Genomic DNA, 288,358 nt, shown 5'->3' with positions numbered 1-288,358 from the left:
CATAATTATTTACACCCGTGAAAATCCGGGGTAGAATAGCTCTTCATGATCAACAACCTATGCTTGCCGTAAATGGCGACTTTGCTTGTCGTAAAAGGCGACTAACGGGATCGGGTGGTCAGGCTCGCTGGCTTAGTCGATGCATGTCATCGTGTCCCAATTGCGTGGATCGATGCTCATGATGTCAATCACTGGAATATCTGGCCCAGACTCAATTATTTACAGACCGCCGCCATAAAGCTTGACTATTGCGGCGTAAAACAACAAAGAACAAACAAAATTGTCTACGGGCTTTGTGAAAGCCGTTATAGTTTTGACTTGCGTTCTAGCCAGTAATCAGTAACCTGTACCCAATGGTCAATATGAAGATGAACTCAGTGGACACAACTGAAACTAAATCATCAGTAGTCAGCACATTTAGTTAGTAGCTAGTAGTCTACAGTCAGCAACCTGTAGTTAGTGATGCGTAGCCAGTAATAAACAGTCAGTGATTAGTGATCAGTATCCAGTAGCCTAACTATGACAATAAACCTGTAATCAATATTAAAAAGACATGTCAGTAGCCTATGAATATAGTCAGCAATACATCGTCACTAGCCTCTGGTCAACAGCCACCAGACAGTAGCCTACAGTCAATAACCAGCAGCCAGTTATCATCAGTCAGTAATTAGTGGTCAGTAGCCAGTAGCCGGAAGTCAACGAGTAGCCATTCAATAATTAGTAGTCAGTAGCCGATAGTCACCGGTCATTATGTGGACATTGGTCACAACACTGACAAACATCTACACAGTGTTCTTCGTCGTCGTACCATTTACAAGAATGGCAGGGTCAAGCTGATATCCTTTTGGGAATAAAATTCTTCTCTATACGCCGTCACATGTACATGATCCGCAATTAGCTGAACATGATGTATGGACACACGAGGCAACAAGTTCGTTGCTTAACCCCGCATTCAGCTATATGGCGGTGATCTGTAAATAAAAGTAGATAATCCAGTGATTGATATAATTTAATTTAGCATTAATCTACGCAATTGTGATACGATTGCATCCATCGACCAAGTCAGCGAGCCTGACAACCAGATCCCGTAAGTCGCCTCTAACGGCATGCACAGTCGCCTCTTACAAGCGTGGGTTGCTGAATACCGATTCTAACCCGGATCTTCATTGAGAGACTTCAGATTTAATAGACGTCCGGTCCGGGAAAAGGTTAATTTAATACCGACTAGTGCAAACGATACACCCTTCACGTCAGAACGCCTTTAATTGAAGTATATTGACAGTGTTAGTGACTGGGCACTGTCATTACAACACCAGTAAAAAGGACCAGCTTAGGCGTGAATAAGTCCATCTCAATGCAGTAATAAATGTAGTTTACCGAACATGCCTTGTGTTAATATAGGTTAGCGAAATGCTTGGGAAAGGATGTTTTAATTGTGGAAGGCAAGCTGTAAATACAGGACACGAATTGGATGGGAATACCCAGTCTAGACAGGGGCTTCGTCGTGTTCGGAATAACATATTAGGCCAGACTCCAGAGAGAAAGAATGGTAATGTAGTGTTAAATTGTCGTGGCTTTGGATTCCGCGATCTCACAAGTGCAGCAGGTGGGTTCGTCAGGTGATGTCCTGGAAAACACTCCCAACACAGCCAAAACTAAGTTGGTAAATATAAGCAACAAGAACATAAGTATATGAGCACGCTGCTAAAAGCAGTGAGTGAGGATGGTTTTACGCCGCTTTTAGCAATATTACAGCAATATCACGGCCCAGAAATGGGCTTCACACATTGTACCCATGTCGGGAATCGAACCCGGGTCTTCGGCATCGAGCGAACGCTTTAACCACTAGGCTACCCGACCGCCCTTTTATTAAAAAGAAGCAGGCAAGCGTGTATTCATCATATTGAGGTGGATGCTCGTGTATCATATTAGGATTGACGGGTTCTTTATATGTATAAGGATAGGCGTTTATTTTGTAGTCCGTTTACAATTCCGACTACATCATAAACATGTGTTTATGAATCACTATGAAAATAAAAAAGTGATAATACCAGGTGTTCGCAAAAACTACCAGATAAGTACTTACTCAAATTAACAATTCAATAAAACATGGTATACAATCAAGGCAGTTGTATTTCCGTCATGTATTAATGTTCATAAACGAAATTTGATATATTTATTTATCATATAAAGGGTGTGTTTCTCGGCAGGATAAGGCCAACCGATAAAAGTTATACCCGTTGGGGTCATATGCGGAAAGAGATGCAAATATCAAAGGTCAAGTTGGGACATCTTTCACTGTTTATAAACAAACATGGCGTCGCCCTTGTCATTCGGCGATCGAGTCAGAATTAACCATCGGGAATCTGGTGAAACTACTGCGATAATTGCTATCATTATGAAAAGAATAGTCTAATATACTGTAAATCAGTGTCTACCTGTAACGTAGCTAAGGCATTTTACAAGTTTTGTCATCTTTGGAGATATACATGTAAATTTGGGAAAAAATATAGCGAGGGCACTTTCCATAACTGGTGGATTTGGCCGAAATATGTTCGAATTGTTACCTTGTTCGTTTTGTCGCTGTGTGTACATCTGACTGCACTTCGTAACGTTATAACAAGACAGGCCGACTGTCAACAACGTCTGACTGTCGGCCTGACATTTCATAGACAAGGGTCAGAGTAGCTTCCCTTTGATAAAGGGCAGTTACTCTATCGGACAGACCGATGGATTGCCGCGAAAGGCAAGAAGAAACTTTGTGTAGGCAATTGTTGTTTTGCATATATGTACTAACGCCACTGTATAAGAAACAGGTTTCTGTTGGAACTATATTGGATACGTATACTGTCACTGTCCGACTGACACATCACTTACCCTCTGACGTAATATATATTAATGCGCAGATTCCTGGAAAAATTGCAATGTTTAGGTAATATTTGTGGGAGATGGAAAGAGAATTTCGAGCTGAGAATTGAAGAATGACATCATACGATAAAGAGGTTAAATAGGCTCGCTAAATACAATGTTTATTCCTAATACATGATATTTACCATCCCTGAACACACTCGCGTGATAACCTCTATATATGCCTGCCAAATTTCGTTTACAACTCTAAACCCGTTTGTTCACAGTTAGATATAATATTTGAAATACAGTAGTTTAAAAAGGCACTAGACTGGCTTCTTCCCGGGTGTCTTGGACTCACGAGCCGCCTTGGGTCGTTTTGCTCGCTAACGCAATTGAGCGTGATAAGAGACTAGGCTACCGTCTGTAAGGACAGCGGAAATAAACTTTGAGGCAATATCTATGATACGCATCTCTGAACACTGATGGGTTACCCATGATCTGTAAAATTTCGATATTACAAAGGGCACATGTTAATTAGTTTCTTCAACCTGAGCAAACAGACGAAAAGAACGATGGAAGCTCAACAATGTCGTTATATATCTCATTATACCAAGAAAGCTCTCTGAGCGCAACTGACCTTACGGCAGACTAAAACCATTTGACCCTTAGTTAAACTTGTTCACGCAAAATCTAAAAAACACCTCAGTAACAAAAAAACAGCCCTTGTCCTACACAAAGAAATGAGAAACATTTTATAAGTTATGCTCTGAAAATTATCCCTGCACTCATTACTGGGGCGGTCGGGTAGTCTGGTGGTTAAAGCGTTAGCTCGTCACGCCGAAAACCCGGGTTCGATTCCCGACATGGGGACAATGTGTGGAGCCCATTTCTGGTGTCCTCGCCGTGATATTGCTGGAAAATTGCGAAATGCGGCGTAAAACCATACTCACTCACTTATAAGGAAAAAAGCCCTAATGAAATTACGTCTCAGACGTTTACCACTTTTCGCCTCGATATTGCTGGAATGTTGCTAACAGCGGCGTAAAACCAAACTCCCTCACTCATTCACTCATTACTTATTGACTTGTTGCCATGGAAACGCCAAAAAGGAATGATCAGTTGAGAGTTATAAAAAACCATCGGTCAAAGAATTTACTGATAATACGTCGATTGATTAATCACAGTTATCTTGCACAATTTGTCAAATTTGTCAAATTTGTCAAATTTCCGAAACGCTATATATATTTTGTGTGCATTTTGTTTTCATTCATTTACTGTAGCAATAATTGTTCCACCGTTGGGAAGTTCTTCGATATGAGACAGACAATACTAAGTCGGTGTTTTCACAAGCGTTTTCGAACCGTGAAGATCCGGGGTAGAATAGGTCTTCAGCAACCCATGATTGCCGTAAAAGACGACGGTGCTTGTCGTAAGAGGCGACTAACTGGATCGGGTGGTCAGGCTCGCTGACTTGGTTCATGCATGTCATCGTATCCCAATTGCGTGGATCGATGCTCACGATGTCAATCACTGTATTGTCTGGTCCAGATTCGATTATTTACAGACCGCCGACATACAGCTGGAATATTGCTGAGTGCGGCGTTTAGCAACAAACAAACAAACAAATCCATTTACAATGATAGAAACAGCTGGGTATTCTTCCAGTGTACTCAATAAAAATACAGCCAAACCTCTACCCCATTTTGTCTATATCTGTTGTCACTCTCCGGCTTGATATATGTAAACACACATAATGTAGCTCTACTGAAACCAAACATACTTTTTATCCAATAGAATAGTAATAGCATGTTCTCTGTATCGAATATCAATAACATATCTTACCAGTGAATATTTTATCAAAAGTATTCCTTCCGAAAACCTCCCGAACTTGGACCTTTATGTGGCTGGTAAACAAAAAAAGATTGAATTCTGGAAAAATGTCACAAAAGTAATTTTCTATTGACTATGTTTCATACAAAGATGCAAAAGAAACAAAGCCACTGTCGGACAGTTTGTTGGATAAATCTTCTATATTCCTTGCAATGTAAGATATGCTTTTGCATAACCTTCGACCTTGACGGCAGCACCCGCTTCTGATCCACAGTTGACCATGTTCCACTTGAGTCGTGATCTGCGACTGGATGCTCATCACCTTCCATAGTAGTAGCTGGCTTGTCCTCAATAACGAGCCTGTCATTCTTATAATAGTGGGGGCGGTCGGGTAGCCTAGTGGTTAAAGCGTTCGCTCGTCACGCCGAAGACCCGGGTTCGATTCCCGACATGGGTACAATGTGTGAAGCCCATTTCTGGTGTCCCCCGCCGTGATATTGCTGGAATATTGCTAAAAGCGGCGTAAAACCATACTCACTCACTCACTCACTCTTATAATAGTCCCTCTCGTTCTCAGGTCTGAGCAAAGTCAGGATCTCACGCTGTCGCTTATTACGAATAATTGCAAGAAACCGAGCAAAAAACAAAAGAACGTGAAAATAGCAAAAAGCATCCTATATTTCCAATCTATTTAGGACGTTTACCACTTCGGTGAAACCCACGAGCACGGGTATGGTGCTGACAAACCTAGAAACATAACACGTAACCCTTAATGTAAAAAAATTACATTAAGTGGAATTTTTACATTAAGGGTTGTAACATCGCGTAGCTATCTTATATAGGGGGATAATAACACAGTCATTAATCTCACGGCCGGTAATATATCTCCCTTTTTGTTTATTGATAGTCAGTCAGTTGTCATCATAAGTCGATAAACTGGTTTAGTGACCCCATTCAGAGTCCGGCTTTATGACATACGAGATTCCACAAGGGACTGGAGTATAGCTGTGACAACAGACGGAGCCCAGCTCGATGACAAGCTTTGGATTTGACTGATTTGGGTTTCCACTTGTCAATATCGCATCTTGGCCTGAGATTTATTAATTTGCACTTGGTAGCCATGGTCGTCAATAAAAGAAAGACATATCATTTCATGGTACCAGTTTTATATGGTCTTAGTGTCTAAACTACATTAACGGTGATGAATTTGTTCGCCTCATGATTTCATATTTCGGACGATCAATGGATCGCGAACGAGTGAGTGAGTTGGGTTTCAAGCCGTTTCTAATTTCACTGATTTTAGTGATGTCATGACATGTCGGCGTCATCACAGCTACGCCGACGGAAGAGTGAGTGAGTGAGTTGGGTCTAACGCCGCTTTTAACATTATTCCAGTTATATCGCGGGTTGTCAGCTTAATGTGGGAGGAAAGCCCGAAGTGATGCAGGTCTCGGACGTTTACCACTTCGGTGAAACCCACGAGCACGGGTATATGGTGCTGACAAACCTAGAAACATAATCGGGGCGAGCCGGGATTCAAACCCACAATAATAGGTTTCTGGCGTGCCATTTCCCGTCAAGAATTTTGATATTTCTTAATGGCTCTTTAGAAGAACAAAGGCACATTTACACTGTTTAACATGGAGCAAAGGTTTTGTGAGTGAGTGAGTATGGTTTTACGCCGCGTTTAGCAATAGTCCACAATATCACGTCGGAGGACAAAATAAGTGGGCTTTTCACATCCTACCCATGTAGGTAATAGAACAATGGTCATTTAAAGCTCATAACTGCATATTCACGTGAGTGTGTGATTATTGCTAAATTGCATTAGCAATCGTGCAGCTATTCGCGACGAGAAAATGTATTATTGTTCAACACTAAGGTATATTCACGTGAACGAGTGAAACTATTGAATACAATATGGAATTCCACCAACGCTGACCGAGATGCCCTGTCGACTGAGGCGAGCTAATTCCCCGGTATAAACATAACCTCAAACTGGTTTCTAATCACCAAGCATTGAACTCTCCTTGACCATTGATAGTATGAATACTTCAAGGTCATGATAATTGACCCCTCAGAACCAAACACGTCATCTGCTAACTAGGTATTCAATCAACCACAGAGGCTTTGATCGTGGATAAATGACCTGTACATAAAGTCAATAAACAGCAGCCGTGTTCATTCCCAACAGGGTGACTGGCGTTTATACATTCTTTACAGGGAGTGATGACCATTGATTCTCAGTCAACTTGGCTCAAGCGGACAGGGTGTGATGAAGTAATGTCAAATCAATCGTACCAATTCGCTGTAGACTTTTAATTACCAAAGGATTTTCTCACCCCGTCAAAATGTCTCTCTTGGTTCAATTGCCGTCACCAAGTTTGCTATAAAACCGTATGGCCATGCCAATGTTTTGTTGTGGTTAAATCGGAATGGCAGGTGGAGGCCTGGGTTAGAATATGTTCCAAGCCCTCTGTTGCTGGTCGTTGTTCATGGCACTGGTTTGTCTTGCCCATTATGGACAGGCTTAGACAGACTGGTTATTGGTATATTTTGCGTTGCGTCATTTTTATGATGTGAAGAAATGCATTATTGTCTGGGATCGATTCTGTTGAAACTCTATACATATTCCGTGTCAACAGTCACATTGGTATTTCTATTTTGTTAAAGTCACGATATCTTCGGATTTGCTATTATCATATAATGGGTAGGTTTCTCGGTAGGATAAAGCCAACGGATAAAAACGATATCCCTTGGGGTCATATGCGGATAGAGATGCAAATATCAAAGGTCAAGTAGGACTACTTTCACTGTTTATAAACAAGCATGGCGTCGCCCTCGTCATTCGGCGATCGAGTCAGAATTAACCATCGTGAATCTGGATTATAAACTACAGGGATAATTGCTATCATTATCAAACGAACAGTCTAATATACTGAAAATCAGTGTCTAACTGTGGCGTAGCTAAGGCATTTTATAAGTTTTGGCAACTTTCGAGATATAAATTTCGAAACAATTTTGCGAGGGCACGAGGCCTAGCCAAGCGGGATCAGTAGCCATATCTGTGCTTGTAGACCTCTGTGGCTTGAAACCTTCTCCACAAATCAAAATGGTTGGATTCGGCCGAAATATGTTTGAACTGTTACCTTGTTTCGTTTTGTCGCTGTGTGTACATCTGACTACACTTCTTAACGTTATGAAAGGACAGACCGACTGTCAACAACGTCTGACCGTGGCCGTGACGTCTCATAGACTAGAGTTAGAGTAACTTCCCTTTGACAAAGGGCAGTTACTCTAGCGGACAGACCGATGGATTGCCGCGAAAGGCAATTAAAAACAACTGTTGTTTTGCCTATAAGTTGCTTCGCCACTGTATAAGAAACAGATTCAGTTGGAACTATATTGGCTAATGTCACTGTCCGACTGACTAATCACTTACCCTGTGACGTAATAAATATTAATGCGCGCAATCCAGGAAAACTCGCAATGTTTCGGTAATGTTTGTGAGAGAGGGAAAGCGATTTTAAAGCACAGAATTAAAGAATGACATTATATGATAAAGAGGTTATCACGCTTGTGTGTTTGGGGATGGTAAATATCCTGTATTAGGAATAAACACTATGTATTTAGCTCGCCAAGGCTCGCTAAATACAATGTTTATTCCTAATGCAGGATATTTACCATCCCCAAACACACTCGCGTGATAACCTCTATTTATCCAAACATCAATTTTTACCTCGAATAATATTTCATTCAAATGGAACTAGGATCTAGATTATTTGTTTTAGATTGTATGTGTGGTTTATGAAGATTTTTCGTAACATGTCAACAATATCCCAAGGGAGACAAAACGGGTTCATACATCGCATTGACGTAAAAAATACTTACCATAACGTGTTTTTGGCGTGAAGATAAATTATAATTAGGCCGACTACTTGCCGCAAACTGACGTATAGTATTTCTAAAGTACAGGGCATTTGGCTTACTGGTCCAATAACAGGATTATCCCATCTAGTGATCTGACAAAATTGATATTTTTATTTGCGTCAATATTTTCAGTTCAATAATTGAAATAAACCTGTTATTTGAAATGGAAAGTTAAACGTTCTATTTCTTAATGTATTTTCCAACTGTTGGGCTGAAAACCGAGGTGCCAAGGACTGGAAGCAGTTCCTTCATAAACCGTTATAATTTTCATTCGAGTCAACTAACACGTTACTTTACTCGAGCATCGATTTTGTATTTTTCAGATAAGCAGAGTGTTTGATCATTAAATGGACGATAAACCTGTTTATTACCGTATTATGATGAAAGAGCAATGGCTGCCAAGGGCAAGTTTATCGCATGCAGTGACGTTATACGAATTGGTCAGCTCGTTGCTCGTCTTCAGAATATAGTATTATACAAACATGCAGCACTTGACATTATAACGAGTCAAACAAATGCCACCAGCACCCCCCTACCCCCCCCCCCCCCCCCCCCCCTGGAGCACAAATGAACACAAGATGAAGCCTTTATGCATCACTGTTACGGACGTTATTAAACCCGAAGGTAGTTTTCTATTTTGGAACGACAGCAAATAGAATCCAAATGCTTCGGAAAATGTTAATCTATTAGTGTCGGTGATATTTCAGCCAATTCGACGTGTCTCCAAACAAACCATGATCACTTGATTAATTTTCCCGAGGAGCGTGGAACATTCTTTCAGTTTTCCAATACTGAAAACAAAGTTAACCTGGGCGTAAGATTGATCCTACGTTCAAGACCTCTAATGTCCAACACCGCTATCAGGGGACTGGACTCAATAACCATCAGCTTCCTGGTAATCGATATAAAACATATGTAACACGTAATTATTCTTATGAAAAACGTTACTGGTTTTAAAACAGTCGCGAAACACTGCAAACGTAAGGTTCAAACCACAATATGATACCTTATATATCGTATGTCGATGTTCAGGACGTCAAAAACTGGATTATCTGGCCATATTCGATTATTTACAGACCGCCGTCACATAGTTTAAATATTGTTTAGTGCGACGTAAAACAACAAACAAAGATACAAAACTTTCTTTTGCCCGGCAGTTTATATCAAGGTGTGGAAATAATCGAGCCCGCACAACACAAACCGGTGACTGATGTGATGAGCATCCGGATTACGATGACACGGAATCCATTTATTACATCGCAAATCTTTTTTTAGCAACACGTCACATTTCTACTAATTAAAAGTGATAATCACGGTTTGTTTGGACACATGTTTCGTACAAAAAATGATCCACCAAATAGCGTAGAGCCTTTTCAATGCCTTTCAAGGTACAGATCACTCACTTCAGCTAAACGTAAGACCAAAGTGTACGTTCAAACAGATGTATTAGGACAAGCTACTTAAACTCATTGTCAGAACATATTCCACATTCGAAAGTCAACACAAACACGTTTCAAGATAATTTATAGATCGAGTTGACATTTAAAGCCTTTTAAGGCTGAATTTCATATATCAAATTCAAGTAAATTTTAAACCATTTCTAACCTTGGTCGACAGAAAGTTTTAAAAAAAAAGAAAATCAGATCTTAATGTTCCCTGAACTGGTTATGTCCAGAGTACTTCAGCGTCCTTCATTAAAGGTACAACGTTATTTATTCTGAAAAAGATAAAAGTGACAAAACCTTTCCATGATCATAATCACACATCCAGTGTTTCCGACTTTATGATAAGCATATGTTTATGAATCACTATCAACACGTGGTGATCCAAGGTGTTCGCTAAAAGGTGAGCGTATCCTGACAACCGTCACAGGCAAAGGCAAGTCAATTGCTCACTCGAAGAAACACGGGAACATATTCTACAAGTCAAAATAGGGAACTGCATCAGACACCTTTTTGTCACTGATGCGTCAAATTTGGAAATATTCTCCGCATGTCTACAATAAAACCCTTTGAAAGTGAGTGGGTGAGTGAGTGAGTTAAAATTTAAAGTCACATCGGTAGTATTTCAGCCACATTGTGACTGTACATTTTGAAAGCTTGTCTAAGGGCCTTAATGTTGAAACAATGATGAAACAGGTTTTGAGCAAGATCTTTGAAATCATAGTGGAAAGGGCATGCTTCAGCGTACCTCCAAAGTTGTGAAATGTACACTTACCTTTCTGAAACGAACAAAGATTCGGGTATGGCAGGCGCAAGTCGTATATTTGCAAACATCCAAATAGCTATATGACGCTATTCATATTTACTTACCTTTAATGTCTCTGATATACAATCATGTTAATCTTGCTACTGGGTCTGTAACTGTCTGAGTTTGAATGCACGACTTTTACTCTTCATTCTGTGATCTGCTCTGTGGCATCTGTGATCAATGCGGTGTCAAGGTTACTTCTCTCATTAGCAATGGCTTAAGTTGAACATTGTTAGCAAGGGAATACGAAGCCTTACAAGTCAGTATTACCTTGAAGCCATACGGTTGGTTGGTTGGTTGATTTGTTGTTTAACGCCGCACTCAGCAATACTCCAGCTATATGACGGCTGTCTGTAAATACTGTAGCCATACGGACTAGCTTAGATGGTCAAATTGTCTTGAGAAGGATCGTGTACACATGTATGGGTCTTCTTAAGCGGTTATTTTGAGTGACAATGTTATCAAGTTTTTGTTTGTTTGTTGTTTAACGCCGCACTCAGCAATATTCCAGCTATATGACGGCAGCCTGTAAATACTCCAATATGGACCAGACAATTCAGTGATTGATATCATGAGCATCAATCCACGCATTTGGGATACAATGGCATGCATCAACCCAGTCAGCAAGGCTGACCACCCGATCCCATTAGTCTTGAGGTTGGGGGCGGTCGGGTAGCCTAGTGGTTAAAACGTTCGCTCGTCACGCCGAAGACCCGGGTTCGATTCCCGACATGGGTACAATGTGTGAAGCCCATTTCTGGCGGTCTGTAAATAATCGAGTCTGGACCAGAATATCCAGTGATTGATATCGTGAGCACCGATCCACGCAATTGGGATCGATGACATGCATCAACCAAGACAGCGAGCCTGACCACCCGATCCCGTTAGTCCCCTCTTACGACAAGCATAGTCACCTTTTACGGCAAGCATGGGTTGCTGAAGACCTATTCTACCCCGGATCTTCAGGAGTGTGGAGTGATGGTACCATATAGCTGGAATATTGCTGAGTGCGGCGTTAAACAGAACACATGATCAGCAATCTACGACAATAGCGTACTGGGGACCCATTCTATCCCTGAAACTCCATAGTAATGTCGCGTGTAAATCTCATTCTGGCACAAGAGTAACCCATTACATAACGCCATGCTGCACAATAAATCACTTTGTCCGGTACCCGCCAGCATGTCTCTCAATACTCGATACTGAAGGAAAACATGCATTATTCACACCAAAGCAATGATCACAACAAAGCATGGGCAATCGGTCGTGGTGGTTATTGGATAGCAGTTACATTAAGGCATTGATGGTGTGCGCCGGCTCATTACTCCGTCTGTACATGCATACACCTGTCACTAGATCGGTGAAGGATACTCGTAGTTGTGTCATGAAATATTTATTTACAGGACAGGGAATTATGAATCTGATAAATGTTCGTCATGGCTTGTGACGTGCCGTTACGTGGATACGTTATCGACCCTTTGAGTGAGTGAGTGAGTTGGGTTTAACGCCGCTTTTAACAGTATTCCAGTTATATCACGGCGTGTCAGCTTAATGTGAGAGGAAAGCCAGAAGTGATGCAGGTCTCAGACGTTTACCACTTCGGTGACACCCACGAGCACGGCTATGTTGCTGACAAACCTAGAAACATAATCGGGGCGAACCGGGATTCGAACCCACAACCATAGGTTTCTGGTGTGCCCAAGGGCCGCAACTCTGCACAGCGAATCGCGGCGCCTTAGACGACTGGGCCACCCGTGGCCCCTATCGACCCTTTGAGTAAGTATATGGTTTGCCCATTTCCGCCGTGATATTGCTGGAATATTGCTAAAAGCGGCGTGAAACCATACTCACTCACTCACTCACTCACTCACTCACTCACTCACTCACTCACCCACCCACCCACCCACTCACTCACTCACTCACTCACCCACCCACCCACCCACCCACCCACCCACTCACTCACTCACTCACTCACTCACTCACTCACTCACTAGTATATGGTTTAACGATTGTTCGAACTGTCGATGAACTGAAATTGAAATACATGGATGACAAGCTCAGAAACTAATGAGATATCACCCCATCACTATCCGATAGTCTCCGTTGACGTTTTCATAAAAAAGATACTCTTTTGTTTTTAAATACCATTCGTTTTTTATCCATTCGTTCGGGACCACTATTTTGCTTTTTCCGCCCCATGGAATGTTTCGGCAGATAATCGAAGCTGGTTATTCGAAGCTGGTTATTCTATGACGTTTGTGTTTTGTGTTTTGTGTTTTGTGTGAAGACACCTGTGGCTGTTCAGTAGCTCCGTGGTCTAGTGGTAGAGCGTCCGCACGGAGAGCGGAAGGTCCGGGGTTCGATCCCCGGCCGCGTCATACCAAAAGACGTTAAAAGATGGCACTTGTTGTTACCCTGTCTGGCGCTCGACATAAAGGGGCTAAAACAAGGACAGGTCGGCTAGGAGTCAGTATACTGTGTCTGAGTGGGGTATTCACGTTAAATTGTGGCATGGTGTCTCAGTGAGCAAGCGCTATAAATCGGCATCAGTCCGGACTAGTACAAGCAGCCACACACGTGCATGCACTTCGCTATATAAGTGCAATAATCTTGGACGCAACGTTAAACTCCATTTCACCTAACCTCAACTGTTCAGTAGCTTTCTTACACCTTTGAAACGGCATCATTACTATTTGGAAGTAATTCAGAAACATATGCTCATGATATAGTCGGAACCGTACACTGGACAAAGGGTTTTGTCGCTTTTTTACGACAAATTATGTATTTTTACAATATTCAGAAGGAGCTCTTTTAGCTGCTCAGTTGACGACCAAACATAAGGACGTACATCTTCTGCAGGGGCGGTCGGGTAGCCTAGTGGTTAAAGCGTTCGCTCGTCATGCCGAAGACCCAGGTTCGATTCCCGACATGGGTACAATGTGTGAAGCCCATTTCTGATGTCCCCCGCCGTGATATTGCTGGAATATTGCTAAAAGCGGCGTAAAACCATACTCACTCACTCACTTCTTCCGCAAGCGTCTCCACTGGCCTATATCAAAGCCTAGTTTCTACCCTTGCCACCTCAAGCCCAGTTTTCTTGGTTCGTAGATCACGAGTTGTGCCCCCTGTAATGAAAACGCGATGTCCAATCAGATCGCTGTTCTCATCTCGTACAGCTTCACAAAGATGCGACTACCATGAGTGACGACCTAGTCGATCAGATAACGAAAACATTCCCCTTACACAAAAACATTGGCAATCGTTTAGGGATTAAAAGATGAAAAGACGTGTCAACAAGCCAGGGAGCGGTAAATCACTTTCATACGAAGGTGTACCAGTCGTGGATGCTGATTTTGTGAAACGTTCTCTGATTGGTCTATCGATATGTGCGATAGTCCAATCATATTTAGCACAGGAAAGTTGGCTTGATGTGGCAAGGGTGGAAACAAGACTTTGATAAAAACGTTCGTGGACGCTCTTGCCTCGGACAGATGAAGGACGTAATGCTTTGAATTTTTATTTGGGACCCAAGCCAGAATGGCTAAGAGCCCTATTGTTCTGTTTAATATTCTTATTAATTACTCCGCCGTCTATTGTGGCGACGGTAACTCCAGTGGTCAGAACCAATAGTCAGTATCCCATAAAGTAGGTCTTGTGCATATGGAATAAAGTACATCACAAATCCAGACGCATAGGCCTCGAGAAAAACGGCGGATAAATTCATTAACAATTCATTTGTAGATCTGTTTCGCATATTGCTTCCATACTGCTTGTCCAATTACTGTCAGGCTTTGCAGGTTTCTGTAGCTTCGGATGAACAACAATTGTTGTGTTTGGTGGCATGTGCAAATGTACGTTATTTGGCGGCCGAATGTTTCTCATAAGATTTACTTTCTCTTCCAAGGTCCTTCATGGTAAAGATTGAAAGTCGGTTATGCTATATGTTAGTTTGCTTGTCAAAATATGTTTTGTTCAGCGGCCATATTGGACTTTACTATTTTCTTCTTTATTTTCAAAAGACTTATCTTGGCGGCATATGCAAATGTACGTTATTTGGCGGCCGAATGTTTCTCATAAGATTTACTTCTCTTCCAAGGTCCTTCATAGTAAAGATTGAAAGTCTAGGATCTGTTATGTTCAAAATATGTCTTGTTCAGACGGCCATATTGAACTTTACGGTTTTCTTTTTTTTAAAAGACTTATCTTCATTTGTTCTGCACAGAAAACATTGAAAGTTGGCATGATGCATCACAAGTTTAACATTGTGCGCATCTCAAGTGAGGTGTGAAATGGGTTTTAAAGTCGCGTTCAAGATTATTGTGCTTTTTCAGAGACGTTCAGTCACATGTGCGTGTGTCCGCCTGTACTAGTCCGGACTGATGCCGAACTCCAAACTCCACTAGATCAGACAAAGACCGCATGTTCTAGTATAATTTTAAATTTGCAAACAAGGGATTTGACGCCTTAAATTCAAATAACATTCTCAGACAAAAATCATTTTCCCAAAAAGTCCCACACTATTTCAAATGTCAGCAACCAACAACAATAATTAATTTCATCCAAGTTATAAGAACGTGTTGAAGAACGTTGACTTGATGTAAATGCTCAAATTCCATCCCACAAATTGGGATCACACTGTAAAATCATTTTGGATGCTCTCGAAGCCTATGCAAAAACATGTGTGCCAACAGAGAAGAGTACACCGTTGAATGCCTTTCAGGGCGGGTTAAGTGAGGTGAGGTGAAATGGGGTTCAACGTCGCGTCCAAGATTATTGCACTTATATAGCGACGTGCATGTACGTGTGTGTGTTTGTGTGGCTGCTTGTACTAGTCCGGACTGATGCCGATTTATAGTGCTAGCTCACTGAGATATCATGCCGCAGTTTAACATAAATATCCCACTCAGACACAGTATAATGACTCCGAGCCGACCAGTCCTTGTTTTAGCCCCTTAATGCCGAGCGCCAGACAGGGTAACAACAAGTACCATATTTTAACGTTCTTTGGTATGACGCGGCCGGGGATCGAACCCCGGAGCTTCCGCTCTCCGGGCGGACGCTCTACCACTAGACCACGGAGGCGGTCGGGCGGGTTAAGTCAGTGCAGAATGATTGCAAATGGCAGAATACACAAACTATGAAAAGGAAACGGAATTTATAAAAAAAAACATTCTGTCACAGCCAGCTGTCATCCGAGTGAGTGAGTATGGTTTTACGCCGCTTTTAGCAATATTCCAGCAATATCACGGCGGGGGACACCAGAAATGGGCTTCACACATTGTACCCATGTCGGGAATCGAACCCGGGTCTTCGGCGTGACGAGCGAACGCTTTAACCACTAGGCTACCCGACCGCCCCAGCTGTCATCCGAAGTCTGACAAGGCCTCAAATAACATAACCAGTATATGTCAGCATCACTACATCAAAGAACTTGGTGTACGTGACATATCAAACAAGGCCAGTATGTTAACTGAGGAAGAAATCTGACAAAACCACGCATCGATTCTATAAACGTTTGAGACCGCCTCCGTGGTCTAATGGTAGAGCGTCCGCCCGGAGAGCGGAAGGTCCGGGGTTCGATCGCCGGCCGCGTCATACCAAAAGACGTTAAAAGATGGTACTTGTTGTTACCCTGTCTGGCGCTCGGCATTAAGGGGCTAAAACAAGGACTGGTCGGCTCGGAGTCAGTATACTGTGTCTGAGTGGGGTATTCGTGTTAAACTGCGGCATGGTATCTCAGTGGGCTAGCACTATAAATCGACATCGGTCCGGACTAGTACAAGCAGCCACACAAACACACACACGTACATGAACGTCGCTATATAAGTGCAATAATCTTGGACGCGACGTTAAACCCAATTTCACCTCACCTCACCTATAAACGTTTGCCTTGACTCAAAACTCTGAAGACATGTCCATTTCTCCTTAGTCATTCCAAAGCTCCATAAAAATCTGCGCAAAGAGAGATCTATTACCTAGGTCCAGCATAATCCTAAATACAATCAAGGACAGACTTTCTGCATATTCACCGAAGGTATGAGACAAGTGGAATTAATACCAAGTGGATTTTCTTGAATTCCGCATAACAATCTCAGAAGAGAACCAAGTTCAATTCTGTCAAAGCATTTGATTTTTCAGCTTTGTTACTAAACGTTGTGACCAAAGATGATATTTCAAGAACGGATAGTGACTCGCTTGTTCATAACGTAATACCAAACCCAACTGCCTATCGGCATTGTCCATTTTTTAAAAGTGTCCGTCCATTACACACAAGAAGCTACAGTACCAACAAACCCGCGGTTCTAAATGATTATGGTTACGATTTACTGTGAAACACATAATCCATGTCTCTATATGGGCAGTTTGTTTGTTGTTTAGCGCCGTACTCAGCAAAGGTCCGGCTGTAAAAAACTGCAGTGATCGACATTATGAACAGCGATCCACATCGTCGGTGTAATAAAAAAAATCACCGAGTCTGACCACACCCCGACCCGTGAAGATCCGGGGTAGAGTAGTTCTTCAGCAACCCATGCTTGCCGTAAAAGGCGATTATGTTTGTCGTAAGAGGCGACTAACGGGATCAGGTGGTCAGGCTCGCTGACTTGACTGTCATCGATCCCAATTGTGTGGATCGATTCTCATGATGTCAGTCACTGGATTGTCTGGTCCAGACTCGATTATTTACAGACCACCGTGATATAGCTTGACTATTGCTGAGTGCGGCGTTAAACAACAAACAAACCAACAAACAAACTGACCACACCTGATCCATTTGGTAGCCCCTTATGACCATCATAGTTTGCAGGGGACCAATTCTATTCTGGAGTCCTCACAGGGCCTGTGAATGTGTGCAGCTGTGTCGTCCCTGCATTTGACCGCCAGATGAACTAGTCCATTTGCCTATCTATTGTAGGATGTCTCATTATGAAATTTGCCATGCAGCATATGTGTTGCATGTGGATGGAAAATAATACAGGTGTTGTTGTTTTTTTAATTTTGACACAGCTACAACCTGTGACCTTCAGTGTTACTGCATTTTCAACATGTAATTTAGCTTAAAACGTTGTTTGTTTGTTCGTTTGTTGTTTAACGTCGCATTCAGCATTATTCCAGCTATATGACGGCAGCCTGTAAATACTCCAATATGGACCAGACAATTCAGTGATTGATATCATGAGCATCAATCCACGCATTTGGGATACAATGGCATGCATCAACCCAGTCAGCAAGGCTGACCACCCGATCCCATTAGTCTTGAGGTTGGGGGCGGTCGGGTAGCATAGTGGTTAAAGCGTTCGCTCGTCACGCCGAAGACCCGGGTTCGATTCCCGACATGGGTACAATGTGTGAAGCCCATTTCTGGTGTCCCCCGCCGTGATATTGTTGGAATATTGCTAGAAGCGGCGTAAAACCTCACTCACTCTCTAGTCTTGAGGTTGAGGTTCATCAATAACCACAAGTAAAGCGATCATTTAGAAACGTAATATCCATTAGTAACCCATCTATATGTACCTTTATGATCCTTATGCAACTGGACATGATCAATCCGTATCAGTATATCGGCTTCTGGCCGTCGACCATTACTGAGAAATTCAGTGTACTGCAAATGGGTCAAATTGGCCCTAGACTTTTGCCAATCAATAACTTTCATATCTCATGTGACTCTATTTGTTGTAGGAGCAGCCTCTTCTATGTCTATTTTACCATTCAAACCCTCCATGCGGAATGCTACTATACCAAATTAAGATTTTTTTTATTTTTTTTATTTATTTTTTTTTTGGGGGGGGGGGGGGGTATAAGATAAGCGATTTGAATATTGTAACAATATCATTTTCATGGCTGAAGGTATTTTATGCATGTGGGTGATACAAAACGATATGCGACATGACCAAGTCACTCTCTTTCAGTGACACGACCATGTAAGTCACATATGTAAAATTTACAAAGAAAAGGCATAATTGATGTCTTTGTTAATTCTTTGTATCTAAACGTTTTGTGAATACTTGAAAGTGGCTCGTTTGTCGGTATAAACGTACGGAAATGAATACTTTCACCTACCTGCCGAGCCCTTGTGCTCTGATTCTTGGATCTCATTACCGCTTGGTGTCCATCACTCCAAGTATAATTCCCGTGGGTCAGTATGACACCTCATATAATACCCTTATTAATTCGAGATTTCGTTAGATGTGATATTCAGCCAGGCGTTATGTAATCATGAACGATAAATAGGTCGTTTTTATTAAAATACATGCATGAGGACCTCCATCTCGCGCATAGTGCATTTATTAATTGCACAACGCGATCACCTTTCGTGTCGGCCCGGGAGCGCCACATTTGCATAGCAGATACAAGTCGACCCGAGAACGCCCGACGCCGATGTATTCTACTGTCGTTACAGCGAGAGCGACATCGATGGCCGTGATTGAGAGTGAGGGGTGGACATCAACTGTAAAATTACGGGTACAGGTTCCGTTGCAAAAGCGGACGTGATGAAACAAAGGATTGGAGATGTGTCGTTGCCTGGTGTCCTGCACGACTTTCAACCCGTGATTACAAAATCTACAGGGCCATGGAACTGGTCCACACTCACCCTGCTGAAACATTTGAAATCAGAGTAGGTGCATTTAAGGCCATGCTGATCTCCCGTCGAACAGAGACGATGCCGAAGCCGAAGATGCCGAAGATGTTGTGGGGGTGTTAAGCCCACGAGGTTCGGTGACAAATACAATACAAAAGCCCTAATGCCAGTCACAAGTGCGGCAACATCGATATCTATCTCACTACGTTGGTTGGTTGGTTGGTTTGTTGTTTAACGCCGCACTCAGCAATGTTCCAGCTATATGACGGCGGTCTGTAAATAATCGAGTCTGGACCACACAATCCAGTGATTAATATCATGAGCATCGATCCACGCAATTGGGATCGATGTTATGCATCAACCAAGTCAGCGAGCCTGACCACCCGATCCCGTTAGTCGCCTTTTACGACAAGCATAGTACCTTTTACGGCAAGCATGGGTTGCTGAAGACCTATTCTACCCCGGAATCTTCACGGGTCTAGAAGCACTTCGAGTAGAAACGGGAGAAGGGAGCAGGCAATTTTACATCTTCCAAAGACATCTTGCCAGATCTGAAAAAACAGCGATGGTCCACAGACAGCTGACCACAGTATAACTGATAAATGCTACTTAGTTTCTGGTCAAAGTCGGGGTCTCAGGTCAATCAGCAAAATCACCAGACCAATTCAAGTAATTTCAAAACATCAAAGGCCGTATCGGATAAATACTGTATGAATCAAAATTATTTATGCAAACCGTTACAAGCATAGTCGCCTTTTACGGCAAGCATGGGCTGCTGAAAACCTATTCTACCCCGGATCTTCACGGGTATTATGCTTAGAAATAAATCCAGGATCGAGGACACGTTTCTTGTTAAACCTTATTCATATGAATGGTTTTCCAAGGTTTGTGTTTTGTGCTAGTATACGCATACCTAATACTGTTTCTATTCAGAAAATATAGAGGACCCGCATATGGAGAAAACTAATATCCACGCGTTATAAATTTCATTGGCAAGCACCGTTATTTATTTTAATTAGGGATGGAAAGATAATTATAAAATATATTCAAACATTTGATTGAGAAACTTGCTTACCTTAGGGAAAAGATGGCCGGCCAATTAATATTTTGACCTACGGCAATGTGCAGTGTGACTAGCACCATTTTTCGCAAATACGAAAACAACTGAGATAGCTCCAGATTGTAATTAGAGTGACCTCCCTTTCCCATTTTGAACCACTGATAAAGCAGTTGGTCTCAGACCACAGTTATCCCCCCTTAGTTTTACCGGAAGGAACATAGTAGAATTTTGTGCCCTGTTCAAATGGGCAGTTCAGCCTGTGCCAATTTCTTTGGAGTGATTTGTGATAGCTTCAATGAAAGATGAGACCTTGTAGTATGTTGCCATTTTTTGTTAGCCACAATCTGTGAAGGTATTGATTCCAGCTTCCCATGATTTGACCCCAAGTTGAAGGCCGCTCTGTGTATTTCGGCTCGAAACATCCGGTGAGCACTGTTGACTGTGGTTACTGGGAAAGGTAGCTGGTGAATGCAGGCAGAAACTTTGCGTTTTAAGTGGCAGGTGGCAGGTTGGTCGGCATGCAACAGGAGAACGGCCTACGTCCAATACTAATTATGGTGGGATGTCATGTCACTGTAGATAGCAAAGAAGGAAATTAATTGTGGTCTGAGGCCAGATTCGCCGGCCATTTGCACTAGATTTTTAAAATGTAATCCATCTTTTGGCTGTATCATTTTAATACTCGAGTGTGACAACTGAAGAATCTTATGTCACTAGTAGTCCTTCTCTATTTTGTTCAGTTGTCACATTGAATTCCACGTAGGAATATCATATTTGGTGTATTATGTACAGGCATGCTTGGTAGCCCTTGAAAATATTCTTGAAATAAAACCAGCTGAAATTGAAGTCACACAGTCAAGAATGTATGTATCATTTTTATGACGACTCAAGAACTGTTTACTTTGATAGGATAAAGTTTGGTAGAAGGCATCCTAAAGCACGGGTGTTTCTGTTAAAATGTTGTACTTAATTAGACATGCGTTTCCCCTAACCGAAAATCCATGTAACCTCTCTATCAAAGTAGCTAGATTTTGGGGGGATTTTTTCGTCAAAGATGTCTAGCATTAAAGATGTGTTTCTCCAATATGTCACCGAACCTATGTTCCCAACCCGGAAGTAATGTCATTCCGTAACAGGGGATGTAATCAGCTTACTTAACTCTTCAAAAATGTTGAAGTAGACATGCAATTTGGCAAACGAAGGTATGGTGACACACTGGACAAGTGTTGTCGTGAGTCATGATTTTGAGGTCTTCAGCAAAAAACACTGAAGAGTCTAAAAAAACTTTTTCTGGTTTTAGTTATTCTTGACAAGTAGCTCCCAATTAACACTCCTGTACAAGAGCTACGGCCGTCATAATTAGACACGGAGAGGGGGGTTGGTGGTGGGAGTGGATGGGGGGGGGGGGGGGGGGGGGAGAGAGTGGGTTTAGGGTGATCTAGGATGAAGACTAGTTATTTTCTCCAGCTACAGCTGCAAAACCAGGTTTTTTAAATTGAAACTGTTATCATAAATAAAAACAATTCAGAAGCAAAAACGTCTTGCAACAGGGAATCAACTGGAGCTGTTGCGCACAAACATGGAATAATCCCATCCATGTACATGTACCCTGCCTATACGTGTTATGCAGCACCATTAGAACGTGTCACTTAGCTTCCCTGGCATTCAATACATGAATACTTGTCACGCACGGTTAAAAAGCGACAAAAACCCAAAACATTATCATAAGAAATGTCTGCTTAATGTCCATTGTACGATCCCGACAACATCATAAGCATGTGCTAATGAACCATAATGATAATATAGTTGATGACACCAGGTATTCGCTGAAAGGTGAGCAAATCCTGCCCCACCAGTGGCACCTTCATAAACACATGCAAAGGTAAGTCAATTGTTCATCCGGATATATCAAACACGAATACTATGGTACAAATCGAAAAAGGAATTGCATCAGAGTTAAACACTTCCAGTGCCGTACCAAAAGCCGCAGATTTACGCACCTGTAACACCTGAGCACGGGTGGTCACCAATCCGCAGCATCCGGGATGTAAACAGAACCACCATCCACGGGTACCTGACAGATACCGATATCCACCCACATTAACACTGGCAGTCACACCATCCATCAGCTGGCAAAGCACGAGCGCTTCGAAATGTTCCTGGGTAATTAAGGGACCCACTACAGGATAATCTGGGTGGGTAAATGAGGGACCCACAACATGATAATCTGGGTGGGTTGCGATGGTCTGGTCTGTGGTGGGTTTCTAAGGGACCCACTGTATAAAAATCTTGATGGGTTGGGATGGGATCGGTTGGGTTGTGGCGGGTTATTAAGGGACCCACTACATAATAATCTGGGTGGGTTGGGATGGGATGGGCTGTGGTGAGTTACCAAGGGACCCACTACATAAAAACCTGGGTGGGTTTGGATGGGCTGGGCTGTGATGGGTAACTAAGGGACCCACTACAGGATAATCTGGGTGGGTAAATGAGGGACCCACAACATGATAATCTGGGTGGGTTGCGATGGTCTGGTCTGATGTGGGTTTCTAAGGGACCCACTATATAAAAATCTTGATGGGTTGGGTTGGGCTGGGCTGTGGTGGGTAACTAAGGACCCACTACATAATAACCTGGGTGGGTTGGGTTGGGATGGGATGGGCTGTGGTGGGTTACCAAGGGACCCACTACTTAATAATCTGGGTGGGTTGGGATGGGATGGGCTGTGATGGGTAACTAAGGGACCCACTACACAATAATCTGGGTGGGTTGGGATGGGCTGGGCTGTGGTGGGTTTCTATGGGACCCACTACTTAATAATCTGGGTGGGTTGGGATGGGATGGGCTGTTGTGGGTAACTAAGGGACCCACTACATAATAATCTGGGTGGGTTGGGATGGGATGGGATGGGATGGGCTGTGGTGGCTAACTAAGGGACCCACTACACAATAATCTGGGTGGGTTGGGCTGGGCTGGGCTGTGGTGGGTTACTTAGGGACACACCATTCAATTTTCTGGGTGGTTGGGAAGGCTGGGCTGTGGAGGCTGGTGATTTAGGATCTATCATTTAATATTCTTGGTCGGCTGTGCATGTACTTGGAGTGAACGAGTTAGTTTTGTGAGGAAAAACATAAGATCGGTTTGGGTGATTTTATTTTTTTTAAACCATGTCCCCCGCCCCTCACCACAACACGAACACTCACAGAACCCCCTCATCCCTATCCCCCACCCCAAGAACATCAAATTGTCAGTCCCAGGCATCACTATTATTTTTTTAGAAATATTAACGTAGTTGGTACAAATATCATCTTTAAAGGTGTCTGGATTCATGCTTGCTATCCGTTTCTGTACTAGGGGGCACGGGTGGCCCAGTCGTCTAAGGCGCCGCGAGTTGCGTCCCTTGGGCACGCCAGAAACCTATGATTGTGGGTTCGAATCCCGGTTCGCCCCGATTATGTTTCTAGGTTTGTCAGCACCATACCCGTGCTCGTGGGTTTCACCGAAGTGGTAAACGTCTGATACCTGCATCACTTCGGGCTTTCCTCCCACATCAAGCTGACACGCCGTGATATAACTGTAATAATGTTAAAAGCGGCGTTAAATCCAACTCACACTCACGTTTCTGTACTGCCTCATAGAAACAATCCACGATGTCATCTTGTGCTCTTGAATCGGAAAGACCGTCGATGAATGTAAAGGGGCTCCAGTTCCTGTGGGCGGCCACATACGCCCTGGCAAATCCTTCCCTGTCGGCGATGCCCTCCCGGTCCTTCTTCTCCTTCCGGTCGGAGTAGTACCCGTCGTTAACGATGACGACGTCAGCTGAAACAAGACACAGCCCCGATTCCTAAACTGCAGGTGTTTGATTTTCCAACGGCGCCGTGAAATCCTTCATGTTGTATGGACATAATGACAAGTTTGTGTTGAGGAATTCCTCGTCGGTGATTCCACCTGAATAGCGGAATCTCCTCCACTCGTCTGTCATAACACGAAGGTTTTGCATTGTGAATATTCTTGATTCGTTAAAGTATTCGCAGGCCAGGGAGGCAACTAGAACTGCCCCTTTTTTAGTTCACTACTCCTCATCAGCAAGAACGTGTTCAAGTCTAAACATGTCTGATCCTGCGGGGCTTTCTTTTCTTCTGGGCTACTGTCTTGGTTGAAGCACAGTGATTCCCTATAGCGAGTTTTAGAGAGCCAATGAGCAGAAACCATACACATGATATAGTGCATCGACTGCTAATAAAATTGTACACCTGCAGCCAGAGTGAAGACATCATCCATGTCCCGAAGGTAAGGTGTAGGGCCAGGAATGAGTCCAGAGATACGTTTCAACAGAGAGCTGAAATATTTTAAGCCTCGATCTTCGTAGATGACTTGGAACTGACGCTGATGACCGTTGCGAGGCACCAGCAACTCCCTCAGGAACGCCATTGAATTTGACCTGCAGCTGCGCCGTAGTCGCCGATGTTGAAAACAGGATCGCTTAAAGGTATCTCTGTCACCAAAATGTGTCCCTTGTCCCGTGCAGGCTTCATCAAGTTTGTTTGGCAAGTGTTGAGCCATAATTTCCAGACCCAGACAGAACACGACAGAGCGATTGTGTGAAATGACAGAGCGATAAATTGCGATGCAAGCGAGGGATAGCGTAATGAGATGGAGTGATAAGACAATGGGAAAGCGCGTTCATCTGGCGAACGTGGCGTCAGGGGGATGCGATGGAGTGATAATGTCGGGGTCAGAGCTGATATTGTTTGTATAGAGCCATAAAGCAAGAGTGTGATATCGATGAGCTATTTGCGATTAAGCGGTTTTGTAAAAGAAGCTTGGCAGCTTTTATGACCCGCAGCGGAGGAGAAATGGCGGCCATTTTGAAATCCAAGATGGCGGCCATTTTGAAATCCAAGATGGCCGCCACAAAAGGTCTGGCAAATACTGGCAATACATTTTCTTTAATCGGTGATATATTTTGATGTTTTTAAACCTTATTGCCAAGATTCTACCCAAAAAACATTTCCTTACATTACCCCTTATACTTCGATAAGCTATCACTAAACAAGTACTGAATGCCCGGTGTTAATGATATTTGTTCAAATACAAAATCTGTCCATTAATACTACATTAATGCATCTAAACAAAGTACAGTGACGTTGTCTTACACTTTGCAGCACGTTTGTTCCAGTATTTATATTTTATTATTTTCTTCTTCTCCAACTGGAAATGGTTAATTCACCCTCACCAACCGGAATGGCAAAATACCATAAAGTAAGGGACAGTGGGAGTGAGTGAGTGTGTTGGGTTTAACGCCGCTTTTAACAGTATTCAAGTTATATCACGGCGTGTCAGCTTTATGTGGGAGGAAAGCCAGAAGTGATGCAGGTCTCAGACGTTTACCACTTCGGTGAAACCCACGAGCACGGGTATGGTGCTGACAAACCTAGAAACATAATCGGGGCGAACCAGGATTCGAACCCACAACCATAGGTTTCTTGCATGCCCAAGGGACGCAACTCTGCACAGCGAATCGCGGCGCCTTGGACGACAGGGCTACCCGTGCCCCCAGGGACAGTTGGAATCATCAAGACATATCTTCTCATCTATATGGAAATGCAATGATGATCATCGTTGGTGTGATGAGATTGTGGCACCCTAGGTCGTTAAGATAAAACAATTTTAAGGAAAATATTTTATTTTATATTATTTTGTTTTGGTTTTTTTGGGGTTTTTTCGGAGTGGGGGTTGGGTAGGGGTGGGGCGGAGTGGGGGTGTTAATATAAGATAAAGAGGCCTGGGTCAAATTCTAAATTTGTAATTTGCAGCCAATGTTACTAATATCAAGTAAAACCATATCTGTTGTTTAGTCCCGGGTTTGGTCTGTTAGCAGAATAGCACGAAGACACACTGGTGAAATTGTTAAGTGTTGATTAACAGATCGTCTGTTTATATAAGATAAATGGTTTTTTGTGGTTTGAATGTATGTATTTAAGTATTCTTTCGTCATAGTAGAATACATCCATAATGTCCTTAAACATCTTTTTCCTCCCGCCAAGCCCTAACTGTAATGCTTTTAGCTCCAAATGAGGCACGTCAAGATTTTCCACAGGTTCAGTAATCTCACTGGGGCTCCTTTTCAATTTAAATGTAGCTGCCTTTTCAGTCAAAATCATACATTTTCAGAGACCAAGCGTTAGTCTAACTGGTGAGCGGTGGAGAGAATCTCCCATCTCGTCCCATTCAAGTCATGATTTCATGGTCCGTCTTGCTTCTACTATTTCTGCTGGTACTACAACTAGGGCGGGGGGCGATGCTCATAATATCAACCCCTGGTATGGCGATTATTAACACCGTTATACACAACCAAATACTTCCCAACCAAACTAACAAAACTACTATTGCCTTAACATAATACTAGTGGTGCTAATAACACCACTCCTGTCACTGCTACTTCGCACATAATGACAGCCATTATTCTGGACTCGATAAAACAGAAGAGTGAGTGAGTGAGTGAGTGAGATTGGTTTTACGCCGCTTTTAGCAATATTCCAGCAATATCACGGCGGGGGACTCCAGAAATGGGCTTCACACATTGTACCCATGTCGGGAATCGAACTCGGGTCTTCGGCGCGACGAGCAAATGCTTTAACCACTGGGCTACCCGACCGCCCCTTTAAAGAACAAAAATAGTAGGTTCTTAAAATGCATTTTCTGTCTCCAAATTCAACTGAAGTTTCGCCACCCCAAGTACAAGTGAACGTCAGATCCGGTAGCATATGTGTATGAGATCTTAAGCTATGGGGTTATGATACACCTGCTCATGCCAATGCCTCCCCCATTGCGGGCTTCACTACAAAGCTTTGTCTGAAGCCTGTCTGAAGAGCACAAACGTACAGGATCAAACTACTGGGTGAACTGCTGACAAAAAATTGGACCACGGATGCCATCATCAAAGCGAATCCCTTGAGACCTTTCGGGTTGTTTTTTTGCCAAGTACGACACAACCTCGTGCTGTAAAAGGAATATTGATTCTCTGGGCATAAGGCTAATTGCCGCGGTCATTTGAGTGTATTAACAGCCCTACAAATCTTCTAATGACCATCCGAACTTAGACGTGGCGCCGACTCCAGTTTCAGACATAAGAACCACAAGAGCAGCCAAGCCAAATAATCAAAGGAACATACATCGCGCAGCTCCATTCCACACTGAGCTGGAAGAGCGTTTCTAGTTCACCTTTGATGTCTTTGAGTTTTTTTAGAAAAAATGACAATCGATTTGATGGTTTTATCAGGATTATTGTCAAGGGATATTGTGCAAAAATACACACCATGGGTGAAGGCGAGGTGAGATTGGGTTTAACGTCGCGTCCAAGTTTATTGCACTTATAGAGCGACGTGCATGTACGTGTGTGTGTGTGTGTTTGCGTGCGTGCGTGCGTGCGTGTGGCTGCTTGTGCTTGTGCTTGTGCTTGTCCGGACTGATGCCGATTTATAGTGCTAGCACACTGAGATACCATGCCGCAGTTTAACATGAATACCCCACTCAGACACAGTATACTGACTCCGGGCCGACCAGTCCTTGTTTTAGCCCCTTAATGCCGAGCGCCAGACAGGGTAACAACAAGTACCATCTTGTAACGTCTTTTCGTATGACGCGGCCGTGGATTGAACCCCGGACCTTCCTCTTTCCGGGTTCGACGCTCTACCACAAGACCACGGAGGGTCCACGATGGATGAAGGTTCACTGTATTGTTTTGCTTTGTAATTAGTCATAAGGAAAATACTTCTACATGTGTCATCTGGTGTTATTGTAATGAAATGAACAACAATGTTACATTCGAGCTCGTCTAGCGTGGATAATATTAGGGTTTCTTTTTGTTCTTGAGAAAATTAATTACCTCATTTCAAAGGTGAATTCCATTTTATCGTGAGTGAATGAGTTGGTTTTAACGCTGCTTTGAACAATATTCCAGTTATAATGTGTGTGTGCGTCAGCTTAATGTGTGTGTGTGAGTGGGGGTGGGTGGGGGTGGGGGGGGGGGGGGGGGGGGGTGGGGGGGGGGTGCTGACAAACCAAAAAACGTTCGGGATTCGAAACCAGGCTTCTGGCGTGCCCAAGGGACGCAACTCTGCACAGAAACAGAGATGGCTTCACCTCATTCCGGGACAAGCTGAATGGCGACTCGTGGCCATTTTTGCGACTGGGTTCCGTCTAAGGGCAAGCGGGCATTGCTAAAAGAATTTGCAACTTGTTGCGTAATGATTCATCATGACTATTTCACAGACATCATCATATGTATTCCAGACGCTATTGAAGACACATCGGGACTTAAGGTATTATACAGTATGATTGAGCACATTTAACTGTATCTTAGGTATATTTTTAGATGAAAAACATATGTAAAATCAAACATTATTCCTGAGGGATTCTTTGACGGAAGTACTTGAACTCATACGCGCATTTTGATTGGTTTGATTTTCGCACACAACATTCATCGAAGGCGGACGAGTCTTCTTGCAGGTTACGGAAAGGTTGGTTGGTCGCACTCAGAAATATTCTCAGCTACATGAAGATGACGGGGGTTTGTAAATAATCGACTCTGGACCAGACTATCCAGTGATTGACATCATGAGCATCGATCCACGCAATTTGGATAAATGACATGCATCAACCAAGTCAGCCAGCCTGACCACCCGATCCCGTTAGTCTCCTCTCACGACAAGCATAGTCGCCTTTTACGGCAAGCATTGGTTGCTGAAAACCTATTCTACCCTGGATCTTCACGGGTCGTTACGGAAAGGGGCGAGAGGTGACGAATGGGTTTCACCTCTCAACTGTTGGCAATGAAATATGTCGAAATGAAAAACTGCCTGAACGTGATCTACAATTGCAACATACAACTCTCTGACAATACGCGTCATGCGAAGGGTGTACGTTCACATCATGCAACCTAACATCAGTTCACACTAAAAAACCTCCACAGAAAAGCAAATCAAAGGAAAAACGTCAACCTCCAAATGCTGAAACAAAACACAGGATAATTTCAACTGAGAATATCACACAAGAAACGTACAAGTTAAACAGCGATCTCACCAAAGCCCATTATTCTGGGTTCGTGTTTGGGGTTTTTTGGGGTTTTTTTTATAAACGGAAGTCGTTGAGAGTGCATGGACGCCATCTATCTTAAAACGCGATTTTTCGACGTATTGGAAGAAACAGGAGATGAAGAAGGGAGATGAGGTCACCCATTTCCGCATCAACATCATGCATTATTCAAATAGTGGATATGCACATATAGCCTCTCCTGGTCGCTTTCCGTTACAGCTGTGTTGTCGTGGAACCATTGGCAATAAAGAGTTCCTTGAAAGTTTGCTGAAACATATATTCAAAATCTAGGTTCAGTGAAATTTAATAACGGTTCCGAAGCAACGGGGAAGTGGAATGCATCCAAGAAGTCGTAGATTGTCAAGCATGGCGTTTATAAATGGAGACTTGATCGTGACGTTAAGATTGGCTAAGTGGATTGTCAAGAACTGCGTTTGTGGATCGAGATTTGATTATGACGCTGAAATAGAAAGGGTCTCCTCGATAATGTGACGATCTCAGTTACATTGCAAGTGACATGCGAATGTCTTAGCCCTAGAAGTGCTTTTGGAACGAGACTTCATGAATTTGTTATGAAGGAGAACATGTTTCTGTTATAAACTCGGCAAGTAGACCCCATGTATAACAGTTCACGATTTATTAGGTTTTATCGGTCGAAATATTAGCTTGTGATTGATTGCCAGTGCGGAGAAACAAGAAAAATACCAACAAATCTGTGTTATTCACACTTAAATCTCTATCGCAATGACAGTGACACTTTCATTAACTCTGAAAACACTTCACAGATGTGGGGAATATAAACTGGGCCTGACGAGTGAACGCTTTCATCCTCAATGCTACCCTTCTCACTACCAGTGGGGCAAGGGTGGCCCAGTCGTCTAAGGCGCCGCAATTCGCTGTGCAGAAACCTATGATTCTGGGTTCAAACCCCGGTTCAACACGATTATGTTTCTAGGTTTGTCAGGACATGCCCTTTCTCGAGGGCGAGACCTACATTCGGGCTTTCCTCACACATTAAGCTGACACGTGATATAGAATAATGTCCAGATCGACGTTAAATCCAACACACTCACTCACTCAATGACGACACCCGGTGTACACAAGGTAACAAGTACTGGCCAGTTGACAGCAAACATCACTCTAGCGGCAAGGTAAAGAGTATTAAGGTTTCTCAATACATAAGTCAAGACATTTGATGCAGATTTGACAATCCCAGCGGCATAGTATTGTGCGCGCACGCACACCGACACACACACGTACATATCTTCATGTTTCAAAACATGGGATGAAGCACGCATACAATAATGATTTCGCGCCCTCTCGGCATTGTTGACAATTTACTGATACGCGTCATGTGTAACAACGTCACAATAGTAATGACAATAGTAATGACGTCACAGACTACCATTGTTTCCGACATGACATATTACTTCTCCACTACAACTATGATAAAATGTGGATAATAAGGAGATAACAACTATGATTAAATGTGGATAATAAGGAGATAACTACAGCTATGGTTAAATGTGGATACTAAGGAGATAACAAATATGATTAAATGTGGATAATAAGGAGATAACTACAGCTATGGTTAAATGTGGATACTAAGGAGATAACAACTATGATTAAATGTGGATAATAAGGAGATAACTACAGCTATGGTTAAATGTGGATACTAAGGAGATAACAAATATGATTAAATGTGGATAATAAGGAGATAACTAGAAACTATGATTAAATGTGGATAATAAGGAGATAACTACAACTATGGTTAAATGTGGATAATAAGGAGATAACTACAACTATGATTAAATGTGGATAATAAGGAGATAACTACAACTATGATTAAATGTGGATAATAAGGAGATAACTATAACTATGATTAAATGTGGATAATAAGGAGATAACTACAACTATGATTAAATGTGGATAATAAGGAGATAACTACAACTATGATTAAATGTGGATAATAAGGAGATAACTAGAAACTATGATTAAATGTGGATAATAAGGAGATAACTAGAAACTATGATTAAATGTGGATAATAAGGAGATAACTACAACTATGATTAAATGTGGATAATAAGGAGATAACTAGAAACTATGATTAAATGTGGATAATAAGGAGATAACTAGAAACTATGATTAAATGTGGATAATAAGGAGATAACTAGAAACTATGATTAAATGTGGATAATAAGGAGATAACTACAACTATGATTAAATGTGGATAATAAGGAGATAACTAGAAACTATGATTAAATGTGGATAATAAGGAGATAACTAGAAACTATGATTAAATGTAGATAATAAGGAGATAACTAGAAACTATGATTAAATGTGGATAATAAGGAGATAACTACAACTGTGATTAAATGTGGATAATAAGGAGATAACTACAACTATGATTAAATGTGGATAATAAGGAGATAACTAGAAACTATGATTAAATGTGGATAATAAGGAGATAACTACAACTGTGATTAAATGTGGATAATAAGGAGATAACTACAACTATGATTAAATGTGGATAATAAGGAGATAACTAGAAACTATGATTAAATGTGGATAATAAGGAGATAACTAGAAACTATGATTAGATGTGGATAATAAGGAGATAACTAGAACTATGATTAAATGTGGAAAATAAGGAGATAACTACAACTATGATTGCATCATAAATCTACGAAACACGCTTAAAAAATATCGTATTCTCCTTTCGAGAGAGCAATATCACAATACTTATCTCTATATTCAGAGGGGAGGTCGGGTAGCCTAGTGGTTAAAGCGTTCGCTCGTCACGCCCGAAGACCCGGGTTCGATTCCCGACAAGGGTACAGTGTGTGAAGCCCATTTCTGGTGTCCCCCGCCGTGATATTGCTAGAATATTGCTAAAAGCGGCGTAAAACAATACTCACCCACTCACTCTATATTCAGAATGTCAAATGTCGACACAACATAGAAATTGGGTTCCAGAACGGTACATTGTTTTCAAACAAGACTTTGAACTATGACGATCACTGTGATTCTACGGTTGTAAGAAACAGATTTCAAGCAAATAAATGTGAAACGTCAACACCGGGGTAAAACAAGTCTCGATTATCCGCCGAAAGAGATTCCATTCCTTTCAAAAAGCAAAATAAAGAGGAAACTTATATGAATGGATCTCACCAGGGCCCATTTGCACAAAGCGATCTTAGCGCAAAGATGATCGTAACTCCCATACTTTAACATAGGCTTACAATGCTCGTAGCCCAAGTGTTCGCAAAAGTGTAAGCATGTTCTGTCCTCAAGAGTGAGTGAGTGAGTGAGTTTTGTTTAACGCCGCTTTTAACAGTTTTCCAGTTATATCACGGTGTGTCAGCTTAATGTGGAAGGAAAGCCCGAAGTACTGATGCAGGTCTCAGACGTTTACCACTTCGGTGAAACCCACAAGCACGAGTATGGTGCTGACAAACCTAGAAACATAATCGGGGCGAACCGGGATTCGAACCCACAATCATAGGTTTCTGGCGTGCCCAAGGGACGCAGCTCTGCACAGCGAATCGCGGCGCCTTAGACGACTGGGCCACCCGTGCCCCCCTGTCTTCAAGAAATGCGCATCATTCGCTGAAGGCAGTGCTGACGTAATATCGATTACCTCACTAATTACAGATCAAATGTTGGGCCATGGCATCAATGGATCCACGCACAGGTCTTTGACTCAACAAGCCCTGACTTGTTCGCCCACGAAGAGAACACATATAATAGTGAATATACAAATATCGCATCGATCGTTTATATTCCTTTACTCAATACACCAACAAAGAAAACAAAGGCAGTATTTGTTCACCCTATGTGATAATAGCTCTGCGCTTATCCAAACACTATTCTACAATTATATCGACTGTGTGCCCAGACTTATGGGAAAAGGAAGTTCAGAAGGTGACACAATCACCAGGTTTTCCAATAAAAGGACAAAAGCAGATAAATTAATTTTAGGTAAGAGTCACCTTATTCCATTTTTCAAAAATATTTTTTAATGTATCCTCTATTTGTGAGGACTTATTTTAGGTACTGACCCTACTTAATTATTACCTTTCCTACACTATCTGGTAAATTATTAATCCATGAGCATCGATCTACACAACTGGGGTAGGATGACATGCATCAACCAAGTCAGCGAGCCTGACCACCCGATCCCGTTAGTCGCCTCTTACGACAAGCATGGGTTACTGAAGACCTGTTCTCTTCCCGGATCTTCACGAGTCCAATTTAAAAGTGAGATACCTTGCCGCTGTTTTTTTTTACTATATGTTTAAAAGATAAATATATTGGGCATATGGTTTCGCCCAAATTGGTATGGACAAGAGCTTGTAAAGCTTTATCTGAGCAAGCTAGAAAAGCTCTCTTTCCAGTTGAGTCTTTAATAAGACGTTATGAGTTATCAATTAAAGAGGCTTTCAATATATTTGTACCAATATTAACATATGGAACAGAAATCTGGGGTTTTGAGAAAAGAGAATGTATCGAAATTGTACACCGAAAGGCATGCATTTTTTTCTTACATACAGAGTACAGGTGTGAGTGAGTGAGTGAGTTGGGTTTAACGCCGCTTTTAACAATATTCCAGTTATATCACGGCGTCTCAACTTAATGAGGGAGGAAAGCCCGAAGTGATGCAGGTCTCAGACGTTTACCAGTTCGGTGAAACCCACGAGCACGGGTATCGTGCTGACAAACCTAGAAACATAACTGGGGAGAACCGGTATTCGAACCCGCAATCATAGGTTTCTGGCGTGCCCAAGGGACGCAACTCTGCAGAGCGTATCGCGGCGCCTTAGACGACTTGGCCTACAGTGTACAGGACAGCCAATGCAGTAGCCTATGAAGAATGTGGTAGAGTTCCATTGCATACTATTTATCATATTAAATGTACTGGCTCAAAATATTACAAATGCATCCAAGTAGGTATCCATTACAATGTTATAAAATGTTATTGTTAACGGCCGACAGAAAACGCCATAATTGGGCAACTTTTGTGAAACATTTACTATTTCGTTATGGTTTGGGCTTCGTCTGGTTTGCACAAGATGTGGGTGATACCAATCTATTTGTTTATAAGTTTAGTGAAAGAGTTTATGACTGCACAATTCAAGATTGGCATGCATCGCTAGATACCACATCACTTGAATTTTATAAGTCTCATAAGCTGAATTTAGCTTGTGAACATTATCTTTTAATTATTAATATTTGTGAGTATAAACGACTGCTAACTAAATTTAGAACTGGTCATAACACCCTTGGTATCCAGTTGGATCGTAGAGGGTTAGTAAGCTGTGATGACAAAACTCCTTTGTACAAGCATAGTAATGTAATTGAGGTGAGGTGAAATTGGGTTTAACGTCGCGTCCAAGATTGTTGCACTTATATAGCGACGTTCATGTACGTGTATGTGGTTGTGTGGCTGCTTGTACTAGTCCGGACTGATGCCGATTTATAGGGCTAGCTCACTGAGATACCATGCCGCAGTTTAACATGAATACCCCACTCAGACACAGTATACTGACTCCGAGCCGACCAGTCCTGGTTTTAGCCCCTTACTGCCGAGCGCCAGACAGGGTAACAACAAGTACCATCTTTTAACGTCTTTTTGTATGACGCGGCCGGGGATCGGTAATGAAATTGAAGACGAAATGCATGTTATATAGTGAGCGGAAATATTTAATTCCCAAACCTGTAAGTAATAACTATTATTCATTACAAAGTATATGTCAGTCTACAAATGTTAATGTCATGTTAAACTTTGCCAGGTTCCTAAATTGTATCTTTACGGGAAGATAGAGCACCTGTTTATCTTCCCTTAAAATATAACTCTCTCTAAAATGGTACTTGTAAACCTTTTTGTACTATGGGTCTGATGGCCTTCATGAAAATAAAACTGTCTGTCTGTCTGTTTAATATGAATACCCCACTCAGATACAGAATACTGACTCCGAGCCGACCAGTCATTGTTTAGCCCATTAAAACCAAGCGTCAGGCAGGGTAACAACAAGTACCATCTTTTAACGTCTTTTGGTATGACGCGGCCGGGGATAGAACCATACTATCACTAGATCACAGAGGAGGTGATATAATGAGTAGGTTGATGAGTTAGTTTATATAAGACATAAACATAACATTATCTGTAGCCTTACCTTGTATTAGCTTATACAGTAAACTACGGTTATAACGAACTCGAAGGGACTACTATTTTTAGTTCGTTATAACCGTAGTTCGTTACAAGCATATATACAGCAAATAGTCGGGACTAAAAAGTAAGTTCGTTATATCCGTCAGTTCGTTATAAGCGTGTTCATTATAACCGTAATTTACTGTAATTTCTTCAAAGTAGCCAGTGATCCCATTTTGGATAACCTGCCAAGGTAGTCTGTCTTATATTGTGTTTCTTCATTTCCCGTCGGCCCTCAATGACTGTCTCGCTCAAACAAATATCCACCAATTCGCCCACCTGAAAATAAATCAACGTGCTTCAGAAAAATTTAATGGCTTTCCATTTCATAAAACAAATTCTCGTAACGTATTATCGGAAAGATGTCAGTAACAACCGATGTCGTTTCGTTTTTTCGTCTTGTAATCCATCTTTTTCTTTTCTTTTTTCTTTTTCAATATATCCTTTAAGTCCCAACACCGAATACAGCAACTGCTGCATTTGGAATATATCACAAGGATGCCGTGTGTTTATCAGCAAATTTAAACAAATTTCACAAAATTCATAACTCTTTAGTTCATGATTTAGATTGTGAACCATTCATCTCGTCTTGATATATAACAAATTGTCTGTTGTAGTGAGTTGGGTATAACTCCGATTTTAGCAGTATTCCAGTTATATCGCGGTGTGTCAGCTTGATGTGGGAGGAAAGCCCGAAGTGATGCAGGTCTCAGACGTTTACCACTTCGGTGAAACACACGAGCACGGGTGTGGTGCTGACAAACCTAAAAACATAAACCGGGATTCGAACCCACAATCATAGGTTTCTGGCGTGCCGAAGGGACGCAACTCTGCACAGCGAATCGCGGCGCCTCAGACGACTGGGCCACCGGTGCCCCCTCTGTCACTTGTAAACCAGATGGGCTTTATGTTTATTGATTTCGATCGCCCCTGCCCCAAGAGGCTGAGCATGTAGAGGAATAACTCTCGGGATAACATGGACGACCTGCGCAGGAGGTAATCTGATCAGAAATAACACTTTACGACATTGATAGTTTACGACAACATCTCAGACCAGTTTATGGCAATGTCGATCAAATCAATACGTTTGAAAGTCTTAAGATTGTAGACCCCTCTAACATATCCCGGAGGGGTCATTATTGTTTAAGAGCTCACCAAATTAAGTGCTCCGTCATATCTAGCAGCCATTTTCCCTGGGACTCTATTTGTTGTAGGAGCAGCCTCTTCTATGTCTATTTTACCATTCAAACCCTCAATGCGGAATGCTACTATACCAAATAAAGATTTTTTTTTGATTTTTTTTTTGATTTTTTTTTGTGGATTTATTTTGATATCAGATTTGAATATTGTAACAATATGATTTTCATGGCTGAAGGTATTTTATGCATGTGGGTGATACAAAACGATATGCGACATGACCAAGTCACTATCTTTCAGTGACACGACCATGTAAGTCACATATGTAAAATTTACAAAGAAAAGGCATAATTGATGTCTTTGTTAATTCTTTGTATCTAAACGTTTTGTGAATACTTGAAAGTGACTCGTTCGTCGGTATAAACGTACGGAAATGAATACTTTCACCTACCTGCCGAGCCCTTGTGCTCTGATTCTTGGATCTCATTACCGCTTGGTGTCCATCACTCCAAGTATAATTCCCGTGGGGCAGTATGGCACCTCATATAATACCCTTATTAATTCGAGATTTCGTTAGATGTGATATTCAGCCAGGCGTTATGTAATCATGAACGATAAATCGGTCGTTTTTATTAAAATACATGCATGAGGACCTCCATCTCGCGCATAGTGCATTTATTAATTGCACAACGCGATCACCTTTTGTGTCGGCCCGGGAGCGCCACATTTGCATAGCAGATACAAGTCGACCCGAGAACGCCCGACGCCGATGTATTCTACTGTCGTTACAGCGAGAGCGACATCGATGGCTGTGATTGAGAGTGAGAAACGTGTGAGTTGGATTTAACGCCGCTTTTAACAGTATTCCAGTTATATCACGGCGTGTCAGCTTTATGTGGGAGGAAAACCAGAAGTGATGCAGGTCTCTGACGTTTACCACTTCGGTGAAACCCACGAGCACGGGTATGGTGCTGACAAACCTAGAAACATAATCGGGGCGAACCAGGATTCGAACCCACAATCATAGGTTTCTGGCATGCCCAAGGGACGCAACTCTGCACAGCGAATCGCGGCGCCTTAGACGACTGGGCCACCCGTGCCCCCAGGGACAGTGGGAATCATCAAGACATATCTTCTCATCTATATGGAAATGCAATGATGATCATCGTTGGTGTGATGAGATTGTGGCACCCTAGGTCGTTAAGATAAAACAATTTTAAGGAAAATATTTTATTTTATATTATTTTGTTTTTATTTTGTTTTGGTTTTTTTCGGAGTGGGGGTTGGGTAGGGGTGGGGCGGAGTGGGGGTGTTAATATAAGATAAAGAGGCCTGGGTCAAATTCTAAATTTGTAATTTGCAGCCAATGTCACTAATATCGAGTAAAACCATCTCTGTTGTTTAGTCCCGGGTTTGGTCTGTTAGCAGAATAGCACGAAGACACACTGGTGAAATTGTTAAGTGTTGATTAACAGATCGTCTGTTTATATAAGATAAATGTTTTTTTGTGGTTTGAATGTATGTATTTATGTATTCTTTCGTCATAGTAGAATACATTCACACTGTCCTTAAACATCTTTTTCCTCCCGCCCAGCCCTAACTGCAATGCTTTTAGCTCCAAATGAGGCACGTCCACAGGTTCAGTAATCTCACTGGGGCTCCTTTTCAATTTAAATGTAGCTGCCTTTTCTGTCAAAATCATACATTTTCAGAGACCAAGCGTTAGTCTAACTAGTGAGCGGTGGAGAGAATCTCCCATCTCGTCCCATTCAAGTCATGATTTCATGGTCCGTCTTGCTTCTACTATTTCTGCTGGTACTACAACTAGGGCGGGGGGCGATGCTCATAATATCAACCCCTGGTATGGCGATTATTAACACCGTTATACACAACCAAATACTGCCCAACCAAACTAACAAAACTACTATTGCCTTAACATAATACTAGTGGTGCTAATAACACCACTCCTGTCACTGCTACTTCGCACATAATGACAGCCATTATTCTGGACTCGATAAAACAGAAGAGTGAGTGAGTGAGTGAGTGAGATTGGTTTTACGCCGCTTTTAGCAATATTCCAGCAATATCACGGCGGGGGACTCCAGAAATGGGCTTCACACATTGTACCCATGTCGGGAATCGAACCCGGGTCTTCGGCGCGACGAGCGAATGCTTTAACCACTGGGCTACCCGACCGCCCCTTTAAAGAACAAAAATAGTAGGTTCTTAAAATGCATTTTCTGTCTCCAAATTCAACTGAAGTTTCGCCACCCCAAGTACAAGTGAACGTCAGATCCGGTAGCATATGTGTATGAGATCTTAAGCTATGGGGTTATGATACACCTGTTCATGCCAATGCCTCCCCCATTGCGGGCTTCACTACAAAGCTTTGTCTGAAGCCTGTCTGAAGAGCACAAACGTACAGGATCAAACTACTGGGTGAACTGCTGACAAGACATTGGACCACTGATGCCACCATCAAAGCGAATCCCTTGAGACCTTTCGGGTTGTTTTTTTGCCAAGTACGACACAACCTCAAGCTGTAAAAGGAATATTGATTCTCTGGGCATAAGGCTAATTGCCGCGGTCATTTGAGTGTATTAACAGCCCTACAAATCTTCTAATGACCATCCGAACTCAGACGTGGCGCCGACTCCAGTTTCAGACATAAGAACCACAAAAGCAGCCAAGCCAAATAATCAAAGGAACATACATCGCGCAGCTCCATTCCACACTGAGCTGGAAGAGCGTTTCTAGTTCACCTTTGATGTCTTTGAGTTTTTTTAGAAAAAATGACAATCGATTTGATGGTTTTATCAGGATTATTGTCAATGGATATTGCGCCAAAATACACACCATGGGTGAAGGCGAGGTGAGATTGGCTTTAACGTCGCGTCCAAGATTATTGCACTTATAGAGCGACGTGCATGTACGTATGTGTGTGCGTGCGTGCGTGCGTGCGTGTGTGCGTGCGTGCGTGCGTGTGGCTGCTTGTGCTTGTGCTTGTCCGGACTGATGACGATTTATAGTGCTAGCACACTGAGATATCATGCCGCAGTTCAACATGAATACCCCACTCACACACAGTATACTGACTCCGAGCCGACCATTCCGTAATTTAGCCCACTTAATGCCGAGCGCCAGATAAGGTTACAACAAGTACCATCTTGTAACGTCTTTTCGTATGACGCGGCCGTGGATTGAACCCCGGACCTTCCTCTTTCCGGGTTCGACGCTCTACCACAAGACCACGGAGGGTCCACGATGGATGAAGGTTCACTGTATTGTTTTGCTTTGTAATTAGTCATAAGGAAAATACTTCTACATGTGTCATCTGGTATTATTGTAATGAAATGAACAACAATGTTACATTCGAGCTCGTCTAGCGTGGATAACATAAGGGTTTCTTTTTGTTCTTGAGAAAATTAATTACTTCATTTCAAAGGTGAATTCCATTTTATCGTGAGTGAATGAGTTGGTTTAAACGCTGCCTTGAACAATATTCCAGTTATAATGTGTGTGTGTGTCAGCTTAATGTGTGTGGGGTGAGGGGGGGTGCTGACAAACCCAAAAACGTTCGGGATTCGAAACCAGGCATCTGGCGTGCCCAAGGGACGCAACTCTGCACAGAAACAGAGATGGCTTCACCTCATTCCGGGGCAAGCTGTGTGGCGACTCGTGGCCATTTTTGCGACTGGGTTCCGTCTAAGGGCAAGCGGGCATTGCTGAAAGAATTTGCAACTTGTTGCGTAATGATTCATCATGACTATTTCACAGACATCATCATATGTATTCCAGACGCTATTGAAGACACATCGGGACTTAAGTTACTAACAGTATGATTGAGCACATTTAACTGTATCTTGGGTATATTTTTAGATGAAAAACATATGTAAAATCAAACATTATTCCTGAGGGATTCTTTGACGGAAGTACTTGAACTCATACGCGCATTTTGATTGGTTTGATTTTCGCACACAACATTCATCGAAGGGGGACGAGTCTTCTTGCAGGTTACGGAAAGGTCTGTTTGTCGCACTCAGCAATATTCTCAGCTACATGAAGATGACGGCGGTTTGTAAATAATCGACTCTGGATCAGACTATCCAGTGATTGACATCATGAGCATCGATCCACGCAATTTGGATAAATGACATGCATCAACCAAGTCAGCGAGCCTGACCACCCGATCCCATAAGTCTCCTCTCACGACAAGCATAGTCGCCTTTTACGGCAAGCATTGGTTGCTGAAGACCTATTCTACCCTGGATCTTCACGGGTCGTTACAGAAAAGGCGAGAGGTGACGAATGGGTTTCACCTCTCAACTGTTGGCAATGAAATATGTCGAAATGAAAAACTGCCTGAACGTGATCTACAATTGCAACATACTACTCTCTGACAATACGCGTCATGCGAAGGGTGTACGTTCACATCATGCAACCTAACATCAGTTCACACTAAAAAACCTCCACAGAAAAGCAAATCAAAGGAGAAATGTCAACCTCCAAATGCTGAAACTAAACACGGGATAATTTCAACTGAGAATATCACACAAGAAACGTACAAGTTAAACAGCGATCTCACCAAAGCCCATTATTCTGGGTTCGTGTTTGGGGGGTTTTTTTGGGTTTTTTTATAAACGGAAGTCGTTGAGAGTGCATGGACGCCATCTATCTTAAAACGCGATTTTTCGACGTATTGGAAGAAACAGGAGATGAAATAGGGAGATGAGGTCACTCATTTCCGCATTAACATCATGCATTATTCAAGTAGTGGATATGCACATATAGCCTCTCCTGGTCGCTTTCCGTTACAGCTGTGTTGTCGTGGAACCATTGGCAATAAAGAGTTCCTTGAAAGTTTGCTGAAACATATATTCAAAATCTAGGTTCAGTGAAATTTAATAACGGTTCCGAAGCAACGGGGAAGTGGAATGCATCCAAGAAGTCGTAGATTGTCAAGCATGGCGTTTATAAATGGAGACTTGATCGTGACGTTAAGATTGGCTAAGTGGATTGTCAAGAACTGCGTTTGTGGATCGAGATTTGATTATGACGCTGAAATAGAAAGGGTCTCCTCGATAATGTGACGATCTCAGTTACATTGCAAGTGACATGCGAATGTCTTAGCCCTAGAAGTGCTTTTGGAACGAGACTTCATGAATTTGTTATGAAGGAGAACATGTTTCTGTTATAAACTCGGCAAGTAGACCCCATGTATAACAGTTCACGATTTACTAGGTTTTATCGGTCGAAATATTAGCTTGTGATTGATTGCCAGTGCGGAGAAACAAGAAAAATACCAACAAATCTGTGTTATTCACACTTAAATCTCTATCGCAATGACAGTGACACTTTCATTAACTCTGAAAACACTTCACAGATGTGGGGAATATAAACTGGGCCTGACGAGTGAACGCTTTCATCCTCAATGCTACCCTTCTCACTACCAGTGGGGCATGGGTGGCCCAGTCGTCTAAGGCGCCGCAATTCGCTGTGCAGAAACCTATGATTCTGGGTTCGAACCCCGGTTCAACCCGATTATGTTTCTAGGTTTGTCAGCGCCATGCCCTTTCTCGAGGGCGAGACCTACATTCGGGCTTTCCTCACACATTAAGCTGACACGTGATACAGAATAATGTCCAGAGCGACGTTAAATCCAACACACTCACTCACTCACTCATTCACTCACTCAATGACGACACCAGGTGTACACAAGGTAACAAGTACTGGCCAGTTGATAGCAAACATCACTCTAGCGGCAAGGTAAAGAGTCTTAAGGTTTCTCAATACATAAGTCAAGACATTTGATACAGATTTGACAAACCCAGCGTCATAGTATTGTGCGCGCACGCACACCGACACACACACGTACATATCTTCATGTTTCAAAACATGGGATGAAGCACGCATACAATAATGATTTCGCGCCCTCTCGGCATTGTTGACAATTTACTGATACGCGTCATGTGTAACAACGTCACAATAGTAATGACAATAGTAATGACGTCACAGACTACCATTGTTTCCAACATGACATATTACTTCTCCACTACAACTATGATAAAATGTGGATAATAAGGAGATAACAACTATGATTAAATGTGGATAATAAGGAGATAACTACAGCTATGGTTAAATGTGGATACTAAGGAGATAACAACTATGATTAAGTGTGGATAATAAGGAGATAACTACAACTATGATTAAATGTGGATAATAAGGAGATAACTACAACTATGATTAAGTGTGGATAATAAGGAGATAACTACAACTATGATTAAGTGTGGATAATAAGGAGATAACTACAACTATGATTAAGTGTGGATAATAAGGAGATAACTACAACTATGATTAAATGTGGATAATAAGGAGATAACTACAACTATGATTAAATGTGGATAATAAGGAGATAACTACAACTATGATTAAATGTGGATAATAAGGAGATAACTACAACTATGATTAAATGTGAATAATAAGGAGATAACTACAACTATGATTAAATGTGGATAATAAGGAGATAACTACAACTATGATTAAATGTGAATAATAAGGAGATAACTACAACTATGATTAAATGTGGATAATAAGGAGATAACTACAACTATGATTAAATGTGGATAATAAGGAGATAACTACAACTATGATTAAATGTGGATAATAAGGAGATAACTACAACTATGATTAAATGTGGATAATAAGGATATAACTACAACTATGATTAAATGTGGATAATAAGGAGATAACTACAACTATGATTAAATGTGGATAATAAGGAGATAACTACAACTATGATTAAATGTGGAAAATAAGGAGATAACTACATCTATGATTGCATCATAAATCTACGAAACACGCTTAAAAAATATCGTATTCTCCTTTCGTGAGAGCAATATCACAATACTTATCTCTATATTCAGAGGGGAGGTCGGGTAGCCTAGTGGTTAAAGCGTTCGCTCGTCACGCCCGAAGACCCGGGTTCGATTCCCGACATGGGTACAGTGTGTGAAGCCCATTTCTGGTGTCCCCCGCCGTGATATTGCTAGAATATTGCTAAAAGCGGCGTAAAACAATACTCACCCACTCACTCTATATTCAGAATGTCAAATGTCGACACAACATAGAAATTGGGTTCCAGAACGGTACATTGTTTTCAAACGAGACTTTGAACTATGACGATCACTGTGATTCTACGGTTGTAAGAAACAGATTTCAAGCAAATAAATGTGAAACGTCAACACCGGGGTAAAACAAGTCTCGATTATCCGCCGAAAGAGATTCCATTCCTTTCAAAAAGCAAAATAAAGAGGAAACTTATATGAATGGATCTCACCAGGGCCCATTTGCACAAAGAGATCTTAGCGCAAAGATGATCGTAACTCCCATACTTTAACATAGGCTTACAATGCTCGTAGCCCAAGTGTTCGCAAAAGTGTAAGCATGTTCTGTCCTCAAGAGTGAGTGAGTGAGTGAGTGAGTTTTGTTTAACGCCGCTTTTAACAGTTTTCCAGTTATATCACGGTGTGTCAGCTTAATGTGGGAGGAAAGCCCGAAGTGATGCAGGTCTCAGACGTTTACCACTTCGGTGAAACCCACAAGCACGAGTATGGTGCTGACAAACCTAGAAACATAATCGGGGCGAACCGGGATTCGAACCCACAATCATAGGTTTCTGGCGTGTCGAAGGGAAGCAACTCTGCACAGCGAATCGCGGCGCCTTAGACGACTGGGCCACCCGTGCCCCCCTGTCCTCAAGAAATGCGCATCATTCGCTGAAGGCAGTGCTGACGTAATATCGATTACCTCACTAATTACAGATCAAATGTTGGGCCATGGCATCAAGTGATCCACGCAAAGGTCTTTGACTTAACAAGCCCTGACTTGTTCGCCCACGAAGAAAACACATATAATAGTGAACATACAAATATCGCATCGATCGTTTATATTCCTTTACTCAATACACCAACAAAGAAAACAAAGGCAGTATTTGTTCACCCTATGTGATAATAGCTCTGCGCTTATCCAAACACTGTTCTACAATTATATCGACTGTGTGCCCAGACTTATGGGAAAAGGAAGTTCAGAAGGTGACACAATCACCAGGTTTTCCAATAAAAGGACAAAAGCAGATAAATTAATTTTAGGTAAGAGTCACCTATTTCCATTTTTCAAAAATATTTTTTAATGTATCCTCTATTTGTGAGGACTTATTTTAGGTACTGACCCTACTTAATTATTACCTTTCCCACACTATCTGGTAAATTATTAATCCATGAGCATCGATCTATACAACTGGGATAGGATGACATGCATCAACCAAGTCAGCGAGCCTGACCACCCGATCCCGTTAGTCGCCTCTTACGACAAGCATGGGTTACAGAGGACCTGTTCTCTTCCCGGATCTTCACGAGTCCGATTTTATAGTGAGATACCATGCCGCTGTTTAAGTGAGTGAGTGAGTTGGGTGTCAGCTTAATGTGGGAGGAAAGCCCGAAGTGATGCAGGTCTCAGACGTTTACCACTTCGGTGAAACCCACGAGCACGGGTATCGTGCTGACAAACCTAGAAACATAATTGGGGCGAACCGGGATTCGAACCCGCAATCATAGTTTTCTGGCGTGTCCAAGGGACGCAACTCTGCACAGCGAATCGCGGCGCCTTAAACGACTGGGCCATCCGTGCCCCCCTGCCGCTGTTTAATTATGTTTAATATATAAATATATTGGGCTTATTGTTACATCCAAATTGGTATGGACAAGAGCTTGTAAAACTTTATCCGAGCAAGCTGAGTCTTTAATAAGACGTGATGAGTTGTCAATTAAAGAGGCTTTTAATATATTTGATAAGAAGATTGTTCCAATATTAACATATGGAGCAAAAATCTGGGGTTTTGAGAAAAGAGAATGTATCGAAATTGTACACCGAAAGGCATGCATTTTTTTCTTACATACAGAGTACAGGTGTGAGTGAGTGAGTTGGGTTTAACGCCGATTTTAACAATATTCCAGTTATATCACGGCGTCTCAACTTAATGAGGGAGGAAAGCCCGAAGTGATGCAGGTCTCAGACGTTTACCACTTCGGTGAAACCCACGAACACGAGTATGGTGCTGACAAACCTAGAAACATAATTGGGGCGAACCGGGATTCGAACCCACAATCATAGGTTTCTGGCGTGCCCAAGGGACGCAACTCTGCAGAGCGTATCGCGGCGCCTTAGACGACTTTGCCTACAGTGTACAGGACAGCCAATGCAGTAGCCTATGGAGAATGTGGTAGAGTTCAATTGCATACTATTTATCATATTAAATGTACTGGCTCAAAATATTACAAATGCATCCAAGTAGGTATCCATTACAATGTTATAAAATGTTATTGTTAACGGCCGACAGAAAACGCCATAATTGGGCAACTTTTGTGAAACATTTACTATTTCGTTATGGTTTGGGCTTCGTCTGGTTTGCACAAGATGTGGGTGATACCAATCTATTTGTTTATAAATTTAGTGAAAGAGTTTCTGACTGCACAATTCAAGATTGGCATGCATCGCTAGATACCACATCACTTGAATTTTATAAGTCTCATAAGCTGAATTTAGCTTGTGAACATTATCTTTTAAATATTAATAGTTGTGAGTATAAACGACTGCTAACTAAATTTAGAAGTGGTCATAACACCCTTGGTATCCAGTTGGATCGTAGAGGTTTAGTAAGCTGTGATGACCAAAATGCTTTGTACAAGCATAGTAATGTAATTGAGGTGAGGTGAAATTGGGTTTAACGTCGCGTCCAAGATTATTGCACTTATATAGCGACGTTCATGTACGTGTATGTGGTTGTGTGGCTGCTTGTACTAGTCCGGACTGATGCCGATTTATAGTGCTAGCTCACTGAGATACCATGCCGCAGTTTAACATGAATACCCCACTCAGACACAGTATACTGACTCCTAGCCGATCGGTCCTTGTTTTAGCCCCTTACTGCCGAGCGCCAGACAGGGTAACAACAAGTACCATCTTTTAACGTCTTTTTGTATGACGCGGCCGGGGATCGGTAATGAAATTGAAGACGAAATGCATGTTATATAGTGAGCGGAAATATTTAATTCCCAAACCTGTAAGTAATAACTATTATTCATTACAAAGAATATGTCAGTCAACAAATATTAATGTCATGTTAAACTTTGCCAGGTTCCTTAATTGTATGTTCACGGGAAGAGAAGCACCTGTTTATCTTCCCTTAAAAAATAACTCTCTGTAAAATGGTACTTGTAAACCTTTTTGTACTATGGGTCTGATGGCCTTCATGCAAATAAAACTGCCTGACTGCCGTTTAATATGTATACCCCACTCCGAGCCGACCAGTCATTGTTAAGTCCATTAAAACCAAGCGCCAGGCAGGGTAACAACAAGTACCATCTTTTAACGTCTTTTGGTATGACGCGGCCGGGGATCACTAGATCACGGAGGAGGTGATATAAGCAGTAACTTTGATGAGTACTAGTTTATATAAGACATAAACATAACGTTATCTGTAGCCTTACCTTGTATTAGCTTATACAGTAAACTACGGTTATAACGAACTCGAAGGGACTACTATTTTTAGTTCGTTATAACCGTAGTTCGTTACAAGCATATATACAGCAAATAGTCGGGACTAAAAAGTAAGTTCGTTATATCCGTCAGTTCGTTATAAGCGTGTTCGTTATAACCGTATTTTACTGTAATTTCTTCAAAGTAGCCACCAGTATCAACAGTGATCCCATTTTGGATAACCAGCCAAGGCCCTCTGTCTTATATTGTGTTTCTTCATTTACCGTCGGCCCTCAATTACAGTCTCGCTCAAACAAATATCCACCAATTCGCCCACCTGAAAATAAATCAACGTGCTTCAGAAAAACTTAATGGCTTTCCATTTCATAAAACAAATTCTCGTAACGTATTATCGGAAAGATGTCAGTAACAACCGATGTCGTTTCGTTTTTTCGTCTTGTAATCCATCTTTTTCTTTTCTTTTTTTCTTTTTCAATATACCCTTTAAGTCCCAACACCGAATACAGCAACTGCTGCATTTGGAATATATCACAAGGATGCCGTGTGTTTATCAGCAAATTTATACAAATTTCACAAAATTCATAACTCTTTAGTTCATGATTTAGATTGTGAACCATTCATCTCGTCTTGATATATAACAAATTGTCCGTTGTAGTGAGTTGGGTATAACTCCGATTTTAGCAGTATTCCAGTTATATCGCGGCGTGTCAGCTTAATGTGGGAGGAAAGCCCGAAGTGATGCAGGTCTCAGACGTTTACCACTTCGGTGAAACACACGAGCACGGGTGTGGTGCTGACAAACCTAAAAACATAAACCGGGATTCGAACCCACAATCATAGGTTTCTGGCGTGCCGAAGGGAAGCAACTCTGCACAGCGAATCGCGGCGCCTCAGACGACTGGGCCACCCGTGCCCCCTCTGTCACTTGTAAACCAGATGGGCTTTATGTTTATTGATTTCGGTCGCCCCTGCCCCAAGAGGCTGAGCATGTAGAGGAATAACTCTCGGGATAACATGGACGACCTGCGCAGGAGGTAATCTGATCAGAAATAACACTTTACGACATTGATAGTTTACGACAACATCTCAGACCAGTTTATGGCAATGTCGATCAAATCAATACGTTTGAAAGTCTTAAGATTGTAGACCCCTCTAACATATCCCGGAGGGGTCATTATTGTTTAAGAGCTCACCAAATTAAGTGCTCCGTCATATCTAGCAGCCATTTGACCTGAAACAAATTAATGGAAATCCATCTGCTGACGCTCGGTGGTCAAGCATATGTGACTGTTTGTCTAATACGGACATGGTTGATAGAGGAGCATCATGTGAAAGGGATGAGATTCTATTCTGAGATTCCATCTGACAGTAATCTGGGGTCTTCTGAGTGGGCAAGCGCCAAACAGTTGGGCCATTAACATCATCTAATCATGGAAAGGTTTAGGAGCGGTGGGGCAGCCTTGTGGTTAAAGTGTTCGCTCGTCATATAGAAGGTTCGATTTCCAATAAGGGTACAAACTCTGAAGCCCATTAGAGTGTTTGTAGAATAAAACCGATATATAAAAAAATACTAAATTCAAAACGTCAACACCAGAAAAGAATCAGAAGCAAATTCCATAGGGCGAAAAAGGCAAAAATAGTATGGATCAATGAAAATCGGCGCCACCAGGTTTTCGCGAAAAGGGGAATTCCGCGCTACCGATATCACCCACTCATAAAATTTCATAAATATAATAATTATTTGTCTGTTGCTCAACGCCACAACCATCAGTACTCTTGCCATAAGACTGCGTCCTGTAAACAGTCTGACAAGTGAATCCGGTGATCAGACGCCACGCTGACAACCAAGTGTCAGGAAGCCTGACCACCCAATCTGTACAAGTGAATCCGGTGATCAGACGCCACGCTGACAACCAAGTGTCAGGAAGCCTGACCACCCAATCTGTACAAGTGAATCCGGTGATCAGACGCCACGCTGACAACCAAGTGTCAGGAAGCCTGACCACCCAATCTGTACAAGTGAATCCGGTGATCAGACGCCACGCTGACAACCAAGTGTCAGGAAGCCTGACCACCCAATCTGTACAAGTGAATCCGGTGATCAGACGCCACGCTGACCACCAAGTGTCAGGAAGCCTGACCACCCAATCTGTACAAGTGAATCCGGTGATCAGACGCCACGCTGACAACCAAGTGTCAGGAAGCCTGACCACCCAATCTGTACAAGTGAATCCGGTGATCAGACGCCACGCTGACAACCAAGTGTCAGGAAGCCTGACCACCCAATCTGTACAAGTGAATCCGGTGATCAGACGCCACACTGACAACCAAGTGTCAGGAAGCCTGACCACCCAATCTGTACAAGTGAATCCGGTGATCAGACGCCACGCTGACCACCAAGTGTCAGGAAGCCTGACCACCCAATCTGTACAAGTGAATCCGGTGATCAGACGCCACGCTGACAACCAAGTGTCAGGAAGCCTGACCACCCAATCTGTACAAGTGAATCCGGTGATCAGACGCCACGCTGACAACCAAGTGTCAGGAAGCCTGACCACCCAATCTGTACAAGTGAATCCGGTGATCAGACGCCACGCTGACCACCAAGTGTCAGGAAGCCTGACCACCCAATCTGTACAAGTGAATCCGGTGATCAGACGCCACGCTGACAACCAAGTGTCAGGAAGCCTGACCACCCAATCTGTACAAGTGAATCCGGTGATCAGACGCCACGCTGACAACCAAGTGTCAGGAAGCCTGACCACCCAATCTGTACAAGTGAATCCGGTGATCAGACGCCACGCTGACAACCAAGTGTCAGGAAGCCTGACCACCCAATCTGTACAAGTGAATCCGGTGATCAGACGCCACGCTGACAACCAAGTGTCAGGAAGCCTGACCACCCAATCTGTACAAGTGAATCCGGTGATCAGACGCCACGCTGACCACCAAGTGTCAGGAAGCCTGACCACCCAATCTGTACAAGTGAATCCGGTGATCAGACGCCACGCTGACAACCAAGTGTCAGGAAGCCTGACCACCCAATCTGTACAAGTGAATCCGGTGATCAGACGCCACGCTGACAACCAAGTGTCAGGAAGCCTGACCACCCAATCTGTACAAGTGAATCCGGTGATCAGACGCCACGCTGACAACCAAGTGTCAGGAAGCCTGACCACCCAATCTGTACAAGTGAATCCGGTGATCAGACGCCACACTGACCACCAAGTGTCAGGAAGCTGACCACCCAATCTGTACAAGTGAATCCGGTGATCAGACGCCACACTGACCACCAAGTGTCAGGAAGCCTGACCACCCAATCTGTACAAGTGAATCCGGTGATCAGACGCCACACTGACCACCAAGTGTCAGGAAGCTGACCACCCAATCTGTACAAGTCAGTGCCGGAGAGCAAGTGGAGGTCATCGTTGGGGATAACAATGCGTATCGTGTTGACAAGCGACACGCCATAGTTAGAAAATTCATCTGCATGACTTCCATAAAATGTTAAAAATGAACCTTGACTGAAAACCGTAGCTGGGAGTTTGTTACATTGTTTCATGGTTTTCTTTTTAAAATCATTTTCATAGTATTAAATAAAAAACCCATCTGATTATGTAGTTGTAGCATAAAATCCCAGTACCCCCCCCCCCCCCCCCCCCCCCACACACACCTCCCTCCCTCTTCCCTCCTCCACCCCCTCTCTCCCTCCCTCCCCCATCACCCCTCTCCTTCCTCCCTCTTCCCTCCTCCACCCCCTCTCTCCCCCTCCCCTTCCTCCCCCCCCTCCCCCCTGCTCCACTCACTTCTTTGAAGTGATGGAAAGGAAATATACTGTCTGATACGAAAATGATTTGATTTGATTCACGAATAGTTTATTTCAAAACTACATATGGGCGAACAAGGCATCCGATCCAGTTCTGTGACGTCGTTCTGTGCATGATCCTGTCGAAGCGTGTTACTTGCCGATGCTGAAGTCGGACATGCAGCAGTAGAGGTTAGTGCTGCCACAGTCGTCCCCGGTACGCTTCCCCATACAGAACACGTTGGTGAACATGCTGTAGCAGGCCCCGCCGTTCTTGTGACAGACACTGTCTAGAACTGAGCAGTCTGCAACAGAGGAGCGTTATCGATCTGTCATTACGTGTAACGTATATAAAAAAAAGAGTGAGTGAGTGAGTATAAGCAATATCCCATCACTATCACGGCTTTGGGGGCCAGGTATTTAGAGTGAATATGGTTTTATCCCGCCATTAGCAATATCCCATCACTATAACGGCTTTGGAGACGAGGTATTTAGAGTGATTGAATTCGGTCTTACACCGCTTTTAGCAATATCCCATCACGGCTTTGGAGGTCAGGTATTTAGAGTGAGTGAATTTGGTTTTACGTCGCTTTTAGAAATATCCCATCACAATAACGGCTTTGGAGACCAGGTATTAAGAGTAAGTGAATATGGTTTTACGCCGCTTTTAGCAATATCCCATCACTATGACGGCTTTGGAGACCAGGTATTTAGAGTAAGTGAATATGGTTTACGCCGCTTTTAGCAATATCCAATCACTATAGCGGCTTTGGAGGTCGGGTATTTAGAGTGAGTGATATGGTTTTACGCCGCATTTAGCAATATACCATCGCTATCACGGCTTTCACGGCAGAAATTAGACTCACAGCTTTAACCACATGGCTATCACATCACCCTCGTTTTCAGAATGTAAGTGACATGGGTTTTAACGCCGTTTTGTATGTAAATTATTTCATGGCGAGTCACATGTGGGAACCGAAACCCGGAATTGACGCAGAACGGATGATTTCATCTTTTGGTGACCAATACTGAGTATATATCGATGTGTGAGTCTGGGATTCGAACCCAGGACCAGCGGATCATTGATGGCAAGGAACCCGACACCGCAGTGCATTGTTTCGTCTTTGACGACTGCTCCTTCAGATACTACCTTTGACGACTGCCCCTTCAGATACTACCTTTGACAACCGCCCCTTCAGATACTACCTTTGACCTCTGCCCCTTCAGATACTACCTTTGACCACTGCCCCTTCAGATACCACCTTTGACCACTGCCCCTTCAGATACTACCTTTGACCACTGCCCCTTCAGATACCACCTTTGACCACCGCCCCTTCAGATACTACCTTTGACCACTGCCCCTTCAGATACTACCTTTGACGACTGCCCCTTCAGATACTACCTTTGACGACTGCCCCTTCAGATACTACCTTTGACCACTGCCCCTTCGTATACTACCTTTGACCTCTGCCCCTTCAGATACTACCTTTGACCACTGCCCCTTTTCAGATACTATCATTTCGAGGGGCGGTCGGGTAGCCTAGTGGTTTAAGCGTTCGCTCGTCACGCCGAAGACCCGGGTTCGTTTCCCGACATGGGTACAATGTGTGAAGCCCATTTCTGGTGTCCCCCGCAGTGATATTGCTGGAATATTGCTAAAAGCGGCGTAAAACCAAACTCACTCACTATCATTTCGTCGCTGGCATGTTTCCATTTTGGATGTGAACAATTAAATAGTACAAAGTCAACACCAACAAGTGGTATCTGAAGTCAAGAAATAGGTGACGAGACCCGCGTTGTGACTCCGATGTATATGAAAGATTGGCACGGTCAAAGTTATGCAGGATAAAAGATATGCCGTGTCCCAACGGGAATGTATGTGCTGCTTTAAACAGTATTCCAGTTATATCGCGGCGTGTCAGCTTAATGTGGGAGGAAAGCCCGAAGTGATGCAGGTCTCAGACGTTTACCACTTCGGTGAAACCCACGAGCACGGGTATGGTGCTGACAAACCTAGAAACATAATCGTATTTAAAATTGAACATTTTTAACCATTATACTACCATCATCTCTCTCTCCAGGGCCACCATTCCAGTAAACCTACACTAGCCCCTGGTTCCATTCCCGTGGTTCCTGCAATCACAAATTACCCGCCCTTGATTTGGACCACCAGTGGAATAGCGTCCGCCCGAAGGTCGGATCCCGGCCTCATCACACCAAAAGACGTTAAAATATGGCACTTGTTGTTACCCTGCCTGTCGCTCGGCATTAAGGGGCTAAAACAAGTACTGGTCGACTCGGAGTCAGTATATTGTGACTGAGTGGGGTATTATGTTAAACTGCGGCATGCGGTGGTCTAGCACTATAAAATCGGCATTAGTCCGGACTAGTGCGAGCACACACACGCACGCACGCGCACACACAGCTATATAAGTGCAATAATACTGAACGCGGCGTTAAACCTCAAGTTACCTCACCTCATTACGACATGACGGATAAACTATAGGAATATGAAAGAATCTCCTGGTCCTTAATTTCTTTTGAGTGGTATATGGTTTCAGCATTTCAGTACCCTGAGACAATGTACACGGCAGCAAGCCTCCGTGAGAGGGCGCTGTCACATCTAACAGTATCTCCACGTAGCTGCCACGTGTGTATCACTCGCACGTGCCTTACACAAAATGGCAAACGACCTGTATAACATATCACCATGCGTGGCCTCCACTGTGAACAAGCACGTCTCTAGATCTGCGCATCTACAACACATCTGTGTCTACCATATGTCCGATACTTACTTGCGACTGCCAAGCAGAGAAGAAGAACACACGCAGTGGCCAACCTCATTGTTTGCAATACGACAGGACATCCAGCTATCACTTGTACAAACAACCACTTTTATATAATCGACACTCCTGGCGTTTATCATAGGTCAATATACATGGTTTACGGAAACCTTTTAGGGCCATGGTTTTTTTCTTGAAATTTCAAGATACTAAGTTGAAATTTCAAGATAATAAGTTGAAATGATATATGATTATAACTTGAAATTTCAACATAGCATCTTGAAATTTGAAGATATATTGAAATTAAACATGCTGTGTTGAAATTTCAAGATAAGTTGAAATTGATAATTATTAAATTGAAATTTCAAGAAAGTAAGTTAAAGTTTCAAGACATTATGTTGAAATTTCAAGATACAAAGTTGAAATTTCAAGCTATCTACTAAGTTGAAATAACAAGATAATGATCTTCAAATAACAAGATAACAAGTTGAAAATTTAAGATTTTAACATGAAATTGCAACGTATGTATTTTGAAATTTTAACATAGCATCTAGAAATTTCAACTTCCTATCTTGAAATTTTAGGAAAAAAATACAAGTGGTCCTAAAAGGCTTCCGTATTACTTTGATAGTGGCCAAGGATCCTCACGTTATGTCTTATCTTTAGACAGGAGCACAGAAAATGTTGGAAATAGTGAGTGAGTGAGTGAGTGAGTGAGTGAGTGGGTTTAACGCTGCTTTGAACATGTTCACCACTTGGGTAAAAAAACCGCGGGCACAGGTATGGTGCTGACAAACCTTGAAACATTATCGGGGCGAACTGGGATTCGAACCCACGATTATAGGTTTCTGGCGTGTCCAAGGGAAACAACTCCGCAGAGCGATTTTCGGCGCCTTAGACGACTGGGCACCCGTGCCCCCAAATGTTGGAAATAGCAGGGCTCAGTTACAGAAAAAATTTAAACACAAGACGGCTGTAACAAAACTCACATGTTAATAACGCAGTATGAAGCACTGTACTTGTCCGCTCATTATTTACATCCCCCATTGACAAAATATAGCTATGTGGAGACACGCTTAGATTTACAAATATTACTTTGTGGACTGTCGTGATTTCTTCCTAAGCGCAAAGTGTCCTAAATCAGTCATGTTTCGATTTTCAGAGGCTTCATTCCATACAGATTTCAAAATCAGTGACTTCGTGGCTCCACCGTGTCTCGAAACGGCGAACGAAGTCCGAAATGATTGAAGCCTTTTAAAACAAAACCCAATCTTGAATTTTAAAGTCATCCTAAAAGGATTTCGGTTCGTTTGACTTTATTTGTTCGTCCTTGAAAGGCTTCCGCTCGCTCTCACTTGCAACAACAACGATATGACTTTGATAGTAACGTGTCAAGGTCACGAAAACTCGTTAATCCGGAGAGTGTAAATCATTATCGGCCGGATGAACGAATATGTCGCTATCGCCCTTTCTCAACAAGCATGCCTTTCGGTTAAAATGTCGTTGTGGTATGGTCATTCACAATAAGTGACTGTATATGAAATAGTTGAATTTTATGACTTAGTGTCCATATGAATGTAAACATGTGCACTCAAAACAATCACTATTTTTTCATTATTAATCCGTCTAAAGGGAAAATTTGGCGGAAACTCGCGTAAACCTTAACTTTAAAATTGCTCTCCGGTCATACATTAAAGCTTAGAATTATTTGATACGCTTAGTTTATTTGTTTAAGATTATCACCATTAGCTACCAGACTGAGCATTCCAGTAAAGAAAGTCTTATGCATTATTCCTTTTTCAATGTAGGTGAAGTGAAATTGGGTCGCGTCCAAGTTTATTGCACTTATATAGCGACGTGCATGCACGTGTGTGTGTGTGTGTGTGTGTGTGTGTGTGTCTGCTTGTACCAGTCCGGACTGATGTCGATTTATAGTGCTCACTAGATCACTGAAATACCATGCTGCAGTTTAACATGAATACCCCACTCAGACACAGTATACTGACTCCGAGCCGACCAGTCCTTGTTTTAGCCCCTTAATGTCGATCGCCAGACAGGGTAACAATAAGTACCATCTTTTAACGTCTTTTGGTATGACGCGGCAGGGGATCGAACCCCGAACCTTCCGCTCTCCGGGCGGATGCTCTACCACTAGACCACGGAGGCGGTCTCCTTTTCAATGTAGTGAGTGAGTGAGTATGATTTTACGCCGCTTTTAGCAATATTCCAGCAATATCACGGCGGGGGACACCAGAAATGGGCTTCACACATTGTACCCACCTTTTCAATGTAAACTTGGAATGTGTATAGACATTTAGAAGTTGGATGACTCAAGACAAGGACTGTTATGGATAACAACTTTTTTGTTCTACACACGCAACGTTTCAAGGCTAATTGGTGTCCCTTCATCAGTTGAAATGATTTGAGACGAGTTTCAGCAGCCGAGAAAATTCGATCATTTGATCCTCCTTGTGATGCCACAAAGCGTGGATACGTGCAGGAGTACCTTCAATTGATCACAGATTTGCAATGAATCACTAAGTCCATATCACCGATGGTTATCTGAAAATCACTGGCCAAATAAATTGGACTAACTTTTTTAGTCGGGTCAATCTCGAGCCAACACGTTAAAGTACCATCACAAATGTTACTGGAAAATGGGAAATGGAGATCGTTTCACTCGGGGTAATGTCTTTGTGATTGCCTTTATTTAAATACAGTAATCTACGTTTAAAACGAACACGCTTTTAACAAACTGACGGATATAACGAACTGCTTTTGGTGAGTGAGTGAGTATGTTTTTACGCCGCTTTTAGCACTACTCCAGCAATATTACGGCGGGGGACACCAGAAATGGGCTTCACACATTGTACCCATGTCGGGCATCAACTGCTTTTGGTCCTTTGCATTTGATGTATATATGCTAATAACGAATTCCGGTTATAACGAACAGAAAATAGTGGTCCATTTGAGTTCGTTATAACCGTATTTTATTGTATTTAATTTTCAGCATCAGTAGATTAGTAATAGCTATTTTCCCAACACCGTCATTTTCGCTATCCATAAAGAAGTGGTTTGCACCCGATGACCAGCTCGCCAAAACACACCCAACGAAATTGATACTTGGGGCGAGAAGTCCGTGCAACAACTCAAACAACAACCAATAGCACATTTGGCGACAAAGTAATCCAATATTAAAGGCCTACATTAATTTAAACCTACCTTGGTGGTATTATATCCTGCTAAAGCCAAGCATAAAGAAAGGCGATATCTGACCCAAAATACAAACCAAACACCGAGGGGGGACTGAACGTGTCTCACCTCGTCAACAGTCCAAAGCAGTCTCCCAGTCGTTTGAGGTTCAGTACCGAGTTGCGTCCCTTGGGGGTACCAGAAAACCAGTGATTGCGGGGTATGAACATACTAATGTTTAGATGAATCGATTGGAACCTCCATGTCAATGAAATGTGTTAACCTTGAAACAGTTAGCCTTGAATGGTTTATGATACATAGAGAATCCGCTTTTATCAACAAATGTTGACATATATGATATCAAAAGACACGAGGGTGAGATTTTATTTATCATTCAACATCATTCTTCCAACTTTTTTCAGTTTGTAGACAGTAATAAGCAGTGTCTTAAAACCCCTTATGCCACGGGACCATGCGCTAAATCAAAATTATAACCATCATCACCCTAATCATCTCAGCTTTAACATCGTATAAGTATATTTTATACCTCACTTTTCACACCTTAATACTGCCATGGTCCCGTGAAAATGACCCTTTTTAACTGAGAATAAAGATGTCAAACACAAAGTGCGAAAAAGCAAAATTATAACCATCATCACCCTAATCATCTCAGCTTTAACATCGTGTAAGTATATTTTATACAGTGCTACGGATCGCGAATTATGGTGAGATCAATAAAGTGGTTACCGAGCTTCTCGACCTTTTTCTGCCATGCGAATGGCGGCGATTTTTTTTATTATGCACCCATGTCACATACACGTAACTATTATAGTATCAGACAGCCAATTTGAAAAAGGAATCTGATCAGACTGGTAAAAAAGCTTTCCTTTTCCCCATTGTACAGTTATTGGCGTCTTCAAGTATTGCATATGTTTATCGACTGTGTGTCATGGTGATTTAGCATTGCGCTAGAGACGAAACGACAGTGCAGATTGTCTTTCTGTTTATGATACTGATTTACAGAAAATATTCAAAACAAAGATATGGAAAGATAGCTATGGACGTTAATATTAATGTGGTATAGTGTATAATTATGGGCAGAAAGTGATCAAAACCTAAACATTGAATGGCAATGCCCGAAGTGATCGACAGGGCACATTCGCATCATATCTGTATCGCGATTTCTTGTCTACCTATATGTCCTATATGCTCGCCCGTTTAGACAAATAACTGCTAGTTTTTTCATATGAAATGACTATAAGAGTCATGTGTGATTGCTTCGTTGTGCCTGACTACCTGACCGTGTGAATGACTTGCCCTAACTGTTTCACATTTTGTCGCAAAAGGAGATTTCAAAAGTGTGGCCACTACATCTAACGTGAGTCGACGCCAAACAAATTGTGTCCAGGTCGTTTTCACATGTGGTAGCTCGGCCCCCGTTTCTATCGATGGTACGCGATACAAACATAATACAATTACTGAAAACATCAACATAACCTCTACAATGCTGAAAGCAATACCTTTTTGCATAAGGGGTATCCGCTTATGGATACGATTTTCGTTTATCCTTTCATTGAAACTGTGATAATGGCGCTATGATTGGTTTGCTAAAATAGCATGATCCGTGAGTCTAATGTACATAGTACATGCTGTGATTGTACAAGATAATTGATAACCAATTGTGTATGCATATATATCATCAAATACACATTACTAATCTCCTCAGAAAATGGAATATATTATCATAACACGACAGGTCGTATTTCAGACACTCTGCCATGAGTATTAGATCTGATTAATATTAGTTTACAAATTGTTGATGTACACTGTACTCTAGTTTAACGTACGATAATCTATTGCAAGTCTTCAACTCTTATTTGATGTGTTATCTGAAATGTCAGCAATGAGTACACATTTTTTTCGTTACAATCTGCAATTTTATTCGAATAGGCTATTAAAAAGACGGTCGGTGATTTCCCGCCGCTGTGAATTTGTCGTCTGGACAGGTGCACGTGATTTGACCTCGCGTGTTGTGACGTGGATGACGTCACATGAAACAGCTGATCTGATGTTGTGGTAGTATAATGAATACACGTGGTTTCATTTTCCAAATAACAATATTCTCTTTGACTGAACTAGAAAGTACATCGAGTACATCATGATTGGAAAAAATTGAGCGATGTCAATTTGAGTATTGTCGGGGCTGTTTAGCGATCTTTCACATTTTGTCCTTTGAAAATGTACGATGTCAGGTTGTTTTTATCACTAATAAAAGAGCACGGTCACTGAAACCTACATGGACGTAACCGGGATTTCTTCAAGATACACAGTACAATGTGTGAAGCCCATTTCTGGTGTCCCCCGCCGTGATATTGCTGGAATATTGCTAAAAGCGGCGTAAAACCAAACTCACTCACTCACTCACTCACTCAAGATATACATTTCAAGCTGTCATTCGTATTGTGACATAATCTTTGAAACAGTCTGTGTTTGAACTGATCACGATCACTTAAATTCCGCCAATTTTGTTTTGACGTAAAAAAAACACGGACAATTTCATCGGGATTTTTTATCGGTAAATATATCTCACGGAAATTCTCAGTGAATGTGTACTTCAACATTAATGTCATTTGTCTGACACTGTTAGGACACGTACTTCCCAATGATATGAATTATTGGACATTTAGATTTCAAACAAGGGCGCTTACTTGACTTTGCTTGCCATACTCGGGTGCTTCCATATATTGATTAATGTACAAAAGTAGGAAACTTATAATACCGGCACTTTTATCGATGGCTGGGCAGTGCATAGATCTTTTGGATTTGGAGACTCAAGTTGCATGTTATATAATACAATTTGGTTACACTGTGTGAAGAAATCAGAACGTTGTAACACTTTTGACACAATGTATATGTTTTTGAGACCGCGACGTCATCAGTGTGGCACAGTGCGGCACTGAGCGGTATGCAGGCTGACTGACGTCCAGGCACCATGAGGGTAAATAAGTACTGCTAACAGCTTCAGCGAGCGAGCGAGCGAGCGAGTGAGTATGGTTTTACGCCGCTTTTAGCAATATTCCAGCAATATCACGGCTTCACACATTGTACCCATGTCGGGAATCGAACCCGGGTCTTCGGCGTGACGAGCGAACGCTTTAACCACTAGGCTACCCGACCGCCCCTCTAACAGCTTCAGAAGCAGAGCCGTCACGATATGGCTGAAATATTACCGATATGACTATAAATCTTAACTCACTCAGAAGCAGAGCCATTAGTGATTTCATTTGATTGTGATGTCATGGTAACTAAGACGTCACAATGGTCTGCAAAGAATTGTGATGCAATTTCATTGCAGCAATATCTATTACATATATTACATATAATATTACATATATGGTAACAATATTTTATTTTGTCTGAAGTTTTCTTACATTCGTAGTGTGTTTTTCTTAATATTATTTGGTATTATCCTTTTTTTGCAATGAAAGAATTACCGAAACTTAACTTGTTTGTAAACGATATTCCTTCGTAAAGCTTTGTCAGTCAGGGTTAACCTCTTTCGTGTCATTATCATTCCTTGAAACATCTGTAAGCGATGCGATATCGAACGATAGGTGATCGGCAGCCATCTTTTATGTGGACTATCGATGTATTCATACCCATGGGTTTTGTGTGAAAAGGCTCAATATATTTAAAAGAGGTTTCCGTGGGGAGTACAGTTTCAGCTATAGGTGAGGTGTAATGGGGTTTAACGTCGCGTCCAAGATTATTGCACTTATATAGCGACGTGCATGTACGTGTGTGTGTTTGTGTGGCTGCTTGTACTAGTCCGGACTGATGCCGATTTATAGTGCCAGCTCACTGAGATACCATGCCGCAGTTTAACATGAATATCCCACTCAGACACAGTATACTGACTCCGAGCCGACCAGTCCTTGTTTTAGCCCCTTAATGCCGAGTGCCAGACAGGGTAACAACAAGTACCATCTTTTAACGTCTTTTGGTATGACGCGGCCGGGGATCGAACCTGGACCTTCCGCTCTCCGGGCGGACGCTCTACCACTAGACCACGGGGGCGGTCAGTATCAGCTATAACACTCAATTATCCATTTATTATTATTTTTATTATCCATTACCCATTACGAGAGCAGATCAGTGGCCTTGGTAGGTATGTCCTCGCATAATAATAATTTATGCATTATACACATATAAAGCGAGGAGGGCAGCATACACCAACACAGTGATCGTGTTCCTTCTGTGAAAGTCCTGACCAAAAGGTTTTATTGTAGGTTTTATCAACGTTTAACCTTCCATAAATTCCAGTCGAAATTTAGGAGCAGCCATCACTCTGTCATCCTCAGCCGACGATTCATAGGGAAGGACTCCTGCCAGTTGTTTTGCTTCTTTGGTTTGGGCCGATGGTGGGTGTTCTGTTAGAGGGTTCGGATCCTTCGGAGCATTTGGGGGCAGTTCTTGAGGGAAAAATCGTATACCATTGGTTGACCAATGACCCGTAACGCGCATTTCCTTGTAGGCCCTCCGTTTTATTTCCAGTGATCCTTCCGCTGTCCATTTGGCTGGGGTCATGCTGACAAAAACCACATAGCGCCATCTGCCGGGATTCTTTCTTCCTTTTATTGGCCGAGAGTTGGCGTGGACGAGTCGAGAGTCCCACAAAATAATTCCTCCTTTTGGACAACGCACTCTTTTCGTCTTGAGTCCTCGTTCTTTGGTGAAGTAATCGACATCCTCGTCATTCAAGCGCTTGAGACGCCATGAGGGATTTTCTTTCCTCTTCTTGATGGCGTAGTCGCATTCAACGTAGTACCGATCGTGATACTCATGGGAGTTTTCAATCGCCTCAAATGCCCAGTCATCCTCATCGACGGTCTCAAGATACAGAGCCCCTTGGTACGCATGGAGCCCTTCTCGCGCAGGGCCCTGGTCGATATGGAGCCAGTGTTCCCCTGGGGACAGGAAATCCTCCTCACCATCCTCTGGGGGACGCCCAATAGCTATGGAATCCATGCTGCTCAGAAGCTTCTCTGTACCCCATATTTCTTCGAAGACCTTCTTTGCTTTCAACCTCACGGCCCAGGTCGGTTCCATGTGACCAACTTTGTATTCGTGAATTAGGGATCTAGACGAATGAGGCCAATTGCCATTGAATGATGCAAGCCAATCAGAGTACATTCCTCGATATTTATCGGACTCTTCGTTGGTTAGAACCCCCTCCACAACCGTATAACCTTTCAGCCTCAGTTCCTCTCTGTGTTTATCCGTTAACATATTTTATGACCTGAAAGAGACAAGTCAGAAGGATTTATGTCGACCCAGATATTTGTCAGATTATGACCTATCACGATAAGCAACGGACGCGCGCTTATATCGTGTGTCATTCAAAGGGTTCAACTGCGCTTAGAAAAGTGACTTATCTAATATACACGACCTGAAACTATATAAAAGGGGCACGGGTGGCCCAGTCGTCTAAGGCGCCGCGATTCGCTGTGCAGAGTTGCGTCCCTTGGCCATGTTTGTGGGTTCGAATCCCGATTCGCCCCAATTATGTTTCTAGGTTTGTCAGCACCATACCCGTGCTCGTGGGTTTCACCGAAGTGGTAAACGTCTAATACCTGCATCACTTCGGGCTTTCCTCACACATTAAGCTGACACGCCGCGATATAACTGGAATACTGTTAAAAGCGGCGTTAAACCAAACTCACTCACTTATATCGTGTGTCATTCCAAGGGTTCAACTGCGCTTAGAAAAGTGACTTATCTAATATACACGACCTGATACTATATAAAATAAATTCCAACCTTCACAACACCAACACGCGAATAACATGTTAGCAACAGAACGACTGAAGAGCAAATAGTAACACACTCCCAATGCCATCCATCTCACACTCGAGTGAGTGGGTATGTTTTTACGCCGCTTTTAGCAGTATTCCAGGAATATCAGGGCGGGGGACACCAGAAATGGGCTTCACACATTGTACCCATGTGGGGAATCGAACCCGGATTTTCGGCTTGACGAGCGAACACTTTCACCAGAAGGCTACCCCAACGCTTCCTAGACATTTGAAATTGTAATGACTCGGAGATATTTGTTCAAACCTATAACTGCTTACAATCAGTTGTTACCTCGTAGGGGCACGGGTACAGAGTTGCGTCCCTTGGGTACGCCAGAAACCTATGATTGTGGGTTCGAATCCCGGTTCGCCCCGATTATGTTTCTAGGTTTGTCAGCACCATACCCGTGCTCGTGGGTATCACCGAAGTGGTAAACATCTGAGACCCGCATCACTTCGGGCTTTCCTCCCACATCAAGCCGACACGCCGTGATATAACTGGAATACTGTTAAAAGCGGCGTTAAACCCAACTCACTCACTCACTCACTGTAATGAATCTGGGACATGAGCCATTCGTCATAGGTTCCTGGCACGACTGAAAGAAGCACAACGAATTGCGGCGCCTCAGACTTGTCCCCCCCCCCCCCCGTCTCTCCACTAACCGACTAATCATGTACTGCATTGAAAATGAAACAACTCACCGTTGCAGTGCTGCAGGTTAACAGGAGGCATTTGACGTTGGTTTTTATAGCACAGGGATTGGTGTAGACTGGAAGCAGTCTCCGATTTAAAAGTAAAATGTTTTGAACATTTCAAGGTTTATTTCATTTCTCTTCATTTTTGTGTCCTCACCAATGCAAACAAAACCTTTGGATATAAAGTTGTCAGTTTGCTTCTTTGTTTCAGGTATTGTCCAAAGTTATAACATTTATTATAATGAAAAAGAGACCTGTCCAGTCAAGAGACCTGAGCAACTGCGTGTAAGATTTGGTATTTATAGCACTGATAAACATCGTCACTTAAAAAAGTATGTCACTTTTTTTTAAACATATGTTATAATTCTCTCAATGTATGTTGCTCCCACAATACAGTGTTGACCTAATTCTAAGTAGGATAATGTTCACAGACACCCATCTTCCGGACGAAAGGGTGTTAACTGACTACAAAAGTCATGTCTGAAAGACTCTCCGTGAAAGGGCGGTCGGGTAGCCGTTGGCTCGTCACGCCGAAGACCCGGGTTCGATTCCCGACATGAGTACAATGTGTGAAGCCCATTTCTGGTGTCCCCCGACGTGATATTGCTGGAATATTGCTAAAAGCGGCGTAAAACCAAACTCACTCACTCACTCACTCTCCGTGAAAACTGCGAGGGCGGCCATGGAGAACCGTAAAACGTTTAAATGCGCAGAAAAGTGAACGCAGAGACTGGTGTATGTACCTTAAACCGAATCTTCATGTAGGGAAATCACATATTTATGAAATGTCTTTATGAAGAAAATGCTCTTTGATGTCATGGCAAGCAGGTTCATATTCAGATTGAGACCGCCTCCGTGGTCTAGTGGTAGAACGTCCGCCCGGAGAGCGGAAGGTCCGGAGTTCGATCCCCGGCCGCGTCATACCAAAAGACTTTAAAAGATGGTACTTGTTGTTACCCTGTCTGGCGCTCGGCATTAAGGGGCTAAAACAAGGACTGGTCGGCTCGGAGTCAGTATACTGTGTCTGAGTGGGGTATTCATGTTAAACTGCAGCATGGTATCTCAGTGAGCTAGCACTATAAATCGGCATCAGTCCGGATTAGTACAAGCAGCCACACAAACACACACACGTACATGCACGTCGCAATATAAGTGCAATAATCTTGGCCGCGACGTTAAACCCCATTTTACCTCATCTCATATTCAGATGGGGGCACGGGTGGCCCAGTCGCCTAAAGCGCCGCGATTCGCCGTGCAGAGTTGCGTCCCTTGGGCACACCAGAAACCTATGATTGTGGGTTCAAATCCCGGTTCGCCCCGATTATGTTTCTAGGTTTGTCAGCGCCATACCCGTGCTCGTGGGTTTCACCGAAGTGGTAAACGTCTGAGACTTGCATCACTTCGGGCTTTCCTCCCACATTAAGCTGACACGCCGCGATATAACTGGAATACTGTTAAAAGCGGCGTTAAACCCAACCCAAGCAGAACTGTCTACAATATTTTATGTACGCTTCACGTTTTCAAGTTGAACCATCTCTGTTGAGAATTGTGTCGGATATTGATAGCTTCCCGAGGCAAGGGAGTTAACAGACTTCAAAAGTCCAGTAAAGTCCAGACAACATATGATAGCCTCGTACACGAACATGGAAGCTTGATTATTATTCATAAAGATGAAGTTGATGTGTCTTATCTTTGCCTGGAAGAAATAACTTATAGAACGGATTGTTGTCTCATAACTATGGTCACCTCATCAATATCAATCAACATATTGTCAATAATGCATGCCTCTCTACCTGACGATGGTTTTATTCTTAACTACACCATTTGCGTCATGCCAAAATCCTATGATAATGAGTTCGAATTTCAAATTTACACCTATGGTGTTTCTTGTTTTTTCATCACCGTGCCCGTTCTCTCTGGCTTCACTCTATTTATATAGAGTGGCCCAGTCGTCTTGGGCGCCGCGATTCGCTATGCAGAGTTGCGTCCCTTGGGCACACCAGAAACCTATAACTGTGGGTTCGAATCCCGGTTCGCCCCGATTATGTTTCTAGGTTTGTCAGCACCATACCCGTGTTCGTGGGTTTCACCGAAGTGGTAAACGTCTGAGACCTGCATCACTTCGGGCTTTCCTCCCACATTAAGCTGACACGCCGTGATATAACTGGAATACTGTTGAAAGCGGCGTTAAACCCAACTCATTCACTATTTATACACGTGTACGACTTGACACATCGGCTTTCCTTCCGCGTTAGCCTCGTGTCCTCAATAACTGTTTCGTTACTGCACTCATTCAGTCACTTTGTTCAGTTTGGATGAGGTGATACTGCCAACGTTCACTGACTATACATTTGGACCTTGAAGGACATTCAGAAATTGTGACAGTGAACTGCTTTAGGGCAGGGTCATTTCCGACAGACGTGAGTGATCACGATTCTCCCTTACATGTTGTCATGATAATTAGATCACAATTGGGAGTGAATATTCTTTTACGCCGCATTCACAAAATTGAAGCTGTATCAATGAAGGGGGCACGGGTGGCCCAGTCGTCTAAGGCGCCGCGATTCGCTGTGCAGAGTTGCGTCCACTGGGCACGCCAGAAACCTATGATTGTGGGTTCAAATCCCTGTTCGCCCCGATTATGTTTCTAGGTTTGTCAGCACCATACCCGTGCTCGTGGGTTTCACCGAACTGGTAAACGTCTAAGACCTGCATCTCTTCGGGCTTTCCTCCCACATTAAGCTGACACGCCGCGATATAACTGGAATACTGATAAAAGCGGCGTTAAACACAACTCACTCACTCACTCACTCACTCTCTCAATGTATCAATGAAACAACCAGCCGACACATTGCTTTCACAAAGGTATCTTCACTTGGTCGGCTGGTAAGACTGGTTAGCTGCTCAACCCTGGAATACCAGGGTGTTTGTCATGAGACACGTGGACGATAGTGTGAACATCCATTCACGCACCAGAGTACGATGACACACTTTATCGCCAAGGGGTCCGTTCCACAAAGCAATCGTGGCACTAAGGTTACCGTAACTCCCATACTGTAACACAGACTTACGGTGGGGTGAGGTGAAATGGGGTTTAACGTCGCGTCCAAGATTATTGCACTTATATAGCGACGTGCATGTACGTGTGTGTGTTTGTGTGGCTGCTTGTACTAGTCCGGACTGATGCCGATTTATAGGGCTAGCTCACTGAGATACCATACCGCAGTTTAACATGAATACCCCACTCAGACACAGTAAACTGACTCCGAGCCGACCAGTTCTTATTTTAGCCCCTTAATGCCGAGCGCCAGACAGGGTAACAACAAGTACCATCTTTTAACGTCTTTTGGTATGACTCGGTCGGGGATCGAACCCCGGACCTTCCGCTCCCCGGGCGGACGCTCTACCACTAGACCACGGAGGCGGTCCAGACTTACGACTGTCATTGCGCTACGATAGCCTTGTTGAACGGGGCCATGGAGAGTACAAACTACTCACATCGTCTACCCGTGAAGATCCGGGGTAGAATAGGTCTTCAGCAACCCATGCTTGCAGTAAAAGCGACTATGCTTGTCGTAAGAGGCGACTTACGGGATCGGGTGGTCAGGCTCGCTGACTGTTGATGCATGTCATCGATCCCAATTGCGTGGATCGATGCTCATGATGTCAATCACTGGATTGTCTGGTTCAGACTCGACTATTTACAGACCGCCGTCACATAGCTGGAATATTGCTGAGAGCGGCGTTAAACATCAAACAAACAAACATAAAATCGTCGGCTAGCCTGTATACTTGGAGCCCTAACTTTAAATATTTCTCTTAAATCTGCACCAATGGTCACACAAGTGTCGAGATAACGGAAGGAGTCCTGAGATTGTCTCCCCATAGTTGTGTTGTTATTTAGGGCATCTTCCCAGCAACTAAACTATGCGGGTGGGACCAGACCCTTGTCATCTAGGGCATAGTGCGACGAGAACGTGTATAGTAAACAAGTTAAAGAGAGAGGTTTGTTCCTGACATGATTTTCACTCCCTTAAATATCACTGTTAAGATATTTATTAAAACAGAGACCCGTGAAGATTCCGGGATAGAATAGGTCTTCAGCAACCCATGCTTGCCGTAAAAGGTGACTATGCTTGTCGTAAAAGGCGACTAACGGGATCGGGTGGTCAGGCTCGCTGACTTAGTTGATGCATGTCATCGATCCCAATTGCGTGGATCGATGCTCATGATATCAATCACTGGATTGTCTGGTCCAGACTCGATTATTTACAGACCGCCGTCATATAGCTGGAATATTGCTGAGCGCGGCGTTAAACAACAAACCAACAACAACAAATATTAAAACAGAATTAAGTTGAAAACACAACGAAATGACTAGTTTAACATTAATTACATCATGTGTAAAATCTGGATTATGTGAATAACGAGTATGACCCCGTAGACGAGCGAACGCTTTAACCACCTGGCTACCCGACCGCGCCCGGCATGCTCTGAATGAGGGTCCAGATGGTAGCCCTCAGCATCTGGAGACCCCTCTTGCAAAGTTGGTTCAAATTGTGAGGCGCTACAGGACGTTGACGAACACACGATCAAAAGTCACCCAACAGATATTGCTGGTTGTTGTCAGGAGATCTTGCTGGCAGCGGTAATGCCCGCATGTTGTCACAAACTGAGTGTTGGGGGGCATTACCCGGTTGAAATTCAAACTAACGACCTATCCTACGCGCAAAAGGGACCACGACTGGCCACAAAACCTGGTCAAGACAAACAAGCGTATAGTTGACTAAGTCATCTATATCCCCCGCCCATTTTAACACGTTATGGTCCCAAACCAGGTAACTGACCCAACATTTCTCTTAGCCCATGTCAAAATAGCTGCAATGGAAATTCTAAAATAAACATTTCTAAAACTCCTTAATATCAAATGGCACTAGTTCAGTATGCGCTTTATATATAGACATGCAATGTTTGGCAAGGAAATATTTTACATTTTATTTGTTATACTCCTTAAGTAAACCAATCCTATATTAAAAATTAAATCTAACTTGATGTCATGGAAACATAAACAATAAAAAATTCTAAAAGTGCTATATATCAAAAGGCACCAGTTCAGTATGTGCCTGGTAGACATGCAAAGTTTTGTAAGAAAGTATTTAACAGTTTTTGAGTTATGCTCCGGAAACGAACACCACCCTTGTAGAACCTAAGTCCAACTTGTTGCCATGGAAACGTAAAACATAAAAATTTATAAAATTCCTAAATAGCAAAAGGCACCAGATCAGCATGAGTCTGATAGACATGCAAAGTTTCGTAGAGAAATATTTAACGGTTTCTGAGTTATGCTCCGGAAACGATTTCGGGACGCACACACACACGCACACACACAGGCACGCACACACGGACACGGACGGACGGAACCCATTTCTATATCCCCCGCCAACTTCGTTGGGGCGGGGGATAAAAAACTAATGTCGGCCGACCATTTGGACGGTTGTGGTGTGTCCTACAGTTGTTGATGTACGCCAACAATGGGCTTAAGACATAGTACCCTTGTGTGGATTCGAACGGGCCTTCGGCGTGATGAGTGAGTATTGTTTAACACCGCTTTTAGCAATATTCAAGCAATATCCTGGCGGGTGACACCAGAAATGGGCTTCACACATTGTACCGATGTGTGGAATCGAACCCGGGTCTTCGGCGTGACGATCGAACACTTTAACAACTAGGCTATCCACCACCCCCTCTCATCCCACCCCGACCCCCACCCCCTAGGCGTGGTGAGCCAACTGCAATGCTACCCCAACAATGATTAAACTGTTTTCCCCACCATGTTATCGTGCTTATTTTTTACCTTCAAGTATGGACCCGTGAAGATTCCGGGGTAGAATAGGTCTTCAGCAACCCATACTTGCCGTTAAAGGCGATTATGCTTGTCGTAAAAGGCGACTAACGGGATCGGGTGGCCAGCATCGCTGACTTGGTTGATACATGTCATCGATTCCAATTGCGTGGATCGATGGTCATGATGTCAATCACTGGATTGCCTGGTCCAGACTCGATTATTTTACAGACCGCCGTCATATAGCTGGAATATTGTTGAGTGCGGCGTTAAACAACAAACAAACTAACCTTCAAGTATGTTTTGCACCCAACATAGATTAATAACCCCTCTTATACATACGTACGTTCACACACTGGGTAAACAACATGTCAAGGACAAAGTAGATAAGAATCGTGTTTTTTATGATATATATATATATATATTACATGCAGATGTTTATCAGTGGCCCATATCTAACAGACTGTTTACATCAGACTGACATGATATTAGATACCCAGTCATGTCTGGCCTATTTGAATCTCCGCATTTTGTACGCAGCAGAAGTAATTAAAGGTTTATAGTTCCAACAAAATTGGTAAACGCTGGCTGGATTGTCTTGCCTTGACTCGATTATTTACAGGCGGGATTATTGCTGGGAGTGCGGCTTTGGCCAACAAATACTAGTCTTACTTTTTTTTATACAAATTGTGTTAAAGGTGGGTGCTACCGCCAGAACAGGACATACTTACCTTTTCACGATCACCTTGTGTCAACACTGTCTTTCAGTGATCTATTCATAAAAAAACAAATATCAACATTTTGACGGACTATTTCCTGGCCTTGAGATTTTTTATATTTTTTGTTCTATTAGTGCAAGGACTAATGCCCACCGGAAAACGGGGCACGGGTGGCCCAGTCGTCTAAGGCGCCTCTATTCACTGTGCAGAGTTGCGTCCCTTGGGCATGCCAGAAACCTATGATTGTGGGTTCGAATCCCGGTTCGCCCGATTATGTTTCTAGGTTTGTCAGCACCATACCCGTGCTCGTGGGTTTCACCGAAGTGGTAAACGTCTAAAACCTGCATCACTTCGGGCTTTCCTCCCACATTAAGCTGACACGCCGCGATATAACTGGAATATTGTTAAAAGCGGCGTTAAAGCCAACTCACTCACTCACCCACCGGAAAACTGCCCCACGGACAATTGCCCCCGAAAAACTGCCCCTAAATAATACAGAACAAGCGTTTGAGGATATGTTTTCTGGTGGGCCAAGTCTGTCGTACATTTTCCAGCTGGGATACCCTTACTAAACTAAAATAGTTAAAACAACCATATACTTTTGTAAGTGTTCGTGAATATAATTAAACGTTCCCTGTTTGAAGTGGCGTTTAGCTCTCTTCAGCTGCCAGTCGTTTGATTCAGGTGTTCAAACACTTCTTTCAATATTTATCTCAAATTTAATTTCAACATTTATGAATGACTCGACACAAATCACAACAGGTGATGTGAAATTGGGTTTAACGTCTCGTTAAGCTGATTGCACTTATACAGTGAATGCAAGTGTGTGTTGTTTTGTTTGTTTGTTTGGGTTGCGTGTCTGTGTGTTCGAGTGTGCGTGCGTACGTGTGTGCATGTACAAGTCCGGGCTAATGCTGGTTTTAATTATATAAACCATGCTGCAGTTCAACATGAATACCCCACTCATACATAGTAAACTGACCCTGAGTCGACCAGTCCTTGCTTTTTAGACTTAACTGGATCGTCAGGGAGGTACCACCTCTTTTCGTCTTTTGGTATGATGCGGCCAGGAGATCGAACCACCGACCTCTCGCTCTCCGGGCAGACTCTCACTCTACACGACCACAGCAGACTGGAATCGGCAATATGGAATGGAACATTACCATCCCCCATTGTTTTTTGTTTGTTTGTTTGTTGTTTAACGGCGCACTCAGCAATATTCCAGCTATATGACGGCGGTCTGTAAATAATCGAGTCTGGACCAGAGAATCCAGTGATTGACATCAAGAGCATCGATCCGGGCAATTTGGATCGATGACATGCATCAACCAAGTCATCTTCCCGAGGCAAGAGAGTTAACTGACTTTAAAAGTCAAGTTTCCACCATTGCCGAACTAGGCTGGTATTATGGAGTTACATTTTGGCTGGACTAACGAGTCTATGCATAGTCCAATCAAAATCGCGCACCGAAATCGAAATCCGGTTCGTAAAGTGTCATGCAGATTTCAGTCGACTGCAGCATTTGCAAAGCATGTGCACCGCTAACTCGTTGTCAACAAAATATTTTCTATATCTTTTCATGTTTTTAATCAAGGTGCTCACGTGATTTGATGCACTTCGCGATGTAAGACTCGTTTTATCACAATATAGATCTTGATTATGGATCAGATCGTCTTGACTTGGCGCCACCGTTTTGTTTGAAGCAAATGCAAGCGGCATAGAAAGGACATAACTCGTAATAGCCACTGGTGGCGCTACGATCGAGCCCAGGAATTCCAGCGTAGTTCGGCAAGGGTGGAAACTGGACTTTTTTAGTCAGTTAACTCCCTTGCCTCGGGAAGATGCAACCATGTCAGCGAGCCGGACCACCCGATCCCGTTAGTCGCCTTTTACGACAAGCATAGTCGCCTTTTACGGCAAGCATGGGTTGCTGCAGCTGAAGACCCATTCTACCCCGGAATCTTCACGGGTCTTTTGAATATGTACGTCATTTAGATCATTATTCCGACACAGACTTTACTTTCCTTTAAGGTTTTTGTTTCAAATTTTGTTGTTTTTGAAGTTTTTTCGTGGTGCTTTAATACATACATTCTTTGATTTTACCCAAATAAATAATTATATATTTTGTGAGTGAGTGAGTTGGTTTAACGCCGCTTTTAACAGTATTCCAGTTATATTTTGTGAAGGTTCCAATTTATACATTCTGTGAATATGTCAAATGGGAATGTTCTTCAATTGTCAAGAAGGTAGCATGTTTGTATTACTCTCTCAAGTCTACGCCAGTTATGAACCAATATCTCCTCCAGGAAAACATCAGGATCAGATGGAATGAGGGGATGTTAGTTTTGAGAAGTAGTGTATGTTCACTCGATAGTTCGACGAAATGTTTATTTGATGCATGAGGAAAAGTGCAAAAAACAAAAGGCCGTTATAATTTATCACAAGCAATATATGTGAAGCACCAGGTTTTCATGTTGATTCAGGTTCACGTACCTGAGAAGTTAGGTTGATAGTTGTTATCACGGGAAACAGCAGGCCTACGACATTTCAACACTCATGCATGTTTTGATTTTTTTTTGTTAAAAAAAAAGATCGTGGCGGCCTATAAACAATCGAGTCTGTGTTGGACTTTTCATAGGAGTATAAAATATTGCTTATTTTTTTGTTTTTATTCAGTTGGATCCAAGTATTGTTCGAAATTTATTTCTGCCCTTTTGGAAATCGTTTGTTTGTTTGTTGTTTAACGCCGCACTTAGCAATATTCCAGCTATATGACGGCGGTCTGTAAATAATCGAGTCTGGGCCAGACAATCCAGTGATTGATAACATGAGTTTTGGAAACTGAAACCCTTCAAGTTTACATTTGAAGCTTCTATTTTAAATGTAGCTGGAATATCAGACGTACGTCTATAAATAGTTTTAAGAATGAATGCAAACATAAAAACATCAGCAGCTTTAATTTTGGGGTAGACTTTGCGATTTTATTTAAATGTGTGTTGTGCTATGTTTATAATGTCAGCAAAATCTATATCGCACTTATTAAATGGTTAAAGTTGAACTACATAATTATGTATTTTCATACGACTCAAGGTTACGAAATTGAAGGCCTCAACAAAGCTTTCAAACAGGCTTTTCAGGTGAACACTTGACTTGCCTTTACATGTGTTTGTGACGGGTGCCACCGGTGGGGCTCATCCTTTTCTCGTATCATCACTATCATGATATAGTCGGAATCGTACAATGGGCTCTGCTTTTCGCGGATGAATATGGAAAGGATTTTGGCGCTTTTACTTACAGTCGGTTTTTGTCCGCTTGCTGCTTTTCTTGTGTTACCCAACTCTACGCTGCAGTTGAATTAACGTAATTCGTACACTTACGTTCTTTCAATAAATAAATAAAGCCACCCTGACACTTGCAAGATTTGTGTACCTGCAATGCCGCGCCATTTCGGTGGTACGCAGCGGAGCGTGAAGCCGCGTTTGCGCCCTGTTCGCGCACTGTACACGCATAACTTACGCAATGTCTACGCAATGAACGGCCAGAAATGGGCCGCAATGGCACGACTTGTTTACGCTTAGGTTAAGTATTGTTCGCGCATTGTTCTTCCGTAGCGCAATGTCCCGCAGTGTCACACACGACAAGCATAGTTCCCGCTGTTTTCCCGCATCGCCACGCATTGCCCCAACGACTTCGTGCATGCGTGAAGTCGTCGTGGCAATTTTTGGTCACGCTTTGTCCCGCTTGGCGGCACGCTTCAAATCCCGCTTTTGGCTTATGTATATAAACTCCAAATAGAAGAGACGCTTCATTTATTGACTCGCTGTGGAGGATAGAACATGCTGAATACCAGAAACACTGTTATTGCAGAACAGAGAAGGTGTCTATATCTGGAAGCTGAAGGACTATTACTTCTTGAAGAGCAGGAGAAAAGGCAGCAAGAGCAAGAGGAAGAGCATGAGAAAAGGCAGCAAGAGCAAGAGGAAGAGCATGAGAAAGAAGAAGAGACAACCCTAACTAGAACAAGGAAAGCAAGGACAGTGTGAGATAGGCAATGGTTGGCGAGAAGACATGAGTTCGGACATTATGATCAGCTATTGACAGAACTAAATAAGGAACATCCCAGAGGCTACAGGAATGATGTGAAAATGACACCTGACCTGTTCCAAGAGATGGCGGAGAAGTCTACCCCTCCTCACCTTAAGAAACAGACCACATTCATGAGAGAACCGCTTGAAGTTGGACTCAAGCTGGCTGCCACCCTCCGCTTCCTAGCCACTGAAAATAAATTCCTATCCAAGTCTACAGTACAGCTTCAGAGCTGAAGCAAGTCCAATCTGCAAGTTCTTACCAGAGGTGTGCAAAGCCATCATTGAGGTCTCCAAGGACGAAGTGCTCAGCTGCCCCAAAACTGAAGAAGTTCGTGCAGTGTTCACGCATGGTTCACGCAAGTGACACGCACATGGCACGAATATTGATGCGTGCCGAATTTTTTAACATTTCAAAATTATCTCTACCGAAGTGCGAGCCATTGCGGGAACGAAACTCGTGCAGGTGTCATTCTGGGTGATAATCGTGCCCCGGCGAGGAGGGCACTTCACTACTTTGACCGACATGATGTCAGTCATATGACTTGTGTTATCTTGTTTCAATACGCGGACGGGTATGGAGGAAACAATTGAAGAGTCCCAATTGAGAGAAAATGGTGAGAATTAGTTTTCTTTTATTTCATTTGTTATTAGTTATTTGTTTACTTAGTTGTTAAAAGCTCTAAAACAAACAGCTAAGAGAGTTGGTATCATGTCTCGATATTTATGTCTTATGATTATGGAACGGGTTTTGTGGCTGACAGTAGTAATAGTGACTGAGTAGTAGTAGTAGTAGTAGTAGTAGTAGTAGTAGTAGAGTGTGAGTGAGTGAGTTGGGTTTAACGCCGCTTTTAACATTATTCCAGTTATATCACGGCGTGTCAGCTTAATGTGGGAGGAAAGCCCGAAGTGATGCAGGTCTCGGACGTTTACCACTTCGGTGAAACCCACGAGCACGGGTATGGTGCTGACAAACCTAGAAACATAATCGAGGCGAACCGGGATTCGAACCCACAATCATAGGTTTCTGGCGTGTCCAAGGGACGCAACTCTGTACAGCGAATCGCGGCGCCTTAGACGACTGGGCCACCCGTGCCCCCCGACAGTAGTAATTTCGCAATTTGAAATGGTCGGTTTTTGGCGTTGCAATTCTCAATGCTCACAGTTGAGTCCCTTAACCACTACAGGATCCGCTGAACGTTATTTCGATTTACAATTTCGCCCTGTGCATGACCCTTGGTTTCAGTGCCATCTCCATCACTTGGATTTAACGCGTCGCGATATAACTGAAATATCGTTGAAGTAAAGGTTAGACCAAGAGGACCCAGTGTCTACTCGTTGAAATGGTTAATTAAACCGCGCAGCGCCGAGTGATTTAAGTAACCATTTCAACGATTAGACACCCCGGGGTCCGAGTGGTCTGACAGACTTAAACCATGTCCAACATTTATAGCACCTAAAGGGGCGGTCGGGTAGCCTAGAGGTTAAAGCGTTCGCTCGTCACGCCGAAGACCCGGGTTCGAATCTCGACATGGGTACAATGTGTGAAGCCCATTTCTGGTGTCCCCCGCCGTGATATTGCTGGAATATTGCTAAAAGCGGCGTAAAACCATACTCACTCACTCACTATAGCACCTAAAATGATCTTTGCTCAACTGTGAGAACTCTGTGTGAGTCGGCCCTGGGGCAAGTATATCATTGATTTTGGACCAACTCGAGTGTTTCTAGGTTTGTCAGCACCACACCCCAGCTCGTGGGTTTCATCGAAGTAGTAAACGTCTGAGACCTGCATCACTTCGGGCTTTCCTCCCACATTAAGCTGACACGCCGTGATATAGCTGGAATGGTGTTAAAAAAGCGGCGTTAAACCGAACTCACTCACTCACACTCTACTACTACTACTACTACTACTACTACTACTCTACAACCCTTATTCCTGCCACGTGTGTAATTGTCGTATTTCACGTGTGGAGGATTCGATAGCGGCTGGTTTTTATCAGCCACCCGTTGCTGATTTTTACCCAGTCGCATGTGTTGCATGGCAACGGGAATACTTCTGGAATGGATTGTTTAGTTTCATAGATAATGTTCCAGGGGATATAGGCAAAGAGGTCAAACATATGTTTTCTGCTTGGAACGTGAACACTACATCACACTAATCCAGTGTGGATAAAAGGGAAAAAGAAAAGCTGGATATGCAAGGAATGTCTCAGTTCATGGGGGGGGGGGGGGGGGGGGGGGGGGGCGGTCGGGTAGCCTAGTGGTTAAAGCGTTCGCTCGTCACGCCGGAGACCCGGGTTCGATTCCCGACATGGGTACAATGTGTGAAGCCCATACCTGGTGTCCCCCGCCATGATATTGCTGGAATATTGCTAAAAGCGGCGTAAAACCAAACTCACCAACTCACTCACGCCTGAGACCCGGGTTCGATTCCCGACATGGGTACAATGTGTGAAGCCCATATCTGGTGTCCCCCGCCATGATATTGCTGGAATATTGCTAAAAGCGGCGTAAAACCAAACTCACCCACTCACTCACGCCTGAGACCCGGGTTCGATTCCCGACATGGGTACAATGTGTGAAGCCCATATCTGGTGTCCCCCGCCATGATATTGCTGGAATATTGCTAAAAGTGGCGTAAAACCATATTCACTCTCTCACGCTAACACATTTGACTTTAGGTTTGGTTTGGGGTGTTTGTTGTTACGCTTGTCGTAAGGGGCGACTAACGGGATCTTGTGGTCAGGCTCGCTGACGTGGTTGGTGCATGTCATCGAATCCCAATTGCGTGGATCGATGCTCATGATGTCAATCACTGGATCGTTTGATCCAGACTCGATTATTGACAGACCGTCATAATATAGCTGGAATATTGCAGAGTGCGGCGTTAAACAACAACAGCAATAACAACAACAACCGATCTCGTGGCTCTCATGCCGTGTACTGCCGACTCGTCTTCAACTCAAAATGGTGTTTTTTAGCCTTTCTTCAAGGTGGTTGGCTATGAGATAACGCTAAAGCGCCCGGCTCCAAAATAAAATAACCGTTATCTAATCTACAGTTAGATTACTTCAAGATTCAAAAGTGTAGGTATATTTCCAAGAATCATACGTTTAGAAACTAACATTACCGACGACTTATAAACCTATTCATTGGGATCTCTATAAAGTAAGAGACTTCTTTCTATAGGCATTAAAACCTATTGTGAGGTTTTACTTTCCAGTCGGGTTAAATCTCATAAACAGGGACGTGGTAATGGATTTTATATAATATCCCAGGGATTTTATATAATGTCCTGGGTATTTTATTAATATATCTTCCGTTCAGATTGTAACATGTAATGAAATGTAAAATCAAATAACAAATGTTTGCTTTATATTCCCGAGGATCGAACTCGCAACCTTCATATCTGTAGCCCAGCCCAGGTGTTGATAAGCCTCACTGGTTTTTAGAATGTCCTTTTCAAGATCCGTACGCCAGCAACAGATATTTTACGCGCGTTTCCTAAGGTTCATGGAAAGTATGCTCGAAACATAAAAATGTTGATAAATGTTGTTTTAAGTTTGTTTTTTCGGTTTATAAGCATGGCTTCGCCCCCTTGGTTTTTCCCTCTCCCCAGGGCATGCTCTGTCTACCAAAACCTCGTGAGCGTGTTTTCTCCAATACATATTTTCTTGCAGCACCTTGCTTGTTATCCAAACGATGGCTGCTGGCCTACATCTCCTCTATCTCGTTCATCTTCGTCTACGCCGTCAGGACCGACATCAGTGTCGCCATAGTCTGCATGGTCATTGACAACAACACAGCGTCTTCTGCAAACGTCTCCGACCCAATGTGCGTCCCCAACGCTAATGCTTCAAGGGGTTATGACGTAAGTGAAATGTCTGTCGTTTGTGGTTCATATTGTGTGAGCGTCGAGCCTTCTGTTTCAGAACGAAATTCGTTGATTGAACGTTGTTTAAAACAGTTTGCAGCAATAGTCTAGCCAGATCACAACGGCCTGTTAGTATTTTGTTTAATTGTTTTGTTGTTTTACGCCGCACTCAGCAATATTCCAGTTATATGACGGCGGTCTGTAAATAATCGAGTCGTAAAAGGAGACTAACGGGATCGAGTGGTCAGGCTCGCTGACTTGGTTGATGCATGTCATCGATCCCAATTGCGTGGATCGATGCTCATGATATCAATCACTGGATTGTCTGGTCCAGACTCGATTATTTACAGACCGCCGTCATATAGCTGGAATATTGCTGAGTGCGGCGTTAAACAACAAACCAACCAACCAAATCCTTCCTATGACCACATTTCACTGAAGAGTGATCCTATTCTTGTATTTTCCAGAGGGCGGAGTTCAATTGGAACAAGGGAGAACAATCCGGCATTTTGTCCGCTTTTTATTATGGTTATATCTTCGCCCAAATCCCCGCTGGAATATTGCTGAGTGCGGCGTTAAACAACAAACCAACCAACCAAATCCTTCCTATGACCACATTTCACTGAAGAGTGATCCTATTCTTGTATTTTCCAGAGGGCGGAGTTCAATTGGAACAAGGGAGAACAATCCGGCATTTTGTCCGCTTTTTACTATGGTTATATCTTCGCCCAAATCCCCGCTGGATGGCTTGCCGGAAGGTTTGGGGGGAAATATGTGCTTGGAATTGGTTGGACCATTGGTGCCATAGCAACCATGTTGACTCCAGTTGGAGCACGGGAGAGCATTTATATTGTGTACGCACTGAGGGTTCTCATTGGATTCTTTACGGTAAGATATGGAGAAAAGTTGACAAAGAATTTTGGACCCCGTTATACTGTCCCCGTACATCTGACCCCGCTACTCTAGATCCCGTTATACTGGACTCATAAATCTCGACCCCTTTAGAGGCCATTTACCCCGTTATTCTGGGTCACGATAGATTGGACCTCATCAGACTGGACACTGTTAATCTGGAACCTGTTATAAAGTAGTCAGGTTCCTTTACTTTGGCGTCCGTTAATCTGGACACCGTCAGCCTAGATCCCGTTAGACTGAACCGAGTTAAACTTGACCCCGTTGGTTTGGATCCAAATTACTGCTTGACCCCGTTGGTGTGTCAAGCTTCCCGGGAGATTGATATTTGGAACGTTTTCAAGGAAAGTATACAAACACAATTATAATAATTGTATATCGATAATCCGGAATTCGTTTATAAAGACGATTTCTTCCGCCATTGGCCCCGTCCAGTTTAACGATGTTTTCCTGTGGACTATTTTCAATAGCCATTCATGCAGATCAGGAATTACCATTTCAGGGCGTGTCTTATCCAGCGATGCAGTCAATGTGGGGGAAATGGGCCCCACCTATGGAGAGAAGTAAACTCCTCTCCCTGACGTTCTCGGGTAAATGTGGTTTGATTGTCAAGAAAATGATATAAAGTCGCCTCTTTCCAATGTACGATGTTTTCATTAGGATCATACGGGGCACAGGTTCCATGACATGATCCAATAATCGTGGGTTCGAATCCCGGCTCAGCATGGTCCTTGGTCAGGTAGCACCTTGCTCTCGTGGGTTTCACCCTGATGTAACTGAAATACTGTAAGTTCAAAGTGGGTTAAACCAAACTACCTCGCTTATTTCGCGTATATTGTGGATTTACTGCACAAATAGTCACTAAAAGCAATAGTTAAAGCTTTTTTGGCGAACACCTGGTGTCATCAATGAATTTCAGTCATCCATTCATATTTTTTCGCCGCTATTAAAGAAAAAAATGTGGATTTCGTTTAATGAAAAAATAGTCATTCATTCATTCATTCATTCATTCATTCATTCATTCATTCATTCATTCATTCCGCTGTGAATAACAAAAATGTGGATTTCGTTAACTGAACAAATATTCATTCATTCATTCATTCATTCATTCATTCATTCATTCATTCATTCATCCTATTTTCGAAATTGTATTTTCAGGATCTTCCGTCGGAAACATCTTCACCATCATAACATAAACCAAAAAGTCACTAAAAGCAAAAGGTTAAAGACTTTTCGCGAACACATGGTGTCATCTCTGATTTTCAGTGATCCATTCATATATTTACACCACTGTAAATACAAAAAATAGGATTTCGTTAACTGAAAATGATTATTCATTCATTCATTCATTCATCTGTCATATTTTTGAAATTGTATTTTCAGGGTCTTTCATCGGAAACATTTTGGCCATCACAATACTATCCAAACAGTCACTGAAAGTAAAAGTTAAAGTCTTTTCGCGAACACCTGGTGTTATCACTTATTTTCAGTGATCCATTCATATTTTTACACCGCTGTAAATATCAAAAATGAGAATTTCGTTAACTGAAAACGATCATTCATTCATTCATTCATTCATTCATCTGTCATGATATTTTCGAAATTGTATTTTCAGGAGCTTTCGTCGGAAACATTTTGACCTTTATAATATCTGGCTATTTGTGCGCTGAAGGATTTGACAATGGTTGGGGATCTATATTTTACGTGGTAGGTGAGTAAATCACTTTACTATCAAATAGAACAGTTATAGACCGAACACCCTGAGTCTGACAGTGACTTCAGTAAAATGTCCCAAGCAAAGCAGTAGATGCAAGGTTTCTCAAGTGATTATATTTTCAACTCGTATGTCCTGTACACCTGTTCCACTGAGATTCAAGACAATAGATCAGAAACACAACAACGGGAAAATAGGGTGGGGGAGCACGCACGCACATGCACACGCACGCACGCACGCACGCACGCACGCACGCACACACACACACACCATACTGAACATGTTTTCTTTTATGCAATCGATATACATGTACTAAGGTTAAACACAACACAACAACCTACTCACTTCAACAAAACTGGGGCGACAAGTGTTCAGAACGAAAATATCTTCGAGGATCTTTTTACATTCATCTAGCACTTGTTAACTTGTGATACATAGAGGTTATCACGCGAGTGTGTTTGGGGATGGTAAATATCCTGCATTAGGAATAAACATTGTATTTAGCGAGCCTTGGCGAGCTAAATACATCGTGTTTATTCCTAATACAGGATATTTACCATCCCCAAACACACAAGCGTGATAACCTCTTTATCATATAATGTCATTCTTTTAATTCTGTGCTTCAAAATCGCTTTCTCTCTCTCTCACAAACATTACCGAAACATTGCGAGTTTTCCTGGATTGCGCGCATTAATATTTATTCCGTCACAGGGTAAGTGATGTGTCAGTCGGACAGTGACAGTAGCCAATATAGTTCTAACTGAAATCTGTTTCTTATACAGTGGCGAAGCAAAATATACGCAAAACAACAGTTGTTTTTAAATTGCCTTTCGCGGCAATCCATCGGTCTGTCCGCTAGAGTAACTGCCCTTTGTCAAAGGGAAGCTACTCGGCTACTCTAACCCTAGTCTATGAGACGTCACGGCCACGGTCAGACGTTGTTGACAGTCGGTCTGTCCTGTCATTACGTTAAGAAGTGTAGTCAGATGTACACACAGCGACAAAACGAAACAAGGTACAAATTCAAACATATTTCGGCCCAATCCAACTATTTTAATATGTGGAGAAGGTTTTAAGCCGCAGAGGTCTACAAGCACATATATGGCTACTGATCCCGCTTGGCTAGGCCTCGTGCCCTCGCAAAATTGTTTCAAAATTTTTATCTCCAAAATTGCCAAAACTTATAAAATGCCTTAGCTGCGTCACAGTTAGACACTGATTCTCAGTATATTAGACTGTTCTTTTGATAATGATAGCAATTATCCCAGTAGTTTATCCAGATTCCCAATGGTTAATTTTGACTCGATCGCCGAATGACGAGGGCGACGCCATGTTTGTTTATAAACAGTGAAAGTAGTCCTACTTGACCTTTGATATTTGCATCTCTATCCGCATATGACCCCAACGGATATCGTTTTTATCCGTTGGCTTTATCCTGTCGAGAAACCTACCCATTATATGATAAAAATGTATATCTTTTTCCATAAAGTTGTAGTCGCGCTTGTCAATATTAAGTCAATATCAAAGGCACCTTGTGTGAGGAAAGTAACGTAGCTTCACACAGATGCCCTCAAACACAAACCTTCACATATATCCCTTGACACACATGCCTTCAGATATATCCCTTGACACACATGCCTTCACATATATCCCTTGACACACATGCCTTCAGATATATCCCTTGACACACATGCCTTCACATATATCCCTTGACACACATGCCTTCAGATATATCCCTTGACACACATGCCTTCACACACATACCTTCACATATATCCCTTGACACACATGCCTTCACATATATCCCTTGACACACATGCCTCAAGATATATCCCTTGACACACATGCCTTCACATATATCCCTTGACACACATGCCTTCACATATATCCCTTGACACACATGCCTTCAGATATATCCCTTGACACACATGCCTTCACATATATCCCTTGACACACATGCCTTCAGATATATCCCTTGACACACATGCCTTCAGATATATCCCTTGACACACAAGCCTTCACATATATCCCTTGACACACATGCCTTCAGATATATCCCTTGACACACATGCCTTCAGATATATCCCTTGACACACATGCCTTCAGATATATCCCTTGACACACATGCCTTCAGATATATCCCTTGACACACATGCCTTCAGATATATCCCTTGACACACATGCCTTCACATATATCCCTTGACACACATGCCTTCAGATATAACCCTTGACACACATGCCTTCACATATATCCCTTGACACACATGCCTTCAGATATATCCCTTGACAGACATGCCTTGACACACATACCTTCACATATATCCCTTGACACACATGCCTTCACATATATCCCTTGACACACATGCCTTCAGATATATCCCTTGACACACATGCCTTCACATATATCCCTTGACACACATGCCTTCAGATATATCCCTTGACACACATGCCTTCAGATATATCCCTTGACACACAAGCCTTCACATATATCCCTTGACACACATGCCTTCAGATATATCCCTTGACACACATGCCTTCAGATATATCCCTTGACACACAAGCCTTCACATATATCCCTTGACACACATGCCTTCAGATATATCCCTTGACACACATGCCTTCAGATATATCCCTTGACACACATGCCTTCAGATATATCCCTTGACACACATGCCTTCAGATATATCCCTTGACACACATGCCTTCATATATATCCCTTGACACACATGCCTTCACATATATCCCTTGACACACATGCCTTCAGATATATCCCTTGACACACATACCTTCACACACATACCTTCACATATATCCCTTGACACACATGCCTTCACATATATCCCTTGACACACATGCCTTCAGATATATCCCTTGACACACATGCCTTCAGATATATCCCTTGACACACATGCCTTCACATATATCCCTTGACACACATGCCTTCAGATATATCCCTTGACACACATGCCTTCAGATATATCCCTTGACACACATGCCTTCAGATATAACCCTTGACACACATACCTTCAGATATATCCCTTGACACACATGCCTTCAGATATAACCCTTGACACACATGCCTTCAGGTATATCCCTTGACACATGCCTTCAGATATATCCCTTGACACACATGCCTTCAGATATAACCCTTGACACACATACCTTCAGATATATCCCTTGACACACATGCCTTCAGATATAACCCTTGACACACATGCCTTCAGGTATATCCCTTGACACATGCCTTCAGATATAACCCTTGACACACATACCTTCAGATATAACCCTTGACACACATGCCTTCAGATATATCCCTTGACACACATGCCTTCAGATATATCCCTTGACACACATGCCTTCAGATATATCCCTTGACACACATGCCTTCAGATATATCCCTTGACACACATGCCTTCAGATATATCCCTTGACACACATGCCTTCAGATATATCCCTTGACACACATGCCTTCAGATATATCCCTTGACACACATGCCTTCAGATATATCCCTTGACACACATGCCTTCAGATATATCCCTTGACACACATGCCTTCAGATATATCCCTTGACACACATGCCTTCAGATATATCCCTTGACACACATGCCTTCAGATATATCCCTTGACACACATGCCTTCAGATATATCCCTTGACACACATGCCTTCAGATATATCCCTTGACACACATGCCTTCACATATATCCCTTGACACACATGCCTTCAGATATATCCCTTGACACACATGCCTTCAGATATATCCCTTGACACACATGCCTTCAGATATATCCCTTGACACACATGCCTTCAGATATAACCCTTGACACACATACCTTCAGATATATCCCTTGACACACATGCCTTCAGATATAACCCTTGACACACATGCCTTCAGATATATCCCTTGACACATGCCTTCAGATATATCCCTTGACACACATGCCTTCAGATATAACCCTTGACACACATACCTTCAGATATATCCCTTGACACACATGCCTTCAGATATAACCCTTGACACACATGCCTTCAGGTATATCCCTTGACACATGCCTTCAGATATAACCCGTGACACACATACCTTCAGATATATCCCTTGACACACATGCCTTCAGATATAACCCTTGACACACATGCCTTCAGGTATATCCCTTGACACACATGTATTGACACACATGCCTTTAGATATATCCCTTGACACACATGCCTTGACACACATGCCTTTAGGTATATCCCTTGACACACATGCCTTTAGATATATCCCTTGACACACATGCCTTTAGATATATCCCTTGACGCACATGCCTTGACACACATGCCTTTAGATATATCCATTGACACACATGCCTTTAGATATATCCCTTGACAAACATGCCTTGACACACATGCCTTTAGATATATCCCTTGACACACATGCCTTGACACACATGCCTTTAGATATATCCCTTGACACACATGCCTTGACACAAATGCCTTCAGATATATCCCTTGACACATGTGCCTTCACACACATGCCTTCAGATATATCCCTTCACACATGCCTTTAGATATATCCCTTGACACACATGCCTTCAGATATATCCCTTGACACACATGTCTTCACATACATGCCTTCAGACATATCCCTTGACACACACATATGCCTTGACACACATGCCTTTACACACATGCCTTGACACACGTCTTCACACACACGTCTTTAGACATACACTTTGACACAGACATGCCTTTGGATATATCCCTTCACACATGCCTTGACACACATGCCTTTAGATATATCCCTTGACGCACATGCCTTGACACACATGCCTTTAGATATATCCCTTGACACACATGCCTTGACACACATGCCTTTAGATATATCCCTTGACACACATGCCTTCACACACATGCCTTCAGATATATCCCTTGACACACATGCCTTTAGATATATCCCTTGACACACATGCCTTCACATATATCCCTTGACACACATGCCTTTAGATATATCCCTTGACACAATTGCCTTCACATACATGCCTTCAGATATATCCCTTGACACACATGTCTTCACATACATGCCTTCAGACATATCCCTTGACACACACATATGCCTTGACACACATGCCTTTACACACATGCCTTGACACACATGCCTTGACACACATCTTCACATACATGCCTTCAGATATATCCTTTGACACACATGCCTTCAGATATATCCCTTGACACATATGCCTTCACACACATGCCTTCACACACATGTCTTATAAAACCACCCAAAAAATAACTTTCAGCTCAGAGGTGAGTGAGTTTGTTGCAGCAACATTACACAAATGTCTGTACGGGTGGCACCCAGACCTGGCCTCCCATGGGTTGTGTGTACCAATGTGGGAAGCGAACTTTGTTCAGCGTGAAGAACCAACCACTATCCATCGGCCCAACCACATCGCAACGATCAGTTGGGGAGAGATGACACACATCCGGGTCACTAATTACAACACGCCGTGACAAAACTGAAAACTGTTCGAATCGGTGTTAAACCCCTCTCACTCACTCACCCAGTGATATGCCAGTGATAACCAATAGTCATCTAAATCGAGCAATTTTATAACCAATATTTGCTAGATATCATTGTCACTGTGTATGTTAGAATACATGTAGGTGAGGTGAAATTGGGTTTAACGTCGCGTCCAAGATTAGTGCACTTATATAGCGACGTGCATGTACGTGTGTGTGTGTGTGTGTGTGTGGCTGCTTGTACTAGTCCGGACTGATGCCGATTTATAGTGCTCGCCCACAAAGATACCATACCAGTTTAACATGAATACCTCACTCAGACACAGAATACTGACTCCGAGCCGACCAGTCCTAGTTTTAGCCCCTTAATGCCGAGCGCCAGACAGGGTTACAGCAAGTACCATCTTTTAAAGTATTTTGGTATGCATGCGTATGTTTTTTCCAGTTCGAACTAATGCCAGTTTGATAGTGCTTGTCCACTGAGATAGCATGCAGCACCCCCCTCAGACACTGTATTCTGACTCCGACCGAACCGGCCGGTCCATGTTGTATCTCCTTCATGTCGTGTGCAGGCAGGGTAACAACAAGTACCATAGTTTGACGTCTTTTTTTATTTGACGCAGCCGGGGATCGAACCACCAACCTCCTGCTCTTGTACGGTGGATTAAGTCAAAGCGTTCAGACTAGATATTCAACGTAAAGACATATTGAATCTCCCAAGTCAAATACAACATGAACTAACTCAACGTGTTCACCTGCACAGGGGCAGCTAACCTATTATGGATGATTGTGTGGTTCGTCTTCGTGGCTGACAGTCCGTCAGCCCACTCCTCCATCACTGATGAAGAGCGCGACTACATCGTTAAGAGCATTGGGGACAGCACAAAACCGGTACGGTGGCTCTTCTCAAACAATTGCTTTAATTAGACAACAACCAAACAAAGAAACTACGAATAACATTCGCTGCTTCAAAGAGATCGTCAACTGATGACAGTCATTCGCATTTAAGAAGAACATATTTTGAGATCGAAAGTTTAATTGTTTATATTTACTCGACGCCAAAAGAAACGCGAACTATAGAAACATATAGAGAAAAATGTCGTTAAGAAGAGATGTTTCCAATGTGTACCACTTCATGACAAACCTAACAATCAGTCAAGTATTACCACTGAGCGTCTTTATTCCTATCACGATATGACCCGTGAAGATCCGGGGTAGAATAGGTCTTCAGCAACCCATGCTTGCCGTAAAAGGCGACTAACGGGATCGGGTGGTCAGGCTCGCTGACTTGGTTGATGCATGATCCCCATTGCGTGGATCGATGCTCATGATGTTAATCACTGGATTGTCTGGTCCAGACTCGATAATTTACAGACCGCCGTCATATAGCTGGAATATTGCTGAGTGCGGCGTTAAACAACAAACAAACCAACCAACCTATCACGATATGCTGCACAAGACTTTACACGCTAATCCTACATAAGACACATCTTGAGTCATGGATCTATGACGTCACATGTGATGCGCTCATGAGAGTCGGTTCACACAACATACCAGTATGTTCGTTTGTGCATCGAACGAACCCAATATCTCAAGAATTTGAGTCATTCTACATATATTAACCAACGTGTATGGTATTCGCGGTCAGTATATAAATTACATTGGACTTTCTTACAGGTGACATCTACTCCATGGCGGGAGATAGCAACATCACGGCCACTCTACGTGTGCGTCCTGTCTCACGTCTGTTTCAACTGGTTGTTGTACACCATCATGGCGGAAGTACCATCCTTCCTGAAAGATGTTCTCCTCTACGATGTTAAATCAGTAAGAATAATTAATTTGGTGACTGGGTGAGTGAGTGATTGTATTTGAACGGTACTCAGTTTATGGTGTTTAAGGGTCGGGGCAGTCAGTACATTTTTTTGCTTATGATATGTGATTAAATCATACTGTTTCACAGAGTCCCATAAGCATCAGACAGCCGGGGTAAATGAGTGAGTGAGTATGGTTTTACGCCGCTTTTAGCAATATCACGGCGGGGGACACCAGAAATGGGATTCACACATTGTACCCATGTCGGGAATCGAACCCGGGTCTTCAGCGTGACGAGCGAACGCTTAAACCACTAAGCTACCCTAGTACAGATGCTCATGATGTCAAATCACTGGATTGTCTGGTCCAGACTCGATTATTTTCAGAGCGCCGTCATACAGCTGGAAAATTGCTGAGTGCGGCGTTAAACAACAAACAAACAAATAAACAATGTCTGACATGTTTAACAGCATTATTGTATCAGACCAGTGTAGTTATTTCATGTACTTAATTCATTAAACATTCTAGGATAACCTGTCCGTGGATCTGGCCTTCTGCACATGTGGGTGTAGTTTTATAGTGCAGTATGTTGTAGTGTGCTGTAAATATCCAATCCAGTCCATTGAAACACATCCATGACGTCATTCTATTGTTAAAACGCGTACAGTACATTGTCTGGGGCGTGTTACAAATTCATACATTTTCTTAGTTTCATAGCATGATAAACAAACATGGATAAATTTCTAATAGTTTCTGTACAATCACAAGTCATTAATTTACCAAATTTGTTACCGTTTGGGTTGCGGTAGAAATAGGTACTTAGATATTTTGCTCTTAAATCTTTATACACTGGACATACACATAAAAAGTGATATTCATCTTCAATACAATCAGTTTTACAAATCCTACAAAGTCTATGTTCTCTTGCAATACCTTCATATCTGCCTGTTTCAATAAATAGATCATGTGAGCCACAACTAAATCGAGAAAGAGCTGTTCTAAACTTATGTAAATTTACACTTAATAGATAAGGCTCTCGTATTATAGTAGTCTTAAATGTAGTGTAGTAATTTGCTTTTCTAGAACTGGACAAAGACCATGCCATTTTTGAATGTACATATCTTTTTAGGTCTGTGTGTCAAACAGGAGAAGAAATGCTGTGGCATATCTACATGTTGCTGTAACCAAATATAACCATATCCACATTCGTATAACATGTTTTTAACTTTTAATGCCCAATTTTGTTTCCCATGGCTGTCGTAGAGAAGCATCATATTATAACATTTTCTAGGGTATCTTGAAGATGGCATATTTAATAGTTTGACCCAGTATTTAATAACCTTTAAATAACTATTGATATACATGGGAAGCCGTCCGCACTCACCATATACTCTTGCGTTTTCTGTGCTAGATTTTACACCCAAAAACTTTTGACATGCATATAAATGTAGTTTCTCAATAACATCCAAATGTTCTAGGACCCAAATTTCTGATCCGTACAATAGAATCGGGCTTATTTTTTAATCAAATATTTTAAAATAAAAAACATCGTGTATATTTCCTATAATTCCCGTCATCGTGTATTGACGATGTGCAATCGATTGATAAAATACTAGTTCAGGACCCCACGATATTATGACGTGCCGTGTACCATGTATTGTAAATATCAGCTCGTGACGGAGCGAGGTGCACGTGCAACAGCGACAGAGAACGTATTCCTCGTGCATCAAACAAGGGCGACTCACACAGTGTCAATACACGCTACAAAGAGTTGTTGTATATTTTTCAAATATTTTACACAAGATAATATTTTGTCAAAGTGTGAAAGTAGAGGACTCTGCTCCATTATTTTCAAGGAATGGAGAGTTACTCGGACATTCCCCTCGACATCCAATGTGTTATTCAGTGAATCCTTTGTAAATATAAGTAAATCGTTCGTGACAATAAGTACATTCATTGTGTTAGTAAGTCCACCGACCCGTGAAGATCCGGGCTAGAATAGGTCTTCAGCAACCCATGCTTGCCTTAAAAGGCGATTATGCTTGTCGTGAGAGGCGACTAACGGGATTGGGTGGTCAGGCTCGCTGACTTGGTTGATGCATGTCATCGTGTCCCAGTTACGTGGATCGATGTTTATGATGTCAACCATTGCTGAGTGCGGCGTTAAACAACAAACAAACAAAGTAAGTCCACTGCGAAAGTAACCCCATTGAATAATGTCATATCATCACCCAGAGGTCAGTTGGTATATCCGACCGCCTCCGTGGTCGAGTGGAAGAGCGTCCGCTCGGAGAGCCGAAGGTCCGGGATACGATCCCCGGCCGCGTCATACCAAAAGACGTTAAAAGATGGTACTTGTTGTTACCCTGTCTGGCGCTCGGCATTAAGGGGCTAAAACAAGGACTGGTCGGCTCGGAGTCAGTATACTGTGTCTGACTGGGGTATTCATGATAAACTGCGACATGGTATCTCAGTGTGCTAGCACTATAAATCGGCATCAGTCCGGACTAGTACAAGCAGCCACACACACATACACGTGCATGCACGTCGCTATATAAGTGCAATAATCTTGGACGCGACGTTAAACCCCATTTCACCATACCTCACCAGTTAGTTTATCCATTGAACAAGGTCACATCTTAGTGACACGCTTGTTTTCGGCATACCGTGGAATATGTGACCATGAGTTGTCATCTTCTCCAGAACGGCCTGCTGTCGTCTGCTCCCTTCATGGCCATGTCTGTGACGTCATTAGGAGGTGGCCAGATAGCCGACTTCCTCCGAAGAAACTATCTGAGCACCAAAGTCACCCGGAGAGGGGCTCAAGCTCTTGGTCAGTATACACATTATTACTCGACTTGTCTAGAGAGTATCCTGTTAATGCATGAAGGTTTTTTTGCGCAAGTGGTTCACATGAAGTTTGTTTGTTTGTTTGTGTGTTGTTTGACGCCGCACACGGCAATATTAAAGATATATGACAGCAGTCTGTAAATAAACGAGTCTGGACCAGGTGATCCAGTGGTTGACATCATGAGCATCGATCCACGCAATTGGGATACGATGACATGCATCAACCAAGTCAGCAAGGTTTGAGGATTCCGGGTTAACATCGGTCACCAGCAAATTATGCTTGTCGTAAGAGGCGACTAACGGGATCGGGTGGTCAGGCTCGCTGACTTGGTTGATGCATGTCATCGTATACCAATTGCGTGGATCGATGCTCATGACGTCAATCACTGGATTGTCTGGTCCATACTCGATTATTTACAGACCGCCGTCATATAGCTGGGATATTGCTGAGTGCGGCGTTAAACAACAAACCAACCACACTTCAAATGCGCTGACACAATTAATTTCTTATTTTAAGCTTTTCTCGGTGCCAGTGCGTGTTTGTTAGGGACGGGCTTCGTATCCTGCAGCAACAGGTACGTCGGCGTTGTCCTCCTCTGTGTCTCCGTCGGCTTCATGGGGCTCTGCAACTCTGGCTTCGTGGTCAACGTCGTCGACTTCGCTCCCAGGTATGTCTAGATGTTCCTTGAGCACTACATAGATGAACGGTCTTTAGCAACCCATGTTTGCCGTAAATGGCGACAATGCGTGTCGTAAGAAGTGACTAACGGGATCGGGTGGTCTTTGTTGACTTGGTTGATGCATGTCATCGTATCCCATTTGCGTGGTGTCGTAAAAGGCGACCTACAGGATCGGGTAGTCAGGCTTGCTGACTTGGTTGATGCGTGTCATCGATTCCAATTGCGTGGATCGATGATCATGATGTAAATCACTGGATTGTCTGGTCCAGACTCGATTATTTACAGACCGCCGTCATATTGCAAGAATATTGCTGAGTGCGGCGTTAAACAACAACAAACAAACAAACATTGATGAGCATACAATGTACCAGCATATCTTAATACGTGAAACCCGTTTAACCAGACGGAATCATGAATACATTTATACATTCGGGGTTTCATTAAAAACAGTTGGCGAACAAATATTGCGTATACAAATATAAACCACTTAATATTTATTAATTGACAAGACATATGTATTGAGAGTGTGACCTTTCAGTATAATAAATCTATAACTGCCAATGACTTTCCGAGGTATTTTCGAGTCTGGTTCATACAAACCTTCCACAAACCCCCCGGTGACAGGTTTTCCCCAGTGCATATTAAGCGGCCATTGTGACCCAACAATCCGCATTTTGGACGGCTCTATCGACAGCTCTACCGTTACTCCTGTTGTTTGATGAGACATATGACAAGATAGATATCAGTTGTCCTCCAAAATCATCTCAATGTTCTCGTACATATTAATGACATTTTGAAATGTTGTATCCTTGCCAGATACGCTGGAATTCTGTTCGGAATATCCAACCTGTTTGCCACTGTTCCCGGGATGACGGCACCACTGGCTGTTGGGGCGCTCACGCCCAATGTAAGTAGTAACTGTACATGTTTATCTTTAGAGATGCGACCGCCACCGTGGCCTAGTGGTAGAGCGTCCGCCCGGAGAGCGGTAGGTCCGGGGTTCGATCCCCGCCCGCGTCATACCAAAAGACGTTTAAAGATGGTACTTGTTGTTACTCTGCAGGCGCTCGGCATTAAGGGGATAAAACAAGGACTGGTCGGCTCGAAGTCATTATACTGTGTCTGAGTGGGGTATTCATGTTAAACTGCGGCATGGTATCTCAGTGGGGTAGCACCCTAAAATCGGCATCAGCCCGGACTAGTGAGTGTGTGAGTGAGTGAGTATGGTTTTACGCCGCTTTTAGCAATATTCCAGCAATATCACGGCGGGGGACACCAGAAATGGGCCTCACACATTGTACCCATGTCGGGAATCGAACCGGGTCTTCGGCGTGACGAGCGAACCCTTTAACCATTAGGCCACCCGACCGCCCCCCGGACTAGTACAAGCAGCCACTTTATAAGTGCAATAATCATGGACTTCAAGTCCGTTTCTTGCTTACGAATACACCATTAAAGTGACACGTGTGGAATAAACCTCACTGGGGTAGAGTAATTTCGTCAAGCTTGTGGTTCGTTTATGAAAACCCGGGCTCGATTTCCACTCGCTCACTCACGCATTCACACACTTATTTTTGGGTTGCAGAACACACAGGGAGAGTGGCGTACGGTGTTCTACATCTGTGCGGGATTCGGTCTTGTCGGAGCCATCATATTTACCTTTTTCTCCGAGTTCGAAGTTCAACCCTGGGCACGGGAAAACGTTAAAGTTGACATCGACGTTCTGGACATGGACGGCAAGCCAAAAGTGGAAAATTGTGATGCGAACTCTGGAGTTCATAACGAAGGATTTACAGAGAATGGGAAGATCGAATCACCTTGACTGCCAAGAAAAAAACATTTCCCGTAAAAAACCATGACAATCCGGGTCACAAAATTTCCCGTTTAACTGACTTGATTAACGAATCGTGATCGTCCAGAAGGCGAGGGTTCTGGATAAAGGGGGTCCGGATTAACGAGGTTTTGCTGTAGTTTATTTTCATGGCTAACCTGAACTGGAAATAAATATCAATAATGTCAACAATGAGGACGGTATCCCACTCACCAAGCGCACACGTTGTAGATGTTTAAAGAAATAAAACAAGTTCCACACGTTACAGAGTACGTGTATTAATTTCTTTTACCCATAAGGGGTTCGCCCCGATTATGTTTCTAGGTTTGTCAGCACCACACCCGTGTCCACATTAAGCTGACACGCCGTGATATAACTTGAATACTGTTAAAAGCGCCGTTAAACCCAACTCACTCACTCACTCACTCTACCCATAAGGGCAATGATATCAGCGCAATTAATTCAGACTGAGCCTTCTTATTTTTGTTGCATGATGGTTGCCCAGTTCACGTCAGTTATTACATTGTTTTCAACGTTGGGTCATGTCAGCGCCTTCTCGCAAGTTCTGAAAATATCTCGTTGTCCCCGTCACGAGATAAGAGAAACACGATATTTCACGAGACAATTGGAATATCCTATATATTATATACTTTTTGTTGATGCCTACCCGATTAAGGGGAAATAGTTTCAGGAGAGGTAATTCTTGTAAGATAATAGTCCTGTCAAAGTTTGTTTTGTTTGTTGTTTAACGCCGCACTCTGCAATATTCCAGCTATATGACGGCGGTCTGTAAATAATCGAGTATGGACCAGACAATCCAGTGATTAATATCATGAGCATCGATCCACGCAATTGGGATAGGATGACATGCATCAACCAAGTCAGCGAGCCTGACCACCCGATCCCGTTAGTCGCCTTTTACGACAAGCCTAGTCACCTTTTACGGCAAGCATGGGTTGTTGAAGACCTATTTTACCCCTGATCTTCACGGGTCTCCTGTCAAAGAGTTATGTTCATTCAAGTGAAATATCAATTGTTATGATCACTGCTGTGAAATGTCAAGTGTTCACTGCAATGAAAATATCACTTTTCTCAACTTCAGAAACCTCATTATTTCCCACTGAAGCCTATAATGAAGAATAATCCACTCGCCATTCGGAATAACGGATTATCTGTCCCTCGCGAAGTAATGTTGAAACCCCCTCGCTGAGATGGACTTGCGAAATGAATTCACTCGGGACAGAAAATTCCTTATTCCTAGCAGCTCAGATGTTATTCTCTGAATATAACGGAAAAACTTTTAGCGATAGGGTGAAAAAAAAGCTTCATGTATGGCCGGTTTACCGTGTGCGTTTTTCATGCATTCTGGTCGATTTCGAGGTTAACAATTTTGTAATAGACCTTGACTATAACGAATGTATTTACTTGGAGGTCTGTATTGTCAAGGATTCGAACCCACGACCACGACTAAGGAGCACAACCCTGTCATTGAATGCGGCGACTGGGCCCCCTGTCTCGAGTGAGTGAGTGAGTTTGGTTTAAGGCCGCTTTTAACAGTATTCCAGTTATATCACGGCGTGTCAGCTTAATGTGGGAGGAAAGCCCGAAGTGATGCAGGTCTCAGGCGTTTACCACTTCGGTGAAACCAACGAGCACGGGTATGGTGCTGAAAAACCTAGAAACATAATCGGGACGAACCGGGATTCGAACCCATAATCAGAGGTTCCTGGCATGCCCAAGGGACGCAACTCTGCACAGCGAATCGCGGCGCCTTAGACGACTGGGCCACCCGTGCCCCCGCCCCCTGTCTCGAAAATTAGGGCTGTGAACATAGGCGGATCCAGAGGGGGTGTCCAGGGTCCCACTGAGAGAGGATTTGGATATTTGGCCCCCTCCCTTTTTAAAATGCTGGATCTGCCCTTGGTGCAGGTCAGGATAGACGGAACATACTTCCACAACTTGCAAGGCTGTTCCCTAGTTTACATGTCACCATGTGTACAAATGGTTACAAATTGTGCCGTGTCAAGCTCCAGGTTGATCTCGTGGGGAGTGACAAAGCTGGTCCCCAGTCCCGATGGGTTGGTTGGAGGCGTCTTATCTGAGCCCTATAGCGTGGGACGTTGCTCATGACACGCTCTCACGCACGCACGCACGCACGCACGCACGCACGCACGCACACACACGAGCTATTGCTTAGTGCAGGATTACGCGCCAGGTGTAAGAGTTGGATGGGATACATGCTCATGTTATTAATCATCTTATAAATGTGCACACTGAAGGGCCATGCCATCTATATGTCTTTCTAAATTTTCTGAGATGAGGTGAGATTATTGCACCTATAGCAGTGTGTGTGTGTGTGTGTGTGTGTGTGTGTGTGTGTCCACCTAGACACCGTGCTACAGTTTAACATGGATACCCCACTCAGACACAGAATGATGACTCCACGCCGACAAGTCCTTGTTTTCCCCCTGCGACAGGCAGGGCAACAACAAGTGCCTTCTTTTAACCTCTTTTGATATGGCGCGTTCAGGGGATCGAACCACCGACCTTCCCCTCTCCGGGCAGACACTCTATCCACTTCCCCACGCAGGCGGTCTCTGTGAAGAGAAATGAACATTATTTTCACTTTTAGGCCAGTTTAATTTTGGCTTGCGGATTTCTGGCCCCAAAATCTTGGTCGGTAGGTCGAAAACACAAATTGCAAATTCTTTTCTTTCAATTTCCTCCAAATGTTAAGTAGGTTGGAAAAAAGGGGTCTATTAAATTGTATTTTCAAGATTTTTAAAGCATTGTGTTTTAAATAATTAATTTATATTGATAGCGACAGTTATTCGGTGTGTTTTTTCAACAATTCACTTTTATATTTCTTTCCACATTTCATTTTTTTGGGAGTCGTAAACCAAATTTTGAAAAAGGTTTTTTGACCTTGATTGTTCTGGGAGCATGTGAACACATTTGAGCACACGATAGCCAAATACCTGGACACAATTCCGATCTGCTCATTTGGTGTGTAGTTTAATGACAATGACAGATAGCGTGCGATAGGTGCACTTTAAAGAAGAAAAAGGAAAAAGGGCCCCACCAGCGTTGTCAGCGGTGACTGTGTTCCGCATTTGACGCCTGTAATTACTGTCTGGAAAGGCGATAGTTGTATACATCTCCACGGAAACTTTCTGCAATTCTGGTGAAGAGGGGGTAAATTCATGAAAGTAAATTTTGCTGCACAAATTATGTAACACAGGAGGCTCAAGCTGCATGGTGATGAGATTGTCATTTGCCTCGACAGCTCATTGGGAGTCGCACGTAAAATATTTCTCTACCGCAATGTCAGACGCCTCGGATGACCCCGTTCGTGTGTGAATGTTGTTTTTGCTCCGCACCTTTGCAGATCATTTATCACGGTCGCATGTAAATAATGAAATCTCGGGCAGATAAAGCAAATAACATAAGAGTAAAGGCGATTACAGACTTGTTCTACTTCAATCACGCGTACTGTAGTTGGTTGGTGGGTTTGTTGTTTAACGCCGCACTCCGCAATATTCCAGCTATATGACGGCCGTCTGTAAATAATCGAGTCTGGATCAGACAATCGAGTGATTAATGTAATGCAGATGTATGGAAATATCACCTTGGAAAATTCGCGAACTGATGCTCCGAATTAACACCCAGAACAGCCAGCTAGCTGTCAATAAACCCACCCTGGTTTCATCCCATCAATGCTTCAGGTCAAACAAAACTAACCAGACAAGTATTTCCTCGTCTTTAAGTCGCCTACACGCTTAAAGGAACATGGCAGAGCGAGCAGTTTTAATATATCTGGGTCAAATTAAACATTAATCGTCACGGTCATTAACTTCGCACCTCGTGTTACTGAGCATGTCGGATCAATCAAGATACGCAGCACAAGAGAATAGGTAAACAACGTGTTGTTGTGTCGGTCACTCATAACACATCAAGACCGCTTTCAGCGTCTGGTTGAAGACACGGACAGTGAAAACATTCTAAGGCTGAGGTGACCTCATTATACATTATTTACACACACACAATGATACAAATGTACCATCACTAAAAATCTTTATTGTGTCAATTTATATACAAACTATGGACAGACATATAATATACATGCATACATGACGATAACGGTGGGTGAGGGGCAGGGTTAGCATAGCGTTCTAAATTATTGCTCTTATAGATATACATATAGCACGGGTGTGTGTGTGTGTGTGTGTGTGTGTGCGTGCGCGCGCTAGTTCACCTAGATACTGTGCTACAGTTTAACATGGATACCCCACTCAGACACAGAATGATGACTCCACGCCGACAAGTCCTTGTTTTCCCCCTGCGACAGGCAGGGCAACAACAAGTGCCTTTTTTAAACCTCTTTTGATATGGCGCGTTCAGGGGATCGAACCACCGACCTTCCCCTCTCCGGGTGTGTGTGTGTGTGTGTGTGTGTGTGTGTGTGTGTGTGTGTGTATTCTTATACTGGACCTCGTTCCTCAAAGCGATCTTAGCGCTATGATGATCGTAACCCTATGTTAAAGTGTGGCACTTAAGATCACCTTAGCGCTAAGATAGCTTTGAAGAACGAGGCCCTGGTCCGGAGTATCGTGACATGGCATTAATCATAAGAAATAATTTTATGTGACATTGAATAGAGATGTAAATACCCACTCACGTGTAGCGCTAGAATAAAATGTAAACAGGGTAGAAATAATGTCAGTGTGTTGTTTCAAGACGACATTACCTTTTACTGCAGGCACAGTATAAGAAGGTGCATGTGGGAGACAAATAGTAAACATGACAATTTAAGCTTTGATTTACTTTCAAATTCACAGCTCACCACATGGGCAGATGTCAAAGACGGATATCAACAGGGACTGACCAGAAATGTCAATTTCCGTTAGATTGGCTCGTAAACAAATCGGAATGTTTCGAAACCGCGCGCTTCTGTTATAACGCGGTCGGTTCATCGCCTCCACAGATTGGCACAGCCAATCTCCCCTCCCGTTAATTATGAAATTATCTGAAAACCTAAAACAGATATCTTAGAATAGCCCATCCTTAGTACATATCTTGTTAACGTTTTCGCTGTAACTTTGCACTGTCAAAGCAAAACATGGTTTATGAGTAGCGCAATATCGATGGAGTTGTCACGGTTCGCTGGAGGTTGCGCATGGAGACATTCGTTACGGTCGAGTTACTCACGTGACGTCACATAAGGCTATGTTCCGGGAGGGTCAGCCAATGAAAACCGACATGTATTTACCTTTCTCACGCGTTGAAGTGGGATTTCTCGGAAACGTGGGTTAGCTCGTCGTCCGTACAGCCACACAGCCACACGCATCTAACTTTCCAGCTCTTATAATGTGACCAGGGAATGCGCTATACTCAGTGGTGTGATACGTGAAAATGTCGGGACTCCGACAAAGAACCATGATTGAAATAATAGCTGGATTTGTGGCATTTCTCGCGTGTGTCAATGCACGATTCATCAACTTTATTCCAGGATTTGAGTATCAGTACAAATTCAACTCAAAGGCTGATGTGAAGAGTATCGGGGAATTCCACATTGCAGCAAAGGTGAGATAGATAGATAGATAGATATATAGATAGATCACTGGATTACCTTGTCCTGACTCGATTATTACATGTCTCCGTAATACAGCTGGAATATTGCTGAGTGCGGCGTTAAACAACAAACAAACTAGTTAACTAATTAACAGAATGTCTCTCAGTCGTGACTATGGTTTGATTGGACGATTTCATGTTTATTTAGCGTCGTATTAGTCGGATTGGGCTCAAAGCGAAGCTGTGGTGGACCCAGGGTATTAATCATTAAAGAGTTGCGATATATAACCCTGGGTAATCGAGGATGAGATACACAATGTACTTACTTTTCTTGTATAAGTACAGTCTTTAAAGAAAACGGTGCCCTAAAGACACTTGTTTGTTTGTTGTTTAGAATGTAAACACATACAAGACATTTAGGAATGTGTTTAAATCCTAAACGGAAAAATATTTGATGGGTTCCAGCTCAACACGTTTACAGTCTAAACACAGGACATGACCTTTCTTCTCACAGCCTAAACACCACATTAACATATCCCCAAAATCTAAACCTGTTTAGAATTTAAACACGTTTACGACAAAGTACATATCAGTGTGTATTATCCTAATAATCTAAACATGTTTAGATAATGTGCATATCATTCAGCATTAAGTTAAATATGGATAAGATGTATAATAAATATTGAAATTAGGTGTGCAATCATATTTATAGCACTTGCATAACACATATACAACCGGGACTTACATCGAACTTGGTACAATATTAACATAAAAATGTAAAAGCGAAGATTCGAATCCAATTTCGTGGATCGATGCTCATGATATTAATCACTGGGTTGCCTGGTCCAGACTCGATTATTTACAGATCGCCGTCATACAGCTTGAATAGTGCTGAGTGCGGCGTTAAACAACAAACAAACAATCAAACAAACGTCATGACCAAGGCAGCACTGATAGTAACAAACAAAACAAGCTAAGATAATGGCGACTAGAAAAATGAAATCAATGAAAGTATGTCATGTTACGACAACAGACCCCCAAACTTTTTTTAAAGTTATCCTAAACATGCTTAGACACTAAACGCGTCAAAACTTTGGGACAAGAACGTGTTAAGGTTTGTGAGTGAAACGGATAGCACACTGAAACATGATTTGGTTGGTTGGTTGGTTGGTTGTCAGTAACGCCGCACTCGGCAATATTCCAGCGAAATGACGACGGTCTGTAAATAATCGAGTCTGGACCACACAATCCGGTGATTGACACTAGTAGTAGTCGTGGTTGTGATAGTAACATTTATTTATGTATGTATGTATGTATGTATGTATGTATGTATGTATGTATGTATGTATGTCTTGTTATTTGCTTAAATCAGGTACAGGTATCCTTTCCGCTTAATTTTAACCTTCCCATATTCCTGTGTCTGTTTGTGAGGCTTTATACACGAATACGTGCAATACCTTTACTTCACGTAATGGCCAGTCACGCGGGGACAAAGCCTGACCTGAAGGTGTGGTCTGCGTGACGGAGATTCCTCGTATGAAGTAACTTGAAACTAAAAACGTTCATGACACCGAACAACCACTAATATTTCCTAGGTAATGTGTGCGTCCAGACAAGTGTTTCATTACATCAGTATCATGTGCCGTACTGGTTGTCACCTCGTCACTCACTTGATGATACAGCGGGATAAACAAGCCTCGAGGCATTATTCGTTGAAAAATGTGAAAAAATAATATCAAAGCAAGTGGTGAGTGAGCCTGGATCAACTACACACAAATCGATCTTAGTCGTTCTTTCGACAAAAATTACAATGGGAAATATAAATTCATGCAGATAATTTATCGACCGCTCAAAACCTCTTTAATATTTTTTAATTCACCTCATCTCACATTTTGTTTCGGGAATCATTTTTTAAAGTTTTTATTACTTAAGGTTGTTTTTTTCATTTTGTTCACTAACTCTACGGTCGTAGCCCTATGGGGACCCGTGAAGATTCCGGGGTAGAATAGGTCTTTAGCAACCCATGCTGGCCGTAAAAGGTGACTATGCTTGACGTAAAAGGCGACTAACGGGATCGGGTGGTCATGCTCGTTGACTTGGTTGATGCATGTCATCGATCCCAATTCCGTGGATTGATGCTCATGATATCAATCATTGGATTGTCTGGTCCAGACTTGATTATATTTACAGACCGCCGCCATATATGGAATATTGCTGAGTGCGGCTTAAAACAACAAACCAACCCAATGGGTTTTGTGAGTGTATTGGGAGTATGGAGTTTACGATCGTCTTATCGCTGTGATCGCTTTGTGCAAGAGGACCCAGTTGTGCAGCCTTTAACAGTGACGTTGTTACAAAGTTGCGTTTGTGTCGCCACGTGGTTAATGCGTTCGCTCGTCACGCCGAACACCTGGGTTCGATTCCCAACTTGCGTACAATGTGTGAAGCCCTGTCTTGATGTTTCCGGCCATGTGTTGCTGGAATATAAAGGCGACAAAAAACACACCCGGTGTTTACTTGTGTTTTACATGGTTTTCACATCCGCCGACCCTCAAAATGAAACAAGTGCATGCGTCCCAAGCAGCGTGCGTGCTTTTGTTTCCATGGAAACCCTATAAACAAATAAGGGGCGGTCGGGTAGCCTAGTGGTTAAAGCGTTCGCTCGTCACGCCGAAGACCCGGGTTCGATTCCCGACATGGGTGCAATGTGTGAAGCCCATTACTGGTGTCCCCCGTCGTGATATTGCTGGAATATTGCTAAAAGCGGTGTAAAACCATACTCAGTCACTCACTATAAGCAAATAAACACATTTCAGAAAATGCCACTTACATTCAAAAAATAAATATTCTCATCTTTCCGACCCTATTTTCAGACAAAAATATTATTATTAACAATATAAAGAATACTTTTATTTCTCATGACAAAGCACAGTAAACTACGTTTATAACGAACACGCTTATAACGAACTGACGGATATAACGAACTTACTTTTTTGTCCTGACTATTAGCTGTAGTTATGCTGTATATATGCTTATAACGAACTACGGTTATAACGAACTAAAATTAGTGGTCCCTTTGAGTTCGTTATAACCGTAGTTTACTGTAGTGATTTTCGCCAGTGTTTGTTTCTATTTACACCTGGGTATAGGCAAAAGTTTTTTGACAGCTTCAGTGTATATACAATAACCATGTATAAACTTCATACACTGAAACCAGTGTTATATTAGCAAACTTTGTTCTGTCGTTATGTCGTTATAACAATATCTCAACCATGCGAGGAGGTGAAAGCCACCGCAGGCTTTCTAATGAACGTCACACATGCAAAGTTCATAAGGGTGTACTAATAGGGGTATCGTGTATACAAAAGGGTAAACGTTATACAATCTGTGTGTGTTCTGGCATGACTTTAGTTTGTTCGGGTTTCTTTACCGGCCGAGTAATTATAAACAAACGAACCCTTTGTTGAACACTTTGTTGATCCCTTTGCTCAAAGATTGTTTGATCTTGGTTACAACATTCAAGACCGCAGTAAAGCTTTCAAAATGTTTTATGCTAGGCATGTGCGGGTCTTTTCCAAATTTGACGCATCACCGACAAACATTATGTATGTTGCAATTCCCAATTTTGACTTGAACCATGTACGACCGTGTTTTTTCAGATGAATAACTGACTTGCCTTTGCATGTGTTTGTCATGAATGCCACGGGTGGGGCAGGATATGCTCTCCTATGAACACCCGTACCATCAAAAGTTGACAGTGAGTGAGTGAGTGAGTTGGTTTTACGCCGCTTTTAGCAATATTCCAGCAATATCACGGCGGGGGACACCAGAAATGGGCTTCACACATTTTACCCATGTCGGGAATCGAACCCGGGTCTTCGGCGTGACGAGCGAACGCTTCAACCACTAGGCTACCCGACCGCCCCCAAAAGTTAAAGTTAACACATGATTAGGATATAGTCGGAATCGTACAATGGGCTCTGGTTTTAGCAGATATTTCTTATGATCGTGGAATTAGGTCTTGTCGCTTTTATTAACACGTCTCCACTGTATACCTGCCTTGTGTGTAGTAGAGTGTCCGGGCCATCAATGATACAGGAAGACTTTCCGACTAAATGGCAACACTAGCAATTTTAAATTGATTCAGGTCACTTAAAACCCACTTTCTGGTAACGTAAAGTGTATCATCATTGACGAACAGTGTCGCCAATAGGGCAATGAACCCAATTATTGTATATCAGAGATTGACAGAAGTATACAACCATGCCTGACATATAACTATAGTAATATAGAGGAATCGGGTGTTCTTAACTTCTTTTGAGTGGTATGTATACTATATTGTACATCACAGATATATGTCGGCGCACCCTCTGTACGCGCGGCAGTCTTTAACAAAAGCCGGACGAGTGACTGACCTGTTTCGATAATAAACGATCGATCGAAGCCCTTTCCTTAGAATCTACCTCATTCAAGTACGTAGCGTGGTGACAATAGCTGCAAATTAATATTATACTTGATTGAACGTTTAGAATACATTGTATACTCCCCAGGGAGCTGAGAATAAAAATCGAGTGCTCGCTGATCCATTTACTGGGGTAATAATGTAAGCGCCATGAGCACACGAGCTGGTATGGAGTTTGGCGCCATACAAATGGATTATTATTATTATTGTTGTTGCTGTTGCTTTTGTGCTATACGTGTATGTGATCAGTCAGTCCTATGAGCGCTGATGAGCGTTCAAGCACGGGAATCGTGTGACTTGCAATTGCCTGTTTGTTGTTGTGGTGATATATATAGTGTTTATTGTAAACAATTGAATGTCGGTCACCTGGATGCTAGTTTTCGTTTTACTTATTTGTTAGTGTCACTTCAGTCCGCATTAATATTCCAGCATTCTCAGGACATCATGTTGATAATCTGACAGCGGTCTGTAAATAATCTAGTCTGGACCAGACAATGCAGTGATTGATATCATGAGCATCGAACCAGCAAATGGATTTAGATAGCCATACTCTTAATACAAACATATTTTTCACTTAGCCACAGGATAAGATTTATAAATCCTTAACCATGTCATGAAAACGTTATTGTCTAGTATCAAAAAAACTCACCAAAGGAAAATAACTGAGACACCAACACGAAAGTACTATAGTTTGTTTGACAAATATAACAACTTTAAACTTATGTTTAACCATTCGCTTTTATGACACCAAGTTATATAATGTTAAAGTTGTCGACGCGTATGTTGACGGGGAAATTAGCTCACATTGAAGACGAAGAATACGTTGAGTCCAAACTTCTTTAGTCGGCAAAAAAACAAACAAATACAATAAATATTGCTAATAGAAATACCTACTCGCGGCTATACATACAGGTGCTGTCGGAATACCAGGCAAACTAACAGTAAAGATGTAAACATGTGTATACACTATTGGACAACAATCGACAGACGAAGAGACAATGGCGTTGCCCTGGACATGGGACTAATGGGTGTGGTTACAGACACTGCTCAGGGGGAAATGGATTCAGGCTATAAATGTCAGTATGTGAAATGCTGTGTTAGACAATGGTACAACTGAGCGCTGTTAGGCATGGATTACATCATGTTAAATAATCCAGGCTTCCTAAACAATATGTTCTCAACACTGTACAAAAGGGAAGTAGTTAAGAAGCTATAATTCTTTAAAAAATATAATGCGTTGTCCAGTGTGCTTTTAAGTTCTCTGTGACAAAGTCACCATCTTGAACTGACACACATGTCGCGGGCGATGGGAAAAGATTGTTCAAACTTGCCGCAAGGACTGATGACAGTCGTCAAAAGATAACCTGTTTGTCCTGAGCGAGATGTAGGCGTAAGGATACGGTATCAGCCCGGGGGGACTTGTTTTCTTTGTGGCTGCATACAATTGTTTTACTAAATGTGAACTTTCGGTAGCAGACGCTGTATGTCACGAACTTCCGTGTTGAAGATAGGGCTACTGTTGCGTGAAATGGGACACGGCCGACTGCTTCAGCCTCTTAGTGTATTTGACTCGTGAAGATCCGGGTTAGAAGAGGTGTTCAGGACCCATGCTTGCCCAAATAGGCGACTGTGCTTGTCGTAAGAGCCGACTAACGGGATCGGGTGGGCAGGCTGGCTGACTTGGTTGATGCATGTCATCGTATCCTAATTGCGTGGATCGATGCTCATGATGTCAATCACCGGATTTTCTGGTCCAGACTGGATTATTTACGGACCGCCGTCATATAGCTGGAATATTGCCGAGTGCGGCGTTAAACAACAAACAAACAAATATTTGTGTGTTAATACCTTATCTTAAGACGAACACATAAAACAAATCCTAAATATCTTTTTTGCTGACTCAAGAAAGGACGAAAATGTATTTGTTTGTTGAGGCCGGTCAGTTGGATCATATGCCTGTCCACGTTCATCTGGTTTCTTCATTTTGGAGCTGTACAAAATCTGCCGGCAAAAGAAAGCTATTATACTTTAATTTGAAAAAAATGATTTGACAAATATAAATCACAAAAAAATGAAACGTTTTCAACGCATTACTATTCTGAAAACAGTCGCCGAAACACTGCAAACTTAAGGTACAAAACATGTGTGATACCCGTGTCAAATACATCACCATCGAGTTCTTGTTTGTTATTTTTAGCCGCCATCACATGTGGGTGTGTTCTTTTGTTTGGCCAACAGTTTATTGCTGCGCAGTGGTTGACTTGTACTTGACTTGTTTGACTGGTCCAAAAGGAGATAAACGACTTTTGTTGTGACAATCGTATCCGGGTTTATTGACAACCAATCTCATTAAAATCAGATCTGAGTTCTCGCTGCCGCTAAACAAAGCTTTGTTTAGCGATAGCCAGAACTCAGATCTGATTTTAATGAGATTGATTGACAACAAGTTTAATGTCACATTCAGGACAGCTTTGAAGATGTTCATTTCATACTTGCTGGTTCTAGAATGTGTCGGGGCGGTCGGGTAGCCTGGTGGTTAAAGCGTTTGCTCGTCACGCCGAAGACCCGGGTTCGAATCCCGACATGGGTACAATGTATGAAGCCCATTTCTGGTGTCCCCCGCCGTGATATTGCTGGAATATTGCTAGAAGCGGTGTAAAACCATACTCACTCACTCTAGAATGTGTCAAATACATGTCTTGTTAGTGATACTCGAAAATCAACACATTGTTAGATTGCAGATGCTGTCATAATTTTGAATCCCTTGAATATTTCTTTTTATGTTGACATGGCGTCTTTTTTTTGTCAAAGTGCCCGACGCAAAGATTCGAGAAAAGCGAAATAGCGAAAAAGAAAAGCCTGATATGCATATGAATTATGAATATTCGTGCTGACAGACGTTTCGAAATAGCTTAAGTTATATGAAATTACATTGCTGCAAGTCTTTTATATAACAGGACCCGTGAAGATTCCCGGGTAGAATAGGTCTTCAGCAACCCATGCTTGCCGTAAACGGTGACTATGCTTGTCGTAAAAGGCGACTAACGGGATCGGGTGGTCAGGCTCGCTGACTTGCTTGATGCATGTCATCGTATCCCACTTGCGTGGATCGATGCTCATGATGTCAATCACTGGATTGTCTGGTCCGGATTCGATTATTTACAGACCGCCGTCATATAGCTGGAATATTGGTGAGTGCGGCGTAAAACAACAAACCAATCAATTTTATATAACAGGATGTAATCGGGGGATATCTGACACAGATTTGACAAAGGACATGCATCGGCCGAGGTATGTCTTGGAGTTATGCATTATGGATTACAATCGACGAGGGTCAAGGACATGTTTTTTGGGGAAAGTATTTCGTTTTTGTCGGTAGAATGAATTATTGTAGCTTTCCTCAGCATCCATAAGCCAAATTCTTGGATTCGAACCTGGACCATGCACACGAGCTGTGTATAGTGTGCTGACATGGGGCGTCTGGTGGCCCTCTCCCCCATGGAAGGAGTTCAACGTCAGCAGCCATTGTGTTCATACGATCACCATTATTGGGTTTATTGGTATGATAATCTCTGTTCTCGAATCTTAAGGATATACGAGTAAACCGTGACACTTCAGACAAGCAAGCATCTTGAGTGAGTTTATAACTGGATTATGGATTTACTCAAGACAATTTTGATGTTATATTATAATGTTGCTGTTCAATTTGTGACACCAACTCGAGAAGACACCACATAAGCACACTGAATTCACATACGCACGCACGTACGCACGTACGCACGCACGCACGCACGCACACACGCACGCACACAAACCAGACATTTTTACGAAGAAATATAGCTACGGTTGAGTCGTGGTAGGGCAACACCAGGGCCCACTTGCACAAAGCGATCTTAGCGCTAAGATGATCGTAACTCCCATACTTTAACATAGGCTTACAATAGTTGTAGTGCTAAGATCGCTTTGTGCAAGTGGGCCCTGGTGTCATCACGAACTTTCAGTGAGCCATTCAATAAAATTTTCACCGCTATTTTGCCTTTTACGCCCTGTTTCGGTGGATAATCGAGACTGGTTATTACCAGGCGTTGACGTTTTCTGTTTACAATATATATTCAGGTACATACACATGCAAAATGAGATGAGAAACTTCGAGAGAAAAAATATCAACTGAAGAAAATGTCAACGTTTTATGTGTATATTACAATGGACATGAATCACAACATTACCCATACAGTTACAGTACACTCTGACCAGCTTGGGGGCGGTCGGGTAGCCTAGTGGTTAAAGCGTTCGCTCGTCACGCCGAAGACCCGGTTCGATTCCCGACATGGGTACAATGCGTGAAGCCCATTTCTGGTGTCCCCCGCCGTGATATTGCTGGAATATTGCTAAAAGCGGCGTAAAACCACACCCACTCACTGACCAGCTTGACCACTGTTCCAGGTCGGCTACACGAACATCAGGGAGGACGATGAAGGACAGGAGGTTTCACTGAGGGTTTACACCTTGGCTCTCAAAACAAAACATTCACAAGGTATGTTCCTCTTTGTGTATTTTACATAACTATGAAATATTGATAAATAATTGTATAAATATCCTTTGTCCACTAGCAGACCGCCTCCGTGGTCTAGTGGTAGAGCGTCCGCCAGGAGAGCGGAAGGTCCGGGGTTCGATCCCCGACCGCGTCATACCAAAAGACTTTAAAAGATGGTACTTGTTGTTACCCTGTCTGGCGCTCGGCATTAAGGGGCTAAAACAAGGACTGGTCGGCTCGGAGTCAGTATACTGTGTCTGAGTGGGGTATTCATGTTAAACTGCGGTATTGTATCTCAGTGAGCTAGCACTATAAATCGGCATCAGTCCGGACTAGTACAAGCCACACACACACACACACACACACACGTGCATGCACGTCGCTATATAAGTGCAATGATCTTGGACGCGACGTAAACCCCATTTCACCTCACCACCTGTCTACTAGCATGTCAGTTTTGTGATTTTGATTAGGGTGGCGTAATGTTTTTTTATCATTTATTTTACAGAAATGAAAAATATTGATAAATAATTATATAAGATAATTACATATGTTCTGCCTATAAAGAAAATATTATTGTTGTTATTCTTATTATTATTACGGACCTTACTCTTTCAGGCGTGGCTGGACATGACTGGGACTTCTCCAGATGGTAAGGCGGTTACATCGTTTATACTGTACAGGGAAACCTCGTTAGTCCGGACACCGGGGAACGACACCGTCCGGATTAAAAGGGTTTTACTGTGCAGCAGTCACCGTGGTAGTGTCAGAACTTCACCCAACATAACACGAAAGCACGACCTTTTGTTACAGATACTGTTAAGAACAATGATGCTCATGATGTCAATCACTGGATTTTGTGGTCCCGACTCGATTATTTTTAGACCACCGTGATAGAGCTGGAATATTGCTGAGTGCGGCGTTAAACAACAAACAAACAATGTAGTACGCTTGATAACTAGATGCCGTGGTCTCTGTTAATGGCTAGCTTCTTTCTTTCTTTGAACAGTACTGCATTTTACCTAATTTGTAAACACCCACAAATACGGATAAAGTGCTTACAAACAAAGGGCCGTGATCAGTAAGAATCTTGGCTTCGAACTCACGATAAGCGGATCCAGGCAAAGCTATGGGAGGTAACTCTGCACAAAGAATTACGGCACCATATACCACTAGGCAACACGATACATCCGAAGTTCGTTATTCATATACCCTGTGTAGTCATATATTTATATACTTTTCTATATCTGTAATTTTAATATTTGGCTAAGGCGAAACAATTTCTCACACAAGTTCAATGGAGGTATTCCAAATTGATTATGAATTAAAATGTTCTCTCATTTTATTAAACAGGTTTTCGTTTGTAATTACGCCCCATGGCGAGATCGTCCACGTCTATCACCCTGCAGACGACGATGACGAGGCCGTCGCCATCAAGAAGGGGCTCTCGGCTGTGTTTGCTGGTCGTCTGCACCACGAGTCAGAGGTGAGAGGTCATGACCTTTACGTAACCTCAGATTATATCTTCAGGATTGTGGTAAAACGAACACTGGTTGCAGTGAACATATCCATTGGATAATGTTTCGAATTTAGTTTTTGTTATTCTTGGTAACGATGTTTCAAAATGGACATATAATTATATATTTTCTCATTATCGACAGCACTGGAACTCGAGTATATAGATCGATATCGCGACAATAGTGTTATTCATCTGTAACAGAACATGCAATTCCGATTATGTCGAACATCAAGAAGCCAGCAAAAATCAAACTATCACGTCGTTCTCTCTCTCTCTCTCTCTCTCTCTCTCTCTCTCTCTCTCTCTCTCTCTCTCTCCCCCCCCCCCCTCTCTCTCTCTCTCTCTCTCTCTCTTTCTCTTTCTCTCCCTCTCTCTCTCTCATTTTGGGGAATAAACCCTGTTACTGAATAACCGACAAATCGTTATATCCGGTTGTAACCAGAGTTGGCTGTTTATGTTGTATTGTGTAAAGGCAGACCATTCTAACAACTTTAGTGTACACCCAGTTTAATCAATGAAGAGCATATAAGATGATATCGATTAGGTCTCTGCGAGGTGAAGGGGGTTTAACGTCGCGTTCAAGATTATAACAATTATATCGCGATATGCATCTTGTACTGGTCCAGACTGATGCCGATTAATAGTACTAGACCACTGAGATATCATGCCACAGTTTAACATGAATATCCCACTCAGACACAGTATACTGACTCTGAGCCGACCAGTCCTTGTTTTAGCCCCTTAATATCGAGCGCCAGACACGGTAACAACAAGTACCATCTTTTAACGTCTTTTGGTATGACGCGGCCGGGGATCGAACCCCCGACCTTCTGCTCTCTGGACAGACGCTCTACCACTAGACTAGTGAGGCGGTTTGGATATATGTACGTTAATGTAGGCCATTCACCATTTTCACACTTACTGCAGTTACTTCTATTTCACGTAAAATACAATGTATCTCCAAATAACATGATTAAAACATGTCTGACAGCTGAAGGCTTGGTTAAAACGGGCGCGGCTTCGAATGTCAAGTTTGTATCAGGATACGAACAATTTATAAAGTAGCCACACACAACGACAAGAGTGGGATCTTTCATATATTTTGGGCATTGTTAACTTACCCTTCTAAACGTCACAAATGTTATTGCGCCTCAATATAAGCGAGGCAATAATGGCGTTATAACGAGGCATGAATGTACTCTCTTTGCAGGAAGTTTCCCGGAGAACTGAGGCGGGTTGGCGGTATAGCGTGCAGGAGACAGGACAAGAAGGTACGTCATCAGTCACGTGACTTGAACAACAGCATAACACATTGAGATTTCATGATTGATGTTTATGCACATTATGAGATGTGTGGACATTGAAATAGTTTCTCAGTAAATACGCTTTCCATTTCTTAAAACTTTTCTTCACAAAGTACAGTGACTGAGTATGGTTTTACGCCGCTTTTAGCAATATTCCAGCAATATCACGACAGCGGACACCAGAAATGGGCTTCACACATTGTACCCATGTGGGGAATCGAACCCTGGTCTTCGGCGTGACGAGCAAATGCTTTAACCACTAGGCTACCCGAACACCACACAAAGTACAGTGTGTTGTATACATATCCAAAGAAATAGTTCAGAGTGTTGTATTAACAGGGTCCGCATTATGTGTAATTCGCAGTATTATTTTTTGTTTGTTGTTTAACGCCCAGCGCAGCAATATTCCTGCTGTATGACGGCGGTCTGTAAATAATCGAGTCTGACTCACAAAATCCAGTGATTGATATCACGAGCATTGATCTACGTAATTGGGATACGATGACATGTAGCAACCAAATCAGCGAGCCTGACCACCCGATCCCATTTGTCACCTCTTCCGAAAAGCGTGGGTTGCTGAAAATCAATTGTAACCAGGATCTTCTTGGGGTTATAAATATCGTGACATTATCATAAACCCGCGATGACCCAAGTGTCCTATGTTTGCGGAGCAGAATGGATTTCAGGGTAAAATAAGTCCCAAGTCCCCAATGCTTGTCTCGCCAAATGGATTCCGAAATATAACAGGCCCCAAGTACCAAAAGCGTGTCTCCCTGTCGGGATTCCTGGGCAGATAGACCCCAAGTACCAAATGCGTATCTCCCTGTGGGGATTCCTGGGCAGATAGACCCCAAGTACCCAATGCGTGTCTCCCTGTGGGGATTCCTGGGCAGATAGACCCCAAGTACCAAATGCGTGTCTCCCTGTGGGGATTCCTGGGCAGATAGACCCCAAGTACCCAATGCGTGTCTCCCTGTGGGGATTCCTGGGCAGACAGGCCCCAAGTACCAAATGCGTATCTCCCTGTGGGGATTCCTGGGCAGATAGACCCCAAGTACCAAATGCGTATCTCCCTGTGGGGATTCCTGGGCAGATAGACCCCAAGTACCAAATGCGTGTCTCCCTGTGGGGATTCCTGGGCAGATAGACCCCAAGTACCCAATGCGTGTCTCCCTGTGGGGATTCCTGGGCAGACAGGCCCCAAGTACCCAATGCGTGTCTCCCTGTGGGGATTCCTGGGCAGATAGACCCCAAGTACCCAATGCGTATCTCCCTGTGGGGATTCCTGGGCAGATAGACCCCAAGTACCCAAAGCGTGTCTCCCTGTGGGGATTCCTGGGCAGATAGACCCCAAGTACCCAATGCGTATCTCCCTGTGGGGATTCCTGGGCAGATAGACCCCAAGTACCCAAAGCGTGTCTCCCTGTGGGGATTCCTGGGCAGATAGGCCCCAAGTACCCAATGCGTATCTCCCTGTGGGGATTCCTGGGCAGATAGACCCCAAGTACCCAATGCGTGTCTCCCTGTGGGGATTCCTGGGCAGATAGACCCCAAGTACCCAATGCGTGTCTCCCTGTGGGGATTCCTGGGCAGATAGACCCCAAGTACCCAATGCGTATCTCCCTGTGGGGATTCCTGGGCAGATAGGCCCCAAGTACCCAATGCGTATCTCCCTGTGGGGATTCCTGGGCAGATAGACCCCAAGTACCCAATGCGTGTCTCCCTGTGGGGATTCCTGGGCAGATAGGCCCCAAGTACCCAATGCGTATCTCCCTGTGGGGATTCCTGGGCAGATAGACCCCAAGTACCAAATGCGTGTCTCCCTGTGGGGATTCCTGGGCAGATAGACCCCAAGTACCAAATGCGTGTCTCCCTGTCGGGATTCCTGGGCAGATAGATCCCAAGTACCAAATGCGTGTCTCCCTGTGGGGATTCCAGGGCAGATATACCCCAAGTACCCAATGCGTATCTCCCTGTGGGGATTCCTGGGCAGATAGGCCCCAAGTACCCAATGCGTATCTCCCTGTGGGGATTCCTGGGCAGATAGACCCCAAGTACCCAATGCGTGTCTCCCTGTGGGGATTCCTGGGCAGATAGGCCCCAAGTACCCAATGCGTATCTCCCTGTGGGGATTCCTGGGCAGATAGACCCCAAGTACCAAATGCGTGTCTCCCTGTGGGGATTCCTGGGCAGATAGACCCCAAGTACCAAATGCGTGTCTCCCTGTCGGGATTCCTGGGCAGATAGATCCCAAGTACCAAATGCGTGTCTCCCTGTGGGGATTCCAGGGCAGATATACCCCAAGTACCCAATGCGTATCTCCCTGTGGGGATTCCAGGGCAGATAGGCCCCAAGTACCAAATGCGTGTCTCCCTGTGGGGATTCCAGGGCAGATAGACCCCAAGTACCCAATGCGTGTCTCCCTGTGGGGATTCCTGGGCAGATAGACCCCAAGTACCCAATGCGTGTCTCCCTGTGGGGATTCCTGGGCAGATAGACCCCAAGTACCCAATGCGTATCTCCCTGTGGGGATTCCTGGGCAGATAGACCCCAAGTACCCAATGCGTGTCTCCCTGTGGGGATTCCTGGGCAGATAGATCCCAAGTACCCAATGCGTATCTCCCTGTGGGGATTCCTGGGCAGATAGACCCCAAGTACCCAATGCGTGTCTCCCTGTGGGGATTCCTGGGCAGATAGACCCCAAGTACCCAATGCGTGTCTCCCTGTGGGGATTCCTGGGCAGATAGACCCCAAGTACCCAATGCGTGTCTCCCTGTGGGGATTCCTGGGCAGATAGGACCAAGTACTTCAATGCTTGTCGCAAGAACCGACTAGATGAGGAACAGTTGGCTAGAATGTATGACCTGGATGTGTATCATAGAACCCCAACAGCGCTTGACGTTGTTAACCCTATAAACCTTTAACTTACTTATCTCAGACCATGTTATTTATAAACCGTCGTCATATAACGCACAATCATATCTCCTTAGTTCTCCATGCTCCAGTATATTGAATGATTGTGTACACAATTTGGTATTTGTATGTGAAAAATGTTTCACGAAAATGTACACAGTATTGGAAATTTAAAAATTCTAAATCAAACTTGAAAGTATGGAATTCCAGCGGTCACGATATTATCCATGTCTGTCATCCAGGTGTGCATCAAGCTTCGTATAGTGTTCGACCAAGCAAAGAGGGGCATATCTTCACCAAGACACGAGATCCCAAAGGTCACCCTGTCAAACATGCCTCCTCCCAGTACACCAAGGTGAGGGTCACACGTCCTACACGAGAGCGTTACACTGCTTGCGTTCGTTTTGTTTTGTTGTAAAACAATGTGACATTGTTTACAGGAAGGTTATGAAAGTCACAACAGAAACCAGGATATATTTCTTTTACTGGACATTTTGGTTAACTTCTAACGATCCACGACTTTAAGGCTAGGGTCATGAAACATGGACAACATTTTGGGATGGTCTGCAGAAATGGACACACTTTCGAAGTGAAACTTACGCCTTTATAGCTACAGTCAGTATCATGTTAAATATAATGGGACTCAAATCGGCATAAAAGCACAAAGAGAGTCATGGATAACTCAAACATAGTATCTAGCAAGTCAGAATCCAGTGTTACGCCGTGACAGTTACGGTCAGTATTATATTAAAAATATGAGAATAAAATGGGAGACATATGTTCTCCTTGTCGCACACCATTACAACGGTGGAAAATATCACAGAAACGCAGTCCTATAGAGAGATAGGCTAGAGTACACCCCTAACTAACGGGCTATAAGGAATTACAACAACAAAAATTATTCCTCTCGAGTGAATGATTGTTATAATCCGCCCGCTGCCTTGACTATCGGAATCAAGTCACGACGTACAGGGTTGAACAAGACACAGTCGGAAGCAAGAAAGAAAAAGATACTATTTTCCCTAACTCTTTAATAGGAAACAGTCAACAAATATTTCATTAAAATTTGCTCTTTATCCGTTAATAACACACTGTCGGGCAAACGAAAGTATACACTTGAAAATTGGATTTGACCAAACAACTACAAACGTTATCAAAACGTAACTAGGCTGAAAACAGTCGCCGAAACACTGCAAAGTTAAGGTCTAAAACACAACTCCGTGGTCTAGTGGTAGAGCGTCCGCCCGGAGAGCGGAAGGTTCGGGGTTCGATCCCCGGCCGCGTCATACCAAAAGACGTTAAAAGATGGTACTTGTTGTTACCCTGTCTGGCGCTCGGCATTAAGGGGCTAAAACAAGGACTGGTCGGCTCGGAGTCAGTATACTGTGTCTGAGTGGGGTATTCATGTTAAACTGCGGCATGGTATCTCAGTGAGCTAGCACTATAAATCGGCAACAGTCCGGACTAGTACAAGCAGTACGTCGCTATATAAGTGCAATTATCTTGGACGCGACGTTAAACCCCATTTCACCTCACCTCACCTCCTTGTTTGTTTCATGTAAGCCACCATCAAACATGGGTGTATACCGTTTATTGCCCGACAGTTTCTAATGATGTATCTATTTCCCAGACGCTGTACTACAGCAAGGATCTGGGCAACATACACTCAGTGGAGATCAACGAGACATTCCAGGCCATGCACAAAGTTCAGGACGGGTAAGTGGCATGGCTACGAATACACGTCGATATATTTGATGTAGGTGGTGTTAATATAATGAAGTTCTAATACAATTTGCATGCAGAAATACATCTCGACTCGATTATTTACAGACGGCCGTCATATATAGCTGGAATATTGCTGAGGGCGGCGTTCACGAACAAACAAAACAAAAACATACACGAGTAAATGAGTTCACGTGACTTATTTGCTTACTGTTAGTTAAGTTACTTACGTGTGTATAAATAAGTATCAGCGTCCATGTGGACAGGGTACTCGGTACTTCCATTTCGGACCCGTGAAGATTCCGGGGTAGAATAGGTCTTCAGCAACCCATGCTTGCCGTAAAAGGTGACTATGCTTGTCGTCAGAGGTGACTAACTGGATCGGGTGGTCAGGCTCGCTGACTTGGTTGATGCATGTCATCGATCCCAATTGCGTTTATCGATGCTCATGATATCAATCACTGGATTGTCTGGTCCAGACTCGATAATTTACAGACCGCCGTCATATAGCTGGAATATTGGTGAGTGCGGCGTTAAACAACAAACCAACCAACCAACTTCCATTTCGCATTGATACAGATGGAATATTTTTTGGGATGCTGAGTTTTCCTTACTCACTCGAAGCATCACCTTCTTTGCCTCTACTGAGTGCTAAATCGGGTCTGCCGGAAGCGCTCGTTAAATCTCCCACATCATCATGAACATGACAATGCCTTCCACTGAATCGGACGTTTATTTCCCCATCATGTTGTTCTTGCTTCCGGCTGCAGGTATGAGCCTTTCGAAAACTCCAGGCCAGTGAAAGCTGTGAACGAGTTCACGAATATAGGTGAGTTGACAGTACAATAAACTACGGTTATAACGAACTCATCGTACCACTAATTTCAGTTCGTTATAACCGTAGTTCGTTATAAGCATATATACAGCATAACTACTGCAAATAGTCGGGACAAATAAGTAAGTTCGTTATATCCGTCAGTTCGTTATAAGCGTGTTCGTTATAAACGTATTTAATGTATTTCAGTCTTTGGGTGAGTGAGTGAGTATGGTTTTACGCCGCTTTTATCACTATTCCTGCAATATCACGACCGGGGACACAACAAATGGGCTTCACATATTGTACCCATGTAGGGAATCGAACCTGGGGACTTCGGCGTGACGAGCTAGCACTTTAACCACGAGGCTACCAACCACCACTTCAGTCTTTGGACCAAGTGAATGTGTTCATGATGCCATGGTCGCTTGTCGAAATATAATATGAAACTAATTTCAAGAGAGTATCAACACTGTGCGCTAATCACATCCATTGTGGATTGAGACCAGTATATATTGAATCAGGAGCAATTTTTATATCTTTTATATAAAAAACTGATATAACAAACAGTCGGCTTAAGCGAACCTATTGTACAATGCGCCCAACTGTGGTAGGCAATGTTCATGAAATTATTACCAGTATTAGAGACCACCTCAATAGTCTATGTCGGATAAAGCTCCTTACGTGTGTATGTTGGGTTAACATGTCTGCAAGTGTTCCATCTAACAAAACCAGGAAGGTTTTCAGTTCAAACCAATAAATAACCTAACAATTGAGCTTTGTGCAAAGGACACTTTGCTGGCCATGTGACTAATGTTTAACTAGCGTTGAAACGCGGTACTTTCGCGATGTCATTTCAGTGCTAATGTCAGCAGCGGTGAAAGATGTTTTTTGGTTTCAGGACTTTTATGACTTTATATTTCTCAAAAGAGTTTTTATTCTCAAAAAGGAATTCTGTTTTTATTAATTGAATTAATTTTGGATATGGAAATGTGAGCACTTGTTATATATAAACAAGAAATAATCATGATTTATTATCCCTAAATGCGAGAAACAACATTTACCAAGCAGTAGAATACAAGATTTGGTACTTTCCCTTTAAATTAGTTAATATTCGCATGTCGCTTGGTGCTTGAGGGAGCGGTGGGGTAACCTAGTGGTTAAAGCGTTCGCTCGTCACGCCGAAGACCCGGGTTCGTTTCCCCACATAGGTACAATGTGGGAAGCTCATTTCTGGTGTCCCCCGCCGTGAAGTTGTTGGAATATTGCAAAAAGCGGCGTAAAACCATACTCACTCACTTGGTGCTTGAGATTCAGATGAGATCATAGAATCTACTCGCCACCCAAAACTATCATAAAATCAAGATATATCTCAAAAAATATTAGTTAGAATACATCTTTACGTAGTTGTGTTAGGGTTAGGGTCGGTTACCCCCAACTCTATCCTTATCACCTGGATCCTTGAATAATAATAGTGACGAACATGGCCCATAGCGGCAACGAGATTGGTACATGTATCCTTTATACGTGAAATTGAACTGACATGATGCCTCTAGAGAGAAATAGAACGTTGTCAGTACAATGAATGTTCATTAGAGCCGTGGCTTTTTGATCAAATGTTAACATACACATTACAGAATATCCTGAGTTATCTGCCCTTGGAACGGGAAAACTGGAGTTCCTGACACGATACAAACTCCGCCATGTTCCTTCAAGACCGGTTGACGCCATAACAAGGGCATCCGTATTCATTGACAAGGTATTGTGAAATTTACCTTTTTTGTCACATTCGACAAAAGACGATATCTCCAAAGAAGCATGTGAAATGAGAGAGTTCGATCTCTTTTTTACGAAACATGTACGGTAGTTTCCGCTGAACCCTAAAACTTGAACTGACTTTAGCAGCGAACTCATTTATTCAATGGAGGACTTCCAATGAAATCTTAAGTTGTCCTTTGCCTGAGAACCATAATGTCCTATCCCCACTTTTTCAAGTTTTTAGTAAATGATATTTTAAAATCTGAAGTGCTGTTAACTTAACTTAAAAAACAATATGGATTTATTTCACATGAAACAAATACAAAATAATTTATACGTTTTTAAAGAAAAAGTAATTATCCATCTTCTCAGTTACAGATAAATGTAAGTTTTATGGAAGATACCAAAGAAGTTTGGACATTTTGTTTTCAGATCCATACAATTCCACCCATCTCCTTTAGTATTTCAATTGGCCTATTCTGATAATTCTTGACCAAAGTTTTCACTCAAACGAGAGACCACATACTGGAGACAGCTTATTGTAAAGAAGTCATCCCTTTAATTCAGTGTTTAAGCTGACAGATCACAAAACTCACTCCCAATGTTCACATTCTACACTTGGTAAATAATAACCAATGGTTCTATCTTCAAATGGTTTTGAACTATGTGGTCCCATCTCCTTGTCACGTGATCTCTGTCAAGAATGTGATTGGACACATGGACATAGAACAATCTGGTTCTATGTAACTTATGAGTTTTTGCGCATAGAATCACTAAAAAACTACTTTCGAGCAACAGGGGCTTCATGGAATTTACAACAATGATAGAAAAGCAACAATATTGGTAAAAATTCAAAACATCATTTTCGGGCAAATGTGTTTGTTTGTTTGTTTGTTTGTTTGTTTGTTGTACCCAACGCCGCTCTGGTGTACCCATATGCATGGGACGCAATTCTGCACAGCGAATTGCGGCGCCTGAGACGACTGTACTCCCGCGTCCCCAGAGCGTTAATAAACTCACGGACTATAAATTATTCTTTGAAGAGTTAACCGATGTGTAAGTGTTTTCAATAGCCCCAACCAGCATAGGGGCATATCGAAGTTTGTGTGGGCGGTGCCGCGAGTACATTTTCTCTTTTTGTACCAGGTCAGTCGAAAGAAACCGGATTCAGTGGTGATAAAAGACGAAATGAAATTTATCACCTCCAACTTGACCTGCATGCGAAACGAACCAGACAAGGGTAGGTATCCAATGGTCCCTCGCTATAACGCTACACTGTATCAGAACAAGTTGTTTTTTTCTGCTCATCAATGCACGTTACATATTTATTTATGCCAGAATAATATTTATTTATTGACCAGTTATTTCTTAGTAAAACTATTTCCGACAAAAATATATGAACTTTTCAAACACGGTATAAATGAGATACTTATCGCATTAAATAAGTAATTTAGTAAAGCCAAACATGTTACATCTGGGCCGACTTGCACAAAGCGATCTTAGCGCTAAGATGATTGTAACTCCCATACTTTAACATAGGCTTACAATAGTCTTAGCGCTAAGATCGCTTTGTGCAAGTGGGCCCTGATCGGGAGAAATAATCTATGTTGGGGAAACTGTTCAGCTCGCTCGTTAACTATGACAAAGCCACTACTATGACAAAGACCCATCCTAGAAATTCACCGACCTTACCCAAAGATCCATCCTAAAAATTAATACATCCGACCTTACCGTAGGACCCGTCTTAAAAACACAACGATTTTACCGTAAGGACCGATCTAAAAACACACCGACCTTACCATAAGACCTTACCGTTTCCGCCACAACACGACCTAAACTTAGAATATAAATGCATGGATTTAGTCGGAATTGTACAATGGGGTCTTCTTTTAGAAGATATTTCTTTATTACGGAAAGACCTGTGTCGCTTTTATTTTATTTTCATGGAGCCGATATAGTACTCCATTTGATGAAATGATAGAAATTGATAAGAAAGTACACAGTGTATTGCCGTTATGGTTGGAGCTCTACGTGAACACATTATAAGATGTTAGAACTAACATATTTGAAACGCCCAGTGGCTAATTTTCAGCAAAGTGTTAAGCGATGTAAGAGGAAGTAATGCTTTCTAATTTTGTGAGCTGAAAGGGCCGAGTGATTGTTTTCGAGTTCACTCATCAACGATTACCTGGCGCCATATCTTTCTAGGATCTAAGCGACTCACGAAGTGTTTTATGGGAATCCTGGCCTGTCTTAAAGTGTTGCCTGATGGCTATGTCGACGTGCTAGCCAAGAAATACCTATCTCCGAACCCCAGGTAAGACACTGATAAAACACCTAGAAAACAATGTTTCACTACAATACAAAGGTACATACGTACGTACATGCATGCATGCATACATTCATTCATACATACATACATACATACATACATACATACATACATACATACATACATACATACATACATACATACATAGGTACATACGTGCGTGCGTGCGTGCGTGCATACATACATACATACATAAATACATGCATACGTACATACCTACGTACATATATACATACACACACACACACACACGCTCATTACGCACACACACACGCACATCACGCACGCACACACACACGCACGCACACACACACATTACGCACACACACACACGCACATTACGCACACACACATTACACACACACACACGCACACATTACACACACACATACGCACACGCACATTACGCACGCACGCACACACACACACACACATTACGCAGCGGGTGTAGTGGCCCAGTGGTTATGGTGTTGCTTGTCGCGCCCAAGGTTCAGGTTGATTTCCAACATGGGTACAATCTGTGAAACCCATTCTTTGAGTAATTTGACCTTTTTTGTAAAGATGAATTAATGCCAAACGCGGCGTAAAATTCTTCAAATTTCATTCCATCTGAATCTTTGAGCTGATCTATGTTCGCATCCACTCACTCACTCACTTTCAACAGTATTTATTTATTGCGAGAAAATCACGAAGTGTTTAGCACTAGATGTCAAACACCTTGGTCAAACCCACCAGTGAGTTGGGTCTAACGCCACTTTAAACAGTGCTCCAGTTATATCACGGCGTGCCTCCACACTGTGGGAGGAAAGCCGGAAGTGATGCAGATCCCATACGTACCGCTTTGGTGAAAACCGAGCACGGGTATGGTGCTGACAAACCGAGAATCAAATCCGGGAGAACCGGGGATTCGAACCCACGACCATAGGTTTCCGGCGTGCCCAAGGGGACGCAACTCTTCATAGCAAATGTCGGCGCCTCAGACGATTGAAACCACGATCATAGTGAGTGAGTGAGTGAGTGAGTGAGACATGTATTTGACACATTCTAGAGTGACTGAGTATGGTTTTACGCCGCTTTTAGCACTATTCCAGCAATATCACGGCGGGGGACACCAGAAATGGGCTTCACACATTGTACCCAGGTCTTCGGCGCGACGAGCGAACGCTGTAACCACTAGGCTCGATCATAAGGTGACACACCAAGGGTAATGCTCCAGGCAACGAACTGTCTTTTCCAGACGTCCACGTGACGTCAAAGACCGGAACCACGTGTTCGATGCCATTGCTGCGCTGAATACCGTCCACACTCAGAGGGTACTCCTGGATACTGTCCTCAACGTCACCAGCCCGAACGCCTTCCTGGTCAAGCGACTCCTCATGCATATTGTTACCATGGAGACACCACCCATTGACGTGCGTATCTTGCGTATGCTTTATGATTATGTTTATATCACAATAAATATCACACCTAACTTTATATGTTAGGATTAGGAGACCAAAAAAGAAAAGAAATATACATTGACTTTCGTTTTCTTTTAATCGTATAATTTCAGACACTGTGTGATGAAATTAAACAAAACATGAATGCATAGATTTTTTTCAATTTCTAAAATAACTGAAATATTTATGTGTTTTGTAAAATTGCCAAAGTGAAAATATGTCATTTTACACATTGACACATTGACTGTAACAAAGTCCAATGATGATGATATGACTAAAAACATATTATTCTTGATACTTTTTATTACGTATCACTACTTCCATGAAATTCTAACCTTTCTCTTAAACCGTATTATTCGTTCAAATACACTTAGTGCTATATTTAAAGATAAATGCGCGATACTATAATACTTGTGCATATCTGCGAGGAGAGCCCAAGTTGTTGTCAAGGACCTGTTTACTATTACAGGATATTATCAGCAAACTGGAGGACCTGTGTTTCCGACCTGACGGCGCCCCTTCCCAACTTCAAGAGGGAGACACACATCACCGAATGGTATTGGCTATTGGCGTGGTTGCTAAGCGACTGTGGACCGTTGGCAGAAAACAGGAAGCGTCGCAAATAGTCAGGAAAATTGAATCCTTGTTGGGTTTGCATGGTACGGATGACTTATTTCATCAAATGTGGGATGGTGGTGTCGTTTTCTAGCGTAACAAACATGAATACAATAGCGAAATATAAAGTGTCAACTAGTGTTATGAAATTAAACTTTTTAATTACTTTATAATTCTATCATGACGAATGAATAATAGTTTCTTTAAGGGATCATCAGAATGTTGAAAGGAAAAAAGATGCTACGTGGGAGTATTTGTTAATTTGCATCAAACTGGAGCATTTTATTCTTCTTTTTAAATATTTCTTAAAATGATATGTTCAGAAGTACGTCTTTCGCACAATTTTCGCAATACTACCGCGGTACGTCAACTGAATGGCCGCAACATTTTCGCGGCCGCACCGCGGTAGTTTCGCGATGTCATTTCAGGACTGATGTCAGCGGGGGCACGGGTGGCCCAGTCGTCCAAGGCGCCGCGATTCGCTGTGCAGAGTTGCGTCCTTTGGGCACGCCAGAAAACCTATGATTGCGGGTTCGAATCCCGGTTCGCCCCGATTATGTTTCTAGGTTTGTCAGCACCATACCCGTGCTCGTGGGTTTCACCGAAGTGGTAAACGTCTTAGACCCGCGTCACTTCGGGCTTTCCTCCCACATTAAGCTGACAAGCCGCGATATAACTGGAATACTGTTACAAGCGGCGTTAAACCCAACTCACTCACTCACTGATGTCAGCAGCAGTGGATGATTTTATTGGTTTAAGAACTTTTTGACATCATATTTGTCAAAAGAGTTTTTCTTCTCACCGATATTACCGGGGTACGTCCGCCTAATGACACCACCGCGGTAGTTTCGCAATATCATTTCAGTACTACTGTACTAATGGTTAAAAATCCTTTTTAACTTGATATTGTCCTATTGTTTATGAATGTGTTTTTCTTCTCACAGATCCCTGGTTGTACCGGCACAAGCGGGCTCTGATGACGGAGGCCCAAATGTTGGCTGATGATCATTGGCGTGTGGTGCTTGTTGAATCCCTTGGCAACGCCGCTCTGGACCAATCATTCGACTACATTGTATCACATGTCAATGACACCAATTCTCAGTGGGTGAAAAGGGCGGGAATACACGCGATGAGGAAATACGATCATGATTCAGTGAGTCTATCTTCTTAAACTTGCAAAGGATCTATTAAAAATAACTTCAACTAAGCATGTTTTTTTTAAATTTTCATTGCTTGTAAGACTCACACGATATCAATTTCGGATTCAATTAATTTTGTTTGTTAGTTGTTTAACGCCGTACTGTCAGCTTCATGAAGGCGCTCTGCAAATAATCGAGTCTGGACCAGACAATCCAGTGATTGACATCATGAGAATCGATTACGCAATTCGGATACGATGACATGCATTAATCAAGTCAGCGAGCCTGACCACCCCATCCCGTTAGTCGCCTCTTACGACGAGCATGGGTTGCTGAAGACCTATTCTAACCCGGATGTTCATGGGGTGATTCAATTAATGTAATTCATTGTCTCCAGGCAGCAAATCTGATGATGAAGACAGCCTTGTTTGATGAAGACGATAAAGTGCGGTTTGAAGCCCTCCTACAATACCAGGCACATCCCAGGGCGGCAAATGTTGCTGCCCAATATATGAAGCAGGGGTAAGTATTATGAGTGAAGGAGTGAGTAAAATGCGTTTTACGTGGCTTTGTTGTTGTTGATGTTGTTTATTTATTTATTTATTTTTATAATACATTATATTTCGCAGGTATCCAGGTACAAGTATTTGCTTAAATGCGGTTTTACTTACTTACTTATGTTGGAGATTTTACGTGCGCTTTCCGACTGAAGCGTATTTCGCACACGGTAAATGCGGGTTTATTTATCACCGCTTTATATAGTGGGACTCAATGGGATTTAATTGGTTAAGCAATTGCTTTGTGAATTAGGTCACGCCCACTTGAGAACTACTGTTCCCTGATTGGCTGATATTCGGGTAGTTTCGGTCGCATTACTGGCCGAACGATGTCACTGTTGTTGTCTGCAGTTTTGAGTGTTAATAAATAAATACGGAGCCGCTGGAGTTGTAATTGTTGACATTTATTAACAAGAATTTACTTCAATATGTTTGTGAGGGTCACTGAGTTATAAACGTAAGACATTATTGAAGTCAATTCTCAATACATCTTACTGCAAACAGGACAGAGACGTTGACCACCCCACGGACACGTGCATTGTGCCGCCAAGTCTGAGTGAAGGTCAGGGGGGTAAATCTGGGGTTCGAAGCCTGGCCAGCGGAGCCTGGCACAGCTAAGCGACAAAACTCTGCTCTGCGAGTAGACACGTGTGTTTAAACAATAATTCACTTTGACTGAAAACCTTTTTTGCAGATTGGTAAACGGTTCGATCTTCTACCAGAACCCAAGCATCGGTTCCCAGGACATCCAGGTACTTGACCGGCACAAGAGGGGAATATTGGACGAGACAATAGAGTTCCTGCTGCAGGCGCCAGGGGTCAACTGGAAGAAATTACTGGGGTCCACCAAGATAGGCGCGTCATTTGGAGTCAACCTGGAAAATCTTTTGGATTTTAAGATAGGCAAGTAAAATGTTCTGTACTTGATGTCCATGGGTAGTTAAGAATAACATGTACTGTTTGGTGTTTTCGTCCATTTTACTGTGTTAATCTTGTTCCTTCTGAACATAAAGGAACTAGTTTCATTCGCATGTTTGTTCTTTAGAGCCAGTTTCTCATGTTCATTCATATGAAATAGTTTCTCATGCTGCTTCTGGGGAAATGGTTTTATTCTCAAGTTTCGTTACGTCAAATTATTTATCATGTTCCTTCTTGTGCAGTCGTTTCATTTTCACGTTCCATTGGGCCAAAATAGTTTCTCATGTTCTTTCTGGTGAAACAGTTTCTCATGTTCCGCTTGGTGAAATAGTTTCTCATGTTCCTTCTGGTGTAACAGTTTCTCATGTTGCGTTTGGTGAAATAGTTTCTCGTGTTTGGTTCGGTGAAATAGTTTCTCGTGTTCCTTCTGGTGAAACAGTTTTATTCTCATGTTCCGTTTGGTGAAATAGTTTCTCGTGTTTGGTTCGGTGAAATAGTTTCTCGTGTTCCTTCTGGTGAAACAGTTTTATTCTCATGTTCCGTTTGGTGAAATAGTTTCTCGTGTTTGGTTCGGTGAAATAGTTTCTCATGTTCCTTCTGGTGAAACAGTTTTATTCTCATGTTCCGTTTGGTGAAATAGTTTTTCGTGTTCCTTATGACGAAACGGTTCCTCATGTTCCGTTTTGGTGAAATAGTTTCAATGGCATTCTCATGCTCCGTTTGGGGAAATAGTTTCTCATGTTCCTCCTGATTGAAAATGTTTAATTCACATGCCCTTTCTTGTGAAATAGTTCCTTCTGGCTTCATATTTGTTCAGAAAAACATAGAGAGATCGATTATGTATGATTTACGTGACATCCCAAAAGGTCCACATAATGTCGTTACAGTTTACTAAAGGGGCGACATTTAAGGCGACTAATAAACTTTAAATAAACCGTTTTAATTGAACTCGCTCACCCACTCTCTCACGCAGCACCCCTGGACGGCCACGCGAAGCTGACTGTCCATGATGAAGCCTACGCGATGGTTCATCTGGGAGTCCTCGGGCTGAACGTCGACTTCTTCAGGGCAAGGCTCTGCTTTAAGGGCAGCGCCTCCTACAATCTAAATCTGCTACAGGTACATATATATAGATTATTATTATCCAAAAACTGGCTCCCACTTGGGTGAGATCAAACAATGTCTCATTGAAAATAACGATGCAATTAAGTTGCACCATAATGTTCTGTAGACCATTGTGGCGACACGAGGAAGAGACATTCAAATGACGTCACGGTTTGTAAATAATCGAGTCTGGACCACACAATCCAGTGATTAATATCATGAGCATCGATCCACGCAATTGGGATAGGATGACATGCATCAACCAAGTCAGCGGACCTGACCACCCGATCCCGTTAGTTGCCTCTTACGACAAGCCTAGTCGACTCTTACGGCAAGCAGGGGTTGCTGAAGACCTATTCTACCCCGTATCTTCACGGGTATCACGGTGGAAGTATATTATGTGTATATTTTAACACTAGGTCGTGTTTTGGTCAATAAACTAGAACTGGACGCGGAGTTAAATATTAGCTCAGTCAATAAGCTAGGTCCAGTAATAAGCACAATGTGCGAACAACACTCATATCACAATTCACTATTTCTGTTTATGTTTTATAAAAAATATATTACAACTTATCTTTTTCAGGAATTTGATATTGACAGTATTAGGAAACTGGTGGAGCTTTATGATAAGATCAAGGGCGACGTCGTTGACGCTATCGAAGTAGGCGTCGATCTGTTCAAGGGCATCATCAGAGGCGATCCATCCATCGGCGAAATGTTGGACGAGTTCAAACAGGCGCTGGAAGAAATGCCACAGAAGGTCAGTTTGGGTGAGGGGAAGGGTTTATAGAGAAGTGAGTAGGTGATCCAATCTCATTTAAATCAGATCTTAGTTCTCGCTAACGCAAAACAAAGATCTGAGGACATCCCATCACGTGGGTGATCAGACGGTGGTTGAGTGAGCTGGTGTGTGTGTGTGTGTGTGTGTGTGTGTGTGTGTGTGTGTGTGTGAGAGAGAGAGAGAGAGAGATGAGTGAGAGGGAGGGTAGGCATATCACAAAGAATCCCTTTTTCTGAAGTAACAGCCTACATTATGGTAAATATGTAACAAGTTAAACTAACGGTTAGCGTGAATGTGTGAGTAGGATTTTACGACGCTTTTAACAACATTGCAGTCCAAGTGTAGCAAGGTACTCTCTTTTTGGAGACAATTAAACTGTTTTAATCTGATATGTGTGTATTTTTAAAATACGTAAGTATGATTTAATGAACATGACATTATTCATAGTCATAGGGTCTGAATGTTGGAATTGAAAGATGCATTCAGTGATGCAGGTCTAAGAAGGTAAATGTTTTGGTAAATACAAGAGACAAAAAGCATTTCCATAATCATAATAAGAAATATCCACTAAATGCAGAGGTGAGGTGAAATGGGGTTTAACGTCGCGTCCATGATTATTGCACTTATATCGCGACTTGCATGCACGTGTGTGTTTTTGTGTGGCTGCTTGTACTAGTCCGGACTGATGCCGATTTATAGTGCTAGCTCACTGAGATACCATGCCGCAGTTTAACATTAGCCGACCAGTCCTTGTTTTAGCCCCTTAATGCCGAGCGCCAGACAGGGTAACAACAAGTACCATCTTTTAACGTCTTTTGGTATGACGCGGCTGGGGATCGAACCCCGGACCTTCCGCTCTCCGGGCGGACGCTCTACCACTAGACCACGGAGGCGGTCCCTAAATGCAGAGTCTATTGTACGATCCAGACTATATCAAAATGATGTGTTCACATATCACTACCAAAAAGTGATGATATTTGATGGTTCTCACAAACCAAAAGAATCAAAACCAGCGCGAGCCTGGTATTCGAGCTCACAATCACAGGATTCTGACACGCCTAAGGGACGCAACTCTGCACAGCGAAACGCGGCGCCTTGGACGATCTTGACACTTGTGTATACGTTTGAATGTTGATGCTCGAAAAGTCGTAAACGATGATCACTGACACACGTTGTTTGATACACACACAGGTGGTCGAGGTGGGTAAGAAATCAGCGCTGGCCATGGCGGCTATGGGCGAGATCGACGAGGAGCAGTTACCTCCCTTTATCCGTCCTACACGCAACCTCATTGTCAAGGTCACGAATCTGTACAAGGACATCAAGAGTGCCGTCATGACGTTCTACAATGTAAGTTATCAATCATTTTAACACACGCATGCTCTTAGTATTTTTGGTTTTCAAGAACTGAAGAAGAGTCGCGAAGCATTATCATTGGTTCAGAGAAGTGTTGTGTTTGTTTGTTTGCTTGTTTGTTTGTTGTTTAACGCCGCACTAAGCAATATTCCAGTTATTTTGTTCCTACGACAGGCTTAGGTTGCTGGAGACCTTTTCTATTCAGGATCTTCACGGGAGTGTTGAGAAAATAATACAATGCAAAAGTTCACACCAGAATCCTTGAAATAATAATATAACCATTTGCTCATTTTGCGATATCAAACTAATATGGTAATTTCTGAGAGTCATGATTACTTGGGAGGTCACCAAAAACAGTATATACTACTCAAAAGAAGTTTTAGAACACCCGATTCTTTCACATGACCATTAGTTACTCGGTCATGCCATGCAGATTAACTAAAGCAGTATGACAGAATTGGGTGTTCTTTAAATTCTTTTGAGTAGTATATATTTTAGAAGGTTACGCATTATGATCCATTTTGTACTATTACAGTCTTTATTAAATGATTGCGGCTATGGGTTTGTTTGGCATAATCAATGTGTACCAAACAATCCAGATTCATTTTTAGTATCTTTACGCCAAAGACTTAAGGATATATACTTACAAAAATGGGCATCGCATGTTTTAAGTTCAGAAAAATGCAATTATTACAAGCTTTTCAAGACAACAATTTCCCCAGAATACTATTTGTTTGACATCAACTTTAAAAGGTTTAGAATAAGTTTAGCACAATTTAGATGCAGCTCTCATAGACTTAGGATCGAAGTAGGCAGGCATAGAAACGTAGCCAGAGAATTGAGAATATGTGAGCAATGTGGTTTAAATGTGATTGAAGATGAGTTTCATTTTCTCTTAGTTTGTCCAAAATACGACCACCTTAGATGAAAATATATTGATGTGCCTTGTTATGTACATCCCACTCCACAAAACTTTACAACGATCATGTCAACAACTAATAAAGATACTCTAAAAAATCTATCAATGTTCATTTATCATGCTATGTTTATTAGAATATGACCTGTTAAACGGATCTGTAACCAGTCCCGAAAACAGAATTGTACTATGGGCCTGAGGCCTTTCAGTATGGAATAAAACTTATCCTATCCTATCCTACTCTCATGTGAAAATCCTGTGTGCTATGCTATGCCCTTCAATGCACATGTCGTACCCACGCCGAAACCTCAGTAAAGGTCATTGACCACGCCTTCTCCCCCTCCTAGACGCTGATGGAGACCATCACAGTTGTGATCCCCCGGGCGGGGGAACAGATCTTCAAGTCCATCAAAACTATCGTCGATGGCTTCAAGAACTTCAACAATGACCCGAAACAAGCCATATCCGGTATCGCTGGCAACGTCATAACGTAAGTGGACACTGACGTTATTATTAGCTCTAAAATATAATTAGCATTGTTAATGACATAACGAGTAAACTCGAATGGTATAAGAGAACATACATTGATACCTCGTTAACTCGAAATGCTCAGACCTGAAAACCATCGAGTCATCTGCAGTTTGATTTTATTTATCATCCAATATCATTCTCAAATCGAAATACGCCAAAAAGTTTTGGGGACGAACTTTACATCATTGGCGCAGGAATACATTTAGCAAAGTCATGTAAATGAAAACAAACAACATTCTTTTTTGTGTGCGTGCCTTCATTCATAAAACATAGTGCACAATGAAATTGTCGTTATCGGCACTAGAGACACTATTCATACGGCAAAAATATGCGCCTTTATCACAAAAAAAACATTTTAATGTAAGAAAATATTAACAGCAGTAAGTAAATAACGTCATCATACGCGAGATGTCAAGTGGGAGGAGGGATTATAATTGACAATATACAGACCGTCAAACATATCTCCGAGGCTACTTGGACGAGTGAGTGATTTTCGATTTGCCTGAAATAAGAGATGGCAGTAAATGCCTGACAAAACCCATTTTTGTCTGCAGGATTGGCATGGAAGTGAAGAACCTCGTGGAAGCTATTAACAAAACAAAACAAGCCTGTTTCTTTTTGAAAAGTAAGTATGGCCCGTATTGTTGTAATGCGTTGAGACACGTCATGCATACACGTATTATACCTACCTCATGCACATGACAAAGGTGCAACTGTAATTTAGACGTGACAAAGGTGCAACTGTAATTTAGACGTGACAAAGGTGCAACTGTAATTTAGACGTGACAAACGTGCAACTGTAATTTAGACTTGACAAACGTGCAACTGTAATTTAGACGTGACAAAGGTGCAACTGTAATTTAGACGTGACAAACGTGCAACTGTAATTTAGACGTGACAAACGTGCAACTGTAATTTAGACGTGACAAACGTGCAACTGTAATTTATACGTGACAAACGTGCAACTGTAATTTAGACGTGACAAACGTGCAACTGTAATTTAGACGTGACAAACGTGCAACTGTAATTTAGACGTGACAAGCGGTAAGTAAGACATATAGTTCTGCTTTTGAAAGTAGCGTCACCTGTTTCAGTGTCACACTGCATTTTGACGATGTAATGCAATGCATGGTTTGTGCGAATGTACACTACCTCTTAATAAGCTTAGGAAATTTTCAAAATTATTGTCAACAGCATGTGCCTTTACCTTCAAGACTCGATTCTCTTGATCTTGATGAGTGAGTTGGGTTTAACGCCGCTTTCAACAGTATTCCAGTTCCATCACGGCGTGTCAGCTTGATGTTGGGGGAAAGCCCGAAGTGATGCATGCTCTCTGCTCTGGTGAAACCCACGAGCACGGCATAAGAGGACCAACATAAAACATAATGATCTTCATGTTTGTTTGTTTGTTGTTTAACGCCGCACTCAGCTATATGACGGCGGTCTGTAAAATAATCGAGTCTGGACCAGACAATCCAGTGATTAATATCATGAGCATCAATCCACGCAATTGGGATCGATGACATGTATCATCCAAGTCAGCGAGCCTGACCACCCGATCCCGTTAGTTCCTTATACGACAAGCATAGTCGCCTTTTACGGCAAGCATGGGTTGCTGAAGACCTATTCTACCCCGGAATCTTCACGGGTAATGATCTTCATGAATATCGTATTGATGATAATGGGGAAAAAGCGATGATGAAGATGCAGACAATCACGGGTGTTAGTTTTGTTTATTTGTTTGTTTGTTTGATGTTTTACGCCGCACTCAGCAATAGTCATGCCTAATGACGGCGGTCTGTAAATAATCGAGTCATGACATCGAGACATCATGAGCATCGATCTACACAATTGGGATACGACGACATGCATCAACCAATGAGTGTGACCACCCGATCCCGTTAGTCGTCTCTTACAAGCATGGGTTGCTGAAGGCCATTTCCAATCCGGATGCATCAACCAAGTCAGCGAGCCTGACCACCCGATCCCTCATGCGCCTCTAAGACAAGCATAGTTGCTTTTTACGGCAAGCATGGGTTACTGAAGACTTATTCTATCCCGCACGGGCGCTGGTAAAGACGGTCATTGTGATAATTTTGAACAAACATAGCTACTGATGGTAATCGAGGTGTTGTCGACAGTTATGATGTTGTTTTCCTTCACAGAGGAGAAACCCTACTGGTGGGATCTTCGCGGTCAGATATCGGAAATACGGGCAATGGCCTCTAACGCCACCTCCGCCCTCAGGACGGGAGGGTCAGCATGGGTCAACGAAGTGGTCAAGGGACAGAAGGACCCGATTGCCGAGTTTACTAAAGGGAAAACCACCATGGTAAGTCTGACAGGGCTTCGCTTCCCATGCAACTTAACTGCCAGGCAGAAGAAAGTACACACCCATTTTTGATGGTGGCTGATGGCAAAATAAACAAGAAATAGTTGTACGATGTAGATGTATTTGATACTCGTACCACAGCTGTGTTTTTGGCCTTAAGTTTGCTGTGTTTCGGTGACTGTTTCAACCAAGTAGCGTTTAGATAACGTTTTGGCCAAATCCAATTTTCAAGTGTACACTTTCTTTTGCTTGGCAGTTTAGTTTGTTTAAAAAAATTGTGTAAGGCCGCATTCAGCAATATTCCAGCGACATGACGGCGGTCTGGAAATAATCCAGTGATTGACATCAGGAGCATCGATCTACGCAATTGGGATACGGTGACACGCATCAACCAATGAGTGTGACCACCCGATCCCGTTAGTCGTCTCTTACAAGCATGGGTGCTGAAGGCCAATTCCAATCCCGATCTTCACGGGACCAATATAAGTGACAATGGAAATACAGGAATTACAATGTGAAGAAAGCCAAGAGTGTTAACATTGTTACGGACACTTGTTGTACGGGTCCGCCGATCCAAATGGTGATTATTATCAATATGTAACAAAAGTCTTTTCGCTCTCCGCGTGGAATTCAAAATCCTGTAAGGAGTTTCATATGGCAAGGGAAGTAACTGTTATCACGATTTCAACATGGCGCAAATAGGTCTCTTCTTGGCCCAAACACGCCCTCAATCCAAGTACTGCTGCTGCTGCTGTTACTACTCCTGCTACAACTACTCCTACAACTATGGCCATTGCTACCACTACTACTACTTCTACTGCACTTTTTCGGCATGTTGGGTAGTCATGTGGTTGAAGCATTGGTTGGTCACGATTCTTGGTGTCCCCTACCGTAATGTGGCTGGAACATTGCTACCCCCCTCTCTCCCTCCCTGACTCACTCACGTTCGTTTCAGGCTGAGCAGAAGCAGGAAGTCATTGATATTGTGAAGGGCATTGTGGATGACCTCCTGGCTCCCCTCGACGGCCTCAAGAACCTGGGCGGGAAGTTCGTGGAGACATACGAAAAGGTCTTCAAGGTCGTGCAAGACATCAAAGAGGCTTTCGACGCTCTTAGAGAAGGGTAAGTACAAAACTGTAGATACTCGTTAATATGGACAGTTCGGTTTTCATTCACTTCTGGATAAAGGATTTCCGACGACGAATGATGATTTGATTTCATAGTTCCAAGTAGTAAGTCGTCCGGAATAACAAAGATTTATTTGGTTATTGGTTTATCAAAGTTCCACTGAATAGAATTACCATGTGTGTTTAATGTACAAGACTCAGGTTGGTCACCCTTTCACAATTCTGGAAAATTATTGAACCATATTTCGTATTTATTTCAATTTATGGTCCCGGGCCTTAGTGATTATGTCATATGTTTTTTTGAAAGGGAGATCAATTGATATGATTTAACAAGCACATTATTTCCCCAATAAAACATGTGTGATAAATTGTAATAAATTTTATTTTCATTCTTATGCCAGTTTGGGAGGATCCATTTGATTTTTATGACGGGGTTTGTGAAGATTTTTTAAATGAATAGTTTGTTCTGAATTATGACCAGACTGAATAGTTTCTTTGCAGTGGGGAAAAGATGAATCATTTGTTTTGTAAACAAATTTTGGGTGCTAATAATTAAAATGAACAGATTGCTTGATGGTGCTCGGTAAATAAAAAGTTTGTTGGGTTCAGGGGGAAAAACTTGATTGTTCTCAAATGGATGCTCCATTAATACAAGAAATGTCAAAGCAAAAAGATATTCTTGACACAACACATTTTTTCAGTTACCGCACAGCGCGTTCACTGATCGATCGTGTATTTGGACCCAAGTGCCACAAGACGTTCCCTCGAACCCTCCGGCAGCCCGGGGGTGGCTGTGATGGGGCAGGGAGCTACCCCTCCACCCTAAAGAACGGGAAACCCGAGTACGAGAACGCTGGCGCCGATATAACCATTATGAAAGGCAAAGACGTGAGTAAACCAGTTTTTCCGAAGCAAAAAAACTTCTGGTCAGTGTTCACCTTGGGCACGAAGGTTCCAGTGCCTGAATGCGGGATGTGTCCAGCCATTGTACGCATTGCAATACTTAATATAATTTATTTATCACGTTATCATGAGCGGTGTGAATTTGAGTCTTACGCAACGCATTGGTGACATTACAGTGAGTCAGTTTGGTTTAACGCCGCTTTTAACAGTATTCCAGTTATATCACGGCGTGTCAGCTTAATGTGGGAGGAAAGCCCGAAGTGATGCAGGTCTCAGACGTTTACCACTTTGGTGAAACCAACGAGCACAGATATGGTGCTAACAAACCTAGAAACATAATCGGGGCGCACCGGAATTCGAACCCACAATCATAGGTTTCTGGCGTGCCCAAGGCACGCAACTCTGCACAGCGAATCGTGGCACCTAAGACGACTGGGCCACCCTTGCCTCCGACATTACATAAAATATATCAAATAAACGTTTAAGACGTGCGATAGAGTATCATACGATAATCGACAGTACAATCTACATCAATAATTGGTAAGTCTAGATCTAATACAGGGTTTTACACAAAACAGAAATGTGCGTCCAATACGCACAAATGTTTAGGATGGACGCAGAAAAAAGATATATTGCATCTCGAGGGACGCACAATAATATTTAGTGTACCAAATTCTTGACAAGAAATATTAAGGTCCTTGAGTAATTATCGGGGGCACGGGTGGCCCAGTTGTCTAAGGCGATGCGATTCTCTGTGCAGAGTTGCGTCCCCTGAGCATGCCAGAAACATATGATTATGGGTTCGAATCCTGGTTCGCCCCGATTATGTTTCTAGGTTTGTCAGCACCATACCTGTGCTGGTGGGTTTCACCAAAGTGGTAAACGTCTGAGACCTACATCATTTCAGGCTTTCCTCCCACATAAAGCTGACACGTCATGATATAACTGGAATACTGTTAAAAGCGGCGTTAAACCCAACTCACTCACTCGCTCACTTTAGTAATTATCAAATTTTACAGTACAGGACACGACATCGTTTTATTCCTTTACAGAACCCTCATTTTCCCCATAAGGTTCCTTGGAATTAATAATATTGGGGGTGACCTGAACCCCTAGTTGTATAGGTCAAGGTAAAACACTTCAAGTTTGATTGTTTGTATGTTGTTCAACGCCACACTCAGCAATATTCTAGCTGAATGACGGCGGTCTGTAAATAATCGAGTCTGGACCAGAAAATCCAGTGACTGACATCATGAGCATCGGTCTACACAATTTGGGTACGTTAACATGCATCAACCAAGTCAACGAGCCTGATCACCAAATCCCGTAAGTCGTCGCTTAAAGCATAGTCTCCTTTTACGACAGGCACGGGTCTATAAGAAGTTATAAAGGTGTGGAAATGGATACCTCGTTTCTTCTGTTAAAGGTGGTCGCCCCCTTCCCTGGAATCATCATGCTGTCCAACAAGCCTAATGAAGTGATCGTCATGGCGACGGGAGGCTCCCTCAAGAACACAGAAATCATCATCACAAACGTCAAACCCAACTCCACTATACAACATCCCAGCGACGGTCTTTACGTGGACAATCAGGTAAGGCAGTAGTGTATGACCTGGAAGGCTTGAATTTGGGTGTAAGAATTTTCCGATATTTGAATATTTCTGCGATTCTCAATGTGGATGGGCAAGCTGAAGTGAGAGCCTCACGATATGACGTCATCTGAACGACAGGTTGACTCCAGACAACTGTCTGTTGGATTGACATTTCATGCCTTTTTCAAGCGCGTTCGTTATGTGTTCAAATTGCGTTCTCAGATCCCTAGAGAACACCGCATTAACCGAATTTATCAGCAATAACGTAAAGTCGCCCCCCATACTCCAAGATGTACGAATTATCAAACGTTCTGAGCATGTCATTCTAAATACACAGGTGGTAGCTGGCCAAGTGATCGGGGCAGCCTCGGAGTCAGAGTGCGGCAGCAGCAACCACATCCACTTCGCCATGCGACGTCCGGACGGTCCTGTGGACCCCACACGATTCCTGGAGCCTCGGATTCCTGAGATACCAAAGTGGATTCAGGAATGTGATGACTACAAACTGGTCTGGAAGGTAATAATAATAATAATGATAATAATAATAATAGCATCATCATCATTATCATCATCTTCATCATCATCATCATCATCATCATCATCTCTTAAGTCTGTGTCACTTCAGGCTCTCCTGAAATTAAACTGCCACGCCGTGATATAACTTAAAAAGTTTAATTTGTACACCTAAACGGTATAAGACTGTAATGTCTACGATCTGCTTCAAAGATTTCACTTCTAAGCAGAGATTCCCATTTTTGAAAGTGTTGATTCTTGGACATTTCTTTATCGGCCCTTTTAAAAAAAATGCCTTGTTCAGATTGTGTTCACATTATCAATCACTTGTTAATATAGTTAGATCATTGTCGAACTGGGCATAAAACTCGCACATAAACCATTGTGCCATTTGTCAATATCAGTAATTTCCTCTCGACCAACACAATTTCCAAAAACGGGAGTGTGTGTGTGGCAATCAGTAATACCACCCTGTCTCCTCTACAGTTTGAGACCGTGGCGGCTGGCTCCGTTATCGGCTTGCTGGGCAAGGACCAGAATGACACCAGTCCCGAGAGACAGGGGGAAAAAATCGAGAATCCGCCCAACGTCGACCCAGACAAAGACCCATCGAAGATCTTGAGTGCTGCAAATGGTAGGTGGAATTATATTTCAGTTTTGACTTTGAGAACGAGCGAATGGTTGTTTGTTGTTTAAAGCCGCACTCAGCAATATTCCAGCTGTATGACGTCAATCTTTCAAAAATCGAGTCTGGACTAGACAATCCAGTGATTGACATCTTAAGCATCGATCAACGCAATTGGGAAACGATGACATGCATCAACCAAGTCAGAGAGCCAGATCACCCTATCCCGTTAGTGGCCTCTAACGACAAGCATAGAGAAAAATTAGAATGGTATTCGGGATTGGCACTCTCTATCGTATCACAGAAAGAACCTGTGTACGGTTGTCGAAGTCAGGCCGACAATAACATAACGCCTGTTGTTGTAAATTTTGTCTACAACCCATCGTGCCGCTATCCACCGCCAGCGTTGCCTACATTCGCCTCAGTTCGGTTTTAGCATGACGATATTTTAACACTTCGATATATAATATTAAAAAAAATATTATGCTTATGTTTCAGATCAGCCCGGCTCTATGTACCAGAAACAGAAGACGAAGAAGACGGAGATAGAGAATAAGGCGGGCAAGACCAATGATACGGGTGAGTGGCTTCGTGCATGGGTGGTTCATGGGTGGATGTGTGGGTGAGAGTATGGTTATACGCTGCTTTGGGGTGGGTGGCGGGGAACCATTGTACTTGTCCCGACTGATGCCGATTTATAGTACTAGCACACTGGATATCCCACTTCATGCAGGTAAATCCTTGTTTTATCCCCTTGATTGAGTGAGCGTGAGAGTGAGTTTGGTTTTACGCCGCTTTTAGCAATATTCCAGCAATATCATGGCGGGGGGACACCAGAAATGGGCTTCACACATTGTACCCATGTCGGGAATCGAACTCGGGTCTTCGGCGTGACGAGCGAACGCTTTAACCACTAGGCTACCCGACCGCCCCCAATACACAATATATTTCACCACAATACATAATATATTTTACCAAAATACATGATTTATCCCCTTGATGCCGAGCTCCATACAGAGCAACATGTACCATATTTTATTCTGATATGACGGTAGGGCGTAGAACCACCCTCCCTGCAGACAGACGCTCTATCCACAGGACCAGGGAAGCGTGAACTGATTGTGACAAATGGATGAGTCAACAACCAAATGATGAATCACAGCTGGAAACCGCTGTCACTCTTCAAAACGTCCACTTTGGGACCAACTAATCTGTACTTTTCATTTTGCTTTTCACAAAAACCTGTTCAGATCTGTAAGAAACTGTTTTGACAACGATCATCAACTTATGCGGTAAATTATATGTGTGAATACACAATGCCATTTAGAAAGTGGTCAAATGTCGAACGAGTCAGCGATCTAACCCACTCAGCCACCGAGGCTTCCACAAAATGAAAGTCGTGATCTAGACTACCAGTTGTCGGACTTTCATTTTGTGGAAGCCTCGGTGGCTGAGTGGGTTAGATCGCTGACTTTGTGTGCTGGCGATTAGGTGCCTCACTCTGGCAAGTGTGGGTTCGAATCCCGGACGGGACTCAACCCCAAAAAGTACGAGAAAAAGTGTTATCCCAAATATAACATTTGTTAAATTATATGTGGTTAATTTCTTTTCTAGCACTGAAAGCCTTGTTCAAGAAACCTGCAGCTTTTATGAAGAAGTTCTCTGTGAGGAATTTGAAGCTGGGGGCGCTACTGGGCATCATGGACATTCTGGGCCTGGATGAAAGCCAGCAGAAAATGGCGGACGTCATCAAACTCATCAAGGTCAGGGTCGCTTGCGGTAACTTATGGCGATAACAGTTATACCCTTGCTTGGAGTAAAACTAAAATACACAGGGTGGGTATCATGTGTACATCATACCGTTGAATGGTGAAATATGTCCAATACCTTAGTACCTGGTATTCTGAATGGGAATTTTAATGAAAAAAGCAAGGTCTGAAAGATTTTAGGAGATAAACTTTTAAGCACTCGGTTCCAAATTAAAACAAGAAAACGGCGTAAACAATATCTCCTGCCATGAGAAATTTCACATTGAAATTGTGTTTGTTCATATAGTATTTAATAAAATAATTTAATGTTGAATTGTATGGTTTAAGGGCCTTAACTCTGTGAAAATACATGTAGCAAGGGACGTAACTCTGGGGAAAAACTATTTATGGCACCAAATTTCGAGCTCAGTCTTGATAAGAATCTCTTAGATATATCCACTTCAGAGTCTGTTGCCTAATCACTGTTTTAAAAATGTTTATTGGGGGTGTAAATTGAGGACAGTTGATCCAGTTTGTCACTTGCCTTCAATCATTTATTGCTGCTTTGAACTGCCACACCAGACAGCGGATGTTTTGATTGGCTGATTTGTGACCCGTGAGCTGCTCAGAGATTAACATTTAGTTATGAACATAAACATTGGCGTTGACAAACTACACACGGGACCATAAAGTGAGTTTGCTATATCCATTATGTTGTTATAAGCATGTTTGTTATATGATATAACATGCTTTCTCGGACGATCGATATCCATTTTTTTATTGTCAATAATTAAGTACAGATGAAAAAAGTATTCAAATAACTATTGCTATCAACGATATTTTAGTATTTGTGATTAAATTATCTGTCTTGTTTTTAAAAAAATCTTAAGTTTAAAAAAAACCTTTTCCCGTGAGGTCACGTGATAACCAAATATGGGATAATAGTCTCGATCCAGATGTTACAACGCGTACACTTGAGCAGACTCATGAATATAACTCATGAATATTAATTAGACCGTTCACTACGTTAACAGATCGTTATTATAACAGAAACAAACGTATGTTTTCCATGTAAATCTAAAATGATATTATTTGTTATTAATTGTCCGGTGAATTAAACAATTTAAATTGAAACATTTCATAATTCATCATATTATGAATACATAAACTTGTAATGTGTGTGAAAATTCGTACTAAAATACGCTATTTTAAGGGGGCGTGGCCTAAATGCAAATGTCCGATTGGGATTTTAAATTTTCCGGACCCCTGGTTATATCCATCAATTACCTATGCTAAAATATACAGCAAATGGACATGACCAAACAAACAGTTTAATATATCCGTCAGTTCGCTATGAGCATGCTCATTATCAACGTAGTTTATTGTATTGTGAGGCTTTCTTGTTTCTTGTTTCTTGTTTAACGCCGCACTCAGCAATATTCCAGCTATGTGACGGCGGTCTGTAAATAATCGAGTCTGCACCAGACAATCCAGTGATTAATATCATGAGCATCGAGCCTGACCACCTGATCCCGTTAGTCGCCTTTTACGACAAGCATAGTCACCTTTAACGGCAAGCATGGGTTGCTGAAGACAAATTCTACCCCGGAATCTTCAGGGGTCTTATTGTGAAGCAGTGTTTAACACAACTCACTCACTTGTTCATTGCAGGAGATGATTGACAACAAGCCATGCTTCAACCCAAGCCAGCTGACCGATGACCAGTTGAGAACTGAGCTGACCGAAAGAGGTCAGAGAGCTGATGGCACCAGGGAACAGATGATAACCAGGATCACAACGCCACAGAATAGTAGGTTTTGTAGACAAACATATAGACCGACTTAATTCCACTGTCCTTTAACATTGGTTTTAAACTTCTCTTCTCTTGAGGGAACACTGGTAACCCAGTTGTTTAAGGCACCAGAATTTGTTGTGCAGAGTTGTGTCCCCTAGTTGTGCCAGGATCTGCTGATTGAGGGGTCTTGGTTCATCAACAGTGGTAAAGTTCTGCATCACTTCATCCTACATCAAGCTGACACACCGTGATACCAGCTGGAATATTGTTCAAAGCGGCGTAAACCCAACTTTATTTTCCACAGCATATGGTCATTATCATAATGACCGGTTGTGTAGTTGATAAACTATACTTTCGACATTTTTTAGGAAAGATAGGCTTTACAAAAATGGTGACCATCAATGACCTGTATTTCATTAGACTCTTGTTACACAATAAAAAAATCACACATCAGTGGATGCAACACTGAACTCCAATGGACACTAGAGCAAGAGTTGACCCGTGAAGATCCGGGGTAGAATAGGTCTTCAGCAACCCATGCTTGCCGTAAAAGGCGACTATGCTTGTCGTTAGAGGCAACTAATGGGATTGGCTGGTCAGGCTCGCTGACTTGGTTGATGCATGTCATCCTATCCCAATTGCGTAGACTGATGCTCATGATGTCAATCACTGGATTGTCTGGTCCAGATTCAATTATTTACAGACCGCCGTCAAAAAGCTGGAATATTGCTGAGTGCGACGTTAAACAACAAACAAACAAACAAAACATCAGTGGATGATACTCTGAACAGCATCCCACACCGACAGGGAACGATATCGATGACATGATATCAATTGATCCGGACCAACCCAACCCAAATTAGTCGCCCCTAATGAACAACAATAGAGACCTATGCTAATCTGGTCCCCATATTTTCAGAGTGTCCGGCCATGAAGATAGGGATGCCGAAGAACATCTACTGCACATTTGACAGCATGTGTCTTGGCCTGGAGTGCTGTGCCCACTTCAAGCTGTTCATGTTCCGGAAGGCCTACAAGGTGTATGCCAGGCTTGATCCCTGTGAATTCCAGTTCGTTGTTGGCGTGGAGAAGAAGTTCGAGAAGACGTTTGGCGCTCTGGACGGCCTAAAAGACATCGTCGCAGGTAATATTTAGAATAACAAGCATGAAATACTCAAACCCCCTGCCAATATGACATGTCCGGTTGTGTGCAAGGCAAGAACTCTTATATTGTACGGTACTCAAGATCTGCGCCAGGAAATGAGCACTATCGTCATTTTAAGTCTAAAGAAGTCGTTGCCATGGAAACTCGAAAAATATTTTTAAAATCCCCAAATATCAAAAGGCACCAGTTCACCACTCGACCTATATATGTGCCAAGTTTCATTCAGATTTCTCTCATGGTTTTTGAGTTCTGCTCCAGAAATGAAACATGATGGAAGGAAGAACGGACGGACAGACGGCCGGACAGCTCCCATTCTCATATCCCCTTTCACCTCGTGGCAGGGGATAAAAATATGAATAAACATGCAGGAAAATAAAACAGTTGTTGGTATTGGTAGATTGTATGGCTAGACTTTACTGTAATATGCCTTTATGAAAAATAACTTTAGATTCGGTTGTTTTGTCTCAAGTGACTGGAATTTAGACGGGTTTGTTTACAGGCCGTCGCCGTATGGCTTTAGGCAACAAATAGACACTTTTACTTTTTATAGAAATTGCATGTGTGGCGGTGCTACCGGTAGAACAGAACATGCTTACCCTATTCATGAACACCTGGTGTCATTGATTTTCTGTGATTTAGCACATAACTTTCATCACAATTTGCCTTTTACTCTCAATGGAATCTGTTTCAGCAGATATTGGACACTGAATATTCTCTGGTGGCGTTGACGTTTTATATTGTAATGTCACAAAAACAACAATTCTGCCTCTTCTAATTTTACAGGTTTTGACAAGACACTTAAAACAGGCATCAAACTTAATATTCTAGGAGGCATCGAGCTGGTTGTCAAGTAAGTCTTGGATGCAATGTGTGAGTGAGTGAGTGAGTTGTGGTTTGTGCCACTTGGAACAGAACTTCTGTCAGTTTGATGTAGGTCGTGAATGTTAACAGTTTTTATATTTAAAGAAACATTTGGAGCAGGGATGGGATACTGATTGACCAAGGGCCATAATTTTAGCAAACCTAGGATTAGATCCCACGATCATCATATCTTGGCAAGTTATCGAGTTTCACCACTGGTTGCCTCGAATAGCGTTCTGGATTGCTGATGCAGTGTTAAACAATACTCACCCACTCGCACAGCACTGAAACTCCCACTGCATTATTCTTCACCAATAAATGTGTTTGTGCATGTTATGATTTAAAGTTTGTTATAATTCAGAATTTGAATATTAATCAAACCTTATAGTTATCTTCTGATCTCTGGATATATACCATCGTTCAAGACTATATCCTTGTATTATGGGTTTTGGGACACTTAAGAAACATTTCTCACAAATCACATGACCAACTGTAAGACATCTCCCTCACCTATGAAAGAATTTTATCTTAAAAACAACCCATCATCTGAGTTTTTACAATGTAGTATGATGTCACACCCCTCGTTATAGCATGAGAAATCGCAAAAAATGGCTGTCTAAAAACATATAATCCGATAAATCTTATTTTTTACCATGGAACCAGTTTGTTAGTAGGGCTAGGACGGGTAACTCGGGTACCCGGGTCGGGTGGGTCCTAAGTAGGAAGCTGGTACCAACAGGACTCCCCGGACCCTTGGTTAGTCACGTGATATATTGTTTAATGACAAGAGGTATCTGGAACTCTATGGTTACATTACAAGTCACAAATGTTCGCATTTCTTTCTGATTATACATCCATTCCTTCTGACTTTTCATATGGTTGAATAAAGATATACCGTATTCGACGCAATAAGCGCCCGGGCGCTCTCAAAATTAGAAATAGGGGGCTCTTATTAGAATATTATTTTGGTGGAAAAAAACATAGTTGAAAGATAAATTTCTTTGTTTATGCTGACAGCCTGAAATGTTTATGTACGACAGATATATTTTTCCAGAATTTAATTGCCCATAAATAAGGGTGCATGTAACACACATGTGCGTATTATACCGAATAAATAAGTCTTGTGTACATTGATCAATCGGAAGGGATGCAAATTGGGCTTTTTCACTAGCCAATATATCAGCAAATATCGCCGTAGGCGCTTATTAAGTCAAATACGGTAACTTAAGTCAACTTCAGTGTATGCATGACCAGATCGTTTAATACATGTATCTAAATACGTTTTGCAAGTACTGTGGTAAATAAATTCCCAATCGTACATTTTGTATCTCTTGAGACCTACAGTGGGTACCCGGATAGCAAATTTGGACTCGTCCCAGCCCTGTTTGTAAGTGTTCTGTTTACAGCTTTGTTTACAGCTTATATAGCTTCATCCAGTTCAACTTATGAGAGAAACACTTTGATGTTTTCGGTCATCACTTTTTTCTGTGTACAGAGTCAGACTTGAGAAGGATGAGTTTGTGTCGCTGATCACGTTAGGGGCGGGTTTCTGTGCCCTGGACGACAGTGAGAACTGCATCGCTTTCTTCAACATCCTTGACGAGGCACCAACGCCTCTACCCATCTGCCTTGATGATGGCACTATGCGGTGGCCCGAGAGTAAGTGCATTTTCGAGTCCACGGGAGTGGTTACACATGATTGGGTTCATAACTTTGTGAATTCCAAATTTCAGATAAAACAGATGTATTTACAGGTTTTCCTGCGCTTTGTTGTATCAGAGGTTGACTTTAAGATGATGCGGGTTGGAATTGGTCTTCAGGAATCCATGAGTGTCATAAGAGGCGACTTATGGGACGTAGTTGTGGGGCGACCTGACTTGGTTGGTGCATGTCATTGTACATGTGTTATATTGCGTAGAACGATGCTGAAGACCTGGTGTCATCACTATTTGATGGTGGTTCAGAAACACATCCTCATGATTTTGTCGTAATCGTAAAATCGAGATTTCTGGTGAATCTGGAAAGGGTTTTGTTATTTGTTATTGTTATTTTTATTGTTGTGTTGTTGTTCTTCTTCTTATTATTATTATTATTATTATTGTTATTATATTTATTGTGGAAATGGTTTATAAACTAAACAAGCATTACACTAGATGCTACATCGTGGCCCTGTTTCAATACTACAAACATTCTTCTTCTTCTTATTATTATTATATTTATTGTGGAAATGGTTTGTAAACTAAACAAGCATTACACTAGATGCTACATAGTGGCCCTGTTTCAATACTACAAACATTCTTCTTCTTCTTATTATTATTATATTTATTGTGGAAATGGTTTGTAAACTAAACAAGCATTACACTAGATGCTACATAGTGGCCCTGTTTCAATACTACAAACATTCTTCTTCTTATTATTATTATATTTATTGTGGAAATGGTTTATAAACTAAACAAGCATTACACTAGATGCTACATTGTGGTCCCGTTTCAACACTACAAACACGAACATGCGTTAAAAAGATGACTGAAATGATCTTTATTAAAGATTTGTATTGGTAAATTCTCAATCGCATGTCCTCCATTCCAGTTGACTACAAGTCCCTGTTCGACAAGGAGGCCATCAGGAAGCGGATCAGGGAGAAGGGGTCCCAGCTGGTCAAGGACACCATTAACAAGGGCATAGAGGAAGTGCTGTCCCTCGTCCCCTGCATATCGAAAACTGTACGTCACAGTGGCGGGGTTCATTTCTTTGTCTTATTTGTTAACAAACTGATTGTATGTCGTGTTGTAGGATGTGTTTAGCCAAGATGTGCAAAAGTAACATGTCAATAGGTGATTTTTTTAGATTGTCAATCACGAAGAAAATGGTCGATTGAAACATTTCGAAAATATGAAAATATGAGATGATGGAAAAAGCTGTCCTGATAGAGTTAAAGTGACACAGGCTTATGTTCAGTTGAACTCAGATCAACTACCTGTCTTTTTCATTTCTGCAAAACAAATTTTTTGGCAAGAAATATATGTTAATAAATGACAAAGATGCCATTTGCCAAGGCACAGTAACATTCTTAAAGAAGCTCAGTCACAATTAAGCTATATAAACTAACGAACTATGAAAAAAACAACTTCTTCAGTTGAAGAGTGTTTCTTTAGAAAATAAACGATGAGGGGGTAGTTGTTTATCATGGTTTTTTCTCCCTGCAGTGTTTTATTGTACGACAAACAACGACCATAAGTCATTTATTTCTAATTTGACATATCAACATTATTTACAACCTCTTCAAGGATGTTCATTAAGGTTTCAAGCTTTTCATATATTTACCAGTATTAAAATCATGATGACACCCTGAATACAATCCCATGTCAGACAAGTCTGTTTTATGAACAGTTGGGGGGTAAGTTTGGTATTTCCTGGATTTCTAACATGATATGTACCAAATCAGATACAATTTATAGATAACAACTTCTATAGTAATGGAAAGGTGATATTTCGGTACAGCTCCTCACACAGATGTCAACCATTCTCATTAGAATCAGATCTTAGTTCTCGCTACCGCTAAACAAAGATCTGAGGACATCCCATTACGGGTCACGTCAGAACGATCTTTCGTTAATTTTGGCCGACCAATGAAGTGACTGACAAGAAATCGACATTAGCCAATCAGAAGGCAGCTTTCTCTAGCTTTACGACACTAGTTTCAAACTGGCGACTACGTTTCGAAACATTTCCTGACGTATTCTCGATTAAAAATTTTAACTGATAAGAAGAACATTCTGGAATGGCTTCTAGATGGCCTAGATTGTATGGATATAATCCTAAAACCCGTAACTCTCGTTCGGAATACACCGTGTTAAATATTTCGTGGTTGCATGATCAGAAAATACATTCCGACTGTCACTTTCATTATCTGGTAAGTGACGCTCTGATTGGTTGGATGAAAGGTCGTTCTGACGTGACCCGTAATGGCGAGAACTAAGATCTGATTTTAATGAGATTGGTTGTCAACTGCAAAGTCATGCCCATCAAACAATTCATGATATGTACCTTTTCTCATTTTATCAATTGCCATAGCCCACCTGGGGATGTGATCGTTCAGTCATTGCATTTTTCTGCGTTGCCCTGTTACCTCAAAGGGTAACAACTGACTTTCTTCTACAAAATAGGATAATCCAATTTACGTCATCAAGTTGCGAGTTTATGTTCAAATCTCCAGAAATGACATCGTGATAGAACAATGTTTTATCATGAAATAAACTACACCTCGTTATGGCACAGCTATCTTATATTTCAAAATGAAGAGGTTACAATAAAAGACACTTACATACTTCCCCAGGCGCCAGGCAAGTCCTCCCCCTGCCACCGCCCGGAGACCTTCACCCAGGACCTTCTGAAGCAGTCCCTCCAGGAGAGGGGGCTGGCGGTATCCGGAACCAAGACTCAGCTGGAGCAGAGGCTGAGAGATGCTGATAAACGTATGTCGGAGATAAAACAGATATATCATGGCGTCTTTTAGTAACACAATGGGGTCAAAGAAACCAGGAGTCGATAGCACTGTACTGTGGTATCAGTTTCTTTGTTGTTTAACACTGCACGCAGCAACATTTGAGCTATATGACCGCAGTCTGTAAATAATCGAGTCTGGACCAGACAATCCAGTGATTGACATCATGAGCATTTATCTACGTAATTGAGATATGATGACATGCGTCAACCAAGTCAGTGAGCCTGACCACCCATTAGTCGCCTTTTCAAACAAGCATGGGTTGCTGAAGATCATTCCTTACCCGGATCTTCATGGGGTTTTTGATCTGTTTGGTGACATGGCGGTCTGAGTTACGTAATATGAGTAAAAACATGATCGTGACTAGGGCTGGGACGGGTAACTCGGGTACTCGGGTCGGGTGGGGTCACCACAATACATAATATTTCACCATAATACATAATATTTCACCACAATACATAATATATTTCACCACAATACATAATATTTCACCACAATACATAATATATTTCACCACAATACATAATATATTTCACTACAATACATGATATATTTCACCACAATACATAATACATTTCACCACAATGCATAATATATTTCACCACAATACATAATACATTTCACCACAATGCATAATACATTTAACCACAATACATAATATATTTCACCACAATACATAATATATTTCACCACAATGCATAATATATTTCACCACAATACATGATATATTTCACCACAATGCATAATATATTTCACCACAATACATAATACATTTGACCACAATACATAATACATTTAACCACAATACATAATATATTTCACCACAATACATAATATATTTCACCACAATGCATAATATATTTCACCACAATACATGATATATTTCACCACAATACATAATATATTTCACCACAATGCATAATATATTTCACCACAATGCATAATATATTTCACCACAATACATGATATATTTCACCACAATGCATAATATATTTCACCACAATACATAATATATTTCACCACAATACATAATATATTTCACCACAATGCATAATATATTTCACCACAATACATGATATATTTCACCACAATGCATAATATATTTCACCACAATACATAATATATTTCACCACAATACATAATATATTTCACCACAATGCATAATATATTTCACCACAATACATGATATATTTCACCACAATGCATAATATATTTCACTACAATACATGATATATTTCACCACAATACATAATATATTTCACCACAGTACATAATATTTCACCGCAATACATAATACATTTCACCACAATAGATAATATTTCACCACAATACATACTATATTTCACCACAATACATAATATTTCACCACAATACATAATATTTCACCACAATACATAATACATTTCACCACAATACATAATATATTTCATGATCACCACAATACATAATCCATTTCACCACAATAGATAATATTTCACCACAATACATACTATATTTCACCACAATACATAATATTCCCCCACAATACATAATATTTCACCACAATACATAATACATTTCACCACAATACATAATTCATTTCACCACAATACATAATATATTTCACCACAATACATAATATATTTCACCACAATACATAATATATTTCACCACAGTACATAATATTTCACCACAATACATAATACATTTCACCACAATACATAATATATTTCACCACAATACATAATATATTTCACCACAATGCATAATATATTTCACCACAATACATAATATATTTCACCACAATACATAATACATTTCACCACAATGCATAATACATTTCACCACAATACATAATACATTTCACCACAATACATAATATATTTCACCACAATACATAATATATTTCACCACAATACACAATATATTTCACCACAGTACATAATACATTTCACCACAATACATAATACATTTAACCACAATACATAATATATTTCACCACAATGCATAATATATTTCACCAAAATACATAATATATTTCCCCACAATGCATAATATATTTCACCACAATGCATAATACATTTCACCACAATACATAATATATTTCACCACAATACATAATATATTTCACCACAATACATAATATATTTCACCACAGTACATAATATTTCACCACAATACATAATACATTTCACCACAATACATAATACATTTCACCACAATGCATAATATATTTCACCACAATGCATAATACATTTCACCACAATACATAATACATTTCACCACAATGCATAATATATTTCACCACAATGCATAATACATTTCACCACAATGCATAATTTAACTGCTTGTGATTGACCTCCTACATGTAATAGGGGGGCACGGGTGGCCCAGTTGTCTAAGGCGCCGCGATTCGCTGTGCAGAGTTGCGTCCCTTGGGCACGCCAGAAACCTATGATTGTGGGTTCGAATCCTGGTTCGCCCAAATTATGTTTCTAGGTTTGTCAGCACCATACCCGTGCTCGTGGCTTTCACCGAAGTGGTAAACGTCTAAGACCTGCATCACTTGGGGCTTTCCTCCCACATTAAGCTGACACGCCGCGATATTACTGGAATACTGTTAAAAGTGGCGTTAAACCCAACTCACTCCCTCACTCACTCCTACATGTAATAGCTTATCCACTCCCCACTGTTCCAGAGTGTACCGTCCTTGGAAAGACTCTCACCCTGCCAGCAGTAAGAAATCCCAAGCTGGACAAGATCATCTACATGTCCATTTCCTCCAACTGTCTCCGAGTTGACGCCTGCGTGGACGCCGAGATCAAGGCGATTGGCTTCAACAAGGCATTCAAGGCCCACATAGAGCTGGACCCCTGTAGATTCACGCTGGTGCTCAACTTCGAGACCTGCACCCACGAGGTCATACTCTTTGGCTATGCTTGGGGTGAGTGAAGATATTGTGTTGTTTTAATTATTTGTCCTTATTGTTGCAAAGAAATAAATATTAATAAAATATATTGTGCTGTTAATACAAAGACGGATGCTCTTTTACAGACATATGAGGACATTGTAAATATGTATGAATGAATAATGGGATGTTTAACGAAATATAAATGTATATTTCTGATACTTTATCTGACTTTATGACAATCTCATTAAAATCAGATCTTAGTTCTCGCTACCGCTAAACAAAGATCTGAGGACATCCCATTACGGGTCACGTCAGACCGACCTTGCGCGAACTTTGACCGACCAATGGAATGACCAATCAGAAGGCAGCTTTCTCCAGCTTTACAGCACTAATTTCAAATTGGCGACTACGCTTCGAAACATATTTTGACAAATTCTCCATTACAAATTTGAAACCTGAACAAAAGAACATTCTGGAATGGCTAATAGATAGTGTAGATTGTATGGATTCAGTCGTTAAACCCGTAACTATCATTCGGAATACCCTGTGTTAAAGTTTTCGTGGTTGCATGATTAGAAATCACATTCCGACTGTCACTTTCATAATCTGGTAAGTGACGCTCTGATTGGTCGGATGAAAGGTCGTTCTGACGTGACCCAAAACAGGATGTCTTCAGATCTTTGTTTAGCAGTAGCGAGAACTAAGGTCTGATTTTAATGAGACTGACTTTATGAAAATTGGATTTGACCCAAAATCAAATATATATATATATATAAATAAATGAGATACATAGACAGCTAACAAGTCTGAACCTTATATGGTAAATCTAGAAATTAATGCGAGCACGAATTAAATACGAAAAAAGCAAGTGGTCTTTTAAACATAGCATTTATATCTTGAAACACTAGAAATTACAAAATGGACATCCTGTGAATTGTCACTGCTGGTGTCTAGAGTTCCACTCCCTCGAGCTCGTGTCAAACTTTGCATGACTGATTACTCCAGCAAGTCCAGACAGACGCCACCCACGCATCACAGCATCTTTGTACTTTTAGACTGCATCAACTTGAGTTGTTTCAATTATTTTATTTCCTTTGAACTTCCTTAATGCCGGTCAACAGAATAAACATATCAATGATCTGTTGTTTGTGGCAAAACACTATGTATTGTTTTGTACAGAAGTACTCTAGTCAGCGCTAATAAACGGTGCTATTTGCTGTTTGATTGCCATTTTCTCTATATATACTGATAATTCTACGGGGGCTGGGGGGAAGGGGGATGTGTTTGGGGGGAGTTGCATTCATATTGAGTTGCATTTTTGGCTTTGGGCTAGCAGTTGACTTCATTTGGAGACACATTCATTTCAAGATTTACAGTATTTAATGTTTATTTTGTTTCCTCTACAGGGACGCCTTCTGAGCTGAAGCTGTCAGACGAAGTGGTCATCAGGTACACAATAGACCGAGATGAGACGAGGAAGGTCTTCATCGTCACCATGGGACTGAAGCTGGGTATTGGGGCTGAACCCATCCTTGACTCTACTTTCCTGGAGAACTTCGATGTCCCAATTCCTCTATGCAATGAAAACTTTTCTCTACCAGGTATTAAATATTTCCACACAAATTCTAGCTAATTTGGACAATGATGATTCCTAATCTGCACAGGGGGCACGGGTCGCCCAGTCGTCTAAGGCGCCGCGATTTGCTGTGCAGAGTTGCATCCCTTGGACACGCCAGAAACTTATGATTGAGGGTTCGAATCCCGGTTCGCCCCAATTATGTTTCTAGTTTTGTCAGCACCATACCCGTGTTCGTGGGTTTCATCGAAGTGGTAAACGTCTGAGAACTGCATCACTTCGGGCTTTCCTCCCACATTTAGATGACACGCCGTGATATAACTGGAATAATGTTAAAAGCGGGCGTTAAACCCAACTCACTCACTCGCTCACTGTTCAGAAAATGACCTGTGAGGGTCGGTGTTAGAATTGGTATTCTGCAACCCATACTTGTCGCAAGAAGCCACTAATGGGATACGGTAGTCCGTCTTGCTGACTTGGTTGATGCATGTCAGCAATATTCCAGCTGGTCTGTAAATAATCAAGTCCAGTGACTGACATCATGGGCATCGATCCACTCATTTGAGATACGATGACATGCATCAACTTAGTCGGCAAGTCTGACCACCTGATCCTTATGACGAGTATGGGTTGCTTGAGACCAATTCTAACCCAGGTCTTCACGGTGTCAACAGTACTGTAGGCTGTTTGAATCATAATATCAGGATTTCACATTCGACTGATAGTCATCCAAAAGGTTAAATTTTGTGTTATGTATTGGTAACAATACAACTGAATGAAAAGGTCAGGGATCATGAATATTTTTGGGGATATATTTTCAGTACAAAAAAATATCCTCAAAAATATTTATGATCCCTATCTTATTTTGTCCAGTATCCAAAGATGATAAAATCCTAAAAAAAATTCTTAAGTAAAACCACAGTGTTCTGTGTGCGTGGCAGGTGCAACAGATGGAGCAGGACAATTTTAGCTTACCCTTTTTATGAGAACACCTGGTGTCATCACTCATTATCAGTGATCAGTTTTCATCTCTATTTTGACCGCCTCCGTGGTCTAGTGGTAGAGCGTCCGCCCGGAGAGCGGAAGGTCCAGGGTTCGATCCCCGGCCGCGTCATACCCAAAGACGTTAAAAGATGGTACTTGTTGTTACCCTGTCTGGCGCTCGGCATTAAGGGGCTAAAACAAGGACTGGTTGGCTCGGAGTCAGTATACTGTGTCTGAGTGGGGTATTTATGTTAAACTGCGGCATAATATCTCAGTGAGCTAGCACTATAAATCGGCATCAGTCCGGACTAGTACAAGCAGCCATACAAACACACACACGTACATGCACGTCGCTATATAAGTGCAATAATCTTGGACGCGACGTTAAACCCCATTTCACCTCACCTCATCTCTATTTTAGGTGATGCCGAGTGAAATCTGTTTCAGCTGATAGTGGAGACTGATTATTCTCTGACATTGAAGTTTTGCATTTAAGTCTATGTCTTGTATAACAATGTCTTTATGACTTCAATGTTTGGAATGTTGAAGATAGTATTGTATTTCCAGGAACCGGTTCCATCAAGGACCTTGCAAGAAAGATGGGAGGGAAGATTATTGGCGAAGTGGTAGACGTCATCTTCAAAAAACTTAAACTTGATGTAAGCAAAATGTTTCTTTGTATGATGTCATAAAGGTTTTGTTATGAACTGAATCATGTCAAACCTTCTCATAAAAGCAAATCATAGAAGCAAGAATATTGTTTCATGTTAAATCATTATATGTTATTTTTCTATATTTTTTGTCATTCATTTAATGGTAAAACAGCCAGTTGTCCTTTTTAGTTTATACTTTTTCTTAGATATTTTGTACTCTATAGCATTTCAGAAAACCCGCATTGAAAACCCTATTATACTATGAAGTTCAATATTTTGAAGTTTTCTTTGTGTTGCAAAACTAATGTTCAAGTGTTACTGTAAACATTGTCTTCCCAAGGCAAGGGAGTTAACTGAATTAATAGTCTAGATTCCACCCTTGCCGAACTGGTCTGGAATAATGGCGTTATACTCGTTGGCTGGATTAACGAGTCTGTGCATAGTCCAATCAAAATCGAGTAACGAAATCGACATTTTGTTCGTAAACTGCAGTGCAGGATTTGCAAAGCATGTGTACTGCCAACTCGGCGTCAACAAATATTTTCCAAATACTTTCATGTTTTTAATCATGAAGTAAGACCCGTTTTATCACAATATAGATGTCGATTATTGATCAGATCCTCCTCACTGGGCGCCCCCATTTTGTTTGAAGCAAATGCAAGTGATATGAGAGGTGGAATCTGATTGGTCAATAGGAGGGAAATACAAGGGACATAACTCATAATAGCCACTGGTGGCGCTATGATTGAGCCAAGAATTCCAGCCTTGTTCGGCAAGGGTGAGAACTGGACTTTTACAGTCAATTAACTCCCTTGCCTCAGGAAGATGGTAAACATTGAAGTACTGCTGATGTCAAATTGTTTTCGCTACGTTAAAAATAACATACTGTAGCAGAAAGCTGGGATGGGTATTCATTTTACCTATGATATAGCTGCTGACATGCATTTAGTGAAATTTTAGTGTTTTTATGAAGCCTAATTCAAAATTTCAATTATTTGATAAATGCCAATGTTATACAAATAATTTACTCTTGATGAGGTCATTATGCAATAAAAATGAAAAATCAAAGGGGTCCAAGGGTTCTTGTTTTGCAAGTTGACCTTGTCAAGAGTAATTATTTGTTTTGTTATACCGTTATTAAGTTTAGATTTATATAGCCTTTAAACCGTCCTCTGTCACATGATTTTGGTGTCTACATTGAAATGTATTGTTTCATCACATGGTACAGATTAACCAATGGAATTGCAAGATTCTTAATAGAGGTATAACAATAATTATCTTATTTCCCTTTCAGACTGTGTTTTCTGATGGCCCCTGTTCTCTGGGGGCGTCCCCTGCAGGTAATTGTCCATCATCAAGGAAGAGAAGTTTTTAAGTTCATAGAAGCTCACTATTTGTATTGATAATTAAATCATGTCTCTGAGGTGGTGAAGAGAAGTTTTATGTTCATAGAAGCTCACTATTTGTATTGATAATTAAATCATGTCTCTGAGCTGGTGGAGGGGCGGTCGGATAGCCTAGTGGTTTGGTTTTACACCGCTTTCAGCAATATTCCAGCAATATCACGGCGGGGGACACCAGAAATGGGCTTCACACATTGTACCCATGTCGGGATTCGAACCCGGGTCTTCGGCGTGACGAGCAAACGCTTTAACCACTAGGCTACCCAACCGCCTCCCAAAACAGTTTTAAGTCAGAAAATGGGACTTTGCAGAAAATGAGTCCAAATGTTTGATGTCATGTCTCGCTGTAATAGATATGAATTTAAGCTTGTGAATTGTATTTTTGTGTTCCTAAGATCCCGATGAGAAGTCAAAATATGATTTTTCACCCATAAGGTCCCATAATTATCTCATGGTTGGTCACAAATATTGGTGGGGGCACGGGTGGCCCAGTCGTCTAAGGTGCCGCGATTCGCTGTGCAGAGTTGCGTCCCTTGGGCACGCCAGAAACCTATGATTGTGGGTTCGAATCCTGGTTCGCCCCAATTATGTTTCTAGGTTTGCTCGTGGGTTTCACCGAAGTGGTAAACGTCTGAGACCTGCATCACTTCGGGCTTTCCTCCCACATTAAGCTGACATGCTGTGATATAACTGGAATAATGTTAAAAGCGGCGTTAAACCCAACTCACTCACTCACAAATATTGGTTAAACTTGCATTCAGTCTACCTCATGTTTGTTCTAGACTGCCCCTGGGAGCTTCCCAACATCACCAGCTACCTGCCCTCCAGCTTCAGGGACAAGGTGACCTGTGGTCTGCCGGAGAACTGTTTCGGTGTCCAGTGCTGTGTGGACTTTGTCTTCAATATACCCCTATTTGACCAGCCTCTTCTCAAGAGCGTCCCGTTCTTCCTCAAGTTCGAGCCCTGTAACTTCACTGTGGAGGTCGGATTTGGGTCGTATTATCATAAGGAAACACTCCTGGAATACAACTGGGGTAAGATGTGCTTGTCAAATTATTGAACCTGCAGAATGAAATATTTACAATAATTAATAGTCTTCACAAAGGAATCTCGTGAGGGTCATGTGAAATGGATATTAATTCGATAGAGTTTAGTGAATGGAAAATCATAGAAATTTATTCTCAAAGAAATTATGTCAATAGTTCTGTTTCGGAAGCACCATACCAACTTACAAACAAACGTTTTGAGAAACTCAGTAAGCGTTTTCAACCTTTCACTTTGGGCTTTCCAGACTAAACATGCCAAATTATTATTAATTTAATCTTTTAGTTTTTGTTTGTTAGTTGTTTAACGCCCACTCAGCAATATTCCAGCTTTATGATGTTGATCTGTAAAGAATCAAATCTGGACCAGACAATCCAGTGATTGACTTGCATCGATCTTGTCAATTAGGATTGATGACATGCATTAACCAAGTCTGCGACCCTGACCATTTGATCCCATTATTTGCCTCTAACGACAAGCATGGGTTGCTGAAGACAAATTCTAACCTGGATCTTCACAGATTTTTTACGTTTTACTGTTTTCATGTCTATATGGGAACCCTTATGGAAATTCATTTGACTGTTGTTTTATATTTCTTGGCTTAAAAAACATAACATGGAAAGATCAGGAAACACATACAAGAGTATATGCTCCAGCATGATGAAGTGTGCCGGTCCACAAACTAAGTGACTTGAACTGTTTTAGGCTTAAAAAAATAAACAAATTTGTTCTCAGGCAAAGGCTTTTGAAAATATAGAGCGGGCGGGCAGTGTTTTTGGTTTGTTTTTTTGTTGTTCAAGCTAGTATGTCACCAACTTTTGTTGACCTTAAATTTGGAGAAATCATGTTGTTCTTAAGTGTTGTAGCACTTCACTGCCGGGGTCGTGTGTTCGAGACGCGGAATATATATTTATAAAAGATTTTTTTGATTTTTTATGGAAATAAAAACGAAACGTACAGCGGACTTTATGATGATGTGGGTGGTGCCTGAGAATCAAGGCTATTATTTTTTTAGTCTAATGGGCAAATGGACCATTCCTTGCAGGAACTGATTCACTCAAGCTGAAATACTGTTCCAAGTGACGTTGAACTTGGCTCACTCAGTGCACATATTCTCTCAGAGATCTTCAGTTATAGGGGCACAGGTGGCCCAGTCGTCTAAGGCGCCGCGATTCGCTGTGCAGAGTTGCGTCCCTTGGGCACGCCAGAAACCTATGATTGTGGGTTCGAATCCTTGTTCACCCCGTTTATGTTTCTAGGTTTGTCAGCACCATACCCGTGCTCGTAGTTTTCACCGAAGTGGTAAACGTCTGACACCTGCATCACTTCGGGCTTTCCTCCCACATTTAGCTGACACGCCGTGATATAACTGGAATACTGTTAAAAGCCGCGTTAAACCCAACTCACTCACTCACTCTTCAGTTACAAGTTTTTTGCATTTTGTTGTGAAACTGATAATATTTGTCTCATGTGAAATGATAAATACATTATATGCAATAATATTTGGAAACAATAACTTGTTAAAATATTTTGAATGCAATAATGCCTTGCATAGATTGGCACAGAAGGTTCTTTGAAGGTTGGGTTTCAAGACTGACACTGACACAAAACTATCGTCGCGTTTAAGCTGACATTCACTGGGTGTAATCATTTGGTGACTTCCTGATGTTCCGAGTTCAGCTGTTATCATGTATCCCGATCTCTACAACCTGTTTTCATTCTTTCAGGGAGTGTTACAGCTCTGGAAATAGGAGATGGAGACCCGGCCCCGATCATCATAAGGTAGAGGACATTTATTTGTTCAACATGCTTCAGATAGCATTGTCTATCTGGGCTTCATTCTGCAAAGCGGTTGGTAGCACTATGACCGTCGTAAGTCTATGTGAAGATATGGGAGTTATAATCGTTCAAGGGCTTTGATCGCCTTGTGGAATGGGGCCTAGAACATATTTCGATCAGTTTTTTGGGTGTGTAGACATTTTAATTTAATGTCAGTGCAACTATTGAATAAAGTATATGTTTTAACATACATTTAGCCTTCTTACCGAGGCAAGGGTGTTAATGACTACAAAAATCCAGTTTCCACCCTTGCCGAACTATGCTGGAATTTCGTGGATCAATTGTAGCACCACCTGTGGCTATTACAAGTTACATCCCTTCTATGTCCCCCCTATTGACCAATCGGATTCCATCTCTCATATCACTTGCATTTGCTTCAAACAAAATTGTAGCACCCAGTCAAGACAATCAGATCGATAATCAAGATCTATATCGTAATAAAACTGGTATTACCTGTCACAGTGCATCATACCTCGCTAAGTGCATCAAATCATTTGAGCAACTTGATTAAAAACATGAAAAGATTTGGAAAATATCTGTCAAAATCTGCACGTATGTTTTTTTCAAATTGGATGTCTAGTTCGTTGCGCGATTTTGATTGGACTATGCACAGACCCGTTAGTCCAGCCAAAATGTAACTCCGGAATTCCAGCCTAGTTCGGCAAGGGTGGCAACTGGACTTTTATAGTCAGTCAACGCCCTTGCCTCGAGAAGATGGCATTCAGCATACACCTGAACCAAGAACAACAGCATGGTGTCCACGTCTGCAGACGAACATCTTCTGTTTGTGCCAGAATCTACTGACCATGTGTTCAGATCCCAGATTCCTCCACAGACCCGATCCTGATCCTTCACGATACCGTTGGAATCGTACAGTCGACTCTGCTTTCAGCAGAGATTTCTCAGTATGGAAAGGGTTTTGTGGCTTTCAAGTTCATGACCGTACTAATGCTTCACCAGTGTTGTAGTCTACAACCTTTGGCAATTTTATGCCCCTGGCATATGAGTGAGTGAGTGAGTGAGAAATGTTACCTGCACTGGGTGCAACCAGGCAATAACAGTTACCTGCACCTGTTACCTGTTTTTTACGCACTGATGCAGTTTTGATAAAGCGACATCGATCCCTGTTAACCACTTGACAACAACACTGCTTCATACATATTTGAGTGAGTGAGTGAGTGAGTTTGGTTTAACGCCGCTTTTAACAGTATTCCAGTAACATCATGGCGTGTCAGCTTAATGTGGGAGGAAAGCCCGAAGTGATGCAGGTCTCTGACGTTTACCACTTCGGTGAAACCCACGAGGACGGGTATGGTGCTGACAAACCTAGAAACATAATTGGGGCGAACCGGGATTCGAACCCACAATCATAGGTTTCTGGCTTGCCCAAGGGATGCAACTCTGCACAGCGAATCTCGGCGCCTTAGACGACTGGGCCACCTGTTCTCCCCCCTGGCATATGATGCAGGGGGATATAGTCATCATGTGTCTGTCCATCCGTCTGTCTGTCAACCCATATTTCTTTCCTGAAGCTTAACTTGAAAACCGTGAAAGATATTTCATGTACATGTATTAACCAGGGGCTGAAGTGGTGCCTTTTGCTGTAGTGGGGCCCCGGGGGAATTTGTCATCTTCTGATAACTCTTGTTGCTTTCTCCAACATTCCGTGAAGATGGCTTAAACCTTACTTGTAGTCTGCGTTACGATGGACTCTCTCACATCTGTTTCAGCTTCTCCATATCCAAGTACAGCCAGGGCTTCATCATTGACCTGAGCGTGACCACGTGCATCCCGATAGACGACGAGAGCTTCTGTTTCCCAGACGGAGGTCTGCAGTTGATGAAGGGAGAGAGGATACCAGCCTGTGATGCCAAGGCTCTGGTGGAATTCTCCAAACAGAGTCAGTCTCAATCATACAGCCGTTAAATTTGGGGGGATCAAATATTCATGGACTCCTTCAGTATATCATACATCCATTATAAAAGCTTAATTTCTGTCGACACAGTTTCATTTGTCTGAGATTTTGGTATATTAATGGTTGTAGATTGTTAATGGTTTGTTGTGTATTTTTATTCTTATCCCCCACCACAAAGTGGAAGGGAATATAGGAATGGGTGCTGTCTGTCTGTCACGTTTTGTTTCCGTAGCAGAACTATATATAAAAGCATTAGAGATATCTTAACCAAGCTTGGCACATAGATAGGTCTAGTGGTGAACTGGTGCCTTTTGATAGTTTGGGATTTTGGAAGAAAAAAATATTTTGAGTCTCCATGGCAACGACTTTGACTTAGACTGAAAATGGCTGTAGTGCTCCTTTCTGGAGCAGATCTTGAAAACCGTCAGTAATTTTTTCACCAAACTTGACACATAGATTGGCCAAGTGGTAACCTGGTGCCTTTTGATAGTTTCGGATTTTGGAAAAAATTATTTTTCGAGTTTCCTTTGCAATGACTTTGACTTCCACTAGCCATCAAGATACTTTGTAGAAATGTCTTTTGACTTGTTATTTGCTGGAATCAAGACATGCTTCATGGAAACATAACCACTGAGCAAAGATTTTATTGTGTGTGCATATCTTTAAGTAATCTAAGCATTGATTACCTTGTCTCAATCCTCTCCAGATTTCTCCCTCTCAGAATGGACGAAGGAACTGGGTCTGGATGCTGCCCAAGCCCTTTCTCAGTCGGCTGCAAGACTGTTGCTGGACAAGTTTGGCATCGCCGAGTTCTTGAAGGAGGAGAGGTGTGATGTTCAGAGAGAGCCGTACACCCCCAGTGTGGATGGATGGAGGAATGGTGAGTTTTGGGGGGAGGTGTGATGTTCAGAGAGAGCCGTACACCCCCAGTGTGGATGGATGGAGGAATGGTGAGTTTTGGGGGGAGAGAGGTCTGAGGAGTAATGAAGAATATGTACAGACCTATCAATAGTATGTTTATTGAACATTGCTCAATCACATGTATAATAAATGTTTCGCCATAGCTACCAGAGACGATCTGTAGTGTCTTCTAAGTCAAGAAACTTTTAGGGGCGGTCGGGTAGCCTAGTGGTTAAAGCGTTCGCTCGTCACCCGGGTTCGATTCCTGACATGGGTACAATGTGTGAAGCCCCTTTCTGGTGTCCCCCGCCGTGATATTGCGGGAATATTGCTAAAAGCGGCATAAAACAATAGCTCATAGAGCCGATCTGTGTGAAGCCCATTTCTGGTGTACCCCGCCGTGATATTGCTGTAATATTGCTAAAATCGTCGTAAAACCATACTCACTCACTCACCTCAAGAAACATTTGCTGGAATCCTGAGACACAGTTTATTATAGATGTGGTATACAGAGAAATGAAATCCTTGGCAGTGTGATACAACTGTGTACAGTTATTGATTCATATGTTGAGTTCAGTACACCTCGTTTGTGTGAGCGTCGAGTCGTTTCTGTATGTCTAAGTAACCAGAGGCCCAGTCGACTAAGGTGCTGCATTTGGCTGTTGCATCCCTTAGGAACACCAGAAACATATGATTGTGGGTTCCAATCCCAATTTGCCCTGATTATGTTTCTGGGTTTGTCAGCACTATACCTGTTCCCCCTTCGGTTTCAACAAAGTCTAAACCTCTGAGACCTGCACCACTTCAGGCTTTCACCATGATATAGCTGGAATACTGTCCAAAGCATTGTTTCACTCGCTTGCTCGCTTGCCTGCCCGCCCGCCAACCCACCCACTCACTCTTATTTATCCCCAGTGGTAGTCCCAGGTCAGAATGGGTCCCCAGCCCCAGTTTCCCAGGCTAAAATGGAGATCCACTTGCAAGGTTCTTTGACTTTGTATGCAATTGTACCCGAAAGAATTTGATTGTTGCTCATGCTGTCAGTCATTGGATCGGACTTAATTCTTAGGATTTGCCAGAAAAGTAGTGGAATATTAATGACAGCTGTGTTGAATATCATTAGCTCACTAACTCATGTTGTAAAAGGCGACAAACGGGAGCGGGTGGTCAGGCTCGCTGACTTGGTTGATACATGCCATTATCCCAATTGCGTGGGTCGATGCTCATGATATCAATCACTGGATAGTCTGGTCCAGACTTGATTATTTACAGACCGCCGTCATATAACTGGAATATTGCTGAGTGTGGCGTTAAACAACAAACAAACAAACAAACAAACTAACTCATTACCAACTGAAATCTTTTTCTTGTTGATGGCAGAATGTCCAAAAAGTATCCGGAAGCTCCCTAAATTGCCCTCTGGGTTACACTGCCATCTGGCGGCCACGTGCACCAAAATCGACTGCTGTTTTGACGTCCCCTTTCTTAAAATGTCCTTCAACGCCATCCTCAACGTCGACATGTGTGACTACTTCATCTTTGCGGCTGTTGAGAAGAAAAACTTCACCTTCAACATGTTGGGAGACAATGTCAACCTGGACACAGGTACAATTCAATACCTAATGAACCGATTACAACAAATGTTGGTTAACCTTATAAATATAAAACATCAATGCTGTAGAATAATTAATTGGTCTCGATTATGTGCCCAAACAATTTCCATTGGGCCTGAAAGGCAAAATACGGGCGACAATTATATGAATGGATCACTGAAAATTAGTGAAAATTATTAAATGTTTGCTAAATCTTCATGTTTTCTGTTTTCCCATATATGTCAGTTTGTCTGTGTCGTGTATAATATGATAGACTACATTACTTTTGACTGCTAAAATATTTAAAAAAAATTATTTTTTTATATAAATGATCTCTTGCATCCTTATGTCGTTAATGAAATTATGTTTCCACTTTTTTACAGGGGTATCAACTGGGGTCACTATTGAGGATGTATTTATTATCGAGTGAGTGAATATATCATATTTTTTTTATTACCTGGTACATTTATTGAGAAATAATAAGTATTTCAGATGTGAACTATTTTTTATACATGTTTTGTTTGGTGCCATAAATTCATTTCTTAATTGACTCGGAAAGATAAAATTTTAAGTTTAAAACCAACTTTCGGAATGTCAAAGACAAAGAGACTGTGGAATTGGCATGTATCTCTAGGAAATTTGAACAGATCTGTTTTTCTTTTGTTTCAGTTTTGGTCTGAAGAAGCAGGATAAGATGTTTCTTCTGGATTTGAAGGTGCAAGTTTGCTTTGAAAGTGACAACTGCATGATCGACCTCCCAGTTATGACTGGCACTGAAGTTCCACAGCTCATTTGTGACCTTGATGCCAAGGTCAACCTGAAAAGTGAGCATTGTTATTCAACAAAGCACTGTAAATCTGGAAAGCTTGGCACCATGGTAGCCGAGTGATTAAAGCGTTCTCTCGTCACGCCAAAGACCCGGGTTCGATTCCTGACATGGGTACAATGTGTGAAGCCCATTTCTGGTGTCCCCCGCCATGATATTGCTGGAATATTGCTAAAAGCAGCGTAAAACCATACTCACTCACTTATTTATTCTAGATTTCAGTCTCTCTGACTGGGCCAAGGCCAAAGGTCAAGATTTAGGTCAAGGTCTGGCCAAAGCCGCAGTGAGCCTCCTACTGGAGCAGCTGGGGATCAAGGACAAGATGCTGGAGCCTCCCTGCGCTCGATCCAGTCTCAAGTATCAACCTGCGGATGCTGATAACTGGAAGAACGGTAGGCAGCCTCTCTGACATTACATTCCACTTCAAATATGTATGGGGGGGCATGGGTGGCCCAGTCGTCTAAGGTGCCGCGACTCGCTGTGCAGAGTTGCGTCTCTTGGGCACACTAGAAACCTATGATTGTGGGTTCGAATCCCGGTTCGCCCCGATTATGTTTCTAGGTTTGTCAGCACCATACCCGTGCTCATGGGTGGGTTTCACCGACGTTGTAAACGTCTGAGACCTGCATCACTTCAGGCTTTCCTCCCACATTAAGCTGACACGCTGTGATATAACTGGAATACTGTTAAAAGCGGCGTTAAACCCAACTCACTCACTCACTCACTCACTCAAATATGTATAAAGCAGTGTTGTCAAGTGGTTAACAGGGATGGATGTCGCTATATCCAAGCTGCATCAGGTCGTTTAAAACAGGTAACAGGTGCAGGTAACTGTTGTTGCCTGGTTGCACCCAGTGCAGGTAACATTTCCCACCACAAGTGCACAGCAGCATTTCTATTTCATGAGAGTATAAAACTGAATTCTCTTGCAAATATCTTAGAATACAAGAAACAAAAGTTCATGAAAATAATGAAATACACAGGACGTCTGAATACAGTGAACTTGCAGAACTAATTCTTCCAATTAACACAAGAACAGTCACTCATGAGGTTACAACCACAACAAATTAAACAGACACTGAAACTTCTGTTGAACGTTGTTGACTGGATATCAAGGATGGTAGTATAATGGTTAACAATATTCAATTTTAAATACGATTAATGTTTCTAGGTTTGTCAGCACCATACCTGTGACTGTGGAATTCACCGAAGTGGTAAACGTCTGAGACCTGCACCACTTCGGGCATTTCTCCCACATTAAGCTGACACGTCGTGATTTAACTGGAATACTGTTAGAAACGGCATTAAACCCAACTCACTCAATTTTAAAAAGCTGAACAGATAAATGCAAACAAATTGGGAACAAGAATGACAACCTTCATGCAGATGTTGATACTCAACTACTTCTTAGCTTCTGAATAAAGATCACCTTGGTGGTCTAGTGGCTAGGGTGTCTGCCCGGAGAGCAGAAAGTCTGGGGTTCGATCCCTGGCCACTTCATATCAAAAGATGTTGAAAGATGGTACTTGTTGTTACCCTGTCTGGTACTTGGCATTAAGGGGCTAAAACAAGGACTAGTCGGCTCAGAATCAGTATACTGTGTCTGAATGGGGTATCCATGTTAAACTACAGCATGGTATCTCAGTGGGCCAGCACTATAAAACTGGCATTAGTCAGGGCAAATACAAGCAGTCACATACAAGCATATAACTGTCATAATCTTGAACGCGACATTCAACCCTGTTTCACCTCACCTCATATCCTGTTTAAAAATCAAGTAATGTTCAGTAAATCCTTTAATATCAAGCAGTTTGACGCAACTCTGCTTGTCGGAAGAGGCGACTAACGGGATCGGGTGGTCAGGCTCGCTGACTTGGTTGATGCATGTCATCGATCCCAATTGCGTGGATCGATGCTCATGATGTCATCCACTGGATTGTCTGGTCCAGACTCGATTATTTACTGACCGCCGTCATATAGCTGGAATATTGCTGAGTGCGGTGTTAAACAACATACAAACAAACAGTTTGCCAAAATATCTTATGGTGACCAAGAGCCATTGAACAGAGACAAAACCAATTTCTCCAAATGTTTGTTTTGTCTGTTAGACTGCCCACTGGTCAATAGCGCGTTCAGCCTGCCGAAGTTGACCATCCCTGCCAACTGCTACATCAACGACAGGTGTCTTGGTATCGACTGCTGCATGCAGAGCAACCTCCTCGACCTCTCCCTCCACACCACCTTCACCATAGACCTGTGCAACTTCTACATAGAGGGGTCCATCGAGAAGTACAGCTTTAGATTTAATATACTGGATTACAAATGGGGTGAGTATTAGCAAGACATTTGGAAATTATAGAATGAAGGATAAGTATACAAATGTAAAAAATATTTAGAATTGACTCATTATCATTTGTTTATTATTTTGGGTTTTTTACCTACCACTTATGATGTAGCTTTTAATATGTCAGATGCTGTAGATTTCACGATCGTTTAATAGAAACCAGCCAAGGAAACAAAAAGCATCAGTACAAAAATCTTCTTTTTTTCGAGCACTGTGTTACCAAATGAAAAAAAGTCCTGACAGAAACAATCTCCTTAAAATCAGATCTTAGTTCTCGCTACTGATAAACAAAAATCTGAGGACATCCCATTACGGGTCATGTCAGACTGACCTTGCACGAACTTTGACCGACCAATGGAATGACCAATCAGAAGGTAGCTTTCTCGTGCTTTACGGCACTAATTTCAAATTGGCGACTACACTTCGAAACATATTTTGACAAATTCTCGATTACAAATTTGAGACCTAAACAAAAGAACTTTCTGGAATGGCTAATAGATGGTCTAGATTGTATGGATTCAGTCGTTAAGCCCGTAACTATCGTTCGGAATAACCCGTGTTAAAGTTTTCGAGGTTGTATGATTAGAAATCACATTCCGACTGTCACTTTCATGATCTGGTAAGCAACGCTCTGATTGGTCGGATGAAAGGTCGTCTGACGTGACCCCTAATAATATGTCTTCAGATCTTTGTTTAGCGGTAGCGAGGACTAAGGTCTGATCTTAATGAGATTGTGACAGAAATGATTTTCAAATTTCATATTTAAAATAAGGACATCTCAATAACACTATTTACGCTAACAAAACACTGTACTGGTTTTCATCCTATCTTTACATGCCGGGCTTCATAGTGATTAAAATCGAATCATAAATTGAAATTTAAGATGTATTCAAAACACCTTTCCTTTTTAACAGGGACAGAAACAGAAGTTACGATAGAAGGAATTCCAGTCTTAAAAATGAAGTGAGTAGTCAGCGGATCATGTTTCACTTTTTGTCGTTTACACACGATTTTGAAATTGTGTGATCGTCATTCCAATATGTCTAGTTTTCATTTGTCGATATTCGGCTTAAGTAAGAGGCAGTCGTGGTCTGCACTGCAAAACACCTCACATGTTAGCCGGGCGTTAGGGTTCAAGGTGTCACTTAAATTCCAATAGTGGGGGCCCAATAATAATCCATTAATCCATTTTAAGGTCCTTGCAGGCAATATGAGTGAGTGAGTGAGTTGGGTTTAACGCCGCTTTTAACAGTATTCCAGTCATATCACGGCGTGTCATCTTAATGTGGGAGGAAAGCCCGAAGTGTACAGGTCTCAGACGTTTACCACTTCGGTGAAACCCACAAGCACGGGTATGGTGCTGACAAACCTAGAAACATAATCGGGGCGAACCGGGATTCGAACCCACAATCATAGGTTTCTGGCGTGCCCAAGGGACGCAGCTCTGCACAGCGAATCGCGGCGCCTTAGACGACTGGGCCACCTGTGCCCCCTGCAGGCAATATGAGGGTCCTGTAAAGTAACGTAATGGTGAAGTGTACTGTATGTTTAGATAATTACTTTAGAGCCTGGAATGAATCACGGATCAAGAGACAGTACTCATGATTGATGTATGAAATAACAGACACCCACAACTGCTCTTGATGCACTGAATGTTATTGTCTGTCTCTCTGGATGCAGTATGACTGCCTCCGTGGTCTAGTGGTAGAGCAACCGGCCCCGGCCGCGTCATACCAAAAGACGTTAAAAGATGGTACTTGTTGTTACCCTGTCTGGCGCTCAACAAGGGGCTGAAACAAGGACTGGTCGGCTCGGAGTCAGTATACTGTGTCTGAGTGGGGTATTCATGTTAAACTGCGGCATGGTATCTCAGTGAGCTAGCACTATAAATCGGCATCAGTCCGGACTAGTACAAGCAGCCACACAAACACACACACACGTACATGCGCATCGCTATATAAGTGCAATAATCTTGGACGCGACGTTAAACCCCATTTCACCTCACCTCACCTCTGGACGCAGTATATTTTTTCCCTATGTGGGTACTGGTCACACTTTTGTTTGTCGCATAAAGCCCTGCAAGTCATATCTTTCACTTTATCACATTGAAGACAAGGTTTGATTCTCTATATAAGTGCGGCCCGTAAAGATTCCGGGGTAGAATAGGTCTTCAGCAACCCATGCTTGCCGTGAAAGGCGACTATGCTTGTCGTAAGAGGCGACTAACGGGATCGGGGGTCAGGCTCGCTGACTTGGTTGAAGCATGTCATCGGTCCCAATTGCGTGGATCGATGCTCATGATGTCAATCACTGGATTGTCTGGACCAGACTCGATTATTTACAGACCGCCGTCATATAGCTTGAATATTGCTGTATGCAGCACTAAACAACAAACCAACTATATGAGTGCATTGTGCGAAGACCATTCTCCCGACGTGACATGACTGGAATATTGCCAGAAGCGGTGTAAAAGATACTCCCTGACTGTGTCACTCACTGATGTGATAGTATATTATTACTATAAATACCATTATTATATAACTTTATTTTGCGCATTGTGTTGAGTATTGACTGTTTTCTCCCCCAGTTTCAAGATCGAGCGTATACTTTCCCAGCAGATGTTTATCGTGGACTTGACAGCGAGTCTGTGTCTTCAGGGCGGGGACTGCGAGCTGGATCTGAAGATATTTGACCAATCACAGCTCCCAATGCCTGGCTGTGCTCCCATACAGGGATTCAAAATACCAGGTATGGTTATGTGTGGATAACCATGAAGTGATGATATCCATTACAACATTGCAGTTCAGAAATTTAAATTGATATTTTTTTCCTTTTCTTTTTGTCCCCCGCCGCGCGAAAGCGCGAAGCGGGGGATATAGTATTCACGACCGTCCGTCCGTACATCCGTCCGTACGTCCCACCTGTTTGTTGCCGCGATATCTCAAGAACTAAACACTGGATTGTCTTCATATTTGGAACTATGGTGTATATACAAATTCCGCAGACACCAGTCGGTTTTGGTGACCTTGACCCCATTTTCAAGGTCACAGCAGGCAAATCTGCTTTTGGAGTTGGAAAACGGTGTTGCCGCGATATCTCAAGAACTAAACACTGGATTGTCTTCATATTTGGAACTATGATGTATATACAGACTCCGCAGACACCAGTTGGTTTTGGTGACCTTGATCCCATTTTCAAGGTCACAGCAGGCAAATCTGCTTTTGGAGTTGGAAAACGGTGTTGCCGCGATATCTCAGGAACTAATCGCTGGATTGTCTTCATATTTGGAACTATGGTGTATATACAGACACCGCAGACACCAGTCGGTTTTGGTGACCTTGACCCCATTTTCAAGGTCACAGCAGGCAAATCTGCTTTTGGAGTTGGAAAACGGTGTTGCCGCGATATCTCAGGAACTAAACTCTGGATTGTCTTCATATTTGGAACTATGGTGTATATACAGACACCGCAGACACCAGTCGGTTTTGGTGACCTTGACCCCATTTTCAAGGTCACAGCAGGCAAATCTGCTTTTGGAGTTGGAAAACGGTGTTGCCGCAATATCTCAGGAACTAAACACTGGATTGTCTTCATATTTGGAACTATGGTGTATATACAGACACCGCAGACACCAGTCGGTTTTGGTGACCTTGACCCCATTTTCAAGGTCACAGCAGGCAAATCTGCTTTTGGAGTTGGAAAACGGTGTTGCAGCGATATCTCAAGAACTAAACACTGGATTGTTTTCATATTTGGAACTATGGTGTATATACAGACTCCGAAGACACCAGTCGGTTTTGGTGACCTTGACCCCATTTTCAAGGTCACAGCAGGCAAATCTGCTTTTGGAGTTAGAAAACGGTGTTGCCGCGATATCTCAAGAACTAAACACTGGATTGTCTTCATATTTGGAACTATGGTGTATATACAGACTCCGCAGACACCAGTCGGTTTTGGTGACCTTGACCCCATTTTCAAGGTCACAGCAGGCAAATCTGCTTTTGGAGTTGGAAAACGGTGTTGCAGCAATATCTCAAGAACTAAACACTGGATTGTCTTCATATTTGGAACTATGGTGTATATACAGACTCCGCAGACACCAGTCGGTTTTGGTGACCTTGATCCCATTTTCAAGGTCACAGCAGGCAAATCTGCTTTTGGAGTTGGAAAACGGTGTTGCAGCGATATCTCAAGAACTAAACACTGGATGGTTTTCATATTTGGAACTATGGTGTATATACAGACTCCGAAGACACCAGTCGGTTTTGGTGACCTTGACCCCATTTTCATGGTCACAGCAGGCAAATCTGCTTTTGGAGTTAGAAAACGGTGTTGCCGCGATATCTCAAGAACTAATCGCTGGATTGTCTTCATATTTGGAACTATGGTGTATATACTTGTCTAATTTTATGTTGTGTTTTAATGACGATCAATTAACCTCCACTCGTTTCTGCAAACCGATGACAGATCTTAGCTATTGTATTCATGCTTTATGATTATGTCAATACCATATGTAGGTAAACATATAGAGAATCTCACTGAGTGTCTTTTGATATCAAATATATGGCTTGCCAGGGAGTTTTTCCACTTTTATCAAGATGTGTTGATATATTTGATATCAAAAGACACGAGGGTGATAATTTATTTATCATCCAACAGCATTCTTCCAACTTTTTCAGCTTGTAGACATTAATAAGCAGTGTCAAGTGTAAAAAGCAGTGTAAAAAGTGTAAAAAGTACTGATAACAGCAGCCCAACAGCAGCCCAACAGCAGCCCAACAGCAGCCCAAGCCTTATCTCATGTAGACTCCATTTTGGGATTATAAACAGCATACTTGATTACAAACAAAATCCTCAGTAGAAAATGAATTTTCCAAAACAAATAATTCTGTTCAGTGTGAATAATGTCGAACTTTGTTGTCTGTTTCATTTTCTATAACAATGGTTCACTAAATATGTACATATGTCTTCTCGCGACTCTGTATCTCTTTTTAGCAATTCACCATCGGGTTTGGGGTTTGTGTTGGCTCCTTGTAAAATATACATGTCGTTAGAGTTTACTGTCATCATTGTGTAGTAGGGCAGGGACGGGTAACTCGGGTACTCGGGTCGGTAGGGTCCTAAGTAGGACCCGGGTACCCACAGGACTACCCGGACCCGTGCTTAGTCACAAGACATATTGTTTAATGACAAAAACTCACTTTTGCTCAGTGGCTCCACAACAAGTCGCTAATGTTCCCATTTTTTTATGATGATGACACATTCCTTTTGACTTTGTATGTTTGAGTAAAGATAAAGCTTCAGTCAACTTCAGTGTCTCATAATTTGATCGTTTCATAAGAGACCATATATCTATTACATGGTCTGTGGTTTCATACTTGTATACAAACAGTTTTTGCCAGGGCTACAGTTAAACTATTCCCAATTAGACATTGTGTTCCCTCTTGAGGCCTACAGTTGGTACCCGGCTAGGGTCGGGTACCCGGGTAGTAAATTTGGACTCGTCCCTGCGCTATTGTTTAGTCAGGCACTGTGAATGACTGCATGTCATCGGGTTAAAATTAAGGTTCAAGGAATCACTGGTTTAGCTGGTCGGGACTGGATTCTTTACTGGCTGCCCTGATATAGCTGGAATATTGCTGAGTGCAGCATTAAACGAGGGTGCCAGCCCCACCAACAAGCATCCAGCAATCCACTTAATCTGTCAAAAACTATTAAAAACTCTCAATTGAATCATATTAGTGTACACAGTAAATTAGAAAGGGCTTTTCACATAGAATCCATGACCATACATGCTCATAAGCATAAGGCTAAATATGTTTTTGATTTTTACTTTTTGCAAGAAAAGGACGGAAAATAAATTTCAACACTGAAATAGTGTCACCCGGGTACCAGATAGACATTTCATGGCATCCAGAGTACCGTGGCATCCGGCATCCAGCGTATCAAAAGGGGTTTGACACCCTCTTAAGCACATTCACTCTCTCTGTTTAGTCCCTTGAACTTTTATATGTCACATGTTTAGATTTTTCCCTGAACAACTGGCTGAAGGAAAGAGGAGGGGAGATAACTGCTGCACTGTCTGCCGTGCTGCTGAAAGAGCTTGGTGTAGACAAGTTCCTCCTGAACGACCCGTGTGAGACCTACGTCACGCCATACAAGGGAGCCATACAAGGATGGAAGAACGGTATACAGTCTTGTGGCCCACTTGTTAAACATAATGCTTGTAAACATTTCCCAAGCCCTATAAGTACTTCCGTTGCAAAGGAAATTTTTGTTTTTGTTAAGTAATGTACAAAAGGGAAAATACCCTCTTCGAAAGTTTGGATCTGTGAAGATCCAGGGTAGAATAGGTCTTCAGCAACCCATTCTTGCCGTAAGCGGTGACTAAGCTTGTCGTAAGAGGCGACTATTGGGATCAGGTTGTCAGGCTCGTTGATTTGGTTGATGCATGTCATCGTATCCAAATTGCGTGGATTGATGCTGATGATGTCAATCACAGGATTGTTTGATTCAGACTCAATTATTTACAGACCACCATCATATAGCTGGAATACAGCTGAGTGTTGCGTTAAATATCAAACAAACAAACAAATCTTCAAAAGTTTGTCCATTTCTGCAGACCGTCCCAAAACGTTGTCCATGTTTCTTGACCCTAGCCTTAAAGTAGCAGATGGTTAGAAGTTAACAAAAAAGTCCAATAAAAGAAATATATCCTGATTTCTGAAGTGACTTTCATGACCTTTCTGTAAACATTGTCACATTGTTTTATATCCTCCCTTGACTATATAAGATGTCATTTCAAATGTCACTGTAATCTTCACCATATTCAATTAATTATTGCAGTCAAAAGCCGAATCATTTTTGCTTATGTTTGGATGCAGCACTCATAATGCCATCAGACCCGTGAAGATTCCGGGGTAGAATAGGTCTTCAGCAACCAATGCTTGCCGTAAAAGGTGACTATGCTTGTCGTAAAAGGCGACTAACGGGATCGGGTGGTCAGGCTCGCTGAATTGGTTGATGCATGTCATCGTATCCCAATTGCGTGGATCGATGCTCATGATATTAATCACTGGATTGTCTGGTTCAGACTCGATTATTTACAGACCTCCGTCATATAGCTGGAATATTGCTGAGTGCGGTGTTAAACAACAAACAATCAAACAACTATAATGCCATCAACCAGGAGTTTATTCTTTGTCTCTCCAGATTGCCCAGAGAACCTGACCCTCCCTGTTCTGCCGTCAAATGTCGTGTGCTATGTCAGTGACTTCTGCACGGGAATCTCGTGCTGTGCCAAGGTGCCGCAGATCCGAAGGAACTTCAACGCCCATCTCTTCATCGACTCCTGCAACTTCTTCATGAGTGTCGGCATTGAGAAATTGGAGTTTAGCCATACTCTGTTTGAGTATGATTGGGGTATGTATTGATTTGAGCATATTCCGTGTTACATGATTCTTAGACACCAGGTACCTTTGATGTTTCGCGATCTGTAGATACCTGGTACCTTTAATGTTTTGTGATCGGTAGATACCCAGTACCTTTTATGTTTTGTGATCCTTAGATACCAGATACCTTTAAGGTTTCGTGATCCGTAGATACCTGGTACCTTTAATGTTTCGTGATCGGTAGATACCAGATACCTTCAATGTTTCGTGATCCGTAGATACCAGGTACCTTAAATGTGTCGTGATCATAAAATACCCAGTACCTTTTATGTTTTGTGATCTGTAGATACCAGATACCTTTAATGTTTCATGATCCGGAGATAACCAGTACCTTTAAAGTTTCATGAACTGTAGATACCACGTACCTTTAATGTCTCTTGATCAGTAGATACCAGGTACCTTTATTGTTTCGTGATCGGTAGATACCTGGTACCTTTAATGTTTCGTGATCCGTAGATACCTGGTACCTTTAATGTTTTGTGATCAGTAGATACCTGGTACATTTAATGTATCGTGATCAGTAGATACCTGGTACCTTTAATGTATCCTGATCAGTAGATACCAGGTACCTTTAATGTTTCGTGATCCGTAGATACCTGGTACCTTTAATGTTTCGGGATCCATAGATACCTGGTACCTTTAATGTTTTGTGATCAGTAGATACCAGGTACCTTTAATGTTTCGTGATCCGTAGATACCAGGTACCTTTAATGTTTTGTGGTCCGTAGATACCAGGTACCTTTAATGTTTCGTGATCCGTAGATACCTGGTACCTTTAATGTTTCGTGATCCGTAGATACCTGGTACCTTTAATGTTTTGTGATCAGTAGATACCAGGTACCTTTAATGTTTCGTGATCAGTAGATACCAGGTACCTTTAATGTATCGTAACCAGTAGATACCTGGTACCTTTAATGTATCGTGATCAGTAGATACCTGGTTCCTTTAATGTTTTGTGATCTGTAGATACCTGGTACCTTTAATGTTTCGTGATCCGTAGATACCAGGTACCTTTAATGTTTTGTGATCAGTAGATACAAGGTACCTTTAATGTTTCATGATCAGTAGATACCAGGCACCTTTAATGTTTCGTGATCCGTAGATACCAGGTACCTTTAATGTTTTGTGATCAGTAGATACCAGGTACCTTTAATGTTTCATGATCAGTAGATACCAGGTACCTTTAATGTTTCTTGATCAGTAGATACCTGGTACCTTTAATGTTTTGTGATCCGTAGATACCAGGTACCTTTAAAATATCGTGATCATTAGATACCAGGTACCTTTAATGTTTCGTGAGCCGTAGATACCTGGTACCTTTAATGTATCCTGATCGGTAGATACCTGGTACCTTTAATGTTTTGTGATCAGTAGATACCTGGTACCTTTAATGTATCGTGATCAGTAGATACCTGGTACCTTTAATGTATCGTGATCAGTAGATACCTGGTACCTTTAATGTATCGTGATCAGTAGATACCTGGTACCTTTAATGTTTTGTGATCAGTAGATACCTGGTACCTTTAATGTATCGTGATCAGTAGATACCTGGTACCTTTAATGTTTTGTGATCAGTAGATACCAGGCACCTTTAATGTTTTGTGATCAGTAGATACCTGGTACCTTTAATGTATCGTGATCAGTAGATACCTGGTACCTTCAATGTATCCTGATCAGTAGATACCTGGTACCTTTAATGTTTTGTGATCAGTAGATACCTGGTAACTTTAATGTATCCTGATCAGTAGATACCTGGTACCTTTAATGTATCGTGATCAGTAGATACCAGATACCTTTAATGTTTTGTGATCCGTAGATACCAGGTACCTTTAAAATATCGTGATCAGTAGATACCAGGTACCTTTAATGTTTCGTGATCAGTAGATACCTGGTACCTTTAATGTTTTGTGATCAGAAGATACCCAGTGCCTTTGATGTTTCGTGATTAGTAGATACCTGGTACCTTTAATGTTTTGTTGATGGTGACATCTTTATGCATTGATGGCAGTCTAAACGTTGAGTAGTGTGATTAGTTTGTTTGATGTTGTTCGATGATTGTTACATTTGTTTTTTAGGATATTCTGGTTTGATCGTTATGATTAACTGTTCTATACTTTCAATGTGTCTAGAACACGGAAGGGATGTCTTTGTGGTAGCTTTGTTTCAGATTTATTGTGTTTCACAAAAAAATTATAGAAACATGTTACATGTTAATTTTCCTCGCAACGCTCACGACCTCTTTTCATTGTGGGTTTGATTCCCTAAATGTATATGAGCAAAATCAATCCTTTGTGTCCTGTATCATGGTAGGTCTGGACTATACGAGTAGTGTAAAACAATGTTCACTCACTCGAGAGAAGTGGTGACTTTTTTGAGTAAATGTCACCAAATGCCACATACACATGCGACCCGTGAAGATCCAGGGTATAATAGGTCCTCAGCAACCCATGCTTGCCATGAAAGGCGACTACGCTTGTCGTAAGACCTCTTTTCATTGTGGTTTTGATTCCCTAAATGGATATGAGCAAAATCAATCCTTTGTGTCCTCTATCATGGTAGGTCTGGACTATAAGAGTAGTGTAAAACAATGTTCACTCACTCGAGAGAAGTGGTGACTTTTTTGAGTAAATGTCACCAAATGCCACATACACATGCAACCCTTGAAGATCCAGGGTATAATAGGTCCTCAGCAACCCATGCTTGCCATGAAAGGCGACTACGCTTGTCGTAAGAGGCGACTAACGGCATCGGGTGGTCAGGCTCGCTGACTTGGTTGAAGCATGTCATCATGTTCTCCCAACTTCTACATGCTCATCAAACACAGGACACCAGCATTTGTTGAATCCCAATTCATGTTTTGCCACACTCTTTGTCTGACCCGTGAAGATTCCAAGGTCGAATAGGTCTTCAGCAACCCATACTTGCCGTAAAAGGCGACTATGCTTGTCGTAAAAGGCGACTAACAGGATCAGGTGGTCAGGCTCGCTGACTTGGTTGATGCGTGTCATCGATCCCAATTGTATGGATCGATGCTCATGCTGTCAATCACTGGATTGTCTGGTCCAGACGCGATTATTTACAGACCGCCGTCATATAGCTGGAATATTGCTGAGTGCGGCATTAAACAACAAACCAACCAACCAACACTCTTTGTCTACTTTGTCATCCCTCAACTTTTAAGTAATGCCTATCAAACAATTCGTGTTTTTTCCACACTCAGGTAAAACAGAGGAGATTGACATAGGCGGAGTGTTTAGAGCCGAGTTCAGCATACAGAACCTGCCCGGGGAGAAGAAGTTCCTGGTGAACCTCCAGCTGAAGGTGTGTCTCACGGCCGGGGCGGACTGCCAGTTCACTCTGCCCATCTTCGTAGACATGCTGGTGCCCAAACCCTTCTGTGACTGGGATGCCACGAAACAACTCAAAGGTGAGTCAACATTTGTTCTTTCACAATCTCATTAAAATCAGACCTTGGTTCTCGCTACCGGTAAACAAAGATCTCAGGACATCCCATTACGGGTCACGTCAGACCGACCTTAAGCGAACTTTGACCGACCAATAGCATGATCAATCAGAAGGCAGCTTTCTCGTGCTTTACGGCACTAATTTCAAATTGGCAACTATGCTTCGAAACATATTTTGACAAATTCTCGATTACAAATTTGAAACCTAAACGAAAGAACATTCTGGAATAGATGGTCTAGATTCTATGGATTCAGTGGTTAAACCTGTAACTGTCGTTCGGAATAACCCGTGTTAATGTTTTCGAGGTTGTTTGATTAGAAATCACATTACGACTGTCACTTTCATGATCTGGAAAGCGACGCTCTGATTGGTCGGATGAAAGGTCGTTCTGACGTGACCCCTGATGGGATGTCTTCAGATCTTTGTTTAGCGCTAGCGAGGACTAAGGTCTGATCTTAATGAGATTGGTTCTTTCATGTCTTATAACAAATTAAGGCATTTTTACTGTTGCGGTATGTCGTGCATTAATAATTGTTATATACGAACGATATATATTTTCCTATGTTGTGAATCAAATATCTATCTTTTTTAGACACGAAATGATGCCACCTATGATATGAAGTGCTTATACGTTTCAAGATTGATAGTCAGTAGCATATAGCTTGTACCCCTGTTAATTACGGGGTAGAATAGGTCCGTTGTTCCCCATTATCAGGTCACCCTGCCCTGACTGTGACATTCTGTCGCTCACTGAGTCACTCATTACAAGATTTATGGGATTTTACCTGGTACAGATTTAATAGGTGGAGAAAATATGTTGTTGTCAAGGCTAAATGTAATTGATTGTTTTCTAACATATGATTAGCAGGGGAAAGAGTGGTTGTCAAGGTGACAGTTAGGGAGGGCGGTCATTCAATAAAGCATGTTAATGTTTTAGACAATGTTCACATTAATTGTTTGATAGCCTTTTCTAGGAAGTTGACGGATGACAAAGTAGACACAATTGATGGAAAATTAAAGAAGTTATCCGTAAATTGTACACATAGTCAGGAAAAAGACTGGATATTCACTGCCAGGATATTAGAACTCTGACATTCATCCCCAGACTTCTCCCTGACGGAGTTCGTGTCAACACAAGGTGCACAGCTGTCTGACAAGCTGAGTGGCCTGCTGGTGGACAAGCTACTGGACACGCTCGGCCTCGCCTCCTACCTCCAGGACACACAGTGCAGCCTTGCCGGCCGAGGGGCTACAGGCTGGAACTCAGGTGCGGCATAGTGTAGGGACCTCTGACTGTAGTAGGTGCTATGGGAACTTTGACTGTAGCAGGTGCTACAGGAACTCTGACTGTAGTAGGTGCTACAGGAACTCCAACTGTAGTAGGTGCTTTGGGGACTCACTGTAGCAGGTGCCACAGGAGCTCTAACTGTAGCAGGTGCTCCAGGAACTCTGGCTGTAGCAGGTGCTCAACGATGCAGGGTGTTTGTCATTGCTGAGGATTAACTGGATAATCCTGTATCATTGATGTTATCTTTTTTGAGGCATACTGTCGTTTTTACAAAGACAAATTCATTTTCATTGTATTTAAACTTACAATATTCCATGTATATTCATATCGGACATAAGTGACCCTAATATTTCCAGGACATAGGATGTACGTGACAGATGTTTGAAAGAAGAAACAATTGACACCAATGATTGCAATCCTAAATCTCGATGCTGTTGTACAAAGCGATCTCAGCACTAAGATAGACTTGTGACAGTCGTAGTGCTAAGGTTGTTTTGTACAATGGCACCCTGTTGTCTGTTTTGCATGACGCGACAATACCAATAGCTGTCTGTTTCGCATGATGCGACAATACCAATAGCTGTCTGTTTCGCATGACACAAAAATACCTATAGCTGTCTGTTTTGCATGACACAACAATACCAATAGCCGTCTGTTTCGCATGACGCGACAATACCAATAGCTGTCTGTTTCGCATGATGCGACAATACCAATAGCCGTCTGTTTCGCATGACGAGACAATACCAATAGCTGTCTGTTTCGCATGACGAGACAATACCAATAGCTGTCTGTTTCGCATGATGCGACAATACCAATAGCTGTCTGTTTCGCATGACACAAAAATACCAATAGCTGTCTGTTTCGCATGACACAACAATACCAATAGCCGTCTGTTTCGCATGACGAGACAATACCAATAGCTGTCTGATTCGCTTGACACGTTACCAATAGCGAACTAAGAGGAACCACTAATTTTAGTTCATTATTACCATACTTTGTTATGAGCATATATACACCATATATACTGCAAAAGGCCAGGACAAAAAACAACAGCTCCTTATATCGTCAGTTCATTATAAGCATGTTCATCATGAACGTAGTTTAGGGTATTCCCAACTCATACTGAAGAATCAGTTTGGGTGTTGACTTCAAGCTGATGCACGAGAGAAATTCGGTGCGGAGATAGTGTTGGGAGAGACTGAGATTGTGACGTGACCTATAACCATTGCCTGCCCATCTTCGAAGTTACATGCCTGCATTCAGACATTATAAATATTGAAATATCACAAAACTTAATAGACAAATCATTTCTTGATTCATTTGAAATAATGCAAACAATTACTTGAAAATTTAAAAGGACTTATAATAAAACTGAATACATAAGTAGTCTTAAAATTATCTGCCAGATAGTCGGCCAGTTGAAGGATATTATATGCACCCCGACAGAAAAGTTATAAGACACAGGCAGGCGGGCAGGCAGTTATTTTGGACTCTGAACGTACGGTGACAATGGATCCTGGTATTTATTTTAATAGAATGAATATATAATATATAAACACCAATCAGAAGGCAGCTTTCTCGTGCTTTACGGCACAAATTTCAAATTGGCGACTACGCTTCGAATAATATTTTGACAAATTCTCGATTACAAATTTGAAACCGAAACAAAAAAACATTCTGGAATGACTAATAGATGGAGATTGTAATGATTCAGTCGTTAAACCCATAACTATCGTGCGGAATACCCCATGTTAAAGTTTTCGAGATTGCATGATTAGAAATCACATTCCGACTGTCACTTTCATAATCTGGTAAGCGACGCACTGATTGGTCGAATGAAAGGTAGTTCTGACGTAACCCCTAATAGGATGTCTTCAGATCTTTCTTTAGCGGTAGCGAGAACTAAGATTTGATTTTAATGAGATTGATATAATAGAATGAATATACAATCACTGTAAAATGGAGGATGCCACTATGATAATTGAGTTTCCCAAGTCTGTGATGTTGCTTTCAGCGTGTCCCCTGGACATAACGTTCCCCACGCTGCCCGACACCCTTTCATGCAGTGTCCCGGAACACTGCACCGCCATCGACTGCTGTCTCGACGTCCCCCTCATCAGCAAGAACGTCGGCTTCAAGGTCGACCTTGACATGTGCAGAATGACCCTCACTCTGGGTATAGAGAGGCTGGAGTTCCGGAAGATGCTATTTAAATACAGCTGGGGAACCCCGGACAGCTTCAACCTCAAGGGTGTCTTCAGGGCCGAGTGAGTGATGGTTTCCGACTATGTTGCAATTCTGGAAAGAAAATATATATGAATTTTACATTTTTACACCTTTCTGAAATAAGTTCTGTCATAATGCCCTGAATTGTAAATCATGATGATACCCAAGAGGCAAATAATTGACAAATATAAGTTGAAATAGATGACGAGTGGGTGTTGTTTATCATACAATAAAACACTGCAGGAAGAATAAACCATGAGATGCGCAGCCCCAAGTGGTTTGTTCCCCTGCAATGTTTAATTGTACGATAAACAACGACCATGGGTCGCTTATGTCTTATATGAGATATCAACATCATGTACAGCCTCTTTAATGATGTTGATAAAAAGTACAAGCTTTAAAAATTTGTACCCAAATTTTAATAATGATCACTCCCTGAATAGAATCTGACCTCGGTAATGTCAGACAAGTCCATTTTACCAATAGGTGGGTTTGGTATTTCCCGTATATTCTCACAATCCTCACGTCGATCATCTGTACCTTTTCTTCTGATACCGATTGTCATATCTCTCCCACTTAGGACACTTCCCTCTCAAAAGTAACGTTGTCCAATAAATGACGTCATCAAGTTGCAAGCATATTCTAAATTGCAGACATGACAGAACAATGTTTTATCGCTTCATTCTTCATTCTTCTTTGTGATTTATCGTGTAGCTATCTCATGTAAGGTCATAAATTGAGTATTGAATTGAATATATTGCAAATACATCTTGAACACCACATGTTAAACTTGTAATAAATATTGCAAGCTTTCTTGTGTAATTGGTGTTTTGATACCAGGTTAGGAGATGATAATGGTGATTGGTGTTGGGTTGATGACTCCGAGTCCCGGATTCGGTCTGATTCCGATCTTGATTTGAAGGCACTGTACCCGCTCCATTTTGTGTCATGGGTACACTAGGGGCGGTCGGGTAGCCTAGTGGTTAAAGCGTTCGCTCGTCACGCCGAAGACCCAGGTTCGATTCCCAACATGGGTGCAATGTGTGAAACCCATTTCTGGTGTCCCCCGCCATGATATTGCTGGAACATTGCTAAAAGCGGCGTAAAACCAAACTCACTCACTCACTCACTCATGGGTACACTAATCACTTCGCTCTGATGATATCCATTTTATGGGGTATTCCTCACAAATTATGCTAACATGCGGTGCAATACTGTTCAAAACTCTCTCACTCTTCTTTCTCACTTTTTCATTCGTCTACCCGAAAGCCTGGGGTGAATAACCTATGTGGGTACCATGTCGCCTGTTTCTGGTATAGGGGTCACGGGTGGCCAAGTCGTCTAGGGCGCCGCGATTTGTGCAGAGTTGCGTCCCTTGGGCACACCAGAAACCTATGGTTGTGGGTTTGAATCCCGGTTCCCCCCGATTATGTTTCTAGGTTTGTCAGCACCATACCCGTGCTCGTGGGTTTCACCGAACTGGTAAACGTCAGAGACCTGCATCACTTCGGGCTTTCCTCCCACATTAAGCTGACACGCCGTGATGTAACTGGAATACTATTAAAAGCGGCGTTAAACCCAACTCACTCACTCACTCACTATTTCTGGTGTCCCGCCGTGGTATTGCTGGACTATTGGTGTAAAACCATACTCACTCACTCACTCTCCCCCTGCACAGTTTCATCATAGATCACCTGGAGGGGGAGAAACAGTTCCTGGTCAGTCTGAACATCAGCGCTTGTTTCGAGGCGGGTAAAGCCTGCATGATCACCGTCCCTGTGGTGAGCCAAGCCAGGTTCCCCAACCCCCTGTGTGACTGGAATGCAACTAAAGCACTCAAAGGTAAGACCTCCTCCGTAGTCCAGGGTCGGGTAGCCTCGTGGTTCAAACGGACGCTTGTCGCGCCGAAGACCTGGGTTTGATTCCTGACATGGGTACAATGTGTGAAGCCCATTTCTGGTGTCCCCCGCCATGACAGAGCTCCAGATAAGCTTTTGGTGTTGTGGGTATTTTACCCTTGCATTTTAAAATCATTGGGTATCAGTTATTCTATCTGGGTATTCCAATTTCTGTTATCCACTAGTTTTTAAACACATGTGGGTATTTAAGTTAAATATTTAAAAACACTATTCATCTAGTCCCTGCAAACTGGTGTTGTGCGGGTTCGAGAGCTTTATAGGACTAAAAAATACTGCAATACTTCCACAAGAAAGTGTGATGGCAAATGATCATGATGTAACTGTCATCGTGGAGTTTGGCAAGGTTGACGGAATGTCCGTATATAATTCCAAAATACGTTGCTGATTTGCTAACCGAATAAGCAGGGTTACTTCACAATATTTTGATGATACGCACAAGTTTTATTTTTGTAGCGTATCTGTAATGTTCGTTGCATATTTGATACGCTTGGATTTTATTTTACTGCATATTTCGGCGTTTCTGATGCATATTTTACTCAGATACGCAGCTTATCTGGAGCTCTGCATGATATTGCTGGAATATTGCTAAAAGCGGCGTAAAACCATAATTAATCACTTACTCATTCCTCTGTGGTTTAGAGGATAGAGCGTCTGCCCTGAAGTGGAAGGTCGGGGTTCAATCCCCGGCCATGTCATTCCACAAAAAGTTAAAAGATGGTACTTGTTGTTGCCAATGTGGCATTCGGCATAACGGGCTTAAACAAGCTTAAACAAGGACTGATCAATGTGACATCAGTGTACTGTGTCTGAGTGGGGTGTCCTGGTGAAATTGAGGCATGGTATCTCTGTTGGCAAGCACTATGAAGCCAGCATTAGTCTGGACAAGTACGAACACCCACACACATACACACACGTGCATGCATGTTGCTATGTAAGTGCAATAATCTTGAATGCAAAGTTAATCTCCATTTCACCTCACTTAAAGATAAGACTCACAAATGTCCTATGCTTAACGCTATGCCTCACTCCGCCCTCGTGGAAGCCGAACATTTAATTCCCTCATCCTTTCATTTGTTAAAAATAATGGGAAGGGTGCTGTTTTTGTTTGTTTGTTTGTTTGTTGTTTGTTGTTCAATGCCGCACTCAGCAATATTCCAGCTATATGACAGCGGTCATACAAAGCTTGCAAACATAACCCATTCAGGAACTATACTCACAGTCAACTAATACACAATCTCATTGGTCAGTTACAAACTCATTGTTTGTTTGTTTGTTGTTTAACGCCGCACTCAGCAATATTCCAGCTATTTGATCGCGGTCTGTATATAATCAAGTCTTGACCAGACAATCCAGTGATTGGCATCATGAGCATCAATCCATGAATTGGGATCGATGACATGCATCGACCAAGTCAGCGAGCCTGACCACCCGATCCCATTAGTCACTTCTTACGACAAGCATAGTCACCTTTTACAGCAAGCATGGGTTGCTGAAGACCTATTCTACCCCGCATCTTCACGGGTCAGAAGGGTGTTGTAACAAGCTATCACTGTTGTGTGATCAATATGTCCATTGCCATGTATCTCTCAGTGTTAAAACTAGTCTGTGATGCATCTCTAGGTTTCTCTCTCGGTAACTGGCTGAGTCAACAGAATATTGGCATGGGGTCACTGACCTCCCTGTTGAGGTCCCAGCTAGCTGAGGCCCTGGGTATCTCGCAGTACCTCCTGGAGCCCATGTGTAACAAACAGGCTGGGATATACAAGGCAGACAGTAACGGATGGAATATGGGTAGGTGGATAAACTAGGTGGAGTATTTAGATACATATTAACATTATTTATTGTAGTACCATATTTGACGTAATAAGCACCCAGGGGCGCTTGTTACAATATTATTTTGGTGAAAAAACAGAGTTGAAAGATCATAAATTTTGTGGTTTATGCTGACAGCCTGAAATTTTAATTGCCCATAATTAAGGGTGCATTTAACACACGAGTGCGTATCACACACGAATAAATAATTCTTGTGTACATTGATCAATCGGAAGGGGTGCTAATTGGGATTGTTCACTAGCCAATATACAGTATGTAGTAGGAAATATTGCCATGGGCGCTTATTACATCAAATTTGAAATAATTTATGTATATTGATAGGGACGGTAAATTAGTTCTTTACTATCATTTCTGCTTTTCTTTAATTATTTTTTTCACTTTTCAATTTTTTGGAGTTGGCAGATTTGTAAACCAATTTGTTTACAAGTCTGGCCTTAATTTCAGTTGTAATCAGTGACTTCTTGAGGTTGTAAGAAAATACACAGTTGTTTTTTCGAAACAGCTGCGGCAAGATACTATTAGTTATGGTGTCTTGAGTAGCCATAGACGGTGTCATGTTATTCAAATATTTTTCTTCTAACCTTGTATGACACCATATGCGTCAACTAAAGACACCATAATGAATTAATTATGCCGAAAAGTTTACACTATTTGGTATCTTTATTCGGTATACAGGCTTATATGGGGTTTGTAGTTCTGCTCTCTGATTGGTCAATCTCACTTTGAGGCATAATACGTGTCCATATGCAGGTATAAAATATAGTCTAGATAAAGTATGAGGTATGATAAGGACCTTATAAGCTCACCAGCTCTTACCAGCTCAATCATATATAAGAAATGATTGTAGAAATATTGGCAAAATATTACATGATAATGGAAAGTCATCAGTCATATGAACATTACTGGTATCTTTCATTATAATATTTCAGCTTTTTTGTGGCCATAAAATCTGACATTTATTTCGGGCCTATATATTATTCCTCGCCCACATACTGGTGTGCCGTATTTTATATCTGACCCCCAACTTCCGCAGCTTGCCCCCGGAACCTGACCCTCCCGAGCCTGCCTGACTCCCTGTCGTGCCACATCCCCGACTACTGCACGGGGCTGGACTGTTGTGTGACTGCTGCCGGCATTGGGATGTCCTTCAACGCCAAGATACTGTTGAACACGTGTGACTATGTCCTCACGGTTGGCATAGAGAACCTGGTCTTCAAGACAGCTCTCTTTAACTACAAGTGGGGTATGTATATCGTGAAGGTTGTGAAATGGCTTTCCAGCTCTGTTGGCAGCCAAATTGCTAAATTGTATGTTGTGACTTTCATCTTATAACTGAGTGAGAAATTCTAATTTCTTTCAGTAGTCTCCCACCATTAATGTAATGAAGTCAAAATTCAAGAGTTTGGGAATAGCTGCAATAAACACAAACTCACGTGAGAAGGATTTTGCCATACCCCTTCCTCTTAAAATATAATCATTAAAGATTATCTGCTGAGGCATTCCATTGGGCAGAAAAGGAAAAATAGAGGAAAAAGTTATATTATTGTGTCGCGGCCATAAAATTTCCGAGTCCCGTGATGGGATTCAAACCACAGACCTTCTGATCAGAGGTCGGACGCCTTGTCCACATGACCAAAGAGGTTAACCCTGTCAGCAGGCTGACAAGGTAAGGATGTCATCTGTGGGATGACTCCACGCCCTGCTTCATACTCCCCTGTCAACAGAAGGCACGTCCCGGGCCGCATAGTAGGGTACTGAGGCTTATTTTGCTCAAATTTAATATGAACGTGCTCAGCCCCACGTTGGGCGCCAATGTCGCGGCCATAAAATTTCCGAGTCCCGTGATGGGATTCGAACCACTGACCTTCTGATCCGAGGTCGGACGTCTTGTCCACATGACCAAAGAGGTTAACCCCGTCAGCAAGCTGACAAGGTAAGGATGTCATCTGTGGGACGACTCCACGCCCTGCTACATACTCCCCTGTCAACAGAAGGCACGTCCCGGGGCCACATAGTAGGGTACTGAGGCTTATTTTGCTCAAATTTAATATGAATGTGCTCAGCCCGGTCGGGCGCCAATGTAGCGGCCATAAAGTTTCTGAGTCCTGTGATAGGATTCAAACCACGGACCTTCTGATCAGAGGTCGGACGCCTTATCCACATGACCAAAGAGGTTAACCCCGTCAGCAAGCTGACAAGGTAAGGATGTCATCTGTGGGATGACTCAACGCCCTGCTACAATTGCATCACAGATAATCAGTAATGACACCAGTGGCAATTACACTATTACACACTTGTATACAGTGGAACTCTGGTAGTCCCGATCCCACCTTCTGGACACATAGTTCAGGGCGTAGAATATATACGTGTACAAGAATCTTTGACGATTTGTAATTCCACACGATATCCGTCTTTTAGTTTGCAGGCATGGTTTATTGTTTGTTTTTGTTTCAGGTGAATGGGAACAGTTTAATTTAAATGGAGTGGTACGGATTGAGTAAGTTTTTTAATTTGCTATTGTTTGTGAATGAATGAGGTACATGTTGAACAAACCATATCGTTAAATGATATCAACTATGTGGCATCCTCTTGCTAACAGAGAAGTAGCATCCTACCAGATGCGGGGGCAACGGTGGCCCAGTTGTCTAAGGCGGTGTGCAGATTTGCGTCCCTTGGGCACGCCAGAAACCTATGATTGTGGGTTAGAATCCTGGTTCACCCTGATTATGTTTCTAGGTTTGTCTGCACCATACCCGTGCTCGTGTGTTTCACCGAAGTGGTAAACGTCTGAGACCTGCATCACTTCAGGCTTTCCTCCCACATTAAGCTGATATGCCATGAGATATAGGAATAATGTTAAAACGGCGTTAAACCCAACTCACTCACTCACTCACTCCTACCAGATGCATGGAATTTTTCAATGCCCCTTGTGTACACATTTGGGGAATAAATTCAAAAAATGTATTTACAGTAGAACACGGATATAACGATCACGGATATAGCGAACAAATGTATATAAAAATCCCAGATTTATCTCCTTTACAAGTCATTGCTACAATTACATGTATTGTGTTTTGTTTAATCCAAGATGGCGGACGTTTCCAAGCGAAAACGTACATAACGAACAACGGATATAACAAACTGATTTCTCTTGTCCCTTGCAGTTTGTTATATCCATGTTCTACTGTATATAATATTGCCCATTAAATAATTGAAATATAACTTAATATACAAGATACAAGAATATTCATTCTTCTGGGGCACAAGTGGCCTGATTGTCTAAGGTGATGTAATTTGCTATGAAGAGTTGCGTCCCTTACATGTGCATGATCCTGTGTCTCGTGGGGCCCTGATCATTGTCAGCACCATATTGTGTTCGTGGATTTCATCAAAGTGATCTTCATCATCATCATCTTCACTTTTGGTTTTCCTGCCACATCAACTGTCTTGCCTTGATATGACTGAAATACTGTTTTATCTGGCGTTAAACCCAACTCACTATACTCTCTTCACATTGTAAAGCATTCCTCTCTTCACGTTGTATAGCACTCCTGGGCATTTTTCAGATTTAAGATCGACGACTTAAAGGGAGAGCGGAAGTTCCTGGTCAGTCTGAACGTGTCCCTGTGCTTTGAGGCGGAGTCCACATGTCTGTTGTCTGTTCCCATCATCACCGAGGCCAAATTTCCCAAGATCCTCTGCAACTGGGAAGACAAGCTGTCTCTGCGAGGTAGGCACTGTTTTCTTGTGACATGCAGTCATGAGTTGTTTGTTTGCTTGTTGTGTAAGGCTGCACACAGCATTATCCCTGCTACGTGTATATAGCAGGGATCTGTAAACAATCGAGTCTGGACCAGACAACCAATTGATCGACAACATGAGCATTGATCTACGCATTCGGGATGCGATGACATGCGTCAACCAAGGCATAGAGTCTGACCACCTGATCCATTTGGTGTCCTCATACGTCTACAATAGGTTGCTGGGGAAATATTTTCTTATCCGGAATTTCCACGGGTTTCAAGAGTTGGTGTTGATAACGAGGAGTAGGGCTGCATGGCGTATAGGTATACTGGTATACTGCAATACTTTTTTCAAACGATATGTAGTTCAATATTATTTCTATGTTCCAGTATGTTGGGTAAACATTATATAACAAGTTTCGATCGTTTAACCTAAAAGGCTTGCAAATATACAGGACATCATGGTATTACTGGTATACCGACATACATCAATACGCTTTTCAAACAATATACATTGCAATAATATTTCTGTGTACTGGTATATGGGGAAAAATTCTATTAAAAAAATTCATTATAATTAAATTTGAACCGTTTGCCTAAAATCTACACAGAATCTCATTCACAAATGATGTTTCCCCTCGAAATTGATTGAAAAAAGACGGAAACGAGGAATTGATTTTTCTCTTTGTTATCTCCCTTGTATCCATGACTACAAAATGATGGCGCCTGGCCATGCTGACTCCTATATTGTAATATTTACTTCAGATTGTAGAAAATAAGATCTGCATGTACAATCAGCGTCAATCACTGTCAAACACCGCAGCTCCCAATACATCGCAATAAGTATTGCAGTAATGATGCCTGTAGCGCTATAAATTGTAATACAAATATTTTACCAATACAGAGCTATAATGAATTGTGCCTCTAATTGTCATGCAGAGCACAGTCTTCAGTTTGTTATTTATGAGAAGGAAAACAACAAACATCTAACTAAGCTAATACATTGATAAACGTTTCCCAAAGTGTAATCTGGATATCAATATCCTAAATCAGTATGGACCAACCTACTGTTCCTGTTGTCTGTAGGCTTTTCTCTGAAGACATGGTTGGCGGAGAGGGGGTCTGCTGTTGGTGCACAAGTGACCGGCGTCCTTCTGTCCAAGCTCCTGGATGAACTGCAGATCACGGAGTACCTGAAGGATCCTCAGTGTCAGAGGGACGCGGCGCCGTATGCTGGAGCTGTGGGAGGATGGAAGAAGGGTAAGGAGCTATGTTTGCACTTACACCCCTGGGAAAATCCCCCCATGGGTACAATGTGTCAAGCCCACTTCTGGTGTCCCCTGCCCATGATATTGCAGGAATATTGCTAATAGCAGCGTATAACAATACTCACTCACCTAGTACTGACTGTCCAGAAGGTGGTGCTGGATATTGGTTGTAGATGTAGGTAATTCTTTCTTGTGTATGGAATCCTTTTTTTTATCAATGATGTATTGTTTTTTAACAACTGTAAAAAAGCAATTTTTTCCTTTTAGCCATTATTTTCACAAACACTTGGTATTGTCACTATTTGATGATGATTCAAAAATATATGTTTATGAAAAAGACAGAATCTTACAATTGGCATTGCTTTTACCAGAGATTTTGTATAATTATGGAAAGATTTTTGTTGCTTTAATTGGTATATGTTTGCTAGTCCTGTGGACGAGACCATGGCTATGTTTTCTCTGACCATGCACCGTTACAGATTGTCCGGCCAGCTTGACCCTGCCATCCCTGCCGTCTGGAGTGACCTGTCACCTGTCTGACCCCTGTGGCACTGTAGAGTGTTGTATATTCGTGGGCTTCATTGGGAGATCCTTCAACGTCAAGATTGGCATTGACCCCTGCACCTACACATTTACCATGGGCATTGAGAAGCTGGTGTTCACCAGGGCCCTCTTCACGTACAGATGGGGTAAGTGGGAGGAGAGCCTGAAGTGAAGCAGGGCCCTCTTCACGTACAGATGGGGTAAGTGGGAGGATAGCCTGAAGTGAAGCAGGGCCCTCTTCACGTACAGATGGGGTAAGTGGGAGGAGAGCCTGAAGTGAAGCAGGGCCCTCTTCACGTACAGATGGGGTAAGTGGGAGGAGAGCCTGAAGTGAAGCAGGGCCCTCTTCACGTACAGATGGGGTAAGTGGGAGGAGAGCCTGAAGTGAAGCTGGGCCCTCTTCACGTACAGATGGGGTAAGTGGGAGGAGAGCCTGAAGTGAAGCAGGGCCCTCTTCACGTACAGATGGGGTAAGTGGGAGGATAGCCTGAAGTGAAGCAGGGCCCTCTTCACGTACAGATGGGGTAAGTGGGAGGATAGCCTGAAGTGAAGCAGGGCCCTCTTCACGTACAGATGGGGTAAGTGGGAGGAGAGCCTGAAGTGAAGCAGGGCCCTCTTCACGTACAGATGGGGTAAGTGGGAGGAGAGCCTGAAGTGAAGCAGGGCCCTCTTCACGTCGGATGGGGTAAGTGGGAGGATAGCCTGAAGTGAAGCAGGGCCCTCTTCACGTCGGATGGGGTAAGTGGGAGGAGAGCCTGAAGTGAAGCAGGGCCCTCTTCACGTACAGATGGGGTAAGTGGGAGGATAGCCTGAAGTGAAGCAGGGCCCTCTTCACGTACAGATGGGGTAAGTGGGAGGATAGCCTGAAGTGAAGCTGGGCCCTCTTCACGTACAGATGGGGTAAGTGGGAGGATAGCCTGAAGTGAAGCAGGGCCCTCTTCACGTACAGATGGGGTAAGTGGGAGGAGAGCCTGAAGTGAAGCAGGGCCCTCTTCACATACAGATGGGGTAAGTGGGAGGATAGCCTGAAGTGAAGCAGGGCCCTCTTCACGTACAGATGGGGTAAGTGGGAGGAGAGCCTGAAGTGAAGCTTGGAATGGTAATTCCATTTGCATTAGTTGGGCATCTTAGCATTGTGAGGATTCCACTAAGGTCTTGATTTGATAAAAAGGAGATCAGAGCTGTTTTCAAATTGTTGCGTACTTCCCTGATGCTGAAGTAGGATCACACTAACTTACACTGCAGCTCCATTGTGGTTGTGTGGCTGAATGAATACATGTATATATATTATCCTCTTCAATGCTTTCCAGGTCAGATAGAACACTTCACTTTGAAAGGTGTCATTCGTGCTGAGTGAGTATATATATTTTTTTCAAAATAACTATAAGTTTAACAGTCTGTTAATACTGTTAAGATTGATTAAGGAACTATACAATGCAGTCCCTTGGGCCTCCCATGTCAGAACACCCAATGAGTTTGTAGACCCGTCTTAGGTCTTCAGTAACCCATGCTTGCCGTTAAAGGTGACTATGCTTGTCGTAAAAGGCGACTAACGGGATCGGGTGGTCAGGATCGCTGACTTGGTTGATGCATGTCATCGATCCCTATTGTGTGGATTGATGCTTATGATGTGAATCACTGGATTGTCTGGTCCAGACACGATTATTTACAGACCACGATCATAAAGCTGGAATATTGCTGAGTGCGGCGTTAAAAAACGAACAAACACACAATAAGTTTGTAACTGACCAATGATATTGGGTATTAGTTGGCTATGAGTATAGTTCCTGAATGGGTTTAGTTTGCAAGCTGTGGATGTTTGTCACTGCATCTTGATGTAGTTGCAGCAGAATGACTTTCCTCAGAGGTGGATCCAGAGTTTTCCAAAGGAGGATGCACATTAATCCTAAGTCCCAAAAGGTGCATTTGAAATATAAGGTGTCTGAAAATAACGTGGATGCGCACCTTCCGATCCACCAGTGCTCAGCACACTTTCAGTCACAACTTTGCTTCCTCTGATACATACCTCTTTTGAGGTTAAAGCTGTGATACGATTTCCAGCTCGAAATCCCATCGACTCATTCTCAAAATTTAAATGAAAAGTTATCATTATTTCTTATCTCGAATCTCTTCCATCAGTTTCATGATAGACGAGCTGTTTGGGGAGAAGAAGTTCCTCATCAATCTGAATGTCAGCGTGTGTTTTGAGGAAGACTCGTGTCTGCTGTCCTTCCCCGTGTTGAAGGACGTCAAAATCCCCAAGCTCCTGTGTGACTGGGACAGTACTGTTGCCCTGAAAGGTGGGTCAGAGAATTTAAGAATTGTTCCAGGAATGGGTGTCATTAATCGTTATGCAAAAATGGATCCGGTGTTCAGGGTGGCTGACTCTGTTATCGCGTGTCATCTTGCCCCTGATGGTGTAGCTTGTCACGCTTTCAGTCCCTGGTTTAGCTGGCAGACTTCATTATTTACAGGCTGCTAAGATAAAGCTAGAGAATTGCTGACTGCGGCATTTAACAACATTACTCATTCCCTCATTAAGTGTCGAGTCTGCTCTGTCGATGACATCTTTGTGATTTCTTTGAAAGGCATTCAGCACCAATCTCATTAAAATCAGATTTTAGTTTTCACTATCGCTAGACAAAGATCTGAGGACATCCTCTTACGGGTCACGTCAGAACGACCTTTCATTCAACCAATCAGAGCATCGCTTACCAGATCATGAAAGTGACAGTCGGAATGTTTTTTCTAATCATGCAACCACGATATATTAAACACGGGGTATTCCGAAAGACAGTTACTGATTTTATGATTATATCCATACAATCTAGGCCATCTGTAAGCCATTCCAGAATATTCTTCTTATTTTATTAAATTTTTTATTCGCTCCTTATTGTAATAAAGAAGTTGTTCATCCATATATCTTATCCTTACTGAGAGGCCATTGTGTTGCAAAATTAATGGAGCAACCATGCTTGCTGTAAAAGGCGACTTTGCTTGTCGTAAGAGGCGACTAGCGGGATCGGGTGGTCAGGCTCGCTGACTTGGTTGATGCATGTCATCATATCTCAATTGTGTAGATCGATGCTCATGATATCAATCACTGGATTATCTGGACTAGACTTGATTATTTACAGACCGCCATCATACAGCTGGAATATTGCTGAGTGCGGCGTTAAACAACAAACAAACAACCAGTGTGAGAGCCAGTGTATGTTGACCTTGAAGATATATATCTGTAGTGACCTTGGTTAAAGATTCTGACATGAATGGCATGCACCAAAGCATTGGGACTGTAACCATAGCAACTGGCTTTCTGAAAAGGAACTCTTACTTTCAAGAGCATGTTGTAGTGTCTTTGACCATTCCCTGGTTCGGTTAAATGTATATGAAACAATCATATTTTTCCACAGACTTCTCTCTGGATAACTTCCTGGAAGATCTGAAGGTTACCGATGCGTCCAAGTTGTCGTCGGCCATCTCGTCTCAGCTGCTGGAGCAGCTTGGTGTCGGCTCCTATCTCAGGTCTCCACAGTGTGACTCCACGTCCAATACATACCTCCCGGCTGTCAAGGGCTGGAGGAATGGTAGGTGTCTCTCAATGTTACAGCCCCATAGCAACCGATGAATTTCAATATAATTGATTAAAAAAAAACAACAGGTCTCTGTCATATGGCTGTCAAGGGCTGGAGGAATGGTTGGTTTCTCTCAATGTTACAGCCCCATAGCAACTGATGAATTTCGATATAACTGTAAAAACCAACAGGTCTCTGTCATATGGCTGTCAAGGGCTGGAGGAACGGTAGATGTCTCTCAATGTTACAGCCCCATAACAACCGATGAATCAGACACGATTATTTACAGACCACCGTCATATAGCTGGAATATTGCTGAGTGTGGCTAACGGCAAGCATGGGTTGCTGAAGACCTATTCTACCCCGGATCTTCACAGGTTGTTCATCTATTTGTATCATCACTGATGATGTTGCTCTTACTTCAGAGTGTCCCATTCCTGGGCTGGATACCTTCCTCCCTGATCTTCCTAATGCTGTGGCATGTCACGTGTCTGACATCTGTACCGCCATCGACTGCTGCATCACTATCGACTTCCTGTCACGTTCCTTCAACATCTTCCTGACAGTGGACATGTGCACCTATCAACTGACGGTGGGCGTGGAGAACTTTGTCTACAAGCGAATGTTGTTTAACTACACATGGGGTAAGAATGCTGAATACACGGGTTTGAATCTCAATAATTGGTCCATCCTTTTGGTAGCTCTTGCCGCAATACTGTTCCAGTAATGCTAATTATAGGAAAATATATGAATATAATAATACTCTGTCTATCTTTGACAGTGACCTAGTATTCAAAATGTTTCATTCGGCACTTGTAAATTTAACCAGTCAAATGCAAGATGTGAGAATGTCATAGATTGTAGTTCATATCTCATTGTGTCTGACATAAAAATAGTTTTAAGAAAGGTGTATGGAAATTACTCACATCTTAAATTCTCTTTCCAAAAATATTAACCTACAGGCCTCAAAGTATCGACTAAAATGGTCGCCAATTCGACCTCAATTTTAATTTGTCTACTGTCTAAAATTCAGAGCTAGCCAAATGACTACATTGAAAAATATCTTGTGGCGACTAAATTCTATTGCTTCACACTTGAATACACAAAAATAAATAACAGCTGATTGTGGAAAACATGTCTGCTAATAATTGTACTCACGTATAATACCTCCTATAGTCGATAATGAACAGAAAAACATAAATATTAATGTAATTTGTATTTTATTTCAGTTGATAGTGCTTATTGGATAAGCAAAGTATACCTAAATAATCTAGTAACATAAATTGCATTATTGTTTGAGTCACAAATAACAAAAATCAAGTACAGTTTCCACTAATATACAATTCCAACACTAGTGCTATTATAATAGTTATTTGATGAAAGATAATTTCAAATGCTTTTGGCTATATACAATATTGGCTTGACTTCTTGATTTTACCACTGGCTACCTGGAAAAAAATACTTGTAGCCATATGGCTACTTGGTAAAAATTTAAACTTTGTGGCCTGACCTGACTGTAACTTGAACAATCATTGATGTATAACACCAGGAATAAATGTTGCGGCAGAACCCCCATTACCTATACTACTCCAGGAATAAACGTTTCATATAGGAGTCTGGCAACTAGCTGCTCAATAGAAATTCTGATTTCATTTCATAGGAGGTTTATGATTATTGCAATCTCATTAAAATCAGGTCTTAGTTCTCGCTACCACAAAAGAAAGATCTGAGGACATGCCATTAGGGGTCACGTTAGAACGCCTTTCATCAGACCAATCAGAGCGTCGCTTACCAGATCGGAATGTGATTTCTAAACACGGGGTATTCCAAACGATAGTTACGGGCTTTACGACTGAATCCATACAATCTAGACCATCTATTAGCCATTCCAGAATGTTCTTTTGTTTCGTATTTTTTATCGAGAATTTGTTTCGAAGTGTAGTCGCCAATTTGAAATTAGTGCCGTAAAGCACTAGAAAGCTGCCTTCCGATTGGCTAATGTCGACGTCTTGTCAGTCATTCTATTGATCGGTCAAAGTTCGTGCAAGGTCGTTCTGACGTGACCCATAATGGGATGTCCTCAGATCTTTGTTTAGCGGAAGCGAGAACTAAGACCTAATTTTTATGAGATTGATGGTGGTTTCTGCCCTTGATAGTTCCACATGGGCTCCATCCGCTTTATAGGCCCGTGAAGACGCCGGGGTAGAATAGGTCTTCAGCAACCCATACTTGCCGTAAAAGGCGACTATGCTTGTCGTAAAAGGCGACTAACGGGATCGGGTGGTCAGGTTCGCTGACTTGGTTGATGCATGTCATCAATCCCAATTGGGTGGATGGATGCTCATGATATCAATCACTTGATTGTCTGGTCCAGACTTGATTATTTACAGACCGCTGTCATATAGCTGGAATGTTGAGGAATGCGGCGTTAAACAACAAACCAACCAACCAACCAACTAGAATTGACCTCGTATGTTCTGGGAAATTTGACCGTCAGAATCAGGGGAACTTTTTTAGGATATAAGCATTTCTGCATTACCAGTTTCAGAGGAATATGCATTAAAACTGTCCCTTAAGTATGTGATGAGGATAAAGCTCTTCTTTATTTTCGTGTTTACAGGTACACCAGATCACTTTTACATCAAGGGAGTCTTCAGAATCGAGTAAGTCGGGGCATAATTTACTTGTTTATTTTAATAATTATTAATTTGATTTTCAAAACTCCCTAGTTTTACAATGTCACAGACACACGCAGAAATGCTATGCTGACAATAAATGATTCTGTTCTCCAGCTACACGATCAACAAGCTGCCAGCTGAGCGTAAACTCGAGGTGTCCGCTACTGCCAGTGTCTGTCTGAAGGAGAGCGACTGCCTCTTCACACAGCAGCTCCTCAACAAGGCCAGAATTCCGCAGCCTCTGTGTGACTGGAAGGGCATGCTGCAGGCGAGGAGTGAGTCGTCCACATTTGTCTGTCATGAATGTTTGTGTGTGAGTGGGTTTAATTGTGTTTTAGTTGGTTGGGCTGTAGACTTGGTGAGGTGAGGTGAAATTGGGTTAAACGTCGCAAGATTATTGCACTTATATAGCAACGTGCATGCATGTGTATGTGTGGCTGCTTGTACTAGTCCGGACTGATGCCAACTTATAGTGCTAGCTCACTGAGATACCATGCCGCAGTTTAACATGAATACCTCACTCAGACACAGTATACTGACCAGTCCTTGTTTTAGCCCCTTAATGCCGAGTGCCAGACAGGGTTACACCAAGTACCATCTTTTAACGTCTTTTGGTATGACGCGGCCGGGGATCGAACCCCAAACCTTCCGCTCTCCGGGCGGATGCTCTACCTCTAGACCCTGGAGGCGGTGTAGACAATGGGTATGATGCTGGCAGATCAAGGACCAAGATTTAAGCCCATAACCTGCCAATAATAGCACAGCCATTGGGATGCAACTGTCTCCGGTGCCTTAGAAAAATTTTTCTCCCCGATAAAGAGAAAGTCATGAGGGTGTTAACTGACTACAAAAGTCCAGTTTCCACCCTTGCCGAACTACACTTGAATTTTGTGACTCGATCATAGTGTCACCAGTGGCTATTACGAGTTACGTCCCTTCTATGTCCCAGATTCCACCTCTCATGTCACTTGCATATGCTTCAAACAAAATGGCAGAGCCCAGTCGGGACGATCGGATCAAAAATCAAGATATATATCGTATTAAAACGTGTCTTGCTTCGTGAAGTGCATCAGATCATTTGAGCACCTTGATTAAAAACATGAAAAGACTTGGAAAGTATCTGTCGACACCCTGTATTGCTTTGCAAATCCTGCAGTCGATCAAAATTTGCACGTTGAAATCCATGTTGTTTACGAACCGGATGTCAAGTTTGTTGCATGATTTTGATTGGACTACGCAGAACTCAGCAATTTCAGTCTAGTTCGGCAAGGGTGCAAACTGCACTTTTACAGACAGTTAATTCCCTTGCCACGGTAAGATAAGAGAAAGTATTCTTAACAGCATAATTGCCGTTGTTTTAAGGTTTCATAGCATGCAAGAATGTAATGAAACACGTCTGATAAATTTCTTAACGTTTTTTGAAAGGATTGTTCATTTTTTATTGTGGGTTTAAGGGGTGTAAAAGTCCCCTAACATGACTCGTCCTTCAATGAAAGGAGGGCTCTGTGTTCCAGAGTTTTCACTGTCGTCGTGGTCAGTGGGTAAAGGCCTGTCCTCGGCTGTGTCGTCGCTGACCGACAGCCTGGTGTCCCAGCTCCTGGATGACCTGGGCGTGTCCCAGTACTTCCTGGCCTCGTCATGCGACCAGGGGGCCAGTCCTTACTCTCCATCCAACATCCACAACTGGAACAAGGGTAAGATTGGTCATTTGTCAATGATGTATTTTCATCTCAAGAGTTTTAACAGTCCTCATAATGAAGCAGAACGAGGATGGAGTATTTCTAATCGAGAACCTAAAATTATAGATTGGGTAGGTCCAAATTTCTCATTTCCACAATAACTATTAATCAAATAATGTCAACAATATCTTTATTATTAAGATGTTGTTGAATATTTCATTTTGGATTTATAGTTAACCCATAACTGTAACCATTAATTATTAAAGTTTCTGGTGTCCCCTCTGTGGTATGGCTGGAATATTGGTAAAAGCAGCATAAAACCATACTCACTCACTTACTTATCATTAAAGACACCATGACTACAAAAATGTTCATGCTGGTCATATTGGTATACTGACTGAAATTAAGGTTCTAAAATATAGTATATGTAACAAATAGGGCTGGGACGGGTAACTCGGGTGCCCGGGTCGGGTTGGTACTGAGTAGGACCTGGGTACCCACAGGACTACCCGGACCCGTGGTTAGTCACGTGATATATTTTATAATGACAAAAATTATCTAGAACTATGGTTACACTACAAGTCACTAATGTTCACATTTCTTTCTAACTATGCACCCATTCCTTCTGATTTTTTATATGGTTGAATAAAGATATAACTTAATTCAACTTCATTGTATGAATGAACAGATTGTTTAATACCTGTATGTAAATACGTTTTGCCAGGGCTATGCTAAAAATGTTCCCAATCAGACATTTTGAGACATCTCCTGAGACCCACAGAGGGTACCTGGGTAGGGTCGGGTAAAAGGGGGGTGGGTACCCGGGTAGTAAATTTGGACTCGTCCCAGCCCTAGTAACAAACATGAAAGTAGTTTTTATACATATAGATACAATTCTGTGATTGCCATATTCTTGGCTCATCTGAACAGTACAGTCACATACAATAAATCATTTACATCTTCCATAATATACCAACAAAAAAAATTAATAAAAATTGAAAAGATAAGGCTTAAAAAATAAAAGAATCGGTTCCCAGGCATGGCTTTTGAAAATATAGTGCAGGCGGGCAGTGCTTATTTTTTATTTTCTGGTTGTTGTTCCAAATAAACAGTTGTGTACAATCAACCTGTGAAAGGTCCTCCCTAAATATATTCCTTGATGAGTAAAATACTGAAATACAGTATTTGACTACAGTTGTTCTTGGAATATTTAAGGATTTGGTTTGTTTTTAAAAAAAAATGAAACATGACGCAAACTTTATGATGCTGGCGGTGCCTGAGAAACAAGACTTTTTTGTTTTTTTAGCCTAATTATATCCAGTTAATAATCATATTATTGATAAATATAACACAGTTTAGGGCATGATGGGGCTGTGAGATTGCCTTAAGATTATAGAATTTATTCTGTGGTAAGCCCTGGTTTCTGGTGTCCCCACCGTTATAGTGCTGGAATATTGTCTTCCTTCCTTCACTGAGGGCAGTGCTGTAGTGTTAATGTTTCATGCTAATACCATTAAGAGGAGCTTCAATCTCATTAAATCAGATCTTAGTTTTCGCTACCGCTAAACAAAGATCTGAGGACATCCCATTACAGGTCATGTTAGAATGACCTTTCGCGAATTTTGTCCGACCAATGAAATGACTGACAAGTAATCAACATTTGCCAATCAGAAGGCAGCTTTCTCGAGCTTTACGACACTAGTTTCAAACTGGCGACAACGCTTCCAAACATATTTTGACGTATTCTCGATTAAAAGTTTTAAAACTGATAAGAAGAACATTCTGGAATGACTTATAGATGGTCTAGATTTTATGGATATAATCATAAAACCCGTAACTGTCGTTTAGGAATACCCCGTGTTAAATATATCGTGGTTGCATGGTTAGAAAGCACATTCCGACTGTCACTTTCATGATTTGGTAAGCGACGCTCTGATTGGTTGGATGAAAGGTCGTTCTGGCGTGACCCGTAATGGGATGTCCTCAGATCTTTGTTTAGCAATAGCGAGAACTAAGATCTGATTTTAATGGGGTGGAGGAGCTTTGAAATTCTTGATCACTCTGTCAATGTTATCCCAGCATGCAGCAGCCTGACAGTCCCCACCCTGCCGAACTCTGTGAAGTGCCACCTGGCAGCCAGCTGTTCGGCGTTGGACTGTTGTGTGAATGTCCCTCTTATAAAGAGAACCATCCAGGCCAAGTTTGATGTGGATATCTGTGCCCTGGAGATTACGATGAGCATCGAGAAATTGTCCTACAAGTTGTCCCTGTTGCAGTACACCTGGGGTGAGTCGATCAGTAGTTTTTGTGATGAAAATATGTGTACATTAATTTGATGTAAATTTACTTAAGTTGGTGGGGGGCAGTCGGGTAGCCTAGTGGTTAAAGCGTTTGCTTGACATGGCGAAGGGTTCAATTCCTGACATGGGTACATTGTGTGAAGCCCATTTCTGGTGTCCCCCGCCATGATATTGCTGGAATATTGCTAAAAGCGGCACACTCACTCACTTAAATTGGTCTATGTGTGCGTATATGTACTTGTGCGTAGACCTGTGAAGATTCCGGGGTAGAATAGGTCTTCAGCAATCCATACTTGCCGTAAAAGGCATCTATGCTTGTCGTAAAAGGCGACTAACGGGATCGGGTGGTCAGGCCCACTGACTTGGTTGATGCATGTCATCGATCTCAATTGCATGGATTGTCTGGTCCAGACTTGATTATTTTACAGACCGCCATCATGTAGCTGGAATATTGCTGAGTGCGGCGTTAAACAACAAACAAACAAACAAACAAACAAACAAAACTTGTGCATCAAATATTATAAATATTTTTTATTGTTCATTTTTACGAAGAGATTTGATTGAGAACTTCTTTTAGAAATATCCATGTCATTTTGGGAATTACCCTGAGCCGAGTGCATGTTTAACACTGGAGCATTACCCTATTGTCATTTGTCTCAATGTAATATTGTACTTCTCAGGTGTTGCTGGGGACTTTATTCTCGGATCAATGACAAGAATTAGGTGAGTACGATTCAATTATTTGTGCTGAGCAGTTATATGAATTACGTACACTCACTCTGCGAACTGAACGGATTAACCCTTGACTCCTGAAAATGAAAAAAGAATTGTTGGATTCATTGCCTATAAATCGCCATTGTAAATCACAACAACTCATGGAAAGTCCTGTATTGTCTGATCAGTTTAAGGGAGGTGTAAAGTGTTCGTGTTTCAAAGAAATTCATAACTCTCTTTTACGTATAGGATATTTACCACTACATCCTCCATTGTGTGTTGGGGCGGTCGGGTAGCCTGGTGGTTAAAGCGTTCGCTCGTCACGTCCTGACATGGGTACAATATGTGAAGCCCATTTCTGGTGTCCCCGGCCGTGATATTGCTGGAATATTGCTAAAAGCGGCGTAAAACCATACTCTTTCACTCACTCCATTGTGTATTTGGTTTTAAATGAATTGCAAGCAATTCCATAGCATTTGATTGGCTAACCAAGCAATATTTTTTGCGTTTATATTTCCATAAACCCCCCCAGAATTAAGCCATGCCACATTAGAAACAACTGTTTCTTGATTGGCTGATAATAGTATGGGCAGGGCAGATAATTGCGCTGATCGATGTCACTGATTTCGTACTGTTATCTACAGTTTAGAGTATGTTGATTTTTAAGCCTGGAAAGTCATTATTGTTGACTATATTTATTTATAAGAATTGACCTCAATATTTTTTGTGTTTATTGAGACATAAAACTTTAAAAAATGGCACGCACACGGATTTACAGTTTGCACACCAGTTTTTACATTTATACCTCCATAAACGCCAAAAATATTGAAGTAAATTCTTCAAGAATTAATGGAATTAGAAGGATTTCTGGTATCAGTTCACAATTGTTGTCACCATTAATTACTGTCTTTTAATTATATTGACGTGATTAAGGTAGAACGCTTTTATGTAACATGTTGCTTGTTTTTTTAGCTACAAGATCGACCATGTTGCCGCCTCCAAGAAGCTGGTGGTTGACCTGAGCATCAAGGTGTGTTTTGAAGACAACTCCTGTCTGCTGGAGGTGCCCGTCTTCTCCCAGTCTGAGATCGTGTACGCCCCTTGTGACCCAAGTCTGCCTGTCCCCTTCAAAGGTAAGCTGGGACCCTGGTACCACAATACAAAATGTCAAAATTCTCTTCCAATGAGTGAATCAGTGAGTTGTGTTTAACGCCACTTTTAACAGTATTCCAGTCCTGTCATGGCGTGTCAGCTTAATGTGTGAGGAAAGCCCCAAGTGATGCAGGTCTCAGACGTTTACCACTTCGGTGAAACCCACGAGCACGGGTATGGTGCTGACAAACCTAGAAACATAATCGGGGCGAATCGGGATTCGAATTGCGGCACCTTAGACGACTGGGCCACCCTAGCCCCTCTGTCAAATGAGATACAGGATACCGGATTCGACGTAATAAGCGCCCAGGGCGCTCTCAAAATTAGAAGTAAATCTCTTATTAGAATATTATTTTGGTGAAAAAATACCATGGCTGAATGAATACCGTATTCGACATAATAAGCGCCCAGGGCGCTCTCAAAATTAGAAATAGGGGGCACTTATTGGAATATTATTTTGGTGAAAAAAACACAGAGTTGAAAGATAAATTTCGTGGTTTATGCTGACAGCCTGAAATATGTATGTACGACATATATTTTTCTACAATTTAATTGCCCATAATTAAGGGTGCATATAACACACGTGTGCGTATTGTACGCGAATAAATAAGTCTTGTGAACATTGATCATTCGGATCGATCGGGGTGCTAATTGGGATTGTTCACTTGCCAATATATTAGCAAAAACCGCCGTGGGCGCTTATTAGAGCGGGGCGCTTATTAAGTGGAATACGGTAATTGGAACGCTAAATATCATACAGTGACTTACAAGCATTTTCTTAAGAAACATGGAACATGTATGCCATCAAAGGTAGCAGTCAAATCTTATTCATTCGTATGTTTCCCATTGCCAACAAATAACTGATGTTTTGTCTTGTATTACTTACTTATAAAGAGTTTGAATAATATTAGATATGTCATGTTTTGAATAACGAAATAATCATACTGTTTGTATAATATATCCGAAATCTTTGCATTTTTACAGAGCTTTATTTGAACGTGGCACAAACCTATATAAACTCACTCATCACACATAGGTCCATGTATAATGTTGATGGACATCTTCTTGCAGGTGTGTCATTCGACTTTTGGAAGTCGGAACCTTGTACCAGACCAGCTGCTCCTGCAGGTAGGTGGCGCCTTTTAATATTGGTCATTTACATGGGGTCCGCCTCCGTGGTCTAGTGGTAGAGCGTCTGCCCGGAGAGCGGAAGGTCCGGATTTCGATCCCGGCCGCGTCATACCAAAAGACGTTTAAAGATGGTACTTGTTGTTACCCTGTCTGGTGCTCTGCATTAAGGGGCTAAAACAAGGACTGGTCAGCTCAGAGTCAGTATACTGTGTCTGAGTGGGGTATTCAAGTTAAACTGCGACATGGTATCTCAGTGTGCTAGCACTATAAATCGGCATCAGTCCGGACTAGTACTTGCTCAAAAAATTATCTGGAGCTCTGTTGCAGCTGCTCTATACAGTAGACAAAGGAGGCGGTCTGGGCTTTGGGAAAAGGGATGTGTCAGAATTGAAAAAATGTCAAACATACAAACATCAGACCCAGTGTTTTTAACCATGAAACCAAAAAACGTTCCAAGTTGAAATAAGTTTTCAGTTTCCTGTACATCAGGCAATGATATATATGGTGAGTGTTGCTTGGTTCTTTGGTACGTTTAATAACAGTCGAAACAAGTCTGGTCTGGTTCACAAAGTCAATTCACATGGCTCAAAATCTGGTTCACTTGCATCAGGATCAACACATGTGTCCACTTGGTGGCTGACACCTTGGATATATAAAAAGTGGAATTTCAAAAAAACTGGATTTAGATTGGGTTAATACTAAAACAATGGCCCAGGTAAAATATCTCCAAACACATAAACAGATATCACTGTATAACAGTGAGATTCACTAGTGTACAGTTGCACATATAGAAAGATAAAGCTGAAACATGTAAAAGAAGAATTCACGTCGTGTAATTATTTTGTGAATCTCTCCACGTGTATTTTGAACAGCAGCATACACTTGTCTTGCAGGCTGCAGTGTCAACCTGCCTGCATCCATCGCCAATACCTGCCAGCTGACGGACAACTGCATGGGTGTGACCTGTTGCGTGGACATCGACCTCAAGTACCTCGGCATCTACTCCGTTTCAGCTGGCATCATGGCCGACCACTGCAGTGACCAGCTCCGCTACCATATAGAGAATAAACAGTACACCAAGAACCTCAATGCTATTACATACGGTAGGTTAAACGTTTCAGTCCATCATTATTGCCTTATTATAGGTTTGAACAAAGAAGTCTATGATGTACCCACATTGTTTAATACGCTGAAGTTAACGGTGCAGACTTATGTCACTGAGTTGTTTCAGGATAGGGTGGGGCGATACACCAACGGTGCGATCCGGTTCATATCACGACATATTCCTCACGATCAGATGCGTATCACGATACTTGCATGTGTTCATATTTGTGGTGCGTAAGCCATCTGTTTCGTAGACAAGATGGATCCTGATCGCATCAGAATACATTGCTCATGATCCGATACGTATCACAATACTTGCATGTGTTCATATTTGTGGTGCGTAAGCTATCTGTTTCATAGACAAGATGGATCCTGATCGCATCAGAATACATTGCTCATGATCCGATACGTATCACAATACTTGCATGTGTTCATATTTGTGGTGCGTAAGCCATCTGTTTCGTAGACAAGATGGATCCTAATCGCATCAGAATACATTGCTCATGATCCGATACGTATCACAATACTTGCATGTGTTCATATTTGTGGTGCGTAAGCCATCTGTTTCGTAGACAAGATGGATCCTGATCGCATCAGAATACATTGCTCATGATCCGATACGTATCACAATACTTGCATGTGTTCATATTTGTGGTGCGTAAGCCATCTGTTTTGTAGACAAGATGGATCCTGATCGCATCAGAATACATTGCTCATGATCCGATACGTATCACAATACTTGCATGTGTTCATATTTGTGGTGCGTAAGCCATCTGTTTCGTAGACAAGATGGATCCTGATCGTATCAGAACACATTGCTCATGATCCAATACGTATCACGATACTTGCATATGTTCATATTTGTGGTGCATGAGACATCTGTTTCGTAGACAAGATGGATCCAGATCGTATGACGACACATTCCTCACAATCAAATACGTATCATGATACTTGTATATGTTCATATTTGTGGTGCGTAAGACATCTGTTTCGTAGACAAGATAGACAAATACCTGGCACACTGACTTTACAGTTGGCAGTATCAAGTCTGGCGCAATGGATGAAAATATTTTCATTTTAACTATTTAGTAGTGTTTGCTACAGCTATTAAAGCAATCATTTGAGGTAAGCATCAATATTTTTTACTTAGTGTGTGACTGTGATTGATACTTGCATCGAGAAGTCAAAAATCGTGATCCACAGATACATTGGTGCATTGTCCCGCAACTATTCACGATCCACTCATCCTGGGTTTGATTTGCATATTTGTGAAGGGTTTGCGTGTTCATGTTGTCGTGCTCACTTTTCACCAAAAGACTGTTACTTCAAACCATCTTTATTAAAGTGACACACCTTGATTAAATAAATACTTACAATGCATCATTCAAATCTAACTCCGTGACACAGAGTAATAGAATTGATACAATCAGTTTAGGGGCGGTCGGGTAGCCTAGTGGTTAAACCGTTCGTTCGTCACGCAAAAGACCCGGGTTCGATTCCTGACAAGGGCACAATGTGTGAAGCCCATTTCTGGTGTCCCCTGCCGTAATATTGCTGGAATATTGCTAAAAGCGGCGTAAAAACCATACTCACTCACTCACTCACTCAAATCTAACTCGCTCACTCAACTTCTGCTCCCTCCCCACAGACAAGAACTTCACAGAACCAATCGGCAACGCCATCGCAATCAGCTACCTGGTCAGCAAGACGCCATCGTCTTACCAGCTGAGCCTCCATGTCAAGATCTGCGCCCTCAATGGTTATGAGTTGACTGACACTTGCTTCTACTACACGCTGATGGACAAGGTGACATTCCCGATGCCGTCCTGTGCACCCCTCAGCAGGAGAAAGAGAAGTGTGATTGCTATGTAAGTTTGAGATTTAGTATTATCTAGTTATAGAACACTTCCAGTGATCAGAAGCCTTAGAGATACCAGCAGCTTTCATTGTTCTGTCAGCCACTCAACCATCAACTCCTATCAGATGTCAAGGTTCCGATGTCACCATCATGTAAAGCTGTTCTCCAACTTTCTTTACTCAACCACTTTGTTTCCTCTACCACTTTATTTCCTCTACCACTTTCTCTACTCTACCACTTTGTTTACTCTTCCACTTTCTTTACTCTACCACTTTGTTTCCTCTTCCACTTTGTTTCCTCTACCACTTTCTTTAATCTTCCACTTTGTTTCCTCTACCACTTTCTCTACTCTACCACTTTGTTTACTCTACCACTTTCTCTACTCTACCACTTTGTTTCCTCTACCACTTTCTTTAATCTTCCACTTTGTTCCCTCTTCCACTTTCTTTACTCTACCACTTTGTTTCCTCTTCCACTTTGTTTCCTCTTCCACTTTGTTTCCTCTACCACTTTGTTTCCTCTACCACTTTCTCTACTCTTCCACTTTCTCTACTCTTCCACTTTCTTTACTCTACCACTTTGTTTCCTCTACCACTTTGTTTCCTCTACCACTTTGTTTCCTCTACCACTTTCTCTACTCTACCACTTTGTTTACTCTACCACTTTCTCTACTCTACCACTTTCTTTAATCTTCCACTTTGTTCCCTCTACCACTTTCTTTACTCTACCACTTTACGGGTTACGTCAGAACAACTTTTCGCGAACATTGACCGACAACTGAAATGACTAACAAGAAGTCGACAATTAGAAAGCAGCTTTCTTGAGCCTCACTGCACTCGTTTCAACCTGGCGACTTCCATTTCAGACTATGCTTGAAAATTATGCTGAACAAATGAACATTACGGAATGTCTAATGTAAAGATTGTATGACAGTGCTTCCCAGGTTCAGCGCAACACTTCCTCCGTTCAAATGTTTATCCCAGAGAAGCAAGAGATAGACGATAATTTTGATGGAATCAATTGTAGGGGTTGTAACTGTCTTTCGGAATACCCCGTTTTAACGTTTTCTAGGTTGCATGATTAGAAAACGCATTCCGACTGTCACTTTCAAGATCTGGTAAGCGACGCTTTGATTGGTCCAATGAATAAATTAGGTCATTCTGACGTGACCCATAATATGGGATGTCCTCAGATCTTTGTTCAGAGAATCGTTATTATGTTTTGACTTAATTATTACTTACCTTGCCACTACAGAACAGATTCCCGGGATCCCCGGGAGCTTCTCAACAAAGCCCTGGACAGGAATGCAACCAATGAGGACCTTTACGCCCTTTTCGATGAGCTGCAGCAACTCGAGGTAATCATCATCATCATCAGCAGCAGCAGCAGCAGCAGCATCACCATCATCACCATCATCAGCATCAACAACATCAGCATCATCATCATCATCATCATCATCCCCATACATAAAAGCGACAGTGTTTATTAGTGTTTGATATCATGGGGCTACCTTGATGTCCTTCACCCTGAACAAAAAAAGTTAGGGATCATGAATAAGTGAAGACTGAGCATACAATTTTTTATAAAAATATCCCCAAAATAATCCTGATCCCTAACTTTTTTTGTTCATTATAAATAATTCTATATATATAGTATGTATGTTGAATCATTGGGTGAAGGGTTTACCTAGTCTGTCATTATCATGCCATGCTGAAAAACCCGGGTTCGATTCCTAATGGGTACAATGTGTGAAGCCTATTTCGGGTCCCCCCCATCATGATGTGGCTGACTATTACTAAAGCTATGTAAAATCCTACACACTCATGATAGAGCCATATGTCTTATTTATCATTATTTGTGTGAAGTAATACTGGATTGAAAACTGGTATCATGAAACACAATGAGTACAAAATATCTTGCCTCAACAGAGGCAGCAATGACTTTTGATAATGATCAGCTACACAGATGACCTCAGCCTCTGATTATGCCGGCCCGTGAAGATCCGGGGTAGAATAGGTCTTCAGCAACCCATGCTTGCTGTAAAAGGCGACAATGCTTGTCGTAAGAGGCGACTCACAGGATCGGGTGGTCAGGCTCACTGACTTGGTTGATGCATGTCATCGATCCCAATTGGGTGGATCGATGCTCATGATATAAATCACTGGATTGTCTGGTCCAGTCTCTAATACAACCTTGATCTACAGGAAGCTGACACCTCCATGAACCTCCAGTACCAAGACACGGATGGTGCCGCCACCAACACCAAGACCGCGCTGAAAGAGATGGGTTCCTCTAACCCAGGCACTCTGCTGTACTCTGGGGAGGTTGCCAACGGCGATGTCACTGTCAACATGGAAGGAGGTAAAATCTTCATCTTCTTCCAGTATTAATTGTTTATTCTAAAACAAAAGACCCCCAGGTTCCCTTTTTACTAAAAGCCACATCTGATTAAATTGACATGTCCAAAGATGTAATCAATTTGTATCTCGCCAAACAGCTAGGGGCCAGTCAGGACGTTGGGGTAGAATTTAAGATCTGAAAGATGATTTGTTCCTTAATATATTTTGATTTAAGTTTAAAGGGCAGGTAATACAATACAACTTTGCAGATTTTAATTCTTTGGTGTTTTTGTAATTACAAATGCTTGACCAAAATTAAAAATGGAAGGTGTGTAAAACAGATGATAAAAAAAAAAAAAATCATCACCAAACAAAATTTCTGCCAGTGAGGGGATTCCCCTAACTGGGGTTAAAACGGGTACCCCGTGTTTGACACGATGGTCAATTTCAAGGAATCCTCAGTCTGCCTGCTTCTGCCTTGGATTATTTAATACATTTTTCTGTCAGCTCATCCATTTGATTACCATGTCCACAACTTATGTCACCTCAGTAACAACACTGAAGATGCCTTCAGTTGTTTCCTCAGACGACTAACCCCTGACAGGCATTTGTTGTGTGGAATAGGGCCGAGAGCAGAGGGTGTTTTATTACCCGAACAGGATGTTAATGATAAAATGCTAGTTACCAATTGTTAGTTGTTATTTTAATTATTCACAGTGTCAAGATAAAAGGTCGCTTCACACATTCAACAATGTATGCAATGTTTTGCTTTTTTTGTAGGATTAGCAGAAATAGCAGAAACAGTATATGTATAACGGCTAAGCTTCACAAGATAGATAAAAGCGACAAACATATCAGCCAATGAAAATAGTTGTCACCGCTGTGCCTTTAGGTTTAGGCCATGCCCCCAAATAGGTTTGGTTTTGAAGCCAATTACTGAGTGTGTGATTTTATCATTCACTTGGACATTTAAATACTTTCTACAAATATTATGAATGTTTCTCTGTCGGAAATTGACTAAATGTATCCGGGGAAAATGACATTCGGTCCAAAATCACAGTAATCTTTTTCGCCTTACTTGCCCTTTATGTAGCAAGTCAAAAGCAAATTATTTTACCAGCATCATCACTTCTTTTGATTTCCTTGATTTCCTTTAATTCTATCTATTATTCTGCTTGGCAAAAAATTGTCTGTTTAGATTTAGATTAACTGCTTCGATAACTAAAACATGAAACCAATAAAGATAATGAATAATGTTGTATTACAGGCGAGAAGATAATGCAGATTCTTGGCAATGCAAAGGACATAGCAGGTAGAGTAGGACAGGCCTTCACAGTAGGGAAAGGTCTCACTGGATCAGGGGTCAAGCTACTGGGTGCTAAACTGGCCAATATGACCATTGGTCAGGTCATTGCAATGTTTGACACGAAGAATATCGACCCTGAACAGGCCCTTCAGCTGACCAGAAAACTCAGAGACTTGGCACTAGCACTGGTAAGATTCAACAGTAATCAATTTTTAATAATCTTGTAAATGTACAAATAATATACCATTTAGGCTAATAAAAATAATAGTCTTGGTTCTCAGGCACCGCCCGCATCATCATAAGGTTTGCCGCACATTTCGTTTTTATTTCCATTTTTAAAACCAAAACCCAAAAGCCCTTAAATATTCCAACGGTAGTCAAATACTGTATTCCAGTATTTTACCCATCACTGAATACATTTATGTAGGGAGGCCCTTTCCCAGGTTGATTGTACACAATTGTTTATTGATTACACAACTGTTTATTAGTTACATACTAGTTTGAACAACCAAAAAAAAAGAAAAGGCACAGCCCGCCCGCGCTATATTTTCAAAAAACATTGCCTGAGAACCAATTCTTTTTTTTTTAAGCCTTAACAAGATAAGGAATACGCCGCTTAGTGTTTATAAGACTTGTTATCAATATATTTGCCAACCACTTGCCATTATTTCTTTATTATTGCAAACAATGAGCAGTTGTTTGATTGGTGTAAATTATTTTGGGTCATATTGGTAATGAATATTAACTTTTACTCTCACTGGTTCAACATGATGCTTGGATTTCAGTTGAACAATTGACTTGCCTTTGCATGTGTTTGTGACAGGTGCTATCGGAGTGGCAGGATATGCTCACCTCTTTGCAAACCTCATTCATTCATTCATTCATTCATTCATTCATTCATTTGAGCAATGTTTTATTGCAGTATTCGGAAATTCTGAATGCAATTATTAACGGTGAAGCGGGCGAAGCCTTCAAATCCTTTGACCTAACTCTCCAGGGCAGCTTCGGCTTCCCCAGGATCAGCGTCATGTTCTTTGAATATGAACAATTCTTCTTAGTTGGTGGTCTGGTGCCGATGACGTTTGGTAAGTTGTGAATATTTGCAGAAATTCTGTTGTTTATAAATCCCTGGGAAATAGTTCTGTTTTCCCACTTTGCACTCCCGAAATAAATTTACCATCAACTTATTTAGCGACATGCATGTGTGTGTGTTGAGGGGTGTGTGTGCTGGCTACCTGGTTGTGCTAGTCCGGACTTTAGCTGGTTTCATAGTGGTAGTCTACTTAACTGACGGGAGGCAAGGGTGGCCCAGTCGTCTAAGGCGCCGCGATTCGCTGTGCAGAGTTGCGTCCCTTGGGCACACCAGAAATCTATGATTGTGGGTTGGAATCCCGGTTCGCCCCGATTATGTTGTTAGGTTTGTCAGCACCATACCCGTGCTCGTGGATTTCACCGAAGTGGTAAACGTCTGAGACCTGCATCACTTCGGACTTTACTCCCACATTAGGCTGACACACCGTTTGTACTGAGTGCCAGGCAGGGTAACAACAAATACCATCTTTTAACGTCGTTAAGTATGACGTGGTCAGTGGATCGATCGACCTATTGCTCTCTCTTCCAAATGTGTAATGAGTAAGTGAGAATGGCTTTTCGCCGCCTTTATCAATATAATCCAGCCATATCATGGCAGGGGACACCAGAAATGGGCTTCACACATTTTATCCATTTGGGGAATCGAACCCAGGTTCTGGCGTGATGAGCAACACTTTAACCACTAGCCTACCCCATCACCCAAAATGTATACAATCATTTAATTAGTATTACATCCTTCCCTAGACCTTGCCATTATTTTGTCACTGTTTTGTTAAATTTAAAGAAACGGTCCTCCCCTAAGGTCAATACCAACAAGATTGATACTGTATAGACAAGTCTAATATGTTGACATATTATTCCATGTATGTTTGTATGTATGTATGTGTTTGTTGTTTACTGACGCACTCAGCAATACTCCAGCCATGTGACGACAGTCTGTCAATAATTGAGTCTGGACCAGACAGTCTAGGGATTCGCATCATGAGCATCCATCTTCGCAGTTGGGATATGAAAACATGATAGCATGCATCAACAATGTCAGTGAGTCTGATCACCCGATCCTGGAAGTTACCTCTTACAATGAGCAAGGGTTGCTGAAGAGGAATTCTAAACCAGAATCCCCACAGGACTTACAGGATTATGAAGTAACAGAAAAATATCAGAAATTCAATGGTAAACATGTTTGTTATTCACAGGATGGGGCGCTGGTGCTTCATATGGAATGGATATCGTTGTTGGTGCCAAGATTCTCGGCATGACAGCGTTTGGTACGGTCATCCCCTACGCTAATGCGCATGTGTACGGCGAGATCGGAATAGGGGCCGTCCTGTACGGTAAACTGCGACTTGATGGCTACATCATGACTGTTGCCTTTCCATCCACTGCTGAGATTGGCTTCTCTAAGTTCCCACTGGACCTAGCGTGAGTATCTAGCTTGCTTTGCATACATTTAAAAGTTTACCAGTCCCCACTGGCTGTCAGAGGAGCTGACCAAATAATAGAATGTGTGGCTGATAATCCTTGTCCTATGAGACAGACCTGGAATGTCATTGTCCAAGTGAGACACCTTTGGATGTCATTGTGAGACAGACCTAGAATGTCATTGTCCAAGTGAGACACCTTGGATGTCATTGTCCAAGTGTCACACCTTGGTTCTCATTGTCCAAGTGAGACACCTTGAATGACATTGTCCAAGTGAGACCCTTTGGGTGGCATTGTCCTGGTGAGACACCTTGGATGTCATTGTCCTTGTGAGACACCTTGGATGACATTGTCTAAGTGAGACACCTTGGATGACATTGTCCAAGTGAGACACCTTGGTTCTCATTGTCCAAGTGAGACACCTTGAATGACATTGTCCAAGTGAGACACTTTGGGTGGCATTGTCATAGTGAGACACCTTGGATGTCCTTGTCCTGGTGAGACACCTGGGATGACATTGTCCTAATGAGACACTTTGGATGACATTGTCCTAATGAGACACCTGGGATGACATTGTCCTAATGAGACACCTGGGATGACATTGTCCTTGTGAGACATCTTCAATGACATTGTCCTTGTGAGACACCTTAGATGACATTGTCCTGGTGAGACACCTTGGATGACATTGTCCTTGTGAGACACCTTGGATGTCATTGTCCAAGTGAGACACCATGGAAGACATTGTCCAAGTGAGACACCTTGGATGGCATTGTCCTTGTGAGACACCTTGGAGGTCATTGTCCAAGTGAGACACCATGGAAGACATTGTCCAAGTGAGACACCTTGGATGGCATTGTCCTGGTGAGACACCTTGGATGACATTGTCCTTGTGAGACACCTTGGATGTCATTGTCCTTGTGAGACACCATTGAAGACATTGTCCTTGTGAGACACCTTGGATGACATTGTCCTAATGAGACACCTGGGATGACATTGTCCTTATGAGACACCTAGGAAGACATTGTCCTTGTGAGACACCTTCAATGACATTGTCCTTGTGAGACACCTTGGATGACATTGTCCAAGTGAGACACCTTGGATGGCATTGTTGTGGTATGACACCTTGGATGACATTGTTGTGGTGAGACACCTTGGTTGGCATTGTCCTGGTGAGACACCTTGGATGTCATTGTCATTGTGAGACACCTTGGATGACATTGTCCTTGTGAGACACCTTGGATGTCATTGTCCTTGTGAGACACCATTGAAGACATTGTCCTTGTGAGACACCTTGGATGACATTGTCCTAATGAGACACCTGGGATGACATTGTCCTAATGAGACACCTGGGAAGACATTGTCCTAATGAGACACCTGGGGAGACACCTTCAATGACATTGTCCTTGTGAGACACCTTGGATGACATTGTCCTGGTGAAGCACCTTGGATGACATTGTCCAAGTGAGACACCTTGGATGGCATTGTTGTGGTATGACACCTTGGATGACATTGTTGTGGTGAGACACCTCAGATATCATTGTCCTTGTGTAACACCTTGGATGATATTGTCCTAGTGAGACTCACCTTGGATGACATTGTCCTAGCGATACGCACCCAAAAATGTTACTGACCCAGTGAGTCACACCAGAAGATGTCATTATCGTAGCAAGACGCACCTTGAGCCATTTCCTCCTTGAAGAAACCACTATCCTTCCTATAGCATTCTTCTGAATTACTAAATGATTCCTGGACAGAATCTACCATGAGAAAAAAATATCAGAATTGTTTTTTTCTACCCAAGTAAGAACATTCAGTGTTAGTACAATATACAATAATTACATTTCCATTGTGTTCATTGTAATTCCTGCATTCTGATTAGTTGAATTGGTCACATGTTATTGCATTCATTTTCCAATGAATGTAAAAACTAAAGCCACGCCCACCGAAGCAGACTACTTTAATTGCAAAGGAATGTCGGGGAATCCTAATATTACAGGCGAGGGAATTACCTTTCCGCTCCTGTGTACCGTCATGCACAGGACATTGATTGAAATTCATGCATATTCATTGTCCAAACTACCCTTTGAGACCGAAGGCCAAGAAGGATTGAAACGGCAAACATGCAGGCTACACGGATAGTTTGCACATTGGTTTTTCGATTCTAACCTCAATGAACCGAAAACAATCCACAGTCAATCCTTAAATGTATGATTCCGCTCTTTCAGCCTTACCATGGACCTGGAACTGACACCAATTGAACTGGTTCTCCGAGCTTTGGTTACCCTGGAAATAAAGATTCCATTCATCGGGCGAATCAAGAAGACATTGTTCTCAAAGAAACTGTGGCGATATGCCACGCCCACCATCAGAAAGAAGATGATTGATGTGGGGAAGAAAGAAAAGGATGAGTCTCCGCCCCAGTTCCTGCAATATGTGGACAAAACAGTATGTAAAACATTGTACTGATGGCCATCTTGACTTATAACTCTCAATAAGCACAAAAAGTCAATTTTTATAGATTAATGTGTCAACAATAACTTCACAGACTGCTTGTTTAATGATTAATGCAAAAACAAATGTAGACGATACAAAATCAGTAACATCTTTCAGCACAATGATGCAACAAAAGCCCTGCCCATTCTTTTATCAGCCAATCAGGGAACAGCAGTCCATTGTCAGGCGTGGCCTATTTTTTTCTCAGTTTATGGAAACATAAACGCTCAATAAATTCCTTGGTTAGCTAAGCAAATGAAAAGGAATCACAGGCAATTTATTTATTCCAGATTATTACCGTATTTTGACGTAATAAGCGCCCAGGGCGCTCTCAAAATTAGAAATACGGGGCTCTATTAGAATATTATTTTGGTGGAAAAAAAGCAGGGTTGAAAGATATATTTTCTGGTTTATGCTGACAGCCTGAAATGTTATATACGAGAGATACATTTTTCCAGAATTTAATTGCTCATAATTAAGGGTGCAAAAAACACACGAGTGCGTATTATACGCGAATGAATAAGTGTTGTGTACATTGATCAATTGGAAGGGGTGCTAATTGGGATTGTTCACTAGCCAATATATTAGCAAATATCGCAGTGGGTGCTTATTAGAGCGGGGCTCTTATTACATCGAATACGATATCATTAATTGTTGTATAACAGCATCACAAACCCTTGACTTGTTGTTCCAGGGCAACTCCCGCTCCAAGCGAGCCGCCAGTACGACCCAGTGTTCCGTGCGGCAGCTGCCCGAGCGAGACTACACTCAGCCGGCTATAGAGATAGCTGTGCAGGCTCAGGACGACCGAAGTCAGGTGGAACTCTTCCTGGACGCAGGAACCAAACCCGGTCTCAGCGATGTCCTCAAGAAGGCTGGACTCGGGGGCCCATCTACCATCATTACACAGGTGAAGTGATACTTAAAATAGAGGTGAGGTGAGGTGAAATTGGGTTTAACGTCGCGTCCAAGATTATTGCACTTATATAGCGACGTGCATGCACGTGTGTGTGTGTGGCTGCTTGTACTAGTCCGGACTGATGCCGATTTATAGTGCTAGCCCACTGGGATACCATGCCGCAGTTTAACATGAATACCCCACTCAGACACAGTATACTGACTCCGAGCCGACCAGTCCTTGTTTTAGCCCCTTAATGCCGAGCGCCAGACAGGGTAACAACAAGTACCATCTTTTAGCGTCTTTTGGTATGACGCGGCCTGGGATCGAACCCCGGACCTTCCGCTCTCCGGGCAGACGCTATACCACTAGACCACGGAGGCAGTCTGAAAATAGAGATTTTTACACGATTATGTGTGTCATACTGATTTTACGTTTATATGAGCAAAAGAAAGGGTAATACATGAGTTCTTCAGTATGACCTAGAAAACCACAATTTGTCGAATGACGTCAACAGTCTTCAACGATGACGTCATTTCTGGTGTGATGTCATTCCTACCTTACGTCACAATAAGATTTGAATGACGTCAACAATGCCGTCCAGATGACGAACACAATAACATGGTGCGCGAGAAGTGATATTTGCACTACTGCACATAAGATTTTTATGAACTCGGATATTTCTAACCCTATAGGTAATAAATACACGTTATGAAATAGTGTATTATAAAGGGCCAACTGTTGCATATTACTGTTATATTAGTTCTGAAGTTTGGCAGAGAATAAAAACATGTGTCATGTGACTTTTGTGACTCATGATACATGAGCGGGGTGGTCTGATGCATCTCAATTTTCTGTGAAGAGTTATGTACCTTAGTTATGCCAGGTTCCAGTGACCGTGGGTTGAATCCAAGGATTCTCCACAAATACCATTATTGGATGTGCTCTTAGGTTTCATCAAAGTGGTAAGCGTCTATGTCTTTCATGAGGACACCTTTGTCACGATATGGCTGAAATATTGCCGATGTGACTATAAATATTCACTCACTCACTCATGCTGACACCTGATGATATTCCTGAAATAATGTTCAAGGCAGCGTTAAAATTTGTGTGAAATAATTTTGAAATATAACATAATTGTGGTGATGTGTCATACCCTGTTTGATCTATTTCCCAGAGATTCTCTAAACATGGAGTCCCGATGTATTTCACCGTTTTTGGCGAGAACAGCGCGGGTGTGAGGTCAGAGGTGACATGTAACATTCCGACATATGACGTGACACTTCCCGGTGGTCGACTGACAGCCGACTTCAAATCTACCAGCAGTCCATCAGAACTTCGAGCTTCCGTCGTGGTGTATGAAGATTCGGATCTCACAGTATCCAATGTCGGCGTCGGTCTGGGCCGAGGAATCTATGGAGATGAGGTCATTGCGTTCAACGCCATCGATCTTAAGACGAGGAACAACAAAGCTTATGATGGTAAGTAAACAAGAAAAGTGGATACTTCTTAATTGTTTTGCTGGCCATAACGTTAGGCACCACCCCATGGTGTTGTGGATAGAGCATCTGCCAGAGAATGGAAGTTGGTGGTCCGAGTGAGTGGGTATGGTTTTACACCGCTTTTAGCAATATTCCAGCAATATCACGACGAGGGACACCAGAAATGGGCTTCACACATTGTGCCCATGTCGGGAATCGAACGCTTTAACCACTAGGCTACCCGACCGCCCCGTCAGTGGTTCGATCCCCTAGCAGCAAATAAAAGACAGTTAATGATAACACTTGTTGTTACCCTGCCTGGCACTTGTTTGATCGAAGTTATTTTACTGTATCCATGGTAATCTGTGGCATGGTATCTCGATGGCACTATAAAATCAGCATATGGCAGACTAGTACAAGGACAAATTCACTTATGCCACATCATGCAAAAGACGTTGATAGATGGAACATTATTTTTCCCAGCCCATCTTCCCCAGGCAAGGGAGTTAACTGAATGTAAAAGTCCAGTTTCCACCCTTGCGGAACGAGACTGGAATTTCTGGGCTCGGTCGTAGCACCACCAGTAGCTATTACAAGTTATGCCCCTTGACCAATCAGATTCCACCGCTCATATAACTTGCACTTCAAGACCTGTAGGATCAGGTGGTCAGGCTCACTGACTTGGTTGATGTATGTCATCGATCCCAATGGCATGGATCGATGCTCATGATGTTAATCCCTGGATTGTCTGGTCCAGACTCGATTATTTACAGACCGCCATCATATAGCTGGAATATTGCTGAGTGCGGCATAAAACAACAAACAAACAAACTTGCACTTCAAATAAAATGGTGTTGCCCAGTGAAGACGATCTGATCAATAATCTATTTTGTAGTCAAATGGGTCTTACTTCGCGAAATGCATCAAATCATGTGAGCACCCTGATTAAAAACTTAAAAATGATTGGAAAATATTTGTTGACGTCGAGTTGGCTGTACACGTGTTTTGTCCAGATTCAATTCTTTACCGAGTTCAATTCCCCCATGGGTACAATATGTGAAGCCCATTTCTGGTGTCCCCCACCGTGAAATTCCTTGAATATTTCTAAAAGCGGCGTAAAACCATACTCACTCATTCACTTACTGTTATAATTTAATTTTCAGCCTCAACCGACCCAGTGGGTCACGTGGCTCTGGAACGCTTCACGGGTCTGAAGGATGGCCGCTTGACCGGGCCAGTCATTGCAACCTTTACTGGAATGAACCACGCAGGGAAATGTGCCAAGGAATGCATGAAGTACCTGGAGACCAAGTGTCTCAGCTTCAACTACGACTATGGCGTGAGTGGCGAGTGTGAACTGCTGGAAGCCATTGAAGGACACGACTACAGGATCTCTAGCGTGAGTTGCACACACCGTCAAACCACGATACCAAACTCATTTCTTTTGATATATTGTTCAGGTCATATAACACATTATGGTTCCATCAGAGTCCATATCAGTGCAATGACCTCAAAGTAACACTTGTCTTGAAGTACGGGGGCGGTCGGGTAGCCTAGTGGTTAAAGCGTTCGCTCGTCACGTCGAAGACCCGGGTTCCATTCCCAACATGGGTACATTGTGTGAAGCCCATTTCTGGTGTCCCCCAGCCGTAATATTGCTGGAATATTGCTAAAAGCGGTATAAAACCGAACTCATTTGGGTTGTTTATGTTGTAGTCTGGCCGGTACACCCACTATGAGCGCCTTGGGGTTGGGCTTGCCTACGAGTTTATCTACAAGGACCTGTCCCTCCGTCACCAAGCCATGTACTTCTTCAACCTCCACATCATCAACTCCCTCATGTTCGAGAACATCTTACACAGTCGGGGCATCGTGGTGGATCTCACCCCACCCGAACCAGGTATCGTGTAACGGATTGTTTTGGTCTGTTTTCGTTTCATTTCAAGGTCATCTGTTACAGTAACTACACAATGGACTAGTGACATGTTATTTAGGCTTAAAAAAGAAAAGAATTGGTTCTCAGGCAATGGCTTTAGAAAATATAGTGTGGATGGGCGGTGTTTTGGGTTTTGTTTGGTAAAACTACTGTTGAATTTGTAAATCTTCATGTCTTGTGATGTTTTATCGTAAATTTCATGTTTTCATTGACCAAATTTGCAATTGTCAAAACAAGCAGACAAACTCCTATTGTCACCTTGACCATAAAACGAGATGCACAGTAAAGAATCTCATAGCGATATCCCGTTTCTGGAGCTCTATACTATCGCTGCCACCAGTCAAAATTCCTGAGATCCAAGACTATTATTTTTTTCAGCCTTAGTGATACGACTGTAGGTGGCCGCAATACTTCAAAACTAATGTCTCCTCAATCACCATCTTATCTCGACTGCATCCAACACCGACCGGAACACAACCGGAGCTTGTTTTTATCTGAATCAGTCTATGGATGGTTTGACTTCAACTGGTATAAGAGGTCTCCGGATATACCTCCCACTTCTGTGTTTCATTGTTTTGATGTGAATTCTAAATTGAAAGGCAACAGAAATATGGTCATGCAGAAAAAATAAGGTAAAGCGTTATGTATTCACCTTGTTGGCTTATTAAAAAAATACTGTGTGTGTACTTGCAGGCCCTGTTGCTAATGTCACTGTTGATATGCTGGAGGTGACTCTTTGTAAAAGTGTCGTCCCTGACGACCGCCCGGACTGGGAGGAAAGGTGCAGAGGCATCGATGGAGATGTAAAAAACCACAGGTACAACAAGTTGATGTCCTCGTAAACACAATGTAGTTTCAATGAAGAAATACATGTGTATACTGATGGGAAAAAGTAAGGGAACACTAAAGTATATTGGATAAGAAATTTACATCTGCGTTCAATATTGTGTTTTCTTTCAAATGAACAAAGTGAGAGGCGTCTAATAGAATCAGGTGGTCAGGTGCTTTGCTGCACGTCACTGTGTCCCAACTGCATAGATGGATGCTTTAGATGTCAATCACTGGATTGTCTGGTCCAGATTCAATTCTTTACCAAGTTCAATTCCCCCATGGGTACAATATGTGAAGCCCATTTCTGGTGTCCCCTACCATGATATTGCTGGAATATTGCTAAAAGCGGCGTAAAACCATACTCACTTACTCAATATTAATTTTATATTTTTGTTTGAGCAGTGATCAACATAGCCTTTCACCTATTATTTACATTGATGTCTACACAACAGATGTATATATTTGTCACCTACGTAAGGTTTTTCCCTTTATTTCCAGTTGTCATTAATCATTCAGAATCGTCCGTGAACGATCACATTTCTTCTCTGTATCGAGTTACAATTTTCTATCCCAGAATGCAATATTTTTTCTACAGAGCATGCTCAGTACTATGGATGTGACGTCATTTTGTTTATCTATATTAACAACAAGAGCCTCAATGTCATTCAGCTTGTTTCAATTGTTCTCTCAGCTCCCTACTCACTTAAATATTTACAAACCAAGTCATGGCTAGAAGATTGCTTAGTGCATTGTTAAACAACAAAGTCATAAGAACTAAACACTGCAGAGTAAAGACGTGAGTGAATATTGTTTAGAGTCACAGTTGTCAACGTTCAGGCTCTATCATGGCAGCCTGAAGGCCAGGAAATGAAAGCATGAGGCATGATCCGTGTCATTGGATAAGATAACATGCAGCGAATGGATCATAGAGCCTGACAACTGGACCCCACGCTGGATGTACTGTGCAGAGTTGTGTCCCTTAACCGTGCCAGTATCCACTGAACTTGATTCACTCAGTATCCACATTTTTTTCAGAACTCTTCATGACGGCCCAGGTTCAATGACCCTCTTTAATGGTGATGAACCCTTGACGGATCTGCTCTATACCAGAGCCAACAGATATGTGGCGTGTATGTAAAATATTCACATGTCATAAGATCAGCCTCATCCCAATATAATAACATGGAGTGATTGCAACAAGTTGGCAAATATCAAAAGGAACGAGTGATTGAGATAATTGGCAAAAACAATTCTTTGTTCAGTTCTTAAGCAAGTTGATATTTTATTTAGCATATAATTTTTAATGATATGTGGAGGTTTTGGACAAAGAAAGAGGTCTTTTGTTTCTCACGTCATATCACACACGTCGGGTATTTTTGCCTTCTGAAATTCAGTTAGAGGGACAACATTAAGTACCTTCATGAAATTATCCTGATAGAAAAATATGGTTATTTGCAAATGTGAATTGACGCCTCCATCAGTGATCACCATATTGTGGGGCTTCAGGATTAATGGCAGCGATAAATATTGGCATTAGTCCTATAGACCTTGTCAAACTGCCCTGCAGTTAAGGTATCTAAAAGACAAGCAAGAATTTGTCATTTTGAAGGGTTTCGCTGTATGTTCATCATTAGGACTTACACTGCCAGCTTCTGTTGCTGAATGCTCTTTCACTATGTGTGAATGGTGTAATTTTTTAGGATATCTAAACCTTTGGTGTTTTTAACGATCAGAGTCAGACTTACTGGAATTGCCAATTTGCTATAGCATCGTAGCCTTTAAGTTGCTATATATCTCTGATTTTATGTATCATGTTAAAGAAAAGGAACAATTTGTGTTGCCTCGAATCTACAAAAAGAGACATCCTCGATATTCCAGTGTGTTATACATCTATTCTATTATGACAAATAACCCAGAACAGTCCGCTACAATTGCTTTGTTTTGAGCCAAATACGTAAAGAGTAGGCTGCTTAAAACACCAGTGAAAGAGTGACATCACTAAACTGTGGTGATTCAAAGGACCGGGGTATTTATGATGATGAAATAGAGATCTAGTACATTGGTTTGCCTTGGCTATGTGTAGGAGAAACCATGTCTCCGAGGGATTACTAGAGATTGTAAACCCTCACATGAGGGACGTTCCCGAATGTGAGGGTTTACAATCTCTAGTAATCTCGAGGAGACATGGTGTCCAACTTATAAACCGACTCTTCGCATAGACAACATTTTTAATTAAGTAACTGTAATAAAAACTCTCAAATGTATAACCTGTATCGGAGATGAAATACTGCATGCAGTCGTGAACTCGGTTCAATGAAACCGGTGACCTCAGCACGTGGGTTTCGCAACGGTGCGAAATCTGCCATGCGTCTTGCAATGGCACGAAATCTGCACGTGCGTCTCGTAGGCTGTTCGTAGTTTTTGTTCTATCAAGGGTTTACAATGATTGTAAGCCCTCCTGCGAGGTGTTACAATCGTTGTAATACCTCCTCCGAGGTGTTACCACAATTTCAAAAACTCCATATTGAGTTACACAAACAGCCAGTAGGTTTATAAAGGAGAGAATAACCTTAATATGCATTGTTGCAGCGAACTGGGATGGCATCATGGACAAAGAGTCCGGTATCCTTGGTTACTCGTGGACGGTGGGGAGACAGGTCTGTGAGGAGCTCATCCACCCCCACCATGACCCTCACAGGCACCTGTTTGACCAGTCGGAGTGGACCAACAGTGGACTCATCACGGCTTTACCTGATGCGATGAACCCTCTTCCAGGTACACTGAAACCTTCCCTCAGATGCTTTAGAAATTCCTTAAATTCAAACCTTGTCTTAAGCAATCTCATTAAAATCAGACCTCAGTTCTCGCTTCCGCTAATCAAAGATCTGAGGACATCCCATTAGGGGTCACGTCAGAACGACCTTTCATCCAACCAATCAGAGCATCGCTTACCAGATTATGAAAGTGACAGTCGGAATGTGATTCCTAATCATGCAGCCTCGAAAACTTTAACATGTTGTATTCCGAACGATAGTCACAGGTTTAACGACTACCATACAATCTAGACCATCTATTAGCCATTCCAAAACGTTCTTTCGTTTAGGTTTCAAATTTGTAATCGAGAATTTGTCAAAATATGTTTCGAAGTGTAGTCGCCAATTTGAAACTAGTGCCGTAAAGCACGAGAAAGCTGCCTTCTGATTGGTCATTCTATTGGTCGGTCAAAGTTCGCGCGAGGTCGATCTGACGTGACCCGTAATGGGATGTCCTCAGATCTTTGTTTAGCTGTAGCGAGAACTAAGGTCTGATTTTAATGAGATTGGGAGAGCCGGTAAGATGGCAATTTTAAAAGTTTCACACTCTCCAACAACCTTTTGTAACATCTTCATCATGTTGCAGATGGTAAATATTACATCACTCTGCGAGCCTTGAACAACGTGGAGTACGGAGGGCCGTTGGTGACAACTATCTGCCACACGACACCCCTAGGCATCGACAACACACAGCCCTTTGTGCACGAAGTGTATGACGTAGAGTATGACGAGGATACGTACGTCATCACAGCGAAATACAACGCAAGGTATGCTTCGTGGCTAGCAGTGAACCATCTTGTAAAGCCCTGTCAAGACTTCCGATTGTTTTAATTCATGACAGAATACACTGGAATTGATTACAATCTGAATTTGACTTGTCCAGATACCCCTAATTAATACATTAATATTTCCAAAATAAAATCCTGATATCTGATTAAATTCTGACGACTGACATAATCATGTGTAAGTTATGGTTGTATTACTAACCTGTTTTATATATACCGTATTTGACGTAATAAGCGCTCAGGGCGCTCTCAAAATTAGAAATAGGGAGCTCTTATTAGAATATTATTTTGGTGAAAAAAACAGAGTTGAAAGATAAATTTTGTGGTTTATGCTGACAGCCTGAAATGTTTATGTACGACAGATATATTTTTCTAGAATTTAATTGCCCATAATTAAGGGTGCATATAACACACGAGTGCGTATTGTAAGCAAATAAATAAGTCTTGTGTACATTGATCAATCGGAAAGGGTGCTAATTGGGATTGTTCACTAGCCAATATATTAGCAAATACCGCCGTGGGCGTTTATTAGAGCGGGGCGCTTATTACGTCGAATACGGTACACTAAAACACCGTTGTGTCGAACTCTGATGCGTCTCCTTCACTTTTGTGTTGAACTGATTGACCACGCCATATCAGTTTGTTTTGGGGAATGGCGTTGAATTTTTTCTCAGGTGCCTCTAGTTCAACTGTACTTCTATAAATAGCAACATAATGTTAATCAGGTATGCGACTGATCCATAATGTTTCAGCATTGACATCGTTATGAAATATAATTGTAGCGATCCTGAATCGGACATCCGAGAGGTTGACCTTTGTCTGGGTCAGACAACACGTGACTGCTACCATCTTGAATGGCAGAGATCCAACCACAGTGATCATGGTATAACGAGGACATTCCAGATTCCGGGAGGCATCCCAGTGTGGGTCAAAGTCAGAGCGATTAACCACGGTACAGAACCATATACTTGTGTCTATAGTTCAACATCTTTACAAATATTAAATGTTTAAGAAAATAAATGCCATCATATGTGAATATTGATCATGCATCTTTTGAGATTTATATATATATATATAGTTTATGGATTCAACAAATAAAAACTCGTAAGTTGAGAATCAAAATAGAAAAATATTTCCATCATGTCTGTGAATAAATTTCAGAACATCATATTCCAATACAGATCCATGTGGAAACCATTTAATTAAATCTCAATTTAAAAAACAAACCATGCTTGATGTTGCTTTGTGTTTTTGTTTCATCCACTAGATCAATCTAAAAATATTATTTGCATTAAAAAAAAATGATTTTCATAGTGACCAGCAATATAAATTGAGAAGCAATCCTTACCCTTTTTAAAAATATAATTATGGAATGTATTTTTTAACATTAGCCCCAAAAATTATGTTGTCTTCAGTTGATCTGATGCGAGTGGGCGTGGCCGACCATCCTATTGTCATCGACACTTCACCTCCTATAGCAGGCACCGTGTATGATGGCCCTGTGTATAAACACGACCTCAACTTCACAAAGGATGCTGACAAGGTATATATAGAACAATACATCATGGTCTTTTAACAAGAGGTGACAACAGAATCGTCTGTTCATTTTTACAATATACACTATGAGATTACAATTGTGTTTTACTGTTAGAATCCAAGCTGTAAAATGTTAATTTATATTTCATACATGTACTTCCATGTACATAGTTATTTTTAAAGAGAATACAGGTAGCCCCATTTGCCATGTACAGTTGTGATCGTCAGCCATGCCAGGATCCGCTCAATATGGGTTTGAATCCCAGATTTGCCCTGATTATGATCCTTGGTGTTTCACTACCATATCCATTCTCATGTTTCCATATATGGTAAACGCCAAAGACCTGCATCAATTTAGACTTTTTACCCATGAAACTAACACGCCTTGATATAATAGATTCTCATGAAGATCCAGGTTAGAATTGGTCTTCAGTAACCCGGGCCTTGCTTGTAAGAGGCAACTGACAGGATCGTTTGGTCAGGCAAGCTGGAATATTGCTGCGTGGATCGATGCTCATGATGTCAATCACTGGATTGTCTGTTCTCGATTATTTACAGACTGCTGTCATATAGCTGGACTGTTGCTTAGTGTGGCATTAGACAACAAAAAAACACGACAAAAATGATGTAATTGAAAGGGGTTTAAAGGGGTTTTCTCTAATAAGTGCATGTACAAGACCCTTGTTGCCTGTGCTTTTGCTAAAAAATCTTGTATTTCATCAGATCTGCGCAAACTGGTTCAACTTCTACGACCCTGAATCCGGCATATCCCACTACGAGGTGATCGTCTTAAGCGACAGCGGCATCGCCATTTCCCAGCCATTCGATGTTGACCACAAGGTCCACGAGACATGCGTGGACATGCCCACTGACCAGCTGCTGGAACACAGCAAGCGATACACGGTCAGCGTGACAGCCTTCAACGCTGGACATAAACAACTGAACGTGACGTCAACATCAGACGGAGGTGTGTTGGATTAAGGGCCACAAACGTTATTCTTGTGAATTTTTTTTTGTGTATTTTGTGTGATGAGGTGGACATGTGAGAGAGTGAATTTGGTTGGACAGTATTCCAGTTATATCACGAGGTCTCAGCATAATGTGGGAGGAAATCCTGAAGTGATGCAGGTGTCACCATCTTTAGTCAAGCCCACGGGCGTAGGTATGGGGCTGACAAACTAACAAACATAATCAGGCTGAACCGGGATTCGAACCCACAATCATGTTTCTGGCGTGCCCAAGGGATGCAACTCTGCACAGCAAACTGTGGCTCCTCAAATGACTGGGCCATCTGTGCCCCCAGTAAGATTTGTTTGTTTTTGTTTGTTTGTTTGATGTTTAACACCGCACTCAGCAGTATTCCAGCTATTTGACGTCGGTCTGTAAATAACCGAATCTGGACCAGAAAATCCAGTGATTGACATCATATCATCGATCCACACAATTGGGATAGAAGACATCCATCATATGGCAAGCATGGGTTGCTGAAGACCTATTCTAACCCGTATCCTCATGGCTAGTCCCCAGTAAGATATGAGATTTGACAGTTTATCTAAAAAATCAGAAACAAAGCTGAAGTAAATAGCTGCTTAGGAAACAGTATGTTTGAAACGTTTTAATGCTGGTGCTAGAGACATCTATAAACCTTCTCAACCAAGAATTAGATGTGACATTGCGCCTGTATATTTGTATGTAACTCCAAAGCTGACATGTCAGAGATAACTGAAATACTGTTTAGAGCGTCACTAAGTCCAGCTCACTTATTAGTCCATCCAGTGGACATTCTGGGTTAGAATTAAGGGCCCCAGCAACTTATGCCTGTTGTACAGGGTGCAACATGGATTGGTTAGTGATGCTTCGTTCATTGTTGATGACTCATCTACCTGGTTTACTTCATTACTTACCGACCAATATGATGTACCAGGTGGTTGGAATATGGCTTGAAGTATGGTGAAAAACAGACAACTCACACATTAGTAATTCCCTTTCAGTGATTGTTGACCTGACCCCTCCCGTGGCTGGCGAGGTGGTGGACGGACGAAGTGCCAACTTCACTGACACAGCGTTCAGCCTGCACGTGGCCACAGTGGCTACCCAGTGGAGGGGCTATACTGACCCGGAGTCCAACATCAGAGAATATGCTGTGGAAGTCCTCAGAGCAAGGTACGTGTTAGGGCCGACCTCAGAACAAGGTGCGTGTTAGGGCCCGATCTCAGAGCAAGGTACGTGTTAGGGCCCGACCTCAGAGCAAGGTACGTGTTAGGGCCGACCTCAGAGCAAGGTACGTGTTAGGGCAGACCTCAGAGCAAGGTACGTGTTAGGGCCCGACCTCAGAGCAAGGTACGTGTTAAGGCCCAACCTCAGAGCAAGGTGGGTGTTATAGCCCGACCTCAGAGCAAGGTACGTGTTAGGGCCGACCTCAGAGCAAGGTACGTGTTAGGGCCCAACCTCAGAGCAAGGTGCGTGTTAGGGACGACCTCAGAGCAAGGTACGTGTTAGGGCCTGACCTCAGAGCAAGGTACGTGTTAGGGCCCAACCTCAGAGCAAGATGCGTGTTAGGGCCGACCTCAGAGCAAGGTACGTGTTAGGGCCCGACCTCAGAGCAAGGTACATGTTAGGGCCTGACCTCAGAGCAAGGTGCGTGTTAGGGCCCAACCTCAGAGCAAGGTGTGTGTTAGAGCCCGACCTCAGAGCAAGTTACGTGTTAGGGCCCGACCTCAGAGCAAGTTACGTGTTAGGGCCCGACCCTAGAGCAAGTTACGTGTCAGGGCCCGACCTCAGAGCAAGGTACGTGTTAGGGCCCGACCTCAGAGCAAGGTACGTGTTAGGGCCCGACCTCAGAGCAAGGTACATGTTAGGGCCCGACCTCAGAGCAAGTTACGTGTTAGGGCCCGACCTCAGAGCAAGGTACGTGTTAGGGCCCGACCTCAGAGCAAGGTACGTGTTAGGGCCCGACCTCAGAGCAAGGTACGTGTTAGGGCCCGACCTCAGAGCAAGGTACGTGTTAGGGCCCGACCTCAGAGCAAGGTGCGTGTTAGGGCCCGACCTCAGAGCAAGGTACGTGTTAGGGCCCGACCTCAGAGCAAGGTACATGTTAGGGCCCGACCTCAGAGCAAGGTGCGTGTTAGGGCCCGACCTCAGAGCAAGGTGCGTGTAAAGAGACTGATTTCAGAGCAAGGTACGTGTTAAGAGACTGATTTCAGAGCAAGGTACATGTTAAGGGGACGACCTCAGAACAAGGTATGTGTTAAGAGACCGACCTTGAAATATTCAACAGGGTTTTATCCAACGTCGAGTATTGCATACAATGTGCATACATGGATGTAAAGAGTTTACATTGCGATTCTGATTAAATGGGCATCAGTCCGGACTAGTACAAGCAGCCACATACACGTGCATGCACGTCGCTATACAAACAAATGCAATAATCTTGGACACGACATTAAACCTCATCTAAACTCACCTCACCTCAACTCACCTCACCTCACCTCACCTCACCTCACCTCACCTCACCCCTACCTCACCTCACCTCTATGATGATGATGTTGTTCTCCTCCAGGAACCTGTCCTCCGACTTTGAGGTGTTGAGGAGTTGGAGAACACTCTCCAAGGACACGAGTGAGGTCGAGTGGCACAACTTCCGTCTCAGTCATCGTGATGTTGTCAAGACAAAGCTGCAGGCTGTCAACAACGCCCTGGGCAGCATTGAGGACTCCACCAATGGCTTTGTTGTGGACCTGACTCCACCAAGGATGGCATTCCTGGGGGATGGAAGCGATGCAGGAAGGGATGCAGATTTCCAGGTGAGAGGATATCTTCAGGGCATCTTTTGATTGTTTGGTGTTTAATATTGGGGATCGATCCTGGGTCTTCGCTGTGACATGTGGACACTGAAACCACTAGCCTACCCTATAACTATGATTAGAATCATGATTATAACACAGTGGTGAAAGATTGTTTATCGATGCAGCACTCGGCAATATTCCAGCTACGACACTGTCTGTAAATCTGGACCAGACAAACCAGTGATAGATTTTATGAACAGTGTCCAAGGCAACAAAATCATTGAGTTATCCATTTGATCCAGTAAGTTGCCTCTTACGACAAGCATCCTGGTTAGAATAGGTCATGCTTGCCGTAAAAGGTGATTATGTTTGGCGTAAGAGGAGACTAACGGGATCGGGTGGTCAGGCTCGCTGACTTGGATGATACATGTCTTCGTATCCCAATTGGGTGGATCGACTCGATTATTTATAGACCGACGTCAAATAGCTGGAATATTGCTGAGTGTGGTGTTAAACATCAAACAAACAAACAAACCTACAACCAGCATGTATAGAGGTGGCTGGAGACCAATTCTAACCCAGATTCCATGGGTCTCAAAACAAGTACAGCTGTATAACATTATATTGTCAAAGTGTTTCTCATAACAGTGGCATTATATCAACCGGTGTTATTTTCTGAATTCCAGTTCTCTGCTTCAACTGTGGAGGCCAACTTCCGATTTTATGATGATGAATCTGGTATTGACCACTTCAAATATCAGGTGTATCAGAGATACCATGGAAACAAACATCAGATCCACCCGGGTAAGTGTGTAAACTTTATAATAAATGTTTAATGTATTATGTGGGTCAATTGATTGCACACAAATAATTAATTCCATTCAAATCACAATCAGATTGTGTAAATTTGATAAACAGATCGAGGTTGGGCCACTGATACCAATGGTTGATATTGGGAGCAATGTCCCATACCTTTGAGACCCGTGAAGATCCGGGGTAGAATAGGTCTTCAGCAACCCATGCATGCCGTAAAAGGCGACTATGCCTGTCGTAAGAGGCGACTAACGGGATCGGGTGGTCAGGCTCGCTGACTTGGTTGATACATGTCATCGATCCCAATTGCGTGGATCAATGCTGTTAATATTAATAACTGGATTGTCTGGTCCAGACTCGATTATTTTACAGACCACTGTCATATAGCTGGAATATTGCTGAGTGCGGCGTTAAACAACAAACAAACTAACAAATCCCATACCTTTGAGGTATGATCACAGGCAAGTCACCAAACCTGACCGCGTGATCCAACGTGAGGTGGCACGTGGTCCTGTGCACAGGTCACAGGTCACAGGTCACAGGTCACAGGTCAGGTGAAGTAGGCAACGTCAGTCGCAGAGAGTCCTTGGATGGGTGACTGCATTTCAGCAGCTTGACTCCTGAGAGTTTCTAGGGCTTCGGTCCTGCCCCACACTGAAGCACATGTACCACACGTGGTGTCTCCTTAGGCAAGTGACTTTGTTCGAAATGTGGTTCAGTTCACCCAGCAGTGGATGGGTACCCGGAAGGATGAGATGTCAATGTGGTTGTTAACATTCTAGCACCTCACAGGCAGCTTAATATATTAGGTTGTATACTCCCCAGGGAGTTGAGAATGATTGTTCAGTGCAAACTGATCTAGGGACCAGGGTAATAGCGCTTTGAGCATGCCCTTGTGTGGTGTGGAAACATACGCATTATAAATGGCCTATTATTATTATTATTATTATCTCCTCTCACACCATGCAGTAGATTCCTTGGAAAATGTTGTCAACCAGATACCCGTAGTGTTTAAGGATAATAATTTATATGAAGGTTTGTATGTATAGGATAAAACACGTCCGAAGGTTGTTATGATATTTAAAACCCGCATTTTTCCGAGGGAAAGGGTTTTAAATATCACTAACAACCCGAGGGGAAGTGTTTTATCTAACTTACGAACCGAAAAAAGAAACTTAAAACAACATTTATCATTTTTATGTTTCGAACATACTTCCCATGAACATTAGGAAACGGGCGTAAAATATCTGTTGCTTGCATACGGATCTTGAAAAGGACATCCTAAAAACATTGTGATTTATCAGCGCCTCTGTAGCCTTGTGGTACACTCACTGGGTTACAGATACGAAGGTTGCGTGTTCGTTTCTCGGGAATATAAAGAAAATATTTGTCATTTGATTTGACATTTCATTACATGTTACAATTTGAACCGAAGTTGTATAAATAAAATACCCAGGACATTATATAAAATCCATCGGATATAATAACACATTATATAGCAAATATGACTTGAATATCCTATAAAATCTCGGGGATATTATATAAAATCCTAGGGACATTACAGGGTCCCTGTTTATGAGATTTAACCCGACCAGAGAACAATAGGATGACGTCACTGGGGGTTTATAAGTCTGAATATATCTGTCGCATGTGTATAATAACCTATACTGCTGTTTCAGAAACCGGGTGGAACACCGTCACAGACCCGCTCAGCACCAGTGTCAGTCACTCAGGGCTTGACCTGAAGCCTGGAGCTCTCTACAGCATCAGGGTAGGCGCTGTGAACAAAGCTGGAGCTGTGGCAACATATGACACTAATGGTGTCCTTTTGGACAACTCAAAACCTGAAGTGAGTAAAGTACCAAACCATGGCCTGACACCAACCATGTCACTGTGACCTAGGTGAATAAAAGCGACAAAAGTGTTTCCTTATCATAGATCGTACAATTCCGACTATATCATAAGCATGTGTTCATGAAACACTATCAGTTTGTGAGGAAACCTGGTGTTCCCGTAAAAGTGAGTGTATCCTGCCCATCCTGTGGCACTTGTCATAAACACATGCAAAGGCAAGTCAAGTATTTGCCTGAACAAACACTGGAACATGTGAACAAGTGAATTATGACACCTATCTACTTTGGCACATTTGTTGTGCAAAGTTGTGTCCCTTAGTCATGCCAGGATCTGCTCATCCCTATAACAGTTCTTCAAAATATAACTTAAGAGACATACCTGTTAGTTTCTGAAACTTAAGAGTGCTAACACACGTGGGGACTCAAGTGGCTGAGTAGTCTCAGGTACAATCTGTGTCCCAAATCTGTAAACTTTGAGTTTGAATCCCATTTTTGTCTACAAATAATAATGTCAGCATCTAACGTGCACTTTAAGTTGCCATGATGAAACTGAAATTCTTGTCTTGTAAAAATTGTACAAATTTGGTTTCAAAATGAAATTTTTTCCTTGTGCCTGGAAACCAGACTGGACAGTGGGGTTGCCCCGTAGTTGAAACGTTGTCTAACACACCAATAGCCTGAGTTGAATTCCTACAAGGGTAGAATGTGTGAAGCCCATTGCTGGAATATTGCAGAAAAGGGATAAAACGCTCACACTCAATCAAATATGACGTCCGTAAGTGAAATGTTTGTACAAATGTACAAATGGATGATTCGCGTTGGGTGTGACAAGGTGAGTCCGACAATCACTGGTTAGGTCAACCTGACTCTAACCACAACGCCTGCTACACGGGCATCGGTTTGCAGAATGAATGAAAACCAAGTGAATACATGTCCTGCGTAATGCAGGAGAGGTCTGTATATGTCGCTGCAGTGTTTAGCCTGATATTTGATACGGTTGCAGATGAAGTGGGTGTATGTTGGCATCTTCTCCGGCAGCAGCGAGGAGTTGATCAATGGATATGTCATCCAGTCCGACAACAGCGGCATCATGGCCACGTGGTTCGCCACAGATCACGAGAGTGGCATCAGCTCATACGCCATTGCTGTCGGCACAACTGAAGGTCAGTTAGTCACCTTGACCCATGTTTAGTTAAACCCCATTATCTTACCTCAGAATGTTTGTTTGTTTTGTTTGTTTGTTGATTGTTGTTTAATGCCACACTCAGCAATATTCCAGCTATATGACGGCGGTCTGTAAATAATCAAGTCTGGACCAGACAATCCAGTGATTGACACCATGAACATCGATCCACACAATTTGGATCGATGACATGCATCAACCAAATCAGCAAGCCTGACCACCCGATCCCGTTAGTCGCCTCTTACGACAAGCATAGTCACCTTTTATTGCAAGCATGGGTTGCTGAAGACCTATTCTACCCCGGATCTTCATTGGTCAGAATGTAGAGATCTGATTGGTTCCCATGATCTTGATAAAATACCATGGGAAATAAACTTAGTGGGTGAATAAGTCGCTTATACCCCGCCACAAAGAAAACAGACTGTTTGTGGATTTCTAAGCAGGAGAATAAATCTCCTATACCCTGCCACAAAGCTAAAAAGCTGCACGTTGTGACAAGTGAATGAAAGTTTCGTGACACAGCACCAAGATAACCTCAACTCATTCGAACAAGTGTTTTCTGTCAATTTGCAATTTGTTTTAATTCTTTTACAATGGCTGATTTAAACATGTCAGAAAGATAAATTCGAAAGTGGCCATATCACTCAGGGTACATGGGGATTTATGTGTCCCTTGTAAGGTACTCAATGCTGGAGGCATAAAAGCAGATATACCGGGTACCCCTTCTGATACTGCCACAACTTGCTCTAGGGACCACTGAAAACACAAGCATTCTGTTGTTCGAGACATGCGGTGCGCCAATGATCAGATTTAGTGACCAAATGGAATATGCCCTGATCTTGGAGCGACATTGTGTCCACCAGTATATTGACTGACAGTAAAAAGTGTTAGATATTTGTCAACAAAGTTTCACTGAAGTGTAAAAAAACAACAACAGAAAACATTGTTAGTATCTATTATGTACTGAAACATGTCCAGCCATCTAAATATTTATTCATATAGAGGCGAAAAAAACATTTTTCGTTTTTTTGTAACATAAATTGTTTTGTCCAAAATGTAATTTGTTCCACGAGTCAAGTAAATAAAAGCGGCAATTCCCTCTCCATAATCATAAGAAATGTCTGCTAAGAGCTGTCCATGGTATGATTCCAGCAACATCACAAGCATGTGTTATATTACTATCTGAATAATTTGTGAGAATTGTTTTACTACTCCCTCTGTACATGATTTTCATTGTCACCTGTTACTCCCAAGTCAGGGGGGCATGGGTGATCCAGTTGTCTAAGGCCCCGCGATTCGCTGTGCAGAGCTGCTTCCCTTGGGCACGCCAGAAACCTATGATTGTGGGTTCGAATCCCAGTTCGCCCCGATTATGTTTCTAGGTTTGTCAGCACCATACCCCTGCTCGTGGGTTTCTCCGAAGTGGTAAACGTCCTGCATCTCTTCGGGCTTTCCTCCAACATTAAGCTGACACGCCGTGAAATAACTGGAATACTGTTGAAATCGGTGTTAAACCCAACTCACTCACTGTCACAAGTCAGTATTTACATTTTCCTCTATTTAGTAATAAGTATGACATTGTAGGGATGAGAGCCACGGTGGCATCTTTAAGATCACTTTGGTAAACAGTTCTTCAGTCTAAAATCAGCCTGATCGGAGAGATGATTTTATTGTCGACAGCAATCAGGTAGTTGAAGAAACCAGATGGTTAAAAAAAACTAACATGGTTATAATTGATGTTGAATTTTATAAATAGTGTTTACGGGTATTCTGTCAAAGATTTGGAGGTATGAGTGAGTGAGTGAGTGAGTGATTGAGTGAGTGAGTGAGTGAGTATGGTTTTACGCTGCTTTTAGCAATATTCCATCAATATTATGGCGGGGGACACCAGAAATGGGCTTCACACATTGTACCCATGTCGGGAATCGAACCCGGGTCTTCTGCGTGACGAGCGAACGCTTTGGAGGTATAAAGATAAAATCCAAATCCTAGATCTGCAGAGTGTATATACGCAAGCACTGGTTTGTATGCCAACAATCCCATCCCACGGAATCACTTGCAGTGTATTTATGAGGTAATGTCCCTCATTTCCAGGGGGAACTGATGTGCTGAACTGGATGGATGTTGGCGCAGAGAAGGACAAGTATCTCAGTGGTCTGACCTTGACTGTGACTGACCCTGGGAAGATGACCCCTCTGTACTATGTCACTGTCAAGGCCACCAATGGCGCTGGGCAGACCAGTGACGTCATCACCTCAAATCCTATCCGGGTAGTTGAGGAAGATAAACCAGGTACAGGATACAAAGATCCGTGTTATTATGTTGCGCTTTTATTTGCAATATAAAAAGTGACAACAAACAGTTCCTTGATCATAAGAAATCTCCATTGTACGATCCTGACTATATCATAATTATGTGTTTATCAGATTGTGATGATAACAGGTGTTCTCAAAAAGGTCACATGATATATTGTTTAATGACAAAAATTATCTAGAACTCTATGGTTACACTACAAGTCACTAATGTTCCCATTTCTTTTCGACAATGCACCCATTCCTTCTGATTTTTATATGTTTGAAAAAAGATAAAACTTCATGCAGTTAACTTCAGTGTATGCATGACCAGATCGTTTTCCACGTGTATCTTAATACATTTTGCCAGGGCGACGGTCAAACGTTTCCAAATCGGACAGTTTGTACCTATCTATATATCTACAACGGGTACCCTGGTAGGGTTGGGTAATAGGGTGGTGGGTACCCGGGTAGTAAATTTTGACTCGTCACAGCCCTAATGTAGAGACACGGGTAATTTGTTTACAGAATAGATCTTAACTGTGTAGTTTTTCATATCTAAATGATATGTTTAACAGAATAGTGATAACTGATAACCCATTATTATGTACAAATGCCTGATATTTGTATCTATAACTTTTGCTTAAAACATGTTACAATATGTTTTCTGCATACAGGTGTCGTCATCGACGGTGCTGACTCCTAAGAAACAGCATCACAGGGCATCACAAATGCCTGATATTTGTATCTATACCTTTTACTTAAAACATGTTATAATGTATATTCTGCGTACAGGTGTCGCCATCGACGGCGCTGACTCCACAGAAACAGCATCACAGGGCATCGGTGTCGACATCGACTACCAGAAAGACGTGGGAGTTATGACAGTTCAGTTTGCCGGTTTTGAGAGTCAGGAGCATGGCGTGACATATTACGACTGGGCTGTCGGGACGACACCTGGTGGCGAGGAAGTACAGCCGTTTATTAAGGCTGGTCTTGTTCATGAGGAGAAGCAGTCCAATGTCCCTGGTAATTCATATGACATTATGTGAGAGTGAATATTATCCTACCCTATTTTTTATCCCGGGAATGAAATTCTCTAGTGTCGGGATGATTGTCCCTGGTGAATTTGAACCCATACCAGTGTGGCACTCAGGTAGGATTCTATACTGTAGAGTAAAACTTCCCCCGGGATAATATTTAGGTAGGATATAATCCTTGCTTACATATACACAGCAACAAACTGACCAATGATTTTCTACTTTTTGTTTGTTTGTTTGTTTGTTTGTTTGTTTGTTTGTTTGTTCATTGTTTAACTGCTACACTGGGCAATAGTCCATTCATATGACTGTGGTTTTAAAATGATTGATTCTAGATCAGACAATCCTGTGATTGACATTATAAGCATCGATCTACGCAACTGGGATGGGAAGACATGCATCAACCATGTCAGCGAGTCTGATCACCCAATCCTGTTTCTCAGGCTTTCATTACTAAAATAAAAGCAGCAAAACCGTTTCCTTAGTTATCTGGAGTAAAAGCAGAGCCCATAAGAAATGCATTAATGATCACGAACAATACATGTTTAAAATGGTCTTAATTGGCGTGCCTGATTCCAATGAATTGTAGGGCTCTTCCCATGAAGATCCAGGTTTATTATTGTTCTTCAGCAACCCATGCTGGTCATAAGAGGCGACTTATGGGATCAGGTGTCATAATGGACTACTTACAGACTGACATCATAAAGCTGGAATACTGCTGAGTGCATCATTAAACAACAAACAAACAGATTGTAGGTTTAAATCCCTGATTTGCCCTGATTATGATCTTGTGGATTTAGCACCTCAGTATCTTCCACATTATATTGGGCGATATTCTGCTGACAACACTGTCAAGCTCCTCCCACAGATAGGATGTTTACCATATCGCCCCTACCAAGGTGATATTCTGCTGACAACACTGTCAAGCTCCTCCCACAGATAGGATGTTTACCATATCGTCCCTATCCATTTCAGGTTCTCTGAGTCACGGGTTCGGGCAGGCTGTGCTGCCCCTCGTCCCCGGCATCAGCTACTACACCACCATCAGAGGCATCACAAATGCCGGGAACATCCTCGAGTCAACATCGGATGGAATCGTTGTAGATCAGACACCTCCAGCCATTAACTTTGAAAGGTTGGTGTATGTCAAGTATTCCACTCCGATTTGTCGTAACAGAAAGTTAATTATCCAAAATAATACAGATGAGTGGATTAAATGAAACTGTTGATAAAAATAGGATGCTTACCAATTGCCGAAAAAATTCATCTGTCAATCTTTAAAGGGTCAAAAACAGGATGAACAGTAGTAGGGCTGATAGATCAGGTCCACGGTTGGCCAGGTGGCAGTTGCTATGTATAGGATAAAACACTTTCCCTCAGGTTGTTATGATATTTAAACCCGCATCCCGAGGGATTTTCCGAGGAAAGGGTTTTAAATATCATAACAACCCGAGGGAAAGTGTTTTATCTTACTTATAAACCGATTTTGAACCTTAAAACAACATTTATCAACATTTTATGTTTCGAACATACTTCCCATGAACCTTAGGAAACGGGCGTAAAATATCTGTTGCTGGCGTACGGATCTTGAAAAGGTCATTCTAAAAAGCAGTGAGGCTTATCAACACCTCTGTAGCCTTGTGGTACACTCACTGGGCTACAGATATGAAGGATGGGAGTTCAATCCTCGGGAATATAAAGAAAACATTTGTCTTTTGATTTTACATTTCATTACATGTTACAATCTGAACGGAAGTTATATTAATAAAATACCCAGGACATTATATAAAATTCCTGGGATATTATAACACATTATATAGCAAATATGACTTGAATATCCTATAAAATCCCGGGGATATTACAACGTCTCTGTTTATGAGATTTAACCCAACCAGAGAACAATAGGATGACGTCACCGGAGGTCTATAAGCAGAGTTGCACCCCTTTGCCACCAGGATACCTCGGTTGAAATTTCAAGGACAAACTTTATCACACTCTCACTCACACTCACTAAAAGACCATCGACAGAAAACATTTAAGGACCTACGTACTTGTCAGACAAACCAAGAAGGAGACTTTGTTGCAAAGTAACTTTATTCCATTCTTTAAATAATGAATATCATATTTTCAATTTAAAACATAGTTTCGTTAGCTAGGGAAAAATGAAACAGTAAAACATATATTTGTGTTAAAACTGATTTTTCTTAACAAAGTTTTGGGTCCGAGAGTAACAAGTCCCTGCTGATGCCAAGCACCCTGCTGTACCAGACGGAGGTGGACTCCATGGCAACCTCGTGGAGAGTGGCAGACAGCGAGAGTCCGGTCAAGAAGATGTTCTTCTCTGTGGGGACCTACCCCCATGGTCAAGATGTGCAGGCCCGGACGGAGGTGGACCTCCGACCCTCAGGGGACGGGGCTCTGCCCACGGGTGTCAGCCCCAATGCTGAAGGTAAGCTCTAGACAGTTCAGTTGTGTACCTAGAATCTTAGTGCTTGAGAGGAACTCGGGTCCATGGCATGGAGCCCAGTCTATAGTCTGGAAGGTAATTTAAGGTACCGACATTTACGAATACGGTGTTAGCGTTTGGCATCTCAACGTGCATGATTCCCGTGCACCCTTTCGAGTTGAGTTGATTGGTTCAACTGTTTCAATGGCCCTGTGACGCAGGGGTAGCATTATGCAGATGGCTGTTTCAATGAATGCTCGTTCCACCCGTGACGAACAGGTCTGGTTGTTGATGAAATATAGTGATAGCTAAATAGACAGATTTTTTATTCATGCACCGATTGTCTTTAAATGTAATATCCACTTATGTATGACTCATACCAACTTTGACTGGAGTAGGTCCAATAGTTTTTCAGATATTGTAGTAAAGGTCGGTACCTTAAATTACCTTCCAGACTTTAGGTGAAAATGTTGTTAATAGTGCCTTTGTTAGGGGCATACACCAAATCCTGCATGGTTGGACCGCCTCCATGGCCTGGTGGATAGAGCGTCTGCCCAGAGAGCAGAAGGTCGGGGGTTGGATTCCTAGGTGCATCAAACCAAAAAAGCTAAAAGATGGTACTTGTTGTTACCCTGCCTGGTGGTTGGCAATAAGGGGATAAAACAAGGACCGGTCCGCCCGGAGTCAGTTTTATGTGTCTGAGTAAGGTATCATTGTTGAAATTCAGCATGGTATCTCAGTGGAATGACTTGAAATAAACCTGCTTGACTGCCTGACGATTCTGATAAAGATATATTTGTGAGATTTACCAATTGCGATTGGTCTCAGGGGCGGTCGGGTAGCCTAGTGGCTAAAGCATTCGCTCGTCATGCCGAAGACCCGGGTTCGATTCCCGACATGGGTACAATGTGTGAAGCCCATTTCTGGTGTCCCCCGCCGTGATATTGCTGGAATATTGCTAAAAGCGGCGTAAAACCATACTCGCTCACTCACTCACTCACGATTGGTCTCATGTAAATTTATTGATGAAATGTGCAGGTGTTGTTTTTTTTCGATAAAAGCATGTTATATGATGCTTGTGTAGCAGGGTGTGGAATCCTCCCATGGATGACATACTTACCTTATCACCTTGCTGACTGGGTTCACCACTTTGGTCATGTGGACAAGGAGTCCGACCATAGTTTGATTGATGATTGCTACGCTTGACTGGTTTAATATACTATAAATCTTGATATTAACGCGAGCATGAATTAAATGCGAAAAATGCGAGTGGTCTTTGCTCGCATTATTAAACATCACATTTATATCAACAATAAGACATTTTGGATAGCAGAAAAAACAACTTAGACATACGCTGAAAACAAACAACTATGTATTCCACATCACTGTTTATTGAGCAGCACTTGTTACAAGTCATTCAAACACTAATTACATCCTGTGAATTGTCACTGCTGGGGTCAAGACAAGCGTTCTACTCACTCATGTCATCACTGATCACACCTGCAAGTTCAGACAGACGCCACCGAACACGAGCCAGTGCCCACGTATTGTTTTAGCTGAAGTACTCTACTCAGCGCTAATAAGCGGCGCTATTTGGTGTGTGATTGGATTAATGTAAGGTTGGATTAAGGTGAGGATTCTCCTCACCCGACAGAGGACATTTTGTTTAGATATAAATCCACTGATGCTTGAGAGGAGGGGGTGTCGCATTTTTGGCTAGGGGCCAGCGGTCGCATTCTTTAGGAGACTCATTAATTTCACGTTTTCCAGTATACAGAACAGCAATCTGTATGATTAATATTATTTCTTGGTGACAAAACAATCAAATCCTTCCATTCTGTTTCACCCAGGCAAATCCAACATTGTGACTCTGATTGCTGAGAATGAGCTCGGGCTAACATCCAGTGTTGTCTCCCCTTCGTTGGTGATTGATACCACTCCACCAACAGAGGGCGTGCTGAAGTGTCCTGGTTTCATACAGGTGTGCCTCAATTGATATTTCTGTTCCTCATGCCATCTTTCATTCTTGTTTATTTGACTCATTACTTTGATCAAAATAGATTCTCATGAATACTAATGTTATCTTGCTTCAGGGTTTTGCGGGGCGGTCGGGTAGCCTAGTGGTTAAAGCGTTCGCTCGTCACGCCAAAGACCCGGGCTTGATTCCTGACATGGGTACAATGTTTGAAGCCCATTTCTGGTGTCCCCCGCCGTGATATTGCTGGAATATTTCTAAAACCGGCGTAAAACCATACTCACTCACTCAGGGTTTTGCACATAATGTTAATGTTGAATGTCCTCATGTGTTGTTCTAAGTAAGAAACAAAGCGATTATCAGACAAGTCCTGGTATATTAAAATAAGGCCAGAATAAATTATTAGATTTTCATCTATTATTAAAAAATGCCTCCAGCCTCACATTTTAGAAGAAAATTATATGTGAGGCAGGAGGCATTTTATTTTCTATATTTTATTTATATTTAAAAAACACCATTTAAGGAATCTCTCAATAACTATTGATGAGTGTTGATTAACTTTATATTTCAGATTGATACAATTATTCATTTGGTGTATTTCATCAATTAAAGAAACTAGACAACACACGTGTAGATTGTAGTTTTGTGAAGGTACTTCGATAAAATAATGATTTACCCGTGGAGATCGGGGGTGGAATAGGTCTTTAGCAGCTGAAACCCATGCTTGCAGTAAGAGGCGGCTGTGCTCGTTGTAAGAGGCAACTAACGGGATCGGGTGGTCAGGCTCGCTGACTTGGTTGATGCATGTCATCATATCCCAGTTGTGGGGATCGATGCTCATGATGTTAATCACTGGATTGTCTGGTCCAGACTCGATTATTTACAGACCGCCATCATATAGCTGGAATATTGCTGAGTGCGGCGTTAAACAACAAACATAATGATGTGACTTGGGGTGTTGGGTTGTAAGGTGGGGATCTGATAATGAATACATTACTACCTAAGCCATGGTACAAAGGCAACTGAAATAACACAGTTACACCCTTGTAACATCTTTGTACAAAATTCAGATATCCATGTTTATACCAAGGTCAGCTGTCCGTCCATCCGAAAACTTTGTCCGCACGATTTCTCTTAAACTATTCAGTGGATTCATCTCAAACTTAGTACATATAATCTGTGTCATATGGAGGGGTGCAGTCAAAAGAAGAAATTGTTTTTATTAATTTTCCATTTTCTTTATGAATTTTTCAAACCCTAACGTCCGTCCAAAGACTTTGTTCGTGCAATTTCTCTTTAACTATTCTGTGGATTTATCTCAAACTTAGTACATATAATCTGTGTCATATGGAGGGGTGCAGTCAAAAGAATTAATTTTTTTATTCATTTCCATTTTTTTAATGAATTTTTCAAACCCTTACCCTATCCTAGCTATTTAATTTGAAACTACTGACACACTAGGTGGATCGGGGGTATTAGAGAGCCATGCTCACTTTTTCTTCTTGTTTTTTAATGATTTGAATGTTTTCATTCAAGCATGATATATATATATTTTAATGTGCGTGCGTGTGTGAGATCTCTCCTGTTGATAACACATGGCACATGTCTTCATGAATGTATCTATTGCTTACAGCCGCTATCTGCTCTGGAGTGCACGTGGGAAGGCTTCTACGACACACAGAGCAAGGTGCGAGACTTCACCTTCACCGTGGGATCCCACGAAGGTCTGGAAGACGTCCTCGCACCCGTCAAGCTGGCTGGCCACGTGAACAAGTATCTCACATACGGTAGATAGGAATAGCATCTTTGTTTCATTCCAAACACTTCAGACTTCATTCTCTTGGCATACTTGACGTAAAAGGCGACTACGAGATCGGGTGATCAGGCTCACTCAAGTGGTAGATACATGTCATGGTATCCCAGTTGCGTGGATCAATGCTCATGATGTCAATCACCTGGATTGTCTAGTCCAGACTCGATTATTTACACACCGCCGTCATATAGCTGGAATATTGCTGAGTGCGGCTTTAAACAACAAACAAACACCTAATAAGTCTGGAATGATGTTAAACGTGACGAAAATTGAAACTCACTAAACCAATAAGACTTGAAACAATTTTGTCACAAGTTCTAATTATTTTTGCATTGCTTCAAGGTCTATCACAAAAGGCGACCCATGGTCAGACGTACTACGCCAAGGTGACGGCCACTAACATTGTCGGGATGACCGTGTCCGCCATCTCTAACGGCATCAACGTCGACAACACACATCCAACACAGGGGACAGTAGTAGAGCTGGGGTCAGCCTACGTCATCAACGTCACTGACGCTATCATGACGGAGAGAATGAACCCCTACAGTTGTGACTCAGGGGAAGGTACGTCAGGAACGTTGGTATATTAACGTATATTGTGTCCAAGCCAGAAAACTCTCACCGATACCAGCATTTTAAAACTTGAGAAAACCAGTACAGCGATGTCACTATTATTTATTTGATGAATACAGGAAAACTATATAGACATGTTAATAATGTACACCAAACCTTTTTCCCTGTCATTTGCTTTTGTGAAAAAAATGTTTCACTACGCACCCTGGGATTTAAGTGACAACTTTAATGATTAAACATTGGGTCTGTGGTCTGACCTATACTTAACCTTTTGGGTTTTTTACAGAGTGCATGAGAATTGATGCCACCTGTCAAGAGTCTCTGTCAACGGTACTTGTTGCCTGGGCGGGCTTCACAGATGAGGAGACAGGGATCGTCAGGTAACCTTGTCAGGAATTGGATGTTAAAAGTGTCTTCTTTCCGCTTTCAATTGTGTATACAATTGTATTCAATTGTAGCTTGTGAAGTAGAAAAGTCCAAATAGGACCAGGTTTACCACTTACAAGCATTGTTTTCGTGATGTAATACATGATCAGTATGAATTGCTCTATAACTAGCCAGTCATGGTTACCAAGGGAGACAACTCTAGCCATGGGAGACAACTCTGTAAAGTGAATTCATTTTGCCATCCAATAAACTAGAAATGATTTTTAGTTAATTTTGTTCCAATGTCTTGATTATTGAAGTGTGTCTGTGTGCATGTTTACTGTACTGTATGTTCAGGTATGAGATTGCTGTTGGTAACACACCTGGCGGAGGCCAACTCAGGCCGTTCTTTGAAGTTGCTGACATGACAAAAAAGTACATGTCAGTCACGGGACTGGCACTGAAAGGACAAAGACAGGTAAGCACAATGTTAAGCCAACTGTAGTTTTTAACAAGTCTGATTTTTCTCACAACACCATCTTAACTGAAAACAATCTCATTAAAATCAGATCTTAGTTCTCGCTTCTCGCTAAACAAAGATCTGAGGACATCCCATTACAGGTCACGTTTACCGACCAATGGAATAACCAATTAGAAGGCAGCTTTCTCGTGCTTTACGGCACTTATTTCAAATTGGCGACTACACTTCGAAACATATTTTGATATTCTCGATTACAAATTTGAAACCTGAACAAACAAAAACATTCTGGAATGCTAATAGATGGTCTAGATTGTAAGGATTCAGTTGTTAAACCCGTAACTATCATTTGGAATACCCCATGTTAAAGTTTTCAAGGTTGCATAATTAGAAATCACATTCCGACTGTCACGTTCATAATCTAGTAAGCGACGCTCTGATTGGTCAGATGAAAGGTCGTTCTGAAGTGACCTCGAATGGGATGTCTTCAGATCTTTGTTTCAGCGGTAGCGAAAACTAAGGTCTGATTTTAATGAGATTGAACTGAAAAGTGATGATTTTCTGTCTAATGTTGAGCTGCCTGGTCAGGAGCATCTTCCCAAGGCAAGAGAGTTAACAGACTGTAAAAGTCCAGTTTCCACCCTTGCCGAACTGGGCTGGTATTATGGAGTTATATTTTGGCTGGACTAACGAGTCTATACATAGTCCAATCAAAATCGCACAACGAAATCGAAATCCGGTTCGTAAACTGTCATGGAGACTTCGGTCGATTGCAGGATTTGCAAAGCATTTACACTGCCAACTCGTTGTCAACAGATATTTTCTAAATCTTTTTATGTTTTTAATCAAGGTGCTCACGTGATTTGATGCACTTCGCGATGTAAGACACGTGTTATCACAATATATATCTTGATTATCGATCAGATCGTCTCGACTGGGAGCCACCGTTTTGTTTGAAGCAAATGCAAGTGATGCGAGAGGTGGAATCTGATTGGTCAATAGGGAGAGGCATAGAAGGGACATAACTCATAATATCCACTGGTGGGGCTACGATCGAGCCCAGTAATTCCAGCCTAGTTCGGCAAGGGTGGAAACTGGACTTTTAAAGTCAGTTAACTCCCTTGCCTCAAGAAAATGGGTCAGGAGTTTCACAAGTTAGATTTGATTGCATTTGTGCAAGGGTCACTACTATATTTCAATTCACAATATAGGTACGATGTGTGAAGCCCATTTCTGGTGCCCCCTGTCATTTATATGCTCAACTCGCTCACTCACTCACGACAAGGGTATATGGCCTTATTTCAAAATGTTTCTATGGCGTGTAAATGAGTGAGTGAGTAAGTATTAATACACTTTTAGCAAATGTTCCAGCAATATCATGGAGGGGGACACCAGAAATAGGTTTCACACAATATACCGATGTGGGGAATCAAACCCCATCTTTGCCGTGACAAACCAACACTTTTCCCACTTCGCTACCCGACCACCCCGGTGACTACTGATGTTTTTAACATCTTCTGTTTATACTACAGATATTTGTGACTGTGAAAGCCACCAACGGCGCTGGTCTCAGCACAGTGTCCACTTCCAATGGTATATACGTGTCTTACCTCAGTCAGGGACAGGATCCCATCACTCACTTGGGCGTCTTGGACGGCGGCACCAGCGACGGGGATCTGTAAGTACAACATGGATGATAATCATATGTCATACGTCTAGCAGAACACTTAACTTTGTAAGGAACTGTAGACAACAATATGAAATCAGGGCTATTGTTCAGCTGAATAACGACAGCACGAGCCTCAGCCATTCTATAACCAGTGAATCAGGAAATGGTGGTCATTTAGTGGGCCTATGTTTTCGTCAGTTTATGGAAACATAAACACCAAATCCATTGCTTGGTTAGCCAATTAAATGCCAGGGAATCACGTACGATTGTTTTACATGACAGTGACTTCCAAGCTAGTCTGTCCAGTATGAGTGCCCAGTGGGATGTTTCGGGTGACCCATGTCCAGTGAGGAAGTACGAGTGGGCGATACAGCGGGCAGATGGACATATCGTCCAGGCGTTTGTGGACACGGAAGGTAAGTTGGCATGAGACTCCGTTAATCCAGATGGTGGCTGTCCTAGTAAAATTGTCTGAGTTTTCGAAGCAATGGACATAGTCTCTGTAGTTATCTCCCTTTAGTTATGCAATAGACGTTTTCAGCAGACAGAAGTGTTTCTCTAGTTTCACTACATTAATATTTGTAATGCAAGTTATTTGTTTTTCAATAATCAAGATGTCCAAGGTTCTACAGAGATATTAGCTATGGTAGAATTAGTCTGTTTCATGCCAGTTCACTCTGAATCATGGAGACCGCCCCCATGGTCTAGTGGATAGAGCGTCCGCCCAGAGAGCAGGCTGTCTGGGGTTCGATCCCTGGCCACATCATACAACAACAAAAAAGATGTTAAAAGATGGCATTCGTTGTTAGACTGTCTGGTGCTCGGCATTAGAGGGCTAAGATAAGGACTGGTCAGCTCGGAGTCAGTATACTGTATCATGATATCTCATGGGCTATCACTATAAATTGGCATCAGTCCAGACAAGTACAAGCAGACACACACAAGCACAAACACAAAAACACACAGACACGCACGCACGCACGCACGCACGCACGCAGGCACACACACGCATGCATGCACGTCGCTATAGAAGTGCAATAATCTTGAACACAACATTAAATCCCCTTCCACCTCACCGAATCATGGTCCTCGATGTGTCAACTCCATTCCTCTGGGTTTTAACGAATTGGCAAAAGTATGAGGTATGACTTGCAGCAACTTGTTTTTCTGCTTAAACCGAATATGTTAAATGGAAAAGATACGCCTTGGTTTTGGGAGTCCAAATGTCTATCTGACCAACCAAACTTTCTTAGGTCGCACCTACGGCACCAATGATGAGCTGGAGATGAAGAATAAAGAGCGGTACTACCAGCTTCTGAGAGTGACCAATGCCCTCAACTACACCTACATGCTCAGGTCCAATGGTATCACCATCGAGGAGGACCCTCTCCTCCCCGGGCAGGTCAACGATGGCGATGTTGTCGGCTTCGACCTCGAGTTCTTCAGAACCAAGACAAAGATCAGCGCCAACTGGAACAACTTTGGCAGCGACACTGCTGTCGGTGCCATCATTGCAGGTATGAAGGGGTTATCATGACTGGATATGCCACCAGTTTCACAAATTTGGATCGATATTTAAAATTCCTTCGGAGGGATAGACAGTAGTGGATTGTACAAAAAAACTAGATTTTGAGACTAGTGAGTGTGTCTATTCCTGTTCTGGTTAGTCTTTGGGATAATAGCATCTTCACATGACTTACATCAAAGGAAGAGAATTTTGGAATGTCAATTTCTTTATTATGAGGAACACTATGTTTCGGAGTATATACTTACTCCTTCATCAGGTGAATGAATGCTATGAGGCAGAGAACATATTTATGTACCTGTAAGAACAACAAAAGTAAAAAGATAGTTAACATTAACAAGGGAAGCCAACCGATAATTGGTACTGATAGGTGATTAGCAATTGACAAATGGATGTCAACTTCTTTATTATGAGAAATATGTTTCGGAGTATATACTTAAATAATTGGCGCTGATAGGTGATTAGCAATCTATATATGTAAGTATATAAGTATATACTTCGAAGCGTTGTGTTCCAGATAATAAAGAAGTTGACATCCAAAGATTCACTTCCTTATGTGTATCACTCCTAAATGGCCGCCTCCGTGGTCTTGTGGTAGAGCGTCCGCCCGGAGAGCGGAAGGTCCGGGGTTCGATCCCCGGCCGCGTCATACCAAAAGACGTTAAAAGATGGTACTTGTTGTTACCCTGTCTGGCGCTCGACATTAAGGGGCTAAAACAAGGACTGGTCGGCTCAGAGTCAGTATACTGTGTCTGAGTGGGGTATTCATGTTAAACTGCGGCATGGTATCTCAGTGAGCTAGCACTATAAATCGGCATCAGTCAGGACTAGTACAAGTAGCCACAGACACACACGTGCATGCACGTCGCTATATAAGTGCAATAATCTTGGACGCGACGTTAAACCCAATTTCACCACACATCACCTCACTCCTAAATGCCTTTCAAAGACTTTATCAAAGGTATCATTCAGGTCTCATTGGCTAGCTCACCCCGAGGCGGCTGAAAAAGTCCTTGACAACCAATGTATGTTGTATGATTTCAAATGAGTGTCGGATGGTCAAAAGGGAGACCTGTTTCATTGAGTCGTTATTCCCTTACGGCGATGAATGTTGCTCATTGGAAATGGTTAAATTTTAAAATATGTTTTTTTCATAAGGCTGTGGTAAATTTGAGTATTGTCATATGTATAGTGCATGTGAGCGCCAAATAATTTGTGTCTACTATGCAAAGAACACAAAACAATACCCTTTGTATAATTGTGTTGGGCTTATTGTTTTTTTTCATATTTCAGAGAATGTCGTTCCTCGGGACAATGCCAGAAAGTCGTCAAGTCAGGAAGTGGTTTACTACGAGGTTGCAGTAGGGACTGACCGCCGCTTTCCCAAAACACGTGACAACATCGTGCCCTTTACTAACGTTGGCCTCAACAAGACCGCAACTTTCTTTGACCTTGACCTGACTCCAGTGACTGCCTTCTATTACTTCACTGTCAGAGCACACAGTAGTTCGGGGTCAAAGGCAGAGGTCACCTCCAATGGCTTCTCTGTTGGTTTTGATGGAGGAGTTACAGGTAAAGTGAGAGTGAATGAGTTGGATTTTTACGCCGCTTCACGCAATATTCCAGCAATATCACGGCGGGGGACACCAGAAATGGGCTTCACACATTGTACCCATGTCGGGATTTGAACCCGGGTCTTCGGCATGACGAGCGAATGCTTTAACCACTAGGCTACCCGACTGCCCCTGAGACCAAACGCAATTATACCTTCTAGCTAAATCTCACAAATATATCTTCATCAGAATTGACAGGCAGTCAAGTAGGTTTATTTCAAGTCATTCCACTGAGATACCATGCTGAATTTCAACAAAGATACCTTACTTATAAAGAAATGGGAACATTTGTGAGTGTGAGTGTGTATGGTTTTACGCCGCTTCACGCAATATTCCAGCAATATCACGGCAGGGGACACCAGAAATGGGCTTCACACATTGTACCCATGTCGGGAATTGAACCCTTCGGCGTGTCAAGCAAACGGTTTAACCACCAAGCTACCCAACCAACTTAAGTAAATTTATCTATGTGGGAAACGAATCTACCCGGGTATACTCTGAAGGAGGGTAGATTTTGGCACCTTACACCGGGCCTTCGGTGTGACAAGCATACACTCAGCTACTCCACCACCCCTAGTTACAGGTAAATTAATACTAAGTTTGACGTGAAATAAGAGGCTGTAGAATGTGACATCTGTTATCATATCATTTTCGCAACCTTATCTGAACCTTCATGGTTAAGATTCTGGGAAGAATAGGTCCGAACTATGTGAGCCTACTAAAAAGCATTAGGTGGTAAGGCTTGACAAAAGGTTGCTTGTGTGCCATCGTGACCTGATGACAGTGATCGTTGCTCATGCTGTCAGTCACTGGTTGGTTCGATCCCTCTTTCATTGTATACATGCCACGATATAGCTTGAATAGTGGTGAGATGTGGCATGCTTTGAATATTGCTCATTATGACCTTCAACAACATTCATTCACTGGACAATCTCATTAAAATCAGATCTTAGTTCATGCTATCGCTAAACAAAGATCTGAGGACATCCCATTACGGGTCAGGTCAGAACGACCTTTCATCCTACCAATCAAAGCGTCGCCTACCAGAACATGAAAGTGACACTCAGAATGTGTTTTCTGATCATGCAACCTCGAAATTGTTAACACGGGGTATTCTGAACGACAGTAACAGCCCGTACGACTGATTCCGTCAAAATTATCGTCTATCTCTTGCTTCCAAGGGATAAACATTTGAACAGAGGAGGCGTTGCACAGGACATGGGAAGCACTGCCATACAATCGCAACCATATATTAGACATTCCAGAATGTTCGTTTGTTCAGTTTTCAAAATTTTAACCCAGAACTGTATCAACATATTTTTCAAGTGTAGTCTGAAATGAAAATCGCCAGTTTGAAACGAGTGCCGTAAAGCTTGAGAAAGGTGCTTTCTAATTGGCTGATGTCGACTTCTTGTTGGTCGTTTCAGTGGTCGGTCAAAGTTTGCAAAAGGTCGTTCTGACATAACCCGTAATTGGATGTCCTAGGATCCTTGTTTAGAGGCAGCAAGAACTTAGATCTGATTTTAATGAGATTGATTCACTGGATTGAATGCCTTAACTCGCTACGTGGTTACATCCCTTTACCGTTTCCGAAACTGCTAGTCCTGGATTTGAATCCAATATTAACACCCATTATGACTCATGGCGTTTCAGCACCGTTCCAATGTCTGTTAGTTTTACTACATTCAAACCGACCCGTGAAGATTCCGGGGTAGAATAGGTCTTCAGCAACCCATGCTTGCCGTAAAAGGTGACTCTGCTTGTCGTAAAAGGCGACTAACGGGATCGGGTGGTCAGGCTCGCTGATTTGGTTGATGCATGTCATCGATCCCAGCTGTGTGGATCGATGCTCATGATATTAATCACTGGATTGTCTGGTCCAGACTCGATTATTTACAGACCGCCGTCATATAGCTGGAATATTGCTGAGTGCGGCGTTAAACAACAAACAAACATTCAAACCACCCATGACAGTCGCCATTAAGCTGACACCCCTTGACATAACTGGTTCAGATACTGAACCAACTCACTCACTAACCCATGGGAGACATAGGTGCCCGACTGTGAGAGTATTGGTATAACTGACATCCATTTACTTGTTTTTCTCCAGCTGGGACTATAGAGATGAAAGACTTCATTAACACCAACACTGTGCTGGAGGTGCCATGGGACGGGTTTGAATCCAAGATCGGAATGATGATGTACTATGTGGCTCTGTCCAACAATACAGACGCCTTGGAATACAAGTGTGGACAATTTGTGAGTGGTGATGTCACTTTTATTTCGTGAAATTATATATGTTATAAGAAGTCACAGTTTTATCCCAATTAACACTACTCGTTAGTTATATTGTCCAGGGGCCCGTTCCACAAAGCGATCTTAGCGCTATGAGTGTTGTTAGCCTATATTAAAGTATGGGAGTTACGATCATCTTAGCGCTAAGATCTCTTTGTGGAACGGGGCCCAGCATGGATTATCTCAAGGTAAAGTTACCGTAAAATTATTTTAGACTTAAAGACATAAAGAATTGGTTCTCAGGCAATGTTTTTTTAAAATTTAGTGTGAGCGGGCGGTGTCTTTTTTTTCTTCTTTTTTAAACTAGTATGTAACCAATAAACAGTTGTGTAATCATTAAACAATTGTAGACAACCTGGGACAAGGCCTCCCTACATAAATGTATTCCTTGATGAGTAAAATACTGGAATACAGTATTTGACTACTGTTATATTACTGCTACTTGGAATATTTAAGGATTTGGGGTTGTTGTTTTTTTTCAAATGTAAATAAAAACGGAAATTGTGGCGAACTTTATGATTATGCAGGCGGTGCCTGAGAACCAAGACTATTATTTTTATTATCCTTAAGTTGTATTGAGTATTTTTAACCTTAATCACCAGTAGATCTGGGGGAAAACATGTGTACAGCTGATTGTTACTCCCTGCTTAGGTTCAGAGACAAATACACATGATACTTTTAAACTCTGCACAATACCAATAATAACAATACAATAACAATAACAATACCAAAGAATGCCTGGAGATCCGTCATACCAAAAGATGGTACTTGTTGTTACCCTGTCTGGCGCTCTGTGGATAATCAAGGGATGAATAGTTCCCCAGTTCCCAATGCTAGTGGTAAGAAGCAACTAATGTGAATTGGTTGTTTCTGCTTGGAGCTCTGCTCATGCTATCAACCACTGGTTTGCCTGGTCAGGATTTGATTACTTTCAGGCCAATGTGATGAAGCTGATACATCGCTGACGGTTCTTCAACTTCCATATTAATTCTTTCTTTTTCAAACAGAACATTTTGAATAATCTACATTTGTGTTTTGATGCAGACGGAGCGTGGATCTCTGACTGATGAAACATTGTCATCTCTGTTCAATGTAATCGACATCCAAAACGTTGGCACAGATACCTACAAGAAATTCGACAATTTGACTCTGGCCCAGAATGGCGAATATTATGCATGGGTCATTGGTAAGTCTCGCTTATTTTTGAATACTTTTTTATATTTGTTTCATGAAACCTACCCTTCAAAACTGCAGTTTTATCAAACTTGCTTCTGTTAATAATAAATATTTGAAGCAGGCTACTTTGACTAAAATGCGCTACCGTGAAAATATGGGTTAGAACTGGTCTCCAGCAACCCATGCTTGTCGTAAGAGGCGACTAAAGGGATCGGGTGGTCAATGGAGCAAATGAACATTCTGGAATGGCTAATACATGGGAAGATTGTATGGATTCAGTCATAAAGCCTGTAACTGTCGTTCGGAATACCCCGTGTTAAATCTGTCGAGGTTGCATGATCAGAAATCACATTCCAACTGTCACTTTCATGATCTGGTAAGCGACACTCTGATTGGTCAAGTGAAAGGTCATTCTGGTATGTCCTTAGACCTTTGTTTAGCGGTAGCGAGAACTAAGACCTGATTTTAATGAGATTGTGCTTGTAGGTTTTATCAAAGTAGTAATCCTCCTGCAGAGATTTTGCTCTTTTCCCCTACAGTAACCTTATACGCTGTGGTATAACTGAACTCACTCACTCACTCACTCTAGGTGCTGACAAGGCTGGAGAGTGCAACATGACGTACCAGAGATTCAGGGTGGACATTACACCACCAACACAAGGCAAGATCAGAACGGGGCCCTACTATGATCTGGTGAGCGTGAGAGTGTTATATATAGAATACTAAACGAGCTCCCATGTAATACCAAATTACCAATTTTATGAAACGAGTGAATAGTTGTGGTATCTGACGAGCGAAAGCTCGTCAGATGCACAACTATTCATGAGTTTCATGAAATTGGTTTTACACGTGAGTGAGTTTAGTATTTTATTTATTACTTGCCATTTATAACGTTTTTTGAATTATACTGTTGAGTATGAATAGGCTGACACCTACATGTTGAATAAACCAAGAGATGTTGAGAGCTTTCAATATTTGTTCGTGAAACTTGTTCCGAGAGTACATTAGCACACGTTTTGGTATTACACAATGTGTAATACAGCTGTATGTTAATTAAACGGTTGATCTCTTCACGGGCAAGTAATAAATATATTTATGTACAGGTCCTACTCTAAACAAGGTAAAGAACACCCACCAGCCATGACAGATTAGCTCTGTTATATGAACAAATCAGGTGGTGTCTTACCGTGTATTATATACGGTATATATATATAGTAAAATACTGCTGAAATAACATGATATTGGAATAAATTATTCCTAAAAAATAATAGTTTCAGATTCAATTCTTTTGATTATTGTATCAAAATTCTTTAAAGTTATATTATTGGGTATTTATTAACCAAATCACCGGTGGATTCCGAGACACCTGTGCACAGCTGATTGCTACTTACAGTTTAGTTTACGAGAAAATACACATGGTAATCTTAATCTCTGCATATAAAACAATGCCTATCAGAACAGGAAATACAATTTAAATCGTAAAATCGGTCTTTTGTTTTTTTATCTCAACTTTTAAATTTGCTTGACCAAGTTTAATTGTTCTGATCTGTTCGTTTCCCTGAATTCGCTGAAGGGAAATGATGTATTTTTTTCTGCGGAAGACAAACATGTTTTTATTGCAAATGTACGGATTGTCTATGCGCTGGTGACGTGCTTCATTCCGATTCGCTTTATAGACGGGGTATATAAATTAGCATCGATTTTAAAGGCTTGTACAGGGGGGTCGTCTAATACGTGGGGTCGCTTTATAGATGGCGATATACGGTACTTGTTCTGTGTGGTATATGTTCATGGCAAATACAGTTGACCAGCAACCCGTGAAGATCCAAGGTAGAATAGTTCTTCAGCAACCCATGCTTGCCGTAAAAGGCGTCTATGCTTGTCGGGATCGGGTTGGTTGATACATGTCATCGATCCCAATTGTGTGGATCGATGCTCATGATGTCAATCACTGGATTGTCTGGTCCAGACTCGATTATTTTACAGACCGCCGTCATTTACCTGGAATATTACTGCATGCAAACAAACAAACAAACAAACAAACAACCAGCATCATAAAATTGTTCTCAAAATGTTTGACTGCAGGTATAATACCTCAGGTATCAGAAATATTGGACAAGGTATTGTATTGTTCGTTTGGTCAATGAAGTAGACCAAACATTTATGTTGTTATACTGGTATAGGTGAGGTGAAGAGGCGTCCAAGATTATTGCACTATAGCGACGTGCATGCACGTGTATGTGTGTGTTTGTGTGTGTGGCTGCTTGTACTAGTCCGGACTGATGCCGATTTATGGTGCTAGTACACTGAGATACCATGCTGCAGTTTAACATGAATACCCCACTCAGACACAGTATACTGCCTCCGAGCCGACCAGTCCTTGTTTTAGCCCCTTAATGCCGAGCACCAGACAGGGTAACAACAAGTACCATCTTTTAACTCTCCGGGCGGACGCTCTACCATTAGACCACGGAGGCGGTCGGCCATACTGGTATAACATTGACAGTGCCCTCGAGTTTGGTGTTAGGAATTGTTGCATTCTCTGGCTATGGTCGACATCACCTTTGGTAAATATTGGTGTATGCAGGCAGCTGTGTCTTTCTGTGCCAATGTTCAGGGTGGGTGCTAATGAAAGAATTATTAACCTGGGAAGATCTGGGGTGGAATAGGTCTTCAGCAACCCATGCGTGTTCTAAGAAGCGACTAAGGGGATCGGGTGGTCAGACTTGCTTAGTTGGTTGATGCATGTCATCATATCCCAAATGTGTTGATCGATGCTCATGATATCAATCACTGGATTGTTTGTAAATTTGTAAATGGTCCTATTTGTAAATAATGCGACGAATGTAAATATGTGGTGCGGTACTCATGCTTTACAAATCCTGCAATCGACCGAAATTTGCACTGCAGTTTACGAACCAGATGTCAATTTCATTGCATGATTTTGATTGGACTGTACATAGACTCATTAGTCCATCCAAAATAGAACTCCATAATTCCATCCGAAATTTTTAATCATTTAACTCCCTGGCTTCGGAAAGATGAGCATTTGCACATCCAGCCAAAAGCCTGGCTTCCTTCCCGCCATTTCTGGTGTCCCCACCATGATATTTCTGGAATATTTCTAAAAACAGCATAAAACCTCTCTCACTCTCTCACTCTCTCACTCTCTCACTCACTTTCTTTGCAGGTGGCCAGTTATGCGTCTAGCAGCCGAAGTCTCCATGCCTACTGGAAGGACTACAGTGATGAGGAGTCCGGACTGAGATGCTACCATGTGTCGCTGGTGAAACGGGCGACCTGTCAAGATGGGGCAGTGGAGGAGGTGGTGGTGCCAAGCATTGAGATAGAAGCAGAGTACCACTCCTACAAATTCATGGACATCAGCATGGAGGTCCGTGCTGATTCGTACATGTTTGTGACCATGACAGTTTTGCAATGCAAGATCATATGTTATATTTTTTTTAAAGTCATTAAAATGAGATCTTATTTTCGCGCTTTCCCTAAACAAAGATCTGAGGACACCCCATAAAGGGTCATGTCAGAATGACCTTTCATCCAACCAATCAGAGAGTTGCTCACCAGATTGGGGAAAGTGACAGTCGGAATGTTTTTTCATGAAGCCTCGAAGAGAAAAAACAGGTAGTTCTGACATGACTGTAATGGGGTGTTTTCAGACTTTTGTATGGTGGTAGCAAGCACTAAGATCTGATTATAATGAGACTGATGAACATCCTAACTTTCACGGGGGCACGGGTGGCCCAGTCGTCTAAGGCGCCGTGATTCGCTGTGCAGAGTTGTGTCCCTTGGGCACGCCAGAAACCTATGATTGTGGGTTCGAATCCCGGTTCGGCCCAATTATGTTTCTAGGTTTGTCAGCACCATACCCGTGCTCGTGGGTTTCACCGAAGTGTTAAAAGTCTGAGACCTGCATCACTTCGGGCTTTCCTCCCACATTAAGCTGACACGCCGTGATATAACTGGAATACTGTTAAAAGCGGCGTTAGGCTCAACTCACTCACTCCTAACTTTCACATTCAGTGCAGAAAACATGGCTGGCCAAGACACCTATGGTCTTGCAGTGAAGGCCAACATCAGACTCTTTATATTTTGGGATTCTTATCCTGTATTATCCTGTTTTCCATGGTGTGTCAGCTCCTTTAATTTGGTCAGTTCCTGTAACAAGACCCTCAATAATAGTTGCCTTCCTACTTCAAGCTGACACGGACCCGTGTAGATCCGGGGTAGAATAGGTCTTCAGCAATCCATGCTTGCGTAAAAGGTGACTATGCTTGTCGTAAAAGGCGACTAACAGGATCGGGTGGTCAGGCTCGCTGACTTGGTTGATGCATGTCATCAATCCCAATTGCTTGGATCGATGCTCACGATATATATCACTGGATTGTCTGGTCTAGACTTGATTATTTACAGACCGCCGTCATATAGCTGGAATATTGCTGAGTGCGGCGTTAAACAACAAACAAACAAACAAACCAAATCAAGCTGACACGCAATGCGACAAAGGAATTATTGTTCAAAATGACCAGGTTAAGTTGTATAAACACTCACCTCAGGCTCTTGTTATAAAAGGGGTAACAAAAGCAAGATAAACAATGTATTCATCATATTAGGGTTCATGTATCTGTCCTGTATTGTCAAACAGAGGGACACGCCCTACATTGTCCGACTTATGACCGAGAATAACGCGCGACTGAGGAGTATAACGGACTCCCCACCTGCCCTGTATGACAACTCAGTCCCCACCCCAGGGAGAATCGTGGATGGAGTGAACTTCACCAAGGATATCAGCTGGATCGGAACTTCTAGTGAGGTTAAAGGTCAGTGAAAAAAAAACACGATGAAAAAGGCATGTTGTTTTAATGGCATCATGCATTAATAAATTACATCCAGGTGGGTGATATTTAACAGTGTAGTGGTACTTTTCTTTCAAAAATTATTTTGAGTTAAATTATGAACATAGAGGTCATCACAATCGTGTCTCAATGTCACACTTCGGCTACAATAACCCCAGTCATTCACGAAATAGGCGACCATACCTTGCTGTTACAATTCTGCCAAAAACAATGACCCAATTTAGTGCCTTTGAAATGAAGAATACAGTACATCATCTACTATTTGTATTGTCAACCTCCGTGATATACAAACCAACTGTCCTGCTTTAGTTAAGCTCGCCCATGCCCAGGAGCGGTCGGGTAGTGGTTAAAGCATTCGCTCGTCACGCCGAAGACCCGGGTTTGATTCCATTTCTGGCGTCCCCCGCTGTGATATTCCTGGAATATTGCTCAAAGCGGTGTAAAACTATACTCACTCACTCACTCACTCACTCACTCACTCACTCACTCACTCACTCACTCACTCACTCACTCACTCACTCACTCACTCACTCACTCACTCACTCATGCCAGCAAGACTCATGAAGTACATAAAGTGTTTATACATTCAAACAAATCGGCTCCTATGGAACATACATGTACTTTGTTCATTTTTTCAGGTACCTTCCTGCACCATCCAGTGCCTGACATATCTGCTTGTCCAGTCCGACCAATCAAATTCAACGATGCAGGATGGAAATTCTTTGAGTCGAACCGGAACTTCGACAGCCGTAACACCAGTTTGAGCTTAACCTATGGCGCTGCCTATGTCCATCGCACGGACAGTGGCGACTCCATGGACATTAAACTGACCAGAGACACCAAGAAGGACGCCATGATGTCCGGCTCCTATTTCAGAGATGCTGACCTCGTCAATGGAGGAATATATGAGGTACATCGTTCATACCACTCGTATTCAGTTGACGCAACATTTTCTTTGTCAGCCACCTTTTTTCCAATACCACATGTTAAAACTAATTGTTTTACCTCTTGAAAGAATCTTGTTGTTTCATTGGTACCATGTGACAAAACGATACATTTCAGTTTAGACCCTTAAATATGTGACTGACACTGACCTCAAAAACTGACTCGTCACATGATCAGAATTGACCTGTCACATGATGAATATTGACTCGTCTGGTACGAAAGAACGTGGCATCTGGAAGCAGGATTTCACTGAAAAAAAAGACAGTTTAAAGGCTCCATAAGCTTCAAGGGGATTTTTCTTGATAAGGTCAATATACGAAAACAATGACCCTGAGGTGATTGGACGGGACCGAGCCGCAACGTCAAGAGTAATTACCGTAATCGACGTAATAAGCGCCCATTATTACCATTTCCATCATAGATATAAACTTCTTACTTCCATAAAAACCTACAATGCATATTACCGTATTCGACGTAATAAGCGCCCAGGGCCCTCTCAAAATTAGAGACAGTGGGCTCTTATTAGAATAATATTTTGGTGAAAAAACAGAGTTGAAAGATAAATTTCGTGGTTTATGCTGACAGCCTGAAATGTTTATGTACGACAGATATATTTTTCCAGAATTTTATATCCCATAATTAAGGGTGCATATAACACACAAGTGCTTATTGTACGCGAATTAATAAGTCTTGTGAACATTGATCAATCGGAAGGGGTGCTAATTGGGATTGTTTACTAGCCAATATATTAGCAAATATCGCCGTGGGCGCTTATTAGAACAGGGTGCTTGTTAATTATGGGATATTAAATTCTGGAAAAATATATCTGTTTATATCTATGATGGAAATGGTAATAAAGAAATTGACATTTCTTGCAGTTTTCCATCAAGTCGGCCAAAGGTGACGGCAAGGTTGTGACCAGCGTTCTTTTCTGGGACGGGCCTGAGGACTACATCCTCGACTACGACTACACCCCAACGCCGGCGTGGGAGGATAGCAACTGTGGCTGCTGCTATGTCGACCCAGTTCCAACTGTAAGACACTCTTGTCATTAAAAGAACAGTCCTTTTTAAACACAGAATAACTCAAAGTAACTTCCTACAATTGGGGTAATGATGAGTAGCCAACGTTACAGAATCAAGTGTTCATTTCTTTTTTGTTCAGTAAATGCGCTATCGTGTCACTGGATTTCTGGCCTATCATTTCCTTGTCTGGTTGGTTTACATGCTGCCGTTTCATGGCAGGAACTGCATTTTACATTGATCATAAATTCTTAATCGGAGTCTAAAGTTTGGAGGGGGTTCTGGATGGTTTGTTTCATCTTCTTGTCTTTTTATGTTACTTCAGGATTATTAATTGATTATTGTCGGTTCTCTCCGCCAGAGTTGCAAGTGCAACTGTACCAAGTACATAGAAGCCAAAGACTTCTACAAGAGTCTGTCCAAGCGGTCAGTTGACGGTGACGACCCTGCTGCAGAGTATGAAGTGGTGAAGCTGACGAAGGAGGAGAAGGAAGCTTTGAAGAAGACCGACTCCATCACAGATGGTGCTGAAGTAGCTCACATAAAAAGGGAACCGCGGAGTTCCTGCGGACTCCAGATATTCGCAGGTGAGTCAGTAGTAGAGACAAAATAATGGATACCACGAGTCTGATTTACTTCATTATCAGACCCGTGAAGATCCGGGGTAGAATAGGTCTTCAGCAACCCATGCTTGCCGTAAAAGGTGACTATGCTTGTTGGAGGAGGCGACTTACGGGATTGGGTGGTCAGGCTCGCTGACTTGGTTGATGCATGTCATCGGTCCCAATGGCGTTTATCAATGCTCATTATATTAATCACGGGATTGTCTGGTCCAGACTTGATTATTTATAGCCTGCCATCATATAGCTGGAATATTGCTGAGTGCGGCGTTAAACAACAAATAAACAAACAAACAAGACTTCATAATGAAAATGGCTGTCAACTGTGAAAGAAACCAGTACAAATGCTTCACGTCAACAAAATAAGTTGGTTTGGCATTCACATCATAACTTGAAATCTGTTCAATTTTTTTCAGAGAAACATATCCCTTGCTCATCTGCTTAACTGGTGCCTGATGCTATTTTGAAATTTTTGAAATTTTATTTTGTAACATTTCATGGAATGTATTAGAAAGTATGTGTTGAGGAAAACAGTATCCCTTGCAGTGAGTGTGTCTTTGATATGATAATGTGATTTGACTGTTTCATTCTATGTTCTTTTCCCAAAGGTGGAGATAAGCCAGGAAGACTTGTGGCATGGTGCAAGTTTGCTGATCTCCTGAATGAGGCAATGGTGGACACGCGAGATCTCAGTGTAGACCCATCCATCTCCTACCATGACTATAATGTCAACTTCTTCATACAGAGGCCAGAAGCAAGGGACTCCGAGGTAACCAATATCATAACTTCATAATAAGCTTGATGATGAGGCTCAGATGCCACAGTTCATTGAGCAGAGCAGCATCCCTATTGTCCATACCGTATTTGGGGGCGGTCGGGTAGCCTAGTGGTTAAAGCATTCGCTCGTCACGCCGAAGACCCGGGTTTCGATTCCCGACATGGGTACAATGTGTGAAGCCCATTTCTGGTGTCCCCCGCCGTGATATTGCTGGAATATTGCTAAAACTTTACTCACTCACTCACTCATACCGTATTTGGCGTAATAAGCGCCCAGGGCGCTCTAGGAATTAGAAATAGGGGACTCTTATTAAAATGAAATATTGGTGAAAAAAAACAGAGCTGAAAGATCATAAATTTCGTGGTTTATGCTGACAGCCTGAAATGATACAAAAGAAAAGTATGTGCGTATTATCCACGACAGATATATTTTTCAAGAATTTAATTTCCAATAATATGGGGTGCATATAACACACGAGTGCGTATTAGAAACAAATCAATCAGAAGGAGTGCTAATTGGGACTGTTAACTAGCCAATATATCAGCAAATATTGCCATGGGCGCTTATTACGTCGAATACGGTATATCAAATTTACTGCAATTATGATTGTTGGATTGTCAGCACAATACCCATGTTCCTGTGTTTCACCAAGCTAAGATTGCATCACTGCAGGCTTCCTGACATGCTAAGTGTTAAGCTGACAAGCGGTTGGACAACTGAAAGGCTGTTTGATAGGACTGTTTGTCATTTTATTGGGGTTAATGGGGTGACCGAGGGGCTTAAAGGATGTTCACCTAATCGTACAAGGATCTGCTGTTCTGGGTTCAAATTCGTCTCGATCATGATTCTTGATTTGTCAGCATTGTTCCAGAACTCATCGGTTTCACAGGTGTAATTATACAGTTATACAGGTGTAATTATACAGTTATACAGGTGTAATTATACAGTTATACAGGTGTAATTATACAGTTATACAGGTGTAATTATACAGTTATACAGGTATAATTATACAGTTATACAGGTGTAATTATACAGTTATACAGGTGTAATTACACAGTTATACATGTGTAATTATACAGTTATACAGGTGTAATTATACAGTTATACAGGTGTAATTATATAGTTATACAGGTGTAATTATACAGTTACACAGGTGTAATTATACAGTTATACAGGTGTAATTATACAGTTACACAGGTGTAATTATACAGTTATACAGGTGTAATTATACAGTTATACAGGTGTAATTATCCCCACCACGTAGAGGAGGGGGGATATAGGAATGGGTGCTGTCCGTCCTTCTGTCTGTCTGTCCGTCCGTCCATCACATTTCGTGAACCGTGAGAGATAACCATGGCATATAGAGAGGTCTTGTGGTGAACTGGCGCCTTTCGATAGTAAGGGATTCTTTAAAAAATTATTTTTCGTGTTTCTGTAGCAACGACTTTGACTTAGACTGAAAATGGTGGATGTTCTCGTTTCCAGAGGGCAAATGCCTTGCACACAACCAGACATGTCATATTGGCGATGGATATGAGTTTTCATGCTTGTTAAAGTTTAGGCTTTCCTTCACTATTTGGATGACACCATGGTGTAACTAACAATATTGGCCCGTGAAGATCCGGGGTAGAATAGGTCTTCAGCCACCCATGCTTGCCGTAAAAGGCGACTATGCTTGTCGTAAAAGGAGACTAACGGAATCGGGTGGTCAGGCTTGCTGACTTGGTTGATGCATGTCATTGATCCCAATTGCGTGGATCGATGCTCATAATATCAATCACTGGATTGTCTGGTCTAGACTCGATTATTGCTGAGTGCAGCGTTAAACAACAAATCCAACCAACCAACCAACCAACTAACATTATTATTATAAAAGAGACTTTATACAATTACAAATTCCCTCCACTTGTATTTAACAGCTGACGTGGTGTATGACCGTCCACATGGATGGGGAGTTAATATCGGAGCAATGTGGCATCCCTCATCTTTCCCCGCAAACCAAACTCTACATGGGCGTGTGGAACCACAAGAACTACATTCCTGAGACTGGCAGAGACGCGGAAGGAAAGATTCAGGTGTGGAGCACCGAGGCTTCTTTCCGAGGTCTCGTCATGCCGCCCGAGAAAGACAAGCTGTGTCGCTATGGTGACCCTTTCAAGGGAGGTAATAACGCCATCATTCGGTATGAGGCTGCCATTGGATCCGCCACTGGGTTGTCTGACATGGTGGACTTTCAACCGGTAAGATTTGAAAAATATTCTGGCACAAACTAGTGAGCCCTAATTCTATTTGTTGTAGTTGTGGATCAGCGTTAATGGGGCTTATCTTGGTTGCTTTCCGCACTGAAATACCCCAAATGAATATCATTTATACTTATCCTGACCCATACAAATGAGTACCCTCCCGGCCTTCCCCTCTTTCCACTGATGTGTTCCGACCATTAAGTAGGAAATAGAGAGAGTGATGAGTTACTGGGCTTGGTCACCTGGTTCCGGTGCGCATGCGCAGAATAAGGGTGCGTTTGGGTGAGCTGTTTTCTCTGTTCTTTGGTAACAGCACAGGAAGTTTCCACTACCTGTTCGGAAGAGAGAGAGATAAGCAATAAGTATGAGTCAGGATAAGTATAAATGATATTTTTACTCTAAAAAATACATATTTAAGATCACATCCATTCTTACACGTAACTTGGCATCCACATGATATAAGGTTAGCATGCATGTTGTAACGATTTCACACTCGTAACCATGGTAATAACAGTTGTGAAGTGACATTAACTTCAACGTAATGTGTTATGATTTTGCTATCAATAACAGCGTTTCAAGCTGTACTTTTGATGTCATGTAAATTTTAAGTATTGAAATCACCACTTTTTCGCACAACGAAACATAAAAAAATTCAAATAAAGAGCTTTAATATTTGAATATTTTGCATTACATCTACTAGAAAAATAAGCAGATCAATGTATGTTTTAAGGACAATGTTTGTGTTTCAAATGTAGAATATTGTTTCAAACGCCAAGTGAAAGAATATTAAGTGCACCCATGTGCTGTGTAGTGTACAGCAATCTGAGCACAGGTCTACGAAAACAAAATGTCTGCCTCTCATTAATGTAGCAAAGGACAAATAACCGTTGAAATTAGAGACATCTTAATAATGTGCTGGGCACCTTGTAATAAACTAAAAGCTCCTACTGTTTGTCCATTTCTTACATCAGTGAAGCAACATGAAATCCTGTCACATGCGTGACGTATGTTTACTTCAGGTCAGTGCGTGACGTATGTTTACTTCAGGTCAATGCGTGACGTATGTTTACTTCAGGTCAATGCGTGACGTATGTTTACTTCAAGTCAATACGTGACATATGTTTACTTCAGGTCAATGCTTGACGTATGTTTACTTCAGGTCAATGTGTGACGTATGTTTACTTCAGGTCAAAGCATGACATATGTTGACTTCAGGTCAATGTGTGACGTATGTTTACTTCAGGTCAATGTGTGACGTATGTTTACTTCAGGTCAATGCATGACGTATGTTTACTTCAGGTCAAAGCATGATATATGTTTACTTCAGGTCAATGCGTGACGTATGTTTACTTCAGGTCAATGCGTGACGTATGTTTACTTCAGGTCAAAGCATGATATATGTTTACTTCAGGTCAATGCGTGACGTATGTTTACTTCAGGTCAATGCGTGACGTATGTTTACTTCAGGTCAATGTGTGACGTATGTTTACTTCAGGTCAAAGCATGACATATGTTGACTTCAGGTCAATGTGTGACGTATGTTTACCTCAGGTCAATGTGTGACGTATGTTTACTTCAGGTCAATGTGTGACGTATGTTTACTTCAGGTCAAAGCATGACATATGTTTACTTCAGGTCAATGTGTGATGTATGTTTACTTCAGGTCAATGCGTGACATATGTTTACTTCAGGTCAATGCATGACGTATGTTTACTTCTGGTCAATGCGTGACATATGTTTACTTCAGGTCAATGTGTGACTATGTTTACTTCAGGTCAATGTGTGACGTATGTTTACTTCAGGTCAAAGCATGACATATGTTTACTTCAGGTCAATGTGTGATGTATGTTTACTTCAGGTCAATGCGTGACATATGTTTACTTCAGGTCAATGCATGACGTATGTTTACTTCTGGTCAATGCGTGACATATGTTTACTTCAGGTCAATGTGTGACTATGTTTACTTCAGGTCAATGTGTGACGTATGTTTACTTCAGGTCAATGTATGACGTATGTTTACTTCAGGTCAAAGCATGACATATGTTTACTTCAGGTCAATGCGTGACGTATGTTTACTTCTGGTCAATGCGTGACGTATGTTTACTTCAGGTCAATGTGTGACTATGTTTACTTCAGGTCAATGTGTGACGTATGTTTACTTCAGGTCAATGTATGACGTATGTTTACTTCAGGTCAAAGCATGACATATGTTTACTTCAGGTCAATGCGTGACGTATGTTGACTTCAGGTCAATGCGTGACGTATGTTGACTTCAGGTCAATGCGTGACGTATGTTGACTTCAGGTCAATGCGTGACGTATGTTTACTTCAGGTCAATGCGTGACGTATGTTTACTTCAGGTCAATGCGTGACGTATGTTTACTTCAGGTCAATGCGTGACGTATGTTTACTTCAGGTCAATGCGTGACGTATGTTGACTTCAGGTCAATGCGTGACGTATGTTTACTTCAGGTCAATGCGTGACGTATGTTTACTTCAGGTCAATGCATGATGTATGTTTACTTCAGGTCAATGCGTGACGTATGTTTACTTCAGGTCAATGCGTGACGTATGTTAATTTCAGGTCAATGCGTGACATATGTTAACTTCAGGTCAATGCGTGATGTATGTTTACTTCATGTCAGTGCGTGACGTATGTTTACTTCAGGTCAATGTGTGATGTATGTTAACTTCATGTCAGTGCGTGACGTATGTTTACTTCAGGTCAATGCGTGACGTATGTTTACTTCAGGTCAATGCGTGACATATGTTAACTTCAGGTCAATGCGTGACGTATGTTTACTTCATGTCAGTGCGTGACGTATGTTTACTTCTGGTCAATGCGTGATGTATGTTAACTTCATGTCAGTGCGTGACGTATGTTTACTTCAGGTCAATGCGTGACGTATGTTTACTTCAGATCAATGCGTGATGTATGTTTACTTCAGGTCAATGCGTGACGTATGTTTACTTCAGATCAATGCGTGATGTATGTTTACTTCAGGTCAATGCGTGACGTATGTTTACTTCAAGTCAATGCATGACGTATGTTTACTTCAGGTCATTGCGTGACATATGTTTACTTCAGGTCAATGCGTGACGTATGTTTACTTCAGTTCAATGTGTGGCCTATGTTTACTTCAGTTCAATACGTGCGTACGTTACTTCAGGTCAAAGCGTGACATATGTTTACTTCAGGTCAATGCGTGACATATGTTTACTTCAGGTCAATGCGTGACATATGTTTTTTTCAAGTCAATGCGTGGCATATGTTTACTTCTGGTCAATGCGTGACATATGTTTACTTTAGGTCAATGTGTGACGTATGTTTACTTCAGGTCAATGCATGACGTGTGTTTACTTCAGGTCAATGCGTGACGTATGTTTACTTCAGGTCAATGCATGACATGTTTACTTCAGGTACACACTCCTTGCATCCCATGCCTGAAGCCGTGTGACGTCTACACCTGTGACACCGTCTGTGACAGCTCCACCACCAACCAAGTGGTCATCACCCTCACCAACCTCAGTCTCCCAGAAACATCCCTTGTTAATAACGAATTCAAACCAGTCATTCACTACCTGACTGGTATGAGATATTTTGTTTTATTTTTTGTCAAGTGACCCGAGTTCTGAAATGAAAAAAATGTTACAGGTATATAAAAAGGGGTGGGTTGGCGTGTCAGCAAAATATAATACAGCCCTAAGACCAATCCCACTGGACCAGATTGTTCAAATTGAGGGAACAGTTTCCTACTAATAGAAGAGGTGCAGTGTAGAGTTTTATTTTGATATGTGTATTTTCTGAAAACATATGGTTTTTTTCGTGTTTTGAACTTTATTTGTTTGCTTCAACATTTGTGCAACCTATAACTTGAAAACTACTTCATGGATTCTTTTCCAATTGGGATTACAGTTTTATACCAATAGGAAAGGTGCTGTTCAAAGTTTGATTTCGATAAGTGGGTTTTCTGAGAAACTATTGCTATTTCATGTTTTAAACTAAGAAATGCTCGCTTTTTGCCTTGTTCTTCTTTTAATAATAGAATAATTTTCTCTTGTCTTGTTTTTGATATTTTAAAAAAAAGATAAAAGATACTGTCCATTTTTTTTATATTCCCTTTTTTTAAAAAGACAGCATCCTATTTTTGCAGTGAAGGCAGTGTTGGGTTCCGGAGCGTCCGCCATCGCCTCCTCTGATGGATTCTATGTTGACACAACGCCGCCGGACTTTGATGAGGATGTCCTCTTGTACTTTGACGTATCTCAGGGCGAGTTCACCCCCGTGAAATACCAGGGGTCCAATGACACAATCAAAGCCGTGTGGAAGTGTAATGACAATGAGAGCGAAGTCGTGGTAAGCTTTCGTCTTCTCATCATGACTTGCCATATTATTTTTTTTCGTTGTAATGGGGGGTGGTCGGGTAGCCTAGTGGTTAAAGCGTTCACTCGTCATGCCGAAGATCCGGATTCGATTTCTGTCATGGGTACAATGTGTGAAGCCCATTTGTGGTGTCCCCCGCCGTGATATTGCTGGAATATTGCTAAAAGTGGCGTTAAAAACCATACTTACTTACTTTCTACTTGTAATGGGATGAATATGAGTGCGTTATCCTTTAGTGGTGTAATCATCTTTGGAATTAACTTGCTATTGAGGCTTTCTTGGTATTGTATTCAGTATTGTTCGGATCCTTTGGTTGAAGAAACAAATTGAAACATATTCTTAGACCGAGAAAAAACAGTATTTAGGTTTATCCAAAACTTGTGTGTGGTTAGCTATGACATACTGTAAATCTTGAAATTAATGCATCTCCAAATTAATATGACTGCTGACCCCTAGCCAAAAATGAGAATCCCCCACGCAGTCCCCAGTGGAATGATACACATCCTTACCTTAATCCAATCAAACAGCAAATAGCACCGCTTATTAGCACTGAGTAAAACACTTCTGTAATAACAATAAACAAGTGTTTTCCTAAAAATAACACAGTTTATATTGCAAACAAAGACCACTCGCATTTTTACACATTTAATTCACGCTCGCGTTAATTTCAAGATTTACAGTATGCGGTAGCTAGTCTTTGTAGGATGGCTTTGTGCAATAAACTTTGAGCATGATACTTCATATCTCCAAGTTTAGATTTACCTATACTCTCAAGAAAAAACAGGGAATCATGAAATATATATCAGTCGTCAGAACAAAGATCAGCTTTGAAAAACGACAGAACCGTTTCAGAACCAAAACCTAACGCCTCAACACACCCAAAACATTGCACGTAGAACATCATTTGGGTATGAGGTCATCCTCACCAGATACTAACATTTTCAGTCCGCTTGTCCTTAAAATGATATTTACTTACCACCAAAAAAAACGTAAATACCATACATGTTGGTTAATATATGAAGAAGTATTCATATTCAAGAGATATTAGATTGGTTTGATGACAAACGAACATACTGGTATGTTGTGTAAACTGACGGTCACGAATGCATCACATGTGACATCATAGATCCATGATGATATGCACCATTTGTCTCGTGCAGAATTAGCGTGTCAAGTTTGGAAATCACGTGCAGCATATCGTGATAAGAATAAAGACATTCTGTGGTAACGCTTGACTGATTGTTAGTTTTATCATTAATTAGTACACACTGGAAACATATTTTCTTAACCTGCAACTTCTCTGTATGTTTCTATGGTTTGCGTTTCTTTTGGTGGTGAGTATATATAGCAAAACCCTTAAAAATGGCAAAATTCTACTTGATACCTTAACTACTGGGCAGTTTGGCAAGGACAATGGGACTAGTGGCCATTTCTATCGCTGGGTCATTCTTTTATCTGGAGAGTATGTTTCATTAACTTTAAAAAAAACACTTTAACCCGGCTGTGTTATTGTAGGATTACAGCTGGTCTATCGGGACGACGCCCGGGGGAATGGACATCATGGAAGGGACCTCTAGTGGAGAAAACCCTGGTGCCATCCAGAGTGGTCTCCCCCTTGAACATAACACGACATACTACATCTCGGTCAACTGTACCAACGGGGGAGGACTAAAGACGAATTATGTTGACACAAAAGGTAATGGTTTTTTTATTTTCTTATTATAATAGTTGTGTTTAACTGTTGATAACTGGGGAGACCTGTGAAGATCCGGGGTAGAATAAGTCTTCAGCAAGCCATACTGGCTGTAAAAGGTGACTATGCTTGTTGTAAGAAGCGAGTAACGGTATTGGGTGGTCAGGCTCGCTGACTTCGTTGATGCATGTCATCATATCCCAATTGTGTGGATTGATGCTCATGATGTCAATCACTAGATTGTCTGTTCTAGCTGAGTGCGGCGTTAAACAACCAACAAACAACCATGGGTATTAGACAGCAGAATATGACCCAAGTAACCCTTGCTTATCATAAGAGCTGACTAATGACGATTAGGTGGCTGCATTGCGTAACTTGACTGGTTGGGTGTTGACTATTGCAGTAGCAAAACTGCTGTCAATACACACCCCTCGTCGAATTGAAAAGCAGAAACAAAATTTGGGCGTTGGGTTTGCCTAGGGGTTAAAACTTTTGCTCATCATGACAATGGCCCAGGATCGATTCCCCACATGGGTGCGTGTGAAGCCCATTTTTTGTGTCCCTCTGCAATAATATTTCCAATCTCATTAAAATCAGATCTTAGATCTCACTACAGCTAAACAAAGATCTGAGGACATCCCAGTAAGGGTCACGTCAGAGCGACCTTTCGTCCGACTAATCAGAGCGTCGCTTACCAGATCATGAAAGTGACAGTCGGAATGTGATTTCTAATCATGCAGCCTCTAAAACCTCAAAACGGGGTATTCCGAACGATAGGTACAGGCTTAACGACTGAATCTATACAATCTAGACCATATATTAGCCATTCGAGAATGTTCTTTTGTTCAGGTTTCAAATTTTTAAGCGAGAATTCGTCAAAATATGTTTCGAAGCGTAGTCGCCAATTTGAAATTAGTGCCGTAAGACACGAGAAAGCACGAGATTGGCTAATATCGACTTCTTGTCAGTAATTCCATTGGTTGGTCAGAGTTTGCGAAAGGTCGGTCTGTCGTGACCCGTAATGGGATGTCCTCATGTCTTTGTTAGCGGCAGCGAGAACTAAGATCTGATTTTAATGAGATTGTGATATTTCTGGAATATTGCTAAGAGTGGTGTAAAAACCCAACTCACTCGCTCACCCTGGCAAAAGCACTGGAATCCAATGTGCAACATTGTGGCACTTAGGCATACCTTAGTTTTAGGTCTTGGTTCTCCTGAATGTTTCTTGGTTGGTTAGCACCATGGGTAAGGTGGTAAATGTCTATGACCTGATGACAAATGACATCGGAACGTGTACCACTGACCATGCTATGTTACCTGAAGGTGTGACAGTCCTTCTGGAGCCTCCTCTCAGTGAAGATGTCAACACGACGATAGAGGGTGCTGAGCCCCTCGGAGAGACCGTGGTGCCACCTAACTCTATGAAAACCATGGACCAGAACTCTGTCAGTGCATCGTGGACCGTCAGTCCGGACGAATCTGTTAGACGATATGGTGAGAGGCATATATTACCTAACTTTTAAAAGGATTTTTCCTGTCATACCTTTCTACACTGTCTGATTACTTTGACCCATTCTTGACATAAAAGGCGACAATGCTTGTCGTAAGAGGTGACTAACGGGATTGGGTGGTCAGGCTCGCTGACTTGGTTGATGCATGTCATCGTATCCCAATAGCTTGGATCGATGCTTATCATGTCAATCACTGGATTATCTGGTCCAGAATCGATTATTTACAGACCGCCATCATATAGCTTGAATACTTTTGAGTGCAGCGTTAGACAACAAACAAGCAAGAAACAAGTAAACGTCTAAGACCATCTCTTCGGGCTTTCCTCCCATGTTAATCTGACAGGCCGTGATAAAACTGGAATACTGTTCAAAGCATCCAAAAGTGGGAGATGTGACAGTCAGTATTAGGAGAAAAGGTGTAGATAATCAATGTTAGAATTGTGAAAATATGCGGGAAATACCAAACTTAACCCACCTGTTCGTAAAATGTACTTGTCCGACATTTCCGATGTCAGATTCTATTCAGGGAGTCATCACTTTTAAAATTTGGGTAAATGTTTTTAAAGCTTGTACATTTTATCAACATTCTTCAAGAGGATTACAGAATGTTGATATCTCATATAAGAAATCAACGATATATGGCTTCCGTCCCTCACTGTTAATTCTCCCTGCCATGTTTTATTGTATGATAAACAACAACCACAAATTGTTTATTTCTTTGATAACTGGAAAGTTGCTGAGTGCGGCATTCAACAACAAAGAAACAAACAAACCATTTACCCCAATACACAGAAAATACTTTGTTTTCATGAATCACGGTAACAATAAATGTTTTGTGAACAGATTTCTGCGTGGGAAGCTCTGAGACCTCCATCGACAACATCTTCCCCTGCACGTGGGTCGGCTACAACATGTCTGGGACAGTCACTGTCAAGGACGGCTTTTTGAAAGTAGATGACATCATTGTAAGGAAGTTAAGTGAATACAGACCCGACTACAACGACACCGTGAACCACACCGACAGCACTGCCTTCACGATGCCGCCGGGGACGGAGATGTTTATTTTCATGAAGCTGTGCAACGAAGCAGAGTTGTGCACCAAGAAGCTACTCGGGTCCTCGGTAGTCGAGACCGACAAGTCCACGTTGGCGACGTCGACAAATGGGTCATCCATTACGGCTTCTGTTGGAGGATCTGGAAGCACCCGGAAGAAGAGGGCGACAGGGGATGTCACTGTGCAGACACCCGATGGTAAGTAGGTCACGCAAGGTTATAATATTATCTTAAAAGGAGTCTTTGTCAATGGTCTAAGCCAGTTGTAGTCCAGTTCTAGACGTTGATGGGGCGGTCGGGTAGCCTAGAGGTTAAAGCGTTCGCTCGTCACGTCGAAGATTCGGGATCTATTCCCGATATGGGTACAATGTGTGAAGCCCATTTCTGGTGTCCCCCGCTGTGATATTGCTTGAATATTGCTAAAAGCAGCGTAAAACCATACTCGCTCACTCACTCACTCTAGACGTTGATGACTTATCGTTAACTTTTTTGTTGTACAGTTGAGTTGATCAGACGAGCCTTGAATGCCGATTGTCCAAACATAGACTCCCTTTCAGCGGTAGAAACTAACATTTTTGGTCCACTAGTCCTTATAATGATAACATATAGCAAAACCGTTAAAAATGGCAAATTTCTACCAGTTCTTATGATACTTTAACTGTTGGGAAGTTTGGCAAGGACAACAAGACTAGTGCCAATTTCTAATGCTGCCTTTAAATGAACGTCCATTGCTCGTTTACAGGGCTGCTGCCCGGACAGAGTATTGTTTTGACGCAGTTGACGAAGGAGGATCTAGAAAAGGAATACAGGTCTGATGCATCGACGGAGTACGTCCCGTACATCACCAACCCCGCCACGTCCATGCCTGACCCCGCCTTCCTGGACAGGGTCCTCAGACAAAGGGTCAACTACAGTGACACCGATATCTCCTTCTCTGTCACCAGTGTCGGTGGTCTTGCAATGCCTGGTCCGCTGTCTGTGACCTTCCCCTTCGACCCTGATAACCAGGATGATGTCGCCATGTTGTTGCACTGGGATCCAGGTATGTTTTCTACATTGTTATGCTCTCTTTTCAAAAACTGGTACGAGTTACTGAAAAATCTTGAGAAAAGGTATCGCCCATGTAGGTCCAATATGATCAGCTGTCATTGTCCTGATTTAGTCTTTTGTCAATTTAAGATTCTATTATTTTATCATGAGCAAGGGACGGTCAGGTAGCCTTGTGGTAAAAGCGTTAGCTCTTCACGCAAAAGACCCGGGTTACGATTCCCGACATGGGTTCAATGTGTGTTGCCTAATTCTGGTGTCCCCCCGCCGTGATATTCCTGGAATATTGCTAAAAGCGGCGTAAAACCATACTGACTCATGAGAAAACCTAACTAAGGTCTATCATTGCCCTAAACAAACAAATTGCAGCAAGAACATATCGTAACAAATGTTCCCATATCTTTTGGACAAATACATCTAAATCAGGCATTTTTAAAGCAGTCTGAACACACAAGTGATGAGAAATAAACATACCACAGATGTTTTGTATTATTTTATTGACTGATTTTGGAACAAGGGACTGCTACCTGTTTAAGATTATATTTGAATGTACCTTGATCACAAACTTAAGGCAGGATCATACAGAGACGAAAATTTTCCACAGAAATTCTGCAGATTTTGTTACATGAAGGGTCCCATCTGCTATACATAAAAAATACTAAACCGTGTAATACCAGTTTTATTAAATGAGTGTTATTTCAGGATGAGTGACCTTCAATGAACAGTGTATATTTACATTACAATTTTCATTTTAGCCCAACAGAAATGGTTTCAAAGCAACACCACATGCAGGTTTGAGTCCGACACTGAAGTCCGCGATTCAGCCACTTCTCAGATAACAGTGAAGGTAAATCATGACTCGCTGATTCAATGCTTGTCCTGATCGGACATTAAATGTGTCAATAAACATAAAAAAATTGTGCCCTGGGGCTGGGACGAGTCCAAATTTACTACCTGGGAAACAACTGTAGTTCTCAAGAGTTGTGTACAAAATTGGGAATAGCTTTACCTGAGCCCTGACAAAAACTGTTTAGATAAGCATGTAAAACTACCATGGAGTGTTATTGTTATATATATCACAATATATCACGTGACTAACCACAGGTCAGGGTCGTTCTGTGGGTAGCTTGTGCCTACTCAAGACCCACTCGATCTGAGTACCTGAGTTACCCATATCGTGCTTCATACGGTGCAAGACCAAAGGCCAGTGTACAAATTTTGTTCAAATCATTAGGCGCCTCAGTACGCTTTGCAGAGTTGTGTCCCTTGGCCATGCCAGAAACCTATGATGGTGGGTTCTATTCATGCTTCACCCTAATTATGTTTCTAGGTTTGTCAGCACAATTCCCCTACTCGTGGGTTTCACCAAAGTGGTGAACATCTCAAGCTTGCCTCACTTCGGGATTTCCTCCCACATCAAGCTGACACACTGATATAACTGGAATACCGTATTCGACGTAATAAGTGCCCCGCTCTAATAAGTGCCCACGGCGACTTTTGCTAATATATTGGCTAGTGAACGATCCCAATTAGCACCCCTTCTGATTGATCAATGTACACAAGACTTAATTATTCGCGTATAATACGCACCCGTGTGTTTTATGCACCCTTAATTATGGGCAATTAAATTCTGGAAAAGTATATCTGTCGTATATAAACACTTCAGGCTGTCAGTATAAACCACGAAATTTATCTTTCAACTCTGTTTTTTTCACCATAATAATATTCGATTAAGAGCCACCTATTTCTTATTTCGAGAGCGCCCTGGGCGCTTATCACGTTGAATATGATAATGTTCAAAGTGATGTTAAACACAACACACTCACTCAAATCATTACATTCTTTATTTGTCTCAGTATTTATGCAGAAGGTTTTTCTAATATGAATGCTGACGTAACTTGTTTGAGTGTCTGTCTTTGTTGACAGTTTAACTGTTGACAACACAACCAGGTAAGCTACAGTGCCGGTTTGACTATTTCTAAATCTTTCAATTTTTTGTTCAGGTTTGCAATACTCGAACAACCAAATCCACCAGCAGCGCCAGGCGCCGCCGGTCTGTGTCATCTGGTGACACTTTCTTCAGTCATGAAACACACTTCGTAGTGACCAATGTCCGTGCGTCCATACCTAACGACCCACCGCAACTGACCTCCACAACCTTGGTGTCAATGGAGGAAGATTCTGGTATGCTTTTTGTTCAAGGAAATCTTCATGCTGACACGGTTTAAGGAAAGTTTTACTGGAAACATATGGTCAATTCTTAAATCAAAAATGAGAGACATCCTCCTTCTATTGACTTGACTAATTATTTTAATTAACGACAAATAAATGAATATTTGGAAAGAAATGAGAATTGTGCATGGTATTGCTAAAAACAAGGGGTATAACTCATCTCAACCAAACAGTTATATGACAGAGGTGTTACTGAAGTGATTATCTGAATTGATGAATATTGCAGGGACAATGCCTCTGTTCACCCAGCTAAGAATGGGTACCCGGTAGGATTAGTAATGTGACTGTTGACCTACTAGCGCCATGTAAGGCTTGGGTTCTGTACTACCTAGGGAGCTGAAAATGAAATTTGTGTGATCCCCAGTGGCCCATTGGCCCGTGGCCAGGGAGAATCACAAAGGTTTGCTGAAGAGTTTAGTAGATGGCCTGTCTGTCTAGTCAAAATTTCACCACTTCCTGTGTATGTTGAATCTTTAAAATTGGATCGTCTCGGGAGAATGACAACCAGCTGCCATTTCGCAATGTTGTGTACAACAACTTCTTTATTTGCTCATAAAGATTTAATCTCAGAGTGCAGGAAAAAACATTTTAGGGCGTGAGCAGTTCTAAAATTTTCAGAGCTCTGCTAGGTGGCTACCCGACCTCAGGGTTGCACTTTGCGGCCTCCGCCATTTGGTTGTAGGCCAGTTAGTTTGGAGAAGGGCCAGTAACTTTTAAAAGGAGCAAGCCCTGCTGGCTGCATCCAAATTTGTTGTTAAATCTACCCCTGGATCCATTGACCAGGGTAATGATCTGACGTTTTAAGTCTGCTTCAAGAGTATAGATTTGGCGTGTTGTAAATATTCATTTGTTATCATGTAAAGGTACCAATAACAGTTTGATAGTCCTAAACAAATTTGTGTATCTTTAGATATGAAAATATTGACAAGATTTATGACCTTCTATTCTAGGCACCCTGATCTACCAGCTGTCTGCCGTCGATCCTGATGGGGACACGGTGAAGTTCAAGATCAACCCATCATCAGATGTGGCCAGCACCAGGGACCTGACCCTGACACCCAATGGATTGTGAGTAGGGGGATGGTGGTGTTGTAAATGAAGCAGTTTTCAGTTCCAAATATTTCTGATGAAAGATGATGATAGTATGTAGTTTTTTTAGGAATTTACTTCGTAAATCCGCAAAACAGTTTTATGTAAAGTGCACAAACCGATTTTAAGTACTCCGAATCTCTACAGTTTAGCTTAAGCTAGTGGGGGCAGTTGGGTAGCTTAGTGGTTAAAGCATTCGCTCATAGCAATCCAAGCCCTGAACATTCTATTATCGGCCAATCAGGAAACGGTAGTCCATAAGTGGGTGTGGCCTAACCTTTTTTGGTTGATGGAAACAGATGCAAAAACAATTGCTTTGTTAGCCAATTAAAGTCCTTGGAATCATGGAATTATTCATTTGTTGTGTGAATAGCTGACATGTATCTGATGAGTCGAATAGTAATATCTCACTGTACCTTCCAGCTTGACCTTCACCCCGGCCTTGAACTACTATGGAACCTTTGATGTTCCGGTCATTCTTTACGAGGTGGACGTCGTGGACATCTCTCCCGCCTCCACCAACGCCATCATCACCATCCAGGTCACAGCAGACAATGACGCTCCCAGTGTGTTTGCCTTCAGTGGAGGAGTTAGCCTTGTTCCTGCTGACCCAACAGCGCCTATCATGGTGGGTGAATGTAGAGCGAGTCACGGTGTACACGAGATGCCCACCCACCACCTTTCGGGGATTCTAGGTCCCCGCGACTTACGCTTGTCGTAAGAGCTGGGTTATGATCATGTGGATTGGATAATTACAATGTGTGGCCCCGTGGGGATTGTAGAGCGAGTCACGGTGTACACGAGATGCCTACCCACCACCTTTCGGGATTCTAGGTCCGCGCGACTTACGCTTGTCGTAAGAACTGGGTTATGATCATGTGGATTGGATAATTACAATGTGTGGCCCGTGGGGATTGTAGAGCGCGTCACGGTGTACACGAGATGCCTACCCACCACCTTTCGGGGATTCTAGGTCCCCGCGACTTACGCTTGTCGTAAGAGCTGGGTTATGATCATGTGGATTGGATGTTTACAATGTGTGGGGGATTCTGGGTTAGAAGTGGTCCACAGGAAGCTATGCTTGTGGTACGAGGTTGTAATGGATCGCATCGTCTGGTTCGGTGACTTAGTTGATCGTAAGTTATACTGACCCGAAGAACCTCCTCTGTGGTCTTGTGGTAGAGCGTCCGCCCGGAGAGCGGTAGGTCCGGGGTTTGACCCCCGGACACATTAAACCAAAAGACATTAAAAGATGGTACTTTTTGTAACCCTGTCTGGCGCTCAGCATTAAGGGGCTAAAACAAGGACTGGTTGGCTCGGAGTCATTATACTGTGTCTGAGTGGGGTATTCATGTTAAACTGCAGCATGGTATCTCAGTGGGCTAGCACTATAAATCGGCATCAGTCTGGACGATAACAAGCACACGCACACGCACACGCACACGCACACAGGCCGCTGTCATATAGCTGGAATATTTCTGAGTCTAGCTTTCAAACAAGAAACAAATCAAACATTTGCATTTCAGTTTATCACGGTAATTATTTTAATTTCTTTACTGGCTATCTGTTCATATATTGTGTGATATAGTATTGCTATCTGTAATTATGTCATGATTGTTAATATCTTTCAACTAATACAATCAGAGAAAAAATGCTATGTACGTCTTCCTATTTTCAGACGCTAATTGAACAGAACCTAGTCAACGACAGCTCCATCACCTACAAGTGGGTGTTCGGAGCTTACGATGTGGACCCCGCTGAGAATTTGACCCTGTACTTCACCCAACCTGGCAATGGGACCCTTGTGTTTGATGAGGTGTCAGCACTGGTGCCAAACTGCTCCGCAAAGACGGTAAGGACATTGATATGCAGATGGTTGGCCGCTGCGGGATTCCACCATGGAATAGGCTTAAATCGTGCAGTGAGGATCGGGTGGTTACAGTGTCAGATCTGGATGTTGGTTCGTGTAGGAAACGACTGGATTGCCTGGCCAAGGCTTGGTTATGTACAGCCACGATATCAAAATATGGAAAAACAGACTCCATGTCCCTTATGGGCCATTGTAGAGATCGTTTAACAAATTATTGAATAACTGAATATCTTTAGAAACTGAATACATCGCTAGCATCTCACTTCAGGGAACCACTCCATTCATGCTTCCATGCCTAATGTCTTGCAGCCATTTTCATTTACAGAATCACAATGATAAGGAAATAATTGCCCTTTTGTATATCTGTATTGTATATATTATATAAAGTATCACGAATGGAAAATGTTTTATTTGAATCACAGCAAGGAAAGAACATGTATTATGCTCACATATTCAATTATTATATTCTATGATACATATGGAAACACAATATGTTGTTGACCCCCTCCGTGGTCGAGTGGATGGAGACAGCCTCCGTGGTCTAGTGCTAGGAGACCGCCTCCGCGGTCTAGTGGATGGGGACCGCCTCCGTGGTCTAGTGGATGGGGACCGCCTCCGTGGTCTAGTGGATGGGGACCCCCTCCATGGTCTAGTGGATGGGGACCGCCTCCGTGGTCTAGTGGTAGAGCGTCCGACAGCGGAAGGTCCGGGGTTTGATCCCCAGCCGCGTCATACCAAAAGACGTTAAAAGATGGTACTTGTTCTTACCCTGCCTGGCGCTCGGCATTAAGGGGCTTTTTAAAACAAGGACTGGTCGGCTTGGAGTCAGTATACTGTGTCTGAGTGGGGTATTCATGTTAAACTGCGGCATCGTATCTCAGTGTGCTAGTACTATAAATCGGCATCAGTCCGGACTAGTACAAGCAGCCACATAAACACATACACGTACATGCACATCGCTATATAAGTGCAATAATCTTTGACGCGACGTTAAACCCAATTTCACCTCACCTCACCTCTAGTGGATGGAATTTCTGCCTGGAGAGTGGAAGGTTGGTGGTCCGATCTTGTGGCAGCATCATAACAGAACATGTTAAAAGATGGTACTTGTCGTTTCCCTGCCCGTTGCTTGGCATTAAGGGGATAAAACAAGAATTTGACGCCTCGGTGTGTGTACTGTCTCTCATGTTACCTGTGGCATGGTATCTCAGTGGGTTGGCATTATAAAACTATCATAAGTCTGGACTAGTACAAGCATCCACACACAGACACACACATGCACACACAGACACACACATGCATGCACATCGCAGTATAAGTGCAAACATCTCGAACTCAACATTAAACGCCATTTCACTAATCTCCCCTCACCTATACATTGTTTAGATAAGAGGACTGTTTTGCTTATGTGACCATCAATATTCCATGCCACAACATTTCTTCCAGGCTGGCATCCTTTGTTCCAACTTGTCTCTCCCTCACGCCCCCGACGCCATCAACTGGATCTACAGAACGTTCCAGTACATCCCAGAGACAGGCTACACTGGTTACGACGAGGTCCGGATGTACACTCAGGACAAGGGAGGGGTCTACTCCGATGTCGTCACAGTCAAATTTGCCGTCATGGCGAGGCCTTGCCAGAATGATGGAACATGCTCAAGTAAGTCCACCTTGCCAGAACAACAGAACATTCTCAGTAAGCCCACCTTGCAAGAACAACAGAACATTCTCAGTAAGTCCAACTTGCCAGAACAACAGAACATTCTCAGTAAGTCGACCTTGCCAGAACAACAGAACATTCTCAGTAAGTCCACCTTGCCAGAACAACAGAACATTCTCAGTTAGTCCACCTTGCCAGAATGATGGAACATTCTCAGTAAGTCAACTTTGCCAGAACAACAGAACATTCTCAGTAAGTCCAGCTTTCCAGAACAGAACATTCTCAGTAAGTCCACCTTTCCAGAACATTCTCAGTAAGCCCACCTTTCCAGAACAACAGAACATTCTCAGTAAGCCCACCTTGCAAGAACAACAGAACATTCTCAGTAAGCCCACCTTGCAAGAACAACAGAACATTCTCAGTAAGCCCACCTTGCAAGAACAACAGAACATTCTCAGTAAGCCCACCTTGCAAGAACAACAGAACATTCTCAGTAAGCCCACCTTGCCAGAACAACAGAACATTCTCAGTAAGCCCACCTTGCCAGAATTGAGTTTGCATGTTGAGTCTTGTTTCCGCTTTGAAGATACCCTTGAGACTTAGATATGCCGGTGTGGAAATATAGGTAAAAATTGCGATCAGGTTCAGTTAACCTGGATGTTTTCCAAGGAAAAGCACCATCTGGATAAGTGAGGTTTCAATTTATGTTGGCATGACAGATAAACTACACATGAAAAAATCAGGTGACCTATAAGGCTTAAAAAATAAAAGAATTGGTTCTCGGGCATTGATTTTTTAAAATATAGTACGGGCGGTGTTTTCTTTTTCTTGTTCAAACTTGTATGTAACCAAATAAACAGTTGTGTACCATCAACCTGGGAAAGGACCTCCCTACATTCACAAGCATACAAACTCCTATTGCCGCCAGACCGCCTCCGTGGCCTTGTGGTAGAGCGTCCGCCCAGAGAGCGGAAGGTCCGGAGTTCGATCCCCTGCCGCGTCATACCAAAAGACGTTAAAAAATGCTAAAACAAGGACTGGTCGGCTTGGAGTGTCTGAGTGGGGTATTCATGTTAAACTGCGGCATGGTATCTCAGTGAGCTAGCACTATAAATCGGCATCAGTCTGGACTAGTACAAGCAGCCACACAAATACATACACGTACATGCACGTCGCTATATAAGTGCAATAATCTTGGACGCAACGTTAAACCCCATTTCACCTCATCTCACCTATTGCCACCATGACCATAACGCAGTAAAGCAGTGCACATGTAAAGGGAAGTAACTGCATGCTACATTGGATTGCATTGTTTATAAGTATTAGTTTTTATAAAATGTTTTTTTCAAAAATGGAAATAAAAACGAAAAGTGCTGAGTACTTTATAATGATGCGGGGGGCGCCTGACAACCAAGACTATTATTTTCTTTACCCCAACATTTTAAAAGTGATGTGACGATTCATTAACACTCTTTATCATCTGACTTCAGGCAGAAACGAGAGCCTGTACACATGCACTGACCAACGAAGGGCCGAAAACTTTGACCGCTTCTACACCTGTGCATGTGCACCTGGCTGGACTGGTAGTCGATGTGAGCTGGATGTGAACGAGTGCAGCAGCGGCCCATGCAGTTGGCCGTACACCTGCTACAACGATGTCAACAGATACTTCTGCGCATGTCCGGAAAACAAGCCCAACTGTGACGGCCTGGAGTCGTGGATGATCGGGCTGATAGTGCTGGCCGTGATCCTGCTTGTCATTATCTCGGTCCTGGCATGGTACATCTTCATGGTCAAACGCGGGTACGTTCAGTGGATCACAATGTTTGTGTGTTTGTTGTTTAACACCAGCTATATGACAGCGGCCTGTAAATAACCAAGTCTGGATCAGACAATCCTGTCATTGATTTTGCAAGTAATGATCCATGCCGTCTGGGAATGATGACACACAGTCAACAAGTCTGACCACCAAATCCATGTTTGTTTGTTTGTTTGTTGTTTAACGCCGCACTCAACAATATTCCAGCTATATGACGCCGGTCTGTAAATAATCGAGTCTGGACCAGACAATCCAATGATTGCTATCAAGAGCATCGATCCACACAATTAGGATCGATAACATGCATCAACCAAGTCAGCGAGCCTGAACACCCGATACCATTAGTTGCCTCTCACGGCAAGCATGGGTTCCTGAAGACCTATTCTACCTTGGATCTTCACGGGTCCACCAATCCATGTGGTCGCTTCTAATGACCAGTGTTGGGGAGCTATTCTAACCTGGAATTTCCATGGGGCAGTGTCAGAATGGGTCCCCAGTGGGCCATGCTGGTCGTAAGAGGCAACTCATGAGGCCCAGGTGGTTGTAGGTGTGACACAGCTGACTGTGTGGCATCTACCCTGACAGCGTAGATCGGTGCTCAGAATAACAACCACTGAACTTCCTGTTTAATGGACGGAGGAAGTTCTTCAACAATTGATGCACTTATGAAGAGTTTTCCACTCTGAAAGAAGATAATTTTGATTTCCTTAATATCAGAAGACCAGACCTTTTTTTAGAGGGTTTACGGATTTTGAAAGTGAAAACTTCTGTCAGTTGGTCTAAAAGGTTTTTTTTAATCATCAATTAGTTTGATTTGGAAAGGTGGGTAAAAAAAATTAAAATCTTAGCCTCGCTTTGGTCCTTATTGATATTATAAATCTAAAATCTGACTTGTAATCATATGAAAATCCATTGGGATATATACATTGTTTAATTAACCTTTACCGTAAGCGGGATAAAAAAACAATGTGTTATTCAGATTTTTTTCTTTCAGAATTTTCTATTTGAAGGTCTGTGGATCCGTAAAACATAAAAGCTATATCAATAACTCTGCAGTTACTTCATTCAACATTGTCAATAGGCTTGGGCCATCGCTTTTGCTTGGTCCAACATTAAGCTGACAAGCGGTATCCCCCAGGGGAAATTAAAATGGACACCGTCAGTCCATCTGTCCATCTGTGTGAGAGCAAATCAGGAAAAATGTACAATATTTCTTCACCAAACTTGGCACAAAGATAGGTCAAATGTTGAACTGGTAGCTTATGATAGTTTGGGATTTAAAAAAACCCATTTGTTTTAGTTTCCATGACAGCAAGTTTCATATATGTATTCACAAGTATTTACCTTTGCAGGGCAGCAATGACTTTGTCCTCTTGTTAAAACTGACGTAGTGATACATGTTCCCTAACCATCAGGTGTCCCAGTCGTCCATGACACCCCAGGGGGAACGGGTGGCCCAGTCGCCCAAGGCACCGCGATTCGCTGTACAGAGTTGCGTCCCTTGGGCTTGCCAGAAACCAATGTTTGTGGGTTCGAATCCCGGTTCACCCCAATTATGTTTCTAGGTTTGTCAGCACCATACCCGTGCTCGTTGGTTTCACCAAAGTAGTAAACGTCTGAGACCTGCATCACTTCGGGCTTTCCTCCCACATTAAGCTGACACGCCGTGATATAACTGGAATACTGTTAAAAGCGGCGTTAAACCCAACTCACTCACTCACTCAGACATCGCAATTCAATGTGCCTGAAACACATGATTGTGTTTTCGCATCCCATATTCGCAGTGATATAGGTAAAATAATGTACAAATTGGCTGTGAACTCACTCATCTTTCAGTCGTCTGAAGTGGAACTGGTTCTTCATGAGACTGAAGGGCCGAGCAGGCAGCCAAACCTCAAGTGAAGGAAAGGACACAACCACAGCCTTTGTCAACAAGGCTTATGAGGTAATGCAGTGCTGCCCGAATACCCGTTATGTAAACGTTTCATTTTTTTGCGTTCTTTCATCTGTAATTTATGAACCTGCGTCATTCAATTTGTGGAAGTCCGAAAAGGACCCATACGTTGGACATCCCACACGCATGCACGCACGCACACACGCACGCACGCACATACATATTTGACAACTTTGTCATTGTATGACATTTTGTTGGATGTTATTTTGGTCACAAAGCGATTTTATACAAGAATATGGTCACAAATAGTTTGGGGTTTTTTTTTCGATGAAAGTAATCAGTTGCTAATCTCTGAATTGAATAATTTCAATTCATCTTTACACTAATGTAAACTTTGAAAATGCAATCTATCGGTAATTTCCGAACGTATTGTGATACGTATCAGTTGTATTTCAAATTGTGGTGTACTGGTAATACCGGCACCTCTATGTGAAGAGAAGTATTTTATTGGATTTAAAATCTGATTATAAGGAGATTCATATCATCTCTCATCTTCCTTGCCGAACTAGGCTGGAATTCCTGGGCCCAGTCATAGCGCCACCAGTGGCTATTACGAGTTATGTCCCTTCCATGCCTCTCCTATGGACCAATCAGATTCCCGCTCTCGTATCACTTGCATTTGCTTCAAACAAAACAGCAGGGCCCAGTCAAGACAATCTGATCGATAATCAAGGTCTATGTTGTGATAAAACAGGTCTTACATTGCGAAATGCATTAAATCACGTGAGCACCTTGATTAAAAACTTGAAAAGATTTGGAAAATATCTCTTGACAACGAGTTGGTGGTGCACATGCTTTGCAAATCCTGCAATTGCCCGAAATCTACACGACAGTTTACGAACCGGATTTTGATTTCATGGCAAGATATTGATTGGGCTATGCATAGACTCGTAAGTCCGGCCAAAATGTAACTCCATAAGGTACCAGCCAAGTTCGGCAATGGGTGGAAACTGGACTTTTATAGTCAGTTAACTCTGTTGCCTCGGGAAGATACTCTATATGGTACTGCGTTCAATTAAAGGCATTAACTGTCAATCAATACTAAAGCTTGATAGAAAGACTCACAATGTCTTTGAAGAGAGGAATAACATACACACTATTGGTTGCAGGATTTCAACGGAGATGAGTGTTCCTTGGTGAGTTTTTACATGCATTTACTTCGATGGAATTATAACATTACTTCTTCTGCCAGGTTGGCAGAAATCACACAAAATGTTTTCCCCATGTATATTCTCTTTCGTTGAGAAAAAGGGCTTGACAAGAAACCAGTAATCACAGCCCTTATTTGATGATTTGTATATAAGCTAACATTCCAGAAAAGGAAATTTGTTTTGTGGAATTAAAAAATATTTGTATTGAGGGAATATTGTTTCCTCTTCAAAGCTTTTCATTTTTTTTAAATATATTACATGATCATGATTTTAAGAAGCCTTGTTTTACCATCTAGGATGAACCATTCCGACAACGTTCCGGTTCAGGTGCATCATGGGTAATCTTCAGCGGACGCCCGGACCCTACCACCACTTCCGACCAGAGAAGATTCCGATTTGTCCCCTCGGTCAGTGTTTAGCAATATGTTAGAATCAGATCAGGCTTGGCCTGTTTCTAGACGGACCAGTCCAATCTACAGTGAATCTTGTTGAGTCGTTATTTCGAATTCAATAACAAGATATAATTTTTTTCACAAGGTAGTGCTGAACATGTTGTCTTCAGGGAAGGAATCACCACTCTGCTTGTCTCGAAGAAGGGAGATATCGATAAACTGTAAATCTTGAAATTGATGCATCTCCAAATTAATATGACTGCTGACCCCTAGCCCAAAATGTGATTCAAAATTATTGCGACTCCCCCACCCCATCCTCAGTGGAATGATGCATACCCTTACCTTAATCCAATCAAACATCAAATAGCACCGCTTATTAGCACAATAACAAATAGTGTTTTCCTAAAAACAACACACAGTTTATATGTTTATTCTGCTGACTGGCATTAAGGAAGTTCAAAGGCAATAAAATAATTGAACCAGGAACAGTTCACTGAGTAAGGATAAGAATTTATGGATGAACAACTTCTTTATTACAATTTGGAGCAACGTTTCGGTGTAGGTTCTAACATTGTTATCAAGCTTTTGGAGACACAAATGCAAAGCTTCATTAATGCGAACAAAGACCACTCGCGTTTTTCGCATTTAATTCACACTCACGTTAATTTTAAGATTTACAGTACCTTTGATTTTGGCCATGACATTTTTGTTTTGTTTCCGAGATTTGCAAACAAAACAAGCTTAATTCAAACCTCTTTTTTTTTTAGTTTCTTTTTTTTCTTTAATATATTTCCAGAATTGTCTTGATGACATTAAAACAACAAGCCTCATAAGCAACAAGCAGTTTTCAAAATGAATTCCTGAATTCTGAAATTATAAACTTAAGATTCTTGTGTTTTCTTTGTGATTGTACTCAGTTAAGCTTTGAGTACCTATTGTGTTTTCATATTGGCTCAGAAAATGAAGGAAATATAGTCTGTTATTAGTATGCGTGACAGTGGCCTGTGAGTGGAATGACACAGGTACCGGGGTCGTCAGTCACAGTTGAGACCAACAACCCAGGGTACCTGGATGTCGGTGATATAAACTCCATATCTCTGCTGAGTCATGATAATTGGAGACTATGTGTTGTCATGGGCAACAAGCAGCAAGGTTTCGATAATTTAGAGAGAAATTCCAGAAATCCATACCATTACTGTCACTGTTGATGATAAATATGGTTTTCACGCAGTGTTGTCAATTATCATGTTTATTGCATCTGTTGAAAGTTTGTTTGTTTGAAGTTTAACGCCACACTCAGCAATATTCCAGCAATGTGATGGCAGTCTATAAATAATCGAGTCTTGACCAGACAATCCAGTGATTGACATCATGAGCATCGATCCACGCAGTTGGGGTTCGATGACGTGCATCAACCAAGTCAGCGAGCCTGACCACCCTATCCTTGGTTGCTGAAGGTCAATTCTAACCTTATCTTCACAGGTCATCTGGTGAAAGAGAAAGGCTAAATATTGTCATTTTCTGAAAATAGGTGTTGTGTGCAGATCCTGTAATTATGCCTGAAATTGGCATTCTTTTATCCATCTGTACCCTGTGCAAAATCCAGGGGCCTATTCCAATATTTTCTCATTTTAATTATCAGGGGATGACCACTCCAGTTCAAAGACATTCAGGCGAGCAACAAACCCAGAACCCCTATGAGGAATCATGGAATCGCCCACTATCAGGGGAGATCACTCCAGTTCAAAGACATTCAGGAGAGCAACAAGCCCAGAACCCCTATGAGGAATCATGGAATCGCCCACTATCAGGGGAGATCTCTCAGCATGAAGAGATCTCACAGGTTTCAGAAGTTCAGAGCCACAATCCTAGAGCACAGGCGCCACTGGGGTCGGAAAGCTACATCAATGCTATAGTTGAGCCAGAGCCGGATTATTTCAAACAATAAGAAAATATGTAGCCCTTATTGATATTGTTTAACATTAAAATTTTGAATCTTCGAATTTTCTTCCTGAGCCTTTTTCATTTTCAATCTTTAAAATGAGGCTAGTATGAAGTTACCGTAACAGTTACTGAGACATGAGAACGCTTTATCAAACAGGCCAGAAAACATCATGAAGCAATTGCGAAGATATTTTCTTGAAATTTAAGTAAATTAGCACCACTTTCTTTAAAAACTGGGATCAAGTTTTTAGTAAACGAAAATATGACAAACATATTCAGGAAAATGAAATATGCTTCAAAACTGGTTTATGAAGTACACATTCTTCTTGAAGATGCTGTAATCATTTGCCGTGTATTTTTTATTGTACTTTAGTGAAACTGAATTTTGTATTTTTATACTTATATATAGTCTCACTTTTATCGCCCTTTATGCTGTCCTTCATTGAAATCCGAGACTCGGAGATGAGGCTCCACTCATTTATTGAGTTTTACACTCGTCTGTCTATCTCAATTTAAAAACTTAACCAACACCTCAGCTTTTAATGTTCCTATGATTGATAACTGCAATATCTTTAAAACACATACACATAAAAAAATCCATCACAAAGTGGACACAATTTATGGATAACGACTTCTTTAATACTGTAAAGGCGACGTTTTGGTACAGATCTTTATGCCGTTGTCAAGTAAGACAGTATTCATGAAGTTGTTATCCATAAATTGTGTCTACTTTGTCATCTGTCAACTTTTAAGTAATACCTATCAAACAATTTAATAATCCATCAGCTGTTTTGTTTACAATCCCCAATACATGTATATTGTTGATAGCATTGATGTGCAGAGTCATGATTAAAACAATAAAATATGGTATACCTTATTGAACACACGTCCTTATAGTCGTTTTTTCTATCCCATTTACTGATGGACCTCAATGACTGATGCTCTCCTCAGCCTTACCATTGTTGTGAGAGCTGTGAATAAAGTCTTTTACAATAAACTTGCCTTTGTTGTTGTGGGGGCATGGGTGGTCAAATTGTCTCAGGCGCCACAGTTCGCTGTGCAGAAACCTATAAAACTTATTGCCCTGATTATGTTTCTATGTACCCTGCTGTTTCTAGGTTTGTCAGCCCTGTACCCTGCTGTTTCTATGTTAGTCAGCCCTGTACCCTGATGTTTCTAGGTTTGTCAGCCCTGTACCCTGATGTTTCTAGGTTTGTCAGCCCTGTACCCTGCTGTTTCTAGGTTTGTCAGCCCTGTACCCTGATGTTTCTAGGTTTGTCAGCCCTGTACCCTGCTGTTTCTAGGTTTGTCAGCCCTGTACCCTGCTGTTTCTAGGTTTGTCAGCCCTGTACCCTGATGTTTCTATGTTAGTCAGGACTGTACCCTGTTCTTGGGTTTCACCAAAGTGGTCAATACCTGAGACCTGCATCACTTCCGACTTCCCTCCCACATTAAGCTGACACACCTTGGTATAACTAGTATAGTGTTAAAAGCTGACACTCATTTTGTTATGTGTCCCCCCTGAAGGGAGGGGAGACATACTGTTTTTGGCTCGGTTTCCATTAGTGTTGGCGTCAGCATCTTATTTCGAGCCATAACTTGAAAACCTTGCAACATTTTTCAACAAAACTTCGCATATGCATTGCTCATAAGCTGAATTGATGCCGTTTGCTCTTTTGATGTTTTTCCAAATTACATTTCTTACATTTTCATGGAAATGATCTCGACTTAGTCTCAAACGAGGGTAGGGTTTGTTTCTGGGCCATAACTTGAAAACCTTTAAAACATTTGTCAACGAAACTTGGCAGATGCATTGCTCATCATGGTGCCTTTTGCTATTTTGAAATATTTCTAAATTATATTTTGTTATTTTCCATGGAAACAATTTGGTCTCCAACATGTCAAGGCTTCATTCCCAAGCCATAACTCTCAAAGTAATGAATATTTTTGCATGAAACTATACATGTGCAATGACCACATGCTCAACTATTGCCTTTTCATCTTTTTCAATTTTAACTTTTTATCCCCCCGACATATAATGTAATCATTGTTTGTCTGGAGCATATTTCCTAAACCGTACAACCTAGCTTCACAAAACATGGTACAATTAACAATCAGGCTCAGTAGTAGTGCCTTTTGCTATTTAGAGATTTTTAGAATTTTATATTTATTTTGTTTTGCCGAACCATACAACTTAGCTTCTCAAAAGTTTTTACACCTATCAAGCAGGTTATATAGTGGTGCCTTTGCTATGAACTTAGGGTAATGTCCTCGTCTGGAGCATATCTTCTAAACCATGCGACAGAGATTCACCAAACTTTATGCAAATATCAATCATGTTCACTAGTAGTGCAGTTTGTTATTTGTAGATTTTAATCTTTTTAATTTGTAGCCCCTGACATATAATGAAACAAGATGTTTAGGTTTGTTTTGTTTTTTGTCAATCCCTAGTACATTCTCTTTATGCCTTTGTGTCATGAGGCTACTACAGAGCTATTCATATGCGAATCTGCGAAGTTATTGTTATTAAAATTTCATGAGATCATCAGAAAGTGAGCTACATGAACCAATATTTAATAACCTTCATTATATTTCTGGTTTTGGCATCAAGGAAAAAGATTTCCTTGCCAATCTACACAGTTTACCGACATGCCACGTCGGGGGATATGTCATCTTTGTATGACTCTTGTTTAAATTTCTTGTGCTTCCATGGAAACAATTTGGTCTTGGTCTCAAACAAGTAGCATTTGTTTCCCGCCAAATCTCTACAGCTAATGAATATTTCTGCATGAAACCATTATTATCTCCCCTTCATATTATTAAGGGGAATATAGTTGTAGCCTGTTCGTCCATCCATAATCGTTTTGTTTCTGGAGCACTACTCAAAAAACTGGCAGATATTTCAACAGATCCTTAAGTGGTTTCTTTTGCTAATTTCAGAAGATTAGCAATTTTTTTTCTCGATTTCCATGGAAACATTTTGGACTTACATGTACATGTAGTCTCAAAATGGGATGGAGGATTTTGTTTCCAGAGAACAACTTGAAAACCCTGAAAGACTTGACATCCAAACCTGGTACATGGTACCAAGGGCTGAAGTGATGCCTTTTACTTTTTAGGAATTTTTCAAAATTTGATTTTTTCCCTGTTTCCATGGAAACAAGTTTGACTTTGACTGTGATCACAGTGGTGTGTTTATCCGGACCATATCTCTAAACCTAACAGGTATGCTTTCTTGAAACTGTGCACACACAATGAC

At 42.1% G+C, this 288,358-nt stretch overlaps 3 protein-coding genes and 1 long non-coding RNA gene across 5 annotated transcripts; 2 read left to right on the top strand and 2 right to left on the bottom strand.

Annotated features, from left to right (window-relative positions):
• Positions 1-51,357: 51,357 nt before the first annotated feature.
• LOC124111185 lies at positions 51,358-54,236 on the bottom strand. Its single transcript, XR_006857401.1, has 2 exons — positions 54,100-54,236; positions 51,358-51,609 (listed from the first exon to the last, which is right to left on the bottom strand). It is a non-coding gene; the product is annotated as an uncharacterized LOC124111185 (long non-coding RNA).
• Positions 54,237-61,386: 7,150 nt separating this feature from the next.
• LOC124111211 lies at positions 61,387-74,836 on the bottom strand. 2 transcript variants are annotated; one of them, XM_046470848.2, is made up of 2 exons: positions 74,740-74,836; positions 61,387-62,578 (listed from the first exon to the last, which is right to left on the bottom strand). In XM_046470848.2, the coding sequence occupies exon 2, from the start codon at positions 62,566-62,568 to the stop codon at positions 61,582-61,584; it is 987 nt and encodes a 328-aa protein (XP_046326804.2). In that variant the 5' UTR covers positions 62,569-62,578; positions 74,740-74,836; the 3' UTR covers positions 61,387-61,581. The 2 variants fall into 2 exon arrangements, with proteins under 2 accessions (XP_046326804.2, XP_046326803.2); XM_046470847.2 differs by lacking the exon at positions 74,740-74,836 and adding an exon at positions 63,837-64,119.
• A 79-nt stretch (positions 74,837-74,915) lies between these two features.
• LOC124111209 (sialin-like) lies at positions 74,916-93,915 on the top strand. The gene is made up of 11 exons (XM_046470846.2): positions 74,916-75,093; positions 78,157-78,347; positions 79,005-79,238; positions 79,765-79,852; positions 80,878-80,973; positions 87,238-87,365; positions 88,152-88,301; positions 90,993-91,122; positions 91,657-91,807; positions 92,636-92,726; positions 93,405-93,915. Exons 1-11 carry the CDS (start codon positions 75,054-75,056, stop codon positions 93,639-93,641), a joined length of 1,536 nt encoding a protein of 511 aa, XP_046326802.2. The 5' UTR covers positions 74,916-75,053; the 3' UTR covers positions 93,642-93,915.
• A 5,025-nt stretch (positions 93,916-98,940) lies between these two features.
• Positions 98,941-286,096, top strand: LOC124111176. The gene is made up of 137 exons (XM_048394836.1): positions 98,941-99,233; positions 108,127-108,217; positions 108,836-108,869; positions 109,571-109,703; positions 110,947-111,007; positions 114,196-114,308; positions 115,584-115,669; positions 116,446-116,504; positions 118,127-118,248; positions 119,394-119,487; positions 120,456-120,564; positions 121,817-121,991; positions 122,488-122,677; positions 123,578-123,786; positions 124,170-124,294; positions 125,024-125,232; positions 126,221-126,366; positions 126,935-127,111; positions 128,324-128,482; positions 129,752-129,894; positions 130,490-130,560; positions 132,101-132,267; positions 133,223-133,389; positions 134,096-134,282; positions 135,724-135,888; positions 136,226-136,405; positions 136,888-137,035; positions 137,525-137,605; positions 138,641-138,789; positions 140,446-140,584; positions 141,489-141,713; positions 142,518-142,584; positions 144,091-144,254; positions 145,185-145,318; positions 146,932-147,070; positions 149,777-150,022; positions 151,396-151,590; positions 153,117-153,208; positions 154,497-154,542; positions 155,388-155,639; positions 157,377-157,431; positions 159,219-159,388; positions 160,110-160,283; positions 161,684-161,908; positions 162,279-162,321; positions 162,565-162,719; positions 162,937-163,113; positions 164,830-165,048; positions 165,980-166,028; positions 167,653-167,813; positions 171,091-171,252; positions 172,278-172,487; positions 175,737-175,943; positions 177,087-177,248; positions 179,284-179,536; positions 181,174-181,337; positions 183,035-183,205; positions 184,281-184,490; positions 185,702-185,744; positions 186,814-186,977; positions 188,077-188,250; positions 188,738-188,947; positions 190,112-190,154; positions 190,941-191,101; positions 192,215-192,388; positions 192,802-193,020; positions 194,997-195,039; positions 195,169-195,329; positions 196,569-196,748; positions 198,813-199,019; positions 199,714-199,756; positions 200,720-200,880; positions 201,971-202,027; positions 202,924-203,133; positions 204,783-205,002; positions 206,247-206,349; positions 207,197-207,353; positions 208,599-208,825; positions 209,560-209,722; positions 210,926-211,151; positions 213,377-213,596; positions 214,339-214,554; positions 215,720-216,023; positions 217,187-217,422; positions 217,740-217,923; positions 218,653-218,776; positions 219,826-219,920; positions 221,380-221,565; positions 222,190-222,370; positions 223,171-223,340; positions 223,804-223,931; positions 224,648-224,891; positions 225,916-226,087; positions 227,484-227,727; positions 228,396-228,513; positions 230,202-230,371; positions 231,379-231,538; positions 233,653-233,850; positions 234,645-234,878; positions 235,865-236,024; positions 237,103-237,338; positions 239,186-239,316; positions 240,944-241,097; positions 241,466-241,687; positions 241,983-242,076; positions 242,420-242,540; positions 244,073-244,218; positions 244,492-244,625; positions 245,463-245,726; positions 247,028-247,306; positions 249,458-249,606; positions 250,687-250,828; positions 251,408-251,511; positions 254,009-254,212; positions 255,482-255,656; positions 256,331-256,602; positions 257,516-257,671; positions 258,021-258,246; positions 258,888-259,048; positions 260,977-261,297; positions 264,721-264,889; positions 265,455-265,657; positions 267,200-267,380; positions 268,701-268,871; positions 269,732-270,139; positions 270,684-270,983; positions 271,744-271,835; positions 272,992-273,172; positions 274,171-274,288; positions 274,733-274,937; positions 275,988-276,161; positions 277,626-277,839; positions 279,330-279,642; positions 281,495-281,603; positions 282,722-282,748; positions 283,060-283,170; positions 284,798-286,096. The coding sequence occupies exons 1-137, from the start codon at positions 99,063-99,065 to the stop codon at positions 285,101-285,103; spliced, it is 22,650 nt and encodes a 7,549-aa protein (XP_048250793.1). The 5' UTR covers positions 98,941-99,062; the 3' UTR covers positions 285,104-286,096.
• The last annotated feature ends 2,262 nt before the right edge of the window (positions 286,097-288,358 follow it).

Source organism: Haliotis rufescens, unplaced genomic scaffold, assembly GCF_023055435.1.
Source record: "Haliotis rufescens isolate VD_foot unplaced genomic scaffold, xgHalRufe1.0.p SCAF_13, whole genome shotgun sequence".
Classification (NCBI taxonomy): Eukaryota; Metazoa; Mollusca; class Gastropoda; order Lepetellida; family Haliotidae; genus Haliotis; species Haliotis rufescens.
The sequence above is the reverse complement of the archived record's forward strand: the minus strand, read 5'-3'. Positions and strand labels throughout refer to the sequence as shown.

Coding starts and splice junctions, on each gene's coding strand:
- LOC124111211 (XM_046470848.2), bottom strand. CDS start 62,568: ATGTTAACGGATAAACACAGAGAGGAACTGAGGCTGAAAGGTTATACG.
- LOC124111209 (XM_046470846.2), top strand. CDS start 75,054: ATGGAGGAAACAATTGAAGAGTCCCAATTGAGAGAAAATG. Junction 79,239..79,764: donor TTCTCATTGGATTCTTTACG/GTAAGATATGGA, acceptor TTACCATTTCAG/GGCGTGTCTTATCCAGCGAT. Junction 92,727..93,404: donor TTGGGGCGCTCACGCCCAAT/GTAAGTAGTAAC, acceptor TTTGGGTTGCAG/AACACACAGGGAGAGTGGCG.
- LOC124111176 (XM_048394836.1), top strand. CDS start 99,063: ATGTCGGGACTCCGACAAAGAACCATGATTGAAATAATAGCTGGATTT. Junction 226,088..227,483: donor GTGGAAGTCCTCAGAGCAAG/GTACGTGTTAGG, acceptor GTTCTCCTCCAG/GAACCTGTCCTCCGACTTTG. Junction 244,626..245,462: donor GGCGTTTGTGGACACGGAAG/GTAAGTTGGCAT, acceptor AAACTTTCTTAG/GTCGCACCTACGGCACCAAT.